The following is a 288,358-nucleotide window of genomic DNA, read 5'->3' on the forward strand; positions in this document are numbered from 1 at the left end:
AGGGGATGATGTGACTTTTTTTCTGAACACTACAAAGGTGCAGTTTTCATGTGAAACAGGAGATGGCAGGCTAGTAGTAGTTTTACTCAAGCAGTCTATGCTGACGTGGTCCTCTTTAGCATAATCTATGTATGCATTAGGGATAACAGGCCATCTGGGAAAACATCTGCTGTTGGGTCTATCGATAAATGCCATTTTAACTACAACAGTGATTTAACAGACTCAAAATCAAAATATGGTATTATTCTCAATTATGGAAACTCTGGCTTTTATATAAAAAAATTAAAATGACCGTGTACTAGGCCTTGTTTAAAATGATGAGTCTTTTTCCTTTTTGTTATATTAATCATATTGTCTAATTACAACACCGAGACTGGTTGATTTCTGAATGAAGAACTATTGACTCCACTGATTTCTGAAAGATGCTGATTAATAAAAAAAAGTGCCACTATCTCCAAAAGGCTTCAATCGTTGCTATAATGTAATCGATGCAGGCATTGCAGATGCAATAAGCAACAGATGTGTAAACAGTTACAGTATACTGTACTGTAGATTGCTCTCTGCTGTGTAGCCTCTTTTCCGCGTTTGACGTCACACAGCGTGGTGCTTTCAAATGCTCTTTGTAAATCAGTTTCAGTTAAATGCTTTGTTGTTTTCTAGTAAAAAATAAAGTGGAGTTGATATATTTTGTGATGCAATGGAGAACTAAGGATTATAATAATTACATGAATATATGCACATAAATAATAAAACGCATCTTTTTTTTATAAATCATCAGAATGTCATGAGGTTTAACGTTACCGTCCTGAAAACAGCTCAATCGTGACTTGAAAATAACATGAAAATCCGGACTTTTTCATACATGTAGTGCTCCTGTTTCTATCTGTCATATTTTCTTATACCGTTTCACTGCTAAATGAGTCCGCTTCGATGTGTCTATTTTTTGCCATGCTGCAAGACACATTTTCCACGCCGGACCAAACAAGCAAAGACAAAGAGAAAAGCCGGTTATTCGTACAGTACTTGAAGGCATCATAAGACCGGGCACCCATCACCACAGGCGCTGACTTCAACAGCTCCACTGAACTTAAACACTCTCGGAGAATGTGTGGAAGAGCAGCCGGGACAGCACACAGCATTTCTGGTGTATAACGGTACCCGGAGGGGGAAATTAAGTGACATTTTTTAGCTAAAGAGAGTGGTTAACAACATATATATACCACTTTTATTCCTCACCCCCAGAATGACAAGTAAAATGCAGGTAGTTTCGTACTTTTAACAACCTCGACATAGCTAACTTAGCTCAAAGCAATAATCAAACTAACGTTAGCTTAACGCTAGTTGCTAGTTAACGTTAGTTGGGATTTGGTTGTCCGCTATTGTTTGGTGATACAGTAACGTTACCGACGCATACGTTGTTGTCATTGCTAGCATTGACACTCATCAAAAAGCTCAAAGCGATTTTCCAAGCTATTTAACGTGGTTCACGTTAATACAGAAACGACGTTGGCTGACTTGGAATCAACAGGATTACGACCTGAACAGAAATAAACACTGGACTTTAACTTACCTCTATCAAGGTAAGTAATGGTTTGTTCACGAGGGACGTTGCATATATTAATATAAACTGTGACAGGTAAGTTAGTTTTCACTTCAGAAATGAATGTTCGTATTAAAACGTAGACTGGGTTATATAACGTTACTAACGCCAACTTTGTGCACATGGCTTGTTGGACCGGTGGGGCATTGACTTAATGTTGGAGTTAAGGAAAACATGAGGAAAACACCAGCTGTCTTAACAAAATAATGGCTGTCTGTTAGAGTTTCCCTGAACAATACAAAGCCCTAACAGCCTTGACAAGTTACTGTAAGCTGTGTTTCTGATGACTAACATCAGTATGTCATCAGGCGGAAATGTATAAATTATTTCCTGCTTGCAAAATGTTAAAGACAGTAGTAAGCATGACAGGTGGACGCACCTTTCATGGACTGTCCTTTGCCATGTCACTCAGACCTGGATTGATTGATATCAGTTATAATTTACTATATGACATGATTTCAAAATTATAAGGGAAGCTTCACAAATGACAGACAAGCGACACATACACATGAAGGCCTTCAGTATCCAGGATTGTTGTATTGTGGGGCTTATTGTTAGGTTGAGTCGTTAACAAAGTTAACATGTGGTTGATCATGTTTCTCTTACAGGAGCTGAATGGCCTCCGTTGTTGCAGTGAAAACTGAGAAGCGACCTGCAGCTGATTCTCAGGATGCAGACTCAAACGCTAAAAAGCCCAGGTATGTTCAGGTGCTGCTTAAAAACCAGCTGCACACTCTGTCCATGACTCATTCATCAATTCTGTCAACAGGGCTGATTAAAATCTTTGTTTATGATGTTTGTTTATTTTAATTTTTTTGCCAGCCCTAAGTAAAGGTAGGTTTAAGTTTCACACTGCATGTTTAGTGTGCTTGAAATGATTTGTTTAACCTTCATGCTGTTGGAAGGATTTGGGAAGCATCATATTTGAAACCATCATCACTCAATCTCTGCCTCCCCCCCAAAGGAAACTGCTGCCCAGCCTGAAGACCAAGCGAGCCCCCGAGCTTGTCCTGGTGATTGGCACAGGGGTAAGCTCTGCAGTGGCCCCTCAGGTCCCTGCGCTCCGCTCCTGGAAAGGCCTCATCCAGGCCTTGCTTGATGCAGCCAATGACTTTGACCTACTAGAGGAGGAGGAGAGTCGCCGTTTCCAGAAGCACATGCAGGAAGATAAGAATTTGGTTCATGTGGCCCATGACCTCATTCAGAAACTTTCCCCGGTAAGCCTGATCCTTTTTCCCTTGCCTTTCCTTTCTACACCACCCTGTTGCACATGTACAAACACATGGCAGACAGACTGCCAGCTCACTGTCCTTTCCTCAGCCAGGGACATTTTGTTTCAACGTTCATGGATTGGGATAAGACATATTTGCCTTATCTCATTAAAATACCGATAGCTGATGAGACAAGGCTTGTTCGTGGCACTCTTTCTTAGAAATTAATTTTGTCAAATACACACAAACTTATTAATCAGTTGATGTGGAATCAACCACATGCAGTAAGCTGAATGTGTTTGCTATTTTTTTGAATTTATTGGTGTTGAAGAATGCACCAGTGCTTTCTTTCTTTCTTCAGGGATCCTTGAAAAAAACACTCTTATGAAGGCAGGCAAGTGTGTAGGAAACATTAGTGTTTTTTTTTGTTTTTTTTTAACTCTCCTCAAAAAAAGGAGTACTGGGGATGTTCTGATCATGCACTAAACTACGATTATAGGGTAGTTTAGGTAATCTGGCTGCTGGTTCAGTTTCGGTTGTTTCAGTTTAATCAGCAAACAGCAGCCTGCATTGGAAGGAACTTCATAATACTAAGATTAGTAAAGCAGTAGCAATTTTTAAATGTTTATATTATTAAGCCTGGTGCTCACTTAGTTCTTGTCATTTGGTGTCTGTAATAACTTATGCATCAAAATTCAGATGAGTTTCCCAAAGAGAAATAAGAGAAAGTTCAACAAGCAGGACATTATATATAAGATTTCTTTTGTAAAACAAGAAACTGTAGCAATTTCAATTCATACCTCTGCAAATGACTTCTCTTATTTCATGTTCTTTATGTTTGTATAAACATTGTGTCTCCCTAACGTTACATCAACAGTAGACAAGAGTCTGTATGTGGTGGCAGAAAGGAAAGGAACAAAAAGTGTGAAAGACAGACTAACAGTTTAAAAAAAAAAGTTTGGGGAAACAAAATGAAAATAATGGAAAACTCACTGGTGCGGTTGGTGACTGAGGAAAAAGCGATTCCCCTTTGCAGGTCTAAACCAGTTGCATTATTACAAATTAATTGCAAAAAATGAAATGGATAAAAACTGTTTTAGATTTCCATTTAAATATATGTACATGTAAATATAAATCCATTTTCTTCCTTTTGGACCTATCTAGTCTGGAGCAGGGCTGGCAGATGGGAGCCTTAATACCGTTTGCCTCCTGTGTTAGTCATGTCTCATCGCACCTTTGACATTGATAAAACACGCTTTGTTTCAGCCCTCTGCCTGTTGTCACAAAGGGAACAAACAGCGCTTTTATGGCTTTATCCATCGTGTTTATTTCAATCCACAGTCGTGCAGACACCAGCCCACTGCCGTTGGCTGCAGACACAGCAGGCTCTAGCATGCTGAGGAAAAAAAAAACAAGCATAGAATAATGTGAATCAGCAACCACCCAGTCCAGATTTTCCATTCAGACAGGGTTAAAGCACCACCTAAACAGCATTACAGCGAGTTACTGTCGAGGAAATAAGTGTGTAGCAATTCCATTCACAAAACCAGTCTGTAAATATTTTCAGTGTTTCTGCAGTTTAGCACGTTAGAAGACCTGAGTTGATTCCCTCTGACCCAAGAGAAGGAATTTCTTCAAGTGTGAATCATAGTTTTCCCTAAGAAAACTGAAGCATATGAAGTTGTTCCAGTTAATTTCGGGGCTGTGAGAGTTTAACCCACTTTCCGTGGAATTGTGTATCAGCATGATTATGGTGGTCTGCAGGCACACAGCGTCAGGTAATGAGGGTAATCTGAAGTTGAAACTCAATGAGACTGTTTTTGTTGTAAATCCTCTCACACCTTTGACCGTGGCAAAACAAGGCTAATTACAACTTTGCTGACTAGTTTATTTGCTCAATTCAGGCTATGAGTATAAACAATGTTTTCCACAGGGTCAGTGGAAGAAGCATTTGATCATTGTTGATGGTCATTTTGGTGATAATCTGATATTTGTAAATGATGAAGCCCTCTACATACCTTGTTGCCAAAGAAAACCACCACCAACCAAAGCTGCCCGTGATTCTTTGTGTCACTGTATTATAGGAATTCTCTAGTAGAAACCAAACTGTGAAAGGTCTTCATCTGTTTATTCTGCTACGTATTTCTATTTTTGAACTGTATGCATGTCCGCAGAAGCCCTACGGTGTCCTGAGCTAACATAAAAGTTTGAACAAAATATATTTATGAAAAATAATCTATTACTTTAGAATGAATACCGGTATTTAGAGTTGTTTACTTGCACATCATTTGGTTATTACATAAGTCCTGAGACAGTCCAAGGACACAGTGATCAGGGTTGGTGCTGTAGACACTGGATGTGGATAATGAGCTTCTTCCTGTAAAAAGGACTCCCGCTGCTTAGCCCATTAGAGCTGTAATCTCTTGAAGGCGGCGGAGCATTTTCCTGTGCTAGTATCACCTTGGTCACTGCATCTCTGTACTACTCTTTGCTATTCTTAGCTGCCCGGCTCTTCCTGCTTCTCTTTTTTTAATTTTTATTTTACAACAGGCTCTGCCAGGTAAGGGTGAGATTAAGTGAGATGTGTATTCACAGCCCATAATCTCTTAGCAGACTCAGATTGAATGTGAGTTGCTAGGGTGATAGTGATACAGAACAAAGTTGCAGTTGAGGAGATATTTTGAAAACTGGTGCACACTTGACACACCCCTGAAGTCTCACTTGAGAGTAAGTTGGAGCACTTAGGATGCCAGTCCTGCGAAGAGCAGTGCCAAGGGGAAGTCTCGCTGAAAGCATGTGTAACCAAAGTAAATAAAAACACTTTCTGTCATGTCTAAGGCCTGGAGGACATTACTATGTGTGTAGTTAGCAATCAGATTTGGGTCTAAGCTCCTGGTTAAGCATCGTAAGTATGCATAGGCGCACATCACTTATGCTTCTCTAAATAAGAAGGCCAATTGGGTTATATAACTATGCATACTCTAGTATTATGACATTAACAAAAAGAAAAACATAAATTGTACCAACTTTTGTGGTTCTAAGGAGAAATTACACCACACTGTTGCTCTAATTCATAATTTTCTCCAGTGTTGGTGGTAGCAGTTATTCTGTGGTTCTAATTATTTCCCCCTAAGTTATTTTATGGATCAGTCTTTAGTCGGAACATACAGCATTATTAGTTTGGAAACTGTAAATTGTTATTCTATTATAAAAGGGTTACAATTTTGTTTTGTTTTACTACAATTCGACCATACTTATGTTGAATAAAGCAGATTTATTTACATGAATTGTACTTCCTCTTGGCACACTAGATACTCAGTACTCCCTCTTTTTTTGCTGCACTTCCCTTTCCAGCTGTTATACTGCATTCAGGACTGTTTAAAGGTACTTTGCTGACTATTGATCATCAAGTATGAGTAGGTAGACAGTCCATATGGCATTCTGTCCCAAGGGAATAATGCACAGTATGAAGTCTTCTTGTCATTGTATTTGCATGTGAAAAAGTACTGTGAAACTATTTTTTTGTCAAGGTATACCCAAATCGTATCCCTGTACATTCAGTGTACTTTTGTTAAGTTATTTTGATGTTTAAATGTACATAAAGAACTAAGATTGTGCAGTACCTCTTTTAATTTAATTTTAATTAAATTTTTTTTATATAGAGAACAGGCAATGTGCGATCCACATTCTTCAAGGACTGTCTGTACGAGGTGTTTGACGACTTGGAGTGCAAGATGGAGCATGCAGGGAAACATCTACTACGCTCAGTGCTGCAGTTAATGGAGAGTGGGGCACTGGTCCTCACTACTAACTTTGACAACCTGTTGGAGATCTATGCAGCTCACCAAGGCACCAAGCTGGAGTCTTTGGACCTGACAGATGAGAAGAAGGTAAACAGTGCATGGATTATGTTATGGCATTGATTGATCTTTCCTGCCACGACACATCCAGTCAGCTTTTTCAAATGAGTGCAAAGGTCACTGAAGCATGCACCGAAGTACTAAAAGTACTTTATGTTAGGACAGACTCAGTCTGTTGTGTTGAGTTTTAAAACTCTGTTGTTCACAGGTAAAACAGCCTGAATAGTATCTTGTCCTCTGAGCGTTTGGGTGAAATGACTCACTGCACTGTCAGAGTTACACTTAAGACATTGTCTTTGAGTGAAGTTCCTCGTTGGCTGGTTTCGGGAGTAAAATTGATTATGCTTTGTCCTGAAAGAGCCTTTTGTCTCTTGACAGGTGGGGGAAGGTTAAAGTTCCAGCCATTACTCAGCTGCTGTCAATTTTTATAGATTGAACAATATTTGCTTTTGGCTTAAGACTTCACTGAAGGGGAAGTGTGTGTGTTTTCCCACTAAAAATAAAAAGAAGTTTGTTTTACTTCTGTCTTGTTTCTCCAAGGAATCTCAATCAGGTCATTTTAGTCCCAGTTGATTTAAAGCTAGTTTGATTATTTGTTAAATGGAAAACAAATTTGCAAGAATTGGTGAGAGTTTTCTGAGAGACCTGTCGCTTTGCCTCTCAGTCCTGGTATTTATGCCTTGTCTCCATCAGGGCTAATATCCTCTAACTGCTGTTCAGTGATTTTACTCCCTGCCCAGCCAGAACAGGATTGAGTGCAATGGACTGTTAAGTGTGTGGTTGTGTGTGTGTGTGTGTGTGTGTCTAGGTGTTGGAGTGGGCTCAGGAGAAACGGAGGTTAAGTGTTCTGCATATCCACGGTGTTTACACCAACCCCAGTGGTATTGTACTGCACCCTGCTGGCTACCAGAATGTACTGAGGAACACTGAGGTTATGGTGAGTAATTGTTGGTTATGTTTCTGATTAAGGACTTTATTCTGCTCAAGATTCTCCTCTAAATGCCTGAAGTGTAAATAATATAGCATGTTATGGTACTATATTATGGTACAGTACAGGTTTCAGTACAAAATTGCCTCTGTCCCTGCACTTTGATGCATTTGAAATGGTAGCTTTTGTGTTGTATGTGTAATAATATACTGCTGGTTTCAACAGCGTGAGATCCAGAAGCTGTACGAGACCAAATCATTTGTGTTTCTCGGCTGTGGGCGCACGGTAGACGACACAACCTTCCAGGCTCTTTTCTTGGAGGCAGTCAAACACAAGTCAGACCTGGAACACTTCATGCTTGTGCGGCGGGAGGACGTGGGTGAGTTCAAGAAGCTGCGCGACAACATGCTGGACAAGGGCATTAAGGTCATCTCCTATGGAGACGAGTATGCCGACCTGCCTGAGTACTTCGAGAGGCTGGCCAATGAGATCTGCAACCGCGACGTGTCTACCAACGACTGGGGTAAGGTGGATGAAAGTCAGGCACGGTTCATTTGTGTGCCTATTTGTAGAGGATGTATTCTGCATGTGAGCTCAATGGAAGTCTTTCAACAAACCGTGCTGTCAATTTGTAGTGAGGTCAATGTGTGTTACGGGGCACTCTGTCAATTATTCAATGCTTGGTTACTGCTGCTGTCAACACAGCAGGTTCTGCTGCATTCTCCAGTTCAAAATAGTTTGATGTTATTTACCAATACTTAGACCAATAGTACTGGTACTAAGACACCAAGTTAAACAGTGTGCAGTGCATTTACTATAATGTTAACTTGTGTTTGATAAATGAAGCTAAAGGATCTGTTTTCTTCTTGTATATATCACTGTGTTCATCTTATACTCTTGGTTCTCTTTGGTTTTTATTAAAAACTATTAATAAATAGCATGTGACATTTTAGTGTATTTCACAAAGGGAACTAAGAAAAGCAGCCTGGAGGATATATCATAACACGGGCTGAACTAGAGTTTAAGCATTAACACTAGCCTGGAAGCAGAGGCTAAGTTCACCTGCCATGGTGCAGATTTGATTTAGGCCATACATTGTTATCAGTACTCTTAAGTTTTCTGTCAGCGTCTCTCTTGAAAAAGAAAATTGGAATTGTTCTTCGGAATATGAGTTGGCTGCATTTCTAATTGTCTTTTTTTTATCGTTACCTACAGGACCTCCCTCACCAAATGGGGAGGAACAGCAGAACGGCTTTAACACACAGAAAAGCCTCCTTCAAGGTTAGGACTGAATGCTCTCTCTCTTTGACTTCAGGCAGTGGCCACTTGCAAGAGACATTTCCAGAATAATACAATAAAGCACTGTCCAGGACTCTTTGTTTTCTTACTGCATGCTGGTAGATAGAAAACTCAAGTCAGTTCTTGATTTTCAGTATCAAAAAGACCTGCTGGTATTCCTTTACACAAAGATACAACTGACTTTGCAGTATTGCATGCATGACAGTCAGTGGCAACATTTCAGTTGATGCTCTTTGTTTCTCAACCGTTCATTTAAGTCCCTTCCTTCTCTTTTTACCCCAGACTATCATTCTTGACAGGCACACAGTCGGGATCAGTATCAGTCATTTTTCCTCCACAGCTCCGTCGAGAGATCAGTCTACTTTTGAGTAGTACTCAAATCTGATTTTTGAATCAATGAATTTAGGAATCCAGGAACACTATGGGCAACGGGAAAAGCTGTTGTCAGTATTTTACAGGTGTCCATTATTTTCCTTTATTTTTTCTAGTTTAAAAGGGAAGGGAGACATTTTAAGTAACTGTCAACACCAATACCCAACCTCACAGTCCCACCGTACTGTGTTGCAATGCTGCTCAACATTTGGCAAGTTACAGTAGAAAAAAAGTGTTACACAGAAGACCAAATGGTATGTTCTCACTTCAACATGACAAATGATAGATCTGAATCCGCTGGCAGAAGCTGACTGTGCTGCATTGATTCACTGTTTGGATTTGGACTTTAATCAGCTTGACCCACCTGTCCTGTAAGAGAAGCTCTGGGTGCAAGCTATAACGCACATCACTTAAGGATTGTATCCATCACGCCGAACCGTGAAACCAGGAAAACTTGATTTGCACACTACTGGGTGGGGAATGGGGATAATTCTCTCTGACATTAGATGTTACTTGGTTTGCAAACACATTATGATTCTGTCCTCAGAAGTTCAGAAGATGTTTTCATAGCAGAGAGGCTCCCAGCTGGTAGCAATCACTTTGCCACTCCTGTGCTGTAAATGTTCTTTGTAAGCCTTTTTTGTATTTTTAAAACTTGCATGTGTTTTCTGACATAGTATTTATAAGTACTATTTTCAAAATAAAGCTTTTGGTATCCCATTTGTCCTGTCATTTTTGTATGTCTCATAATGTACATACTGGAACTACAACATATGACAGAACGAGTTCCAGGCTGTCATTGCATATAGCAGCTTTATTTAGAAATGTTTACATCATAAATTAGCTCAAATCTTATGTATAACTCTTGATTCTCTCATATTGCACTACCACAAATTAAAGGGGGCTAGAGATACTTAAGACTTATATTTCTTCTTACAAATGAAGAGAAAATCAGAGGGGAAAACATAAATAAAAAGGGCCGAAGAACTTCACCTGACCACACAGAAGGTGCAGTCTGAAAATCTACAGGCAACCTGTAAGAACCAAACAAATTAATTTAAAAAATATCTTTCCATTTTTCATCAACTATAAACTCAGGAATCAAAGTCTCCATTTTGTAATGAAAATGTGTTAACTGTGTGTGTGTTAGGTAGGCAAGGAGCTCTTGGAGATGACTTTGAACAATCCAACCAGAAATAGCGTACCATAGTTGTTTGGGAGATGTTGATGAACTGCCCCATTTAACAAAAGAGCCAATCTTGATTAAGCCTCATCTTCACTACTACATGATTTCTTTCTCCATTTTTGACAGGGGAGTAACATCTTTTAACTCCATACGTGCTGATATCCATGCCAACTTAATGAACAATTAGAAATAACAGATTCAGACTGCTTCTCAACACTGGTGGGACCCTGACCCGAACTGCCATGGTTCTCTTGATAGATAACCACCCAGGTAGTGAAAGTGTTAACTAAGAAACCAGGAGACGATAGGCACTATGGTCACTAAGCTTTCCTCAGGCACAGGCAGCTGCTGAAATGTCAAATTCAGCAAGCCTTCACGACCTGGCCTCATTTACATGAAGAGGGGAAAACTGACTGACAAAATGCCAGGTAGGGGGATTATTTTTTTTTTTGTCTTTACTGTGTAAACCAGTAAACTGATGACATTTACAGCCTAGGTCCATTTAGTCTGCTAAAATGTCATTTGGATGTGACTGCATTGTTTCAAAACTCTGATCTGAGGTACTTTTTAAATGTAGGCCCAAAGATTTAGAACTGATGCAAAGGGAGGCCCCTCTGGCTTTGTTGCAAAATGTTCTGTCACACTTGTCCTTTACTGGGAGAATGAATTCCTGTGCATGACATGAGTTCTTCATTTAACGCAAAGTACAGAGGGCAGGACAGGAGGATGAGATACACAAAGGTAGCAGGGCTGGAACATCTCACGGCAGCGTGGCAAAGGTATTGTTGGCTTCATTGCGACGATGAATAGACAGCAGAACATGCAGCCAGTTAAGCCTTCATCAGGGCACTGACCACGGCGCGGGCGTTGAGGCTTCGCAGGTCGTTGTAGGTCTGCCCTGTGCCCACAAACACAATAGGCTGGCCAGTGATGTAAGTCATGGAGATGGCAGCACCGACCTGTGAGAGAAGGAAGGATTGATGCTATCAATTTTGATCCGTAAGTCATTAAAAGAGCCACAGACAAATCATTAATTACAATTAAATGATCAATTAGAGGCCACGGAACATGATTTAAGCTAGATAGAAACATCATCAAAACATTAAAATACCTTGTCATCTATAGTGTCAAACTTAGTGAGAACAATTCCATCAATGAGGCGAGGCCTGTCAGACATGGAGTGGTCTGCCAGAGCCTGGTTGAACTTTACCTAAAGGACACAAGGAAAGGAAAGCTGAGTCATTCCTGTGGAAACCGATGACAACCGAGTTAATATGTATAGCACCGTCTTTCCATCTCATTATTTACAGGGCTGAGGAGAAAACACACAAACACACATCTGTACAATTATGATGACTATTCAACGAGACAGCAGATCACCGGAGCAATACTGACCCCTGCTGGAGAGTTAAAGAATAACAAATCAATTTTATTCCAGGGTATTTTCTGACTTAGTCCTTACTGTTAATGAAGGGTGATCTGAACTCTGGCCTGTGCATTAATCTCAATCTAACATAAAGACAGAGGGCAATGCACATGCTGCTTTCCAGGTCAATAAAGCTTAAAGGTCCAGTTTCTAACATTTAGGAGGATCTATTCTATTGGCTGAAATAGAACATGTATGTTTTCATTAAGTCTATAATCACCTTGAAATAAGAAGCATTATTCTTTTTTCCCCTCTTTTATATCTACACATGCCATGGGTTGCCTGCTATGGAGGCCGCCATGTTGAACCATGTTTCTACAGTAGCCCAAAATTGACAAACCAAGCACTGGCTCTGGATATGGCCATTGACATTTTTCGTGGACAACTTACGTTTTTCCTTCACACTTGGAATGGGAGGGTGGAGTGAAGGACACCACCACTGGTCTTTTAAGCTCCAAAACCATAAATCCCTGCCTCAGTCACTACCAAGTTCTAGCAGCTGATCACATCATTACATATAATGGAATGACGCCAATGTTTCATCTGAATTAAGGGTAAGGATTAGGATATGAACATACATTTTAACAATGAGTTCCTCAGTGTGAGTGGTCAGTTACATTTCTTCGTGCATGGTGTATCTGAGCGAAAAGTGTGAATTTATCAGTGGTCTTACCAGCTGGTCAACAGCCTCATTGCCCACCAGAGCTTCTCCAACAAACAGCACTAAGTCGGGCATGTTGACCGCAATAAGTTTGGCCAGGGCTGTCATTAGGGGGGCGTTGTCCTGCATACGCCCAGCAGTGTCCACCAGCACCACATCAAAGACCTGGTTGCGGGCTGAAGGGACGAGACACAGAAGGTGTACATATGACTTTACCATACATGTGATATTAGTCGTATATGGAAACCTTATCTCCACCCCTACACCTCTTCTTTACAAATGAGGTACAGTACACACAAGAATCAACAATGAACCACAGATTTACATTGTCCTAGTAATCTAACTTCACGCTCTCTACAAATTCTATTAGTTAATAGTTACTCAACATACCATAGGCAATGGCCTCCATGGCAATTCCAGCAGCATCCTTCCCGTAGCCCTTCTCATAGAGCTGGACTACCGGCCGTCCTCCATGCTGCTCTGGAGGATGCAGCGAGTTCAGGCGGCGCTGATGTGTGCGGAGCTGCTCCACTGCCCCGGCACGAAACGTGTCACAGGCTGCGATCAGCACAGTGAAACCATTCTCTATCAGCCAGAAGGAGATCTGAAACAAGGCAGAGAGAAGTTTTAGAAGGTTGCCCTTCAATATTAATTTTGTCTGTGTGGCTCTACCCTGACATCAGCTCAGACATTTGACAACTAGGCCTTGATAAAAAAAAAATTTAAGTTGATCAATTAAACACTATAATAGTATATTATGGGTTATCTACTGTGTTTACACTGATTATATTAAGTATTTCTGCCATTTAATTGGAATTTTGTAACCCTTTGTCAAGACACAAACCAGACAGGGTGTAACATTTCAGTACTTTGGGCTGGGTAATCGTAAGCTGTTTTTTTAGCTAAATTTAGGTCAAGTGCTGATGTAAAGGACCACTGGTTTAGCTATATAGGCTTAATTGTCAAATAAAGAAGTTTAAAATATGTGCTTACTCAATAATTTAAATGTAATTTGAAGTATACTCTAAATGCCTTCACCGTAGACATTTTAAACACAGAGAACCCCAGTGTGAATTCCCATGACCACAAACTCAAAAAAAAGGGCCCAAACCCACACAGTAAAGCCGCATGGGTAAACTTGCTGGCGTGGGAAATTTACCAAAATCGTAAATTTGGGGTACATGTCATCACCCATTTAAAAAGAGACAACTCACTTTGGCCAGGTTGGTGGACTTTCCAACTCCATTGACACCACAAAAAGTAATGACAAAAGGCCTTCGCTGGCTCTGCGCCTCCATGACGTCTCTCAGAATATCCACCCTTCTCTTGGGCTGCAGGATCTGCACCAGTGAGTCTTGCAGGGCCAGCTTTACTGTTGAGGCCACAGCTACAAACACACACACACAAAGTTGTTTTAGGATTATTCTACTATACTGCTATTAACTGACACAAAATATTCTTATATACAATGTTATATAGTTATTATAATATGCCTTTGGACTAGTGTGAGAGTGCGAGGAAAAGGGTCATCCCATTGGCTCGTTCTATCTCAGATTTGTATCATTAATATATAATAATAAACAAAACAATATTTAGTTCACAACACTGCCATACACCTGCTAAGACAATGTTATGCTATGTATATTTTCAAAACAATAAAGTTTATACCTCAATATTAAAAAAATGATAATGAAAGTACATTTCAAGGTGCTGCTTGTGATTATGAAAATCATGAGCTGACGTTGAGAATATTGATGTTATTTATATGCGTGGCAAACTGTAAACAGATGACAAGTTGCAACAAGCCAGTTCAATAAAACACTTATCCCCTTTGTTGGATGTTTCTAAGTGCTTGTACAAAACTGTGTCGGATTGCTTGGATCCTGTGTGTAAAAACTGAGAGGAAGATCCTACAGTAATCAATTTACTGCGGTAATAATACAGACAATCTTGGGGAATGCTACTGCAATGACATTACTTTTCCCAGCATGTAAACGTGTGCTCTCAGAGAAGGAGAAGTAAATGGAGAGAAGATGCACGTTGTAACTAATCCTTACACCAATGGAAAATAATTTGTTGTCTGTGTGTTAAATAGCTGTGAAAGTTTACTTACTGGTGAATGTGCCCATGACTTTGCCTTCCAGTTTTTTGGCAACAGAGTCACAGAGCTGGGAGGCAATTTCGGCTGCTACATTCTTTGCTGTAGGATCATAGAGGAGCAGAGAGTGAATGGCAGACAGTGCACTTTTAAATGTTGCAGAAAATCAAGTAGGAGAGTAAGAAGGAGACACGATGACATACCGATGAGGTGGTCCCTCATCTTATCCAGTACTGACTCCATGTCCTCCCGGGTCAGGCTCTTGGACCCCACCAGGCCCTTCAGCATCCCAAACATGCCCCCAAAACTGCCACCCTTTTTGGAGCTGAACTCAACAAACAAAGGTGGGAAATTGTTCACGATGCACAGTAAAGAAATAGCAGAAATATATAATAATATCCCCTTTAAACCATCCTCCAAACATTAAACAAACACTTGCTTACATTGTCTTGGTTGTTTCATTGACAACCACCCTCTCCTCTTCCTCTTCCTCTTCCTCCTCCATCTCCAGCTCCTCTTCCTTACTGGACTCATAGTCCACATACAGCAGGTCACCCTTCATGGAGCTTAGCTGCATCCCCTGAAACACATCCAGGACGTTGAGAACTTGGCAACAGACCCTTTCTTTTAAACATTATTACTGTGACTATCACCGATGTCTCTTTATTAGAAAAGAAGAAGAAGGAATGGCGGAGTGCAGGGGGTACATACCAGGTCAATTTGTCCTTCTGGATTCTGTTCGCCACCATTGGGGGAACCATCTCCATTCCTTCCACTGTAGTCCAGTTTCTCGGACCTGCTACCACCCATGTCCCAAACACGCTTTTGTTTCTCCTTAGGCTTCTGAGGCTTCGGGGACTTACTGTGAGTCGGATGACAGAATATCGGAATTAAGCAATTAGGCATACGTTAAACTAGGAGACAAAACCTCTTAGCTTTCCAAAATAAAGTATGTCTGTAAGAAACATGTATAACTATTAGAACCATGGTTTTGACTGTGATTAGGACAATCAAACCAATCTAACCTGCATTCATTCTCAACACATCAGATCATGTCTTTAATGTTGTTTAAACTTAGGCAATACATTCATGAGTGTATTTTCTCCTACCTGGGTTTTTCAGTAGGTCTCACCAGGCGCTTGCGAACGAATTCCTCTATATTCTTCTGCACAATCTCGTCAGCAGTCAAGCCCTGGTTACCATTCTCAACCATCTTCTGCCCAGAGGATGAGGTCTTGCCTTGATCTGCTTTGACAGGCTCAGCTGCAGGAGCTGGAAAAGACAGGAATATAAAATCAAATCAGGGTTGAAATTACGTTACACTAGCAATTTAGAATGAAATATTTTAGAACCACTACCACCAGCAACAGCACTCACCCTCCTTTTTGGTATTTTTATTCTTCTTGCCACTCCGTTCCTTGGTTTTGTCCCCACCCTTTGTTTCGATCATCGACTTCACAGTTTTTTGGGATTTCTCAGACTCTTTAAAGGTCCGCATGTGGCCGGGGCTTTTAGCTTTGCTGCTGTCCTCCGCCTCCCTTGTGGTAAACATTTGATATACATCAGCATGTGCAGGGCAGATGAGGTTGGTTGATGATACATCTATAAATGTGGCTGAAATACTCTTTTGACACTCACAGCTTTTTTTTAATATGGAATACACATTATGACACCAGTTGTGCTGCTCTTCATTATAACAGTTCACCTCCATAAGTCAGACTGGCTGTGTTTACCTAAGAAGCATCTTGAAGTCATCCTCGAATTCATAGTTGTTGTTGAGCAGCTTCAGAGCGCCCTTTTGCTCCAGCTCATTCTTATAACGATCCCTAAAATGGAGCTGAACGTCATCTATGAACTTGTCCACATACGTCAGCGTCAGGATCTTTTGAAAACCCACCTAGACACAGACAGAGATAGGGACACAGACAGGGACACAGACAGAGACACAGACACAGATAGAGACAGGGACACAGACAGAGACAGGGACAAGAGATGATGTGATCTTCAACATGAGTTGACATTATGTGAGTAGAAGATGTGCAGTGTCCACCTGGGTGACACTTTGATTGTGATGGATTTAGTGTGCAGTTGAGGGACTTACCACATAAATCAACTCAAACTCATTGTCGAGTTTGTATTTAAGACTCAGGGCCTCGTGAGTGTATGAATTGTTCCCACTTCGCTCCTGTAACGTCACAAACAGCGTTGACATGTCAACAAGAGCTAAAGGCACGTTGCTTCTAAAGCTAGCCTCCTGTGTGTCCCTAACAACGTTAAAGAAGTCACATTAAATTCAAAGTCAGCTTACCATTAGTAATTAGGTGCATTTTTTTTGGGCTATTCATACCTCAAAAGTCGCTTGTGTAGTATGTGTAGTACACTAACGTTACGCAATGAGCTAACGTTTGCTAGCGTTAGCATTAGCAGTCCAAACCATACCGAGAATTAGACAAACACAGGTGTCACAGGGGGTTTTGGACTCGTCATAATGTCCTGACCTGAAGGATCACGGAGCGGATCAAAGCGTTGACAGGCCCAGTGAAGGATTCAGTGACGCCGGCTCCCTGAAAACACCACAACACTATCCCCCCTTTGCTGAAGATGGTGAAGAAATCTAGCATCTTGCCACCAGGAATCTAGACTTCAAGAGAACACACACGGAGAAAAGTGAGATCAATGAATGGCCGTGTGAACCTTTACAGTACTAGTGTCCACTCTTCAAGCTATCAAATCTTACCAGATAATACTTCAATAGATAATAAATCCCCCACCGAGAAAAAAAAATCCACCACCAGTGTGAAACTGTTTTCGACACGTCAGATGCAGAAGCGGAAGATGACGCGCTCTTCCGGGGATTTTTTTTTTTCTTCTTTTTTTTCCGCGCATGCGCAACCAGATTTTACACTTTAGCCTTATTTATAGCCTTCCTCTATATTTCAGAGGGAAATGTTGGCCTACCTTCTGTCCACTACATTTATCTGACAACTGAGGCAGTTACTTTACAAATGTAGTTCGAACATATATATTCAATTAATACATTCACATTTAATCCATAGATGAAACTACATAACAAGTGCAGGCCTAGATTCAAATAAAATAGAGGGCATCAACAATAATGATCCACAGTTAGGCTTTGCACTTTCTTTGTAGACAGGGGCCATTTTATTTGTAATTTTTGTGAAAATTAAAGCATAATTCTATTACTGTTTGCTTCACCAACCAGTTAACTAGCAATAAAGCCATTCCATGAAATTACATGTACTTCCCCTAATATAAAAATACTTCCGTAGCTTTAATTTAGCTTGTTACTCTACTGGGCTGGGCAAGGATTACACTTTTCAATTTTCAGAGGGGAGCTGCAAATGCATAGATCACTATACAACATTATTTTCTAGAATTGTAGCTACAAATTAGGTTTATCCCATCTTACACATATTTATACAGACAGGAAACTTTCAGCTTTACATATGATTTGTACTTGCATATGTCTTATGTTTGTATGACAGGATTTGTAAGCTTTTCTACACAACAGAAATAAATAACTTGGTCAAGATAATGAAAAGAGTCACAGCACATAATAATTAAATACATAAAATAGGCCATTTGTATAAAAAACACAATAAATGGCAGCAGTCTCATTGGTTGGCTTAGAAATGTAAAGCTTCTGGCACATCAGTGGTTGTGCTGAGCTACATTGAATTTAATATACCTGTCCACACAAATGCTTTAAACAAAGGGTCATCTAACTGCTCAGTCAAGTATACAACTTGAAAGGCTTTGCATTATAAATTTGACTGCACATGTTGAGGCGTCACTTTCAACAGTTCCTCTCAACTTCCTCTTTTTTCTGCTGATGTCAATCACACTCGACAAACTTTTCACATTGTCTCTGCAACATTCGGTTACTGCCAGTGGATTATGTTACATTGCTGCAACAGTTGTTTGTTCAGCTACAGTGTCGGAGTAATGTAGACTATGTATCGGGGAGAAAAAAGCCTTTATTTACTGGAAGGATTTTGGCATGGTATTGAACAAATATGATGATACTAACAACATGCATGGTGAGTTAAGGATTCAGTCATCTTTATTTCTAATACAAACTTTCTTCATTGACTAATGTATAATTCCACACTCTTTTTCTCTTGTCAGAAAATCATTACACTTTTGTGGAATATCTGTAAATTGTTGTGATTGTGCTCTCTCTATATATATTCATGCTTAGCTTTATGACAGAAATGTGCAAAATTTGTCTTTCTTTAAGGTTGGTTCCAGAAACTATTGAAATCAAGAGTGTCTTCATCAGCACAACATGAACAAGAGGCAAAGGTGACAAAAAAGTCAGCGTCTTCAGTCAATAGTGTATCAGCTTCACCTTCATCTGCACCGTCATTCTGTTCTTTCTCACCATCATCACCAGGGACAACCCCTTCTAAACCAGTACAGTCCCAGTCTGCTCTGAGCTCACTGCAGCGATGGAGCCGAAAGTATGACGTGTTTGTGTGCCACAGCTCTGTGGGCGGTGACATTGAAGAGGCTGGACGCCTGGTCTCTTTCCTCGAGGCCTCACCCCGTAGCCTTAGGTGCTTTCTCCGACACAGGGACGACTGTCCAGGAGGTGCAATTTCCACAGAGCTATGCCAGGCTGTGCAGAGCAGCCACTTATGGGCTTTGTTTATCACACCAAATTTTCTGCAGGATGACTGGTGTATATATATGATGCACCAGGCTCTGGCAGAGGGGCCTATGTCCAGTCGGATTATTCCCATGATTCAGAACCTGCCCCGCTCTCAGTATCCTCAGGAACTGAAGTTCTACTTCTACATAGACCTGAGCCGTAACCCTGACCAAGGTTATACTCTCCTTAACAGGACTGTGCTCAAGTGTGAGTGATGTGATCTTTTTTGAGACTGCTCTTATTACCAAGTTTAAAATGATATCTGTTTTCAACTAACAGTTCAAATGATTCCACAGTTTTTGGAGGGCAAGACAACAATAATAATCTCCTCTTGTTTTTTTGTTTTTTTTCTCTAGACCTGGAAGACCTGGTTAAAAATGAAAAGACACTTGATTGCAGCATGGACAGCTCTAGCAATAGATTAACTGAAGAAGACAGCTCAAAAAAGACATGATGTGAAAGTGTGACCCGGCTGCGACTTCAATCCCACTGGAAGTGATAAAGAAGAAAGAAGGAAGCTTGAATGACGATTGCTGATCATCATCAAGAGCAATTAAAGACTGTGAGGAAGTACTCTGAATGGCAAACACTGGATGCTGCTACTGACCAACCTCCACTTTGGTAAATGCCGCCACACAGTTAATGTTAATAATCTGGTTCCTGTCAGCCTTGCTGCCTCACCTCATGGGTAAAGGCTCTGTCCACTGGCTGTTTTACCTCCACCCTTAAGCACACAGTAATGCTTCTCAAGAAACAAAGCCTTAACCCTCTGAATTTAAAAAATGTTAGACCCTTTTCTAAATGACCAGTTTTATTGTAAGTTGAAGGTTGTTTACATAGAAGATGATTTATTCCTGCCCCCAAAAATCTATAAAATCTATACCTTTGATACATTTCTATCATGCTTCCATTCATGTCATATCACCGAAACTGCTGTAACAATCTGACGCTGGTGATTGTTCACTTTTAATTTGTCTCAATCTCAGCTCATCCTGTGACACATTTGATTATTTTATTCTCTAGACAGGTTCAATTCTTATTTATCAAACGTTTTAATAGTGGGCGTTCAAGCTTACTCTTCTGTGGCCCATCTGATCTCGTCAAGGCTCCATCCTTGGCCCCTGTTTCCACTGGGACATGTTCCATTAAAACCAATGAATGAGGCAATTATTGTCTTGTCTGTCAGAAATATGCTGAATGACCCAAAACCAGTATCCAACTGGTAACGTGATAACTGAAGTCATTCACAAAATACAAAAGTCGTTAAATCATGTTTAACATCAACTGAGGAGACTCAACTGTCTTTTCTTGTCCTGATCTTGAAAAGGTCATACATTCTTTTTCAGCTCAGTTAGATTATTGCAAAATATATTACATATTCAGGGTTAAGATGCTCTGCTTTTAATATATACAATAATAATAATAATAATAATAATATACACTACTAGAAGAGAAGATCATATAACTCTGTCATTGTTTTAGCCTGTGGTTACCTGTATGTTTCAGTATCTGTGAAGATTTACTGATTACCTTTAAAGCACTCTATGGTTTTGCTTCCACTTATATTGCTGAACTTGACTCCTCTATAAGTCAGAGCACAGCCCCAGATCCTCAGGCTGTCCTGGCTCAAGACTAAAGGAGAACAGGTTTTTACAGTCAGGTCCTCTCAGCTCTGGAACTCCTTGTCTGAAGATCTGAGGCTGCATCTTTTAAATCAGCTTTTTGAAAAAGGGTTTTATTAATGCTTCCACGCTGTTTTATTTCCAACAGGTCTTATTTATTTTATAATAACTATTACCAATTTTATTTTATATTATTGTTAGGTATATTATTTTTGTATAGACTGACTTTATCTGCCTAATTGGAGTCCTAAATGTTTATATTTTAATCCTGGTTTACATAACTTTGTTTTGAATAAATAAAGTATATCATTATCATTATCATTATTATTAATAGTTCATCACATCATGTCAAGATTTCAACTAAAGTTAAACTACAGTGTTGTTACTTACACTCGGCCACACCTGGTGTTGTGTGTGTGTGTGTGTGTGTGTGTGTGTGTGTGTGTGTGTGTGTGTGTGTGTGTGTGTGTGTGTGTGTGTGTGTGTGTGTGTGTGTGTGTGTGTGTGTGTGTGTGTGTGGTTAAGGACATTAATAGTGTGAACAGGAAACATTTGATGTGAAGCAGCACAGGGACTTATTTCCTGTGTCAGTATTTTGCAATAGCTTATATTTATGAGCACATTTTGTGGGGATATGTATTTATAGTCTCATGTCGTTACACACAATTCAGTTAATTAAGCTTGAAACGCACTAAAGCATCATAAATGCATGTGATCTGCCTTTTAACAGAGTAAGAAATTACTTTAATAATATACTTTAATAGAATGAATACATTGTGACACAGATATTGTTTACCACTAGGTGGTGTACTCTATCCCTTCTTTGCAGTAGAGAGTGGTAGTAAAGAGATTCCACTCATGAGGATTTTATCATAGAACAACACTTATTACAATAGCCTCTCTTGAATGTGTGTGTGTGTGTGTGTGTGTGTGTGTGTGTGTGTGATAAATGGACCTGTATTTGTATAGCACCTTTCTAGTCTTCCGACCACTCAAAGCACTTTTACACTACGTGCTATCGAACAGAAACTAACAGTCATACACATTCACACACCGATGCACGGCAACAGGAGCAATTTGGGGTTCAGTATCTTGCTCAAGGATACTTGATACTTGATACTTTGACATGTGGCACCAGGAGCCGGGGATTGAACCCACAACCTTCCAATTAAGGAACGACCCGCTCTGCCCCTGAGGTGTTTGTGTGTGTGTGTGTGTGTGTGTGTGAGTAGAGAGAGAGTGAAATTGCTCTTAACAGACAGTGGCATGACCTTTTAGCGGAACCACACTTTAAGTAATAAAAAGGGAAGTGTAATTCATATTGAAAAAAGAAACTAACTTTATTTTTTACTTTATGTAAAACACAGCAAGAGATCAGACTGATGGTTCCTGTCTGCTGGTATTAATATTCTAAATCACAATATTTCTGACTAAGTGGTTTTAGCTCAGCTCGTTGGAACAAAGTCTGAACACGTTGAAGTGTTGGAAGGAACATCCTCCAAAGAAAGACTTTCAGTTCTCTGTTAGGTATGACTGAAGGGCCCTGGCAGCACCTCCCCTTGTTAATCAAGCCTACTGTCAGTGTTACGTTTCAGATAGTTGGCATTTGGATTGCTCAATGTAGAATATTCACTGAATCAAATGAGCAGAACGTTTCTGATCCCATGTGTTGTTTTTTTGTTGGTGATGCAGACAAGGCTTTTTTTTTTCATCACAAGAAGTGCAACATGTTCCCTTTTTCTACTTTTTATTACTGGTTTTCATCCCACTTCCCCATCCACCTAAACAACAGCAGTTGTTCAGAACCACAATAAAAGACCCTTGATAATCGCCTCTTTTGCAGCAAGCCAGCATTGTAACATAAAAAAGTAGACGATCTCTGCAAGGCACAGATGTTCTATCAGGCTTTTTGTTGTTACCATAACAAATCCTCCACACACACACACACACACACACACACACACACACACACACACACACACACACACACACACACACACACTGGCCCTATTCTTGGGCAAGAAATAGTTTGACTTGTTAACTCCATCCAAAAGGGCAAATTGACATTTTCAGACCTTGTTTATTTTGGGATTAAACAAATGAGATGTAGAATTTTAATCCACAAGCTTCCGAGGTTAGGATTTTGTTAGTGTTTGATAGCTAAGATAAACTAAACTAAGCTAAACTAAACTAAACTAAACTAAGGTGAACTAATTAATGTATTTCCCTATGTATGTTGAACTCTTCCATTCTTTTATATTATGCTGTGTCCTGGTCCCACCCTTGTTAGGTTGCTACGTGAGCATGAGTTTTATTATCTCTCTCTCTCTCTCTCTCTCTCTCTCTCTCTCTCTCTCTCTCTCTCTCTCTCTCTCTCCAGTGTTTCTCTTGCATTTCTCTGGAAGCAGTACCTGCATGCTGCTGCCAGAACGTCACAGCTGTCGATCAAGTCAGATGTTTGTGCTGTATATCTTGCTCTAGTCCTTAGTTCTTAGTTTAAGCAGTTACAGCCTCCCAGGAGCTTTTGTTTCCTGCTGCTTCAGTTTCTGACTTCAGTATTTTTGCTTACTTTCTCCTGATTCTGCATTTGGGTTATTCCTTGTGTCATGGCATCTTCAAAAGATAGCCCTGTCTACAAATGTCAAATCTGCAACCAGAAACCTTAAAAAGTGTAATATTTGACAGTGACACTTTATTATTTTTTAAAACTGTACAAAAGTCATTAAATTGTGTTGTTATCAAATGCAGCTCTGTCATTGTTTTAGCCTCTGGTTACCAGTACGTTTCAGTATCAGTGTATCTTTACACTGATTACCTTTAAAGCACTCCATGGTTTAGCTGAACTTGAGCTCCCCTATAAGTCTGAGCACAGCCTTGGGATCCTCAGGCTGTCCTGGCAACTCTGGAACTCCTTGCCTGAAGAGCTGATGCTGAAGAATCATTGACATCTTTTAAATCAGCTTTTTGAAAAGGGGTTTTATTAATGGTTGCACACTATTTTTTTGTACCTATTACTGTTTTTATCTTCTTTTATTGTTAGGTGTATTATTTTTTGTATTGACTGACTTTATCTGCCTAATTAGAGTCCTAAATGTTTATGTTTTAATCCTGGTTCACATAAAGTACTTGCAACTTTGTTTTGAATAAATAAAGTATATCATTATCATTATCATTATTAGTAATAGTTCATCACATCATGTCAAGATTTCAACTAAAGTTAAACTACAGTGTTGTTACTTATGCTCGCCCTCTGTTTTTATGCATAACCAACACTGTGTGAAGCATGTTTTGATTTGAAGCAGCACAGGGGCTTATTTCCTGTGTCATATCTATATTTGAAAGACTTAAAAAGCTTGATAAATAAATCTGTATAAGTTTCAGGTCATTACAAGAACAAAAAACGTATTCCTGGGTTTATCCATACCTTTTTTCCCTTCAAACTGATTTTATTTTAGAACACAAATCTTTCACTGTCTAAATAACTGCTCTAATGTATCTGCTGGCATCAAAATTGTTTTGCACAAATGTAAACCTAAAGATTACACGTTGAACAAATGTTTGCTCGCTCCGGAACAAGGACAGTGTGGGGGTTCTGTAAATAATCTGAGAGAGCTCTAAAGGTGCATCAATCCTTTACAAGCCAACTAATTTCACTGCAGCATTTCATTATCAAGTTATGGTGTCCATAATTGACTCAGTGTACTATGAGTACTGTTCACTGTGTCTGCACCAAATTCAGAAAATTGAAGATAATAACTTCAGCCGGAGACTTGCAAGACAATTTTCTAGATAATAGTTTTGGTGCTTAGTGTACAATTTTCATTTTTACTTTTGGAGATCGTTGAGTCTTGTATTTTGAATGTACCTCCTGTTCAGTTCAGTTCAAATCAAATTTTGATTGTGCCACATCAGTAAAATGTTTTTATAGAGGTAGCATAAACAAAATTGCCATTACAAACATAAAATATAAACACAATCAAAAAAGGACAACCATAGACATAAAAAGTGTATTTTGTAAAGCATATTTGTTTTCTGGGAGAGCAGATTCTGAATAATGTATCACCTAAGAAAAAGTGCTGCTGTGGGTAAGTTGATAGAAAACTCATGTTCACAATTTGTGTGTCAAACCACACTGTTGCATTTGACCTGCAGCCTTCTCGTGTCTCACTGCACTGTAAGGCTGCATGGCTGCTTATCAGATGCAACACTGGCATACCCCAAGGTGAAACGTTCTGTTCACCCTCTACACCTCTGACTACACCACCACATCCTCCTGTGCCAAATATAATTTGCCCTGGAAATCATTAAAGGAACACTTTATATTTTCTTTCCGTATTGCTCACCAGATATATTTGATAACAGGATAGCAAAAAGCAGAACACACACACACATATATATATGCTTTATTGCCTTTTATTGTTATGGCTGCAATTCAACTGAATTGTGTATAACAATCTGAGACTATGCTCCCACAATATGTGCTTATAAATGTAAGTTACTGCAAACTACTCTTTAAGATCTGCACACAATGTACTTTATAATAGATTCCTTGGTAAATCTACAGAGTAAAGATTTTTTTTAAAAACACAGTCAACAGCAACAAGAGTCTCCAGATGTTGTTCCCTCTGGAAATATGCAGTCATATCGAGGAGGGAAAATCATCCTCATTAACAGAAGATCACTGACATAGAAAAGTTCATTAACCTGTGTACTTCAACAAAACCACCAGTTACTGCCCCAGGCAGCCGATATTTATGCAGCCATGGCATTTGGATGTGTCTGGATCTGCCCGGATCAAAATTCATTAGGGATGAGTTTACGAGACATTACTGCCTTCCTGTAGTCATATAAAGTAAAAACCCTGCACTTACAATGCCGTCAATATGCTAAAGGTGCACCCAACAACACCAGCTCTGAATGCACTGTAGTTACTTTGGCTCAGTCCTTACAGTCATATCACTGCCCAGACACAGATGTGGCCTTATATAGACAAAACAAAACTTTAGGAACAAGCTTGCTAACAACGGGCAAACGATTTCCAGTGTGAGAGTTGCTCAGCTGGGTTGGGAAAGTTTGATAATATGGTTAAACAAGCAACTTTTTGTTCATATGCACCATTGCTCTACATGAGCAGCAGTAGGCTATATATTTGAGCAATCAATATAATTTCCTTGTAATAATTAACAGAATTTCCCAAAACAGGTGCTCATTCTGAACAGACGAGCCCCCACTTGTCACAAACCGGGCCATATGGCCATGACAAAAGGAGGAGACACACACCACAAAGCCAATTAACAAATTAAATAAGACAAGCCACACAACCAGGAACAGGAAGACAAGGTGGAGTGGGTCGTCACAAGGAAGATACATACTTAACGATCATTCGTACACAAAACACTGGAAGCTGACATTAATCTGACGGTGTTTTATCTTCTAAAAGTACATTTACTCAAGCAATGTACTTCAGTAGATTTTTTAGGTACTTTAGGTACTTTACTTGAGTAATTGTGAAAACCTACTTGGCGATAAAAGCGATTCTAATTTTAATTCGATATGAAGCACCTTTATTCTTCTAATACACTACATTTTAGACACAAATAATACATTTTTACTTTTCTTACTTTGCAAATATAATCAACAAATAAGGTGTGATGTAAATGAACCCTTAGATGCATGAGTGACTGGACCCTACACTCTTCCATAAGTGGGTCAAAAATGACCCGTATTAGAATCAATGGCCTTTTATGCCATTTTTGTCATTTTAGTTCAGAATAATCATTGGTATTATACTTTGTATTATATGTGTATGATACATGTATCAGATCTTGCTGTGTAAAATAATATTCTTAAGGGGTGACACTTATGATATAGTCTGTGTGGTCCACAAAATACATATTCCTGACAGTCACAGTTGATAAGAATCGAAGATTCCCATGAAATCCCAGAAGAAATGAATGCGGGTCCTTTTTGACTCACTTATGGAAGCTTGGGGTAGAAATACAAATTCAAATACAAAAATACAATTTCGAAAAATGTATAAAAGGTAAGTTAAAAATTAAAATGGCATTATATCAATAACATGTTTTTTGAGGAATACCTGGAATATGAAACAATAACAACTTTTCATTACAAAGATATTGCAAGAAAACGACCTCACCGGGTCATTTTAGACCCACTTATGCATCTAAGGGTTAAGCTACCCAGCAGCATACACGTGTTCAATTAATTCCCTCTTTACCAGCTGCAACATTCAAGTTCAAAAATTCTAATCCAATAATATAATATACTGTATATTATTCTGAAATTGGTCATTCTGCAAAATGAGTTCTTTTACTTTTGGTACTTTAACTTCATTTTGCTCCTATTACGTACTTTTAGTTGAACAAAACTTTGGAATGCAGCAGGACTTTTACATGTAACAGAACTGAGCACTTCTTCCACCACAGTTTGGCCCTATGTTTCACTATCTATTGCATTCAGAGCTCTTTAAAAAAAAGAAAGAAACCCATCACAGCCAACAGCAAAGTCTTTCCAGATGTTGTTCCAGTTTGAGGCGGATCGAGGAGGCATAGGGCAAACAATCATAATAAGCTGGAGATCACATGGAAGATTTAAATAACCTGTGTAGCTCAAGTTCAACGCCAGCACCGTCAGGTCTCGGCTTGTACATTTTTGCATCCGTGGTATTCGGATCTTTCTTCTCTCCAGCGGCCCAGCGCGCGTCCCCGCATGCGCATGCGTCCATGTGCTGGGAGGAAAAAAGGGAACGCGCTGTAACAGTGAGAAAGCGTTCCAGTAAACCGCTATATCTGCGTGAGGACTTCATACCCGCCACGCCAACAGTAAACTACTCTCCGCGGTTCTTGCTTTCACTATATTTCTTCAGAGGGATGAGCTTTAATGCTCACGCCACATCCTCGCTTCTGTCCGTGTGTGCGCTTTGCTGGCGGACGCATATTTCTCGTTTTCCCACGCAGTGATTATCACCAAAAGCAACGTGAACTTGGTGGCAACATCACTGTACAGGACAACAGGCTCGCTCCACGGATTAAACCTCATCTGTCGGGCAGCAGTGCTGGTGAGTAGCACTGTTAAAACCCTACCCGAGGTAACATGCAGCGGGGAGCCTGTGTGTGTGTGTGTGTGTGTGTGTGTGTGTTAGGAGTTTTTGTACATATTTGTAAGGGAGGCATGACACACTGATCTGGTGTAACTGGTCCCCACTGGATCACAAGATATCCAATTTAATTTGTGTGGCACGAGTCTTGATTTGTCTATTTGTGTCAGTGTGCTTACCTTTCCGTTTGGTTTGGTTGGATGGATGGATAGGCCTTCACTGTGCACTGTAGACTGGGATGGAAAAGGCTTGGCTGCATTATGTTCATGAAGGATAATGACATATTCTTGAATGTATTCAACCACGGACAGTTATTATGTTCCCTGTGATCAGTGGCAATGAATCTAACTTGAAGAGGAATTGAAGTTACAGTCTGACACTAAACCAGAGCCTCGTGGCATTGTTTCTCAGAAACTCTAATAATCAGGAAATGTTAAGTTATGACGTTCACTGAATCAATACTGCTTCTCCGATTATCCAAAAAGGTGCCCAGGCTTGGATTTTAGTTCAGTTGGATATTTTGAGACAATGTCACACTAACTAACACATTTTAAAGAAAGCTTACTCATAAACAATTCCAAAAACTAAGTGGCAGTGGGATCAGTTTTAATAGTCAAAGTGTTTATTAACAAGTGAAAAAAAATATCACAGCATTGATATTAATAAACCCAGCAAACTCAAGGGGAAACTGTAACATTTATATGAAAACCTACGCATCCTAGTCATATATGAACTGAGATGATCTTTTATACATATTGGTCAACTCAAAATGACCTTTTATTGTTTTGGACAGTTTAATCAGTATAAGATCATCATTTACATTACTAAATACAGTCACTGTTCAAGTGTTCCGGTGTTAACATATATCACTAAAAAGTTAATGTATTGTGGTACAAGCTACATGCAGTGATACACTACTCTTTGAAGAGTCTCCTGCTCATCTTGCATCCACAGCGGAAACTTACGGTAGAGCGTTTCCTGTAGATAAGCTTGCATGTCCAACCTTCAGTTTAGTAAGAGTTGGTGGTGGTTTGTTGATGTGAGCAAGGAGCTGGACAGTAGGGCTGGGCGATATGGCTGAAAACTGTATAAGTGTTTCATATCAGTCGATATCGAGAATTATTGATTCGTTTTTTTAACCTATTCTAAATGAGGACCAGGAGAAAAAAAGGTTGAGTTTAAATACTTTTATTTTAAATGTAACCTTTAACCTTTATAAAGAGGTCAACACAACCATGAAAAACAGTCAAATAAATAAACATACTGGTCAATGTGCAAATATAGACATTAAATACATGCTTAATCCAACAAAATGTGCAAAGTATTTTGTAAATAAAAAATTGTACACCTGAGGTAGAACTAACCTCTTTGACATGTAACAAACAGTAATATGTCAGTATCAAACCAGCATAAAATTATAAAAATAACACAACAACATGGTTTCACTGCAAGGAAAACTGTTTCATGTAAAGCTTGATGAAAGTGCTTTCGGCCTGGTAGAATGTAACGGGGGTCAAGCACATAAGCATGAGATTCTTGTACCCAGACTTCTCAACTGTTCTGAGCGGGAGCATGTCCTTAGCTAAATGATACGCCATTGCATCCGTTATATCTTTATATTGCTTTGATGTTTTGTGGTATGGCACATGCTGCCGTGTACCTCTCGATGGTGGTCTGTTGCCGCTTGTGTGTTGTTCCACTTGTACCGGCAGATGTCGATGGCTGTGGCTGTGGCTCTTTGAGACTGCTGTACTCCAGCGGATGAGAGCGGCTGAGGTGTTAAAATAAATTTGTCGTGTTGCCAGACTTGGCAGGGACAACGACCTTGCAAAGTTTGTAGACAACATCGGTCTGACTCTTGTCTGACTTAAAATAACCAAAATATTGCCAAACTGACCTTTCCTTTTTTATCTACAATTTCCTCCTGCGCTGTTGCACTCATATTCTCCTTTCAGTCCACGCCGTTCTTTTGTTGTTGTTGTTGTTGTTGTTGATGCCACCAACCTGGCTAAGCTGGGCTGTGATAGGTAGAGAGGCTAAAGCCCTTCCTCTGCCTACATCCCCCAGAATGACTTGCGGTTCTGGCTCGGGGTTTTCTTCCTATTTTTCTCTAACAGAGTTCAAGTGAAATTATCGAACATTCTATCGAACGTATTTTCTATTGATATTGATCACGTGTCTATCGCGATAGATATCGTTATCGTTTTATTGCCCAGCCCTACTGGACAGCAGTTAAAGTCTGCAAAATGCACCTTGATTGCAGTTGGACTGAATTAATAACATAATAACTTATACTGTACGATACATAAACATTACTAGAGATAATGTTTATAAAGTTTGCTGCTAACCTAGTGAACACATGTGTTCTCACCAAATTACTATACTATATATATATAAACCTTACATTACTTCATTGTATATTAGGCAGAAGCTTGGTGTTTGCTGGCGCCAATGAGACTGAAAATGGGACTGTATTTTAACATTAGACATGCTAATGAATAGCCTAATGCTAACACACACATAACAGCAAATGCAGCCACATTACAGTAATTCATGTAACTGAGCAGCTCTCAGCAGATATGAGAATGAAAACAAGATGGCTCACTCGTTAGCTACTTCCATCATCAGAAAATAAACAATGTATGTAATTCAGAATGTTACAGACACAGTTTAAAGTATTCTTGATGCATTTGTGAGACAACCATGGACCATATGTGTATTTGTACAAAAATGTACAAATCCGATTAAATCAAAATGTAGTATCTTATTTCCTGCCCACCTCTCTTGAGTCGCACATTGGCGGTACAGATCGGGAAGGAGATACACATGCACGGTACTGATCAGGCAGAAAGTATGCATCATCCTCCGCCATGGTGAACAGCTTCTGCCTCCAGACAGGGCCTTTCGCAAGTAGCATAGTTTCTCTAACACACCTGGAACGGGAGGGTGTGGCAAGGGCGTTGTAATCCGCAACTAAACCACTAGATACCACTACATCTTACACACAGTTCTTTCAGTTACAAGATAAAACGTATCTCTTTTACCACAGGCTGGTGCAATGTTTGGCAGTTTGAATATAACATTTTATTTAGGGGAGGGCTTAACTCTGCCTCATTAAATGTAAATTATTTAGTGTTCTTTGTCAACTGAAAAGTTGCTTGCATTGCAGAGAAGTGCTTAATTAAAAATTTGGGGGGGGCTTTTATTGCCTTTATTACAATAAAAAATAGCTAAAATGGTTGTTCAAAGTATAATTTAAAATATTATGGTGGGAAAGTTGGCAGGCACATTGAGACAGTATTAATTAAATGTTTATTGGTGTTGAAAACATAATCCAAAAATGTTAGTTCAATTGGATTTTTTCAACATATGAACTGTGGTAAAATTGTTGATGGTGCCACCAAGTTGTTAAATATATTATTAATATTGACTTAATTTCTTTTATAAATATTTTTTTTTTCAGGCTGCTGTATTTACTCACTGTCGCAGCAGATACGCAAGAAAGAACATACATGTAGGCAAGTGCACAGATGTTAATTTAATGGGGCTTAGAGATGTTTTGCACATGGCAACTTGTAGCAAATTAGCTGAAAGACCACAACATGCCCTTTGCAGTTATGACTCAGTCCTGCTTGAATCAATCAATCTGTCTTAAAAACTCTGATGAATACACATCTGCCCTCAAAACATTCATCTCAGGGAAATGTAATCAGACTCTAGTACGCCGGTCACTGCAGTGAAGGCCTCTATAAGTCCTTGGGGGACATCTTGTTATTGAGTTTAGTCACATTTAGCCCAATAAGAGTACATTTCATAAATTGTGAATATTTACAATAGTAACTGATGACAAGGGCCTTTTACTAGACCTCAGTTTTGTAGTGGAATCACATTATTTCAGTTTAATAATGTGATGAATAAATGTGTTGATTTGTTTACTTGGAGAGTGCAAGACACAAGGAGGAGGAGGACCCACAGCTTTTTTATTTTGCCTCAAGATCCCCAAAGGGGCTTATCCATCCTTATCCATTATTAATTATAAGAATGGCTATTTTAATGAGAAGTTTTTCTCTGTCAATTTATATCTAATGGTAAAAATCTCCTTACATGAGTTGTCAGATTTTTAACCCAACAATAGTGGTTCTTAACATCAACAACAAAAATAAACAATGATAAGGCACTGCATGTGTTGCTTTTTGAAAGTCACATCCCATTGAATATGGAATTGATTATAATGTTATTCTGTTTACTTTCACTTCTCATATTCCGGGCCTTTCACTGCCATACACACACACACGGGGGAAATTACTTTCGTTACAACTATACAACATATAATATATAATAAAACCCTGCATACCATCCCAAGGTTAACAGTAAAAAACAAATGAGGCTTGCTGCTGCAGTTCCCACCCTCCAGAGTAAATTAGTCACTGTCTTTATTCAAGTTTGATCTAATCTCACTATTACACAGTTGAATTGTTTCTTATCTTGTGTGGTATTACTTTGTTTGTGTAACACACTTTGTAACTATGTAACTTCTTATCATATTTGCAGAGTTCAGTATGCTGTCATTGTCTTTCTTACTGCATTGCTATTGTGGTGAGATGCCTTCTTGTTCTTTGATTACAGGGATAGTACATGCACAACAACTACCTATAGTTGCGTCACAATGTGCGGTCCTTTGCAGTTAGGAAGGACCGCAAAGCCCCAAAAAAAGGAATCTTGGTTCAATATGTTAGTGTGTGAACCGTCTGTGATGACCAAATGGAAATGGTCAGCTTCTGCCAAAATACAACTGAGCAAACGTTCTCCATAATTATGACCAGACTGATTTCCAAAGTAGTGAGTAGGGCAAACATACTGAGTCACTAAAGAGTTTCCTGGATGTGTGCTGACACACACACACACACACACACACACACACACACACACACACACACACACACACACACACACACACATAAGATACTATTGTCAGATTGATAGCTACACAACTACTTACCAAAATTACAAATGATATTCTGATTGTAATGCCATGATTCTATATCATGATATATTAGGTATGCACATTTTTTTGGAAACATCATATCTCATTTCTCATGTCAATGTCGTTTCCATCATATTTGCAAAAATCTCAAAATATATAGAAATACCCAGAGTTAATTTCATTTTTACATCAAGAAGAGTGCCCTGTCGCCATCATTAAGAAGACTTCAACGCCAGTATGAATCACATGCTGCTGGCTAAGAGAGCCTGACTATGGAAGATGTGATCTGATTAGCTTGAGTTGGCATGAAGTCTTGCAAGAAAGGAAACATGCTTTTCTTAGTTTTAGTGGAGTTCCTGTTGGGAAACATTTACATTATCGAAGGCTTTCCCCACGTTCCGGGCAATCATTCTATCTTGAGCAATAGGGGACTCTACGATTGCTTGAGTGGCGAAAACAGTAAGGAAGGGACCTTGAAACTGTTCAGTCAGTCCAAATTTCTTTATATCCCTTTTCTCCAAGCAGTGGATCAGTGCAGCTTATTTACAGTGAGGATCAGCTTGGCCCAAACCAAAGAAAACAACAAACTAACTAAAAATGAAAAACGAATAGACACAACTTAGGAAAAAGGTAACTAGAGGTATCAAAAATAACCTCAACTCTTCTCAGGGCTATACCTTAAGCTTGGGCCCCTGGCAGCTAACAAACTGTGTGGCCTGCTCACCAACATCCTCAAAAGTAGTCTCCCCTGGAGAACCCTCAACTCCTGCTTATATGTGCGGTAGCTCCTACCACAGGAAGCAACAATTAAGAAAACAATTAACCTTTAGCATTCATTTATCTAATACCCAATAGTCAAGTTTTATAGGTCAACAGTAGAAAGAACTCACTACACATATCAAAAGAGTAAATAGAATAGATCCCAACTGTTCAAAATAACCAATCTCCCAAACGCCTCCTAAATCTCCCCCCTCAACTATACTACACGTGGCACATTCCCCCAGGAACCTGACCATAAAAGGAGTCCACCTGGGCGGGGACTGGTTTGCCAGTTCCTGGGTCCAAACCATAAGATGGCCAAGTGCAATCATGTTTCAACCCAACATCTGTCCTAATTACCAAACCCCAGACACCTGCCGGCTAGATGGTATGTAAAAAGTAGCTGAGGTGGACAAGCACTCTATGTTGTGTCTCATTTAAGTTACAAGTCACGGGGCATCCCCATGACAGGGACCATCCTGAGAGCATAACTCCAAATATTATAATACTGTATAATAATAATTTGGTTGACTTTCTGTGTGTGCAAGTATATAGTAGTTACACAGGTTAGTTTGAAATTCAAAACTCCAAGGGCATTCTGAAACACATTTCCTCTTGAGACAAACAAGAATGGAAGAAAAAAAGCAAAGACTTAAAATTCTAAATTGTGGATGACAAAGAGGGTTCAGGGAAACATGAAGCTGCATCAGTTACGGAACAGTTATGGTCCATCTCATTTACAGCAGAAGTGATACAGCAAAATGTAATGTCATAAGTGTGGAAATAAGTGTTCAGCTGTCCCAGTGTGTTAGTGTAGTGGTTCCTAACCTTTTCTGTCTGATGTGCCCCTTGTCAGATGAACTCAAGTGGCTCTTCATCAACACCTCCCCTTGTACTGCAAGTGTGGTCATTTGATCTGATTTCAAACTGGGTGTTATTTCATTATTTTAAAGTCATAACCCCCCCCCCCGCAGGGAATCACCACGTCTCATCTACTGTACATTCTACATACCCATGGCTCCCCGAACATGCTGTTTCTCATGCAGACGCTTTTTGAACCAAAAAGGGTTGATTATAGCCTCCAATTTATTTGAAAGCTGTTTTTCATAAAAGCGCTCAAAACTTTCAAATGGGCACCAGATTTAGCTCTTTTCACTGGATTAAATTCTGGGATTATGTCTTTTAGGGTTGATTTTCTATTTTGAGCAGTATGTACATGCGATTTTGCGTTAGAGGGTGTGTCTGTTGTTGAGCGAAATCAGCTAGAAGGTGAAAGGGGCGTAAAGAAGAAGGTAATTTAGAGTCATCATTTATGTCCGTGCCGACTACGTTGCAAGGACTTCATATTGACTTCATAAATCTTACAATAAAAATGTTAGGTCTTGCATTCTGTGTTCAATGATAATTAATGATACAAGGACCTTTTGCCACCTTTTGTGGTGTGTGTGTGTGTGTGGGTGTGTGTGAAGACACATGCTCACAATTCAAAATGAATACAAGGTACAGTCTTCATGCATCAGTTTGATTAGTAATTAGTAAGTTATTTGTTTACATCCTCACTCAACACAATGACCCCTTAAATATCGACCTCATATTGATACCACCCGAGTATGGTGATATACATATTTATTTGTAATTAGCTTAATTAATGACAACATTAACCTAAACATTAACTACTTTGTCAGCCCTCACCTTCTTTGGGAAGAAGGAACTTAACTTTTTCCCATGCAGTGCTTTTGCCAGGATTGCTTCCCTGACTCATCTTTAATCACTACAGTGTGTGACTGAGCTCTTTAAGTGGTCTGTTTGCGTTTCTTTCGAGATGCACACTTCGTCTTGCAGAAATCCTTTAAGAACATTAGGGGTGAAGGGCATTTCTGACAGGACTAAATCTTACTAGCACCTTGAGGACTTTTGCCAGTGTCAGTCAGCCGGGGCCGGAGCGCCTCATAGCATTGCACAGCACAGCACTTGACCCCTTCTGCTCTCCGATTCCCAGCCAGCCCTCCATCCACCCTCCTCCCCCACACACTGTATCACACACAGTCAGCTATTGTGCTGCTCTGCTGTTGTGTTGCCTGTGGTGTCTGTGAGGAGGTCCGGTGCCTTTTGTGCCTTGTGTGCTTCATGCTCCTGGGAGCTACAGTATGTCCAGCTGTTGTAACTCCCACAAATGCTGGGTGGCGGTGATAGGCACGTTTGATAGAGGGTGATAGGGCTATAGGTATAGGGCTTGTTTAGTCTATAAAATTCCCATCAAACTGACATAGTTGAATTGCCTGTTTGGTCCAACTATTAGTCCAAATAACCAATAATAAATCCATAATAATCATTTCAGCATTAAATATATGCTACAAAATAAAAAGATCAGCCCATATCATGGCTCTCATGCCTGTATTTTAACGTATATCATTTGAAAGTGCATATGAAGTTCATGTATGGAGTTTCCTCTTTAGGAGTTCCTTTTTAGTTCAGTGACAAGTAGAAAAGAATGAAGTTAATTGTGTAGATATCCATTTGCTTTCATGTCACGTCAGTCATGTTTTGCTATTTACTACAGGGAGAACGTCAGCCTCATAACATCTGTACCACTGAAGATTAAATCGTTGGAAATGAAAGAGGGAAAAGGTAAGATGTTCTGTAGCATGTTGTAGTTTTTTTGTTAAAGGGACATTGTGTAGTTTTTTAAGTATTTTATGAGCTAAAATCAATGTCTTCATTCATAAATGTGTCCTCATTGGTGTAAAATTACCTCTGCCAATGATCTGACTTATTCTCGTAAGCGAAGAATTTCTTATCTGTATATACATTGGACGGGCAAGTCCATGGAGGCTTCCATGTCGTTCCGCAATTTTGAAAAACCATAATCGCCGAGAGGGACATAAAGCTCTAGCCTACCTGTCTAGGTAATCCACACCGCGTTTTCGTTCAGAGCCAGCATCACGTGACTGAAACCAGCTATAACGGAGAAGGAGATCAGTGAGAGGCGCTTGTTACTGCCCCGGCACATTTGAAAGTCTGCACTGCACTTTAGTTAATAATGGATGATCATACTTATGCCGAGCCACAGGAAAAGGAATCCTCGTCGCCAAAAAAGCGAATTAAAAGGGCAACGTGACTGGCGAATTCAAAAAACGAGGGTAAACATCGGGGTAGCTTTTCCCGGGTGGAAAGAGCTAATGAAGGATAAAGAATTCAAAGGGACACTTAAGTTGCCTGCTTTCTCCTCGACAGGTAGGCTTCTTGGTACATAACGGCTACCATAGTTGCAATACGCATTTGAAAACGTGAGGCACTAGAGAGCACTATTCGTTTGAATGCAAAATACAATTTCACCGCTAGATGGGAGAAATTCCTACACAGTGTCCCTTAAATGTATAATGGGTGGCGGCACAGAAATGTTAGAAAACAGTAAAAAAAAAAAAAAAAGGCTTTGATTGTTGGTGTTGTCAGTCCAACCCCCAAAGATATTCAGTTTACAATGAGGTTAGACTGAGAAGCTGCATATTATCATATTTGAAAAACTGTGCAAATAATGTCACTTTGACTAATGGGTTAACCAACTTGGGCACAGCAAATACATGCACAGAACAGTTGAATCATGTGCTACCTCGCCAAAGCACAACAGAGAAGAGGGTAAAAAAATCCTCTTGCTTGTATCATAAGAGACAACAATGTGTTTGAGGTTTTGCTTGTCTACACATTCGTTAGTGTTTGTATAATTTCCTAAGCAATAACTTAGATAACAAACACAGCCCAGCCTCATATCCGGTTCAGGATGAAAACACACCCTCTCCATTATAAGGAACCCTGATTCAGAAGGCTGCAGTATAATATCATATGTTATGTTTCCAGGGAGGGACTTGAGTGTCCACATAATGCAGCGTAAAATCTGTAGAACGTCCCTGTGGTGGTGTTAATTGATCATGTGGTCTCCACTCCCTCGCTGTCTCACACTTTGAGTGGCCATGATTTACTAGCAGCTTTACAGCAGTATTAGATTACAGTTGTTGCAATGTAACAAGACCATACACACACATAGACATTTAAAAATAGATATTCAGCTGTGCTCTTCTGCAGTGTGCTATTGATTGTCAGTGCTGAAGCAGCATCAGGCATGTTCAGTGGAAATACTTGGTTATGGATGCCTCTGGCCTCAGGAAGATTGTGGATAAGATGTGCATTGTGCATTAAATAGTCTGATGTATGTAGCGTTGAATGCCTTTTAATCTGATCTAAGCCGTAATCTGAACTCTCCGAAGCACAGTTGAACCAAGCGTAGTGCAGAAGCTGATGTGATGCTGGATCCTCTTAAACGCATCAGCCTTCATCTGCTGCCCCTCTCTCTCTCTCAGCTTCTATCTCTGTCTTTCTTGTATTCTTTTGTTCTTATCTGAGTATCTCTCCCCTCTTTTCTGTGCACCCTCCTGTTGTGTTTTTTGCTTTCATGCATCAGTGTGTGTGTGTGTGTGTGTGTGTGTGTGTGTGTGTGTGTGTGAGTGGTTGGGTGTGTTATTAACTGATGTGTATTTGAATTTACAGCATTTCCTTTCTTCTTTCAAACCATCTGCTCAGAAGGGGAGTAGGTAGTTTAGAAAGCTGTTTAGAAAGCGGTTCAGAGGAGGTGCTAACAAATGTGGTCTCTCTCCTATGTGTACCCGTCACCAGGATAACCTCATGCACTATGTAGACATGAGAGGCCCTAGGAGCACGTGAAGATGTCCCAGAAGGCAACTAAAAGTAAGCTGTTTCGCTGTGATTTGTACATTTTTTTTTATCTGATGTTAACGCTTTTTCTGATTTGCTGTGGGCATATAGCAGATTGCTTGAATGGGACTTTTCTCTCTCTTGATATTCAGTAAAGCACTAATCTGATGTGAGTGTTCACATGCAAAGATGAGAGGATTATGGACCACAATGCACTTTGTCACAGATTAACAATGAGATTTTCATTGGATTACCTGTGCTCACAGTTAGTTTTGTTTAAAATCAGCAGAATGTTGACTTTGAGGTCACTCATTGAAATAATTTACAACCTTCAATGTAAAATGACACAGTACATCAACATACTGTGTTAATGCTTAACATCTACTATTACAGTTGGCAACAACAGTCTTGTTGCTGTACGAAATTTTTTTTCGTGTTGTATGGGTCACATGGCAGTCCCAAAATGGCTTACACACTAGGGTGGCCATTTCCTTCACATCAAAAAAGAGGACACTTTGCATACACAGGGACACACAAGCAGATATTTGTTTGGTATGATCCAGTTTTAAATTGAAATGTTTTTCCACCAGATTATATAAAGGTGCATACACATACCACATAGCTAATAATAAATATACAAGATACAGCTCATGACAACGTGCCCTTCCAATTCAGATTACATAGGTCTAATAAATATCATACAGAAACTGTTCTTAATGTTTTTATCTGGATAGATAAAGGGTAAAAAAAATACAGCACCTTCAGTATGAGCATTTTCAGAATTTCAGTCCAACAACCGACGTTAGCTCACGTTACGTTCTCTGTCGCTGAGAGCTTGATTGACAGCCTGGTGGTAACCTAGCAACTGAGGTGATCTTGGCGAATCAACACATTGCTCATTTGAATATTAAATTTAGCCATGTGTTGATAGGTCACCACACGAAAATGTAACCAATGAAATTACTTATTTTGACACACATTTTTAGCCAATAAGTATGAAACTAACGAGGTAATGTGTCAAAAGGCGAACCTTTTTGTTATTTTCTCAAAAGGAGGACAAATGAGTGTCCGACTTAAGGCTACGCCTGCAGCCGGACAGGGCATTTAAAAGCCGGACTGGCCACCCTATTACACACGCCCCCTAAACTCAGCCCGCAAGACATGGATGACAATTGGTAAGCGCGTGTATCATGACCAGACAAACAATACAGTCTCTTAGACCCATACGGCAAACCCAACAGGAGGTCGGCCATTTTGAAATTTTGAATTTCAGTGATTTTTTTTATTGGATTGTACATCTGATTTGGTCAGTGCAGTCTAAAGACGTTCGTGATGTGCATCGAATGGCGTATATGTGCCGTCGCGTCGAATAATGACACTTCGCCAAGAAACAGGAAGTTGTCATAACTTCAGTGTACTTTGTCCAATCTCACCGAAACTTCACATGTCTGATAAGAGTCCTGCCCTGAAAACATTTATGTACCATTAATCCGTCATTGTCAGAGCGCCACCTACTGGAAACAGATGACACATAACGCAACCCCAGAGCGCCCTGACGTGCGCGGACTGCAAGGGCCCGATCATTGCAGCTTGCTGCTTTAAGTGTGTCTGCTCTTTTCCAGTCTTTTTGCCAAGCTAAGCTAACCAGCTGCTGACTGCAGCTTCATATTTAGTGTACACCAGGGTGGTATCAATCTTCTTAACTAACTCTTGGAAAGAAAGTAAATAAAATTGTCCCGTCCCGCTGTAGTCGGAAAGGTTGCTGCAAGCTTAAAATATTGGATCACACATAAATATGAATTCATGGAGGTAAATGTACTTCTCACAGTGACTGTCAAATTTCAAAAGCATACCACTGATATTAGGCTTTATACATGGTCTGTTTTCCCAGGACAGACATTCATAGTGTGTGTAGTATCTATAAATGGAAGAAATAGAGACGGTGAGTGTCTTGAAGATGATTTAATGCCGATGTGGTTACACTTCCTGTCTTTGAACAGCTCATTATGGGGTTTCCCAAAACTCTCAATGCTCTCTCAGTCATATTCTCTCACTCACTCACTCTTGATTCAAACCAAATCAAGGTCACAGAACTTGTGATTACAGTGCATATTAAATTTCACTTGGGTGTCTAAAATGTGACTGGTAATTGTAGAAGAACACATGTCTTATTGAATTATTATTAGGTTAATGTGTTTAAATTGAATTTCTTATTTCACTCTCTGTTATCAATCAGAAACCACATTGGGTGTAGTGCTTACTGTAGACTAATGCAGTTGTTTCGAAATAGCATCAGATACCGGAAAGCTATTAATAGTCATTTCAGTTTTATTTTTCAGTACTGATCTTGGTACATCTTGGTGTGTGAAATGAGGTTGAGCTTGAGGTTATTTTACACCACAGTTTCAGTCACTGCAGTGTCCTTCACATGAAAAAAATTAAATGTCACTTTTAAGCCATACTGTGTGGTTGGTGAAATTTGATGATACTGATTTTTAAAACATGTATGTTTGCCTCTGTTTTCGTCCTCTTTGACTCCAGCATGGTGCCTTAGGCTTGTCCCAGTTCTCCTCTTCTTCATCTCCTTTGTCACATACTACTGTTCCTATGCCATACTTCAAAGGTAATTACACACACGCTAACACAACCATTTCTTTCTTCTTTCTTTTCTCAGTTGTCCTGGTATTGAGGTCACACAATTACATAAATGCCCATTTCTGGTAAAAAAAAAAAAAAAAAAAGTAAGCATGAGGTCTGTGCAGTGCTGAGTCAATAAAAATTTAAGAAGACAACCCACATTCTGATCATCCAGTGGTCTGAGCTGCTGGTCAGGTACTCACATATGCCCATTCTTGCACTTTTTGAGTGTTCTGGACCCAGTTACTGGCACACTGTGTTTTTATGGATTCAGCAGCAGTTTTCATGCCAGTTGTGGTGATTGTCTGTGTTTCAGCTACGGAGGCACCAGCAAGTCTCTGAACAGTAGCAAGTCGCTGTGTGGTGGCTGGCTAACCCAGAAGAAGTGGGAGAGCCTTAACTTTAAGTGAGTAATGGCATGTCTGTGTTTTTTTTACAAACTGGAAGGAGTGGATGGCTTAAGGGAGAAAGGTGTGCCAACATTTTTATTTGAACATGAGGTGCCAGGCTTCTTGGAACTGTTAGGATTGCTTCTTCGCAGTCGTGAAGGAAAAGCATATTTTAGTGAGAAAGAACAGGAGTTATTATAAGGAACGACTTTCCATCTAAATCCTCATCATTACCCTATGTTTCAATAACTCAAATGGAATGCGTTGATAAAATGGTTGAGAGGGAGAGCTGATGTAAAACCCATTGTTGGCTAAGAATGAGCTCTTGATAAAGTTGCATTTTTCAGAGCCAGACAATAGCTTGTTTGTTCTCCTCAGGTTCTGCCTTGTTAAATAATCATTGTTCCACAGCCCTGACCCCCCTCTCATTTATTTTCTCTTGCTCTATTATCAGTTTATCCAGCTGTATATTTACTTTTGATCTTTTTGTGGGCTCTGTACTGTTACAAAATAGTGATATGGTCTCCATCTGTGGTTCGTCCCAACCTCCTCCAAGGTCACTGTTTATTTCTTCAGCTCAGTAGACCTTCCACTTTCTGCCCTTTGACCTTTTAAACAGTCAAGATTCATCTCCTCTGTGTTCGATCCTGTAAAAGAACATGACTTGCATTCTCACATGATGTTGCTGGTTGCTTGTTGTTGGATTTTCACATCAGTCATTACAGTCACAGGGAGGCCTTCCAGGCAATCACAGTGACATTTCTCTAATTAGATCCCTCCCTGGAGATTTATCCTGATCTCCTGCGAAGAGCTAGCTGGCACACAAGGGTAATAAATGTCTAAGAGACTCACTGTCAAAGACAGTAGGTCATAAACGGCTGGAGTCTGAAGCCAGCGAACACAGAAGAGCAACAGTTTCACATATTACAACCTGCCACATTTGTCTCACTCCACAGGCTCTGTAACGTTATTGTTTTCTTTTCCCCTCTCCTGAGGAGATAAATACCAACAGCAGGTTTTAATGAGGGAAATTGCTATTGGATGAATGACATCATGTAAATGGCTGGTTTGCTTTTGAGTCTGCTTTACCTACTTAATAGATACCAGTACATTTGGGAAAGTGCACGTCAAGCCTTTCCATGAGCCAGAATGAACTCACTACTGTTTGGCATCACAGTTGGTATTGTCCATTGTGTGCTTCTGGTCCTTCTTCTCACGCCTCATTCATATCCTCCCCTCTCGCCACAAACCTTCCTGTAACATAATTCATCTATACTGTGAAACCCTGTGCGTTGCCGTATTAATGTTATAAATCCTGCTCTGACATTTTTCATGCAGCATTAGCAGACAGACACAGCTCTTTCTGAAACTGGAGGATTTTTTCTGGCGGGAGCATCTGTCAAATCTGGCATTACCTTATGGCATTAAGGGCAGTGGTAGGTTGATTTTACATTATCCTCTGCTCTTTCTGCTCAGTCTACTCAGCATGTCTCACATCTTGGTATTACTGCTTTATGAAGGTGGATGTTTTATCTTTTTTCATATGTACAGTTCAGGTTCACATAACTGAAAATACCTTCACAATATTCTGAGAATTAATTTATGACCATATCTGATGCTTCACTGTTATAAAGGCATTGTGCTTTTATTAAAAGATTACCAGCCTTCATTCTGGACTACGTATCTATTGTAATCCTGGAATTAGATTTCCGACAGCTGAAACACTACACAGCAGTGTTTTATGTGAATTGTACTTCTGTGTTCAACATTTTCAAACGTTTAAAACCTCTGGTTCTTTCTCACTTTCCCTCCCAGAGCTGCTGCTACTGAAAGTCCTGGCTGTAACTGCAAATTATCAGTTGCCAGCCAACATTGAAAAGTAAGTGCAAGCCAACCTGGAACTTTGATATTGAAGGTCAGCGTTTTATTCCTATAACCCAGGTTTGATCTATTAGCCCCTATTGTGTTTGATTTTATTTGACTGATTCCATAGTGCAGAACAATAGTCATTGTACAGTGCTAATAATGCAGGATTGGCACCAACAAATGTAATAACACACACAATTAAAACTACAACAAGAATATTTGTCTAACTTTGTTACTGGTTGAATACATGTTCCTGCTGTGGTACATCCTGTAATATGTGTTTAGTGTTCATGATTACTGTGATTATAGGTACTTATGAGTTAGGGCCACATAACCGTTCCCCATAATCAATAAAGCATCCTCTGGTAATAGTTATGAATAAGTTGTGAGTTATGTTTTTGAGGATGGCATTTGGTTTCTGACTATACAAAACTCATCTCAGGACCTGTGGGAGGGTTGCATGAGCATAAATGTGCCACATTTGAACTGTGTGTGTGTGTGTGTGTGTGTGTGTGTGTGTGTGTGTGTGTGTGTGTGTGTGGTGTTTTTTTCCACAGCCTTGAATGCAGAACCTGTGTAGTCATAGGCAATGGTTTTGCCATTAAAAACAGCTCCTTGGGAGGCATCATCAACAAATATGACGTGGTCATTCGGTAAGCACAAAGGAGAACGTCCTATAAAAGTATTGTTATAAGTACTATGACAGTTGTCATAGTTGTCAGTTGTTGTTATTACTGCTAACTATTTGACATGCTGTACACACCGAAGAGGAAGTACAAGTTTTACAAACTCACTTCACTAAATTTTGATTACACTCCAAGGTGTGCATTTTTAGAATGTGACAGCACTATAATTTAATATCTTACAAAGTTTGACTCAGGTACCTGGTTAGCTCAGTCGGTAGAGCTGGCGACACATGTACGGAGTTGCTGCAGCAGCCCGGGTTTGAATCTGACCTGCGGCCCTTTGCTATGTGTCATCCCCTCTATCTGCCCCCCTTTCCTGTCCATCTTTGGCTGTCACTATAATAAAAGCAAAAAAAAAAAAAAAAAAAAAAACTTCACAAAGTCTGTCTCATTAAAAATAGTGATACAATTTTTAAACCCAAGACTTCTTCATATAACCACCTTCATGTTTCAGGATTGTTAGGACTGAGAAATAATAACAATGAGCCTTGCAAATTGACTGTATAAAGGGAATGTGGTGAAAGAAGGATATGAATTCACTTGGCTGACTAATGATGGACATTATCCGACTGTGTGACCGTTTGACCCTGACACAGAGCCGTTCGCTCAGCAATTAGCAAACTTTTGGGTCAAGTAAAGTTCTCTAATGGAGAAAAGAAAGCATTTAGTTTACACAGGGACAAAGACACTCAGCAAATCTGACTTTACAGCCTTGGAATGAACACATGCATTCTGAGTTTTTATAAGCCTCTTTCAAACAGCCAGAATTTGGCCTGGCCACAATGCATTTTTCTCCCCCCATCAACCCCCTCTCCCTCACATCTCTTCCTCTCTTCTCAGAAGCTAATCGTTCCCTGGCCAAGTAGAGTAAGGTTATTGACATTCAGAATTCAATGCATGCCTGAGACTTTGACGTCATCAGCCTATTTCTGTCATAGAAACACCGTTGGACTCTAATAAAACCTGTCGAGACTTGAGTTTCCAAAGTGCAGACTAATCATTCAACCAAACAAGGTCTCAGTCTCTGTTACTGTGTTAGTTATTTGGTAAAGGAATGAGTTATTATGTGGTTTTTAGAATTTGTTATATTATAAGAGGGATGTTTCCAGAATGAAGCGCATACTGATATTTAAGCCTTACCGTGTGAGTTAGTTGTCCTACTTGCAGCCTTTTTTATTATTTTATTTTATTTACAGTCAGCTCAGGGCATACGTGGAAGGAGAAGAAGGAACTCAGTACAAAAACATCCTGGTTGCTGACTAATGGCACACAACCAACATCAATAGGCTACCAAGACACGACAATCGACATGCACGACTTACTACCGGTTTGGCAGTTATAGTTATTTTATAGTGTTGAAAGCTTTGGGACGCTTGCACTGCTTAGCCCGATAGAAGCCCCAAATACAGCGGAGGTGGGGAGTGCAGCAAAAGACGCAGGTTGAACATTTTGCCCTTTATGCTCAACAACATTTCAAAGGACGTAATGTGACTATGCTTGCGATTAAACAAAAAACTGCAAAAATGGAAATCCTTTAGAACACAAACCTGACAATTCTTGTCCCTGAATGCTGTATTGTGCCCCTGCCTCAGGTTGAATGATGCCCCAGTGAAAGGCTATGAGGAGGACGTAGGAAACAAGACCACCATGAGGTTCTTCTACCCCGAGTCGGCCTCTTACAACCCTGGACTGCACAACGAGCCTGGAACACTTATGGTCATGGTGCCTTTCAAGCAGCAAGATCTACGGTGGCTCAAAGAGATCCTCTATAATGAGAAGAGGGTACAGGATATGTGTGAGAATGCACTCTCTCGCACACAAACACACACGCACACACATACTTTCCATCTCACTTTCTTTCCCTCCCCCTCTGCCTCACATAAACACACTCCTTTTAGCTTCTTTTTTCAGCCCTTGCCAGCCATCCATATCAGGAATAAATACTTAAAAGGTTCAACTTCAGTGATGCCAGTGCCCTTCAGAGTTAAATGTAGTTTCCATCTCAGACACCCTTCACTCTGTTGCTCCCGGCACCTCCGGCCTCCTACTGCTAATAGTTGCAGGGTCATTACTTGCTAATTTGCACATTGATTTAGTTGCCTCCAGACAAGAGGGAGTCATAGGTTCAATCGCATCCCTGTTTGTGCAAATGAACTCAGTGTGCTTACCAAAAATAGGAAATCTGTCACTCCCTCTCTGTCCTTTTCCTGTCATATCCTGTGTCTTATCTTTCGTCCATGTTTATGTGTGCCCTCCAGGTCAGGAAAGGCTTTTGGAAGCCCCCTCCCCAAATCTGGCTTGGTGACGTCAGTAAAATCAGAGTGCTGGATCCCCACTTTCTGCACCAGACTGCCGACAGACTGCTCCGGATCCCTCAGCATCCCAAAAGTAAACAGGTGAGAGATCACTTCCACCTCATTGAAGTCGGAATCATGAAGCTGCAGGCGTGCATATCACAAGAGGTTTTGGTTCAGGTCCACACCAAATTGTTGACCTCAATATCGACCATTTCTGGCATTTTCAGCTGAATTTTCCCAGCAGAACCTTCTCTCTTGTTTGTTCCCTGTCTCTCATACCTCCCTTTTTTCCCTTCTTGCCCTTCGCTACTTCCCACATGAATGTTAACAAGGCTGGATGGAGCATCCACTGATTAGCCACAGCTCCTCGAGTGATATGCTTTGAGCGCTGTGATAAACAGTTACTGCAAGAGGCATTTCTCTTGAAATGTAGCTGGGTCAATAGCAATTTTGCAGATCCAATTACTGCAAAACATGATGAAGATTAGCTTCTGCTTGGCATTCTGGCATCTCATTACAAGATAAGCTCTGCATGTCTTCTGGGCTGCACAGTGAATCTCTGGGAAATAATTGGCTTTTGAAGGAAAGCCAAAATAGTGTGTAAATATAACCAGATGCTCTGTTTTTAGGAAAAAGCACAGTTTCCAGTGTTTCCAAGCTGATTATTACTGTTTTCTCCGAAAAAAGGTCTGGATTTTGTGACCGCAACTGTTTTTTCATGAGGTCAAGGTTTAGGTTATCTTCACTGAGCATGTTTTGTTACTTTTGGCTCAAAGAAACAAATATGAAATAAAAGGGTAAAGTAAAGGAATGAAAAACAACAACAAACAAAAGTGAAAACATAACCGTAAACTAACTCACAAAACTACAACCAAAGAGCTGCGATTTTGCAATGAGAAAACATAATGCGTGACATTTTTCGCTGTGTACCATTGATCTGTTTTTGTTCCACATATTGGACCTCAACTCCCTCTTTGGCTGAGGCGATTGGATTTTGAAACACCCTGTGATTTGACTTGGACTATTACTCATGTAGAATGAAGCTTTTATTGGCCCATTGTAACCCATCTGCCATGTGTGGCTTGTTGTGTGTTTGGTGGGGATTGTCTCTGAAATGGGCCTGAGCCAAGTTTTGTTTTGGTTCTGCTTGTTCCCCTCTTCTGAGCCCTTTTTTGTCAAAGAGTGGGTGTGTTGCCCTTTTGGACTGTAGTACAAACAGAACTGGCTGGTGCATGAAAAGAGTGAGCAGTGGGGAAGGCAGCGACCCTACAGGCGATCAGTGGGCTCGCCCGACAAGAGCTCTGCGCCATCTGCACAGACTGTATGGAGAGGGCCGGGGGAAGAGGATGGTGAGCAGGAAAAGAAGGAGAAAGATGGAGGGAAGTACAGACAGTTACATGTTGCTTCTGAAACTGATTTGACTTAATGCAGTGCTGCAAATATATATATTTACCCTGATTTAACATCCTTAACCCGCTAGATTTCCCTTATCTTGTCTTATTCTGTCTTTTTCCTATTTTCTGTCCTCGGCTATTCCTCCTCTGCTAAATGACAGCAGGAGTCCTGACTGTAGCGCACACACACACACACACACACACACACACACACACACACACACACAGGCACACAGGCAAAAACCTGTGCTCTCGCACATGTAACCGTGTCTCTCTTTTCTCCTCTTTCCTTCTCTTTTTTGCTTTGCAGACACGCTTGCACACACACATAACTCTAATGTTCACCCACCTCCCCAAACACAGGCTTGTGTTGAGCCCTTGTAGATCTGGCTTGCAGTGGTGACAGTATGTAGCCCCCCTCTCACCAAGGCTCCATGGGCCTAAGTCCAAACTATGTGCCGGACCGCTGCAGAGCTCTGGTGTTCGCCCATGTGCTGGCGACCACATGAGGCTAATACACACAGAATGTCAGCTGTGTCCCATTGCGGGGGGAATTAAAGAAAAAAAAGTCCTGCTCAGTGCAATAGCGAATTTAGAGAGGAAAGAAGAGTGCAGGGAAGAAGTTTTGTTTCAGTTTCTTATCAAATGGAAAATGGAATATACTGATGTAGCGCTTCTGACCTCTCAAAGCACTTTACACTACATGCCACATACTCCCATTCGCACACATTCATACACTGATGGCAGAGGCTGCTATGCAAGGTGTAAAATACTACAAAAATGGAAAAATACTTCCTAAGCCACAACTTCCTCAAGGCTATTATTGTCATGGTATTTATCTATCACTGCAGTCGACATATGTTGCACATCTGTTTACACACACTTTTATTTGGTGAAATTTAACCATTAATAACCATGTCCTCGTGCTCTTTCTTCACGCGTTTCTCATCAGGGAGTTAGTTAGTAGAGAACCTATCTCTCAGCCATCTGAGAGCCATTGCACACTTATGATCTCAGCTTTTTGAAACTGTGCTTTGAAGAAGGTCTTGTAGAATGAAAACCACTATGAAAGGTCTAATAATTGTTATTTGCATATTTACAACACTGCTAATATTTCTGTCTCAAGTAGGACGCTGAAAATCTCTATTCAAATGCAGCTTTAGGCATGACAGATACACCAGTATGCCAAAATACCAAGCACAATGCGCGCAGACACACACACACACACACACACACACACACACACACACACACACACACACATATATGCTTGCCTATATGTACACATTCCAGAATATACAGTTTCTTGTCAGCGAGGCCTAAAGCAATAGTTTGATATTTTGGGAAATACAATTTGCTTTCTTGCTGAGAATTCAATGAGAAGACTGATACCGCTCTCGTATCTGTCTGTTAATATGAAGCTACTGTACAGCCAGAAGCCAGTTTCAGTTAAGCTTAGCTTAGCATAAAGACAAGAAACAAGGGGAAACAGCTAGCCTGGCTCTGTTCAAAGGTTAAATTTGCCTACCAACAGTGACCTTGCATGTAATGTCCTGCAAAACCACAACAACAGATTAAACAAATGAGATACAATGTGTTAATTACTGAGCTTTAGGAAGAGGAAATGTGGGAGGACATTGTAAACTCTGGTACGTGCGACAGAAATTTCTCTGTAGGGCTGTCACAGAGGAAACTAGATGATTGCATGGAAAGCTGTAGAGGAGAGACGTTTGATAGAGCGGTTGGGAAAGTGCAGCATTTTGGAGAGGGAGTGGAAAGAAAAAGTTTCTTCTGTCTCACGGCCATGTGGGAATGATTCTTCTTCTTGCCTCTGTGAACATGGATAATCATTGACAGAGTCATACGGGAAATGGCAAACAACAGAGGGAAATATCTGTGCACAGTAAGAGCCCACCAGGGACAACACAACAAAACACGTCTCAACTCATTAAATCTCACATTAGTTTTGTTTTCAAAATGATGTCGGAGAGGTCAGATAATGTCACTTTGTTTTCTTTTTTCTTTTTTTTCTTTTCTTTTGCAAAGGCAGATCACAAGTGGCAGGCAAGGAAGCTGCAGAAAAATTTATTTTAGCACTATTTTTAGGACAAAGATTTCTTTTGTGTAGGGCTACACAGGACATTGCAATTTTCTTCTCAATAGAAATAAAGCATTTTGACACAGACATGGAACATTGGATACAGGCAGAGGAGGATGACATGCAACAAAGGCCCCTAGCTGGAATCAAAGCGGGGTATTCACAATTCCAGGATGCCCTTTAAGAGAGAGTTTGTATATTATGCCTTTATATTGCTATTCCGATTAATCCCTTCGTAAGAGAGTTGGTATGATGTTGTGCAATAGTGCGACCAGCTAACATGTACAGTGCCAATAAATTAATAAATAGGTCACTCATAGTTCACTGGTGTTATTAGTTTGACATCATAAATTAAATACAGATCACCTGTTTGTATGAATGAGGGGGGAAGAAATCACTATCCAGATGCCCAGACCTCCCCACATCAACTCTAGGCGGTCAGTGGTGCCCAAAGTGCTTCTGCTTAATATTGACTACTTTATTGTAATTAGCGAAGGGGGTGAATACTGCTCATATGTAGCAAAAGCAGCAGCTTTAGTTCCGCAACAAGCAAAAAGTCAAATCAGAGTCAACTGAGAGTATCAGTGTGTCTGGGATTGTGTGTCCGTGTTTTGTGTCTGAGTCCCCCCTTAAAAATGAGGTGCACATCTCAAAGGGCTCATCCTCAGATTTAACTTATCGATAAAACAAGTGTAATTGACTGTTGAAGGTGGTTGAAGATCACTTGAGTCTTGGTTTGGACTATTAAAATTGCTATCAAAATGTACCCTGCAATTCCTTGTCAGAGATCTAGTTTTAGCTATGAAATGTGTTTGTTCCATCCATTGATGAAGAAACACTGTTTGTCATTTGCATCACAAATGACACATACTGTATTTGCCATGGATAAAGCCAACGCAACCCCCCTAAAAAAAAAAAAAGACTGAATCAAACAGAGCAAAATAGCTGAGGTTCTTTTGTGAGTCTTAGGCTCCTTTCAGTAAGGGCAGGGTAATCCATTGTATCAGTTGCTGCACTACGAGAACAAAAGCACCAGAACTTTTTTTTTCTTTTTCTGGTGTCCAAGTCTATTCCAGTAACATTTTAAGAAACAGAATTTGTATACATTTGGTGATGTTAAAGCAATTTCTCAAGGATTTTGCTCAAAAACCCTCAAATGGAAAATTAGTCTGAAGTTACTGGCATCAAAGTAGTGAGTAAGCTTCTGGAATCAATCAAGTTTGCAGGGTGAGACTTGCTAATGTGCAAGTAACGCTTCTGTAATGCAACTAAGACCTTCGGGGTACAGGTAGTGCTGTGTTAGTGATGATACCGCTGTGGTGCACAGATCAGCAGTGGCTGCATTAAAACAGCAAAGTGCTCACAAGTTGTCTCTGAGCTGCAAGGCATTACATTTTGATAATGAGTATGTACAGAAGGGGTGAGGGTTTAGTAAGGGGTCAGCAGCTAAAGATTAAAATATGAGGATTATATTGAATCATTTGAATAGGTCTACCTCACAAGGTTGAGCCCACTATTGTACAGCTCACACCACATTACATGTTTTAGATTACATGACATTAATTTTGCAGATTCTAAAAGCGACGTAGAAGAGGTGCATTCAAGCTCAAGAGCTAGATGTCGTAAGTTACAGGAGGTTCATGACAATTAATGTTGAGTTTATGATATAATGATGATAGTAATCTGGAACATGGAGAAAGGCTTGTGTTTGATTACCTACAAGGAAAGGTCAAAAGCAGCAGTTTCTGTTGCCCTCTGTTACCATCTAGTGGTGAAATGGGAGGCTGTAGTTGAGTCGTAGTAAACCTGTCTGCTTCAAGAGTGTGAAACACTGAACTCTAGCTTTCACTTCACAACAATGCAACAAAAAGCATTTTGCCTTTTTTACATAAATGCTCATTTCTTATATTTGTCTAGCAAAGGTTGTGCGAGTGCATGTAGATTTAGCACACCTTGTATTTCATATCACAGCATGCTTAATATGCCTGTAGTTTTCAATATGTTAAAGCCCCTGTGAGTATATTTTTTATGTGATTCTGATGGCATATTGTTTTGTTTGTAGAAAAATGACAAAATCCCAGTGGAATTTGGTGCAGTTTCAATGTTGCTTTAAGCTCATGTCTGAAATTTTCAAATCTTACACATTTTACAGGGGATTTAAAAAGTTTGTCAGGAGACACTAAATTATTGCAGTAGGCTGTCATTAAGTTTTGTTTGTTCCAGAAGCCAGTGCATCCTACCACGGGTATCCTCGCTGTGTTTGTAGCTCTTAACTACTGTGATGTGGTCCACGTAGCCGGTTTTGGATACCCTAACTCAAAGAGCCAAAGGCACCCTATCCATTACTATGGATATGACACCATGAAGTCTATGAAGGTGGGTAGCAGTCATCTACAGTAGTTCAAACGTCCTCTATGGTATAACATAAACTCTGATAAAGCGTTTAATTCTCTGGATACTGATGCTCCCTATTCTCTCTGTTGCAGAATTCCTACCATGACCTCAATCATGAAGCTGAAGCCTTAAAAAGACTGGAGGATTCAGGAGCCATTTTATACCTGCACCCACATTTATGATACACACACTTTTCCAGTCGATTTAATCCCAAAAAATACTAAACACCAAATCATATTTGAATTTGGACGGGTCACCCGATCCAGATTACATCCTAATGTGCCTTCTGCAGTGAGATACAAGACATTTTGTTGGTGCATTAAATCATAAGTGTCATAGATCAAGCTCTGATGAATGTTTATTTACTTGGCACCTTATATTCTGTACAACTGAAAGACCAGAAAAGTGATTTAACTGCTTTTTAAACAGCTTTTCTTCGATTTGCCATGTAGAATAACCTTGGCTAAGCACTAACGATTAAAGGTTACTGCGTAACGATTAAAGGTGTGTAACATTTCTGGGTTTTGAATCATGACTAAAATTTAGTTTACACTAACTGTACACGTGGTGACCCAGTTACATCAGATTATGTGGGATATTGGATAGTTCCAATGCTCTGATGTTGTTTTTAAGGCTGTGTAATAACGTGGGTTTATGAATGCCACATCGTAGGAATTAAGCATTTCAGATATACTGTTTGAATGTTTTTTGTTTTCTGTCCAGAGATTCAATGCCTATCACTAAGATGTAAAACTAATCAACCCGGATTATTTCTTGCTGTAAACACTCACTGTGGTTTAAGATTCATTTTCAGTTTTATAAATTCAGTTTTTTCTTATGAACTAAAAATCAGCTTTAAGGTGAAGGGTGTGTTAGAATCTATGGGGATTTTTTGAGAACTGTACTTTCAATGTCTTTTAGTTTCAATGAAAGGAAAATGACCTGATTACAAACCTGATTTACACAGTTAGCTGGATTAGGGTGACGTTTCTTTTAGATTTCTTGGACTGGAAATACTATTTGTATTTTGCTCATTGTTTTAATTCACATCAGTTGTCTTTGTTTTTTAATTTATTTAATCTTTTTGTTTTTCAAAACTTTACTGGTAAATGGTACCACTGGATATTTTTTATTGTACAGAATTAAATAAAATTTTAATAAAGAGGAAATCAAAATGAATCTCATTTGATTTTAATTTAACATCCATATAATTAAAATGTTTTGTCATTTATTGACCACAACAGACTTGTGTATCTGTTGTATGGAAATCACTTTATTTGCAGCAGTCCTGATTGAACCTGCATTGAGTCGTTAATAATATCACAGTCACCACTAGATGGCAGAGAGCCTCTACTGCATGCATACTATACAATACGCACTCTACTGCACTGCACATGGTGCAGTCATGCAGCAGCCCATCTTAAAGTGCCTGGAGGTAATGGTAACAACAAAACTAGCACCAGCACACGTTAGGGAACACATGTACAGTAAGAACATATGGAAGACCAGAACATTGCACAATGCTAATAACTGAGATTGACTCACATGCATGTGCCACTAGCGACAGATGTTAGTGATGGTTACTCTCTGTATGCACGGCTCTCTATTAGAGTTGACATGAATGGACTTGTGCCCTTGGCATTTATAAACTAGGCTTACTCATATGGTGGTACAACATCAGCTGTGACAGAGTCCAGTTCATCAACTGAGCTCAGAATGTAGGTAGATATGTGTTGTGCCTTCAATCGTAGGGATGTAAAGTAAATCATTTGTACTAATACTACTACTACTACTACTCCTGTATTAATAATAGTGGAAGCTTACTTATATTGAACTACATTCCTGATTTACTGGTGTGAATGTGATCTTTTATTAAGGTCAAATCTCAAGTGATGCACACTTGAGTGCAGTGTTTTGAATAATGATGCAGATCTGCTCAAGGTCAGGCTGTGAGAAAGGTACTTTGTACTGTAAGTTAGATGTACTGTGCTGGTGTCTGCTACTATACTAGCAGAAGCCATTGCACTACAGCAACTATGAAGGGTTTTTACTACCATGTAATAATTCTACTATTGTTCATTAGCACAGCTGTGTGTTCTGTTCTGCCCAAATCTGTGTGTTTTGCCTGCATATTGCTGATATGGAGGACAATCCTGTTTGCAGCAGGGTAGAGACCACAGTCATACGCCTACCCTCATATTCAGTTCACTAGAATTGTCAATTGTTGGCGCTAACTGATTTTCTTGCCACTGAAACCCAATCTGACAGAAAACAAAACATCCTTTTCAGCCCACTTGAAGCTCATCATTTCAGCTCTGAGAGCCATCCATTATGTGTGGAGGGGGTATTGTCTCATACTGTAAAACCATCAATTTTCACCCCTTCCTCATGCATTCAGACATGTTTAAAAAAGCACACAAGTTCCACATTATTCCATGTTTCTCCTCATGTGTACAAAAACCTAAACCCTCTTTCCAGTATCATCTCTTCAGATTACATGAAATCAGATGGACAGTTTATTTGCATTTGTTTTCCCAACAACGCTGTGGAAGTGTTGAAAAAAGAGCCCCATCACTTCACACTTGATGGGCCATGTTCACTTCCCTTAGTTACACAACAGGGAGTTACATCATTAAACAGGACTTTGAATCTGCGGGCTGTTTATATGACAACTGAAAATCAGGTCAGACTTTTCAGGAGGATTTCTGTTGTACTGTAAGCACACCTTTGAACCCCTAGGTCCAGAGTGTGCTTCAGTATGCTACAGAACGAACATGTTATGTACAATGTTGTTAGCCAAAGCATCTTACGGTACAGTGAGTATATATATTTTTAGCCTGGGTGTCTCCCGTGTGAATTAAACTCCTAACTGTGGCACTGATCCCACTGTGGTAGACCAACTGAGCCCTATAAGCCCATTTATCCATGTTATGGTGTAGGCTACCAAATGATCCCATGCATGCGCTATACAATAAGATTCATTTGAAATGCATAGCTTTGAACTTTTAGGCAGACCCCCAGTACACATCGAATGACTGCACTGGTTGTAATTTTACAATGCAGCAATTTCATAGAAAAATACATGGTCCATGATGATTGCTGTGCCACTGTGTAAGTGCAGTCTTATGCAGGCAGAAGCTCTGACCGTGTGATTGTTATTACGATATATCTCATTACGCCATCTGCTCTCTGCACAGCGCTCTTACTTTGCCGGTGCAACATTTTACTTTGAGGCAGTTGTTTTCTACTTGGAAGTCATGACCCTCTGATATATCACATAATGATTTTGCAGACTCTGCACATCAATGCAGCAAAAGTGTATTAGGTTTGTATTGCATTTTATAACAGGCTGAAAAATAAAAATACAATGAAAGTGAAAAAAATACCACATCTCATATGCAAGTGGGGGCTTGCACTAACTAAACACTTTATTTTAGGTGCCTAAAAAAGAGCTGAAGAGCCACTGCTGGTGTCGGCTTTCTACCTCGAGTCATTGAATGGATGATGTCAGGTACCCAGAGATCTATTGAAGACACCTTAGGCCTCCTTTTTTCTCAGCATTGTTTAAAAAAAAATGAAGACGCACAATGTGGCTCTATGCTGTGTCTATGTTAGGAGCCCAGTGGACAGTTTGTGTGGGAAGAGGCAGAAGAGGTACAGTATGTAGCCAGCTACCTAGAGAGAGGGCATCTGGCTCAGCTCACTGATAACTCCCCCACAGCCCAGAGAGCTGCTGTGAGTCAGGTGCTCATGCAAACACTACCATGGGAACCGGGAGAATGAGTAGAAAATAAGAAGAGAGAGAGAGAGAGAGAGAGAGAGAGAGAGAGAGAAGTGATAAGCTGCTTTTCTCCAGTGTATTTTTTGCTAGTTCTGCTTTTTCCTTCATAAAGCCCCTTTTCCTGACTCTCATGTGGGCACTGCCTCCATGTGACATCAGATTTTCAGCATGATTTCCATCCAGTCCTCCCTACAGATGTAGGAGAAAAAAGCAGTGTGTAATGCAGTTTTCTTCTGTAACTAAAGAGGACAACTGTCATAAATAGCAACAGCCTGGAAAAAAAAACTGAATAAAGAAAAAAAAGAAACAGACTAATTCACAACACTTTATGCTAAGTGGTTCCATGTATCTGTTGAACAGCCCAAAAGGTCAGCCAACTCAGCTGATTTAAAGGCTAACACGCCATCATTGTTTCCTCACAGTCAGCCAAAGGAACATTTTATGTTAGCTCAGTATTTGTTTTTGCTGTGAACTCATTAAAAATGACAGAACATAATGACTTGTGTGTAAATAGGATGCTGGAAACAGTACCTGTTTGGAGTCCAAGTTGTCGAAGTTCTCAAAGCTTTTAATGATTTTATTTGAAAAAGTGTCTTTAATGCGTTTTAATGGGCGTCTTAAAAACAGTTTATATCAAAATGAATATGCTTATATTCTTTAAATTTAGGAAACAGAAAACACAGAAGTACAGTACACACATGTTCACCTGATATACTTCTTACACAAATAATCTCATACCTATTGCTCCTTCAGAGATGACCAGGGCCCAATAAATATGTGCCTACATTTCTCAAGTGGCCCATAGCGAACCAAAAGGTGGCAGATATTACATACACAGCTTCAGAACAGACAATGATTTATTCATAGACACTATATGCACACTATTTGTTAACATTTCACAAGAACCTTCATCACATACTGTGTTTATGCAATGGTGTTAGGCAAAATAAACCTGTAAGCACATAGTATCATGGTGTGGTAGGCTATAGATGCACGGTCTAGGATATACATAGGAGAGGGTCTAGAGTGGTGGAAATGGGTGGCAGCTGCCACCTCTAAAAAACATAGCTGGTAAGGTCAGCTGGTAAATCCAGATTTTTTATTTTATTTTAATTTTTTCAAGTGTTACAAAAAGAAAATGTATTTAATGATCTGTTATGGTAAAATTTTAGAGTAAATAATAGGCTCAAGTTCAAAAAGACATATATTTGGAAAAATAAAATTTGTAAATATAACAATGTTAGATGTTTCTGTTCAAGGCTTTACTAATGTGCCACAATAATTGTATGTTTTTTAGTTAAAATCTTAATTTGGGGCTTTTCCAAGAAAACATTCATATACATGATTGTTTGCAATTAAATCCGCATATATTTCTGTCTCCATGCCACCCTTCTGACACTACATGAATATTTTTCTAGATCCATCCCTGGATATACACTGCTGCTGTCTGGTCTATCATGTGTTCTATCTGCACTATAACTGGCCATGAATAACATGCTACGTTTCAGAATTATTGCTACAATACTTTTAAACTTTTGAAAATATGTATGGTCATCCAAAAGCAGGAACCTGCGCTTCAATAATTTTTGCTACAAGTTCTTATTATATTCTGTTCATTTATTTACTTTATTCAGCCACAGGTTTGTAGGTTAAATGATTAAATACATAAAGTGTTTCATTAAATCCAAGTCTGATTCAGTTTCAAGCGTTAAGTCTAGAGCTCTGGCAGAAACATGTGATAAGAAATTATTGACAAACAATAAATATGCAACAGTCTGTCTGATGGCAGTGACACAGACATATGACATATTGTGAGCACCAGCCATGGCAGAATAGGGGTTGGAGATCAGATAATACACCTGGAGCTGTTTTCTTACCACTGATAGCTGCTTTCTGAATTACCTCCAGGTAAACCCTGTGCCCATACCCTACATTTATGGAATATAAATGTGTGTTTTGTGTGTGTTTGGATGTACTTATTTGTTCTGGCTCCATGTGATCTCCAAGTCATTTGTATAGCTGAGCCATATAACAAGGTTATCCCGCTCTACGCATTGAGTGTGACGGTCCTGTCCTCCTTCTGGTGTGCCAAAGAGGGTGGAGTTTTATCCTGGCACCACTCTGTCTGTCAGTCTGTTGGTACATCTGTCTGCTTGTCCTCGAGGACTGGTTGTCTGGAGGCGGCAGTGTGTACTGTTCCTCTATAACACACAACCCAGTATTTTATTTTATTTTGTGTCACTGGAGATGGCCATGGACCCCACACATGCTGCATGACCTGAATACTGCGCCAGGCAACTTTACACTATAGTGGCAGAGTGGCATGAATATACAGGCAGGTGTGTGTGTGTGTGTGTGTGTGTGTGTGTGTATTTATTTGTAGGGTAGGGGCATAGGGTTCAGGTCCCCTCCGATGCTGAACAGGACTATTAAAAAAACAAGAATCTAACTCATAGCATGAACAGACTGCAAAGCAGAATAAGGCCTTGTTGTTAGAGTCCCTAACTATATCTCTATAACAGTAAATATGACTACATAATCAGAGAAAACTGCAGCTAAAGTTCAGGAGAAAAAAAAGTTTAATTTCTCAAAACACTTATGTGAGTGCTTTAATCAGATTTGATTGAAAATAAAAGGCAGTTAAAAAATTCCAGATGACTCACTCTATTTTCTTGTAACCATTCTGTTTACTTCCTTGGTCATTTAGTTCACCATTGTACATCTCTATTAAAAAATAAAAAAATAAAAAATGCTCGTTAGGTTGGTCGCTAATGGGACAATAAGTTCACACAGCTTATTCAAAAGATATATTTGTACCATTGACTCTTGTCTCATAACCGTCTCAAACCATTGCGTAACAGTAGCTGTCATAAGAATTTTATTCAAATGTTGCTAACTCCAGATTAGAGGATGGAAATACAATAGGTGAAATCACATTTCCTGCCGACTTTAAACCAGTGAGAAGAACACAGAGAAATCTCTCCTATGAAATAACCAAAACTGTTCAAAATTTGGCAGAAATGTTGTGTTCAAATAGGTACCCAGTGCGCAAGAAGATTTCAGGGCCTTTGAGTATATTTCACAGCATGAAAAAACAAGATTCCTTCTATTCACATGTGAGTAACATACTAATTGACAAAGAGGACGAATGATTGTGAGTGGATAGTACTGTATGTATTTGATTGTCACTGTCAGAATATATTTAATTTTACAGTGTCTACTGTTTGCTATCGGTCAGACCTTCTACCTCCACAATAGTCAATACAATCTTAAAATGGCAGCTACTGGAGCACACTAGTTGACCTAATGCAGGACAGACACTGCCTCCTCCTCACTGTGGAAAAGGAGAGATGGATATAATGTTTGATTTTCACTCATCTTTATTCATCATATCTAGTTTTACACAATACCGCCGCTCATTACAGCTCATCAGATCAGACAGCAGAACAGCTATTGTAAGGGATCTCATCATAAGCAACCACATTTTGAGAAAAGTTATACCTTATTCACTTCATTCTTTACTGTATTCTTTTATTATTGAATAGTTTTGTATATGGTAAATTCAGCTGGGTACAACAGAGACAGTCCCTTATGTTTCTTGTTCATTTACTGTTCTTCAATAAAACTGTTTGCTGACACAATGGGAGCACTTCACTCATCAGCTCGTGTTGTTGACTGTAAATCCAGACGAATGGTTAGAGAAAAGCGATGATGGGATCTGCCATGCTGCGTGGGATTTAATGTTATTGTTATATACAGATAAATAAAAGTCTGCATGCATGCTAATACTGTAAACTTGAGGCAAACATTTTGATTTTGATTTGCATCATTTTCTACCTGCTCCTGTCTATATTTCTTATATATACCAGAGCTCCTATGTATAATTGCGCAGCATATTGCACTCTCATGAGAATTTTTTTTTTTCTGCTTGCACTTACATAATAATGTGTTGTCGCTTTTTCCATATCCAATCGACTTTTTTGGAGTAAGCTGCGGCCTTTTGTACCTGTCAACCACCTCTTAATGTGGTAATGCCCACCCACGTTATCAAGAGGTCAATTCTCTCTTTCTCCCTCTCCCTGTCTGCTTGTAACACAGAGGCTTGAGTAATGACCATACAAAACTATGTAAAAATACTGCCAGAAGTGGATGGTTTCATAATGCCTAAAAACTATTTTTTTCCTGTCTAAATTATATTCATAAGCGAATACTCTGAGTGGGGCAAAAGAGCTCCTTTACGAAGTCCACTTGTCGGTGCTGTCATGGTAATGGGAGTTCCTATTTTGTATACAGGTTTTATGCTGCGTTGGTGATTGACAGTGCAAATGTCACAAGCACACTTTTGTTTCCTAATAATAAATGAACTTTTACACTTTTCTATGACATACTGGGAAAAAATGACATAAAAAAAGAGTGAATAAAGAGCCTCAGAAAGTATAGATTTCAAATTTGGAATACCAAAATATGTTGTATGCCTTACACTGTTAAGCAAACAAGATCTGTGACTATTTGCTTTTTATCGCTGTAATAACAGCGGCTGTCTCTATGTATTTATTTCCCATACTCCTGTCTCAGTTTTGCCATATACACATAGAGAACAAGGCTCTCACTGTACAGTAAGCTCAGTTTCTGTCATCTGGGGCTAACTTGAGAGTGATTCAAACCTTCGTCTCCCTGAGCCCTTAAATGACAGTGATAGATGATGCTGTCATTAGAAGCAGTGGAGCTCATCTACTGGCCCTATTTGCTGATTTCTCTGAACTTTTTTAGCCTGCTCCATAAAAGGCACTGGCAGTTGTAAAGAAATGGTTGCACCCCCTCCATGTCAGTGTGGCTCGGAAGTCTTTTATTTTATTTAACAGACACAATCTGAGCTAAGGTAGATCACACACATTTCTCCTCTATGGTTAGGCAGGAATCAGAGGAAAGGTAGAAGAAAACTGGTAGTAGTATTGAATGTATATGATTAAATAACAGTCTGGGTCCAGGGGTTAACATCAATATGCTTAGTAGAGTGAGGGCCAAACTTACTTAGTAATTCATTCTCCCCTGAGTGACGTATTATACCTCTCTACAGATTATTCAAAATGAGACCATGTCTGACACACCTGAATTTATTCCATCCTGTTCAAGAGGGAGAAATAGTGCTACTGTAAGCAGATGAGGGACAGGACCTTGATTAGCTGGCCTTATGCTAAAGCTGGCTGGTGGCAATGAAAAGGACCTTGGTGAGAGATTGTTCGCTTCATGTTTTTTATGTGAAACCATCCACATGAGAGAGAGAGAGAGTGAGAGAGAGAGAGAGAGAGAGAGAGAGAGAGAGAGAGAGAGAGAGAGAGAGAGAGAGAGAGAGAGAGAGAGACAGAGAGCAGCAGGCTGGGAAATCTATATACCTTCTTATCTTTAATTGAATAAAACCTTAAGCCAGCATTTCTTTACATCTTGTTGGCTTCAAAAAGAAACCTTGTGGGCAAAGATCTGAAAGATCTCTAATGTAATGCAATGTGTTGTGCCCTGTGTAACCATGACTAGAAGCAAAGCAACAATAAATCACGTTGTGGGTGTGTACAAATCGGCTTCTGCTTATGGTGTGATTCTGGTTCATGATGCACGGGTGACTTTCTTTTGTCTGGCACCAGTGCATCCTGAGGATTTATGCTTGAATTTAAAAGCGAGTAAAAAGATCAGGGAATTAATAAGATACTACTTAGTACTCTACTATAGCTGAAAGTGACTTTTCTTTGAAGTCAAAAATACAGTTAAAGTCCATCTATCCATCTTGCATAAAATGTAATAACTTGTTACACTATGAGCCCACTTTCAATACACATTAGGCCGATTATGACAATATATTTTATTACATGTCTTTAATACATCATGCACACTTATTACATTATCTACAGTAACTATAGTACAAGTTTCAACATGTCTGGATGAGCATCTTGGCCATACCCTTGATAAGGAAGGCTTCACCTCAGTATTTTTAGTCGTGATGGACGAATCTTGCCATGGGCCTCTTTTCCACTGAAGGAACACAAGTTCAGTCTTGTCAAGGTAAAGGCTGGGTTTGGTGGTGCCTTGACTCCACACAAGCAGTGATGCATGCCAGATAGTGGGAAATAACAAGAATAGGTGGGTATCATCAGCATAGTGGAGGTAGGGGAAGGCGTGCAAGTGTATGCCACCACTAAGTGTCCTTGTCATCAACATCTGATTAAAGCAGAGTATCGGCATCCGGTTAGCTCACCTGCTGGAGCTGGCGACCATATACCGAGTCCTTGCTGCAGCGGCCCATGGTTCGAATCTGACCTGCGGCCCTTTGCTGCGTGTCATCCCCTCTCTCTACCCCCCTTTCCTGTCTATCTTCAGCTGTCACTATCAATTAAAAGGCAATAAAAGACCCCCCAAAAATTTTAAAATAAAAAGTATCCACAGAGTTTAAGAGTAAAATGAGAATATGCAGACCAACATGGGTTGCCACTTTCATGAAAGGTGTCATCTATGATAAAAATGCTAGTTAGGCCATAATCATGCTAATGGAAGTTTAAATAGTTTAAATATACATTTTCATATTCAAGTTTTTAAATAAATTCTAACATGGCTCTGTGTAGGAAGTGGGCTGCTGTGAACTTCAGAGAGTGGCAAAAGTAGGTGTTTTATCACTTTTCTGAAGTAGATTTTTATGTTAAGATTGAAGAGTTTTAAACATTTAATCTATGCAGAAGTCAGAGTACACTTTCCCACAGTAGAAGGAAGAAAATTGATTTTGAGAAGTGAGAGGTAAAATCTGTCGTACAGACAGATAAAGGTAAATTCTTCAATATTTTGATATGTTTCTGGCTAGGACTAGTGACATGGCTGTGTATGTGTGTGTCTATGTATTTCTTTGTGTGGTTCATTCAGTGATTTCAATGGTTCTACATTTTTATCAGGATTGGAACCCATACAGTACCTATAGAGTACCAGCTATCTGTTGTTGAAGCTGGTGTCTGTAACAGCTGTCAGTTTTACCATTCACTTGTCACCGATCTCAGTCTCTTTTAGTTTAAAACCCTCTTCACTGGAGTGTCAGACTTGTCAGTGATACAGTCAGTTGTAAAGTCAGCACCTATGTTGGTTATGACAGATAATCTCTTTTTCACCAAGGACCTGTGTTCAATCCATGTTTCCCAAAGCATGGCTGTAAGAAGCATAAACCCTTGCTGCATGACATCTGGGTCAGTTGTCCTAACTGCAATAACATTGGTAGTGTTTTCCTAAATTACCTATGTTCTCAGGTAACATTCTTTCCTCAGCAGTAAAAGTGGGTCGATTTCATTTTGTGATTCAACTGAAAGGATAAAAAAATGTAACTAAATTTGTCAAAATCTAAACAAACATGGTCTCCAAAATATAGTGTTGAGCTCGTATTGCCATCATCATAAGGAACAACAAAATCTGGAACATTCCACTGGGCTCCAGTAATTTTCAGTTGGTTATCTTGGCTCACAAGAACCCCCAAAGTCAAAGTGTCATTGATCATTGTATAAAGTGTGCGGTGACAGTCCAGTGCAGTTTTGTATTCAGTACCGATCTGCTGTAGTACTATCCTGGGGGCTGTTTTCTCAATAAGATTCTGACAGCAAGTTGAGTGGTCTATGCGGAGCTGCAAATGTCACTTTTGACTCCCATTTTGCCTCTTCTAAACTATCAGTCTTAACCTCTTGTTCTCTTCCCCTCCCTCAGACACCTCCTATCTTTTTCTTTTTCTCTATTTCTTGTGTAAGTGTCTCTCTCTCTCTCTCTCTCTCTCTCTCTCTCTGTGTGTGTGTGTGCGCGCAAGTGCAGGCATGTGTATTGGTCTCAGAGGAGTGAGTTAACCCAGGGGTACAGAGGCGGGGAGGAGCAGCTGGAGATCCACTCTCCCTTGGTTCCTGTCCCAATTAATTAGAATGGACATGGACGTACGCATGCATGCACAAACGCACACACACACACACAGAGTATATATAGACTATAAAAAATAGTGTAGTGTCCTGGGATGTGAAAGTCCTGAACCTTGCAGTGTCATGACTGAAAAAATATTGCATAATTCCAGTTATGGAATTCCAGTTATGGAATTATCAGTCAATCCAGTTTGTCAGTGGAAAGCATGTAGCTCAAAACCTTGATATAGTCCTTTGTTTTGCTGCTCGAATTGAAGAGCTTGTATTGTTTTGCTCTCCTAATTTAAGAAATATCTCAGAAATAAAGTATTGTTTTATGCCTACCTTAAGAAAGTTATCCATGCCTTTATTGCATTTATTCCAGTCTAAGCCAGAGTTTTCTCAACTGGCCCAAAATTCTGCCGCAAGGCTTAACCGATTCAAGGAAACATTATATTTATCACTCCTATCTTGGCCTCCTTTCACTGGCTACTGATTAATTTTAGAATCATTTTTTAAAAATTGATCACCCTCGAGGCAAAACTAGGCCTCGCCCCAGGCTATATAACCCAGGCGTGTAATTCCTGTGGGGGATGGGGGGACAGATTACACCCTAAAGCTATAAGAAAGCAAATTTGTCACCCACTATGTATTAAGATCTAACGAATATGTGATACATATTGTAAAACTAAGAGTCAGGGATATGGCTACATCAATACACACCCACAGATCCGAACACATTTCTGTGTGAAATTCATCAAAAATGGTACGGCTGTCAAATGTCAAAAACTGGTCTCTGTGCTTCTGTGTCTAATGTTAGTGTGTGAATGTGTGTCAGTGTGTGCAACACTTCTACCATCCACTCTTTTGATTCTCCTTGTGTTTTATTTTTCCAGTTACTAAACAAAAATCCAATGACAGTACAACACATTTTGTCATGAGACAAATGCATTAATGACTACAGAAGTATTAAAACTGTCTATAATCGCTATTTTTATAATAACAATGTATTGAATGACAATGTGAGAACAATGAGAAAACACTACCTGTTCAGCATCAATCAGTAGACAGACAAATTTAGCGACGAGCTGGTGTACATAGTAAAGCATTTAGGCGCTAAAGAACCAGGAATTGGTGGAGAACAAAAACAGAGCTAATAGGAGAGTGAATATTAGTCCCGCCAGGTGGCCAGACACACTGTTGTTTCCTTTACCCCAAGTGGCCAAAACGATCAGTTATTTCAGGTTTAAATGAATATGCTAAATAATTATATAATTATATTAAACATGGCGTTATGTTATCAACTACCAACCAAATTGCGATGGTAAGCTTCACCAAATTCTGCAAACATCCAAAAGTATCTTCTGTATTGCGCAGCATATGGTAAGCAGTGTGGTGTGTAGGAAGTCTCAAGGGCAGCAAGTGAGCTTGTATGACCAGACTGTCACTTTTTATTTTTAAATTATAACTAACATTTAAAAGTGGGAAATTTATGAATATTTATTATGCAATTATCCGTCCAAATTCTAAATTCATGCTATACAAGCCAAACAGGTCTTGCTTTGTACTTCAGTGGGGCTATTTGAAAAATACACCGTGATGTGGATGTATTGCATGCCCTTTTGCCCTATATGGAAACTAAGCTTTTGTTGATTTTCTTGTTAATTCAAATTCAAATTTCATTGAATTCAAAATTAAAACAAAACAGTTAGTCATACTTAAAAATGTTCATGACACCAAACCATCTGAGTAAAAGTTTCTTGTTATTGAAAGTTTGGAACCGTGTTGGATTTGGCACCATACATTAAATTGTCACAACCTCTGACACTATACAGGTGGACCCAAATGCACGACTCTGGCACAGACGAAACTGAAGAAAAAAAGATATTTATTCTTTCAACAAAAGTCACTCTCAAGGAGGATTTCAAAAACGCAAACAAAAGTCTAACTTTGATTGGTACATGAAATAACCAGGACTCTGAATTACAACACTTACAATACTCACTGACTTACAGACCAAGACGAACTGACAAAGACAAAAGGGAGACAAGGACTATTTATAACATGTGAGAGTGGAAACAGGTGAAAGCAATCAGGGGCGGGGCAGACAATTACAAAGGTGGGAAATCACACAAAGGGAGGAAGTCAGGGTTGAACAGTGAGGGAAAAGGTGAGTACAAAATAAAACAGGAAGGACTAACAAGAAAACACTTAACATGACTAAACTTAACAGACTTGACGAGACACAACATAAATACAACTGAAACATTATTCCCAACGGCATGTCTTAGGTCACATTTTAGGTTGTCACTCGAGTGAGCTCAGTAGAGGCAAAATTAATTAACAAAACCACATCAGTTTCACAATAGTGGAGGAATAGAATTATTCAAAATATATATATTTCTTATCCTAGAGTACAGTTCGATTTGAGTTGATATTAGATTGAGTGTTGAAATTGCTTGCAGACAATTTCATGCAAGCCTGTAAAATAACAATGTAATGTGGCTGCATTACATAGATCCTCTTTTAAAAAAACACCTCAAAACTTCATCCATTTCTGCATTTGTATATATAGGAACATGGGTAGTCATTAGTAATAGTAACCCAGTACCAGTTCCACAGTCTGGCTCATTAAGGGAATATTGCCTACAGTAATGGCCATGTTGGCACATGCTTTCTGCATTAAATAAGCATACTTTCCTTTTTCTCTGCCACTTATTTCCCTTTGCTTCTTTTCCTAGCAGCTGCCTCGGGTCTCTGACAGTCTGTGTTACAGCTCTGTCCATTTTCACAGCATTCTGCCAACCCTGCCAGATTCAATGCTGTAAAAAAACAGATATATAGAAGACAAAGGATCAATGAGGTATTTTCTTTGACAGTTCTCAGCCAGGTAGACCGACTGAGATATATGGTTACTGCAGAAGGCAAACATGAATTTCAATTTTACACTTGGGTACAACTAAATATTGCAGATGAACCAAACAAGCTCATTTGGATTTTTTGGATGAGAAGTATTATCTGAAGACAGCATGTTTGAACATCTTGTGCTTTTGCAGTAAATAACTGTAGAGGCTATTATTAATTTAGTCTGGTGCATAATATTCAGAGTAAATAATTGGTGTTGAATACATTTGCAGTTATACTGGACAGCCACAACATTTCAAAATGGAGTTTTGAACTTCTTTCTGAGGACATCAAATGCATTTTCTTTTCACTGACTCGTCCACTCACCTGATACCTGCAATTAATTTTCAGCCTAATATAGACACAGTATACATTCAGAGGTAGTGGACTGTAACCGGTGGAAAGAATTGGCATTGCTGCACAATTTTAGACGTTCCATATTTCTATTTGGGCTCAATATAAGCTACCATCTGTCTGCATGTGATTGACAGCTGTCAGAGAGAGAAAGAGCTACAGAGAAAGGCTGACTGTGGACTTAATAGGAAAGACTAAAATTGAGAAGTTGATGAAAATGGAGAAAATATTTGTTGACCATCAACATATCAGGTTTGTGGGATTAGGATAGAGTGGAGGGTGGAATCAGGGTTATTAGACAGGCTCCCTGCAGCGATGCAAGGCCAAAGGAGCCCCTTAACCTCAGTTCAGCTCACTATATCAAAACATTGGCTAATAAAAACTCAGCCGCAGGGGCATATTACATTCTGATAGCCCTACATCAAAGGGCTGCAGCCAGCTGTAGCTAGTTTATCCATTAATTAGAGACATAATAGAAGGACCACTATTAGAAAAATAGAGATAGGCTGTCATTTTCTTTGCCCAATTGACTTTGTTATAGGGATGCTGGCGTCAAAAGATTCACTGAATTTAAAATGTGAATGAGCTGGAGCTCTTGGGCTCCGGCAGTCCAGATAATGATAGTGTCTTGGGATGTTAGCCTTTTCTGTGTTAAAGTTCAACACAGCAGGCACTAACAGAAGTAGGCTGGTTGGATGGGAACCAAGCAGTCAATTATCTGTTAAATAAAAGACAGCAGCTTCTTATTTGGGATATATCAGATATTGTCCATTTGTTTGTTACCTTAGACAGCAGTACATTCCCCATTATTAAAATATTTTGACATTTTTCTCAGACACAGTTGTCAAGCTGAGCAGTGGAAAGAGTGAGACAGACAGTCACTCTGAACTAAAGAGAGTAGTGGAGTGTCAGTGTCATGTTGTGCAGATTGAACTACATAAGTCTGAATGTGACAGTAGACACTTTATACAGTGGTCCCTTCAGAAATGTCTCTCCCTAGCCCATATTCCCCCATCATTTTCTGGAATTTCCCAGAAACAAGTTTATTTCTGTACCGTATATCCATTGGAGAGTAAGAAGCAAAGTCAACCGATATCCCAAATGACCACCAAATGAATCCTCATCCCAATATATAAAGGCTTTGTTTGAAAGGGCTTAAAGCTAAAATATGAAAATAAGTTGTCTATCTCCAGTGAGTATGTTGGTTGAGGCTAACTGTGCAGTATTGTACCATAACAGGAGGTGAAAAAACAGATGCCAGATAAAGAAAATATGCAGGCAAAAGAATGAAACAAAGCCGATCTTTTATTTGAGTCTTGCCCGGCACATTTCTGTTTATTGTATTGCTGTTACTATTTTATATCATTTTGGTTTTGTTATTAAATCAGCTCAATGGATATCCACAGCCCACTAAAAAACAGTGTAAAACCAATTTGCAGTCAAAAGCCCATATTTAAGCACACAGTCAGCGGTGCTGCCGATGGGTGTCCACCATGACACAACCGCTGACCCACCCCCCCACACACACACCCCTTTGCGAGTCGCATATGCATAATATGCTTTTCATTAATGAGTAGCCAGCTGAATGCATAATATGCTTCTATCTGATATTAACATTATTCATTTAAATCCATGACATTTTTCCCTAATAATTAATGTGACTAAAAATAACAAATGCCAGGATTTTGGTTTTTGGCCCCCATTTGGCCCCCCTGTGAAACATTTCTCTACACAGTGTCAGGCTGACACCAATTCATAATTTATCCTGTTTATTTAACATTATGTTAATGTGAAAATGTACAAATGTCATCTTTGAGAAAAAAGGCAGCTTCAATATTACCCTCAGATATAAATGTTTTTGTCCACAGGGCTGTTGCATTTTTGAAATATGGTACAATTTTAATATTCAACCCAACAAGCATTTGAATGACTTGGTTGAGAAATTATATTTCTTGCATCATCACAACGCATATCATAGCACTGCTATAAGTGGGCATGAATTTAGAGACTGAACAAAGCAGACTGTGCTGATGGAGAGAGAATTACCTTTTCAACTTGAAGGAGCTGAGACATTTATGTGATGATTCTGACTGTGCCAGCAGGGAAGTGTCTAGTCTGGTCTCTGATCAGCTCAGAACTGGATTTACTCTCTTACAAGAAGAAACAGTAAAAAAACAAACCCATATGACCAATATTTATATAACGATATCATGTACTTGTTTAAAATTAGTTGATGAATGGATTTTTGCTCGTTAGTTAACAACCTCGTGTGGATTATGCTCCCACAATGTTGCCATGATATACCATAATCTTAAAATCTCAAGTCTTGCTGTTGGAAAGAGCACCAACAGACAGTGATTGCAGTATGAACTAATGCTGCAGCAATGTTTCTGTAATAAATAAAAACTGTTTATTTCCCATAAGTGTTAATTTCCCTTTCAAGTCCAATTGTGTCATATTAGAGTGTCACATTGTCACCAAGGTCTCACTGGAGCTCATCAAATCACATGACATTTTCCTGATGATTCTGTCATAATGCAGACGGCTGACATCCCCTTCACCCATAACATACCCAGCGGGGATATGTGCGGATTAAGAATGACATTAACAAGAGCCATCAAGAGGCATTTGGAGTCAGACAGCGCATTAGTGTTATGCAAATTGCAAAATCATGTGATTCCATTGTTGCTTTGTCATCATTTTAAGTGCCACCTTGTCAAGACACTGTCTTTTATTGGAGATTAATTAAAAAAGTTCTAGTTAAATGGGCACAAGATGGTTCCAGATGCACAACATACGACAGAAATATGAGGCCTCTGCTCCTTGATTAATAAACAGAATGGTTGAATAAACCTTAGTGAAAAGTAGTTCTCCATTTTTCTAATTTAAGAGAGCATGTCCCACAGGAGGTTTGTCTGTGTAAGAGCTGAGAATACCCAGAATACAAGGAGCAATCCAATCCTAATTAAAGACCTTTTACAGCTGAGTCCTCATATAAATACATGCGCAGACACACATACACAGGCAGCCATGCACAGACTGGCACAAACACACACACACACACAAACACAGACAAGGCCCGGGCTGACTGCCATGGTGGCACACATCTACAAGGACTAAAAATATGAAAACACCACTTTTCTGTCTCAAATTTAACATGTTTTTAAGTGCTGCTGGGAATGTAGTGAGCCGTTTAACAATTTGGAGTCAGCAAGAAGACGCTAAAAACATTTCAGCTTCATTAAAATTGGCACATGAACACAAATCTAATCACATCTTTTGTCCTCCAATTTCATTTTCTTTACTTGTGCTTTGTTAACCTAAAAGAATAGTCAGACTTTTTGGGAAATATTTGCATTTGCTTTCTTGTCGAGAGTTAGATGAGTTAATTAATGCCTAATTAATGTTAAATCTACTTGTTTAATCCATACAAAAACCGAAATGTCAAAAACAATACAGTCTCTGTGCTAAGCTAAGCTAACTGGATGCTAGCTGTAGCTTCACATTTACCGTACACAAGTAGTATCAGTCTTGTATCAAATAAGCACATTCTCCAAAATGTAAAATTATTCCTTTAACATCAGCCTTTATAATCCAATCATTTCATCAATATATTTTAGATCTTTGTAGTTGATTGACTTCAGCCAGTGTTTTGCTGCATTGTGTATTCACATTGATTAGATGAGGTACACTTCAACTAAAATTGAACATCAACCAGCTTTAGCATGAATGTAAAAAAATGTTATTCATTTTTTAGACTGTGACTTGCCTCATCAATTTAAAAAGTGTCAATCAAGAAGGCAACATATTATGGTATCCTGAGAGGCAAAAACTGATTTTACAGCTCATCACGATTTTAACAGCATGCTAATAAATGGCACTTTAGTGGACTGAAGGATTCACTAAACATTATTCATCATCTCCTGAGAGCCATCATGAGACTGCTATCATGGGATTTTTGCTTGATTAGGTGGTGTGGAGTGTGGACACAGGAGATATGAGGGATGAGGTTTCATTATGCAACAAATGTGAGAAGTTGGACCTGCATGACTTGATGGGCCCACATATGGCCTAATCTGCCGAGCCACAAGGAAACGACCCTTGAGGATTTCTAAGGACTTTTTAACATAAATTTTATCCATCTCATTTGATGTTCAAGATTGCACCACACCATTGCATGGTAATATTGGATAAGTAATCATATTGTGACCCCAAGAATCAATACCAGGGATATCACTGCCTGAGGCAAAAAACAATCTCTTAAACCACAGAAATTCTCATTGTGAAACAGCACTTGCTATTAAAAAGTGCATCAATAAAAAGCACCATTAACCCATTGCACAGAAAGATGTGTAACTGGAAACAGCTTATTTTGTACTAAAAACACAGTGAAGACCGGACAGTCAGAGATTAACTGAACTGTTAGCAAAACCCATTTAGACCACAGTTGCATGTTTTTGGCATCACATGGACAAACTAAATAGCTGCCACGCAGTTGGGAAACAGTTAACGGCAGAATGGGAACTTGCTTGAAAAAAAAAAAAAACGGTCTTTGTGAAAATGCCTTCTTTTCTTTTACACTCATTATTTCTCCTGTCCTCAGGTGTCTCAAGTATTATTTTTTCTAACAAAGCTTTTGGGTAAGAGAGGTTTGCTGTGTAATGCTTGACACCTCTGTGCTCAACCTGAAGGCTATTCCTTTCACTCACACAAGATCAAGAACAAAGTGTGACAGGATCACATTTTAGAAGGAGTGCTGATGAAAAATTCATCTCTAGCAGATTTCCAGAGTTCTCAGAAAGAAGGAAAAGAACTAATGTAAGTTGCGATCAGCTTTGACCAGCTGAATACATTTACTCGATTAGTGTGATTAGAATCAAGATATGCAGCTTACGAATTTCAGTTTTAGGTAACCTACAAAACGTATGGACACATTATTAATTCAGTTATGCTAAATCTTTGGAACAGGAGATTTCACAATATCTTTAGCCACTGATACATTGAAATCTTGACCTTGATGGAAATCAAATTATATATATGATATTGATTTTAGACATCAATGTCTTAAAAGAATATCAAACAATCCAATAAAGATCATCGCTTGAACTAATATAAAAAAACAAAACACGATGTGTCGGTCCACAGACCTTCATATATCAATCCAGGGTTTTGACAAGGAAGAAAGATGTTACCTTTTGTTAACGTAAGTCATTCTGGACTTTTAATTCTTTATTCTTCCCAAGTTTCCTCTTTTTCAGACTAATCCAGATGCTTACAAAGAATTGATGCCAGTGGTTAAAAACTGAAAATAACCTCCATTGATTTTAGGGATAATGTGAGCTCCTCTTAATTAGAAACAGTGAACAACTCTCCCTTCCTTCCTTCAACTGACACCTCATCATTTCAAGTCTTCATGGATTTTTTTTTGGTGTCTTGGTGATTGCCCTTGCTTGTTTGCCCTTATCTGTTAGTCTAGCTAGCAAGTATGAACTCTCTGATGGAAAACTGCTCTGAAAATAAGGTTAATTATTTTTAGATGAAGCTTCTGTGAGACTTCACTGTGGGAGGAGTACATGAAAGAGACATGACTTAGCAGTCTGGATCTGGATCATGGAATTAGCATGAAAAGGTAGGACATGAGTGCGAGTATGAATCACCGGGACAGTCTGCACAGTTCTGACAAGCGACAAATTTGTTATGTTCATATTAGAGAGCACAGTTATGCAAGAGTTGTCTTTCTCTGGGGGCCTGCTACACGTCGAATTAAGATGCGCTACAGCAACTAATAAACGTGAGAACTCCCCTCACCTTTGCGCCCATATCCTACTGAACAAACGTTATGTAATGCAACATCATATGCATGTTAACAATAGAGCGAAGAAAAAATAGATACAGAGAAAAAAGGGATTTGGGGTAAAGATTATGGACTTGGCAGAGCGTGTGGTGGAAGCTGTCAGATATGCCTTCCAGAAGCTAGGTGCTCATTAGCATACTTCATTTGTCTAAATATAGTCCTAATCCAATGCTGAAGGGCAAACAAACAAATCACAGTGTGTGTGGGAAGAATATTACTTATTCTTCACCCTTGAAATATTTAATCATGACAACAACATGCACAATCTGTATAAAAATCATCAAACATCATGCCTCTGATGCTTGACATACAGTTTATGACCCTTTTGGAAACGTTTACTATGCTGCTTGTGACAGAGCACACTGCAAATGACTGCAGGCTGCAGTGATGCCAGGGGAATCTGTTAAAAGGTCACAGGCAAAACAACTAGCTTGGCTGGAGGGAGGACATGCAGTGACAAGGAAGCACGTGTTGAAGATGCATAAAGCTTCTGGGACTTCAAGAGTCTTTCAGACTCATCGGCTTAGTTTGCATAAAGGAACTGAAAGATGTAGGGAGCGTTTCAGCGGTGCTGAGTGAAACGTGTGAGCGCATAAGAAACAGCAGCGATGTATGTGTAGTGCTGTATATGCTTGATGTTATTATAATATGACTCATAATGGATGGCTGACTTATGCATGAAGAGTTATAGTACAAAGCAGCTCACAGATGCATGTAAATGCCAGGACCCAAAGGAGACAATAGCCCCTGTTGAAAATGCTTCAATTCAGTACAATTCAACACAGGATAGTTTGGTCACATCTATAAATATTCAATATTTCTCTCAAAAACCCAAACAGCCCACAGAGGTTTAAGAGTGAGGCAGCATTCGTACTGTACAAGCGATGTGATTTGGCGGTATGAGTAATAACTGAGTGTGTCTTTTAAGAGGCAAGGATTTGGCTGGCGGTGCACTCACTCTGTCAGCTGGTAGAGTGCTGTATTTTGTAACACAGACGTTAAGCAAAAGCATTAACTAGGTGCTATTTTGGAGCTTGTGGAGAAAATGAAAATTTTGTTGCAATTTTCCCTAACATCAGAGGCACAGGAGAACACTTGTACAGCAATTTTATCTGTGTGACAAAGTGAAGAATTATAGATTTTTTGTTGATGCCTGTGACAGACGCTCTTGTGATACTTCGGTATTCAAATTCTCTCAGAAGCCATCTCATGATACATTTTAAATTACCTATTGATTTTAATGATGTAGGTGCGGGTTTTGCAATTGGGTGCGTGCTTGTGTGTCTGCTGTGGTGATTATTTGCCCTGAAACAGGTTAGTCATCCACAGGTAGGTGAGAACCGGACAGAGCTCTTTCCTGTTCTAGTATTGTTTTGGTGCGTAGGAGGGAGAGGAGTCATGAGGGTACCCACTCAATGAGCGAGATAGATGGATAGAAAGAGAAAGAGAGGGAAAGAGAAATGAAAAAGATAAATTTAGAGAGTACAAACTTATCTCTGCATGAGGTAATTTGGTTTCCCACAGTTGCCTTTTGCAGACAAACCCATAAACTGCACAGTATGCAGTGAAATAAGAAATCTAATGTGATTTACAGTGCTCTGTTAAATGCACATAAAACCAATTACACTTCATCTCATGTGATTTGATGATTGCTGCAAATAAAGCCACAGTTTGTTTTTCTGCAACTACAACATTATACGCTATCCTCACTGCAGGGAGTAATGAAAATATGAATAGCCTTACTATAATTTAATTTGTATGATTTTCATGAAAAAAGAAGGCTGCTTCATTAGCTTGGGTATTGATTCTGAAACTGATACACCGTAGGCTGCTGGTGTTATAAAATCAATAAACCCTTAAAGCGTTTAAAGGTATTTATCTGTCTCTATTGTCTTCTCTTTTTTGCATTCCACTCAACATACAGAAAAGGTTACATCTTTCCTGAATGGCTATTCTATGACTATAAACCTTGCCTCCACGCATAGTAGGTCTTGCGGAGGCTTAAAAATACTGTTAGAACAAAGTGCTTCTGGGTAACAGAGCTCGCAGACAAAGCTAACCGATGCCTTCATTTGGAGCCATTGTGTGGAACTATTGATTTATCTCTATCATTGATGTGGGATCTCTCACATCTCACAGACTTTCTCCTACACATTCAAAGGCTCTCAAGTGGGCTTAAATCCACCATGAGTTCAAAAGAGACCTTCAGTCCCAGCCTCTTTTTTTCCCCTACACTTACAAGCGCAATATTTAGATAAGAGACTGCAGAGTAAATGTTTCATGTCATAACTGGCTGTAAAATATTCCAGAAGAAGTAAAACAATGGCCATGGTGCAGATTTTAATTGTTTCGAAAGCCTGGCTGGTAACCAAAGGGTCACTTGTTCAAATTTATACTTTCTAGACACTGAGAAAAGAAAGTACATATATAACAAAAAATAACTGAACTGCTACGTTCTTCACTTGACTTTTTTTCTCTTAAAATGTTAAAACTATAATTGAGAAAGTCCACTTTCCATTACCTTGATGCTTCCTCACTTCCTGCTCTTCCTTGAAACCTGCAGACTTCCATTGTTTGTCTAAGAAAAGCAAAGAAAATGTCATAAAGCAAACAAACCTCCACCATAATCTTTCAGTTTTTTTTTTTGTTTCCCAAAACCCCAAGTATCAAAACATCCGATGTTTGCTGCATTGCTCTTTGCTGTGCCATGATGATGACTCAGTAAGCTTCTAAAGTAGTTGTGGATTACAGAATCCTCTCTGCACCTCATGCAAAAGCTCTACATTCAGTTCATGTTTCACTGCAGCATTAATGTAGAAGTAATGGCTAACTATGATGCTAAAAGGTCAATGTTAATTCATCCGGCCCTGTATGCTCTGTTGGCTTGTACCGTCTAAACAAGGCCTGAGGTGACAGAATTAGCTCACAAAGCATTAAACAAATTACAGCTCCAGAAGTTATTGACATGAAGTGAAGCAAATTATTAAAATTATTATCCCTATTGATACCTTTTACCTGGGAGAAGCAATAGTTCTACATTTTGGGAAATCCTTTTTTTTGCTTTCTTGCCAAGAGTTAGTTGAGAAGATTGCAGTCTCATATGCCTTTATTAGGACAGGTGAAGACAGACAGGAAGGTGACAAGGGTTGACTGTCTGTAGGGACTTGGCTTGGAAACTGGAGGGTTAGCGTGGCTACTCTGGGATTGGCAACTGATTCTCAGTGAGTGCGTCCAGTGCAACGCACACAACTCAGATCAAAGTAGGCAGCGCTGAACAGATACGAAGAGAGCAAAATTCTGTTACTGTGTTGCCTATTTCTCCCCTAAAACATATTGTAGTGTACTGTTTCACTGTAATATGAGATTGTTTGTGACCAGACGAGCCGCTATTGTCTCCTGCTACAGCCTAGCAACTGTGCAGCCACGATAGGTTCACACTTGCTACAGACCCAGAGGGGGTGTGAATTAAGAATCTGCTCTGGATGCCATTGCTCTATTATATCTTTACGCAGCAAATAGTTGCTGTATTAATGTTCAAATATACATTACATTACCTTCGGAGAGAACTACACTAGCTGTTTCCAGTCTTCATGCTTATATGTTAGAAGCTTCGTACAGACATGGTAGTGGTTCATCAGTCTTCTTATACTGGCCTAACTCTGAGCAAGAGAGCAAATAAAATGTATCTTAATGTGGAACTAACGCTTTAATGTTGGCACTTGACTATACAGTTGAATACCCTTGAATATTCTTATGTTCTCAGTGTTGCTTGCCTTTGCTACTTGGCAGGTAAAGCTCAGCCAGCTCAATTTGGGGCCACAGCCACTCTGCGGCCATAGAAATCCTCATCAAAGGCTGCCATCGTCCAAACACATCAAAGGGCAGATCTCTGTCTCCTGGCTGGGAAAAGGCAAAGGTTTCTCTCTCTGTGTCTGTGCATCTGTCTGCCTGCACCATTCAAAACTCCGGAAAAAGATCTTTTATCAAGCTCCTTTTATAGAGAACCAGGCAGAATTGTCTGGCAATGCCAGTGGTTTTCTCTTTTCAGACTTCTAGCCACAATCTCTGAAACACATGGCAAGTCTAAGAAATGTGTGGTGAGGCTGTAAGTTAACACATGGTCGTATGGTTGCATGCAATGTTTCTGTTCTAAGAAAAATGTGGATGGATGAGTAGCTCCTATATGGCTAATTTCAGATATTTCTGAAGATACAAAGAGATTTTTGCCCCCCTGACAATAACTGCTTCAAACTGTTTAACTGACCTGCTCCAAACTAATTTTCACCGTGAACAAACAGCAGACTAAAATACGTCACCTCAGAGCATCCTGTGATTGGTTCACTTGCTCTGTGTGAAGCTGTATTACATAAGGTTTTGTAACATGTTCACTGCAGGATTCTGGAGGCTTACAGCTTTTGTTCAGACTAACAGTGCAGGGAAAGATTCCCAGGAAACCCACCAAGTGTTTTGGCATATAGACATAAAGCTGCACATGAAGATGCATGTGCAGGAGGAGCTTCAACCTATGCCATATCGGGAGAGTTAAATGACAAGCTTCAAAAAAGAGAAAAGAAATGACATACATAAAGCCTTCTTTTACCAGTGGGAGCTGTAAGGGAATGAAGACAGGGGAACCATTACAGTACCATGTAAAAGGATATTTGAATGCTTAATAAGATAGAATTGCAGCAGAGAGTCACAGTTGCTAAACAGGGGACAGTGTGGTTTGGGAGCTCGCCTTTAGTCTGCTCTGGATGAGGAAAAAAAAACAAAAAACCAAACACCAGGCAATCCATGGAAAAATGTGAAAAGTACTGTAAAACTGCTTGATTGTGTCTCCGTGTGGGAGGTGTTTGATGGGGTCAGGTTGTTTGCAAGAGCAAAATAAGGGGAGGCCGAGGATGGAGCAAGAATATGTTAAGAGCTGTGTTGTAGCAGAGTAAAATTCCTCCCACTTGCTTTTTTTTCTGTGACTGTAATTCTCTTTCTTGTGCAGGATGTTTTATTCTGACTACGCAGTTGTTAATGGTCTATGTGCTTCCTTGTTCGTCATGAGCATGCATTATTTAAAGGAGAAGGAAAGAGCCACAGAAAGAGGAAGAACAATAGCCAGTTACTCTGCTGGTGTGGTGCCATTCATCAGCTTAAGCAATTTCATCTGTCTTTGTTCATTTTCTTTCATAATTTGCTTGTTGTAAAAGGGGCACAGTCTCACTTGGCAAAAGCTGAAATGCACAATTTTTCTGTCTTGTTGTGTGTTTGTGGGTGTTATCGTGTGTTCATTTGTGCTGCTGGCTTGAGGTTGTGATGACTGATTATGTCTCCCCCCTCTCTTTCTCTTTCTCTCACAGCCCACATGCACCTGCCTTGGGTACCTATTTCAATGCACCATTCAATGGATGCATTATATTCATCATCGTACATTATTCAGATTTGAATCAGGGACTGTCAGCTTGCTGACGATCCAGCTTCCAAATTTAATAGCTCGGACAAGAATAGCTTTGACAGCACATTGCTGTGATTCAGTGAATTTCTGTGACACGCTGGCCACCAAATGTAACACCATGTTTCATTTTCTGACTGCTTGTACTCTGTAGACACTGGATAAATGTGATTACCCCTGTGACTTCTGCAGTGTTTTTTCTGTGCGTAGTTAATAGCTGTGGTGTCCTTAATCAGTCTGCCAGCTGTTTTCTGTGATTGTGTCTTCCTGTGTGTGTGCATGTGTCTGTGGAATTGCAGGCTCCGAACACGCAAAGCTGACTCAGGGATGCTGTTAAGGTGTCTGAGGACTCCAGCAGCCACAATCATGTTAATCCATGAGAAACCATTGGTTAGTTGCCTTTATATGCTCAGACAACTACTGTTAGATTTCACTATTTAACGCAGGGAGGGTTTGGGTAACTGCTGAGATGTACCCAGACTTTGCTGCTGTACAATTTTAATTAATTAATTCAAATTTAGACATGGGAAGGGGGTGATAAAGTTCTTGATGTTATCCCTCGTATTTGTTTCCGCAGCATGCATGAAGCAGTTTTTGCCTCAAGCAAGGCAAGATTGTTCTATGCTGATAATTAAAGGTTGCTTAAGTCTCCTATTCATGATTTGATACAGAACTAATCAGTTTTCAGGTAGCCAGTTTGTCAAGTCACAGTTGTTTTACTGAGAGCCATAGGTCATTTTGTCACACTGTAGTTGATAGAGTGTGCTGTCACGCAGGCTAAATTAAGGTACTTTCCAGTCCTCAGTTGCAAAGTTATGTGCAAAATAACTACACACTCACATACTCTCATACACTTGCTCATGCATGCACACATTATCTAACAGGAACATGTTGTTCTTTCGGCCATATTATGTTTATTCCCATGAGAACACACAGAAAACAGATGACATTCCAGCAATGAAAGATGATCCCTTTCTAATGACAAATGTATCGTTAGCAAATGGAATACAGAGTAGGATGAAAAAATGTCACAGTGAAAATAAATACATTTATTGGACAAGCATCTGTAAAAAAAGAACAATTTAACATCAAATTGGGGAGTGGGAGATTTTAAAGTATTAGGAATCTAATTTTTCTTTCGAGAAATGATAATTGAATATTCATACATTATCTTATAATATATTGTAGAAATCTCATAATTTGCATGCCTAGAAAATACCCTGTATTTCTTACTGTATTAAACTGACTCAGCAATAGGACACATAGGGGTTGATTCATGCATGCAAGCTGTGATGTGTCCTTTCAAAGAAAAAATAAAACCAAATAAAATACTGTAGGCTAAGTGTCAACTTCCAAAACAGTAGTCACAAGGGCCATAAACTATATTGAGCAAAAGACCCAGGGGCGGTTTGTGAAACAGGGCCAAAGTGCAGAGTGAACCAAGTGTGTGTGTGTGTGGAAAAAAACCATAAGGTGAGAGCTAGAGGTGAAGTTGCGAGCAAATAATTACAGAGAAGGCAAATATTGCAGGTGATGGGCTGGCCAGATACTAAACTCATGAGACCTGCTCCTATCATCAGTAGACTCAACTTTTATGTAGCTGAAATATACCAAGGTTGAATATCTTTTAAATATTTTAAACAAAAACAAAACAAACATAAAAGGATACATGGGGTATTTCATTTTGCTTGGGGAGCACTTGCAGTATTCATGTGTGTGGTGTATAAAAATCAAGAACATTTCAAATAGCAGTTGAACATAAATATTTCATACAAATATTTGAATCTACATTTGAATGTCACTTTTAACTAGGACTGACATGCATCAGCCAGTAGCGGTGGCTAGGTGGGTGCTTAGGTCAGTGTGGAGTCGACTCATGGGAAATTGTGCTTTACGTACCAAGAAAAGGGCTTGGAATTAATGTTTTAGTTGCCGCAGTGGGAAGGGGAATTAAATCTTTAACCAGTTGAGACGTTTTCAAAATAGTCAGTCAGTAGCATACTGTACAGCTTTTACCAGCATTTGCCTTGTTCTTATTGTTAATTTCAAACCCTGAAAATGAGTATAAAATGAGGTACTAGCTGGTTTCTTTTGGGTCAAGGCTCCCAGTATGTTGGGGAGACAACCAAACACAGTGAGAGTATTCATGACGGTACAACCATGAGGAAGATATGAACACAGAAAACAAAATTGGATAGCGGTTGCCAGTACACATTGCCTTTTATAGAACAATTTCCTACATCTTCTCTTGTCTATATGCAAACTAGAAGGCTTATACATTTCCTCCTAGGTGAATTGGGTTTCTGACACAGGATAATAACAACACTGACAGAGAAAGTAAATAATAAGCCCCCACATTAAAAAAGGGGAAAAAAATCAATAACAAGGTTCCATTACCACGCAGAAGCTGCTGTCAGACACATTAGCTGAGTTATGAGACTGATACTCTGATCAAATGAAGCTGAATAAACACACTCTAAAATGAGAATATTGGAGTATCCATAATAAGCCCATGGAACTCTTGTCATGGCTACCAGTTTCAGCTCAAGTTTACATTATACAACTTGAGCTGTTATAGCAGTTAAGTGGTCATTGCGATTATAAAAAGACAATCTGAACCACCAACCTTTAAGTGTAGGATATAGATACTGTACGTGTGTGTTTGTGTATGTGTACTTACGTGTCTACAAAACCAATCTATACTATAGATTGACACTCTAGTAGAGGAGTATTGCATGAGTCGGGGGCTGGAGACGGATGTCTTGTATCTCCAAGCATTGCAATGGAACAAGCTGGCCATTGACTAAATTAAGCATTATATTGTCCTGTCCTCCTGTCCAGTCTGTCCTGGGTTTTTAGCTGATGTGGCTGTCAGTCACATCAGTCAGGTAGTCCATCAGCAAGGGGCGGCTCCTCCAAAGCAGCAGCTGAGCCATTTGTCTCTCCTCTGTCAGCCCCTGAATCTCTCTCCTCTTTGTCCTCATCCCGGCTGAGTGGGTCCGGTTTGGACAGGCGGTCTAGGGGGTCAAAAGTATGCATTTTGGGCTCAGGGCTAAGGAGCGAAAGCTGAGGCAATAGCGGCCCCTCCCGAAGCTTAGCAGCTAGCTCCCTGGCACTGCAGGTGGGCGTGTTGGTCTCGTAGATATCGTGGAAGTTGTTGTAGTCTACCTCATAGAAGCCCTTCTCCAGGGAGAGAACTGGCGTGAAGCGGTAACCCCAAAGCACCTCTGTGTCCAGGTAGGAGCTCCGTGCCTGACATGTCATCCCTGTCAGAGGTATGGATAGGCGTATGTATCCACATGCACACACACAGACATGCACACAACATCAATATATAGCACAAGTATGTACACAAGGTATGAAAAGAGACGAGCACACACACACACACACACACACACACACACACACACAGATGGAAAGAGGTGTAAGGAGAAAGAGAGACATCATCAGTAAATACTTCATGGTTATACAGGAACTGCACACATAAAGGGCCAAGACCTGCACAGTGTTTCCTCTAAAGCTACATTGTGTTTTTTGAATGCAACAAAGCTAGAAATGCCACTTATCTAAATAAAAAGGTTTAGTTTTCTTTTTAGAAAGTATAAGCTGTTTGGCTGATTGAAATAAATGCTGTATTTGCACACAACTGATTGGTACAAAAGTGTCAATATTTATTTTCTGAGGTCTTTTTTGCCAAGTCAGAAAAAAAAGAAAAATTGGCAGCAACTTGTTTTGCAAATGGAAAGAGAGAAAGGCTAACACGTCTGTAATGTCAGATATGAATTTTGACACATTGGTCTGTTTTCGGAAAAGTGTGAAATTTGTAATCATAGCATCAAACAAAGCCCTTTAGTGACGCACCTCTCACAAGCGCGCCCTGAAACACATTCATCTACACAGAACCCAATAGTCCTTACTGTTACAGTGAAAAAGGTGTAGTGGAGAAAGCTCAGCTGCAGATAGGTATACAGTGTATTCACCTCTTGTGAAACAAACACACAATCACAAATAACATAGCTCAGCCATTGTTACTGTACTGTAGGTTTAGTGGTAACGAGGCTTTCTCATACGCAATTAGCAACTATCTTCTGTCTTGTGGATTCATCATTTGTATAAATAATATGTAAAACAAATATTCCTAAAATACCCTTTAATGCCAGCTTGAATTGCGAAGGTAAGAGGAAGAGAGGTGGTGCAGAAATAGAGACAGACAATGCTACATGTCTGACAAGAAACTAGCATCTAATTCAACATACTTTCCAAAATGTATTAAAAGTTTGAAATGCTCTGTCCTCTTAAGAAGGCACAACTGTCATCTTCCATTTCTCACTCATCACTTCTTCACACTGGTGTATCATGTTTGGCTATTAAGACTTATGGCTATTAAATTAGCCACAAGCTACTACACAACTTTTGACAGCCACCTTTTAACCCCACAAGAGGTGAGTGATACTCCAAAAACAGACATTGGGTGGAGTATCACTTTAAACTGGAAACATCTGACTCACCATATATGCCTGGCTAACCCAGCTGTTGAGTTACACAATGTTCTGTCTCTGTAGATGCAGAACATCACTAATAACATCAAGCATGTGCTCTAAAATAGATGTAGATGCCAAACTGATATGGTGTCTAACGCCACAGTGAGAGGAGGGGCTTTTGCACCTTTTCTTCAGCTCTCCCTCTGGATACGAGTGGCCTAGTTTCCACATTTAACTTGTGATATGTTTGTTTTTTCTGTGACAAGATTATCAAAGACAATATATCGTCTTTCAGTCCCAATGAGAAGGATTTTCTAAAGCAGGTGTTGGACTACTGTTTGATGTGTTGGTTTTAAATTCCAGTCCAAATCCATGAAATTGTGTTGGGATGACCTTTTTTTGCCCTATTAGCATTTAAAAGATCGTCCACCCAGTTTTGTCATTTTTATGAAGTTTTTGTCACAATTTAAAAGTCCATTTGCCTTTGACTTAATACATCATAGACACCGCTACACTATTTTGTTCATGCATTAGTGTTGAGATTATGAAAATACATTTTGATAGCAGTTATTTCCTGAGGGATTAGATCAAAATGAACAGCCTGTTCGAGATACCAAATCAGTTCAAAAATATGAACTAATACCACCCCCATCTGCCTCACGCATACGCACACACACATTTTCGGGTACAGCAGACTATCTGTAATTGTAGACTGTACTATCCTTTTCGTCTTGCATGGTTTGTAAAAATACCTGTTCTTATGTTTTATACATTTGATTGAAAAAGCTGCTGCAGGGAGCTGTGAGCAGCGTAGGAGACACTTGTGCTGTGATATGTTCATGTGCGTCAAGACTTAACAGTCAGCAGATGAGCAGCAGCCGATGTAATAACAGAGGTTACAGAATTCACATTATTAAACCGTGTGTGATTTTCAGGTTTAATTTTATGAAAACCAAACTTGTGAATGCACTGATGTATGGCAGCTGAGACATCTTCAGCAGCTCCTACACCGTGTCCCATATTTATTTTATTGTTCATTATTTAAACTTTGGAAATACAATGGTGTCTTGAAAGGGATGATGTGAATTTGGTTGCTTCTTGCATTACAAAAGCTGTACTGGGGATTTCCACAGCATGTACGCGCACATTCAGCTTAGCATTACTGAAACAATCAGAGCAGCCAGAACACTTTCCAACTCAAATGTAGTGAAGGGGATAAAAGCATCCGCATTATCTTTGAATATAAATAGACATTTTGACTTGTCAAACACAGGTGTATTAAATAACTTTAAAAATGACTGCTTCCCATTTAGGTGTGTCAGTTAAAGGGGCATGGCATTGCGCATGGTGGTTTACTGGCACACCAAAATGGAAAAGGGCCATCATTGATGTTATTAGTTACACCTTTGCTTTACTGTGACATGTCAGAACGTCATTGCAGGTGTAACTGCAATCACGAGTGCTGCTGCTTCTCACTTCATAAGGGCTTATGACCTCCACTCCAGCAGCAGCCTGCAGACTCTAAGTTCCCCTCCGGGAATGTTTTTGTTGTTACCCCTCAATCTCTGCCGTGCTAAGCTTGATATATCCTTGCAGGCAGTGACAAGGTTGGAAGCCAATACGTCAAATTTCATCCCTGTACATATTATGCATTCATGTAAAATTCTGTTCCAGGAGAGCTGGCTGACTAACTTACTGTTATTCAGACAGAATAACAATAATAATAATATGTTAATCTGAACAAACCTACACACTTTTGAATTATGAAACCTGACACAGACATACAAACAGCAGCTACCAGATAGAAACAAACAAACACAAAACTAAACTGCAATACGACCTTGACCTGAACAGTCATATCAGAATTTATGTGACTTTTATGCCACCCTAGATATATCCGTCATGCGGGTCACTTCAGGACAAACAAACAGACAACAAAACAAAAAATCTAGATCTGAGCAATAAATCACAATTGAGCGCCAAGGTATGTATCATACTGAACAAATGTGATTGAGAGAAAACGCTCATTTACTGTTTAGTTAAAACCATTAAAACTCAAGATATACAACTAATATTACAGAGAGGAGTTCCCATTATGAAAGAGGTACAAGCACTAGTGAACGATGGAACATTTTCTAGCGGAACTATTACATCGCAACATCATGGATGACAAAAATAAAAATAATTTAAAAAATAAAATGGTTGAAAGCCAGTGAAATAAGATTGTATGGGTAAGACCACAACCCAACAGCTGCAGTTCCTCCACCTAAGTCAAACTCACAGATTTATAAAGGTAATTAAAAAATGGAAAATGTACTAACTGTGTTGGGACAATGGACTTCATTCAAAATTCAAAATAATGAACATGTTAATTTCGATCTGTGTGAGCAGAACTCTGAGCTAGCGTGTGAGCTTGAACAACACTGTTTTGGACTTGCTACATGTGTCTGTTTTCCTGGATTTTTCTAGGAAGTGTAAAACAAAAAACACAACTGCAAATGTTCTTGTTTACACAGCAACAATATTGATGCAAGATGTTTTGTGGATTCTGAGAAATGTCATCAAGCAGGCCTTATTTTATACATAAATAATTTACTGTAAAGAAAACTAAGCAGACTTAACCCTGCTATTTTCAGCGACACAACAAGTCCATGAAAGCTACAACAGATTTTGCACATTGTCACCCTGCAGCAGCTAGACAAATGAATTAATGTAACAACCACAGCAAAGATGATGGTATTGGGGAGAACTGCATGGGTTATTCATTCGAATCAACTATTTCAAACATAGAAATGTAGCAGCTTGCAAGGTCAGCTTGAGTTTGCTCTTCAGAAATATAAACTATGCTTTTATATATAGTTTTATGATACTCCATTACATAGATGAATACATTTATAAATGAACTTACATTGCATTATTTTATAGTGTTGTGACATGTTGTACCTGTAACGGTAACTGCATTCATTAACTGAGAGGATGTTATGGAGTGTATTGCATGTTGTTCTTTATGTATTTTGATTAGTGCAATTAAGCTGTGTCATAAAGAAGGACAGAATGTTCTTTACTAAGTCATCATCTTGTTTTACTTTTTATCCCAAATGCTGTGGGAGTGCCTGAGAAACAAATGTTAGTGATTTTTCCAGAGCCTGACTCACAATCATGCTCGAAACCACAGGCTGGGTGTCAATGGAGAAAACAAGGGATGGCCAGCAACTGAAGAGAAACAGCATGCAATTTGTGATGTGTAGTGAGTTTTATGGTATATAAAGCCTGTGCCCTTCATGGACATCATCACTTGCTGATTTTAAATTCTAAATTTGGTTGAGATTAGTTTATGAGATATGGGTTTCTTATAAAAAAAAACGTAAGTTATGTTTGTAGTGTATCTTTCCCTTGGCATGGACTTTAAAATATTAATATGCTTTCCTGTTGGATTAAGAAATAATATTATGTTTTGCATTCCACAGCATTGGCCATCTATTCACAGATACATGACTGCACTGACAGCAAATTCATCACTTTTAAAATAGCAAGTGAGGGCGCTTATTCAGCTATAAATCTGAATATTTGTGACCTTTAGAGACCTTAGATCTCAATTAAAAATACATGATGATTATAATCAGTCAAAAGTACCCTTTACGGTCTATAATCAAATAGTTTGTGGAACTGTGTTTTTTATTAGTAGCATCCTGACTTCACTGTGTGTGTCACATGCATGACTTTAGTTAAAGCTGATCTCAACACAATGATGGAAAAAAACTAGGAAAAAAGGTTAAAAATACTGTAACATGAGCTATCCTTATATTCCCAGCCCACTCTTTGTGACCTGTTTAACAAGTCTCATTAAGGTTAACAGGGGTAGCCATGGGGGAGGGTCACTGGATGGTCAGATAGGTCTGTTGCCTAGCGGTCAAGGACGGTGACTAAATAACCCCTGCATGATGCCATGGTTTCTGCCGGGGAAAGGTGATTTAATGCCTGAGTCAAGTATCCTGCAGCGTGAGCAGGAAGCGTGATGACTACTGGTGCTTTGGAGGGAAAAAAAAAAAAATCAAATAGAGCAGAAATGTTCAGATGCATGCAAAGCCATGCCTGATCGCATTAGGGAGCGCAGTGGTTTGTACGAGTTTTTAAAAAGACAACTGGGTGCACGGTACTAAACGCTCCTAATCATGTCTCTCATTTACTGATGCAAAGTACAATGATAACCAATAAAGTAAATTAGTAACATGTATAATGCATTGTATTCAAAATGAGTGGGTTATAATTACGCTTTGAACAAAGGCCAATAAACAAAGCAGCTTAGGCATATAAACAATACTTGATTTAGCCAATACCCCACAGAAAACAAGTTGGAACAGCAAATTAAGTGCTAGCTGTCTGCAATTGCTGTTTCAAGGTTTCTGTACTCATCACTTTATAATTTATGTTCTATACAAGGTTACTGAAAAATGTTTTGAATATCATAAATCGACTGTTTTTAAAAATCCCTTGTATGTCACACAGACATCATAATTTGCTGTTATCTAATTTTAATGGTTGAAGATGCTACATTTTCCTCTTGCAGCCTCAATTTAAGTATCACGCTGGGAAATTGGAGCTTTGTGGAACTTTACAGAAACACCTGGTCACGTCTGCCTCATAAATGTAACCAGCCTGGAGCACTTTTCAGGACTGCTTGGCCTTTACCCAAAACATAGACCAGCAGTGAGGGTAGCTACACTTCATTCATTTTGATATAAACAATATCAAAGACATAACCTTGAAGTAGCAACAGTGAAAATGCGGGCTGCAGTGAGAACAGAAAACATCCGCAAGGCGGTTGTGGCACGATCAGCTTTAAGGAGGCTGCTTCAAATAACAAATACTTGGAATTGTGTAGAAATGTTTTGTTGATGAAGACAGAATTGCAGTTGTAGGACTAATGAAAGAAACAGTACCCACCTTCCTCAAAAATACATTTGTCACTGACATAATAAAATTCTCATTAAAACCATTACTAAATTTGAAGTGAAATGCATTAATATTATTCATGTCTCACTTAGAGAGTCGATTATCTGTTAATGTTAGCCTCTCTGTCTTTCCATCCATTACAATATTATCTTTTGCAATCTGCAGCACTTACAGGTACTTACGGCTGCCCCTCCCCTCTTATAAGCAATGTATCCCTCCATGTGAGCCTCTTCTGTCTTTCCATCCATTTATCCATCTTCCCATCCCTCCCACACAGCTTACTTCCCGTATCCTACATTTCATCAATCTCTGTCTCTCTCTATCCATCTACCCATCATCCATATGTCCTCCCATTCCCTCTTATGCCATCTCTTTACCCCCTCCCTTGATCACCCCCACCCCACCCCTTCATACCTGTGGCCTCCACCATGCCCTCAAGGATAACCACAATCTCGAACTCCTCCTTCTCCATTTGAGCCAGTGACATCTCCCAGAAGGGGCTCTTCTCATTGATCTCATGAGAGATGATAAGCGGAGACACCAGGAACAGCCGGTCATCTCCCGTGTCAAAGCCGATGTTGATGTCCGTTTGGTTGAGTGGAATGAACTCCCCCTCCTTGGTCTGCTGCGAGCGGATCAGCTTTGCTCTGATCGATGCCTCCACGATGTGAGAGTTCCTCAGGTCCCCCACCCGAAACATCAGGCACATCTTGTTGTCTCGCACCGATATGACAGCTTTGTGCGAGAACATGAGGGTCTCGGCGCGGTTCTTTGGCTGTGAGATCTTGACAAACATGCAGCCCACCATCATGGCGTTAACAATGGAACCCAAGATGGCCTGCACCAAAAGCAGTATGATACCTTCAGGGCATTTTTCTGTGATAACACGATAACCGTACCCAATGGTGGTCTCTGTTTCAATGGAGAAGAGGAAGGCTGAGACAAAACTGTTGAGGTTCTCCACACAGGGGGTCCAGCCCTCCTCATCAGCATGCACCAGATCCCCGCGGATGAGTGCTATCAGCCACCACAGAAAGCCAAAGAAAAGCCAGTTGACTACATAGACCAAGGTGAAAATGAAGAGACTAAGACGCCAGCGTAGGTCCACCAGCGTAGTGAACAGGTCACTGAGGTAACGGTAGGTCTCTTGCACGTTTCCATGATGAACGTTGCACTTGCCGTCCTTCTGCACGTATCGCTGACGTGGCTTCTTCGCCGGGTCAGAAATCAAGTGGGTTCGCTCTGTCGAGATCTGAGCCTCCCGCAAGTGTTTAGGAAGCTTCTTCACCTATGTGGAAGAGGAAAAATAGAGAAAGAGAGGGAAATCAAGGGGAGGAAGGAGAGTGAAAGAGGGAGAAAGAATGGTAGCAGTTTATGTTATTCTACACATGGGTGTACTTTACAGTAGCCACACTGATTTCTTTTCAATATTTTCTGTAAAGCTGTATTGAGTTTGTACTGGAGGATGTAGGTGTTAACCATTTTAATGGGATTTTTTTTCAGCCTTTGCAAAAACATTGCTCTGCACTTCTGGCGAGGAGGCAAATAACATTAAGAGCTGTTTGTCACTGCTCTGTGCTACTCCACAATGACACTGTGGGTGACAGTCTATGCACATATATATAGGGAGAAAGAGAGAGAGTAAGGACACAACAAGAACACAAGGACACCCAGGTCTTTGTCTATGTTGGCCCGGCTCCAGTGAGGCGATCTGGCCCCACAGCTGTGCCCTGTCTCCCTCCTTGTCCCCTGTGTCCCCTCCCCTCGCACCCTCTGGGACATTGGCAGGCCTGGATAGGAACAGATCATCCATCCTTCCCCAATAGAGCCTTGTGGCATACTTAAACAGAGTGGCATATGCCTGGGCACACACTTTGCACTTATCTAGAAACCGGCATTCATGCATATATAGTACATGCAGGCTTCTGATATTGTATATTTTAGAATATTTGAACAATGAGTGCCACAGTGCACAGGAAATCCAGTTGCCAGTTGCTTGGCTGTCTTTTTGGACATACACATGCATACATACAGACAGAAAGACACATACAGGAGGACAGAGTTGCAAGGCACCTTTCAAACAGACCAAGGGCAAGTTGGCAGCACACTGACACTTTCCAATCTGAGATGATAATTGAAATGCATTGTGTTGAGGCAAGAAAACAGCCCCTGTGTCCTCTGAATCTCTCGCTGCTAATCGGACACCTGTGATCCATCTCTCTCTAGAGTCATGCTCACAACACCAGGAAAGTTATGCCCTATTGTGGTTACACTGACTGCTCTTCTGCTCTATCACAAAGCCGATCACTCTCACAGTCCAGCCTGGAAAGGACATAATCTAAAGCAGAACAATATCCTTGCAGTGCCTTCGATTGTAGTGCCAGGATAATAAAATCTGTCGGACAGGTTTATTCAGGATAGTTTCCTTGAGATGTCAGGTGCTGTTTCACTGCTACTCTGTGTGTGTGCACATTTGCTCAGGCCTGCATGAACAGTATTGAGTTTGCAGATATTGATTTAAAGTGATCCCTGTTTAAGGAACGTTTCGACAAAGAAGAATTGAAAGACAATGCGTATTGACCGGCATCGCAATTAGTGGCTTGATGACAATGCATTCACTAAATGTCAATGGGCTCCCTTATTACCAACTGTGCTCAGGGATACTGGATCAAAATACAGATTCAGAACACAGTCAGTTCAGTTCACCATTGCTTAGAATAAAACTTTCATCTGTTAATGTACATAGTTGTTTTTTCAATTGTTGTTAATTGCTACTACACTGATTTTAAATGAAAGGCAGACAAAATAGGTCCGTTCATTTCCACGCTTTGTGCCGGGGTTAATTGAGTGATAGATGAAGCTGTCAAAACAGTGCTGCCCAATCTTTGGCCTTTGTAGTCAATACAGTCTGTAGGGGTGATGGTCGATAAACAAATTAATTAGTTCTCTTTGCGTGGCAGTAGTAAGCGGTGGGTGTTTTCTCTCACTGAGGATTTCTAGCCATGCTTCGGTAGACAGTATAGGTTCCAATCAGCTAGGGAATCAGGACAGATAACCAGTGCAACTCCACCATCCGTTATTGGGAGTGAGTGGGGTGTCTTTTCCCTGTCTCTCTATCTCTGCTACTAAGTCAATTGAGCTATATATTTATCTGAGCTAGAGGAACAGGCTTGGTTACACCTTGCTTGATATATAATCCACACTCTTTATTTAATCGGTAAACAGCATATCTGATGTATATCTAACAGCCCTTTTATCCTCCTCATTGCCACCATTCTTGATAGACACCTGGTATTTCTTTCGCATACACATAGCTCTCTCCCTACTAATCATCCCATCTTTCTATATCTTCTCCATCTCTTTACTCTCACATCCTCTTTCATGCTTTCTCTCCCAGTTGCAGAAAGACCGCAGTATAGTCGTTTGACAAGTCGTGGCTGTGCAGTTTACCTGTGCAGGTGTGACTCCTATCTCCATGTTGTGGTCCATGAGGATTCGGGAATCTCCTGCCATCCTCAGCTGAAGCTCAAAACCTGTAAGACAGAATTAAGTAAAATAGTCTTTAAAATTTAGGCTTTAAAACTTACATATTTTCCAAATATTGTAATGAGATGCAGTTCATTGATCACCAACATTCAAATGAACCCAATATAACAGAGAATAGAGGTCAAAGCTACAGTGCATGTACAAGCTTGATCCATTAGGTCTTTTAACCTTTAACCCTCAGCTATCTAAACTGGATACCCTCTTTGAAAAGTACATACATTATGTCTATGCTAACAATGTTGTGTTGATGTATAGTGCAATCCCCCAGATCCAATATTTTCTACCTGTCATTTAAATGTCAATATAAGCCAACTGGTGTAATTAGAACCCAAAAGATACACTTCAAAAGGTCAGATCCTCAACTGAGTAAGATGTTTGCATTTGTATTGGCTGTAAAAAAAAAATTCTAAATAGCGTGAAGCATTTTGTTATTCAGGTGCTCTACAGGTAACTTACTGTTTGCATTGCATCTCACTTGTCAACTAGAGGAATAACATTGGAGTGTTTGAAAAGGATGTTGTATCTTAAAATCAAATTAATTAATCTCAATAGAGGCACAGTTTAAGTTGGGAACATAAAATAAATGTAGAAAGAATATTTCTTGTAGATCATTTATTGATTTCTAATAAATTATAAAAATCACCACGATGCAAAAAAATCCTGAATTTATGGAGAACAATCATAATAATCACAAGACAAATAAATCTGAAGATTAATGGTAGCTGGGGCTGCATCCATAATGTGGACGTCAGTCAAAAAGAGCCATTGCCAAATGTCATCAATCGAACTTTGGTGAAACCATTGTCATTTCAACTCTCCCACCACAATAATGGTGGTGTCACGAGAGAATGTACTACATAAATCAGCCTGTCGCCTTACGTTTTTTTAATAAAAATAAATATATTAGCATGTGAATATCAGTCTAAAGGTCTATTAGTCCACCACTGTGTCCAGACTGTATCTCAGCAACTAGCACATGAGTTTGCATTCATGACTCCTCCTGACTTTGGGGATCCCATGACTTTTAATCTAGCACCGACATGAGTTTGACATTGTGGTTCAGAGTGAAATATCTCGACAACTATTGGATGGATTGCCATTGAATTTGCTATATATTGACGTTCCCCTGAGGATATATTGTAATAATCTTGATGATCCTCTGGCTTTTCTGTTATAGTGCCACCAGCCGGTCAATGTTTTCACTAATACAGTTTTCACTAATTAACAAAATATCTACTTATTGGCATCAAATTTTGTACAGGCATTAATGATATCCCCTGAACTTTCTTTTAGTACCACCATAAGATTGACATTGTTATTATTATTATTTTTTTTAAATAGCTCAACAACTACTGCATGGATTGGACTTTTCATCTAGTGCCATCATTAGGTTAATGTCAATATCATGTTAGCATGCAGACATTTGCTCAAAGCACCACTGTGATTAAAGGTCCATTTAGGAGGATCTATTGGCAGGAATGCAATGTAATATCCATAGGTATGTTTTAATTAGTGTATAATCACCTAAAAATAAGAATCAATGTGTTTTCGTTACCTTGAATGAGCCGTTTTTTATCTACAGACACCATGGGTTGCCTTTTTTGAAGCCACCATGTTTCTGTAGCCCAGAACAGACAAACCAAACACGGGCTCTAGATAAAGACGTTTGCATTTTTTTGTGCATGTCACTGCTGTAGACTCTTGTTAATGAGCACAAAATGTTGATAATTAATGTGTTGATACTGAAGTTTACCGACAATGTATTTAACTTTTCCCAAGAATATGCACACTTAAAATAAAATATCTGCTCAAAGCAACTGAAGAATGTTTTTTATGGTTATGCTCAAACAGCATAAACAGCTAGGGAACAATTGTGGTCATCACTGACTTGAATCGTGACACAGGATTTGTGCTTTTGTTGCCTAAACCTAACCACACATTGGTTGTAGCACATGTGACACATGGCAAAGTAACACTTCTAGGAATTATGTTTCCCTTAAAATGTGTTTGGCAAAACAAATGAATTGTACGTAATTTGTTTTGGAGACAGGTTTGGCATATTCGTGAATAGAGCACCAGCCATTAATGGCCTTTGTAGCTTTCCCTGTAAAAAAAAATCATGCTCCATTAAATATTAACAGATAAATGTTAAAATATTAACCCATATTTGAAGTTAAATATGACCACAGCATCACAACTCACAGCATTCTGTTTATGGGGAAGAATACATCAATTTTTAAAAGCTAGGAAATCTAGTTCCATCTGACAGACCTGTCCGCATGTGTACAGTAATCATGATGAAAGAAATACAATTGCTGCATGTCCCTACTATACTAGTATACACAAATATGATAAAATAGGATAAAAAAAAAAAGTATTTTTTGCAGCATTTTCAGCACTTGAAGACCTAAGTAAAGGATTAGCTGATATCACATGGGAGATGACCCAGTGTCCACTGCTGGCTAATTTGCCTGTACAATGAAGCAGGCTCAGCTGCTGTGTTTTTAACAACGTCATTTTCCCAAAGAGCAAGCTTGTCATTGCCAGCATTGCCAGTTGCTCAACTACTTATGGCCACATGCACACACAGACACAGACACACAACTCTCTATGTGTACGCAAAGCTCTCACACTGCTCCACCACAGCCACACCATCCGTCAGATCAGAGGCAGTGATTGCTTCCTTAATCGGCTGGAGACAAAGAAATAAATACTAACTGCCTCAGAAAATCCAGTTGGCTTTTTTTTTTTTTTTTACATTTAACCTAATATAAAACCAAAAAAGTATACATATTATCTGTGCGGTTGTTTTTAGCTCCACTGGAGTGATGTGCTGGCAGTCTACACTATGTGATGTGATTTTAAAGAGCATTTCTCTGCTCCTGAGTTGTGTGCTGAAACAGGTATTTTTAAACATCAGTTATGTGAGGAACAAAGTGAAAGGAGAAATAGAATAGGAGCACTTTCAATGTCTCTTCAATGATGTGGGATTTAATAACAGCCACTGACTATACTTATAGGGGGGAGTGGGAGTGTGAGTTTGGAGGGGGGCTCAGATAAAGCCCTAATTTTAGCAGCAATCTTACAACACCTTTGGAGCTCCACAAGAGGCAATTAACTTATGGAGCCCCTGAGTGTTGTTTGAAAATCAACTACTTTTAATTTACTAAAAGAACAAGGGATACACGGGCCTTGCAACCAACCAAGCAAAAGAACATGGGTAAATTACTTTAGCCACCGGTTCCTGACCTTAACAACATCTGACATTTCTTTGTCATCTGTCTTTGATGTTACTCTATTTGATCGCTGACAAGCAAGGAGAGGGAATGCAAAGGCGAGCGTGGAGAAGTGAGAGGACCACGTCACAAATCAGATCCACACAGGAATGTAGTGTTGACATTGATGGTCCAAAGCAAAGGGCAGAGTGACGTGACATGCATATGAGTAGGGAAAAGACAGACAGACGGACAGCAGAGGCGCGGGACACACACAAAGCTTCCGAAAAACCTCACTGAATACATTAAAGGGGTTGCAAGGTCTCGCTTTCTGACTCATTTTAGGTTCTCTCATGAATTAAACATGGCTCCCTGGAGATTTGTGAACTCCAGACCTGTGTGTGTTTTCAGCGGGGCTGTGATTGCGGTGTCTGTTCACAGCAGCAGACTCAACAAGCCCAAATGGGAGGTGTTCGAACATGGATACCAGCTGGGGTGTTTTATCTTGGCGCTTTAAGAGGGTAACAAGCATTTATCTTGTTACCGAGAGAGTGACAGGATGCTTTGGCTGAATTGTGTTTGTGTCCTGATAACAAGAGCACTCATCTGTTGTGCTTAAAGCCAAGGGGTACTAGTAAACCAGGGAACTTGCTTCCTAAGGGATATCTACAGGACATATATTTTCCTTATTTGCTGACACTGCACGCTGTAAACAATAATCTGCACAGGGCACAGCAAAATGTGTCTTTTCTCCTTTCTAACCTGTCGCAAGCTCTATAATTTCCCCCTAGGGCCAGCATTGTAGTGAATAGCACTTGCTTCATGATTTAATTTTCTCCATTTTCAGAACTTCAGAAACTTGTGTTGTCAGCTCTGTGTGCAGTTCTGAAAGGTAAGAGCTGGCTTGGAGCTGAGCCAAGAGAAGGTTTTTATCAATACTAATCACTGTTCTAATAAAGCCCCTGCAACAGATTAATTACCTGAATTATAATTCTCACTTGATCAACATAATTGTAAACTGTTTCATTCAGTGAATTACCTTTTTATTTCCCATTATCTGGAGGTAATCAATTTAGTTTTTCTAGCCTGTGGAGAAACACTGTTTCCTGCCTAAAATTTGCACAGATGTGCTTGTTTTGCAAATGCTGAGAATGCTGCTTGCAGCTGTTGGGTACAAGCTTCATATTTCCAAATTATAAACTTTTCAGGAATGGAAAATAATCAGCAGTAATCTGTATCTAACATGTGCCAAGCTCTGACCTGATAATAGTGTTTATCCCGCTGAGCATGACAGGGTTACAAATGGCAGAAAGATGTTGCAAACTCAGCAATATCCCTGAGTTTACAATACAAATTTGACTATAAGTGGGCACTCATCCATACATTTTGAGGTCATAGCTTGCAGTTTTCAGTCGGTTCATCAAACACAGTGCTGACACAAGAGAAACAGAGAAAAATAGGCAAAAAAGAAAAAGAAAAAGAGCAAGGGAAAGGGGAAAAAATAAAGATAAGGGTTGCAGCTGAGCTTTTAAGAGTATTGAAAGAGCAGCTATATTTACCAAATCACTGCATCAGATACCTACACTGGTAGAGTCATTCCAGCTTATCTGCTGTCTCAGTTCCTTGGCCATGGAAGCACTAGAACTTTCTATTTCCTTGATTCCCAACCCTCCTTCACTCCTCCCCTTGAGTAAAAAGCAAAGAGTCATGGTTACCGGCCTGTCATGATTATGTCCTGGGCTAAGATTGGCCCATAAAATAACATGGCTTCATCCCTATCTCTGCTCACTTATGACACTTTGAGGTCGGGCAGGTCAAATGACTAAAAACGTCCCCAGCTAGTTTGGCTCCAGGCCCAGCAAACACACACGCACGCACACACGCACACACACAAACTTCATACCGTCCCTCCCTCCCGTTTATGCCCCGATAGTGAGCTGAGTGTATCCAGTTGTGTCCTTCTCATGGATGACCTTCTCTGGAGTGACACTGCTGCACGGAGATGTTCGACTCACACTGGAGAAACAATTTCCCTAATGATATGTCCAACTCTCTCTCTCTCTCCCTCTCTCTCTTTCTCTATCTGACACACACATCTCTCTCTCTTACTGTCCCTCATTCAGTCTCCATCTTACAGTACATTTTGCACACATCACCCGTAGAAAAAAAAGTATAGTTGTTCAAGCCATAAATAGCTATTATATTATAGTTGCTGTTTCAGATCTGCCTCGCTCCACCACTAAGATGATGCTGCTGAGTGGAGTTTGGATGGGATTAAAACCCAACACCTACTGGAGCCAAATAACACCCTCTTCAACCATGCTGGCTTTGAGCGTGAGAGACATGATGGAAAGAGACAGAGGGAGGAGACGTGAGATGTGTGAGGTTGGGTTGTTGGGCATGTTCCCCAACACCCTGTTTCTTTTTCTTATCAGGCGTTTCTGTCAGGCTCTTGCCGTGATTTACGGCTTTAGATCCCAGATTCCCTGTGCCACCACTCTGTCTTAGAAGGCAGTGATGGCTAAGCGGAAGAACAAATTGGAATGAGAGGGAAGTATGCGGCGATGAGCTCAATAATCTGCAATATAGCATAATTTCACAATATATTATAACAAACAAATATGTTAATTGTTTATACATCAGATCCACTTATACAAAGCCTCTGCATCAAATGTGATTAATCTTCTGCTCCATTTCACTGTAGAGGACAGGAGAGCAGGGGAGGATGGGAGGGCATGAGCATGGTGGGTGGAGCTGCAGAGCCAAGCAGCGCATGGCGAATGCTGGAGGAGCCAAAGGTCAAATGGTCTTGATTGGGATTCCTGACATGCTTCACTGTGTCACCGTGCTTGTCCCTTTGAGGAGCCTCCTCCTTCTCTATAGTCACCACATGCCAAGTCAGAATAAAATTAGATTACAACCCCAAGGCTGCATGTTAAAAATCCTCAGACCAGCTTGTTTGGAAAAGGAGCTGAGTAAAGAACCCTTTGCTCAGTGCATTTTCTTACACTGTGTCCTTTAGTGATGAGCTTAAACCTCTGTTGCCGTCAGTAGATGGCATTGTGTGAATTTGAAGCAAGATTATGTTCATGCCATCCCTTAATCTTTAAAAATAAACCAATCTTTAAAAGAAGCATGTCAAATAAAAAAAAAATCCATGCTGTCACTCTACAGGCCTTATTAACCATGCAGTATCTCTTTTCTATCCATGTTAATGAGGTGCAAATTTACAGGGATGTGCTTCCCCCAGGTGATGGATGCTCACGCTTCATAGATGCTTACGTAAAACCTGTAAAAAAATAAAAAAAAAAAAAAAAAGGTATGTTTGCTTTCTACGTCTTAATGATACTGCAGGGTAAGCTCACGTGTTTATCAAACACTCAAAAGGAAGGGTGTGCATGTTGTGAATGTTCTCTATTTGCATTATATGTGAAGCTAAATTGTCCTTGCACCATATGAATCAGTGTGTGAATTTAGCTGAGCTGCTAGTGTGTCCGTGTATCACTGTAGGCAAATCATGTTCATGGGCATTTGTTCTGCTGGCCAATTAAAGTAACTGTGGTTGTGGTGCTTTTGTTTTTAAATCATATAAGCAACTAAACAACATCAGCCTGCATATATGAAATATAATATTTACAAGTACATGTAGTATATGAATGCAGGAATCATGTAACACAATAAACATAAACATGTGTTTTAGTGGAACTAGCCTGACCTGAATACTTATCAGCTGGATAAGAGACATCAATGCATCTCTACCATTGTGTGGCCATGCTTAACAAAGGGGTCCTCGTGAATAGATCCTCCTTTATTAAATAACTCCAGATAAAGACTGGTTTAGCCCCACTGGCTAAGCCAGGAGCAGGATACACTGTAAAACTTCCATTGCATTCCACATAACCTGCTGCTGACAGATAAGAACATGAGCCATTATGAATATTCTTGGGAGGTTGTCAACCTGGACATGGGTGTATACTGGAATGCGTTTTCACAGTTGTCAAAAAGTAATCTGTGACAGATTATATATATATATATATATATATATATATATATATATATATATATCATAATAGTCTTTCTGATAACCATGTAGTTTGGCTGCATAAAAAATATTCCTTCCAAACCACCTGAAAGCTATAAACATTCTTGCTGACAAATGGTAAGAGCAAGGTGACCTGAACAAGCAGCCATTTTAACTTATTTTTTGATACTTATACAGATACAGAAGGCAGCTGCATGAAACTCCAAAGAGCCAGCAAACTGTATTTTCTGCCCTTATCTCTTATCCATGACAGGATGTGTGCACACGTATATACACTTTAATGTCCATGTGTGTTGGTATAGGTGTGTTGGACAAACAGACAAACAAAGAACAAAGAGGTGATCTCTGAAACAGTCATCTCTTTGCCAAACAGAAGGTGAAGGTTTGTTTGGGCTACATGTTGGTTGGAGCAGCAGCACCATGCACTGTATCAGCTTTATGTGTGACAGGACTGTAGGAGAAATACATGCGTCGTGAAGTTGTTGCTGAATCAGTGAGTGGGTTGCACCATACAGTAAATCTGGCACACAAGCACCGTAGGTGACACTTTAAAATACAGTAAACACAGGGGCTTGAATTTGCATTGGTTACAGATTTATGAGGGCATAAAAAGAGTGATTTTCATTGGGGGATGACAAGATTGGGTAAGAAATTTTACGCAGCTTATCTGTTTCATGCATTACGAAGAGATTGGCTTGTATTCATAAACAACTCACAAAGTGTAAGGCTACGACTTTTGAATTATACACAAAGTTATTTTTCATAGAGGGAAGTAGAAGTGAAGCAGAACAACTCATGCAGCAGTGTGTAAGTGAAAAGATCTTCATTAACAGCCCTGTAAACAAATACTGTATTTTTATGCAGTACTCTACCAGAGCACTAAATACAAAAAAGAATCTTCACGCCTGGCTAAGCTCTTGACACAGATGCACCGCTGTGGTATTAGAGAATGGGGGATCTGCCTGAAGAACTGTTCTTTCCCTACATCTCCAGAGACACACAGTCTTGACTAAATAAACAGATCCAATTAATTATTCACAGTGTCTTCTCTTTTGAGAGTCTCCTGCTGAGCATTACATCTGCCCTTTGCCCTCTTTTGTCCACTTGTTAGGCAGATCAGGACATGGATAATAACTGAGCAGGAGGGGAGCGAACAACACGGCGCTGAGTTGCAGTTACAATGATAGCGCTGATAATAAGGTCAAAAGGCCATCCATCAAAAACCATTACATCTTAGCTGCTCACACTTCCCTCTGCACTCGTTAAATAGGCAATCCCGGTTCAATCAGCTGTGAGCAGGGTCATGGCAGATTACAGTGATAAAAGTAGCCTGAAGTGTAGCAAATAGGCAGGTTTTGTTGCAAAGCTAGTGTTAAGTAGTCATTCCGTCAGACTAGGCTTTCCCTTTCCTTCCGCTCCAATGGGTTTGCGTTAAGAATGTGCCATATGTAAAAATGTGGTTAATGATGAGAGCAGTGATGGTTTGCACTTCCTCCACAGATATAAAAAAATAATGTCCACTCACTGCCTTGACACTGTTTTGGCATTCCCTGATGAGACAATACCAGTGAGGACAAGAGCTTTGGGGGAACTGTGCTAAAATAATGTGGCTACTGAGCCCACTGCATTGTCATCAAAGTTTTACAGCAACAACTCTCGAGATGAGTGCACTGAATTGCAGCTACTAGAGGAGAAAATAGCAGTGTACATCAGACATTAAAGCTAGCAGCCCTAATCCACAGCCCAGAGAGAGTGTTTCAGGGGAATCAATATAAATGATTTTCTCTCAATGCTTTTGGTGTAGTCTACAATATTCATGAAAATACTGCCATCAACTATATCACCACAACACGTCCGCCGCTTTATCTCCTGCTTTTATTGAATGTAGAAAAAAACGTGTGAGGGCTGAAACATGCTGCGCTGTGTCCTCAAACACACACACACACACACACATGCATGCACTTATGGTAACACAGAGATAGATGCACATTAATGCCAGGTTTGCTCCTGCTCCTGCTGCGCTTGTAAAACTCCTGCATTGCACTGAGAACTACCGCACAGCACACAAGTGTGCACAAACAGCGGGAGCACTGACAGGCTTTCTTTGCTTGCGTCAGAGAAATCCATTGCCTTTTTGATTACCCTGCTCCCGCTATGAGGGCAAGGAGATGTATGGTGGTGATCTATGTATCTCTGCAGTGACATAAGATGAAGGAGGCAAGATATGATGATAAAGGTTGTAACTGATGGAGGAGGGTAATCCAGCCACTTTTCCCATCATCACTTTCCTCTTCCTGCTCTCTTGCTCTTGAAGTGTCTTGCATTGTCTCTCATCTTCTCTTGCTATCTGTCCTTGTCTCCCTGTTTCTAGCTATCTGACTCTCATAGTTTTTGATCTTCCTTCAAGTGATGCACACTTTTTATTTGGCAAGCCACTCTAGAGGGAATTTGTGGCTGTGCAATGAAACACATAATGCAATCACAGCATGCAATGCCATCCACAAACAAATTGAGAGAAGCCAGCTTGTACGTGGAGCCACGGTTGTACCATGCATCAGCGGCTTTAAAAACCTCCTCCTTTTTCTGCCTTCCTCTCTCTGTCTCTTCCTCTGCTTTTTCCTCCATCAGCGGTGCACGAGGCTTACCTTCAGGTCTCTGCAGGAGTAGCTGGCAGGCTCCCTTCGAGGCATTTCACAGCTGCTCTTCTCCCTAGGACTGCGCACTCCTTTCCTGGCTTTGTTCAATCAACAACAGCCCTCCTGCCTCTCTTTTGCCACCCAGCTCCTTCTGCTCTTCGCCGCTCTCTATCTACTCCTGTGTGAGAGGGGGGTCTGTGTGCATGTGTGTGTATGTGTATGTGTATGTGTATGCGTGTGTGTGTGTGTGAGAGGGAAAGAGGGAGAGGAGGAGGAGGAGAGAGAGAGAGAGAGAGAGAGAGGCAGAGTCAGAGTGGGTGAGAGAAGAGATGGAAAGGATGTAAATATGCGTGTGCTCTCTCTTGAATGCGCCTCTCTTCTCACTTCCACGTAGAGATCGGACCTCTTGTCTCTCAGGATTTGTCCTTTACAAGAGTGTGTGTTTATGCCTATTTGCAAAGAGCCTCAGCATCAGTGTGTGTGCGTGCGTGTGTGTGTGTGTGTGTGTGTGTGTGTGTGTGTGTTGTATACATTTACCACATGGCTCTCTTCTCTCTACTGCAAAGGCAAAAAGAAATAGAAATATGTGTAGAATTGTCAAGTACAGTGGTACAGTGAGAGGTAGGGAGAGAAGGATGAGTGTGTGTGTGTGTGTGTGTGTGTGTGTGTGTGTGTGTGTGTGTGTGCGTGTTAGGGGTGCAGACAGGGAAAGAGCGATGGTGAGGAGGAGTGTGGTATAATCAATTGCTCTAAAACTGCAGTTGAAGAAAAAGCCCAAAGGGTTTGAAAGAGATATAAAGTGGAAGCAGAGACAAGAGTATTTGGGGAAAAAAACACAGAGCAAGACAAAGAAAGAGCGGAAGAGGAAGAAAGTAACAAAGAGGTGTGAGGGAAGAATAAAAAGGATGAGGTAAAAGGGAGTAAATACAAAGAAACAGCAGAAAAAGGACATTTTGACCTAGAATTTCTTGCTTGTAAATCAGGTTTTGTGTCACTTTCACTAAATTCCCCTGTGATTTTCCTAATAAACAACAAATTATGTGTCCAGAATAAACTGAATAGAAGGCCCAACCTCAGCTTGGCTACATTAGCCTCACATCAACCAGCAATGATGGGGAGTATGCCCATAACGAATGGTTAAAACTTCATATAGCTTAGCAGCATAATGGAGTGCGTCACAGGGGAGTGTGGTCCCTATGATCACAAAGCATGTGCACATGAGAGGACATACAGTACAGACAGAGACAGATAGATGGATACTTGACATTGAGATGTTATTAGGCATAGAGTAAATTGAATGTAGACTTGACATAACAGAGGAGGAGTAATGCATGTGAGAGCAAGGAGAGAGAGAGAGAGAGACAGAGAGACAGAGAGAGACGATTGGGAGATGATGATAAGTAGGGGAGGAGCAACAGAAGCAGCTATCACCAGAAAGCCTCTTCACGTACTTCCTGCATTGAGTTTGGGAGGAGATTTATGACTCTGCAGCCGCCCTTTGTTACTGCATGTAGCCCCCCTCCCCTTCCCTTTGCTCCCCCTGCTGAGTTGCAGGGGCACAGCGAGATGGCTGGGAAATAGTTCTTCTTTTTCCTGCCTCCTCGACCAGCCGGGGAGCCAATGACAGCCGGATTATGGAACATCAAGGAGTGAGGCTGCCATAATGAGGAGCTTGGGATTTGGCTGTGGGATATGAGTTCTGGGCCACGCTCACACCCCCCTCCCGAGGTAGCGGTGCAAATCTCGGCAGTGATCATGAAGTGTTGGTGTTCTTAATTGTAAAAATTCAGGTCCTTCGGTGGCGTCACATGGATCCTGCGTGTGGATCAGCCTCTGGTGGCTCCCAGTTGTTCAGATCCAAGGCATTTGTAATTATTTCCCCTCCTGAGGTCACACCATTATTGATCAAAGCCAAGCCTCTTCCACCTTATTGCCTCTGCTGTTCATCCTGTGGAGAAATCCATTCAGTTGACTGTACCAGCTCACATTAATCACACATCACACATTAATAAAGCTCTTTGGCACATTCATTATCACAAGTGCTCGGAGGAAACTTTTGAACAGTGAGAATCCATTTCCATAATGTTAAGGGGTGTGGATTACACAACCTATTCTCTTCATTGGTCCTTTAATAGACAGTCCATAAGAATGATCAAACCGTGGATTATCCTGTTAATGTGAACTACAGTGTGAAGACACCCAATTCAAATAGTGATGTGTGATATATGTTCTGAGTCAGACTTATTTAATATTAATCAATATGAAATAAACCAAGCTCTATATCTCCCATGCTGACTGTGGATATAAATAGTAGAGATTGTAAAAGGGAAATACATAATGTAAATAACTGACTTGCACATTATGCTGACCAGTGGGTCAGTGTAGATTCTCATCCTAAACACCCCAAGCAAAGCCATGGCTATCAGGTGATGAAACGATCGTTTCAGGGGTCATAACTGAGGAGAGAGGAATTAGTTCTTCCTTGGAGTGTGGAGGAAGTGTCATTTTTCTTAATCCTCTCTTTGCTCCCTTGGCTCTAGTATTGTCTTTCCTCCCCCTACACCTCGCACCCCTCATCCTTACTCTCCCATTCATTCCCCTTTGGCTCCATCCCTCTTTGCTTTCTCTCACCTCCTCCTAGGCTTCATTAGCTCTGATTGATCCTCTTGTCAGAGCTTATGGCACCGCAATGAACTGAGCTGTTACTAGCAGCCCAGAACAAGTGAGAGCAGGAATGGAAATCAGAGGACGACCCCAGTAAGACCACAGTAAACATATCACTACAAGATCATAATGGAGAAAGTTAGGTGTCTGTGCGTCGATAAATTCTTCAAAGCATCTGGAGATGAGACTTGAAATAGTAAGAATGCAGATGTGATATCAAAGTGGAGTGTCTTATTAAGCATCCACAAAAATCTGATTGAAAATAAACATTCAGAATTATTAGAAGAAAGAAATACTGCCAATTTTGCTGTTGAGACCATTTACCAAGACTGTGTAGGCGTGGCAGATTTTGATTGACATCTCCCCAGGACAGGAGTACTGCTGTGGATCAGCTTAAGTGTACACTATATTGAGTATATATTTTAACTGCTTTACTTTGCCATCAGATGGACCTTTGTGACGGAAGAGGCCAGCAGATAGAGAGAGCCACTGGAGAAAACAGTTCACTTGGGGAATTAAGGATTTATTTTGATTAAGCCAAAGTTGGTGATTGCTGGAACAGTGAAAAGACTAACCAAGACAGTTTTGTTGAGTTTGAAGTGTGTTTCACTATGGGTTAACAATGCAATTAGGCTGACCTTAGTTACAGCTGAGTGAAAGATGGTGCACATTTATAATTTAATGTGGGGTGAAGGTGTCAGACTCACATAGGCAGATTGAGCAGGTGCATAAAGGTTTTGGTGATTTTTTATTGGTTTGCAAAATTAATTGCGTAATTTTCATAACCACTCCCAGTTCAAACCCAATATCAGGAAAATTTACAAAAACTTAATAGACAATATTTTAAATTTGGATTGAAACTACTCTAATACTTTTTAGGTGCTTACTATTTTGTACATAAGAACCTAAATAACATTGGTGATTTTGGTTTCCAGTGGCTTTAAGAACCTGAACAAATGTGTCTCAGTATTGAATGGTTTTCCAGAAAGGCTATATGGTGCACTGTTGTATGGTAATATCTAAAATATTTAACTGTTAAACCAAGTGCCTGCATTTGGTTTTACACAAAGACTAGCATTTAAGAGCATAAAGAACTGGTGAATGCCTGAAGAGGCAAGATATGTTTGCAATGGAAAATGTGTAAATTATTAAACAATCTATCTGAGCGAGATGGTACAGCTTTATCTTTAAAAAATGTATCAGTGTCAGCATATTAGTTTAACACATTATTCATTGTATTGAAAACAAAATGAGGATTTAAGAGCATAGCAGAAACAGTTATCCTTATTTTTATGTAATTTAAAAGGAAGCTTAACTGAGTGAGTGAGTACACCTATTAGTGTTTAAATTATGAATTATGTGAGTGTGAAGATCTACAGCGTAGCACTGTGCTTGTTATATGTGAATACATAATTTAGAAATACTGTACCATGTTTTCATCTTGTGCACAGAATGCTGAAGTATCTACAGTGGAAGTAAAGCAGGTCTATACAGGCACTGTATGAGATCATTTCCAGTGATAAACACTCTCTCAAAAACAATATTCAAATTTACACAGATTCATACTTAACCTACTGTGTATTGCAGGTTAATGTTGAATGAGTTACCAGAGTTATTGTGAATTATATCTCAATAGATTCAAATATTCATATATATTTATATTTAACAATGCTGTAGCTGGAATGATGTGACAGGGGTAAATCTCATTATCCACAGTGTAAATTAATATTTCGCCATGTATATGCCATTGTGTCCATATCATGTCAAAAGAATCAACCATGCATGCTCTGTTTTTATTGCATTATTTTGAACTGGGTGAATTAATCTTGACTGAGCCTTCCCTGGACATCACTATGCAGTCCAGGCACAGCGACACTATGTGGAGGAAAGAGGTATAGCAGTGAGTGATTAAACATAATTAATGACTGATGCACTGTGCTTGGAAGAAGTTTACTATCTGGGGAGCATCCTTTAATCTTTGCTCTCCTGGTATTAGGAGTGAACTCTTTTACAGTAACACATTCAAGATCAGATGAGACATTTTTGTAATTGTTTTGGCTGCAATAATGTTACAACAGATTGCTGCTTTTTATTGGTCACAATCCATCAATTCCTGACAGTTTGAAGCAGGTTGGAGCAGCATCTCTCGGCTGGTCTCTTTCTGTTATAGCTACACGTAGTAAGTAGCTGATATAATTTATGACTGCTGACAAAACCGAGTAGATTTTCAGCTTGCTCTGTTTACCTGAAATCAAGAGCTCCAACTTTATACTTTGAATTTCCCTTACTTTTTTGTTTATCTTAGTCACCACTTGCAAAATGCACAGCTTATTCTAAATCTTGTGGGAAATCCTGTCCATCGCAGTGGGTTGATGTGGCATGCTCAGTGAAGACCGACAACAGTGATATCACCTTGATAAACCGAGGATTGTTTTTTCATTGACAATAAAAAAAGGAATCTTTATTTCATTGAGGACTTTTTATGGTGAGAGAATGTTTATTTACGTCCAAACTAGGGCCAGTTGTGTTACTCTCTAAATAGCTTAAGGGAGACATAAATCTTTTATTAAATTAAATTATTTTTAAGAAATAATTTGGGGAAAAATTCATGGAAATATAAAGCCTTGGAAGCAAATGTCCACTCAACTTTTTCAGTCCATTGCCCACTGGCCCATTCTTTCTAATAGTCTATGCTAAGCTTCAGTCCAAGACCATCAATGTCAAAAAGCTTTGGCACCGATGCTTTAAAGCAACCTCCTCCTCTAATGGCTATGTGTTAAAAATATAGTCTGCAGGGAACTGCTGTCAGGTTGAGTTCTCACTGAAAGACAAAGTCGTGTGTGCCTGTATCCCTGCACGCACACAGATTTTTGAGATCTATGGTATCTTCAAGCTGAAAGACATTCAAGGGCTTAATATGTAAGTTTAGAGACACTTCTCTTCTAATAGTGCTGTTTTTTCAGTATGCAGGGAAGCGCTGTCAGGCAGCCATTAGAACCACTGCAAAGCAGAGCTTAGCCTTTACATAAAGATCCATTTTCTTCCTATTTGGAGGATCTATGAAATACAAATAATGAAATAACATGAAAGGTGATATAGTGGCTGTGTCCACAACTGAAAAAAAAGATATAATCCCTCAAGTGGAACAACAGGTCCGCATTCTCTTGTGGATTTTGTCGCCAGGTGTCACTTTACATCTAACAGAATTGAATTTGCACTCATTCCACACACGCCACTGACCGAGCTGCAGAGTGGCTGGGTGAGAAAAAAAGGTTAGTGAGAGAAGTGATTTTAAGCTTTTAAGAGGGTTTTTGTATTTTCTTTCCCTTTCATTGAGTTACTGATTCAGGCTATGTGGCTGCTTAATCAGGCTCAAGTCCTTTGAGTGGATGGTGTATGTGACAGAAAGACAAGATGTGACATGAGAATATTGAGTCGAGTTCAAAATTACCTCAACACTCAATTACTATCGTATGAAGTCATGCCGTACAATAAAATGAAATCCAATTGACAACATATACATATAAGGGTGTATTATTTGTTTATTTGTTCCATAAAATAATTAGAAGATTATTTTAGATTCTATTACTAGTTGTGAATCCTAAGCTTTTTGCTTGTCACTGTACACATCCACAGGGCAAATAGAATCACACCCCAGTGTTCAAGAAACAAAAGAGACAAATAACACAAATGCATCGCCCCAGAGCCTAGCATAACACATCTAACTCGGCTGTACTTTAAATGTTTATGGCATGCTTTACATCTTACACTTCATTGCCTACTGTACACATACTGCACCCACATCCCAACCATCTGCTTATGGAGCAGCAATAGGGTTATATCAGTCTTTGAGGATAGCTGTGGTTATGAAGGGATGAAGTATGGCATAGTAAAAACATGCATTAGTTTTAATGAAGCTCAATAGTTAGGGGACGGGCAATTGTAAGTCCTGTAGTGGAAAATCCCCACAAACCAGGCTCCTCATTCAGGCCTGATAGGCAAAGTCCTCTTCTATGGGCTTCTATTGATATGCACATTGTACCCAAAGGCACCAATACTGGATGCACATATCTTAAGATCATTATAATCACAACAATCTGCCTTTTTGGCATGCTTATCTCTGCATTTTACAGACAAGATGGTCTTGCACAAAGGCATGCTGACAATAAGGCAGCAAAGTGCATAGACAAGACATCTTCTGAGAAATGCTTCGCAGCTTATGTTTGTATTATCACGAGAGTCAAATGCTTTACAAGCACATTGCACAGCTTGGGATTGCAATGCTTGGCATTTAGCACTTTGCCATTTTTATTCTCAGAATGATGGATATGGAATATGAATGCTCAGTGACATGATGACCCAGCAAAATGGCTGCCTATCAGTGTACAGCCGCCTCACCCTTTCTGCTCACACACACACACACACACACACACACACACACACACACACACACACACACACACACACACACACACACACATACACAACCATCATCCCCAAAGTATAGACCTATTCAGATCAACCCAAGCAAATCATAGAATATAAAACCACATGGTGAATGTTAAAACTCTGTGTTGCAATGGACGCCTGAATCACAAATCAAAAAGGAAAAAAAAAATAAAAATACCCAAAGAACAAACCAAAGGCTTCATTTCTATTCACACCAGAATTAATTAAAATGTTTCAGCCCAATGCTCAAGGCTACATTTCATAATTAATTCTGACTGCATTGTTTTTTTTCTGTTGTGAAACAGCCAGATTGTGCAACTGAACAGTCTTTTTGAAAAATCAAAACGGAAGAAAGCGTAAATGGAACGGGCATGAAAGGAGCAGCAAGAGTAGTGGGTTACTTGAAACCCCAAAATAGAATAGCCTAATCAAATCCATAAAACTGATGTCTCTCACCATCAATTACTCAGAAGTTGTGCATGAGTTCAAGTTGGGGGTGCAATCGTGGCCCAGGCAAAGGGAGCCACAAAGCAACTAAAGTGAGGCAGGAAATGAGCCGTAAAGGGTCATGACAACATGTTGACTGTTTAACAGCTTCAAAGGAAGACCTAGGTCAAGTGTTACCGGACTTAAAAAGAGGTGGCTGGTCTTGATTTCACTGCCTAAGAAGTGTTGTCAATTTAAATCATCAATTGACCATTAATTTCCAAACTTGTGTAACTGTTAATTTGAGGGCCCCTAAAGATCCAGGTAACTTAAATTTATATTATTTATAGATACAGAGGCACATTGTTCAAAGTGTGGGCACTCTTTCCCACTTTAAAGGATCAGTGTGTACAATTTAGTGGTGTGTAGCAGTGAAGTTGCAGATTGCAACCAACTCACCTTGCAAGTGTGAAGAAGCAACTACGGTGGCAGCAAAAACTCGCCAACGGCACTATCTAGAGCAAGTGTTTGGTTTGTCCATTTTGTTTATTATTTATTATTACACTAATTAAAACATCTCTATGAAAATTCTGCCAGTAGAGCCCGCTAACAACTTTTGAGTCTTTTTAAATAAATGTTGACTCTGTCAAGACTATCCGACTCTGTAGTTCCCCTCGGCTCTACTGGGCTTCGTAATGTTTTTCAGCTAGTTGGTATCACGGCCTGCAACTTTACGGTCCACTCTCATTGCTCTCATCAGCCATCACAGGCAACTGTTTCCAGTGAACGAGCTCTGATAAACCCACTGTGAGCTACCTGCAGCACAAAACGGCAAAGAGACAACTAGCTGGTTATCATAATGGAGTGGACATTTAGTAGCTAAGGAGCTATTTCCCTGAAGAGTTGATCGAGAGAGACTTACTTTTGCAACTAAACAAATAATAACTTTGCCCTGTATCTACCAAATGTGGAAACGAGCAACTGCTGGCTAACAAGTTTGCTAATTTAAAAGGTGATAATATGTCAGTGTTGTCCACAGCGTGTTTGTGCTGCCACCAAGTGGCCAGAATAATATTTTATTTAGTTAAAATAAATCAGGTTTAACTTTGTACAAATACATTTGCATATCATATCATTTGTTGAACAGTGAAAGTGAATTTTAAAGGTAATCTGTAGATTAAGACATGCAAGAGGTGTTTAATCTCGTATGTATGAGCAGAGCGAATGTGTAGAGACGTGTCTATCTGTTTCTCTGTTATCTTTTTGTTGCTGTACTTACAACCTCATAGGCAATGAAGCTTGGCAGGCCATACCGACTGAATGCTGGTAAATTCTTGCCCCCAAAGCTGATTGACAGAAACTGATACAGAAACCAGCATTATTCAATTGAGTGCTCCAATTGATGCGGAGAGAAACTGCCATTGTTTACTATCACTCTGAGACATCTAGTTATCAAAGGTACTTAAGTACTGATCCATCATACACGTATTTCTTATCAGTAAGGGCTTGCGATGACAGTGTTGAGTTTTAGTACCAATCAGTGTCACACAAGTACAAAGGTAAACATGAACATTTGTTACCAGAAGTTGCAGCAGTAAGTAAAACAAGGTCTTATAAAGCTACTTTAACTACATCAGCCTGTATTGCATATTGTACATTTATACATTAATGCAGTATTTAATCCTCTCAATAAATATTTGTTAATTAAATTGAGAGTTTGGCTTATTATTTCACTTCATAGATTCTGACTGACAAAATTTTCAACAAGACGATGTGTTACACGTCCACAAACCACAACTATATACCTGCTTATTACACTGTTTTTGAACATGTTATTATTAGTGTTGTACTTTCTATATTAATAGCATGTTATTCATCAAGGTCACCACATTTCAATGTCTGTAATCTGATGAAATGAACATTTAGTTATTTATTCTGATATTTCTACCCTCACGTATTAAAACGGCATCACCCTATGTGGAGAACTTATCTGTGGTTGTTGTGTTGTCATTATTATTCAGTGGTAGCAATTTTCTCAAATTGTGTTGCTGTCAATCAAATGTAGTCTCCATAGCTCTTTTTTGCTAAACCAGCCCAACAATCAATGCAGCTGTGTCGTCTGGTGGCTATTCGCTGGCCTTTTGTCAGATACAAAAAGGATTAAAAAAGAGAGAGTTGATTAAACAAACAGGTAAATCCTCTCTTGAATAAAAAAAAGCTTAATTACAAAAAGCTTGTCATCCTTATACAATAGCATGAATTTAGAAGAAAGCAGGCAAGCCTAATCTTGTTGTGTGTCAACAGTAAAGTATTGTGGCTGTCAATAGAATACACATTCTGCAGCATGAAAGGTAATACTGCAGCCTTTTCCGTAACTCTTGCTTGGAACAATAGAGCTGAAAAATGACACCCATCACAATTCACAACTTTTCTCTCCTCGGCATTCAGAACATCTTCAGCCCATGGACTGATTTGATTCCTGACCGACCCCAGAGAGAGCGATCAGTTAGCGATCAGTTTGGATTTTGAACATCGTCTTTTTCATCTCAGCTGCTTCTGTTGTCTCACCCTATCACCTATTTATGTTCTATGGTCCCCATATTTCATCACAACACAGCCCTATAGTTGTGGAGGAGAGGAGAAATTGTTTGTTGCTTGGAGGAAGACGACTGTGCTGTGCTGAGCTGTGAAGCAGTGATGTTTGATTCATGGTGACAACATTGTGCCCGGGAATGTGTTAAACACATTCTTATGGTCATCATTTTCAGAGGAGTGGAGGAACTCATGCATAAACAAAAGTGAGTTTTGTGCTTTTTTCTATCATGAACACACAGTATTCCAAGGGCAAGATTACTATCATGTTAATATCAGGCAATGAAAAGCTGTCAAAGTGTTAACGATTCTAATCATCCTTGCAGGTCACATATTCAGACATGCAATGCTGCACTTGCCAAACACTGGCAAGAACTGGAAAAAAAGAAAAAATATTATTTCCCTACAAAATGCCAATAAAAGTGAATGTGCGTGCATGTGTGTCTACAGTAAATAATGCCACACAGTGTGTTCGTCACTGAGACGCAGAGAACCGGAACCATACACAGATACAGTACATGCAGGTTTTACTTTTACACTGGCAGTATTCACTTGGCTTTTTTTCTAGAGTGAATCCAACTGCAAAAAAGCTCAAATTCAAATATCACAAAATAGAATCAACCAACAGTAAATCCAGAGCACCTCATAGACTGTAGTGAACTGGGAGTGTGACGGATAGAGGTCAGCGTGGCCCTTGGTGCCAGGCGTCTGTGGGGTAAACAGCTTATTAGAGCCGGGGGAAGGGTATGCACGTGTGTGTGGGCGGAGGGGTACTTGATGTATCTGTGGGCGTAAACATCACCTGGCTGATTCCAGGACACAGAGACAGGACAGTATAAAGGTACAGGTGTTGGTGAACGGGCATAAGGGGAGGACACACCTAAACTGTTTCAATCAACTGTGAGCAAGAAAAACAGAGGGAGAGGAAAGAAGGTCCCGCTGGAGTTTGTTTTTCATTAACCTCTGGATGTGCATCTAACTACTTTATCTTCAATTCTTATAGGTGAGTTTAGACTGAAGAAAGTTCCCTTTCATGGTGACCTTTTTTTATCAGCTATGACCACATTGTTGAAAGGATATTGTTAGCACTGGTGTGAGTAGTTAATTTCATTTCATAGGGAATAAGTTTGTCACTGTGACTGTTTTCTAAAATAAATATAAATAAAGGAAAGAGGCTACAAATAAATTGATTGTTAATTATTTTTTTTAACTTTATATATTAGCTCATGAAGCTGGTTTGTACCTCATTGACAAAATAAGGCATTTATTACAAATAAGGAGTCAGGACTCATTAGAGTCTTATTCCAGTAATCTCCCTTTTAAATCAAAAGTAAATCCCTGTTGTAGTTGGAATTATGTTACAGTCACAAGCCACTTTAATGATGCAAATAATGAAAGTAGAAAATAGTAGTTCATTAACTCATATTAGACTGAGCCTAAAATAGTTTCATACAGCATTATAATGGACACTTAATACATAGTCAAATATTGATTATCTGTGATAATAGTAATTAATGCAATAGAGGCAGCACTATTACTTAACTAGCCTATATCTTCTTTTTTTTAGTTAGTTGTTTTTAACTTTTTCTAGTATGATTAAATAGTTATTTATATTAGAGTGGGTCAGTGAAACAAAGAAGTCAAATGCAATTCAAAAAATGTGCTTGTCCTCAAAAATACCCCTGTATTCATGAATTGCTAATCTTGAAATGATTTGACTGATTTATTACATTTTAACTGTGATTTTAACTGATTATTCTTTGACTCTGAGCCATGGCAGTAAAGGCCTTTCAGATTTAAAGTTTTATGTCCTGTATGTTGTGGATGGTCCTCAAGAGGAGGGTTTCCTCCCACTGGCAATTTGCATTTATAAAGGTAGTTGTTTTGTAATGCAAAGCAATAATTTAGAGTAACTTGTCATACACACAATTAAAATGCTAAACACCTGAAATCATTCCAGCACATATCTTGTTACAGTATGAAAACAGACTGACCTAATGATTAGGTGTAGAATGACTAGGTTTACTTCTAAAGGGATGAAAGTCTGCAAACAAGCTCTACAGTGTGATTATCAGATTTCTTTTGGCAAAATGACTGGATGTGAGCTTAGATGGTTGAAAACAAAAACATTAACTCACTGCACTGATCGTTTTGTACTACTTCACACTCACTAACAAGCACGCCATGATCCAAATGGGTAGTTTGCATGACTTGGCAAGAACAGAGGCCATACTTATTTGGAAACCTCTGTATAGCTAATACTGCCAGTTGCCATCCATCAAGCACCAGACTTATGAGAACTCAGAGCTAGAATAAAGTCAAAGATTGTTATGTCTATGAGCAGCTGGCCTTCTGGCTGGGTTTGCACAAATTATTTTTATGCCACGTTTATTTTTGTAGCATTGAAACCGAGCAAACAAAGCTGATCCTTGTGTTGAGACACTTGCATGGGACCAAAGATCCAAAATTATTTGGTTTACTTGGAGCCCTATGTGTTACAGTTCAGAAACTTTTGTTTCTCATTAACTTCATGTCTTTACTGCAGTGCTGCATCCACCCAGGATTATAGCCTTTCAGTGAGGATTAAAGCAGCGAGACAGAGTAGCTTGGAACATGTGAGACTGTGCATAAGCAGTCCACAGTGAGAATCAGATATCTGGGAAGAGCAGTAAAGCATTTACTGTGCGTATAAATTATTCATCCTTATTGGAACAATAAGTACTAGCTTATCCTTGTTTTTACATTTCCCTCTCAGCACCTGATAGGCTGTTTTGATTTTGTTAGTTTTTTGCTGTTTGATTGCAGTGAATCACAGTATTTAAGGATGGTTGACAATTTGAGAGGGCCTGTGACTGACTGACTGGTTAAATGGCCAGACTCAAATAAAGCAGATATTATCAGCATATTTACCTCTATATTTAACTTTTTTCATCAAACTGTGATCCAGATTTATAGACATTATCTGCCATTTCTGGGGTTTTAAAAACTTAGTTTGGTCCAAAGTTTCATCTGCTAGGACAAGTTATCTTGTCAGTAATGTTTGTATTCCTGTAGTTGTTTATGACTGCATTGTCATTAAGGAAATTATAAGTAAATGTTTGCACACACAAATGCTTGATGGCGAGTTTTCTACTATATACTTACATGCTATATCCCTGTTTTCATTGTCTTATAGGGCGTCGGCTTTTAGAAAATGTTTGGGTTTATGAACAAACGCATCCAGGACTGGCTGGCGGACCGAAGATGCCGCAGGACCAGATTAGTGACCAAAGATGGTCGCTGCAACATTGAATATGGAAACATCCATTACAGCAATCACTTTGCCTTTCTGGCTGACTTCTGGACCACGTTTGTGGAGATCCGGTGGCGTTTTGTCCTCTTACTCTTCATCGCCTCTTTCACCCTCAGCTGGTTCATTTTTGGCCTGCTGTGGTACTGGATTGCCCGCAGTAATGGAGACCTGACGTGGCAAAATCAAGAATTAGACCACACTCCATGTGTTGATAATGTTGATGGACTGACCACGGCGTTTCTCTACTCTCTTGAAACCCAGACAACTATTGGATATGGTGGCCGAGCGCTCACCCCTTTCTGTCCAGGTGCTGTGGCTCTTCTCATTATTCAGTCCCTTCTCGGAGCCATTATCAACTGCTTCATGTGTGGAGTCATCCTGTCCAAAATCTCTTTACCCAAAAAGAGGGCTAAGACCATCACATTTAGTGACATGGCTGTCATCAGCCCCAAAAATGGCTCTCTTTGCCTGTCAATCAGGGTGGCAAACTTACGCAAGACCCTGATGATTGGAAGCCAGATCTATGGCAAGCTGCTGAGGACAACAGTAACACCAGATGGGGAGACAATCATCATGGACCAAGTAAACATTGACTTTATGATGGATGCTGGGAAAGACAACCTCTTCTTCATATGTCCTCTCACACTCTACCATGTCATCGACAAGAGCAGTCCCTTCTTTGAGATGGCAGTGGACACGCTACATAAACAAGAGTTTGAGCTGGTGGTCTTCCTAGATGGCACAGCAGAGTCCACCAGCTCTACCTGCCAAGTCCGGACCTCTTTTATTCCTCAAGAGGTCATGTGGGGCTATAACTTCTTGCCCATCATTTCCAGAAGCAAGGAGGGCAAGTACAGAGTAGATTTCTCCAACTTCTCCAAGGCGGTGCCAGTAGCCACTGCACATTGTGCCTACTGTTTCCACAACATCAAGGGTCATCACCACCATTCCAGAGATGGACATGATAACCAGGGCTTTGAGGTGATCGATATCAATGATCCCCCAAATGTCACCAAAATGTGAGAGGATGGATACAGTGCAGTGTACAGTGAAACTGAGACTGATGGAGGCTTGTACCTCTCACTGATAAACACCTCAAGACTCTAAAGAACAAACAGGTGCTGGAGGCAGGTGGAGTCACCTAATGGCAGACAACACATTGTGTAGCATTTAAATATGAAGTAAAGTAAACCTACTTATTTGCTATTCTATTGTGTTCAACACAGATAAGAAAGCCACCTGTGGGTCAGGACAGTTATTGTGAACCATTTGTATGCAAAACCACACCTGTCACTGTCTGCTGATCAAAAACCTGTTTTTCAAAAGGGAGGCCAGGTCACGTAAGATGGTGAAGCTGCAATTCAAGAACAGAAAAACAAACTTCTCCCAATTACTCACACATGGACTATACATATACGCTCTTTCTTTAAATGAAGATGGAGTGAGTCTAATTGGCGTTGCAAATTTGGGTTTACCAAGTATCCACAGGCAGGCAACCAGGCATATGTTTTATAATGTGTGTAAATCTTACAATTACTTGAGGGACCAGTGTTGGGGGGTCATGCTATTGTCATGGGTGAGAAAAAGCTAAAGTGGTTGTTATTATTAATTCATGCTACTGTAGGCTTAGAGACACTTGGACTTGAACCATTAGAGTTCTGCTATTAATGCACTAGCAAAGGGTTGGGCTCAGGGGTCACTCTTTTTAAAAAGTGGGTGATGTAGTTGTTTTTTTCCTTCTTGAGTGAAGACACTGTGAGAGAAAAAGCTCTCATGAAACACTTAAAATATGGTTGCATACAGCTCTGACATAGTAGGAAAATCAGTTCTGTTTGTTAAGTTATTTTTTTTGTATTTGATCTCAGGGGGAAAATACACTGAAATAAAGGCTATTTTTGCATTAAAAAAAAAATTCTGTGTTGTCGCATTACTCTCTGAACCGGAACGTCACATAGGGACTGTGATCAAAAAGGTCAAAGCAACATAATGACAGGTGCCAACCCCTATCACAGCTTTTCATCTGTAAACAAAGTGAAGTTGTGACAGCAAACAGGGATCCAAACACAACAGAGTGGAAGTGTTTGGGAGATGAGAGATGTTGCTTACTGCCCATTATTTTGCCTGCAGGTTCTGAACATGAAACCAGAACTCTCCATTTAGGGAAATAGCAGCACATATATTAGCATGAAGATTCAACAGGTTTTGGTAAAGTGGACCCGCCACTGACCAGCTGCTTAGAGTCTAATGTGTGTGTGTCTGCACCAAGAGATTTTGTTGTAGCAATTGATAAGGTTAAAGATTATGACTATTATTTACACATATGCAGAATTACTAAGCAGCATAAAGATGATACATGCTTCACAATTATATTTAGTCCACAACTGTCCCTTGCTGGCTTTATCTGTGTCTATGATACATATTTTTGTCTACATGGTTCATGCAAACTAACAGAGCACTTTGCAAGGCAGTAGCTGCCTTAACACGGACACTATGTATGCAGGTTGTTAAATTGCCACCACCTATCATCTGAAGCTGTGTTCAAAAAGAGAAGTAAATGACATAAAGAGTCAAATGCTGACTTCAAATGAATGTACCAAGTCCAGTCACAGCTTGTGGCTTTACCTGCTTTCAAAACTGCTGATTTGTCAGGTACAGCCAATTAATACTATCATTAATATCTGGTAATTGGGGTGGACAAATAGTTGAAACACATCTAAGTATAATGCAATATAAACATATAATAACAGTACCACCACAATTATAGCACTGGTTATCAAAAATGATCATAAAGTTGAATCAAGATCAACAGTTTAAAAAAAAAAATGAAAATGAAAAACATTAATGAAGGTAGATTTTATCGCAGGACTATTAGAGCATTGTCTATCTACAAACTGTAACAGCTACTTTATTTTTCTGTAAAACACATGTGAATGAAAGAGAGAGTGTAACAATGTTTTGTGTTGGGCAGAAAGCTGTTTTCTATCTGCTGGAGAAAAAGGACATTTGTTTGTGCAATAATTATGGATAAGGGAATTACTGTTCCCTTAATAGGCTAAGTAACAATGCACACTGATAAAGTGTAATGATTGTCACACAATTGAGGTGAAATAGTGTGTCAAACTTTGACACGATGATCAAGTATTGTACAAAATCTGCAAGTCACTTGCTTGTTTTTATATGTCCCAGTATTCAGGCAATGGAAGAATGGTATGAGAGGTAAAAACATTTATTTTGTCACATTTTCCTATACAAAAGTCCTTTTTCAAAAGGTATTACTTCATACATTGCAGGAATGACAATAATAATAATACATTGGTTAATTGTAAAATTATACACATATATATATATTTGATATCCAAAATACATTGCATATACGAAGTAGCACAGATCCCTTTTCATTGATAATGCTTGTGAAACATGGAAAGTAAGGGTACATTTGAATAATTTCTTTATGCTACAAATTACATGTTCCCTCTTTATTTGTTGTTTTTAAAGCTATAATTTTTCCGGAGAAGCTGGTTGTGGATATTAATACTGTTTGTATTATTTTGCATAAAATACCTGAAATTCTTTAATGCACAGGAAAAGCCACCAATTCCAGGGCCATTTGGCATAAAAGGTGATTCACAATGGAAAAGAACCATCATAATCACATGTTGCATATAGAGTAAAGGAATCCCTGGCTATTGGATTATGATTCAAGCAGGCATTTGTGGTTTTGGGGATACAAGAAAATACCTTGTGTGCATAAAGGCACTCAGGATGTTACAGCCGAATTTCAGAAATAATAACAATTAAAAGAAAACAAAAATGTTAAAATGTATTGCCCAAATGTACAGATATAAAAACGCTTAAAAATGCTGAACAAACTACTTAGCAGAAATGGACTTTAAAGGTTGCATTTTTGACCGAGGTCAACTCGTATTAATTCTCTTGACTTTTTATACTGTGTCACATATGAAAATAACTCTGCATAATTTATACAGTAAGTTGCTTTAATGCCTAGTTGTCTGATGCTTATAAAATAATAAAAAATAGGTCTGACAAACGCACAGCGTTTGCGAATCTGAGGATTTCTTTGTTTCATCTCGTCATACTTTATTGGTTTTGTTCTCTGATAAACTACTTAGTCCCAAGTAATTTATTTTCAAAAGGAATACTTTTGCTATTAACAGCTTTGAACACCTGAAGATGGATATGTTTTGACACAATACTGTTACATGATGATGAAATCCTGACTTGAGATTCACGTGCATTTTGCTGGGCTTTAGATCAGTGAGAAACTAACATTCAGACACACATGCTGCTCTCAAACTAGGATCCAGCCCTGGTAAAATGCAACCTAACTGTCTATTAACATGACTTATTGCTAAGCCACTTCTCTGTGCTGACCTATACGGTCCTGACTGGCCTACAAAGAGGAAGGAGACAGCGTGGCACTTCAAAATCAAAAATTGTCAGATTTCTGGTGATGACATGGAGATGATGATTATGTATCTTGCTATGTATTTAAGGATGTAATGCTGTTTTGTCTATAACAGAAAATATATGGTATAAAACAGCAGTTAAGGCACTGTGAGGGTTAGGTTTCTCATTATGCCATATAATAAAATCAGATGCACTCATGGCACTGTAAGGCACTTTGGATAAAAAAGACATCCAAACAATATACAGTCTTATTCCGCAGAAAGAGATAGGCACGTTCATGTTTTAGATTCAGATGTGTGCAGCAAAAATGGTGTTAAAAATAAAGACTTTTTTTTTTCTTTTAATTAAAACTAAATGAAAACATCTGACAAATTTTGATTTTGCTGCAGGGTATCCCTTTTTACGCGTTTCACAAACCAGAAGACATTCACATTAATACTGACATGGTCGAGCGACAAAACATCTGGAAATGGCATGGCTGAAAGGCAACAACATGGCAAACATTGGATAGCCTAGTGTGTGGCCCCCTGAAAACATCTGACCTGGGTTGAATTATTGTTGCAAATTACTTCAATTACATGTTGACTCAGCTTCCCCAGCACAGTCGAGTCAACTGTACATGTTGTTGAACTCCACACACAACACACAGAAAGCATTTTAAGTAACCGATTTGACCCAGGTCAGCAAAACATACAGCGCTTCCTTCTCCAGCATTTAACTCTTCTCTAGCCTTCCAGTTTGGAGGATAAATTAAATTGTGAATGGCATATTCCAGTTGCCAAATTTCATTCAGTGCTGAGAAAAGTCCATCTCTTTGAGAGCTCCTCCTTGTCCAGCGAATTCCAGAAGACTCTCCACACACACATACAAAGATGCAGATGGACAGATGAGTAGACGGAGACAGTGGAAACAGAAGGCTAGATGTGGTAGGAATAAGAAACCCTGTCATGGCTGTAGACGAGCAGAAAAGGCAGATGCTTTAAAGCATAATGTATATAATGTACTGAGGAGGACGTAGATTGAGACCCATAAATAATAGGCCCATGTCTGGCACTGTAGCGTGGTGAGGAGACACACAGACTTGAGTTGTTCTCCCTGTCCACGGGCTTTGTTTTGGGAAGGTTTTGGAAAGGACACCTGTAGGTGCAGCTTTCTGGAGGATGGGAAAGAGAAAGGCACAGGAAACTCAGACGCATGTCCAAAAAACATAAACAAACAGTTGCTAGTCTTGTAAAGGTAAGTAGTATTCCATTTTGGAGCATAGCATCCAGTTGTTTATCAAATCTTACAAATAAAAAAAGATCTTCTTCAATTTTGATCATCCTTCATTTAGGAGCAAAATTTCTTCAGAGGACAAATGCCTCTATTAACTCAGTCTTCATTGGTTCGGCATCATTGGGAGTGCAGGTCAGCAAATGTGGAAAAGGGAGGTTTAAGAGGGTCGTAGGGTGTCAGAATGGGGTGTCTAATAGTAACTACCCAGGTGGGACGGCACGTGGGTGTTAGGGTGGCGAGGAACATTTGGGTTGGGGTAGATTCCTGCAGTGGGTGAGCTCCAGTATGGAGCAGTGGGTCCAAAGAAATTGGAGGAGGTGACAGGCATGGATGGAGGGTGTGGTGATACAAAATTGACCTTCTGCTGGTGGGCGTGGTAGGAAGGTACATAGGCTAGGTCCGAGGGGTACTTATACATGGAGGACTCGGTGGGGTGCGGCTGTAGTGCCTGAGCAATACCGTGGAAGTCGAACTTGTAGGCGTAGCGCTTGCCATGCACCTTGGTCATGATATTTTTGTCGTAGTAGTAGCGCAGCGCGCGGCTCAGCTTGTCGTAGTTCATGTTGGGCTTGCTCTTACGCTCACCCCAGCGCCGCGCCACTTCATCCGGGTCCGTCATCTTGAACTCGCCGTTGGTTCCCTCCCAGGTGATGCAGCCAGCGTTGGCACTGTCAGACAGGAGCTCCAGAAGGAACTGCCACAGTTGGATCTGACCTGAACCTGATGGAGAGACAAACAGTCAGAGACACAGCCTCTTCCAGCTAAGAGCTAATTATTCACTGTTCACAGCTCAACAGCTCATTATCTAACCGGTGTGATCTGCATAAAAGGACATTTTTGAGAATGAGGCTCACAACATCTGGCTTCACAACAAATGTGTTATAAAGACCTGAGCATTCTTAGAATTGTACCTGGATTGGCTAGGCGACTACTAGTGGGACCCAGAATCTGGTAAGGATCTGTGGACAAAAGGAGAGCATTGTTAATCTACAAGCTGATTGCTGTGGTGATATAATGGTATGTGAACCATACAAATTAGTATGGAAGCCTGAATGCAAAATAATAGTAACATTGAGATAATGCAATTTAATTAATTTAAAATGTCATCTTTATTACCTGTGCTTATAATATCACATTTCAGGTTGAGTAAATAAAGTAAAATATACAAAACACTGACCAAAATGAGAGAGCATTATGAGCTGCAGTCTTAGTGTGTTTGGATTATTGTGCTCTGCACACCCGCTAAATAATGAGTTGACCGGGAAAACCAATTACACATGCTAATAGATGTGTGCCTGAGAGGTAAGGAAAAACACTACAAACACTAATAAACACTTGAAGCTTCTTGGTAGACTTCCAAACAGTCCATTATCAAATTGCTGGTGAACTACTTGTAAACAATTGTTTTACACTTTTCCGAGAATTTTTACAAGTCAACTGTAACAAATGGAAACTGATACCAATGCTAACAAATTATCTTTAAGCCGGCTGTGTTAGCTTTGTGCTGATTGTTGTGGTTTAATTTTATACTGATACTATATATATAAAGAAGAACACCTGGTATGCCATTACCTGGCTGAGCTCTGGGCTGCTCGGTGGACTTGGTCACATTCTGAGTAACCACTGGTGAGCCTGTAGAGAGAGAGAGAGAGAGAGAGAGAGAGAGAGAGAGAGAGAGAGAGAGAGAGAGAGGCAATCAGTGGCAGACAAGACAGAGACAGAGAGAGAAAGACATAAAAAGGTTGAGAGACAACATCAGTAGGGTGGCTACAGATAACTAGGCAACACAACTTGAAAGCACGTCAGCAGCGGTCAAAAGTAAATAAAGCAGTAGTTGGTGGCTGGAAGGACTTTTGTTTGAATGTCTCTTTATGTTCTAATCTCTAATCTTTAGGAGTCTGTCCCACACGTCTCTGTGGATGCTGGAGCTACCTCTAGGGTGATGTCAGCGTAGGTTAAAAAGCATTCGCAAATTATCTGGGTGTTTTTTAACATGCATAGAATACAAAGATAAAGTTCACCACAGTAGGTGAAACGCCCTTCCTCAGTAGGTTACAGCCATGCATACTTAACCGTATGTTCCAGTCAAAAATGCATAAGCACTTTAAACGACTTTTGTGTCCTCACCTTTGCCACTGTGCATGTTGTTTGACCATCCTGTCCGCCGTACAGCATCATATGAAGGGTCTGACAAAGAGGAGAAAAGAGGGAAGATACAGTTTAAGCACATTATTTAAGAAATATGTAGCTTTTTTCTAAGAGTGTGGGAATGCATTATATAGAAATCTGCAGTTGACTGACCAAATTCCTATGTATTTAGCCATATTACAATCTCTAAACCTGCCTGTGTGCATGTATACTGTAAGAGTCTCATCTCATTGTGTGCTAGCCTATCACAGGACCGCAACTGCCAAAGCAAAAACAGGGACCCCAGTGCCAAATGGCATCAATAAATCTATCAAAACATGGTTCAAGATGCTCTTCACAGGATATCTGGACATAGTAATGTGGTTTTGTTTGGCAAGCTGTGTTGGTTTAAATGTAGATGGCACAATCTTTGACAGAGTACAGTTGGTTGACCAGCTTGCAACACTCTGACCACAAATTCAGGGACTGGTGCAAATTATTGTACAACAGGACAACAGATGCACACACATGGAGAATACATGCACATGATATTCCCTTTCCCTACACAGGCTGCTTTTATGAGACCTTGACAAACAGCCAAACTGGCCCAGTTTGCATGGGTTCTACCTGCTGTGTGTCTGCGGTTCAAACCTGACTGAGTGTGAAGCTGGACTGCTTCCAGTAACAATCAATCACTCTGACACAAGCAGATAAAGCAGGGGATGTATTCTTGCCCTGGCAATGTCTCAAAAACACCCTGGTATACTCACAGTGCACCTGGCCAGCACCCTTGATGGTCTGGATTATTGCGGGCTAATACAGTTCATTAAATTGCCAGAACACAGGGAAATATGATGCATATTGTAGCCAGATATTACACTCTGTATTGTGTGGAACATACTATTCACAGTGTTATCATGATCTGTAAATGTCTTTGTCAGCAGTGTTTCTCCCAGAGGGGCGCGGATAGAGACAGTGTAATGGTGATGACAGAGGTTGCTGCTAGGATAAGCAAGCTGTTAGAAGGTCAAGAGGCAATCCCATTTCCCATCAGTGAAGGTGGAATTTTTGACAAGAAGGCTTATTGACAATTGAAGTTGGCAGTTTGAATCCTTAGATTTGAAAATCTCAGAGAAAGAGCAAGACTCATTCCTGATGCAACACAATGGACACCAAATTGTATTAGGCCACAACTGGCCAGTGTAAAACCTGTGCAAATACAAAATATGGAGGCGCCAATAAAAAGCATCAGGTCCTTATCTCAGTCATAGAAAATGTAGCATTGTGTTTTACATAATATGCATGATTAATTATCTCAATCGATCATTAGATTGATATGTTTTGACATTTCAAAAGTGAGTGAGGGTGTTGTTGCCACACTATAAATGCATTATGTGTGTGTATTTGTGTGTGTAGGTGTTTGTTTGCCAAACATGAATATTTATGTGTTTGCAAATTACTCTCCACTGTGTTTTAAGTAGTGCATTCAAATAACTCACATGCTGACAAGCTATCAATCACTGAAAAACAAGCACATTTACTAATATATAAAATCTCTGTATTCAACAAAAATGTGTAGTTATTCATGTTAATTTATGATGGTCTATGTATTTAAACTATCAATTCAGGTCTATCAATTAGGTATGCAAAACACTGTAAATTACTTATTGTGAGTGTGCCATTCTTAGCAGTGTCGGAAACAAACAGGTGGTCATCTTTACTACAACAACACATTTGGGCTTTGTGTGCCATCTTGACCAGTATAACCTCATTCAGACACACCAGAAGAAAATCCAGTGACATCAAATTCACCATCAGCTTCCACTTCATGTACAGTGATCTCTAAACGCTGTGCAATACTGCCCTCGTGTGGATCACAACATATTGACATGTTGGTTATCCTGACATAAACAACAAATGATAAAATGCACAAAATGAAACTCCTTATTTCTCCGTTCAGCACAACTCAACTCTAGATCCAAATCTCTCTGAAAACATAACAAAGTTTGCCTGGTAACCTGCCACACAAGTGTTTTATTGTTTTACTCGTTTCATACTCCACCAATGAAAATGTAAAAACATTTCAAATCCAATTATGTGTCTTGTGCTACTTTCAAAGGACGTTTTGTTGCCTTGTTTTCCCTTTCCTTACAGGCAGAATATCCACCAATAGGAAAACTTTGTGCTGCTCAGGGACGTCTTGATCTCTAATATCTAACTTTTCAACTTTAATCCCTGACATTTCAGCAAATGCCTATTCCTGTCAGCACTCGACAAGAGAGGTTCTGGGATATTCAAAATGGAGTAAAAGTACAAGACAGTACATATAACGGTGAAAAAAACATATGGTTAAAGTAAAATAAAGGATATGAGGTCACAGCAAAGCAAAAGTAAAGTGAATAAATTACAATATGATCAAAAGAATGAAAGAAGGAGAGTGTAATATAGAGAAAGACAAAAAGAGAGAGAAGAGGGACAAATAACAAGCGGGCTGCCGTGGCTCAGCAGGGCTGTCAGGTTCAATCTGGTGTGGGCCGGCAGGATAGCCAAGGAGCAGTGACTGGGGGAGAGTCCTGGGAGACTTGCGTTTCCTGCCTGCCTCGCCTGCAGACAACCTCTCTTTGTTTTACTGGCCCTTTTTTCCCCTCTACTCACCGCCAGCCCCCCCCCCATCCACTCTCTACCACCCCGAAAAAAACACAACGGGGCTACCTCCATACGTGCAGAGAGGGGTTACAAACAGGAGAGGAGATGGCGGGGGAGAAGCAGAGACGAATGAAGGAGAGATGAGAGAGGAGGTGAAGGAGTCGCAGACAGAGAAAGAAAGATTATTGAGAAGCAGACAGATAAAGATGGAGACTGAGTGACTAAGTGCATAAAAAGGCCTCAAAAGAGAAAGAGGAGAAGAAACTTAAGAGCGAGAAGAGAAAAAAATCATGAAAAAAAAAAGTCAGACGAAACACAACTTTGGAATTTGAAAAGAAAACAATGGCAGCAAACCCAGCTTCTGTCTGGTATGAGCTATAGAGGAGATGCCCAGTAATATGGGCTCATCCACATTTTTAAATACCCTTGGTGTAGTTGTTGGCTGCATATAACATTAACCCCCTAAAAACTATTTTCCCTTTATCAGCATGCAAATGAGACAGAACACAATTCAAAGTTTGAACCAATATAATCACTCCATCTTGGGGTTAATTGAACTGAGTGGGGAAGTGGAAGTGAAAGTTCAGAAGAAGCAGCAGAGGTAAAATGTACAAAGCCCAAGTGGTTGGGGGTACTCAGGGCGAGCCAGCCATGCAAACACAGACACAGACCCGAATGTGCACACACAGAGACGCCTCTTCCCCAACCCCTCCTCCCCTCCTTCATTTTTCCAGGCCTTGCTCTGACTGCGACTTGAGCCAGTTTCCACTCTGGTCTGGGGTGTGGTGCACGCTCCTGGGAGACTTTGACTGCAGGACCAGTTAGTCAAAACAAGGCCTGAGCGCTAGACAGAGGGAGAGAGAGGCAGAGAGACATAGAGAGTGACAGAAAAAGATAGAGGGAGACAGAGTGGGAGAGAAAGAACCACTGAGTAGAGAGGGTAAGACAGACAGAGAAAGAGAGGAGAAGGATAGAATGGAGTCGTGGACTGTTTTTAACCTGGAGTCTGAGCCAAGGAGAGAGACCCAGACAGGGTAAACTTTTTTAACACCCGTAATACAGGTGCTTTAAAAGCCATCTGTGTGAGGACGGAGCCATAAGAGGAGGAGAATGATGGCAAAGTACAGGAGTTAGACACAGTGAGGAGACAGTGTGTGCACCAGAACAGAAGCATCCAGTGAAAACTGTTTCAAAGCGATGGAGCACTACAACAATGCTGCATACATAAGCATACTCATGCATATGCAAGGGAACAGTTATGTGCAGTATGAAAGACAGAATTACATCTGTCATTATTATTTGTTTTCTTAAAGGGGAGCAACTGAAATTGAAAGTTGTAAATCTAAGACAGCTTTTGCACATAATGGCACACTTTGTTGTTGTGTTGCCACTTTGACGTGGCAGCAAAATAAATACATTCACAGAGGTGAATCATCATCTTTCCTCCTTCACTGAGAAGCAGCGGAGAATATGAGTGTCCTTGCCGCGAGTTATAAAATTCCTAAATTTCATAGCAGCGACACAAACAGAGGCTAACAGTGAAATAGGTACAAAGACTGGGGAACGCTCTGAAAAAAACTGTGTTAAACATTAACACTAAGATAATACTACATACAATATGCATATGCTTTCCAACATGCACAACCAAAAGCAATGTAAATGCATATTGTCACACTGCACTAAGACATCCACAAACCCACACACACTGTCCACAGGCAAACAGAAGACACAGACTTCAGATACACACAGTGACACACACACACACACACACACACACACACACACACACACACCTACGCACACACACCCTTTCATAGCTGCTGCATTCCGTGTTTTATATGCTCTCTTTTATTCATAACATTGCATTTTACACCACAGAGTCTGGAGCAGATTAAGGGTTGTCTCCTGCTGCATGCTCGTGCTTACTCTACCCCAAAGAGCCTGAATGGTATTTGACTGTTCTCTAAAGGCAATATGAAGTTGAACATCTGGCAATGCTGCTCTGAGAAAATGTTGATAAAGTCTACTCCTGCAACAAGACTTCTTTTATCGTTGAGTCACAAACTCACTTATTTATGTACTTCACATTTTCACTTTTCTTTAACTCGTTGTATGAAAGTGACATTGTGTAATATTTAATGTGGTTGATACATTTTAGGTTGAATACAAATATTTGCTCAAACAAAATGATTCATTTGAGACTGGGTGGGTGTCATTCTGATAATCCATTGTATTTCCTAATTCTTGAAAAGTTACCCTGTTTGAAACAGAGGCTTTTCTCAGATAAAAAATGCACATTGCCTGGGATCACGGGACACAACTAGGCACAGTCACTGTTACAGGAGCCCATAATAGAAGCCACGTCTTGTGAAAGGGAAATGCTGTTGAAGGGAGTGACCCTCTAATCCTGCCAGTCCAAACACCTGGCACTGAGAACCAGGAAGACCGGGGTCGGGGGTGACAGAGCAGAATCTTATCTGGCCTGCCCATTGGCCTATTGGTATGGAAGCTGGGCGAGAACAAGTACACGGCCTGCTAGCGCTCAACACAGGGGCAGATAGAGAGAGGCCGAGGGCATTCTCGGACACTTATCAGACCTAGTGTTTCCTCTCCTTCTGCCTTGATAGGGGCCCTCATCCTGTGAGAGAGGCTATCACTGTTATTGCAGTCCTTTCTCCCATCTCTGGTGGTGACAACATATAGACGATGTAAAGGATGTGTAGCCTTTTTTTTCCTTTTTTTTTACAGATAGTGCAGTGCAGCCTTTGCCTAGTTCATGTTGTGTCAGCACAAAACAATGTTTGTAGAGTGAAAAGGTATCCAGAGGAAAGAGACAATCATCCTGAGCTGCAGTGGGCGTTGGCTTTTGCAAGAATTTTACTAGCGCAACATTACATCTTTTGACTGCTGCATTTCAGATTTGCCAATGTCAACACTGATTCAATGAGCAAATTGATATTATATTATACTATATTATATAGAATTGACATAGTTATATTCCTTCAGTTAAGACACCAAGCAGCTCACATGATACAAATACAACAAAATGTCTTTTATGTCAGTTTCATCTCTAAAACTCTCACTAACAAACACATGACAAGTCTCCAGATAAGGTTCTTCTTATTTGTTTCAGGTAGTGAGCCTCTTACGAAAGAAAGACAGAATAATTCAAATAATATCAAGAAATGCCTTTAATGTAATTTTTGAGTACTGTTGATTTTTGTTCAAAACATGGGGAATAACCTCAACTAATAAACTGATTTTTGTTCTTGTTGTGGTACATTCAGTCTTTTTATCCGGCATCCACTGTACCACATGTTAGGATTGGACTAATGACTAATGTGTTTCATAAACAGAGAGTGACAGTAATCTCATAAACACAGTGTAACTACTAGAGATGGATTTTGCAGAGCGAAATGTGTAAAAAGTGCAAAATGACAAGAAGTGGCAGGTTTATTACAATGACAAAAGTCCCTCCTACATATACTGTACGGTTACTCTCCCTTTCCCCTTCTGCCATCCTGTCCGCCCATAATTCACTTATACACACACACATAAACTCCTTTCCACTCCAGTCTGGTCTGAAGCAGCCAATCAGGATTCTTCTGCCATATTTGCAGCTCATATTGTTGCTTCAGCACCTGTCTCTGATGCCTTTCTCTTCAACAAACAACCTCATTCACATGTCTTACGTCCAGCTTCTTTCCCATAATCATCACATTCACCGTCTGTTGTCACCACTGCTGCTGTGGATGGAACTCATCAACACACTGCTTTTGTCTTCTTGTTAATATGCCTCTATTCTGAGGTCACCCCTGTGAGCTACTATGTGTTGTCACAGTGTTCAGGTAGCGGTTTTGAATTGGCACAGCTTGGCTCATATTATTTTTAACGACACAAAAGGTGCACCTGCGCAGAGCTTTGTCAGTGACTGCATGTGCTTTGGATTTGTGTGAGAGGTCTGTATTCTCAAGTGTGTCTGCTCTTTGTGTGTCCATCTTGTTTGAAGCTGACAGGCACCGTGCTGTTTTTTTTCTTCCATTCTTCTCTTTATCATTAGCTAGTCCGACAATCTCACCTTGCTTCCTTGATATGACAGCTACATCAACACACACTGATAAATATTCGGATAAAGCATAGAGAATTTAAAGAAATGTGTCCCTACCCTCTTTGGCAGCCAGGCGTGGGGAAGGCTCTGTGTGAGATGGCGTATTGTAGGATAATGATGAGCTACCTGTAATAAAATGAGACAAAAGAGAGTATAGTAAGACAAAGAAATGTCTATTCCATCAGTCCCATAATGCACGCAAGACAAATTAGTTACCTAATTTTCATTAATTCTCACAGAGCACCCAGTGATTAACAGCAAACAGTATGCATTATTGAACTTGTAAGATATTAGCATTTTTATTAGTGTTTGGTTTCGAATAAGAGATCTTATTCATATAACATAATAACAGATACAAATTTGTGTATTAATCATGCTACATTGTCTGTAAGTGAAACTGTAACTCTAGTGTACCACTACCCTGTAGTCTGTGTGACAAAAAGCTCAGAAGGTGCAACAATTGCCAGCAGGTGGCAGTAGAAGGTTCAGCTTAATTACTGTGGAGCAGCACCATAGAGACCTTTTCATTTCTCAAACTGTGTTCCTGTTTTGTCTTAAAAAATAATCTCGGATGGAAAATAATTCAAGACACATAAATCTAGTCCCAAATAAGAGCCAATCCAGCACACAGTCAGTCCTTTAAATGTAGGAAAAAACCCTGTTGCCTGTCAGCATTTTAACTGCAAACCCTACTCCTGAATAATAAAGTCAGAGAGGCAAGACTCTGCATATGGCTGCCTATTCATTTCACCTTATGGAGCAGAACTCTGTGCTGCATTCCTCCACTTACACAGGCACCCTGGGCGGCACCAAAATGCTCTCTTAATTTTAGCTGCCCCCAGGCATAAATCAGCGAGTGGAAAAACAGACCCAAAAATGCACAGAGAAAACACAAGAGCAGCTACTACACGGGGAGTGTTAAGATTTAGCACTGAGATGGCTACAGAAAGCTGCTGAGTAGGGAAGATACCTTTTCTGAATGGAGCAATCTGAAAAGGAACAAAACACTGAAAAGCCCAAAGCAAAATAAAAATTTGATGTTCTTTTCTTGAGATGAAGGATCCTTACCTAACTCGCTGAAGGGGCCCATGGTGGCAGACTAGGGGTCTGTTTTTTTAAGGGGTGGCTTGGGGTGGGGGGGAGTGGGGGGGAGGGAGAGGGGTGCTCCACAAATGTATTCTAACCTCCCAACACCCCACCCCTCCCATTACTACCTACTCCACGGCACCCCCAAGGCTCTGGGTCTCGTTTAGAAACCTGGGGGCCTCAGAACAGGGGAGCCATTGTATGAGGCAGGGTCCCTGCACAGCAATCAAACGCAGCTCCCCGTACAAAAATAATTCCACACGCAGAGTGTAAGCGGACAGGGGCAAGCGAGCCACAAAACACCATCTTTGGAATGGGGGAGAAAGTGTAAGAGAAAGATGAACAGACAGACAGAAAAAGAGGGAGCGCAGGGAGGAGGAAAGGGGCTGTTAACCCTTTTCCTACTGTGTGCCACATATGTGGGCTGACCCAGACAGGCAAACAGGCAGCATTGCTGAGAAAACCTCAAAACCATCCCACAGAGAAATTCAGGACTGCTGTAAGAGAGAGAGTGAGAGAGGGCGAGAGAGACACCACAGCTGACAGTTTGGTGGAGGGAGTCTTGGCTTCGCTGCCTATTTATTTGGACGGCTTCTTCCTCTCTCAGAAAACAAACATGTCCCGGTAATCTGACAGCACAGTGGGAGGACTGGCCAGTGTTCGGCCTTTAAGACCCTCACTCTCTGTTTCCCTCACCAGTCACATCTGCTCGCAGTCTGCTAGATTACATAACATCCACAAACAATTTTCTTTTCTCTCCTTCCTATCACTGATGGCTCTTTCAAAAGGCCCTGTCCTCCAGTTTGGCACGCCCATAATATTGACAGAGATCTTTACAGGCTTGTTCAGCATTGTAATTGACCTCCATCGGGCCTCTGCTGTTTATTCTCTAGAGCTATATGATACTACTGCCTCAAACATGTGGTCTGAGCTTTGTCAACAAACTGAGGGTCCCAGTCACCCAGTTTTGGGCATCTTGCCACCTCAAGGGAGGCAAATAGACTCCAGCCAACAGTAAGTCATACTTTTAGCTCTATAGGATAAAGCTGCACTGAGTAGCCCCACAGACTATCTTCATACCAGCCATACATAGCGCACGTGAGAAATTTCCAAAACGTCCTCCAAACCAAAAAAGATTATTTGCCTTCTAAAACAACCCATGTGAATGTTTTCTCAGCTGACGGACCCAAAAAAATAACAAAATAAGAACTTGTTTCCAGTACTTAAAGAAATCACTCATTGAAAAATAATTCACATAACTTTATTTATCACGTTTAAATACAACATTTCCACAGACTGTGTCCTACTGTTCTAGCTTTACGAGGTAGCTGGACAAGATCACGCCAGGTTTCAAGCTATGTGCTTGTGTCTGAACACTGTGGATATGAGCCAATCAGCATCCTTTGAGGAACTACTGGCAGCGACAACATGAGCTACGGGTATAGTTTAATGCTAGGTATGTGTGTGACGATGCGTGGGAGAAGTGACTATTTGTTCAAACTAAAATAGTGGCTGCTAAAGAGGTTAGCGTAAATGCTTCTGGCATCAGTTATATCAGAACTGGAGAGTATTTCTTCATTGAGAGAGAAATGGAAAAGATGTTTCTGCTCTTGTCCCCACTGGCTTCGATAAGAGTTTGACTTTGTTATATGGTTCGTTGGTTGAAGTTCGCCTGTGATAGACGCCGATGGTTCATCCAATCATCTGCCAAGGATTTTTTAAAGTGCCTGCCCTTTTCCAGTTTCCCAATGACAACTTCCCAGGGGTACTGGGAACTATCTGGGAAGTTGCTTTTCAACAAAAGCACAACAAATACTTTTCTCCTTTGCTGTATAAGCTGCCACATAACAGGAAAAAACAATTGTATTTCTCTTGTAAGGTTTACACTGAGAAGTCTACATGACCGAGTTGCAGAGTAAGGTACGGAGTGCCAAAGTTACAAATGGTGCTACATCCAACCCTAAACAAAACCAGGTGATTCCTGAATGTAGGATTACTGGTGGTTAATGGTAGCAGGCCAGTTATAAAGACAAAACATTTAAATGAGACAATTCTGGAGTTACCCAGGATCACAATTCGCCTTCAGTTACCAAGCTATAATGACCCAGCCCCGTCTGTAAACTGAAAGGAGACCAAATCTTTCAATAAACGTCCCAGTGAGACAGCGAACAAACCTTGTAAGGTTAGGGAAAGTACATTTGTTTTATTTAACACTAGAATGGCCAATGGCCAATTTTAATAATTCTTATTTTTCAAACCACACCATAGTTTTGACAGTATAAAGTCTAGCTCAAATTATTGTAGCGGGTGGGGGTTAATTTAATGAGTCATGTCAGGCGCTCAACTCCCAGGATATATCAAGTATCTATAGTAAAAACTGTATGAAGTCATGTCTCCCCTAAAATGTTTTGTTAAAGACTTGCCTTAGTCTGGGGGTGTATTTCAGCAGCACAGACACTTCTGAATGATCATATAAATATTATATAAATATGATAGGATTGCTACAAACAACTGTGTCTATGATCTTCTTACTTTTCTGCAACAATATGTTTCTACTTCTTTCTTTGATCATGAAGTTGACACTACTCTATAGAGTATATGAGCTATAATATATAATGTAGTATTTATAGTATAGAGTTAATATTATAGATCCAAGAGGAAATTGACCATCAGACAGTCCTTCACTCAATGCACCGAAGTCTAATGTCAGATTTTTCATTAATAATAAATAATCTCCACATATCCATTTTTGAAGGTTGGCCTAAGACATATGATGCAGCTCTACCACTGTAGTAGACAAAAAGTGTTGCCTATAGCTAAATATTATGGTCATCTTTGTGTGAAAAAAAGCAAAAAAATAATTCCTGGTCTGTGACTGGGCATTAACTCACATATGGAATTCAAATGCACTACACACCCATCCCGCCCCATGACCTCCACTTTACTTTCCGCCTTGCTGTGTAAAGGGCACTCTACTTCCTGCATTGGCACTGAATGTTGGCATTGGACATAAATCTCGGGGTGCGGAATTGTCCAATATGAAGATAATTCCTAGGGACACTGGGCTGGTACTTGGGTATTCAAGGCTGTCCTCACCAGAGAATGACATAATGGGTTGTTCGTAAAAGGACAGAACATGTGCGGAAGTAGAGTTATGTTGTTACAGCAACAAGACCTTTTTGTAAGGTTGTGGTGGAGGGATGGATCAACAAAGTATTGTACCATCCCATCCCCTACCTTATGTTGTTTTTCATTTGAGGACCACGATGAAAACCTTCCTAACCTTGACCAAATGTTTTAGAGGAATAATATTATAATATAATAATAAAATTTTTTTAGGATTAAAGGACCAATGTGTAGGATTTAGTGGCATCCTGGGTGAAGTTGCAGATTGAAAGCACATGACTACTGCTAGTCTTCCAAGACAAACTATTGTGGCTGTGAAAGACCCTATCTAGAGCCAGTGTCTAGTTTGTCCTTTCTGGGCTACCGTAGAAATATGGTGGTTCAACATGGTGGCCTCATCCGACCAGCTACCACTATAAAAACGTCTAATTTCAAGGTAACAAAACGAGCTAACGATTCTTATTTTCAGGTGATAATCCACTAATAAAAACATAGCTATGAATATTATGTTGTCCACCAACAGATCCTTCTAAATGTTACACATTGGACCTTTAACATTAAAAAACATCAATGACTGAAATCCAAGCTTTTGCAGGATTGCTGCATATCAACATTTTTAACTGCCAATTGGGTTGAAAGTACAATTATAATGGACCTCTAAGTATCTTGCTTAAATTACAGCTGAACTCATCCCAGTGTTTACATGAATAGCAACTGCTTATTATCCACCTCTACTTATGCTAATGTGATATGTACATAAATTCCTGTAGTGCTAAGTGTCTGAACCCCAGCAGTCAAATGAGCAGCCGCAAACTGCTCTGTAATGGTGGCTAACAGCAGACAGCTAACAGTAAAGGGCTCAGAGCCAGCCCGTTGAGCCCCTCTGCACCAGTGATAATCTGCCAATAGAAAGAACTAATGCAAGGGGAGCTCAATAAAAATGTTGTGAGGGGAGAAAGAGGAAAGAGAGTGCGAGAGAAAGAGAAAGAGAAAGAGAGAGAGCTCTCCAGACCTCCTTTTTCCCTACTCAGCCTTCGAGCCCAGATGTTTATGGTCTGTATAAACTATTGAGGGCTCGAGAATGTCCCCCACTCTGGAGCAAGCAGCAGCAGCGCAGAAGCCTGACTTATCACTCTCTTTCTCTCTCTCTCTCTCTCTCTCTCTCACTCACTCCGTCTTGACTCCCTCACTGTAAATCCATCCAGACACACAAGCAGCGGCGACAGCTGGGAAACAGAACTATTGCTATTCTCCAACGGCACTCAATCATGACCACCTCGGACCGCTTCCACACACTTCTGAAAAATAGTTCACCCCCCCGACTTTTTTTTTTTCTATCTCACACACGCTTTCTATAACTGTTTCTCTTGCTCACACCCCCCTGCCCTTGTCCTCAAATAACTACTGTAAAATCTATATCTCGAGGATGCATTTCTTCATCCAATTTCTACGATTATGTTTCTTTAGATGCACAGTAGCTTTGCTCGCAGCTCTGTCTTGTTACTTTCCATCCTCACTCCCTCTCCCCAGTTTAATTTATGCCTTCTCCCTTCTCTTTTCCCTTTTCTCTTCTCACATCTCTGTGTGTCAGAGGATACAGCTTTTCGTTGTCTGAGGTTTTTTGCTCCGCTCTGCTTCCAGCACATGTGGTATCAAACCGACCTACATGGGTGCGATAAAGCAAACAGTCCGTGGTCCCTCCCTGACAGACTAATTTGAACAAATTCTCAAATTGCACCCCAAATTGAAAGCACATTGGGGTGCGGGCGGCCATCACTTATAAAAATCTGGATAAGTGACCAACAATGAGGCCAAAATAATGCACGGGCAACAACCCTTGTTACAGCGAGCAGCTGGGTAGCCAGACAGATGTTCAGATTGTGCCCGCAGTTGGACCAGTGTGGGTGTCTGAGCGATATTTCTGCGCATGACGTGGCAAGAATGTTTTGTTATGGTATGGCTGTAGGGTGGGGAAGTGTGTCCTTGCCCCGTGCCGAGTGTACATACAGGGCTTAATGACTCAGAGGAATGTTAATCAGAGGTTCAATAAACAGAACCGAAGGCACACAGGATGCACACAGATGTGTATTAAATTATTGCAGTAAACCCTTGGACCATCCATTTTTTTTTTTGAAGGAGGATGGGGGAAGACATCACATGATCACTAATACTTCCAGGGCTTGGCTCAGTCTATCCCTCCCTTTCTCTTTTTCTGTATTCTAGAAGCTCGGCCCAGCTCCAGCTCTCGTGAGTGAAGCCAGAGGTCTATTTTCTGGACGGGGTTACTTCTCGTCTATGATTGTGTTTGTTTGTGCTGCGGGGGGAAAAGAGAGAATGGCTTTAGTTTCCAAATCATCAGCCCTGCAGGGTCTGTATAAAGCCTCAGCCCTCCTCCTCTTCCTCCTCCTTCTCAGTATTCCTTAGACATTAATTTACTAACATGGTTCCTCTTGCCCTTAGGCTCCCAGTGTCAATAATACACACTGCTCGCTTCTCAGAGAGCTGCCCCAAAACAGGTCAGTCAGTCCAGGCACGGGACGGGAGCATTCATCTTTTTGATTGTCGGGAACGGATCCAAAGCAATTTCAACTGGCAAGTGGAGAGGATTCCCGAGACATCTCTTCTGTCTCCAAAAAACACAAGGTCTAAATCAAAAAAAGGGCAGCAATGGGCAGAGTCGTGGTGCAGCACGCCTAAGCCGTGGCTAAGTCCCGCAGCCAGTGGCCATAATGAAAACTGCTCTGCGGAGTGTGCCCAGTGGCGGTCAGACAGATCCACCCGCTGCAGCGCTGCACAATGAGGCTGTTATACTCATGACAAGCATCTCTCTCTGCCCAGACGCTGTGCATAGAGAAAACTGTTGACACCCACAAAATACAGTTCCCATTACATCACGCTGAGGCACATCGCATTTTTTTGGGAGTAATGTTAAATTTAGTTGAGCCATCAGTCACTCCACCCAACGTGGTGTCAGTTTATTCTGCAGCAGCAGCAGCAGCAGCAGCAGAGGCAGTTCTCACTATTTTAAAGTACAGAATGCAAATAATTCAAAGATGGTACAAACTGTTCTCAGTATGCCCAACAATCACATTACTCATGATCTGCTTATTTTTATAGTAAACAGTGGACATAGCTATTGTCTGAACTAGACATCACCGTGTATTCAAGCCAACAGCCATGCCAGATGTTACATCTTACATTAGAAAGTAATTTGCATACTGCCTCAGAAAATTGGCTTTGTTTCCCCGCCGAAACATATGAAACAGGATTGCACCGAGGAGCTCTTCAAAGGTAAGAGGCTCAAATTTAGTTGCCTCCATTGCAAATTGCAGATCAACTTTCTTTGCTGTGCTGAACACATAGGCCTAGCGTGATTCCTGAGGCAATGCACCTGGGCTTCATCTTTCTGGACCATGTGGAATAAGGCGCTGCAAAGTCAAGTGGGGGATGTAGTTGATGGTTATCTTGAGAAGGGAAAGAAACCCTCTTGGTTTCCACAGCTCTGATTAATACTGGGTTGCCATTATGGAGAAATGAGTTTCCAGTAAAAGCCATTTCATTGTTTATTGATGGTAATGTGAGTATAGTGCGGTGACACAAAAAAGTGTCATGTTGTTTGCCTGGGTTTGGCATTTTTTCACTCCCACTTCTCATCCAAAAGCAAAGAAAAGTATATTAAAAGAGGCTTGTGTCTTGAAAGTTGAGTTTGACTTCCATTCTTTGGCAAAGATGAATGCCAGTGCAGACTTCAACTTAAGCACAAAAATCAGGGAACACCAAGAGCGCAGTTCACTTCACAACAGTTCTTTTACTTTCCTTATGCTGTCAACCAATCTGAATATACTTTTTTCATTTTTCTGTTCTTTTTTTTTTATCACCAAACAACTTTTACTGGAGTCCAATATTTCTTCCATTAACCCATTAACTGGTTATCTTTCATTGATTATCTGTTTATTCTTACACTTAAGTTATACAAAGCATACTTACTTTCCCTGAGGTAACTGAGATGAGAGAGAAGCACTTCGGCATTGTACATGGTGGTGAGCCGGAGGAAGTCCTCCTTGCTCATCTTGCAGAGCTCTTTGCCATCTGTGTTCTGAAACATGGCCGTGTCGATCTCTAACAGGCCGTACTCCTTGATGGCCCACTCAAGCCACTGGCGCACATGGTCATGGGACCACAACGACGGGTCTACAGGCAGACGGAAGAAGAAGAAAAGAGGATATTTAAATTTTAAAATTCTAAGTCAATTAAATTTTTTATTTGTTGGCATGACATTTGACATGTTGCCAAAGCACAATTACAATAATAACAATGTTTAAGAATAAAAAACTAAAACTGATAATGAAATGGATAAATGTAATGGCATATATATAAGTAATCAAGTTATGGTTCAATTAAATCAAGTTATTAAAAAAAAAAATTAAAATAAAACAAATGGAGATGGTGACAGTAAGTATACTATATTGTATATTATAACTGCCTTTATATCTATGTGGCCTTGGTTATCTCTCTTTTGCAGCAGGAAGCAACTCCATTACAGTTGTTTCTGGACGCACACCAGGGAAGACAGAGTTGGGAGTTGTGTCTGACCAACAAAAAGGAAGAGGGCAAAATGAACAAATTGGAAACAGAATTCTGTATCAGTAGCAGACCTTGTTCGGATACCTGTAAATATAGTCTTATTTTAACCACATGGACAGGGTTTGCCTGCATGGGATGACTCATATTAGGTTTCAGGTGAATAATCTTTTACAGAATAGTATTCACTCTGAAATCCCTTCCTGTGATTGTTCAAACGTTTCAGTGTGTTTTGCATTGTCCCACATGGAAACAAAGTGAACTATAACAAAGAGATTTTTGAAAGTACTGCTTGACCCAAGTCTGGTATACTGCACATCCAAACTTACCACTAACAGTTTAGGAGTGGCCTCTATGTGGAGCTCCTATTAGATTAATAGATGAGTGGCTGTTTGCATCAGTTTAGCTCTGACACTTGAATAGCCTTTAAAATGGAAAATTTACCAAGGCACCATTCGATTTTAATTAAGTGAATCACATGTGCTCATTTTTGGGAAAATACAGTCATTCTCTTTGGCTCTCTGGCTTAAGCAAACCAACATAATCAACTTATGCATTAAAATTACTTTTCTAAAGGCAATAACCCTGAAACTGCACTTGTTACTCCCTAAACTGTGTTATTTAACACGCTGAAAGTACAAATTCGTGAGACCAGTGAAGAAATATGAAGGTCTGGCAGACAAACAGACATCTCTACCTGCACAAATTCTGCCATGCTCCCGTGAGTGACATAAAACACTGCAACAATGCTTTACCCCATGAACCAACTAAATACAAATGGGACTCATAAAACATTTACAGCATTGGCAAAATCCTGCCAAAACAGAAGAGTGATTTCTCTTTGTAATCCAAGCAGCAGCCTAGGAAAAAAAAACACCTAGAACAATTTGCACCTGTGTAAATATCCAGTGAATAAACAAATTCACTATTTTATGAAAACACACATATTCAACCATATCCATCTCATGTCAGATTATATGCAGCTTTAAGAAAGTCTTACCTGCAGGTACAATGACTCTCCGCTCATTGGTGGTCATGTTGGGGGGAGGGGCATTCTTCTCATCCATGTAGTTTCCATAGTTCATCTGAGATGTGTCGTTACCCCCCACCAGCTTATTACATTTACCCACACTGCAGTCCACTGGAGACTCCCTGCTACACAAACACACACACACACACACACACACACACACACACACACACACACACACACACACACACACACACACACACACACACACAAGAAAGTTGCAAAAATATTATCAGCAGACAAACTGGGTGTTGTTGGTTTTTCTTTTCCCGTCATTGACTTTGGCATGAAATATTTAAGTCCTACACTGGCCAGGGCCAAGTATATCGAAGTTTAGAAGCCAAAAGTGAAGGTTAGTTGTTGTAAAGAAATGGCCTGTTGAATGACTAAATGTCAACATTTATAGCAGCAGCTCCACTGATGAACACAAAATGTCTAGTAAAGATGGACACAGTATAAACTCACTGAACACTAAAACTAAAAAAGGGAAGTTGTCGTGCCATACCTGGATCCATTCATGTGCTCATATTCTCTCTTGACGTTGACCCGCACTGGCTGGTTGATCCACTCCTGCTGTGGGGGTAAGGGGTTGATTTTGTGGGTTTGGCCATAGTCCTGTGTGCCAGATGCAGTCATGTCTGTCTTGGGGAGAGGGGCAGCAGCAGCGTACGGAGGCTCAAATAAGGACTGGTCTTCACTCACCACTGATAGCGCCTCCTGTGGGTGGAAGGAACAAATACTTGGTATGTCTTTCTCAACTCGCTTTACAACTGCTAGTATGTAAGCAAATTACATGTAGGCCATATATATATATACAGCAGCCATTCAAACCAATATGCACTAAACATACTATCATACTTTGATATTTTGGAAGATATTTTTGCTTTCTTGTAGAGAGTTACATGACCAGATCGATACCAAGGTTAGCTTAGCATAGCATAAAGCATCTATCCAACTGTAACAGAATACAGCTACCAAACATCACTAAAGATAACTAATTAACACATTATAGTTCTTTGGCACTTAACTTTACACTTTTTCAATTAAGTTATAATGTGTTAATTAAAGTCTTAGAGCTGCTGCAGCATTTGATTTAACTTTTGGACATGGCTGCTCACTGCTTCTTCCTGGCTGTAGCTTCATATTTAACAGACAGATATGAGAGCGTTATCAATCTTCTGATCTAACTCCAGGAAAGAAAGCAAAGAGGCATATTTCCCAAAATGTCAAACTGATTCAAATGGGGGAAATGTGTAATAAGAATAAGAAGAATACACTCACAAACAAGAGCAGATACAACTCAAGTTTCTCATTTGACACTTTCCAGAAGCTTGTGATGTCAAATTTTCAATCTCTTGTATATTTTTGTTTACAGCAATTATGTGCAGTTATTGGTCATATCGCAGTCTGGCATCCTAAGTAGTTTGTGTATACAGCCCACGTAGCAACTGTAGCTTCCTGTTGATGTTAGGATGACTTCAATCATGCCCACAGTGGAGTAAGACAGAGTTGTAAGCTTGGGCGCTGCCACCGCACTGGTGTACTGACATTATCAGTCAATACATACAGCTGTTACACCAGTAATGACGCATTGGCTTACACTTAAAACAAATAAATGACTGATCAAATGAGCTGACAATTTAAAATATTCAAAACCAAATTTCCCAGATTCTTGGTTGTGTCATAATCTTCTCTCCCCCATTGTCAGTATCTTCTTGACTGAAAAATCCTGTCATGTCCTGATGTGTCTGTCTTGTCTGAGCGTTGGGCTTTTCCTCCACAGCTGAAGACTCAACAGAAGCAGGGGGGGTCAAGGCTACACTGACCCCTCTACTGTGGCTCAGCTGGAGCAATGTAAGTTTATTAAAGAAAACAAACGCAGAAACTCAGGGCTGGCCAAGATGTTACATGCTTTCCAACATGCTCCTTGTGTAATGTCTTAGAAGTAAAGCATGGATTGTACACTTGATGGGTCACATTTTAACATACAGATGTCACTGCTTAGTGTTTGTCAGTGATCAGAGTCAGGCAATGTCACCATCTCAATTGAATGGCACAGAATGTGGATAATGCTTAACAATAACTTGATGAGTCAGCCTTTTGTTATAATTGCTCCGTCTATCATTGTTGAAAATGATCAAACAAACAAATACGAAAAACAATAAGTCAGAATATAAAGTGAAATCATTACAGTCATATGCTTCTGCTGAGGTTTAAGCTCGGGTCTGATGCACATCTGGATCTGATAGGATCTGATGGCACAGCTTAGACAGAGACGTGTCTAATTCCTGAGGACTGAATTATTTCATTCCAAAATGCCACATATCTGCCTCAGGGGGAAAAGGCTACTTTATATTCATTGATCAATATTTCCAGCGTGAAGCTGTTTGCATTCTCTAAAATGTTACTTTTATGAAAGCTAAATCCTCATGATCTCACGTAACTTCATTATCATTCTAAGACATTTCATGCATGTTTTCACGTGTCCCTATTTTGACGATGAATGTTTCTTAGAAGCTAGAAGCTGTTTTTTATATGCATGTGGTATATGCAAACACCACAACACTACAGTGACTATAAATGGCCGGAATGCTCTCTCACCAGCTCCATTTTGATATTGTGTTAAAAAAATACTTATTTTAACTACAATAAGCACAACCTGCATGTCTTTTATGGCGGTTATAACTGTATAAAAACATTACATTTTACTTATATTTGTAAAGAAAAGAGGCAATGCTGCATGGTTCAAATAAACATTAGCAAGACTAAATTGTGTGGCAACACAAAAAAAACATGATCATCGCTGTACTTGATGCAATATTTGAATCATTGATTTTGATAGTGATTGGCGGCTATTGGAGCTTTTCTAATTACTAAAGTTGAAATTATTTTAATTTTCAAGTACTTTACATTCAAACTGATCCAATAAAAGAAAGGGACAGGTGAAGCCTTCACTCTGCACTATTTATTTTCTCAAGTTATGGCAACATTTGGAGTGGAAAAGGGTTTCAGTTTGCAATTGCACTATAGTGCCCTCTGTTGCAATGCCACAGATCAACTACTGGCTGTTTGTACACAAATAAAATAAAGTTTTAATGAGCCTTTGTGAACAGCCTGGAATAAAAGGTACATGTATACTTTTTAATAATGTGATACTTTTCAAACGTCATGAAAATATCAGGTGTTATATTACATTTGTCTTCACACAGTAAGAAACAGGTTTATGCCACATTTCAAATAATAAAAAAAAAAACTTGTGTATATACTACTGCTTTAATAAAATGCTATTCTTTGGGGTAATGGGTGAATAAAAAAGCTGAACCTCTCTAGAGCATTTCTTGCCAGAATTAGATTTTCCAGTGATTTCATCAGTGGATCCATCATAGTCTGAACCCTGGCAGCAGGACTCACTATCTGAGCAGAGCACACCAGCTAGTCTGTGGATGATAAAGTGTAGAAGAGTGAGGGAATGTCTCATTACAGCCTGATAAGGGCTAACTTAACTATTATGACTGTTGCACGTTATATTTACAGTGACATATCAGCCTGCACAATTGAAACCATGATTGGCAAGTGGTGTGTGCCTATCGAGATTGCAGAGGGTTTTTAAAAATAGGAGCACACCATGAAGAGAAGCTGAAAGGATGACATACCAGTGCCAGACCAGTGCCTATGTTTTCTTTCCAGTATCTGCGGGGAACACACACACAGTGACAGCTACAGGCGGTTACACTCAGTTTTCTGTCTGTCTCACAGTGTCCATAGAGAATTCTCCAATGGTTTCACTCTTAACACAATTTAGATAAATTTCTTCTGAGTGCCATCCCTGAACATAATCCCTGAAAACTCCACACAGGTTAAAAAAAACAACAACATATTTAGTCCTTAAAAATAATTGGGTGAAAACATAGATACAATCTGAACTCTATTTTTGCAGTGTACGTCCATACAGTCCTAAAGACAAAGGGGGAAAACTTGAAATAAATCATAGCTCAGCTGTTAAACTGTCGGCCCATTATGAGCATTGTGTGAGTGTGACACCTGCTGGGAGCCACCTCTGTTCTGTTTACATCAGCCAAGTCTATCTCTTAAAAATGCGTCACGACGCGTTTGGAGCGGCTGGATATATGCAATAGCCCCACATCCACCAGACTGCACGTGTGATTGTTTGGCGTTCACACACAGCCATCTCGCAGGAGCCACCGGCGGGGGGGGCATTCCTGCCTTTTGTTTAAGGAGGAAGAGGAAACCTGTCAGGAAAAGATTGTGTAGAACAGGAAGCTCTCATGGCTAGAGAGCCCTTCCTTTCTTTTAGCGGGCATGAATGCAGCTAGCAGCCAGTCATTTATACCCGAGGATTCAATTATGATTACATTAATTGTCACAACTTCTTGCTGTGTTACAAACATCCAGGCTGAGACGTTCGCGTCCTCCGCGCCGCATGGCATTCTTCCCCGATACATAATGAAACAATCACAGCGCTGTGAGCGGTGAATGACGGGATTTAAGTGACTATATGCAGCCTGACATTTTTGTCTGGCCGGCGTTTACACTCTTCCAAAACTCACACCACACCCAGCCGCCACAAACCCGCTACTTTAATCTTCTAAAAAGAAAACAAGTAGCACTGCTTTTCAGCAACAATAACAGTAAATGAAAATGCTGCATTCTTCTGAGCTTACACTTGTTAACCGGAGGACACAGACTGAACGCATCGCAGGGTGAACTAATCGGGACTTGCCATTCAACATCTGGTGGCTGCAGCCATAATGCATCTGGAATTTGACTGTCGGGGGCCAGTAGCCAATGTTAATGTAGACCAGCGCTCTAAACTACCATACCAACTAACATACCATTTCAAAATAGTTGTGTAACTATATAAGGAGCAAGCCAAGGTATCATTGTGAAGCCTTGTGGTTTTACGTGTCGCAAACTGAGCAGTTACCGCATGAAGTTACCAAATGACAGCTTTCCTTTAACTTTGACAAAACTCTCAGTGCGACGGAGGAAGAGGCATTACAAAAAAATCAACAGCAAAAAAGAGAGAAAGATTCTTTCTTGTGTAAATACCAAACCATCACAGTCTGTTTTTTTGACCCACGACAAGATCTTCGGACCGAGCCGGGCGATGTGCCACACCGCTGTTGCGCAGCTCGACACATCGTATCCAGCGGTACATCCAGTCATGGCTATTGCTCAATACCGCTGCCCAGACTAAACCAAATCGTTGAACTCGTGGATTACTTATACCTATATGAAAGTACAGTCTACAGTGCGTTGTCTGAAACAAATAGCCACTCCTTTAGCCTTTCCAGACGTGCGTAATTGTGCGCTTGGTCCCCAAAATCCAAAGCGTGATTCTGATTTAGCCTTGAATCCACACCGCAGCGTATCCTCACAACCAGGCAGCTTATTGAAAAGGGAAAGTGGATACTTTCAAGGAAAGAGGAAAAAGAAGAAAATCTCGTTACCCCTTTCAAACCGAGAGAAAAAAGCCGCTCATCGTCGTCAGATTGGAGGTCCCAGCTCACAGACCAACACAGAGGGGCATTTCAACCCATTGCTTAAAAAAGGAGGCGCAACTCCGAAAAAGCAGTCTCCCACAAACTCATACACCCCGTTCTCCACCCTTACCTTAATAGTTCCGTCCATTTTGCGCAATTTTCAGCGGACCCCGACAATATCCCAAACATGACACGCTCCTGAATTAATTCCAGCCCCCGGTATGTGGCGGAGAGAAAGAGACACTTTTACCGGATTGAGTTTTTTCTTTCCTCTAAATTTGGGAAGTGAAGTCACCACTGTTGAGAAGGTTGAGAAGGAAGCTGTGTGTCACCGAAAGCCCTGCCTTCAAAAAAGCAGGATACTGTCCCAGAGAGATAAGCAGGGAAAACAATTGAGTGTTCGCTCTGCTGTTATGTTTTTCTGCTCGGAAATATTTACACAGGATGACTGCCTGCGTTGTGCACAGCCATTGCTGTGTAGCCTGCTGTAGAATAGGGTTGTGTGTTTTGATTTCCCAGTAATGTCACATACGGTGTGGAAGGGTTTACTATTTGTCCGAGTTATGAATTATTTATGCTCACATTTAACGGAGGTTTTCGGAATTCAGGTTTACTATCGCAGGACACTCTTAAGTTATGTGATCCCATGTTTTAGAGCGCTTTTGGTTCACGCCTACACTGGTTCACAGACGTGCATCTGGCCATGCCTCCATCCCTCTGTAAATCAGCCTGTTTTATACTATATTTCATTGTGATACGTTAAATAAAGTTTATCTTTGAACGTGGACAGATGTTTCTCTCAGGCTTACTGCTGATGGAGCTCTAAATCAAAAGAAGGAGAGAAACCTTAACACCTATGGCAGGGGTTGTTGCAACCTTGTCTTTTTTGTTACAGCTCTGTGTGAAGCTTCTGTGAAGTTTGCTTGAGACACCATTAATAAAATCCAAGCATTCAGCTCCTAACCGCACTATAGTCTGAGGGTCTGCTCTACACGTGTGCGTCTGCTGTTCAGCACAGGACTGAATGGGTGAAATGCAGCCTGCGTCAACAAAAGTGCACTTGAAAAGGGGGCACAAATGTAGATTATTGTAATACATATTATTGACTTTGCTATTGCTATTCAAGGGTTTCTTTCTTGGTTAAAAAACAAGAAAAAGAAACCATCTATTCCCCACCCCCCACATAGTTTTTTTTTTTTTTTTTTTCGTTTCGTCTGCCCTATGAAATTGCCCTCATCAATTCAAGCATAATTTTAGTGCAGATGCTAGACATGGAGCCAGCTCTGAACGTGACCAGACCAAAAACACTGCAAGAAACGTCAATTTTGCAAATGTATTGCACAATTCAACATTTCAGTGCTGCTTTTTTTTTTTGTGAAGACAAATAACACACGTCAAACTAACAATAACTCAGATTCATAAACTTAAAATGAAATCCACACTTGTAGCCTACTATCTTAATTGTTTCATTTAACAAGCCTTAAAAGCCTATACCTTAATTCATTCTACCTATCATTCAACTGGTATCAAGAAAATCACATTGGATAGGAAAAGCTGTACTTTGGACAGAAGTGAATAACTCATTACACCACCACGTTTTACAATGTCTAAAAATATAATGCTATTTAGTTTACCGGGGAGATTACGGTCTATTTTTTGCAGTGTTGGGGTTCTGCCTCGGGGAACGGCCTCAGCAGCCAAACAGAGACTGCGCCGCAGCAACGAGCAGGGCCGGCCTGTCTGCTCTTGACTTGGGGGTCGGGTGGGGCTGAGGGCCCCCACCCTTGGGACCACCACATCTGGATCCTGCTAAGGGTCAAGGCTTCTCCTGCCTGAGGCCAGTCAGACTCGTGTAATTAAGGGAGACACCTTGTTTAACTCTTCAGTGACTGCTTTGGTTTCTTTTTTATTTTAATATACATTCCCCTGTCTCACGTTTTAATGTGCATTTTATTGTAGGAAGACCGGTGATAAAGTGGCAAAGTAAACAAGTAGTTAAGATGTGACCTCCAGATTCACCATACATGGCTTTATGACCAGTGATACATATCTATTTGAATACCCTATTCTTTTAGTTTTATACTGCTGGGCTCCTCTGCAATTATCCCATCAGTTTCCATTAATAAAAAAGGCAAGTTTAGCGTCCACCCCACTGCAGAGTCAACAATTCGTTTACAATGTGTAAATAATTAAAATGCAGAGAAATGAAACTTTACAGGATGCTTTTCTGTCTCCCTGAGAAGTCAGATTTTCTAATCTGCCAACATCTCGCCAACAACCTGCCTCATACAAAATCATTCCCTCTCCTGTAATACAATACCTGCCACATCCCAGTCATAGAGCTTATTAGGAAGACTGGGGGTCCAGGACCTACCAAGACCATAATGAATACAGTGGTAACAAACATTTTGGAAGGCCAATAAACAGATGCAAGTTGGTTTACACAGTGAACCACAGAACATCTGGCTTGACGCTGGAACTAGACAGCCAGACATTTCTTCCTTACACCACGAGCCAGTAGCTCCTCTGTCTCTCCGCCGGGGCAACCAGCCAGAGGTGGGCGGACACTATGCAGACTTATGTTCAGCAGTCTTTCAATTGTTAGACACATCATTTCTTTTTTAGCTTATATGGAGATCTACTAAGATTTAGTGTATGGAATTTGGTTACAGTCTCACACGAGAGAAAGTGAGCATTAAGATTTTTATTCGGCATGTAGGCCTAACCAGTGAAAGCATTCTGTCAAAGGGGAAATATAAAGGAGGAAATAAACTTAAAGAGGTCTCTTTAATCAAGCACATTTTTGTTAACAGTGGGTTGAGTTGATTCTGCCTCATTATCAAGGTGCTGGCACTTGATAAAGGCAAAGTTTTCTCAAAACATTCAGATGGAACTGTCCCCAACAAATGACCTATTCTCTGTTCTTGTGCTTTGTATAAAAAAAACTGTTTTTTATAGTGCTAGCAATGCATGTAACACATCATGAGCTTTCCGCAGAGGGTTGTTGCAACAAAAGAAATAGTCCCAGTCAATAGGAGCCTGGTGAGTTTGCTGTTTATCAGACTGCAGACTTGTATTCAAATCATTCCTCCTTTCGTGCTAGAAGACAGCCCGAGTCAAAATACTGAGAGCAAAAAGTGGAGTCTGCAGCACATATAAGCACGAACTGTCTGGGCCCTCGCTCTAGGCCATAATTAATTTGAGATTTATTTTTATTGGAGAGTTCCAGTCTCGCCTGGCCTTAACCAAACAAAACCAAATGCTGGGCCGTGGATTCGCTCGAATGAGGAATATTTCTTTAAATTTTTGTATTGAGGCGTGCCACATTCTGACCAATATCTCCCTGAATGTGAGAGAAGCACTTGCACGCATTAAACACACGCTAACCCTGAATCCGGGCAGGACAGAAAAATAAAATTAATGGAATCAGAACAAACAGAATTAATCTATCTTGCATTCCCACATTAAGATGCAAGCAGTGTAAAACTCAAAAGTTAACTCTAAAAATCACCTTGCATGCTTAACCTTTGTACCTCATTGGTCTGCTGTCTTTTTTTTTTTTTTTTTTTTAGCAGAAATACTCATCTGAACGCATTTTTCCCCCCCTGAAACATTCCCCGCTATTCAAGCCTTTCACAACAAATCAGGAATTGTTCTGTGGCCCTGAAACGCCGAGTCTCCTTGCAGCGGCACAAACGCCGTGGCTGGATGAAAAGAGCCCTTATTCAAAGGGGGAAATAAGTCTTCAAAACATTAACAAGTCGCCCTTGGAAAAATACCTTGATTATGAAGATATTACCATAGCTCGCCTCTGCACAATGGCCCGTTTTAATGAGGCACAATCCGAGCAGTCACCCCTCAGCAGATTATTATGATGGATGTGAGCAAACGTCATGCAGCCTCCCAAATTAATTGACACCACGAGCAAAAGTGCACGTTGAACTTGGAACGATGTGGACACGATGGGGTCACGTGCGGTTTTAATACGTTAAAAAGAACCAAACATTGAATGGTTTGACTGCCTCAGATGTGTAGCAGTTGCAGGTATTCACGCTGCGAGACGCGATGCCGTGTTTTTTTTAATGTGAAAACCAGATGTGCGCTGTTTGCTTTATTTACATTCTCAGGACTGGGGGACAAAAAGAGGGGGGGGGGATTCATGACGTCAAACATGATAATAAGTTTTTTTGGCTTGAGGATAAAGTGTAAAGCTACAGGTGTTGAGCTTATAATGTTTAAAAATATCTTTTTTGAAATTCTACTCATATAAAGCCAACAGAAAATGCAATGTACACATATAATTCGGCTTATTCCTAATGTAAATAAATAAAGCTGATTGTTTTTTTTGTTTTTTTGTATTTTAGAAATATGTGGGGGAGGTATGGTTCAACATTACATCCCAAGTAAAAAATGAAAGGACCCCAGTTTGTCCCTCCAACATTACCTGCTCGAAGAGACGGTGGTGTCTTACCTTGACGTAAGACGACGTGTCAGGGACAGTTTGAAACATGTCTACTTGACAGACAGGCCCAAGGGTGCTCAGTGTCCAAAGGGCCCTGAGAAAAGGAAAATTGTTATTAATACATAAATAATTAATACAAATGATTATTATTTCGTTTTCAGCGTGATGCTTTTTGTATTATTTTCCAATGTATCTGACATTTTGCTCTAAAATCTCTCACTTCTTGTTGACACCAAGCCACCCCTTACAATTGACATGACAGCTACGTGCTGAACTGCAAACACTCCCAAAGTACCGCTGGTTTTGTGAACTTCCACATAGAGCACACATGGGTTACCACTTCCACCAAAATAAAGGGAAATTCAAATGTGCTTAATGGCCCCCTGTGTGTCTGACTGCACACATGATCCTTTGATTCCTTCATAGAGACTTCAATTTTTTTAATTTTTTTTTCTCAAGAGCGGTCAGTGGTATTAGATACAGGTAGGTTTTGATTATACTGTCCGTACATTACAACACCAACAGATGGAAATTACACCACTAACCTACTGGTAACATGGATGAATTACTCCAACTCGCCCAATAGGAGCTGGGCAGCAAGAAGAAAAGGGCCCCATCCCAACCCCCATCACGTTTTCCCCCCTAAAGCTTACCACATATTGAAACACTTTTCGCTTTAATAAGTGCAGCTTACAAAGTCTAGGGTGAAAGGGCACTTAGAGGACGTTGTCTTTAGCCCTTCCCTCCCTGCGCAATTATTAGGAAGGCAGTGGCACATACCATCACAAATGGCTGTTATATAGACTGTGAGATGAAGCAAATGAACGTATATGGACCTCTATATTGGCATCCAGAACGCACCGTTAAAGTTTGACATATCTTAACAGGGCCATTGGGACACCATTCTCCTGTTCAGTAGCATGCGTGCCCTGACCCGCCAGGATTAGGATGTATATACAATCAGGAACCTTTTAACCGACTCTGCATTTTAGCATAATTAGTGGTGGGTGCAGGATCATGGGGCCTTGTGATTTTAAAGCAGTGCCTGACAGGTAAAATTCCACAAATAAAGAAAATGAAACAATAAAAAAGGCATAGGAGATTTATACCTTCCTATAACAGAGCTGAAATTTCTCCTTTATTACTGCGCACTTTTCAAGTTTTTTTTGTTTGTTTGTTTGTTTGTTTGTTTTTAAGAATTCCTGCCCCATGACAAATTAGCCAATGGAGGAGGGCTTATATATGAACGTGGCACGGTTTAAATACTTGTAGGGGACACAATGTGTATTTTTTTTTTTTTTTTTGTCTTCTCGGCTCCTGCAGGCAAACGCAGGGCTCGCCTCATAAAGTTCCCCAAATGCATCCAATTTCTCCGCGGTAAAAGGAGCATAGGATACTGCATCTGCAGCCAATTAGGCGGAGGAGGACTGGTGAATAACGGCGTGAACCTCCCTCCGAGACAGCCCCGTGGGCCGGGACCCCTCTAGTGTTACATTTTAAGCATCTTACCTTGCTGTTATCCATCATAAACGAGAGCCAACTGATTTTCAGCTAATACGCATTCCATCCCCCCCACCACCCCCCTTTACACAGACTACAGACTCCCCCAAAGTGAGAATAAGTGAGCTGACAAAAACTCCAGCATATTTCGACTGCAAAACTCATATTTTAACTCATACATGGAAGAAGCTTAACAACAAATCTGATGACACAAACGGCAGCGCAGATTGATGCAAACATCAGCTGTTTTCTGACCGATTGACGCGCAAATCTGCAGCTTTTTGCAGAGCGACCGCGCATCAATGAAAGCAATAAAATAAGTGGAAATGATTTATTGTCCTCCTGCATGCACACACCTTCGCTGCAGTCCGCCTGAGCAAGGACTTCAGCGAACGCCAAATCAGTCTGCGTTGTTTTTCTCACTCACCTGTCGTTTCTCTGTCGGTCGTTTGATCTTTCTTTCTTTCTTTCTTTCTTTCTTTCTTTTTTTTTCTCGATCTAATCACTCCTCCGCCGAGTTTAAATAATTAGTCCCGTCCAGGCAGAGCCGTTTTTCCAATGATGATGACAGTGAGTTATTTTGAAAGGGGCTGAAAAGGAGCGCCGGGTGCATGAATGGAAATGTTGCTGAGATGGGAAAGCCGCGACCAATGAGCAGAGAGTAAAACCTCCCCTTGCCTGCCGTGTGTGAGGCCACTGAACCATGAAATAAGGGAAAAGCAGAGAAAGAAAGAGCGTCGTAAATCTGATTTATAAAGCATTTTGGTTGAGAAAATTGTAGAAGAAAAAAGTGTAAAAGATATGTTTGTTTTTTTGCTTTGTTTTCAGGTGTTTCAATAGTTAGAGTTGGGATTCACTTGTGTTCGCAACACTTCAAATATCGGCCATGTGGGTGAACTGATGTGATAACTTCAAAAGCACACCACAAACATCAGTGCAACAAAGCAAACCCATTGCCTACCTGTCACTGTATGTTCTCACACTTCTAAACGTCCGCAATTTAGTGGTGGACAAAGTGTGCTCATCGATTTAGGCCCCCATGTTAACTCCAGAAAGCATTTTATCTTACACATTTCACCGAACTAATCAAATATTTTTCACAAGGATCAAATTTTATGTGGAATATTTCTAGAAAATACAGAACTGTGGAGACACTTTCACACCTCTCCTCTGCACAAGTAAGCCACAATTTCCTTTAAGTTAGGCCGATGATGAACGCATTCACAACATACATTTATAACCACTTCAAATCAGTCCAGTATATTTGAATAGTCAGTCATCAGCCTCTACTCTACACTATGCAAATATCCATTCATGTTCCTGTCTGTCCTCATGGTGACAGTTCCCGCAGGAATACACCACCAGCACGAGTTCCTCTGCAGCGGGTTTGTCTTTTCCTGCTCAGTTAACCCCACTCAGTTCACTAACTTCATTTCCTTTACATTGCTGCCCTCATCTTCGACCAAGAGTCCCCCCCCCCAAAAGGATGTGGGGCAATTCACGGTGAGGAAAGTCAGCCAACCATAGCGTTTTATAGCCTCATCAAGGTCGCTATTTCACGCAGAGCTAAAGTGAAGCAGAGGAGCAGCCTGCAACTCTTTGCGTTGTACAGCACGCCGAGGATGAGTGCGAGATGTGGGAAACGTTGCTGTAATTCAGGCCTATTTCATGTGCTCATTACTTAAGCATCCATCTTTTTAAAATAAAACTGCATTTTTCTCGCTCAGGATTACTTTGAAAGGTGGTATTTTCTGCCATTAAGAGAGGTAATGACATAACACTCATAGAAAAATATATAATAGAATAAAAAAAAAAAGATGTAAACATTTGGGAGAAACAAATAAGCACTCCATTCTGTCGAATTATTACTTTTAAAGCCAGTATAGGTGTTCTAGGCCTACTGACTACCTTCACTGATTGTTTTGCAGTGTTGGGGTCATCTGGTAAAAAAGGTCGTCTTTCATCACTGGCTAGACCTTCTGTTTGTTGCACCGTTTCCTAATGCAATGATTAAAAACAACAACATTGATAATAGTGTTCCCAGCACGAAACAATGGACGGAAATCCCAACATCCGTTTTACTGAAAAATGGCATTCATGCGCCTGCTGTGTTGCCTTCCTCAGGATACAGTAGAAGAAGTTTTCTAACACATTTGAACAGCAACTATTAAATTACAAAAAAAAAAAAGAATGAGAAAGTATGTGGCAATTTTGTAGTACGGTGTTCTGAACTGTTCTAAATATTAATAAAGGTAGAGACATCAGCTTTTTAAAGGGACACTAGGCAAATAAAAGTTTCCCTTAATAAAAAAACTGATCTGAGGTTAAATCTTTTTATCAGTCAGCGTTGAGAAAGAGTCATTTTGATGTAATGTTTGATGTGTTTCAAAATTACATCCGATGATCTACAGGATTAGACCTAAACTAAGTTAATTCATATTTTTTCTTCTTGTTCCTACTGTTGGATGTTTGAGCTTCACTGTGCAGAATGATGTATGAGCAGAGTTTGACACTAGAAGGATGTTTTCACATTCATCTGCTGAAAGTGGAAAGTTTCTCTGTGCCCATTGAAAATATGATTCTAAGGGTCGGGGCCTATGAGCTTCCTTTATGATAAATACACAATTCACAAATAGTTTGGACATCAAACCTAGTCCAATTAACAATGTATACAAGTGTGATATAGAAACCTGAAGCCACCAGTGCACAGACACTGAGAACCTTACAGTGAAGTAGGAAACATCTTGTGTCCAGCAGGAAAACCTTAGAAACTAACTATGAACAAAATTTGTATAGTCATAGATTCAGGAATTTTTTAATGAGGTAGAAGGAGTAGGTGTTGGTTGAAGGATTTTAATGTGGAAATTACATTTGTTTTGCGGGAAAAAAAGATATCAGACATACATTATTGTTCCAAGCAGGCTATTTTTATGTGTTGTAATACATCTCTGGATTAGATCTTTAAGGAGGTAAAAACAGAATATATTTGCAAATTCTTCAGGTCTGTCTGGTTGTTTCATTAAGTCTTGCACCATGCAGGACTTCTTGTTTTTTCTTTGGTATTGACATTAAATGTGGAATGTGGCTGTGGGGTGATTATGCCTCTTGTGGCTCACACAAGGCTCTTGACAGTCATGTGTGTCTCAGTTGTCATGATTATTTAGCGTATATACACTTTAATATTGTAGCAAACAGAATTCTTTTTGCTTTTACAGCACACTTAATCCTACTCTGCAGTGAAGCCAAACAATCTGCCATCAACAGTTTCCCATATGCAGTCCACTGCCAGTCTCTCCTCACTGGTATGTTAACATTTCAGGACTGCTTCTCTTGGGATTCCACCAAAAACACTTGTATTTGAGATGATGTGGGGGCAACCTACAGACATCTGCGATTACATCGCCAAGAGTAAATGAAGCTCCTTACTCTGAACTGTAATGAGTTATTTATTTAGTTGAAGGGGCAACCAAGAGATGATTTGGAGATGGAGATCGTTCCCATTCCAGCCCTTTCTTTCTTTCTTTGCTCCTCAGGGAGAGAGAAAATGGCAGTGTGGCACCAGGGAAGGCAGGGCAGAATATCAAATCTTTTCACGCAAGCTTTCAGGCAGTCATGAGCCAGACATGGAACAGTATAAGCACAGGGCTCATGTTTAAAGGAGTGGAAGTCCTCCTACCTTAATATTTGCATTTGTATGTACTGAATTACAGTTTGAAAGATTTAAGAGAGGCCTAATCGACAAACAGGAGCTGCATTTCATGACACGACTATGGTAAAACAACTGTGAAACCTTTTGCAGGGAAGCCTTAACCACTTCACCCTCTCTTGACACTTAAATAACAAATTGTAATGATGACAAAGCTACAGGTTCTTTCATTGCAAGAACAAGATTAGAAAACAGTTGCGATGGTTCGCCTTTACAATACGCTGAAACAACACAACTGAGAGTATGGAACAACTTATCAAACAAACTCACAGAGAGTGCAGACAGCAGCCCCCTCGTGTGTGTGCGGTGATAATTAGCAAGGGGAAGTATTAAATTAAAGCAAGGCAGTCATTTTATGAGGCAAGCATTTATGAAGGTAATAGCATCCCTATAAATTAACGACCTCCCAATGCCTCCTGATGGGTTGCCACTCATCAGGTCCAGAGCAAACCACTGATACGTCCACGATGTGACCTCATCTGCTCAGTCTTGGTATTCCTGCCCCCAGGGGCTTACACTGAGATGAGAGCTTGGGAGAGTGGATGTTTGTGGAGGGACATGTGGCGTCGAGACAAAATGCATGTTGTCATTAGATACAATATGTTTTGGTATGCACTTAATCAAAAAAAAAAAAGAGAGAGAGTGTATTTGGGTCAGTTTCCAGTGTGTGTCTGGGCTTTGTGCATTTACAATGTGTGTCCATATAATTACTTTTCACAAGACTACAAAATACTGTGAATTTCTCTTTTCTAAGAGTATATACATGGATTTCCCAGACCACTTATCTTATGTCAATTCAGCTGTGAGGGTGGACACACCCTGCCTCTAGTCCAGACTGGGCATGGGAAACAAGGTGCTCTCTTTACACTTTAAATCAATCTTGGTTGCCAGGGGGGAGTCATCCCTACATGAACAACATGAGGCTGAAATAAAGCCCGTGAAAATGACTGCTCCTGTGGAAAAAAGCAGGGCGAGCAATAGTAGGAGGAAAGCAGTGCCATTTAGAAAGCCTAAATCATCCCCTGAACTATAAATCCACTGACCGCTCATCATTCAGCAGCATTTTAAAAAGCCCTTAAAGAAAAACACTGAGTGAAATGAATATGCTGTCACCTCTCATTTGGGTCTGGCCCGCTGGCTCAATAAGAAAAGTGTTGTTCCCTGGAAGGCTGCTAGCCCGGGCTGAGCTCTCAGGTTTAGGGTTTACCCCTGTCCCGCATTCTCAAGGCTTTTACTTTGAGGCCCGCGTCTCTCTTACCTCCCCCACGTCCCCCCAGACATGTCTGACAGGCTGAACTCGATGTGGGCTGCTCACCAGACTACAAAAATCATTCATCTGTGCCTTCAGACGGTCAAATCTGGATCTAATAAAGGGAGCTTGCCTATTGATCCTATTCATAGGGAGAGCTACTGCCAATTCTTACCACTGGAGGGCTCTCTGGCTCAAGGTAGAAGCTGCTCACTGAGGACTCTAGTACCCTTTTGTTCAGCATGGGAGACATTATGAACAGGCACTGATGATTACTTTTTATTTCCTGAAAATTAGCTCAGGTGATTCATTATTAAAACATGTTCTGAAGGATTTTTTTCCCTTTCTTAATTTAAAAAAATCCTTCCAAAAAAAATGTTAGCATAACATATTGAGATACTTGTACCTGTGATTTATCCAAAGACAACATGCTCTGTACAAATGCAACCTCAAGGGACTCACATCTGCAGGATAAGATGTTTGTTTCTTATTCTGAGCTGATTGACGCTTTAAAAAAAAGTCTTGTGGGGTTATCGAGGCCAAAGACAACAACAACACCACCCCTTTTCACCTGTGGCACAAACAAACATGTGAAACAGGAAACATACGCCCACCGTGCACTGACACAGTGCCTGCCAAATGAGAGCAGCACATTGTTAACAGTCAAGTGCAGCAGAATGAAAGCATAGGCTGCAAAACAACACAAGAAACATCCTCGTGCAAGGATAAGGAGGCATCTAAGAATGAAAGAGGAGAGGGACAGCAAGGAGAATGAGTCACTTTTAGGGTTGTGTTTATGTGTGGGTGAGGGCACTACCCCAAACGCCTCGGCAAACCACAGCATTCCACACCAGGTCTTAAAGAGACAGAGCGACGCTGTCATCATGGGTATTTGGGGAGTAAAGTGTTAACATATGGTGAGGGCTATTTGAGACGGCTGGTGAGACGCACAGAAGCCGGTAGGTGGCCATGCCAGCTCTCTGATTGCATTCTAAAAGAAAACCGCATCAGCCCCAACAGAATGTCAGGTAGTGTTTTAGAAACAGTAGGTCTAGAGATTTTTGTTTTAGTTTGGAAATAATACATACACTGATAAAACTGTCTAAAAATCCATCCACGCTTCCCATCAGGTGAAAGTTAAGCAGACATCTCGTTCAGGTTTGGGTCATGATACTGCTAAGAATGATAGTATCCACTGTATCTGCATTTCGCAGATCCAGTGATAGAGGGCAGAGTTGAGCTGTGAAACAACTGAGATAGCAGCAGCGTGTTAGGTTGGGCTTGTGTTTGAATATTTTTTCAGTAAGTTACAAACTTTTGAGAGGACCAGTGCTGAAAACCTGCTCAGTTTCCTTAAATTGCAAGCATTATTATCACTACTGTTTATGTTTCTGGGCCCTTTACCATAATTGTAACTTTCTAAGTCAGATGATGTGGACCTAAGGCATATAGTTTAGAATATTAGAATTCTCTGCAACTTGGCAAAACAAAATCAGCAAATACGAGTGACAAGTGCACAAAACCAGAGCTGGATTTACAACTGAAAATCAAAAATGTTCACTGTATAAATGTAAGGCTTGGTAACAGTGCTGTGAGGTGCCAAGCTGAAAGCATCTTCCATCCATAGACAGACAGCAGAGTGGGGGTGCAGTATGAATGATGACAAGCCCAGATTGCATGTAGAGGAAGAAAAAAACTAGCTCACTGCTAGGAAGCGACAGAACGAAGACGAGAAAGAGAATAAGAAAACGAGAGAACATGTGTAGGTGTGAGGGGGGGAGGTGAGAGCATGGCGATGGTGTTGTGTTGACAATCGGGTGGTTAGAGTGCGGGTGAAGCTAGGGTATGGAAGAAAAACAGAAAGTGTGTTTTTGTGGGGGTGTTTTGGAGAAAGGGCTTCTGAGAAGGAAAGAAGGGATGCAGAGAAGGAAATGAAATGGAGGTTAGGGGGCATAAAGAGAAATAGCCTGTTTCCTCCCTGAAAGTCCATGGCACAGTATGAACTTAACATCCTTAAACCATCAACTGAGCTCTAAAAATAACCCTGTTTCTGCACAGTAAGAGGTGGGAGTGGGAGTAGGACTGAGTGAGTGAGGTGTGGGTGAGTGGGGGCGGCTGGTGGTTGGAAATGGGAATTGGAGCATGAGACTGGGAGTGAAAAGTTGGAGAGAAACAAAGAAACACCACCCTGCCAGACTGTGGTGATGAGAGATGGGCCAAAGATTGTGTGACTGCTTGTGCATGTGCGTGAGAGAGAGACAAAGATGGAGAGAGAGTGAGTAAAAGTGTGAAAGTGAAAGAAAGGGAACCCCGATGTTGATCCCAGAAACTCAGTTGTGACAGTACTTTAACTTTGTAAACACTCCTGGTTTTTGGAGAGACATGACATGGTGTTCATCTGCTGACTGACTTATAAGCATCTTGGTGCATTCAGCAAACATCTATATTCATCTGACACATCTCCTTCTACTGAATGACAGCCCCATAATGACACCCCACAGTTCATGCTTGATGGCAATGATTCACAACCTGATCTGCTCCGTTTCTTCTAACATCATGGCTATTGTCGATGGCACTGAAGTGAGTGCTTTAATTGACTGTGGCTCTTTTGTCTCCATTGTGAGCGAAGATCTTTTCAAAACTCTTATCAAGCCTTGAATAAAAGGCAGCATGATGACCACCTCCTTTGTGCCAGCTCGATCAGTAATGGATAGCACGTGGACATCTCAGGCAAGTTAACCATTGGAATTAGACTTAGTAAGCAGGTATGGCAGCAGGGATTTGAAGTTCACAGAGTTGCGGACCAGTCAGTCATGTTAGGTTCGGATTTTAGGAAAAACACCATTCCCCCTTTGATCTCAGAAACAAAGCACTGCGACTGTGAGACATGGAAATTCCCCAGTTGCCCAAGGGACATGATGTGGCTGTCTGCTGTAATGTGTCAGTACTTGTAACCACTGAGGTTTCAGCTATGAGTGAATCCTCATCACAGCTACACCTGCTTCTTTAGTACTTAATGATTACTGCGGTGCTCTCATGCCAACCTTCCAGAGAACCTCAAAATGGTAAGACTCTTGTTTCGATTCTCAAAGAAGCCATATTATGCTTTTGGGGTTTTTCACTTTCCTTTAGTGGGTTATAGCATTTTTTTTTTTTTGGTGCACATAAAACATCTGCACGTTACAATGCCAAAAGTCCACACCAAAGAGAGCTACTCTCTTTGACAGAAAACTGCTCTTGAACTACCTGAAAGGCCTTATTTGTAGTCCATGTTCACAACAGAGATGAGGAGGAAACAAGTTGGCTTGTTAGCTACTTCCATAATCAATGATTATTAAAATCAATGAAAAAGGATGCATTATTTTATTTTTTTATTGTACAAATCCCTTACTTTTCACTATGAGCTAAGGTAACATTAATAACTTAAGAAAACGTTGGCACCACTTTTGCTAACTTCAACAAAGTTATCGGTGCTGTACTTGTTACTGTAGTGTATGGTCCAGTGCAGTGCAGCCAATCATAATGTGATAATGTGTTACATGACCTGAGCAGATCTGGCAGGTTGAGCACATCTGGTACCTGATAACTGTTTTTTCGTGTTGCTTTTTATGGATCTTAGATCCAAGAATAAAGAATATATGATGCAACTCCATCTGTACAGATAGATGAAACAAACCTTCTCAAGTCTATGGAATCTTTACTTTAGAAACATTCAACAGTATTCAATAAAAACTCAGAGGACAGAGGTAGCATAGGTCTAATCATGGATCACATTCGCACTGCTGATGCCACACAAATTAAGCAGAGAGCCTACAGAGAACTAAAATACAGACTCAAGTTGACAGCAGATGTCAATGAAGAAACCTATTGACCCTGTCCTGCACCAGTTATGTTGAAGCCCAAGGAAAATGACCAATGGCTTTTCTGTCTAGACCATGAGAAATTCAGTGCTGTGACAATCTAAGATTCCAACCCTCTTCCCAGAGTTGACGATGCACTGGATGCTCTGTCTGGTTTTCCTGGACCTTCCGCATGGCTGTTGGCAAGTTGACCTGGAAGAAAAACACAGTGAAAAAACAGCATTCAGCAGTCGCAGGCAGTGGACTTAATCACTGTTAAGTCACATATGCCAATGGGTCTCATCAGTGCTAGCTTTATGCCAACGCTTAATGGAGTAATACTTTGTGCCCTCCCATGGAAAACCTGCCTAGTGTATTTTGATAATGTCCTCTTTGGACCACCACTCTTTCAGGGAATGTCTCTTAAACCTAGACTATAATCCTCTCCAGTTTATAGTAAAGTGACCTCAAGCTAAATCAATTCAAATGTCATCTTTCTAGAGATCAGGTTACATTTTGGACATGTTCAAGACTGGCCTCCTGCACACTCAGCAAAAGAGGTAATTCTTAGGACTGCATTTATATTACCGCAACTTCAGGAATGCTCAACACAGTGTTCTGCTACATACACTCACTGAGATGAATGAAATCTTCCAATGGACTTCACAATGTCAAGATGCATTCACTAATCTGAATAATGCAGTCTCAAGCCCTCCAGTGGTTGCACTCCCTGATTTCATGTGGCCATTCTCCCTCAACACAGATTCTTCACACTCTGCTATCTAGTGCTAGCTGGTGCTGTCCCAGCTCAGAAACAGGGTCACCGGCAGAAAGTAATTGTATATGCCAGCCATGTTTTCAAAAAAGCGTAAAGAAAGTAGTCAACCTACCATAGACAACTCTAGGCTCTTGTCTAGTCTGTCTTAACTTCTGGTTTTATCCCTCTGCTAACTTAAATGAGGATATAATCATCAAACTCTGATGGTGAAACAATTCATTTTGTGGGGATTGTGATGCTCCAAAAAGAAATTAGCCACATTTTTACAGTCACTTCTTTCATAATGTAACCTTATGGGAAAAAGTATTTTTGGGTCAGTGTGCATCACCTGACAGACGCCATTGCTGCAAGTGGTTGGTCACTATGTCAAATTGGCTTCAACCCACTGCGTTCTTCCTCTGGGCTTGCTTTCTTCAGATTTACCTCTAAGTCTTCCTAGCTTCTGATGGGTCAGTTCTGTCACATTAGAGTTAGGAACAACAAGCAAGTGTTGTTGTGTAGCTAATGAAGTGTGGAGAACAGTAAAGAGCTAAGAAAGTTATCTGTCTCCATCTCTCCTTCCTTGTCATCCAAGGTGATCCAACCACCGCATATTGGACCCACACATTAGAGAAACAGATTCACGTAGAGAACATATATTTGAAGCATTTATATGCATGATATATACAAATGTAGCATATAAATCTGCTATTTTTGTGCGGAGCAATAAGGCACTACTGGATTTAGAGCAAGCATAATCAAACATGCTGGCTCTGTTTGATATACTACAAATGAGAGTTGACCATTTTTTGACCAGGTAGAATGGCTAATATACAATTAAAATCAAAAAGCATTAAATGAGAAGTTACCAACAAGTGTGTACTAAATGCCAGTCATGCAGTCAAAGTGCCATTGGGAGGTGTTGGGTATAAATAATTTTATAAGGAGTATGGTCTAGACCTGCTCTATTTGAAAAGTGAGACAACCTGAAATAACTTCTGTTATGAATTGGTGCTATACAAATAAAATTGAATTGAATTGAATTGAGTGAAAATCCTAATACAAACACATTGTAGATAAGCTAAATCCTCCCAAGTGGGAAGAAACATGTTGCATGCAAGAATTGTTGTATAATATTCTTGATGGGTAGCGATTTGAGATTAATGTAGGTAGACCTGGGTCAGATACATAAATCTTGCTGTATTTGTTTCATAATTGGAGCTCCAGATATGATTGGTCATTGACCAAGCTGTGTATTACAGAAGGGTATACTCATTTAACATTTTATTTCTTCAGTTTTATCCAAATATATTGTTACCCATCTGTCACTTGGTTGGGTTAAAAAAACAAAAAAGCATAAAAGGTATTTTTGACCCAGGTCTGGTGGCAGGGAGGTGATGCTGAAATTGAACCAAGACAGGGAAGGAGACCAGACACAGGACACAAGACAGACTCTCTGGAAAACTAGCCACTGACAAGCAGCTCCTTCTTCCCTCTCATCACCCTGATAAGCCCTCCTCTGCAGCCTGAACCACACACCTCATCACAGACTGGATGGACTGAACGAAGCCGACAGGTCTACTAGCGGCACTGATGTTTTTATCAGTGTGAACATAACAGGGATGTAGTGGAGCTAATGACACTTCTTTCTCACAACAAGTGACCAGGGAAGTACAGAAATAGTAGAGTGTGAACTCTGATTAATGAACTAATCATCCCAAGTTGTGTGTATCAGTGAGTTGAGAGGGAACTACCTAAAGGAGGAAAAGAAAGGAACTAAAATTATGACTTTTCAGAGAGAGCAGGCGATTCTCTGTGGAGAGTAAGCTGAGTTGAGACGAACTTCGTTTCGTTATCCAGACCAAGTAGTTGTCATTCACGCCCATAGTTGGCGCACTGGAGTCAAAAATATTGGCCCTCATCGTGTAAGTTTTTATTTTCTCGCTGCTATCAACACTTGTTTCTGGCATGTTCCTTCTGTCCCCCTGTCTTACTCTCTCCCCATCTGTCTCACTGATTGCTCTCCCTCTACGTGCCTCCCAGGCCTGCCTCTCCACCTCTCCCCTCTCGCTTCAGCCTTCTCTCACTTCTCTAATGAGAGTGTGTGTTACACAGGCATTCAGAAAACCTCCTCGGCTAATTACATGACAAGCATCTCGTTCTGGGACACTAATGAAGAGGAATAGCAAGCTGTAGACGCCACTGGAGTGGTGGTGTGTGTGTGTGTGTGTGTGTGTGTGTGGTAGTGGTGGGGGGGTCAAGCTGGCCACTGGGTGGGGTGTTTGTGTGTGTGTTTGAGTATGTGTGTGTACTTGGGGGGGGAGTATTCTGGCGCCAGTCCAACAGCTTATCAACCGGAGCATGTTGGACTCAGCATCTCGTTCTTTCCCTCCCTCCTTGTCTTGCTTTTTCCTTTCATCTTACTAAACTCTCATCTTTTTTTATTTAGAAAAGATCATTTTGGGGACGTTATTTTGCCAAGCAACGTTAACTTAACAATCATTAAAGATGCTTTTAAGTTTGGAAAAGACGTATGATGTCCTGTTTGCTGCACTGGCTTATCGAAATGTGCGGAGTTAGTTCCAACTGCCGAATCAGTTGGTTGTGGGCTGGCCATAAATTCAACACAACCTCGACTGACAAAAGCTACAGTGTAAGCACACACGTAGCCTACAGATAAACCCGCACACAGAGGAGAGAGAAAAGAAAAGGAAGGGAGAGAGAGACCTAGGCAGAAATCCAACGACTCAGCATGTGTTTTGGAGGAACTCGTTCTGTCAAGAGGCACACTCGGACAGAAGATCGCTGTCCCGTACCATCCCTTGTGAAACGCTTGAGAAACACAAACCATCTGGAGGCTATAGTGCACACTTTCGACCCATCAAATATTGAGGATGTTTGTCTGATTTACAGAGCCTATTTAGGACTGTTTGGACAACTTGGCTGAGGGATTGGTGCTTTAATTAAAGATAATATCAAGAGCTAATATTGCCCCCAAGACCTTTGCCTCACAGTCAACAGTGCAACAAAGTCACAGTTCTGTGGGTGAGGGTGAGAGTCTTAACCACAAACACTTCTAAATGGATCTAGTCAGGCCTGATACAAAGGCTTCTCCATGTTCTTTATATCACTGAGGTTACTGCCCCATATTTCCCCACTTTTTCTCTGTCGATGCCAATAGCAACGCAGGCTTTTTCAGGCCCAAGCCCACCGCGGTGATGGCATATTGATACTGTCATAAAATATTACATCCTCACTTTATTCATTAGAACTGGGCTTTAATCTAAAAATATCATGGGCAGGGAATAAAACAGAGTTTTCAGCGGCAGAAAGATTAGGCCTGTGCTTCTCTCACTGAGCACCACAGCTCGGAAACACTGAGGCCCAAAATAGATGTTCTTCTCATAAAGGGCTCCTTCTTTGTAGTCGGCATACAGCAACAACATCTGCAGGGCAGTTTCTATGGGGGGAACAGATTCGGGCAGGCTATCAAAGAGAGAGGCGATCTCCTGTGAGAAGTGGTGGGCGGAGGACTTCCATATTCTCTTACTCTTTCTTTTTTTTGCTCCTTCCCTCTATCTTTCGCTTCCAAAAATCTGTAGCAATCAGGACGATGCTAATAAAAGACCATTAATATAACCTGTCAGTGCTATCTTTGGAAGATCCAAAATGAGAAAATTAGACAAAAGGATTCACAGTCTGGGCTGCTCACCAAAGATGCAGGGAACCAGTGGAGGACAGACAGCAGTATGGTTTGGTGTGCTGGTTTAAATAAAGCATTGGGATGACAGAAACCCACCAATGTCCCAAGATAATGACAACACAAGGGCTACAGGACATCCATAAAACATTGGTTTTATTAGACGAAACAGTATGTCTCAAAGCATGGTTTGCTCCTTTTGCCCAAATGTAAAACAAATATCTTCAAAATGATTTATCATTTTTCTTAGAGATGTTCCAGTAACCCCAAATGAGGTTTGAATTCAGCAGAGTACTGTATTGTGGGATCGTCACTTCTGAACAGATGGTAAGGATAAGAACATGACCCCTTACGTGACTCCAGATACTGTATCTTTCAAGGTAGAGAATGAACCTGTCACAAAAACCTTCTTTCACGTTTCGGGGTTTAAGTTATATGGTCAACATGTTTATCTCCTGGTGGTTTAAGGTGAGGATGATTGTGGCATTAAACACTGTCAAAAAACAGTATGGAAGATCATCTATTCAAGCATTATATTAAAGGTTTCAGATATTCTGGTAGACATTGCGCCATATCAGTTAAATTCACAGCTGATTTAGATGCAAGAACACTTTAAGATTTTAGGTCCATAAACCCCTGCAGGTCTTTTGACTGATGGCTTTTACTGGCGGTGACGGCAAGGCGTTCACTATCTGTTTAATGCGAAACATGAGCACAGCCAACACATAGATGGAGGCTCTGATCGGAAAAATCCAGCACTGTATTTGGGGGGTGAAAAGCAAGGGGGCAACACGATGATAGTGGCTTCATGCGGAGCAGAAGTGTATCGAGGGCCTCGCCTTTGAACTGGTGAGCCAGCTAATTGAAACAGCATTGCTCGGGCATAGGCTGAAGATCTGGATCGCATTCATCCCCACTTTTATTCAATTTGGTCTCATCACAGGGGCGCGTCCTGTGCTTTTCTCTCCACATGGCTATAAGTCATACCCTCGCCTTTTGCCCTCGACGTGTTGCCCATCTGTGTCCCCTGGGGGCCCTGAGGCGCTGAGGCCCATAGAAAGCAGGGGGATTCAGACAAGGTCTTGAGAAAATGCAGGCTCCCTGCCACTGAGCCCCTTATGGTACTTCTTCACGCCTCTCACCTTGGACTTGACCCCACCCCTCAGCTTCTCACACATACACACACACACACACACACACACACACACACACACACACACACACACACACCCTCCTTACCCAAAGACTTTTAAGATTTACCGTTAAGAGCAGTGGCTGTCAGGAAGTTTGAACCGTGCACTTTCTAATTCAAACAAATGCAGCACTGGGGTCAGGGAATTATCATGGAGTCACAAGGTGTTTCAGATGACTCGCAAGTGTTGAGTGTTAAGCTGATAGAGAGAGAGAGAGTGAGAGAGAGAAAGAGAGAGACATAAGAAGAGAGAGACTGCACTCTACGCTGCTAGGTAGCAATGCAGCGTAAAGCTTGTGACCTTGCAGCGTGGAAATAAATAAATGAATAAAGCGATAAATAAGCAAATAGATAAAACTTCTCACTCTTACCTGGTTATCACTAACCTCTATCAGAGCAGGTGGATGTAGATCTTGTGTTGTACTGGGGAAACTTCTCATTTCGCAGAAGACTGGTCAACGTTTCTGTCATAGCTTTAATCAGCATCCCACATGCATTGGCTGTTGGTTGGGCTTAGGAGGTACGAGGTGGAGAATGATATGATAGTCAGTGATGTACAGTAAATAAATATTCAAGAGGCAGATGCTTCTCAGGTGCATTCTGGCAAGACCACAAACAAATTGATTTGACAGCGACAGTTCTTCAAATGGTTCGCTTTAGCCTTGTTTGATGCCAGATTTCAAAGGTTCACCATGCAGGACAATACAAGTGTATGGCAGGAGATATTTACCATTAATATATATATATGTAAGGGTTTGAAAAATAAATGGATTGACACGAATATGTGTTTTAAACAAACCTCTCTCTGGTGTGACACACATACACACACAGATGTTGTTTTTTTTCTTGTTTTTTTCTCAGATGACAGCATCACAGGAAGATCAGCCATTGTCATTATCACTCCCCCTCTCTCCATGTGATGTTTTCCTGCTCCTTTCCTACTATTTTCCCCTCTAAGACTTATGGCTTTCTGTGAGAGGAAAACAACTAAATCAATAAACAAACTCCATTCAAATTCAGCTTAATTTAAAACAGGCCCTTTTATTATAAAAATCACCCAAAAACGAGGAGAGAATATAGATCTGGGTTGTTGGAAGGAATTAGTCTAAAATGACACATCAGTTGTCTCCGTATGGACTTGTTTAGTTTCCCTGTAATGCAATACAAAAAACTTCCTAGCTGACTTCATATTAGATAAGTATAGGCTCCTTCTCCCACGGGATTTTGGAATATTACAGTAAAGAGGAATATCAGAGGGGTGTTACACTGGAAAACTTGGGTAATCCATTATTGGCCATCACAGGCTCTCCACAAGTTCACACCTGCACCGTGGCTGCATGTGAAGTCCAAAGACTAACATACAAAGGAAAAGAGAATTTGGAGACGATCACCGTGTGATTGAGGGAGGGAGGGACTAAAAGTGTGCATAATATTCCTTCCTCTGTGGGACTCGCTGCGAGCAGGTACAGCATCTCTGCAGTCCACCGCTCAGCTGTCACACTCAACTGCCCAGCGCTTCCAGTTCATAGGAAACTTCTCACACCGCAGTCGGTAAGTGCAAAGTTATATTCTACCAAAATTAACAGCAAGTGAACTGATAGGATGAGAGGGACGTGTGGTATTACCGGTGCTCGGCGGTCCTTTAATGGATCAGGGTGAAAGTGTTGGCTTTAAAGTTTCTGTTTTTCCCGTCAGGAATGCTCATAAAGCGTGCAGCGCGCTTTTTTAAAAAAAAAGCTGATATGCGACTGCTTCATCTCCGCTGATTTTTGCGACCTTGTTGCAGCGTTCAAAACGCTATTAAAAAACAAAGTTGCAACAAAGTTGCATGCACATTTTTACCCCTTTTAAAAATGAACTTTACCTCAATTTCTATTTAATTTTTGTCACTTGAAAAAAGCTTGAATCTGCCTTCAGATAGAGCACTCAAAATACACAATAAATAAGTAGGATCTATTTATATAACAAAATGCATAATTAGAGCTATATGAATACTTTGCTCTTTATTTCTTTTTCCCCATCAAATGAATGACATTTAAAGTAAAAGTCTAAAGGTAGTGCATGCATTTGAATGACAGAGCTGATTTGCACATTATTCACTTTGTGTATGGGTAATTTTTTTCTGAAACAAGAGCATCTGAATCTTTTTGAGCTGGTGAACATCTGCAAGCATTGAGCACTGGCGCATCTTCCCTCAGTCTGTCAGCAGCTGCCACAAACTAGATATGCCAAATTGCTTAACATATGAATGTGAGGAGGATGGGACCTGCCACTGCCCATATACACCATTCCTCCTCTAATGTAATCATTCAGCTCAGTTTGCAGTCTCTTTTGTTGATGCTGCTTCAAGTAAACAATGTTAAGTGATAGGCAAAGTGTTGGAGGGGAGGAAGGAGAGGAAGAGGAAGGAGGAGGAGGAGGAGAAAGAGGAGGAGGAAGAGGTGAGGCAGAGGAGAGGAGGAGGCAGTTTTTTTACGCAAGGAGAAGGGAGTGCTAGAGTGAGAGAGAGAAGTGATGGAAATGTTAGGTTGACAAGACTCTGGATGGATGGATTTTCTTCAGCTGAAATCCTTCTTTTTTTCCCACATAAAAATCAGCAGAGTGTACTTAAAAAGAAATACATCAGAGCACTCCTGTAAGCCAGTTAACCTAAATCACACAAAGACTGAACGCAATGACATGATATTGTGTTTGCCCCAAGCCACAGTTTTCACCCTTCTAAACTGTGCTGATGTTGCAGGTTATTGAAATCCAGCTCAAATTTCTCACTCTGTCCCCTCTTTCTCTTTTTTTAACCCCCTTTCCTCTCCCTCTTTCTGTCTCTTCTCTCCCACACACCTACACGTACACCCACAAATACACACAATATACACCACACACTTGCACACAGTGTAAACAGCGCATGATAGATAGGTCGCTCCACCCAGCCTCGTCTTTTTGTGTGTTGATCCCTTCAGCAGGCCCTGCTTCTCCTGTCCACAGCATCCGTGATGAGTTACTACATGGATCCAGTTTCTTCCTACCCGGCCCTTCACCCCTGTGACCGTCTGGGCGCAATGGTAAGACCTCCCTCGTAAATTACCTCTGTGTTAAGGTTGTCTCAGCTACATGCCACACAGCCGGCCAGGAGTGTCAGGGAATGAGAGTTTGTGTGTGTTAGCCTCTCAGCCACATGGCAGTGCAGGAATGTGTGCATGTAAGCGGTGTGCTCGTTTGTGTACTAGCAACTCTGGATCCCATCACCTCACAGGAACACACTCTATCTGAACACTTTTCCTGTTGAGTTTAGTGTGCCAGAGTTGCACTAATATCGCCTGTATCTGTACATGCTGTTCCTCGTGATTTCGTCAAAAGTTAGGAAACAGAGCTGTTGAACAAGATGATTTTCTACAAGGCTGTGAAATCGCCCTTGTGAACTCCTCTGTGTTGCACAACCACCCTGCGCCAAGATGCACTTCTCTTTAGCGAGTAATATTGTAAATATTGAGACCTGTAGGCCCCCAACCTTGCCACTAACCAATCAAATTGGAGTCAGACCATCCCTACAGAATAACACTTTTCTCAGCACCCGCATAGTGCTTTGCAGCAGTCTGTTTGCAAGAACACCAAGGCTCTTAACGCTTTCCAAATGAAAGAGCTGAATACAGAGTCAGAGACATTGGTAGCCGGGAACATTGGGATTCCTGTCAGATGAGCATTTGAAGGGTGAAGGCCAAGGAGCGGCAAAATAAATGCCTCCATTTGTATGCAGAGCGCCGGCACATTAGGATAAGAGACTGAGGTTATATGCAAATGGCAACCCCACCCAGGCCTGATAGAAAACATAGAAGGATACAGCTCCCTGGGTCCTAATTGGCTCAGGTGGTGGGGCTTGCCTTTGAAATTGAGACTACTGTATACCAGGGCAGACTTGGTCAAAAGGTGGACCTGGGTCACCTCGGTGGCTCTATTGCCTAGAATTTACATGAATTATCAGCAAAAAGCAGCAGGGCCTGATGTGTTTTATCTTTTGTGTTTACATGTATGCAGAGAACAGTGTGGGGGGGGGGGGAATCTAGGCTTCCAAGCAGCCGGTAGCAATTAAAAAGAAAAAGAAAAAATTAAAAAAAAGAGGCCACCTGCACCTGCAATGGTGATCTTAGTGTAACTGGATATTATCCAACACAGGAGTACAACATACGCAACACATTTGTAGCAGAGCACTCTGCAAGGAAGAGTGTTGGTTTGGAATTGTTTACACTCGACCTTCCGATTTAGTTTTTTTCACAAAAATAGTTCTAATGACAAATATAAACATCTTAGTACCCCGCATAGTTATGCAGTTACTTATGCAGTAGTGCAGTCTGCAGGCATGTAGCAAGTGACTTGGGCTGTGTCTGAAATCAGTCCCCCAATCATTACCCAGTATGTAGTTAACTAAAAAGTGAGCAGTAAATTGAGATTTCAGACATTTCTGAATTATCATCATTTACTGACACAATATTGGGTTAACCTAACCCAGTATCAATTGGATGATTACCCACTGTGGGTGTTATTTTTATATTATTGGGTTACTGGGTCAAAACAACTCTCTGTTGGCTGATTTTCCACCCACTGGTACTGGGTTAAATCAACCCAATATTGCACTGGTGCTCTACTGAGAGCCAGACTGGGTATATTTGAACCCACTGTCTTACAGTGTTACGACTGTCAATAAGATGTTGAAGGGTAAATATAGTGCGCTATATGGTAAATGGGGAGTGATTTAGACTTTTTTATGTCAGATATTTAAATTCATCATTGTAGGAAGTCACAAATGACGAGCCATTCTAGTGAGCCAACATGCATGAACTACAGCCTGTTATTATTGTTATCAGTGATATCTGCTTTTTTTGCTTAACACACATGGTTTTAATTACACCTGTCTAACTGTAGACGCTGCAATACCTTAAAATAACCACTTGGTGGCAGATACAGAAACTTGACGACGAACGAATGAATGAACAAATGAATAAATAAGCTATATACACACTGCATGAGAACAGTAATATTTGTAACCTTGGAAATGTCTGTCGTTTTAGAAAATGTGCTGTAGGTTTTATGTGCCCACATTGAAAAACTCATTTAAAATATATGTACCTCTCTATGTGTTCAGTAACGTCAGAGGTTCAGCAAACTAGCAAATCTATTATTGCACTCAAATCTCAATAAAGGCTTAAGTTTTAGACGGGAGGGACAACATCAAATACACAAACCTGTTTATAGTATAAACACTCATATCGGTCAGATATGGGATCATTTGAACTTGGAAGGCTGGCATAGCACACAGAGAAAAAGTGCGTAGTCAGTGTGCCAGTTGAGTCAGACCTCACAGGAGTGAAATATACTGCCTGCTAGTCTTTTTCTATTCAAGATGGTGTCGCTGAAGGTTGAATTTTAATGTAATTATGACATTTACCTGTACAGTACAGTATTTATTTCAAGCTTGTCGTTAGCTGTCCCTGTTCATTTTCCAAACTGATCTTTGCATTGAAGGTCTACATTTGAACTGATCAAAGAATATTATGGTGTGCATCACATCTCCGCTGTTATCTATGTCAGTCTATCTGTCTAATCCATAAATAATCCATGTGGCTCCATCCATGCCTATCTAACTTTTCCTCCTTGCTGACTGGACTGATAGGAGAAGGCAGCGTCCCACACAAACCTCCAAAAGACCTCGTAAACTGCCCTCCCTGATCCTCCGACCATGTTTGCCATCCATAAAGCTGCCCGACGGCTACTGATAAATGCTGCTGTGCTTAAACAGGGGCTGCTTATCAGATCAGCAGTCACTCTGTCAGTTACATATGACCTATAACATCCCTCTTATTGGAGGCAATATTGGCAGGACTAGCTTTCTTTTAGTCTCCTTTTACATGTTAGTATGACATGCTCAATTCTTATCTAAATAACAACGTCTCAGATGAAAAGCAGACATCAGCATCATGTGTACAGAAATACATTACAAACACTTTATGTCAGTATTCGCAATTGTATTATTAAAACATCTTTTATAACCCTCATTTAACACGGCAAGTTAAATACAGCAAATTTAGTCAGTCACACTATTGTGAGAAAAAGCTCAATCCCCTGTTCACATCACTTTCAAACAGAAATGTCCAACAATTTCCATTGAGTTTTTTGTTTGTTGTCAAATGAAGGTTTTCATATGCTAAAAATGGCCAAGTGGCTATCTTCTTCCTTACTATCTCTTGTATCCACATAGAATTTCATATCTCTCCTGGCTCTCCTGTCAAGTGCTGACTTTAGACTTCCCCTTGGTGCAACCTCTTATGTGAACATTTCTGTGATAAGTGGGATAAAACAACACAGTGAAGATAAACTGAATGAGTCAAATTTAGCTGCAAGGGTTATCTGTGCGGGAAAAAAACAATGAAAAAATTGTTTTCAAAATCCAAGGTTGCGCTGTCGGCCAAAGCCACTGGATAGTTTGATCAGTTGTTTCCAGCTTAGTCTTTCACTACATTCCCAAGCACAAAAATAAACGTTTTTTCATGGGTTAACAGATATAATTCTGGCTAAACTTATTTGTTTCACGAAAACACACACTGATTTGTTTTCAGAACAGTAAAACACTGACAAGTTGCACTGCCCATGCAATGGTTTAAGTATGATTTTGTGTTGGAATTCAAACTGTTCCAGCTATTGAAATAGTTGATTGGAAACTAATTCCATCCAAATTAAAATGTTTTATTCTGTGCTAGAGGAGCTGGATCATCATAACCACAGTTATGATGAGAAGACAGTCTCAGTTATTGTCAGATGCAGAAACTGAGTCCTTTAGAAACCCTGTTGATAGATTTCAGCTCATTGTCTGCTCAAAGTTTTTTATTGAGCTAAGTGATTTGTATAAAGTTTAGAATATAATGGATCCCCATTCATGGTTAAGTGTTTTTTTTTTTTTCTATATAGTTTCAGGTAATAGTTTCACATCTATGAGGTGGTTGAAAATTGCTCTTCAGCAGCACACCTAAGTGTACAGGAATAAATACATACAGTCATCATCTATTCCATGTTGCACAGTTCATTTTGGCTAACATATACAGTGTGTTGTTTGTCTCCAGAGGCAGAGTGGAGGGGTGGCAGTGGGGCCTCACATCCAGTTCCCAGGTGTGGTTCACCCTCAGCAGCAGTACTATCCATCACAGCCCCTTTACATCCAGGATATAACCCTGCAGGAGGTACCCAATGGACATGACATGTGCCCTACAGGTAAGAACTAAACACAGACAGTCTGACCTCAAACACAGTACGTGGTACTGGAAGAAGAGGCAAAATGCATTCAGTCATGGTCAATAGTATAGTATATCAGAATCAGAAATACTTTTATTAAAATGTTTTAATTATTTTTGTTACAAACTCCAGATATACAAACAACATATATATAAATATATATATAACTATATATATATAACTATATATATATATATATATATATATATATATATATATATAAAAGATAAAATGTACAGTTTAATAATGTGCAAAAAGTGCAAAAAATGATTGTCCGTGTTTGAGTCAGATTACAGAGAGGGGGTGTCTGACTCTCTGAGGGAGGCGTTGTAGAGTTTAATGACCACAGGCTGTGTCAAACTGTCCATAACTTAACAATATTGGTATTTTAAGTTAACTTTTTATCATTAAATTATTTCTCATTGTGCCAAACAGATAGCTGTTAGCAACTTTGATGCAGCTCGTGCTGCCACCATAGTGTATGCTACACACTTGCAAAGGGAGGGTATGGCAAGGGGGGTGTAACTTGCAACTACACCCCTAGATGTCACTACATCCTGCACACTGGTCATTTTTTCTATAAACATAAAAGAACACACAAGTTACCTTCTTTTGTACTCATACTGTATGCTTCATAATGATCAAATAAATCAAATAGTCAATAGTTCACTGTGAATAAACAACTTAGAGCAAACAAAAGACTTTGTGTTAACTGGAATGCTAACTGGACAATCAGTCACACTCCAGCATTCATGTTTGTGATCTTGACACACACATTTAAACTCCCTTACTTAATTTTTTTTTAGACACAGACACACACACAGTTTCGATTTGGCCTATTGGGATGTTGGTGATGTTGACCCTGAGGCCAATGCCTTTACCAGATACCCCCTATGTCTCTGTCTCTCGCTTACTCTCTGTCTCTTTTCTTCTTTTCTTCTGGGGACAACCAAATGCCCTGCATTTTTGTGCTTCCAGTCCTCTCTTTCTGTTTTTTTTTCTGTAATTTTTTTCAAATGAGTTATACTTTAAACTGGAACATTCCTTCCAGTGCATTTGCCTGTGTTTGACTCTGGCCTCTTCTTGTCCTCAAAAGAGATTGATGCCGGTGGACTGGGACGCACGCCACGGGAGTAGGGTAGGGGTGCTGGGGGGCACAAGCGTTCTTCCGTCACCTCCCTGAGCTGGATGCAGGGGGCAAGACAGGGGGCCAAAGGGCGGCCATCTTTTTCCCAAGCCTCTGGTTTGGTCTCTGGAGAGGTGGAGGGGGGCCGAGTGTGCATGTGTGTGTGTGTGTATGAGAGGGAGTCAGGATTTGATGGGATTTGCTGATGTTTGTTGCCAGAGACACACTCCTTTGGAGCCCTCACTTCATTGCTCCCAGCGCTAAACCGTTGACATAAACATTGCTGAGTGGAAAAAAATGACCGAGCGTTGACCTTTTTTTTTCTTATCCTTCTCCTAAATCCTACACTATGCAGAGCACAGGTCTACAAGCATTCGAGACACCTGGAGATGTTGTTAGTCATTTAGCTCTTGCTGGTGGTGTCATTTAGAGTTGCTGAAGTTTTTGTTTCAGCATTTGGTGTTATGAGTCTCTCCTAACCTCAAAAGTAACTAAATAACCTCTGACACAGTCTCCAGCCCTGGCAGCCGTTGCTTTGACTCATTTCTCTCAAACTGAAAACATGGTCTCCCCTTGAATATATTGCACTTGCTATTTCAAAACCCTCATATTCAATTTGTATATAATTACAAGTGAAGGTACAGCCAATTTCCCATTCCTCCTGCTGTATATGTGATTTAGCACTTCAGAGATTTCTACTTTGAAGTCACATGTGCATACCATTCATTTTTTACCACTAAACTTGCGTTTTTAATTACGATTATGTTTTTGCTCATCAACATTGAAAGTATTTTATCCAGGAACCAGGAAACATATTAGTCAATCAATTGAAGACTCTCTGAAATATGAGTTCATTGTGTTTATTATGTTTGATTCAGATGTGTCAAAAGTAAAACATCACCAGCAACAGTACATTAACACGTGTAAATACAAACTCATTCTAGATTTTCTGGCCACAATGATATAAATTCATATGTATGCTTTCATTCGTGTATAATAACCTGAAAAAAATAAGAATTGTTGTGTATTTATCTACAGATGGAGCGCTCCTCTCTATGGACCTGCTCCCTCCTCCATTACATACATGTTACTTCAGTAGCCGAGAATGGACAGTTTCATGACTACCGTAGTTTCTCCTATACACTTGGAACATAAGGGTGAGGAGAGGGTATTGTAATCTGCAACTACACCACTAAATACCACTAAATACTACACTACCCCTTTAAGTTGAACGTAAAGTTAGCAAACTGTTGTTTATTTACATGGCCAGTCATTTGGAGCTGTGTTTCTGAATATTTGCTCTCTTTTAACTCCAAAGGGAAATATCTGGCTCTTTAGCTTCTCCAAAATGTTCACCAAGTACTTGCTAACTGTGTGTATTTGCCATTTAGTGCTGAGCAGATAGTGCACAGTGGTTTTTTATAACTCTGTCACAATGGCTGTCTGTGAGAGTGAACCAAAATGGCAAAATTATGGGCCAGACAGCAAAAGAATGAGCTGACAAATTGCTGTAAAAATCTGTAAAGTCAAGGGGAGCTGCAAATTCAGGTAATAATTATCTGGTGGTTCATCAGTATGTGTGACCCCTTTCACATTGTCATGTAATGCTATAAAAATTATGATTATAGACATTTAAGTTCAAAGTAGACTAAAATTGAAATTCCAAAAAGATAAAGCCTTTTCAAAATATTTTACTGGAACAATAGTTACAAGGTGATCACTAAATGAAAACAAAACCAGTTACCTTTTAAAACACTGCACGTATATGTCCTTTGTTAACAACATTCCTAACAATCCCATAAACTAAATCCACTGTCTTGGATATATGGGTCGATATATTTTATTTAAGTTAACAAGCTCAAGTCACTTTTGGAGAATGGATTGGGTGTTGTTAAAATGAAATGTGCTAGTGTGAGAAAGAAAGAGTAGAGAGCAGATGTGAGGTGGGGATGTTGGACGTTAAAGGACCATTGCATGTTTGGCCCAGAGCCCAATGTCACACACACTGCTTCCTGACAACAGCCATGCCATGGTGATGTTTACACTAACCCAGCTCTACTCTTCACTATCCAACACTCACACCACAGGGCCTGATGTAAACTCCCACTGTGAAAATTCACTGTGAGTGTGAGTGTGAGTGTGTGTGGTGTGGGGGGGGGACAGAGTGAATGTGTGTTTCTGCACGATCTCATCGAAATCCAGGCACAGATATCACACACCACCAACATCCTGCAGTGATGCGCACTCCACATACTCATTCATTAAATTCACACCCTGCACTCTGGTGTGTATTGTATTACTGCATCCTCCCATTCAGTAAAGCAGACACACACACACACACACACACACACACACACACACACACACACACACACACACACATACACACACACAGACACACATCCACTCCCAGGCACTCATGAGTTCACTGTACATTTAAACATGCCCTCCCATTTAGTACACGCAGACACAGCTGTGATCTGGCACTCAGGGACCATTGGCCTGTTTTATTTGATGTGATTTGACAGCTGGACAGTTGAAAGAGGAGGGGAACTGGGTGGAAAGCAAAGGAGAGTGGGCGGAATACAGTTTGAGGAGAGAGGACGGATAAAGAGAGGGATAAGTCACTGGACTGGGACTGGAGATGGTGGGAGGAGAGGAGACAAGGGGAGGAGGATCTGAGATGTGGAGCCTTGAGGGGGGAGAGACGGGGGGCTTTTGCCTCTGATGAGGGGCACGTCCTCACGGGCGCAGGCCCATTTTTTATTTCTAAAAGTAAACAGGCAGCCTGCGGGGGTCTGGGGGGTTATGGGAAAGGAGGAAACAGTGATGCTAATCAGGCCGGCGCACACTTCCCCCTCCAACAATAAAACAAAACAAGAGTGGAAACACGGAAAAGCGACAGACAACTGTGGAGGAATGGGCTACACCGCTGCCATGGTCCTAGATTTGAACTGTATAGTTCTTAGGCAAGAGATGTTAGTCAATAAACAGAGGAAAGAGGCAATCTCTTGCTACTGCACTGAACATTTGTAGATTTTGAAGTATTTTTAGAACTTTTTAGCATTTGAGTTTCCACATTAGACTTCTGAGAAGAGGTTGCATTGTAAGTTGAAATGTGTCATTTACAGTAGTCACTTTGGAATTTCTATATTATAACTCAAAGTACTGCTTTGATGAACTACAAGGCAACCATCTCAGAGAATAGTTTCTGGTGATTTCTTCTTTTGATAAGCCATTTATTTTAATGTTTTTCCAAAGAAGTACTATTGACCTCAAGGCATGTCTCAGTATTTATCCTCACTAAAAGCTACTGACCCCCCTCCTTGAAGACAGACCTCTTTACTTTCCTGTTTGCATTTTTAAAGAGATTCTGTGCTCTAAAGCATCAGCCAAACACCAGATTTTTAAACTTCCCTTTCCCAGAGTTCTACGAGTTTTATTTCTAGGAAGTGTTACTGTGGTAAGTTCCTCTTGATAGCGCAGTGACTAATTATGGACCACTTCAGTTGGAGAACATACAGTTCTGAAACGAATGCAATCACTGACGGGTGATGATGCAACAGATGCCAGCTCATCAGGAAAGGTGGTGCTTTAATGAATCCTAAGAGAGACCTCCCATTGTTTTAATTCTTATGCTATGAGCTTGGCAATATTCACAGACTGTTAACTACAATGAGTGTACACTGATAATGGTAAGAGTCAGTACCTCTCACTGTGTCTTGTTATGTGCATTCATAGTGGAATTGAGACTATCCTATTGTAAGTTAAAGTCAATTCATCTCACTCAATGTAAAGCCTATTTATACAACAATTAACAAAATACAACAATCAGAAACTGTATTTTCACAGCCAGATCATTATCTTTTCAAAATGTACCGTTCTTTTGAGTGTTGACACTTATTGTAATGTACAATCTTCATTTATTCAATGAGAAATATATTAAAACTGCAGACTGATGTATTTTCCCTTCAGCTTCAGGGGCTAGCGGAGCTTTATCTGAGAGCACGGTGGTAACAGAAAGGAGGGAGGGCAAGACGAGAAGAGGGAGGTCTGGGAGGCAAAGAGGCTCAGAGGGGGGTGGGGATAATTGAATTATCTGCACAATGGAGTGATGGGGGGCACGTGGTGCCGCTAATGGAGGAAGAGATGTCCTTTTTAGCGAAGCTAATTGTTCAGAAAAGAGCTGAGCCTTTGTTCAGGGAGGCCCCGCTACTTTCCCAGTGCACTTACATGCACACAATTTAGCAGAGCGCACACACACAGACACATGCACTCGCTGATACACACACACACACAAATGCTCTCAGAAGAGATTTTGGAATGTGAGACACAAGAGAAAGATGAACACACACACACACACACAAACACACAAACACACAAACACACACACACACACACACACACACACACACACACACACACACACACACACACAGGGATACAGCGTTCCTGTCCCAACCCTCTGATCTCAGCTGGAGTGCATCCAGCCTGTGGCACCTTCAGACAGCATCCACCCCACAGATAGAGCTGAGAGTGAGCTACGAGACAGAGGCCACAAGGACCCCACTGTTTTACTGTTATACTGTCTGCTCTCTCTCTCTCTCTCTCTCTCTCACTCTGTCTGTGTGTCTGGTCCAACAGCCATCTGTATGTGTGCCCAAGTGTCTTTAATGAGTGACTGATTGATTACATGCTAAATGCTCTCCATTCGCACAACATACCGGACTTGTCAAGCCATATCCATTGTCTGAGATAAGCATTTCAGATGTTGTGTTTGTAAATGTGAAAGAAAGCATAGTTTGACATTTCAAGACTCTTGTCACTTGCTACAAGATCACCGACATCAAAGACAAATATCACTTGACAGCTGTATGGATTGCTCCAAATCGAATAACCTTTCAGTTAACTCTGTGAAAAGTAGCAGGTGCAACGGTTACATCTAAGGATTATACACTGACAGACAACACAGATGTGCCAGTAAGAGACAGACAGCGAGCAGGAGAGAGAGAGCTGCTTTAGCTAGGGGTTCTATACTGCAACGCAAATGAGTGAAGCCGGCTAACTGTCAAAACCATGGCAACAGCATTTGCCAGGTGAAGAGCAGAGACACTGAAACCAAAACTTGTTTGATCTGGGACATGTGTCCTCAAGCGTACTGACACTGGCTGGTTGTTTCATGAGTGTAAGACAATTAACAATCCCTCTGTCTAAATAGGAAATTACACAGTTTCTTTCAACAATAGCTGTTTTTTTTAGTTCGTATTGTGCAAAACTTTGACACAAGCAGTTCCTAGAGTTGATATACAGATCACTGTGAAGATAAACCAAATGTTTAGTATTTAACCGTTGCATTTTTTAAGGGAATATTTTTCCTCATGTCAGTGTGCTGTTCATAAAAATGTGCTTGTCTTCAGGGTCATTGTACACCAGGCTGTCTAAGCAATAGAAATGGTCATTGCTCGGAGAAACAGATCAGTAACATACTGCTTTGAGATACAACAACAGAAATATATTAAGATGTTTCCTGGCAACAGGAATTTAAAACAACAATGCTTTTTGGCATCACTTTGTCAGTTAACTGCTTGTTTATTGTACGTTTTGTACAATTTTACTTTAATAGTTCTGTTTTTATCATATCAGCTTTAGTGTGTGTTCTGAAAATTAATTGGTAAGAATAGAATTAAAGCAGGAACAACAAACTTTAATGTTTTGTTGATTCTGGTGGCCCCTTAAGCAGTTTCCTTTGCCTCGTTTCATTGATTTCAAGGGGAATACAACCAAATCCGACCCAGTGGCAGCATTAAGAACAACTATATAGAAATAGAATCTTCTCAATGATGGTTTTGTGAACCTATATAGGTCACATAGAGGCATCAGTATTAAATTGAGACTGTTTCATAACCAGTTAAAAACTCCTTATAGTATGTTTGAATGCTTTTTATGGTACTAAAGAAACTCTGACATAAAGACGAAGAAGAAACCCCAAATTGAAACTGGCTACAGTGACGCCAGCCTAGATATTAGTCAGCAACACCATTTAACCCTAATGGCTGCCCTTAGGCATGAAAGGACCCGGGCTGTCCTTTTAAGAACAGATACGAGGGAGTTCATTAACAGAAAACAAAGAGGTCCAGTCAGAGAGAGTGAGAGACTGACTGAGATGAAGTGAGAGGTACTTTTCCCCCCTTCCATTCTTCTCTTCAATCACCCCCCCTTCCACTTTGCCCCTGGTGAGGCAGCTCCTCTCACCGCAGAACCCACCAGCACTCTTCCCAGACGAGGCTCCTATCAGGCCAATGAAACCTGATCCTGGGCTGCTAATGGAGCCGGTGAAGTACCACCGGTTTAAAAATCCATGTGTGATCAATATCCCTGGCTCCCCAGCCTCCATACACGCATAGATATAGCACATGCAGAAGTATCATATTGAAGTCCATCATAGTTGCGCCATATGACTCACTCTAACAAGGTTGCTTATGATGAGACTTCTTATACTGTTCTTTTTAGAACGGAAAATACCAGAGTCCATACTGTCCCTTCAGTGTTTCTTGTTGGAGCTCAATTTTCTCACTTTTGTTAAAAGCAGTAGGTTCCAGTGGAGAATCACTATTATAATCAGTTATTACTGTTTCTGTTGCCATGGGAGGTGTTCCTTAATGGCAGTGGTTTGCTCAGAGTGGAGCCTTACTGTGGCTAAAAAGCCCTGTCATTCTCTGGTCTTTGTTCTTTTCCAGTGGCAGAACAAAATCTTGATTCAATTTCCAGTAAGGCATGGTCATTGTTCCTGATTACTGTAGATAAGAAAACACAAAGGACAAAAAAAGCAATGCAGACTGAGAATCAGAACAGGCGGTTTGTCCTGTTCAAACTGAATTTTCATTGACGGTCCCGGTGAAAGGAGACCCAGTTTGATTGATGTTGATGTGCACTGTTTATGTACTTCATTTTCATTTGTATAACTATACTAAACCGTACCTATCTGCAAAGATGTACCTCCTCACTAATACCCATTGCAGCTGTGTAAAGAAAAAAAAGAAAAAAAAGACATGGTTGGTTTTTATTGATCAGCACAAGGTGAACAGGAAATACTCTGAGGTGTTTACGAGGGTGAGTTACAAGTTATGAGGAAGCCTGGACCTGCAGAATATAGGACACAGACGGTCACTGACTCTCCTCAACAGACTGTGGTCGAAGTCACACATAAACTACACTGAAACTATTTTAAGATCTAAAACATCTCCAAAGACAGATTGCTCATGTATCACAATGCTGTTCTGAAAATATTCCCATATGGGCTGCCAGTGTGTGAAATAGACTGTACTGTATAAAGTACTCCATGCTGTTTTTCTCCCATTTAAGATGGCTGTAACATTCCAGGACATTTTTTTTTTTTTTTTGGCATGAAGATGGTATGATGGGAGTTGTTGAACGAACTGTTTGCTGTCATATTGAGGTAGTAATGGGGTTAAGCATTTACAGTTCTTTCTCAGGCTCTCTCTCACATCTCCAGAGTGTTTCTCATCGCTGTAAAAACGTCAGTAATTTGCGGGAACATGTAGACTCCTAACAGCGTACGATGACGCGAAGGGGGTCTTGGTTCTCACAGAGACACGGGGGAGGTGGTAGTAGTGTGTGTGTGTGTGTGTGTGTGTGTGTGTGTGTGTTGGAGGGAGGGAGGGAGGGAGGAGGGGGCATTGTAATTGAATTGTGAATCAACTGGCAAAGTCAGCCCTAAACACCGCCCCCTTCAGCTGTCGTCGCACTCCTGCTCGGCGCGATGCAACGCCCATAGCCAGATTGATAGAGAGGAAGGAGTGAGTGTGTGAGTGAGTGAGTAAGAAAGAACGAGAAAAAGAGGGAGTGTGTGTACATGTACCGGAGAGGGAGAGAGGGAACGAGAAAGATAAGTTAGTGGAGTGAGAAAAGAAACTGAATTTGTGTGTGTGTGTGTGTGTGTGTGTGAGGACAGGTAAAAATCCAAATCGAAATTGACCGGGGGCTGCCAAGAGGAAGAGAAGACACCCCCCCCCACCCCCCCAATATAGCCTATATTGTTTTTTTTTTTTTTTTTTGGAGCTGTTAGAATAGAAGAAGGGGACGCGGCGTTATTGAGGCACAACTGATCTGATGATCATGACGGCAGCTGTCGATATGAAACCGACGTTAACAATCATAAAGGCTGAAAAGATTGACGGTGAGTAATACAACTCTTCTGTGACAGCTAACACGAGACTAACGTTACTCTTAAATGTTTCCTTGTAACGTAACCAGCTGGTGGCGGATTGCGTTGACGTTAACCGCACTGACGATTCTCGGTAATTACATAGGCTGAGAGGGACATAACGTCCTGAACGTCTTTTCAGTGTGAAGACGATTGTTGGTGTGTTGCTCAAGATTGGACAACACGCAACACTTAAAAATGCAATCACGCCAGAGGCTGTACAGTCATGCCACAGGCTATATGATAACCAGTGTGTGTTACTTATTTTGATTGAATGAATCAGGCTCTGACTGCTGTGACTTTTTCAGAATTTACATTATGATGTTGTTTGTGAAAGCAAGGGCCTCTGTGATAAAGTTATTCTCACGTTTGTTGACGTTGATCACAAAAGTGGACTTAATGTAGGCTAAACTATTTGTTACACAACACAGCACCTAACAAATATCATCATAGGAGCAATCGTTGTGACATTCCCATTGTTATCATTCCATGTAGCTGACCTCCTCTCTGACACACTGCGTGTTTTAAACTGATTGCTTACTCGGATAAACTTTTACATGTATGCTTTTGTTTTAGTTGTGTGTTCCTCAATAAATATAATATATATATATATATATATATATATATATACCTTGATACATGCTTTGTAGTTTTGATGTACAAGTGGTATCCCTCTCTTTCATCCCGCTTTGATCTCACTGGGGATCTGTCTCCCCCATCTAAGTACCCATCTCTGACCCCGAAGCCAGTGCCACACTGGGAGAGCCAGGGCATTCTGCCCAGCCGGCATGGGAGACAGGCAGTAGTGCCTAATCACTCCCCTCCCCACCAACCCCACTGTCTCCTCTACCTCCCTCCCTACTCGGCCTCCCCCTCCTCCGCAGTGGTTGAAACTGACTTTCCAGAGGGAAGGAGAGGCAGGCTGAGGTGATGAATCTGCAGTGCTGAGGCTTGCCTCTCTGACCCCGCTGCCTGGAAGACTTGGCTTGCTCCAGGGGTAATCCAGGGCACATACAGAGAAGCTGTGAGCTGTGTTTGCGTTTGGCTTTAAACCTCTGTGTGGTTTCGCTTCTCTTTTTTTACACATGGTGGCATGTTTGGATGATTTGCATTTAGCAGCTTTTTACATGAACTAATCCCCTGTGCTTCTGCAGCTCAGGTGGCATTGAACCTCTTAGTAGAGCAGCAAGGAGCATTGATGCATCATGGAAATTTGATACTAATTGCTAGTTTGTTGACCCACTAAAGGGGCTGTGACTCACCACAGTAACCACCTTCTCCTCACTGTCAATACCTGCAGAGCATAGATTCGCACTTACATATCTCACAAACTCACATAAGAAGTGCTGACAGCTGCAGTTAAGTTGCCAAAGCGTAGCGCTATCTTGCAAAACCATTTCGCAATGCTCGCTCCTGCATGCACTCACTTGGGTGCACCCGGGTCAAGCTGAGGCTGCCAAGGAGCAGTTCACAACTTCACACAAAACACATCTTTTCTCCACAACTCGCTCAGACACACACTGTTCTGTTCGCTCTTTGGTATTACCATGCTTACAATGTAAGTATACTACCAATGTCCAAGGCTGTTGCTGATCCTGAGAAGACACAACAGTGATGTTCTGTGTCACAGGTGTGTAAAGGACCATGACAGGCTCTTTGCTTACAACTTACTGAAAGATATAGTGCACCATAGCCAGAATGCATTTGTTGACTTGTTGGATTGTGAGTGTAGCAGCTGTCCCAGTGGACAAGGCTTCTGGGCTTTCCACGAGCAAGAGCTATGCCATTGTGGGAACTACAAATGCAGTCTGTTTTTCTTTCTCCAGACACCTGCAACCACATACATACATACATACACGCATACATATATGCCCCACAAACAGGCTTGAGTAGCTTCCAGCCCACCTTACTATTGTTTGTTTTTCTTTGCGACAGAAGTGCGGCCAGTGTCAGCTTACCCAAGGCCTGTCCTCTCTCCCTCCAGCCGAGGTAATTCCTTTTAAAGTGCTCACACAGTGCCAGGGTCAGAGGTGCACCCAAACAAGACATCTAATGTTCCACAAAGCTTTTACTCCTCCGTTCAGTTATAGTAGTCAATTCCTGACACAGCACACTCACTTCACTGCAACCCAAATCATGATAGCGTATTACTGAAAGCATCATGTAACCATAACAAAACTGTCAACTTTACAGAGACATGTTTTATTAACAAGGAAGGTGTTGGATTGTGAAATTACACACATGAAAGCACAAGCGACTCATGTTTCTTTTACTTTTGTATTGCTGAAGTTCTTATTGATTGTTAAAGTATACTCAGGTAGCATTCTGTGGTTATCCAAGTATAGATTTAAAACTGAAGAGGGTTGTCAATCATTTACAACACACAGTGTTGTCTGTTTTAGACCTGAGTGAGTCGCTCTCTCTTTTACTTTCCCTCCCTGTTCACCAGGCCTGAAGGTCAGGGTTCAGTGGTTGACAGGAATGCTTGTGAGCATGCCCTGCTGGGTGGCATGCATGGAGGCATAGAAGGAGTATGAGTGGGAGGCTCACTTTTATCTGATCAAAACCCTGCTGTTTGTTATAACTGGCGTGCCTGATGCTTCTGCTGACAGCACCTTATAAGGCATCCCATTCCACGCCTGCCACATACAGTATGCACACACAGGCCGTGCCACACAACTGACTCTTACAGAGGCCTCGCTGACTTTCTTTTCCAACGTGCCTCCCATGTTGGTATGGTGTGGATAGGGGTAGCTTGTGTTAGAACAGAAGGTGTTACATAAGCTTCAGGTTTTCACTTCGTGTGTTTATGTCAGCACTCCTTCAGTAGCGCGCTGTAATATATGCCAATGTTTGAGGGTGCGTGGCTGCCTGGCAGCTGTGCAAACACTGTTTGGGTGATCCAGGTCTCTCTTGATGTGGACTGTCAATGAATCGGGCCAAACAGAGCAAACCAGTTCGTTTTTCATCTGATGTGCGCAGTGTCAAACTGAGGACGATATGGTTTGCCCGATCCAAACTTGATTAGTCAGTCCAGTGTTCAAGGCGTCACCCATATGTCATTAGGTAGTGTTTGACCAGGCCATGTCTGTGCTTAGAGGACAACAGATACCAGCTTACTCAATGGGCCTCCCTGTGCTGGTAAGACTTGTCAACAGATTGGACGGATACTAGTAAAGTAGCTGTCTGTGAGTTTCCACAATGACCTTGTCTTTCCTTCTTTGCCGAGCTGATGAGTGATGCCACTGTGTTGCATCAAATGGGTTATCCCCCCGTTCAGTCGGCATTTCATTCATTGCTCCTTCATTCAGCCCGTCATCTGCTGTGTTGCACGTATAAACATAAAACCATTATACTGCGTGGGTCCTATCATGGCGCTTCCCTGGTGACTACACGCCTTAATCTTTGCTTATAAAGCTTAGTCATAAAGTAAGGCGTGTTAGCACCAGATACAGCAGTCTACTAAATAGTAAGCATATGGTGGTGGTGGGGGGAGGTTGAGGGAGAGAGAAAGACCTTCCAAGGTGTGGTCAATATGATGGTGGTGCAAGTCTTAGCTATCCCAAAAGATCTAAATAATTAGTGTGCAATCAGGCTTCTTGTTTTACTCACATTCCACAAAAAGGAGCACAACCAAAACAAAGAAAAACATGTTCCTTGGCTGGGGAAATAAAGCATGGACAAGCTTTTTTTGTTACACACAACTCTTCAATCATTCACCCACCCACTCACACAATTCCTCCTCTAGTATTCCTCCCCCTCCTTTCCCTTTCTTCCTCTGTTTCCAATGTCTTTCTGTTGGCCACATGAGGACTCCTTGATGTGGTGTATAGTGAGTTCCTGGTGAGTGCACTTTGTCCCATCCCCAGTCATTCCTTGCTTGTAATCCCTGAGTCATGGCACTAGACGCCTGCTGCACCACACGCCACTGACTGTCCGACTGTGCGTCTGCTTGGCTCGCTTACTGGTTTTTCGCTACCACAGGCCTCTCCCCTCCCTACATTACCAGTCTGACTGTGAACCCTAACTGGCCTGACGGTGCCCCAAAATGGCTCCACAACCACCCACTCATCTCAACGTCGTCTCAAGTGCTTTACAACTTTTTTTGTCATCTTGCTATGTAGCTGTTTCTGTTTTATGGTTCCACATTTAGGAGTTGTGTTTCCCATAATGGAATGGAAACTGGGCTAGTTTAGAAACACGCCTGCTTTGAGAATCAGTCCACTGTCCTGAAAGGCAGCAGACGCGTTTCACCACGGATGTTCAGCTGTCCTCAACGAGGCCATGTCACTCATTTTGTTCAGTGAATGTTCCAGATTTTCTTCCCTTGTTTTCTCTTTTGTCTGTGTTTTCTGCACACCACCTGTTTTTGAAGTCAGCATGCGTTGCATGCTGCTTTTGTAATCAGGTGAACAAATGGGGCACGGCCGCAGACTCTGTGTATAAGACCCACAGCATCATAGTGATACTGATTGGCTTGCCAAAGCAAAGAATGATAAAGAAGGGAGTGTTTGCGTGGGTGGCTGTGTCTGCTGTGTAGGTGCGACTCTGTGGTGCTCATGATGAGTTTAGCCTCAGTGACACATTCAAATGGGAGTCGCATGTGTTCTGGCAGCCACGGAGGAGGTCGAGGAATGAGACTCCAAGTTTTTAAGCTGCCTCTGGTGTTTAGCTACAAGAGTAAAAGCAGCTGGATTCCTTTGTCTGCCTAGCCTGACCTCCCTGGTATCTGTGTGTTACATATTGAAATGAGTTGCCTTTTTGACCACATCTGCTGTCCACATATCTAGAACATAATGAGAACTTGACCGTGACAATATTTGGTTTCAAAAATGCTGTTGTGTTGGTGAAAAATAATCTTCTGGCTACACATAAATGCTCATCAGAGATGCTCTGTTTTCTGCCTAAAATGTGTTTGTTTTATGCATAGTTACAACTAACAGTGATAAAGGTTGAGTCATTGAGCAGGAATTTGACAAGATATGGTCACTGCTTTCATCATGACCAGTCACACTGTCAAAAGAAGAGGCACGATATCCCCTGAAGTCAAGTCATTCTTTGAAGGAATGAGTCAGTCTGCTTTGTGTGTGTGTGTGTGTGTGTGTGTGTGTGTGTGTGTGTGTGTGTGTGTGTGTGTGTGTGTGTGTGTGTGTGCGCCTAAGCGCAAGAAAGAGAAATGGAGAGAGAGATTGAGAAGTCGAGTTATGCATGAGTTTACACATTTGCAATCATATGCGCATGTTTTGGAAAACTTCCATCTCTTATTGCAAAACACTTGAGTTGTAACTTTCCAGTTATCAAATGTATATCTTTAAATCAGCCGATTCAGCCAAAGCTGAGGTGTTTCACATCGTCTTGAAAAATAACACCCATATCTTAAATAAGATAAAGAAAGGGAGATGTGGCCAGCTGTTTGATCTTTTATGCTCCTATTAGCCATGGAGCCTACACTGAGCTTAAAATAGAAGGGTAATTCATCATCTTGAGCTGAAACCATTTTGCCACTTAGACCACAAGTCATTTTTGGTCACATTAGAGGAAAACAAGAAAGCTGTGAGAAGCACATTAGTGATTGTAAAACAGAGGTGGAATGCGAGGCATGCAACATGAAAACACTGCGGTCTGCAGGGAATTTATTTATCAAGTATCCATCTGTCGCCCATAGCTTGCCTTCAAACAAGCAACAAGCTCTTATATATGTGTGATGTATAATTAAACCCAGCACTACAACACTTAACGTGCATATGCATTGCACAAAAGAACGCAAAAGAGTCGCAAACAATTCAATTCATGTGTGTCTGTGTATTGTCCCACATAAATCACACATGCATCAGGAACCTGGTTGTGGAATGTATCAGTTTGTACTAAAAATGTTCTGTGGAAAAAAAATGCAACACAGAGAGTAAATTGTTTGTCTGATATGTCGTGTGTTTGGTTTAACGCCTAAACAGTCCCCCCAGAGCATCCCCTGTGTGTTTACAACAGAGGATGGAGCCTGGGAGGGCGGCTAGCCTTGCATACAGCAAGGCTAGCCGCCACCTGCACTCTCCAGTATAGTGCTCGCCTGTCAGTTCCCTTTTCTCACCGCTATGCCTCGCACTGATGGATAAAACAAGACAGTCAAATCTGTTCATTATAAATATTTAACATATATGGAGATCACAGAAAACCTTCAAGTTGTGTGAGACTTGTCCGATCTTTGTTTGTGTAGTGCTCAGTGCATATTGGGTTTTAGCTTTTTCCCAATATTATTTGTCCTCCCAGTAATAGAGAACTTGGAGATTGTGCAATGGGCTGTTGTGAGAAGTACATTACTGTTGCTCAACCTCTGATACGAGAGGCATACCTAAAAACCAGACCTTTTCACACTGTTAAAGATCACAGAGCAACAAAGCTTGTAGGCAGTTAAACAAGCAATACAGTGCCAAACCCTGCTGAAAGCGCCCTGTCTCTGTTTCCCTCGTTCTTCTGGAAAGGAAAGAATTTCCATCAAGCTTTTAGTAAAAATATGTTTAGCGTCTGTTGGCGATGGCGCGTATCATTTCAAGCTCAGAGATAATGTCATATCAAGCGCTGAGACTTTGGCATAAACAGTAGAGTTAATGCACTTTCACATCATAAACTAATATGATTTCAGAGATGGGGGGGAGTGGAAGAAAGACAGCAAGGCAGCTATGGGGTATTAGTCTCACTTACAGTCTGCTTCAGTAGCCGGTATGTCTGTGGTGGTGATGATCCTGGACAACTCTAGTTTCATGGCTAAAGACAGATGTCAGCAGTAGTGGCCTCTGCCCGTACAGCTGCTTTACACCACCACAGGCTTCTGCTTCAAGAGGGCAGCCAGAAGCCAGTGGTGGAGACCTAAGAATAAAACTAGTGTTTCAGCATTGTTTTCCATGATGGTGGGATGGTCCTGGGTCTCTTTAGGTTAACACTGTCCTGAGCTGAGCAGGCTTGGGTCTAGGTCTGGTCTGGCTTCTTCACATTGGCCTGAGCCTGGCCTACACATCTATTCCTGGTCCTTGGCATTGAGATGGAAATCTAAATAGCGGAGCGGCTGGCTGAACAAGCAGCCCTCTCAAAACCAGACTGCCACCCCGTCCTCCTCCTCTTGCTCCAGTGCAGCCCTCAGCCGCCACTTTATCACCCTGTGCTGCTGAATGGGCCCCCTTCATGTTGGTCGGGTTTATGACCCTGCGTTCTCAGACCAGGGGTCCAGATATGGATCTCCATCAAAGGGCTCTCTCAGATACCACTGTCACCTCTGGTCTAATGTGGGCAGACTGGTCTGCCTTAAAGAGCCGATTATAAGCTCTTGGAAAGTAGCCAAGACCGCCTCTCTTTTCCCCTGCACCATGTTTTGACCCCGCTGATATGTACCTGTATGCATGTAAGGATATTCAGGAAGGGTACAGTGGTGGTTCTGACCCATACCTGAACCCACAACTCACCTCACTTCCCACAGGAAGTGGCAACTTAGCCACAGGAAATTGACTCTTTTTCAGACTTAAAAAAAGCCCACCAGACACTCAGTAGGTACAGAAGGGCATATATTTCGAGACATGACTTACCACAAGCTTTGACATGTTCATGAATAAATGCCTATTTGACCCTAACATATTTACAGTTTTCAACAACCCAGCTTTGAATAGCCTTTTTAGATGTCATCCTCATTTTTTTTTTCACAGACAATCCGCTTTCCTTTCACCAATACACACCCACTCATTGGATAAACTCTATAGGGCTATTTATAGCTCAATTGCATGATAGAAAGCATATTGTCCCTTATTTGTTGGGTCTGGTTGCCTGCTTTGCTTGTATCATTGCATCATTCTGAGTGGAGGCAGCAGTCCAGGCTTTATGAATGAACTGAGTCTCCGCCAGAGGCTGGGAGATGGCACAGATCCCACTGTGATGTCACTCCAGAGACAAGGAGAAGAGAGGGAGCTTTATGAGACCTCCCATTCATTCATCTGTCTCTCTCTCTCTTCCCCACTGTGCCCACCCCCGGTTCTCTTGTCCTGTGATGGACTCATATTACAGGCTGGTGACTCCCCCCCCCACACACTCAGTCACCCCTCACCCACCCCGAGATACTCCTTTGCTATCTTCCCCCAGCCCTGTCCTGCCCTGCCCAGCCCAGCCCCTGCCAGTTTCAGCCCCGTAGACTTTGGCCCCAGCCGCAAAAATCCCAATTTCACGCCCACGCTCTGGCGCACAGGCGAAGAAGACTGCTAATTTAGTTCATGTGTGTGTATGTGTGTTTATATGTGTGTGTCAGTTTAACTGCCTAAGGAGCCAAACAGACCCTCCGTCTAAGGTTGGGTTGGGGCTCGGTCATAAGGGCAGGGCAGTGAAGGTGCACAGTCTGTCAGTGAGAATCCCTGGGGGAAAATATCACCGTCACACTCAGCAGCCTGTCCATTACTCATACCATGGCAATATGGGAGTGGCTAATCAATACCTTTTACTGTACATCCAGACTAAACATCAGCCTCAATTCATCAGTGATTCTTAGAATAGATTGACTTATTCTTTCTACATCATTAGGAGGAATTGCTTTCATTTCATACTTTTCACTCCAGACGCTCTTTTTTTTTTTTTTTACTCTTATAGTCTTGTTAGTGAAACGTGAATGCCATAATGTTGCTCGTGATTTAAACCCACTCCCACATTTTGTGAGCTAAGTGGCTGGGACTCATTTTGTGGACAGGCCCACAGCGTCTAATGTGGAAAGTGATGACTTGTGGATGCTCTAACTCTCAGTACCTACTGACCATTCTGTATCTAATGGGACTCGCAAGCATTGAAATCCTATCAGGACTCCATCATTTACTAGAGATTGTCTAGATCCAAGCTCGCCTCTCTTGCTAATGGATGCACGCTGTACATTAGCCCTGCCGCAGATAACTTTCATATGGATCATTCACCATGGAGACTGCTCTATTATCATTGCACTTTTAGGTCTTTTGTTTGCCTCGCTGTGTCCTCTGCTTTACATTTTTAAGATCGCAATTCAATTCACAAAAACAATGTACCTACATACTGTTTAAGATAAAAAAAAAAAAGTAAAATGTTTTGTTGAAAGGGCAATTTGTCTTTGTAGAAACCGTCACCTTAGTGTTCATCCTGTTTTATCTTTCATCTTGGTTTTTGTCTTGTTTTTTATTGCTGCTGGTCTCTGAGTGTTATAATTTTGTTGTATGCCTACAATGACATCTAAACTGTTACAGTCCAAACTTAGAAGACATTTGTTGTTCTTTGAATTGCAGCAAGACAGTAAACAGAAATCCCACTTCAAGCTCATTTAAACAGGGGAAACAAGTAATTCAAAATAAAAACAAAAGAAATCACACAGTTGTGCAGTTCACATTTTAATTTGCTCTATAATCATGGTTGACATATTTCTCTCTTTAGAGCGCCTAATGGTAGTTCTCATGCACGATGGTGTTGAGTGTCTTTGATGGAGGATTTAGTGCTCAAGTGGGTTCAAGTCTGTGTGGGCAAATACAGGCTGGGGCGGGGTTGATAAAAGCCATGGAGAGGGAGGGGCGTAAACGGTTTGAAAGTGCAGACAAACTCCACTCGATCCAGCTTAAATAAACTAGCACATTTTGCCCCTTGCCTTCTCACCAAAGCGTAGACGGTCTGGGCCTCAGTCCCGTCTCAGTTTGCAGGCGTTAACAACATGTACGTTTTTACACTTCCATCACCGCTTAAAAGAAAAATGAGCTCAGTAGAGGCCTAGACAACCTGGCTGTCAACTTGTACACAAAGACAGCTCACTCAGGTCTTTCTCTCATTGTGAAACTGCACAGTTTATTTTGGTGTGTGAGCTGTGTCTGACACTACTTTAACTGAGGTCTTATGTGGGACTGTAAAACAGTGTTTTATTTTCAACTCCTCTACCTTGCTTTTACTTCTGACTTGAATGATGACTTTGTGTTTGTTCACCAGTGTAGCAGACAGCAATATATTATTATAGGCCTAATTGAATCACATGAAGAGGCAACAATCTCTTGTCTGTCCTCCGTCTTGGGTCTATTGCAAGGTTTCTTTCTCTAGGGAGAGAAAATAGAGGGGAAGAAAGAGACAGAAAAAAGAAACTGGGAGACCTAATTTTACAAACAGCCAGACAGACATTGGTTGCATGGGCGAAGGAGGGACAGCTGCTGTGCATTCCAGACGAGGTCGAGACGTCAGCGAGTGGTGAAAACAAGCATGAACTGTATGTTGCCCCAGTGTACTGCTGGCAGATAAAACCACCAGCCAGAGGAGATGCCAGAACATCTGGGTTTGACGAATGGTGGTGCTGTGAGAGGGGTGACACAAGTTTTCCTCATCACTAGTTTGCCTTCAAGCTCTTTGTAATTTTTTTTTTTTTTACAATTTTAAATGATGTGCAATTGAGACAGACCAGATGGATGAACTGAAGAGAGAGGCAAAAATCAAAGCCTGACGGAAGCCTTGGCTTTTTTTTTTTTTTTGTGCACCTTAACCTGTTGAAGCCTCAAGATACAATGTTGTGGTCTGTTGACGTTTTTCCTGACGCACTATATACCCTCAGATTGATTAGACAAGATAATACTATTATGTCATACTGCGGACTCCAGCAGATCATGATCTATGTCAGTCTTTATTGTGCAAATGAGTGTGGGTGCTTTGCAGACTGAATAAAAAAGGCATGTGAGTTAATTGGAACTCTACAGGGCCTTTTTGTGTCTATTTACAACTCATTTGTTGAATCTTGGTCAGATAAGTCTTTAGCAGTCTATTCTACTTTTAGCAGCCTGGGGGTCTTTCCCCGTCTCCCCTCATCATCTCTCCTGCTTTGCCCCCTTATCCCATACTTCTGCAGCCTGGTCAATCTAATTAGATGAGTGCGAGTCATCAGGCACTGTTTAAAGCCATCAAAGGGAGCTCTGTTCCATGCTGGGTGCCTACTGGCTGTGAGCAGAGAACAGTAAGCCTAGTGTGTGACTGAGACCCTCGAGACAGCCCACCCCCAACTCTCCTAGCCACCCGCCAGTAGCCACGGTGACATCATCACCTCACCCCTCGACCCATGACCTCTCAGAAAGTTTGACCCCACGCTTGGTCCAGTGACAGTAGGTCCACTGTGGGGGCAACATGGTAGGAGGGCTTGCAGGGGTCATGGTGTCACTGATCGGCACCAGGCGCCGCTCTCCCACCCGGAATATGTGGGTAGGAGAGAGGTTAGTGTTTGTAGTATTCGCAAATAAGAGTGCCAGATGAGTGGAATTTGCCTAGCTTGTAGTGCCAGAAACTGTATACAGTTGTAAAAAAAATGGTTTTAGGACATTTCCTGAACTCACCATGCACTAAATTCTGTTTATAGAATGCAATTATTTCCACTATCTGCTTTTCAGCCTACTGCAACACATGTATCAGTGAGCAAAAAATAGTCTTACATGCAGTCTTACCTCTTACCTTTTTAAGCAGTTCAGATCCGACAGTGTGACAGCTCTTGTTTAAATAGATTGGCTCTGAGTCTGTCTAGACGGGATGTAATTGTTGAGCCATGTTGTTGATCACGGTCAGATACAACTGTGTTGATTTTGTTTGTGTGTGAGGGTACATGTTTGTGTGGCTGTGCGGATGATCTAGCTGAACCACATTCACAAGTCTCTTTCCCACCCTCTTCTCTGTCTCAATTCAATTTTCCATCCAGTAAGCTTTATCAGCATGAAATACAATACAGGATGCATCGTCGTAGCTTGGGTTGTCAATAATAATTAAAGCAGGATATAATATTAGCATATAGGTAATTGCAATGAAATAGATTTTGATATTACTCATAATAATATTACAATTAATGTCGATCTTTGTAATTTGTGTTTTGCAGATCCAGAGTGTGGAGATGTCCCCCTGCTAACTCCAGGAAGTAAAGAGATGATGTCCCAGGCTCTGAAGGCCACCTTCAGTGGCTTCACAAAGGAACAGCAGCGGCTCGGTATTCCCAAAGGTAAGACTGTCAGCTGCTTGTATTATTAGTCCCTGTTAACATTTTCATTGGGGAAATGAAATCTTATCACTAAAGCATGAGCCCTCGAAACCACCTCAACATGTCACACGTCAGGCGTCTGCATTCGTTAGATCACTTCACATCATAGCCTGCTTTAGATCATTCAGTGAAGGCATCTCTTAGAAGTATTCGCTGAAAACCAGGAGACACCCAGTTATTCCAGCCTTACATTACATGCATTTCAGTCCGAGCAGACTGACTGACTGCAGCCTCCAGAGAATGTAGACACAGAGACAGACAGTAAAATAATGAGTTAGCTTCATAAATGGAGGCTGACCACAGAGCCTCTTCATGCTGTTTGGAAACAGCATGGCTTTCAGTATAGTGTCTATGTAATCATACTATGCAATATATACTATCTGCAAAGTGCAAACGATGGTTTTGGCTTGTCATTACTCCTGCTGTTTACATCCACCGCTGCCTCCCAGTTTGTTGATTGACTTGTTATGGGTAGATATATTTACCACAGAGGTGGTGTGTTGGTGTATTTTGGCAGCATAACCAAAGAGCTCACTGTGAAAACAATACAGAATGTGCTGCAGTTAAGTGCTATAACTACAATCTGCGTTGGAATATCAGGTTGAGATGAATGTTTGAATCAATTTGTGTGTACACATCAGTCTGAATGCATGTATTTTACTATAGTAGTAATAGTTTGTCAATTACTTTGACAAACTATAAATACTGTATGTAAACAGTGAATATAACAATCGTGATGCTCTTCAGATCCCAGGCAGTGGACAGAAAACCATGTTGCTGAGTGGCTAACGTGGACAGTGAACGAGTTCAGTCTGAAGAATGTTGACTTTGACAAATTCTGCATGAATGGAGCCACCCTGTGTGCAATGGGGAAGGATCGCTTCCTGGACTTAGCACCTGACTTTGTGGGTGACATCCTTTGGGAACATTTAGAAATGCTTCAGAAAGGTAAGGCCAAGAAGACAAGTTAATATACTGATTTTCTGATTGGCATTTGTGTGCATTGTAAAATGCATTATAAGACTGGGGACTGGAGGCTTAGAGACTTTTTTTAATCTCACATACAGTATGTGAGAAAAACCCGTACCACACAAGGTGATATGGGTGCTTGCACCAATTTAGGACACTGTTGGCATTTGCTATAGTAACAGGAGCCAAACAGGAAGACACAATTTAGCTCAGGTCATTAATTTTTGATAATGCTGGATGCAGTTACACGATACATGAAATCAATGACGAGGTCACTGACGCTCCTTCTCTATCTATTTTTCATGAAGAGGATACAAAGCATTACCCCATCAATGGACTGACCTCCAACTTCCAGGAATCACGTTATACCTCAGACTACTTTGTCAGTAAGTACTCATAATCATAGTCAATCACTCCATGTAATACCATGAGACGTGTGCCTGAAATATGAATGGAAATGGTAGAAGAGGAGTGGTTTAGTGTTGTGAATAAAAGACTTAGTGTTAGATAAAGGGATATTTTATCATTGTACAAGACTGAAGTGTTTGGATATACTGTATATTCCAGTAAATAGCCTGTAGCTATAGGTATATATTGACCACATATCATAGGAAATAATCCATCCCTGTAAGTTTAGCTAAAGTTAGGCACATTTCTAATCAATATACCTGCCTCAAATGTACAAGATTCATCCTATGCACCAGCTGTGCTTTGTTATGGACTATTCTCACACTAAGCATTTGGGCAGCAGTTCAACACAAGAGGCATAAAGACTCCACTCTCTTAAGATTGATCTTCATCGTCTTGCTTTGCTCCTGACTTTCCTCCTCTGCTTTCTCGTTTCCCTTTGTGTCTCCAGGCTACGGTGTTGAGCATGCTCAGTGTGTCCCTCCTTCTGAATACTCAGAGCCTGGCTTCATCACAGAGTCTTACCAGACACTTCATCCCATCAGTTCAGAGGAATTGCTGACGCTCAAGTATGAGAGCGAATACCCTGCTGTCATTCTACGGGATACGCCCCTCAACCCGCTGCAGGGGGACTACTTCACTGTCAAGCAGGAGGTGGTATCCCCTGACAACATGTGTGTGGGACGCCTCAGCAGAGGTGAGGGGTCATACAGTAGACGTGAGGAATATAGCAGAGATTTAAGAACAGCATAGGAGTAGTCTGGAGAAGCACTGCAGTGAAGAATGTGCTGCATTTCTGTTGTAATCAACAGTTTGTTTGGATTGTTTCATAAATGTGTCCTCATGTGCGTGCATGTGTGAGTGCATGTGAATGTTAAGTGTTTGTGTGGGTGTCTGTGTGCGTGTGATTGTGCTGAAGCTACCAGAATCTCGTCATGCCACACCAGTGTTCATGTATTAGAAGAGAAGAAAAGCAGGCCCTCTGGTTGGTTTGTGGTTCAAACAAACCCGTCTCGTACACTCTAGATTGGGTTGGGGAAAAAAAGATTATTGTTTTTGTCAGAGTGATACACGAACCAAAGCCACAACATGTTCTCTTGCCGCCTGTCCTTTATGTAAAGCAGTTGAAGTGGTGTAACCTTCAAGAATTTTTTTTTTTTCTCCTTCCCTCAACTCAACTTTCTGGGTAAGGAGATATAGGTGTCATCCTCAGTTAGCAAGCGTGGGGTTTTCTCACGAAACTGTTTGCTTTCCTGAATGCGCAGGCTTGTTTTCTCTCCCAGTGATAGTTTGCAGAGGAATTAGCAGCATGGTTTACATTTATAGCCATAAAGCCAGGATTTACTTCTCACAAATCCCCAGCTGTATAAATGAATAGCATGTACGCTACACAAGCCTCCTCTCAGCGCTTTAAGCATTTGCCTGCAAGGTATGAGGTCCAATCCCCATGCATGACACATACCAAGCTTCTGAGCGTTGCGTTGTGCTCTCCCAACGTGGGAAAGTATTTTGTAGCACAACTGGTATCCACATGTGGCTTCAATTTCTGCTGTTGGAAGATTTCGGCATCAATCGAGGCGCTGAATTATCTGTCATTTGATAATGACTCACCATTGAAAGACTGCTCTTATCTTTCCCAAGGTCAAAAATAGCATGGCAATTTGTGTGATTGTCTTCCATTTAAAATCAAATCCAAATGGTGGTTGTAAAAGGGAAATGAGGTGTGAAATGGGGAGAGATGTGGCACCGTGCAGAACAATATAGCTAAGTGAGAATGAACATTTACTGTGAAGGTGTTGTTTATACCGCTTTCGTAAATATTGCTCCTTAGTCAAATACTACAGAAAACAGTTAGCATTCTTATGCATTAATGGATCTTTTTTGTTTTTTTGTTTTTTTAAGAGGAAAAGCAGAGTAAGAAAGTCATCCATACTGCAAAGCCATGCTTTCTTTAAGTGAGTTTTCAAATTGTGAAATGCTAAAATTCAGTTTGCTATTTTTCTCTCTCTCTCTTGCCATTTCCCTCTATCCTTCCCTCACAGGTAAGCTCGGTGGGCAAGACTCCTTTGAGAGCATCGAGAGCTTTGAGAGCTGTGACCGATTGACCCAGTCATGGAGCAGCCAGTCTTCATTCAGCAGCCTGCAACGGGTACCTTCATACGACAGCTTCGACTCAGAAGACTACCCCACTGCCTTGCATGGCCACAAGCCCAAGGGCACTTTCAAAGACTATGTGAGGGAGCGCTCGGACCTCAGCAAGGATAAACCCGTAATCCCAGCAGCGGCACTGGCAGGATACACAGGTAAGAAGTCTTGAGGTCATAGTTTATACATTATAATTTTGTATAGTCCTACCTCGGACAGGGCTGCAGACCTTTTTTCACAGCAAACATTTTTAAAATGTCAAAGCAAGGAAAGTTCATGGGAACCAATAACATTAATCTTAGCCCTGTTCCATTTAGGTGTGCCAGTAAGCTAGCCAGCTTGCACAATCCCAGGGCCGTGATATTGCCACACCTAAAAGAAATCTACACATTGATTTTAATAGTTATACAATGTAAAAAAAAGAACTACATTATTGATTTATTATAGTAATATTACTAACTATATAGATACATGTACAGTTAAACACGATACAGTTATATTGTATCCGTGATTAAGATTATTGATAGTGTCTGCAATCCATCAATAGACTTCTAGTGTTAGGATCCTGTGTGTTGACATTCACTTTTGTACATTCTGAAAAAAAATCTGTCTTGGAAATCTCCTAGGCTACAGAGTTCCTTTTAGTAACCATAAAGACTAAAAAAGCTCAAGTAAAAGGTTAACAAGTATTTTTCACAGAATGTAGCTGGGGGGAAAAAATAGGTACAAACTACAATTTTCTTTTTTCTTTTTTTTTTTCTTTCAGGTAAGATTTTGTCAAGAGGTGCAGAACATAGTGCCTGCCATCAGTTCTATAGGGAATGAAATGCTGTGCAGCTGTAACACACTTGTTGATGCTTTGCAAAAGTCCTAGACGTGGGGGTGCCTTAATGCACCGCTTTTAGACCAAAAGAAAAAAGAAACAACACCTTTTACTCTGGCAGCACGAGTCATGCACATTACAGGAAACAGAATAGATTTTGCGCATACCTTCTTCTTCTTCTTCTACTTATTTTTTTTTTCTCTCTCTCTCTCTTGCACTCTTTTGTTCTGTCTTCACTTCTCATCTACCTCCTTGTTATCTGCAGCCCGCATCTCAACCTATTTTTTCCAGGTCGTCCTAGCAACGCTGGTGAAATACAGAAATTATGCCTGCCCCTGCATATAACTCTAGAGTAAAATTATCTCTTCATCTCACAAAGGCATCTTCATACTCGTACATGCTCAAAGACCTGGTTTATGTATGTTCTCCGAGTTCAATAAGATGTGGAGATACCTGCAAAACTCTTCTAAAGCAAATGCTCTATTTTAGCACCTATCACCTAAAAATAGGTGCATGAAAAAACTACCACTGCTACCACTTTTAACAGTTTACCAGGATGTGTATGCTAACACTGCTACTTCTATAATTATATGAACCTAGGAACATGGGGAACTTATTGAAATAACTTTAATAAATAAAATAACTTTTTGCATAAGAAAATATGTCAAACCTTTGTAGCTGTGAGTAGAGGGTTTAGTTCGAGTTAAGTCTGTATGATATACATTGCTGTTTAAAAATTGGATGGTAGGAAGCGTTGAACAGTTGCAGTGTAGACACTAGATTTCCTCTTAACGACACAGCGTTTGGGGCTTTTTCAGCCGCGTTTAAATTATAGTCACAAGGCTACAAGATTGCCAGCATTGGAGAAGGGGAAATCCGAGCAAATTTCTCAACGTCATTAACAATGCACACATCAGATATCAACAGACTGTCCCAAAGTTGGTATGCACAAGTTAATTGGTCATCTGTATGGTTATTAGTTCAAAAGCCGTTATAGAACAATGAGTCATTCATTCGTAACGACATTGGAAAGATGTCGTAATGTACATATAATCAAATAATGAAGAGCGAGACAGTCTGAAAGCCCCTCTAGTGACCATTAGAGGCTGTGTTTCTCCCCGCTCACTTTCTGTGAAGTGGACTGAACCAAAAATATAAAAATAAACAAATAATAATAAATATGATTTATAAGCTGATATAGTCAGACCAACCAGATAAACATTTTGAAACTTTATGAAATTTGCTTTGGCAAAAAAAATAGTTTTATATAAAAATGTAAACCGAAGCATGTGGAAATATCTTCCCAACATTCTGACTCCATTTACAGCTTTGATCTTGGACTATTAACACGTATCAGTTGTTGTGGCAGGGTAGATGACTCTAAAGAGCTCATGTGTGAAAGCCTGGTGAGTGTTTCATGCCTAATGCATAGTAGTAATGTATTCTCACTGAGGAGAATCTACTTCCTCTGTGCTTTTTAAGCAATGGGAAAAGGGCAAGAAAATACCCCAATTTTCCTGAAAGAGAAAAATGTCAAGCAAGCTATTCTGGCCCTAGCTGTTATTAGGAGCAGCATGATGAGAGTGTAGTCCTTCGAAGATGGAAGCATTTTTTGAGTGTAGCGTGTGTGTCTGTGTCGTGTGTAGGTGGATGAAGAAATAACAAGAGTGAGAAAAACCTCAGCCAAAAAACAAAAAACAAAAATAAAACCTCAAACTAAAGAGACAGGTTTTTATAAAAATTTCAAATCGATGTTTATGACAGCTTGCTCTGCTCGGCTTCCTGTCCCAGTCACAGGGTGACAGGTGACACTTGTAGCGAGGACAGGGAGCCTGATAAGGCTGCAGAGAGATAAGTGAAGCTCCAGTTGTCATCTCTGTGGTTTCCTGTGAAAATTTGCCATTTATACCTCTGTCTTCAGTCTTAAAACTTGGTGAACTCTCAATCTGTATCAAGTGAATTATATATTTGCTGGTTACGTCTTTTCAAACATGAGAATAATTATTGGAACCCTTTGTCATTACTATTTGACATTAATAAAAAAAGAAATATCCAAAAATAATCTTCAGCTGCAGTCTAACTTTCTTACTATAGCTGCATATGCTTAAGAGTCATTTAGCGTGCCATGGGTTAGAGACTTAACACTGCTGTAAATGGGAGCCCCCACCCTTTTGCCACACTGTGTGTTTTTTTCAATGAGGCCCATTGTGCATGGAGACTTGTAACATATTTTTGGAAACTTTTTTTTTTTTTTGTCAAAGGGTCGCCTACATTCTGGCGTGAGAGCAAAGGGGGCTGGTAAACGGGCACTGTATCACCCTTATGTGGGCTCGCTGTTACAGTAGCAGACTTTTGGCATGTGAGTCAAAGCTGTCTGTCTGAAAGAGCCCCAGTGTTGAGCAGCCACTTATTTTCCAAAGTTGGGGTGGCTGTTGTCATGCACCTTCTCCAATCCTAAGGAGGAGTAAGAGGGCTTGTAGCACCATTGTAAGTGTTCAACCCACACATCGGTTTCCCTGAAAGCTTTTGTTTGTGTTGTATAAGGGTACATTTGGTTTCTGAGGCACTCGAGAGAGGTGACTTTTGCTTAGCTTCAGTTTTGCTGAGGCGGTGTGCTGCATAGGCAGGTGTGATTTCTACATGCGAGCCTCAAAAGTGGGTGGGTTTGTGTATATGCTGAAAAACCACAAGATCAAAGTGTACTGCAGTGAATCTAGTTCAGAGACAGAGTTTTTTGGTTGTCTTTGTTCTGCTTTCCCTCCTTTTTTCCATGAGACGTAATAAGTTGTAATAGTGCTCAAGTTCAGTTTTAACAGGTTATTATATTCCTCTTTATTCATGAAAAAACACAAGCCACTATAACATTACAGATATCTTAGCAACTGCTCTCTCTTTCTCTCTTTTGCTCTCTCTCTCTCTCTCTCTCTCTCTCTCTCTCTCTCTCTCTCTCTCTCTCTCTCTCTCTCTCTCTCTCTCTCTCTCTCTCTCTCTCTTTCTCTCACACACACACACAGTCTGTATTCATGTCCCTAAGATGTGTTGCTGAAGCCTTAAGGCAGCCCCTCTTATTTTAAACTAGTGATTTCACCAGTATGGAACTCATACAGACTCTAGATTCACATACTGCACAGGGCAACTGGCAGACAAGGGGAATACATGATGAATGGGACTGTTGTATTTAGGAGGACATTTGGTTCCACTGCAGTCTGACCCAGATTAGAAGATTTACTTTGTGCCTCCTCAGACATAATTGAATAATTAAAACTTTCATATAAAGCTAAATATTCCTCCTATTAGCCAGGACTGTACACAACTACTTTCACTACTTCACTTCAAGGATTTTCAGTCTACTCTTATTAGGTATTAACACTACACAAATTGAGTCTGGATTTTGGTAGCTTTGCCTCGAGCTCACACACACATACCAACCAATGTCTACATGAACACAAATGTGTCTTCTAAGTGGAAATAACACACCTTCTCTCCCTCTCCCATCTGTTCTTCAGGCAGTGGCCCCATCCAGCTGTGGCAGTTTCTTCTGGAGCTGCTGACCGACAAGTCTTGCCAGTCCTTCATCAGCTGGACAGGCGACGGCTGGGAGTTCAAGCTTTCTGACCCAGATGAGGTGAGAGGTTGTGACCCCGCAGGTCACTGGTACACGTGCTGGGAGGTCCTAAGTAGTTAGCCAGATGAACAAGATGTCTTCTGACTTTGTTAACGAACATTTGCATGCCTTGTTCCATCAATCTTTTCGGAAGGGTTAACTCTGTTGTCTATTGTTTTTTAACTTCATGAATTATCCTGACACGCTTTGTTCCCTGCGTTGTTTTAGGTTGCGCGGAGGTGGGGAAAGAGGAAAAACAAGCCCAAGATGAACTATGAGAAGCTGAGCCGTGGCCTACGCTACTACTATGACAAGAATATCATCCACAAGACATCAGGGAAACGTTACGTCTACCGTTTTGTCTGTGACTTAAAAAGCCTGCTGGGGTACACTCCTGAGGAGCTCCATGCAATGTTGGACGTAAAGCCCGATACGGACGAGTGAAAGCAAGGAAGAAAAAGGATGTGAAGACAAAAGTTAAGGAGCCACGTGGACTGTGGCTCATAAAGTGGTCTTAACTGTTTGATAGAGTCGATAAACCGTTTTTTTGGGGACCAAAATGTTTTTAATGACTAATTGTGGTCTTTGTCAACTTCAAGCTCCTGTCTCACAGACCGTGTTTTAAAAAGAAGGCACAAGCCAAAAGCCTGTTTTCATACCCTGTTGCATTTGAGATGTGTGTGTGCGCGTGTGTGAGTGTGAGCGTGCGTATGTGTGATATGTACCGGTATTATTTAGCAGCTCAAGGCAGATGGAGCGCTATCGGGTAGAGTTCAGGGTCTGTTTTGCCTAAGTAGCACAGCAGGAAGATGAGAGGACCAAGACAGAAAGTCTAAGAGAAACGAGAAAAAGAGCAAAATAAAAATGATTAATTTCATTGGGGTAAACAGAGCGGGCGGACAGGTTCCCGCTAAGAAATAAAAAAAAACGGTCTAAATGTAAAAATCTAACTAGGAGTATAATGTCATATTTACATACATGCTCACTGTTTCTCTTAGGCAAAGAGTTTTCAGCTTGGACCAAAAAGTGTTGATCCTAATTTGTTGTGTGAGGAGCATATGCTTGTGCCAGTATTATATTATTGATGTTGAGAACACCCAATGTTAACCTACCAGGCATATATTGGAAAGAGTATTTTTCTTACGTTGTCAATGAAGGTATTACAGTGGAACCAAACATTAGATGCCAAGTTTAACTGTTCAGTTCTCTAGGAGCCTTTAACTGAAATGTGCTGATTCGTTATCAGACAACACTATAGACACTGCTTTGAGAGGTGTGAGGACCTGGTGAAATTACTCATCCCAAGAGTGATAGACAGACAACTGAAAGTAGCCGTTGCTTTTGAAACTGACGCTTTCACCTTTACGTATATGTTTGCCACCTTGTTAGAGACGCATATTGTGACTGAAACTTATGCATTTTTGCATATACAGTACCACCAGTATTAGCAAACTGTAGACAATCTTATGTGGGGAAATTCAGGAGTGTGTGGTAAGAAGAGTTGTTTTAATGTGCAGATTAGATGCATAATTTGTCAGTTCACTGTCCACTGTGCTTAGAATTGTTGAATAGTCTTGTCTGTCTGTACAATAAAATCACAAGTGAAACTGTTGAGGGAGTGATTTTACAAAATCCTAAGAATGTCAGATTTTTTTTTTTCTCGTTATGCAGTACATTTTGGTCAAAAGAAGGCGGCTGCAGTGTGGTGTTGAAGGTACAGTGTAGGAAGAGGGGACAGGCAATATAAAAATATTGACTTGGGAGGAATGGGTGTTGTATTGGATCGCTGAAGGTGACTGAAAGGAATCTGTGGTTCCTGCATGTGATGATCACTTGTGAGGTCTGACAGAAGTGATGCAAGTTGGCACCGCCTGGAGGATTGCATTAAATGGGTTGTGTACTGAGTTTTCCCACTGCCATCGTGGTTTGTATTTTATTTTTGGGTTTGTGTGTTACTTGTCTATGAGCAATAGTGAGTTACTCATATATGATTCCACTCGTATTTGTGCAGTTTGCTCTGAAGACATGCATAGAGATTCACTGAGCAAATTGGCAGCAGTTTCCTCCCAACAGTGGGAACAGTGGCTGTACACTGGCCTTATGGGAAATGCCAAAGTGGAATATCATCTTAGAATACAATGTTATTGTTTACAGTGGCTGAATGTTACCCATATAGATGAAAATAGCTTTTGAGATGTCTATTTGTACAGATTGTATTTCATAATGCTTTATTGAGACCCAGATTACACAAATAAGCAAGAGACAAAGCAGGAATAATAACCAAAACCCATGTGAGGTCTTTGGCCACGGTGCTCCGGGTATCGTCCACAATGTTGGAGGACAGGGACCAGAATTCTCTCACATTTATGAAAAGTGTTGACTTTTATTTTATCTTTTGTTAATATGTTGGAAAGCACACAGCTTTAGGACAAGCGCCTTCACTGATCTGGGTTTCCCACTGAGTGTAGAAAGAGATGCTGTATATGTTCATACTGTTTAATTGGTAACAAAAGCTTATCTGCCATCATCAAGCACTGACTCACAAAGCCTCACCCATGATCGTCATCAGGAACAAAAATCTCAACAAATTAATTGGTAATAAGCTGCAGTGTATTTTCATTCTGTTCTGCATGTAGATGTCAAGGTTTCAAAACACTGTTTTCTTTTTTGTTTTGTTCAGGTTATTTCTCTCATGTCAGTGTTTTATGTTAAAGAGCTTTGCAGAGTTTTAAACATAATTGTAATGGTTGTTAGTGCCCTGGAAAAAAAGTTTTCTTTTTTTTTCCCAACACAAGGCCATAATATTAGTATGGTTGGCTTCATAAGATTAACGTGCTAAAAAAAAACCTGTTACCTAAAATGTTAATATTTTAAAAAATTAATTTGTCAGGAAATATATTATCGGTAAATGTCACAGAATACAATCTACTGCAGGTCTTATGTATTAATGAACCTTAGTCAGGCAAATGTAGACACACCAGTAGTTGTGGCATATGAATATTGAATGGATTCAGAAGGAAAAGCTTTTTTGTTTTGGATGTTGTTTTTTTTTTTTTGTATATTTTATAGTGTCTCTGTATTTTTGTTATGAGATCATTTTTATTGTATTTAGTTCACAAACATTTGAATATTTTTCAATAATTTATATTTTATAAAAGACAAGAGATGCAGACAGCTGGTGCTTTCATGGGAATTTAAAGGTAGCGCAGGACAAAACAATGTAGCGAATTTTTGTTTTGTTTTTGTTTTTTATTCTTTTTTTATACAGAAAATAGACCTGTCTGCTAGAGAAAAAAGGCTGATGCTGGCCCATCAATGATTTCTGCTGGAAAGGTTTTATAAACTGTAGCTTCTATTTCTAAAATGTACTTAATGTACTTCAAAATGTTATAAAATATATGTGAACAAAGATTTCATATTCGTGTGTGGTGTCACTGTTTTGATTCATGAACATACATTATTATTATACTATGCTATATAACATACATTGACATCTACTTGTGATATTATAGTACTATGTACTGCTATACTATTTTTATACCATACTAGTTTTGCTATACTATTTAAGTATTATAAATACAAAACTGTAAAATTGACTATAATCATAAGGTTCATTATAGTCAATTTTACAGCTTTGTATGTTAACACAGAGCAGTTTTTATACCTGTTCTGCAGGAAACCTTGTGGTCTAACATGTGATGCTGACTGTATCTAAGGCATTGGCTGTTTGATACGGTTCAGCATTAAAAATCATTAGAATCATCTCCAGAACAAGTCATGAACATTAAATCACTGAGCAACTCTGAACAGATGAAAATGATTAATTAAATTTTGTTGTTGATTGTATAGATACAGTAGTTAATACATGCACTTTATATATATATATATATAAAGACAGACAGACAGACAGATTAATTGATAGTTGGTTTCAACAGTTGATTCTGCAATAGTCTAACTCACAGCCAAATTAGTCAAACAAATCTGTCTATTGTTCCAATCACCACACTCAAGTCCTCCAAAGGGGGGCCTAGGTTCCCTTTGAAATACATGCGGGCCATGGTGTGTCCCAGTTTTAACGAGTGTGTCCCATGCACCCTGATGAGGTGACGTCAAAACAGAACCAGCACACTGGGGCCCATTCATGTGCTTGTAACCCCGGGCTCATATAAATTCCACTGTAGATAGAAAACATACAGGCCCATGGCCTGTTGCCCCAAACAGCACAGCTGTTTGGCCCCACTGCAGCGGTTTGGCAATAAGACCAAAATACAGACATAGCAGGCTGCTTTAAAACAATTGCAACCCGAATGTAGAAACAAAACAACGTAAAAATAAAATGAGACAATGATACACAATTTTAGAAATGTATTTAGTTTTGGACAAACTTACACAAATGACAAATGTAATGATTTACAATTTACAAAGCAATATAAACAATACGATTATGCTGATCAAATAAGACACATACTGTAAAAATCACATGACACAGAATATACATTCATGACTGATTTTACATACTTTACATGTCACCCCAAAGCAAACACAACTGAGCTGTTTTCTGTCAAAATCAGACCCATATTCTCTCTCCTGTTGGACCTGTTGGTGGTGTTCTTGGCAGAGGGCAGGCTGAGGTTACCCAGGTGGTTCTTCTCCTGTTCCACTTCCCTCGCACTGACTGGGCTGATGATCCAGACCAGACGTGATCGCTAGGCAGTTTTTTAAATACTTGCCAGGACAGTGCACGTTCCAACAGACCTGGAACAAAGTCCAAACCATTATGATACCACTCATACCTGCTTATTCAACAAACCCAGACACAAAGCTGGCTCACGCAGACACACTTTACCTCAACCCCCCACCCCCACTCCCCGCCTCTCTGCCTCATTCAAAGAAAGCTTCCACTGATTTAAAGCTGTGCTAAAAAGTGAAAGACAGCAGAAAGAAACATAAAGAGAAGAGGAAGTCTACGCAGAAAGTGAGAACTGTCACACCTGACAGTCGCAGAAAGATGTCGTATGATTTCTGCCTCTCCTGAAAAAAAAGTATCACCTCCTGTCATGAGATGCTTACAGCTCTCTTGACACTGGAATGCGGCCGTTTGTCAGATTTCAAACCTAAATATTTATCTAAAGGGTCTTACCAAGCTACATCTGTCTACTGCATGTAGTCTTAACACGACTGAGAAAGACAACTTCAGTAACCATGACGATGGCAAATACTGGCCATGTTGGGGACACAATTGCAATAAAAACTTAAACATCTGGAGTGAATTTATTAGGTGGAATCTGTAAGTAGTCATAACTGCCCCTGATTCATCTTATCAGACTGTTGTTTTGTAGGAGGTGTGTTTTCTAGCGAGGCATTTTGTGCATTCAGATGATACTGATCAGTGTTTTGGTTTAGATATATCTAAAGGGTTCTCCATGCTGGCACACTACCCATTTTAAGCAGAACCCATTGTCATATTAACAGTGCATGTAGAGTGTATACTATGTACTGCATAGCCATTATTTTCTACATTTCTACAAAACTATAACAGCTCTCAAAACTATATAGTTTTATTTAATTTATAGAGGTTGGGGGTTGCATTTCATAGTATGTTGTGTCTACTATTGAAGTTACCACTGTACTACTGGGGAATAAGAACAAAAAATATCACAGGGTTGTTTTACAAAGCACTTTGTTGTTGTTAATCGGTCAAATAGCACAGATCAAAATGACTTAGTTTTGAGTTAAAACTATGTGTTTTAGGGAACAACTGTGGAAAAATATGAAATCAGGGAATGGAAACTGAGGACTGGCCGCTGCAGCAGAGCAAACTAAGTCTATTTTTGAAGGTCTGAAAGAAGGTTATTAGAATTTTAACTCTTTTATCAAGCTGACAGAAGTATTTAACACTTTTTAAATATGTCAAGCTCAGTAGCAGAGCTTTCTGTTGCACCCCATTGCTTTCTAGACATGCATGCAGCATGTATTTTGCTTTGGATCAAGTCTTAATTAGTAGCATGACATTCAAATGAAATAATAGACAGGGCTGTGGCTGTGGCATTACAAAATCAGTCTTAGCAAATACTAAATACCAAATTGAAAACATGTGGCAGCTAGAAGCAAAACGTTTTGTGGTCATTTGTAATAGTAGTAAATCTGACCTTATATCTCTCAAACCAGTCATCAGGGCTGGTGTATGGTACCAGAAGAAACTGCTTTTGTGGTGAAACTACAGTGTACTCACACCATAAATCTCCAAAGAAAGTTACATAAATCGCCATATGAGAATGTTACAGTGGATGTGTATGTCATCTATATGAATTGTAAAGATCAGTGCAGCAGAACTGGTATTTTAATGACATTGAATTAAATCCTGACCAGTCTCTGGCTCCAAAGGAAATGTTGTACACTTTTTTGGATTTTAGGGACATTAATGGATAAATATATATATATATATATATATATATATAACATTGGAGGGCACAATATTACACAATCTAAATGTAATTACTGCAAAATCTCCATCAGCTTTTAACTTAAGTTGCTATGCTTTTATATTCTAGACCTAATAGACATTCTGCTATGATAAGGATGAAAGACAACTTTATCCTAAATTATCATCCTCCTCATAAAAAGAGAATCCCTGTGACGCACAAGAGACCAACTCAGTGGTTCCATTACGCAGAGAAATTGTGAAATATGACCAATGTGTCCCAGAGGGTCCTGATGGCCCAACTTAAGACACAGTTGCCTGGGGATATATTCATGTACTATTGTCCATCATGGTGGGGCTGACTTGGGCCAGTATAAAGTCCAGTGGTGTCCTGGGACAAAAATAAACAGAGTTAGATCTACCGTGTCTTTTCAAATATGACCCTTCTCATGGAACGACAGAGTTGAATGGTCTTGTGCTGATTTGGTCTATTGCCATTGGTATAACTCTATAGATAATATAAGTCTATTGAATTTTGGACACTAGTTCACTGGGATTTGTATGAATATGTCCAGACTAGTCATTTGACTCTGTTCATAGTCCCTTCTGCCTGGCTAATATACGGCCCTCCTTATATAATCTGACTTTACACATGCATGAAAGGAATCATGTTACTTGTGAAATGGACGTATGCCACATAATGTAGACTCAAGTAAGACAATAAATTAACTTACCATTGGAACATTTTAATCATTAACCTTTGTTTACATGGATGAGAATAAAGAATGTCTCATCAATTAATTGTACATCTCTTGTCACATCTACAAGTCACATGTTAACGCAAAGCCATATACCATACATGACCTAACCAAACATTAAGGCTATATTGGATGTAGGATTGGATCCAAGTGGATGCGAGTTGAACATGCAACACTGTGTTGTATGGTTGTTTTTGGTGTCAGAGTGGAGTGGAGTACAGGACAAACAATAGGAACAGCAAATACAAGAACATACAGACATGTTCATCATTACTTACCATATATGACAATAAGCTGTAAAGCCAATAAATCAAATCATAGAGCAACATACAATGTAATGTTCACTCTTTGACATAAGTGATATTGGACAAGCCTTTAGTCTGGTACCAAAAGTCTTAGCTTTAGTTTCACAAATATTAACTATTTGTCACCAAGGAACAGCAGCACGAGTAACACAGGGATTGAAACATACTGGTGGGGTGTCTTCAACTGCATATATTAAACAGAATACACATTAAACAACTGGAGGCAGTTTGACAAATTAATAATGGCTGTCACGGATAAAACAGCATGTTCTTTAGCTATGGCACCTATGGTCTCAAGGTTTCTTGCACAGTCTATACTTCTCCTGTTCCCCTCCTCCTCTCATTCATTGTATTGTTGTGTCTGAGATGTGTTGAACCACATGTCTTGGCAGGTGTAGCGACTGTATTATCCAGGCTTATGAAGGGCAGATCCAGGCCATCCCCTGCTTTGGCTGGTAATTTGCATTTTTATTGCCGTTGTCGCATCCTCAGTTAATACACCATTGACTCCCAGAGCCACCCCTGGACCTAACGGCATCACCTTGCTATCCCACCTGAAATGAGAGCGCCTGCTGGCCCCCGGATCCGCATTGGCTGAAGCTCAGGTACCAGTCGACCTGGCATTCTGGGACGGAAATGGAGTGTCCTCTCATGTTAATGTGGACTTTCCATTAGGAAAGATGATTGATTTGTGCTGTGCTGTTGCTGTGAATAGGCAATAGACGGCACAATAAAAGAGTGAGATGGGGCTTTGTGTGCAGGTGAGACCGTATGTGAACTAGAGTGTGACTGAATCAGGGTGCTGATGATGGGGGGAGAGGAGAAAAGAGGGGGCTCGGGGACTGAGACGAAGAGAGATGAGAAATGGAATGGAGGGTTGAATACGGGAGGGTGAAGGTTAGGGGTGAGAAGGAGCAAAAGAGGAGTGGAGGGTTTAGAGGTGCGGAGGGATGGGGAGATGAGTGGTGGGATATGCAAAGGTGTGGAAGCTTTCAGCTGCATTCATTCAAACATAGTTTCCAAACTAGATGAAAGAACACGGCAGAAAAGAAAAAGGTCTTTAAGTCAGCTTTCTTTCCTTACATTATTCTTCCTTTTGTGAGGTGATTGAATAACTAACCATTTGAAAGCCATTTTATTTGAAATCTACAGGTCTACATAGCTGGGGCATATAGAAACACTGTAATAGTGTTTGCACAAGCACTATGAGAGAGAAGGAGAGGGAGAGAGAGTTCAGCTGGATTTAAACAGGTTTTGGTCACTATCCAGTTGAACAAGCAAATGTTTTCGCTTTTCTTTTACTGTGAGCCGACTGGGATTCAGCAACTTTCCCAGGACATCTGCTCCCGACGCCCACGTTTGAATCTCCATCCAATAGCAGTGCTTCACTCACCCCTAAGACCAGCGGGTGCTAAGCAGTGATTGGCTACCCGGGCCAGGGCCCAGAAAGAGAAGGCTGAGCCCTGAGAATTTTCCGAAACATTTTCTCCTCTATCTTGGCTTTTGCCAACATCTGCTTCCAATCAACGTTAGTGAAAAGCCCGCTTCTCTTCCCTGCTGTCTGGGTTAGACACACACATATACATACACACATACGTACACACTTACACTAGGCAACCTTTTTCCTACAGCTTTCTTATTGTAACTGTCAGGCAATGTCATGTTTATGCAACATTTAACATGAATAATTTACAGACGCAACTTTATTTAACTGCTTTTCTAATTGATGTCTTTATAGTGAATATTTTCTGTCTTTATACAAGACAGACTTAACATGCATGGCGTTATACACATTTGACTGCAAGGACTGATGCATCATTATTCATAAATCAGATCTGACTGGATTGAGCAAAAAGGAGCAAAAAAATATATATATTTTCACAGGCACACACACTCACACACACACACACACACACACACACACACACACACACACACACACACACACACACACACACATTGAACATCCTTGTAACTGCTGCCTGCAGCACTTCATCCCACCCTTTCCATGAGAAAATAGGACTAAGGGTCAACTTCCTTGACCACAAGTGTCAGTTTTCTTTCTTACTAACTTACTTTATTTCTTTCATTCACAGCTTGGGCGCTTCATGTGTGGTCATTACTGTTGCTCCTATTGCGTGACTTTCAACTACAAGAAGTCAACAAACTGCAGAAAATCCTGCTTATTATAGCAGGTACTTTCCACAGATATTCAGAAATAAGCATGGTGATTCACTGTAGCCAAAGAGAAACACACAATGTAAGCAGCAGTTTCTCCAGTTCTTAGCAATAGCTTGTTATTATCAGTAAGGCTGACTGTGTTGTTTCTGCCAGCAAACTGCTTAATAGGCTTTGGCCCTCATGGCTAAACAATCATGAGAGAAATAACTTGGAGGTTATAAGGTTGGTCAAGTGAAATTTGGGAGTTATTACAAACTGTTCTGTGTAACAGCTGAACTGTAGCAGCTACCCCTCCCTAATCAAATCTAAACATTTCTCACAGAGAGCAATAAGGAAACATAAAGTGCTACCGATATTATATTATATGATTAAACACTACTGAGCCTCCAGGATATTTTAAATTGCACAATGCCAACCGCTATAGATTCTACTATACTGCTGTGACAAGTTAAAAGGCCATAACTTAGTTATTGTCATTTTTGGAACATTCAAGACCTGCTTTATCATGTGGATAAAGTTATTGAGTCTATTTTGTTGTTGTTTTTTTTATGGGGGGGGCTTTTTATGCCTTTATTTTGATAGGACACGTTAAGATAGACAGTGCTGCTGCCGTAAGGACCTACCCCATGTAGGCGCTCTACCAGGTGAGCTATTGTGCGCCCCAATTTTGTTGTTTTTTTTTAGAAAATAGTGGGTTGTTTTTGCTGTAACATCCAATCACCCCAGAAAAAAACACCTTAACATTTGGTTTTACTTCACCCCACCCTCAATTTGAGTTAAGGTACTAAGTAAGAAAAAACTAATAAAGTTTTAAAGCAAAAAGTGTTGGAGCCAGCTGTTAAAAAATGGTACATTGTTCAAGGTAAACTGTTGATGGTTTTGAAATGCAGAACCAAGATCAAGGTCAGAAAGATTATGATTACTTGTTAGGTAGTTTAGGTTAACTACTAAAAAACCAGATCACAGGATTATATGTAGATGTTGTCATTATTATGATACACTATATACTTTTATATAGTGATCAGTTAACCAAGTGTAAACAAATCTGATGTCATTTTTTTGTAAATAAATAACTTAAATTAAAAACACAAAGAATTGCCACATTTCCAATATTTTGCATGCAATTCATTTAGCTAGACAACAACAAAAACTCATTTTTCTCAGTTCTACACTCTGGCTAGTTAAGTTCTTCTGCCTTTGTAGGGTAGTTTTAATACACATCATTAGTGTCAAAAACCACACTGAGAACATGTTGCTAATGAAAGAACTGTGGCCTCCAGAGTAGATAAAGATATTACCAGAGGCTGCCTGATTTTGAGCTTCCTCCCCATTGACCTTTGACCCTTAACACCATTGGTTTTGTGGTCCTGCTCCTGCTGGGCCAGGTCTGATTTACAGCGCAGTAGTGCTGACTGGTCTTTAAGAGTAATCCTGGGTCAGACCGAGCTAATAAATCTGTAGTGTGCCACTACAGGAAAGGCTAAAACTGACCTAAAGTTTGCTGCAATTAGCATTAGCATGAAACGGTTGTTCTTTCTTTTTGCTTTTAAAAAAAAATATTTTTTAAACTTTTATTTCAACTATCTTTATATCATTTCTTCACATCTACAATTTTTACACAATCAGCAATGACACCCACTCTAGCACTATTGCGGCACATTAAATGTTCATAGTAATTGATGTTTACCAGACATACGTTATGTTCGTGTAAAGATGTATAATCACCATGCTTTACTTTGATTATTCACTTTTTAAATTTTTTTAGAAACTAATTTCAATTCTGGTACAAATTTCTTACTTTTTGGTTGTAACAATGCCGATTCTGTGTCAGTATCTGCTATGTACTGGTATTTTGGTACACTGGCATTGCCTTCAGTCTGTAAATGCTTTTTACTGCAGGCTGGCTGCTCACTGGAACTTGTTTGGCTTAACTCTGTGTTTCACTTGTTTCTTCTGACACAGCTCACTGGCCCCAGCACAGCAAAACCAGAAAACATAAAATATGGGCAGTGTGATTTTAGTTCAGTTAGAAGTACAACAGAGGAGGCACTGAAAAGCCAAATTTCAGCACCTGCTGTCCCACTGTTTGCAGTGAGTCATGAGAACTGGCTGATGATGTGCTTCATGATATGTTGCATGCTCTGTTTTGGCGTACCTTGTAGAGGAGGTGGCTGAGTAATTGCCTCATACAGATGAGCTCAGAGACCATGGTTTTTACAAGATAAATTGGAAATGTACAAATAAAAGTTGGAAATAAGGGAATCATAGTTTGGGTTATAATCAAGCTTTCTTTTTCCATTGAGTACTTTCGAAAAAACATTAACATTCTTCCTGATTAGACAGACCAGAGAAGGACTAAATATCTTGTCCCCTTGAGGAATTTACGCACAAACGCTTCAGCAGAGACCACAGTGAGTGAAGTAAGCTGTTTCGTTCTTTGGCACTTCTGAGGTTAAAGTTTTGTGGGAAAGGACAGCAACAGCCTGGGTTTGTGTGAAGGCATATGTACACAACATGAATGAACTATTTTTGTTGCAATAACACAGTAAGTACATGAGCTATGAGCTCCAATAACATAGAGTAGAGAAAGGGGAGTTAGAAGTGAGAAGGGCAGCTCCCCTGGCACGCTGAGACCAGGGAGTCATCACAGACATGGACAGGTTAGGAGAGGATTATCTTGACAAAATTATAAATCAGACAATTAAATGTTTTCTAGTTCCTACACAAGAGTTAAGTACTTTAAATGTGTTTTAAGGTTGTTTTTTTGGACGAGTAGCGGCATGACTTTAGGGATGGAAATGTGGCACCACTTTGTTCCAGGCTGAAATATTTTAACTACTGTACAATCAAAGCTGTACTTTATGTTTAGTGCTAATTAGCTAAATGTTAGCGTGCCAGCATGTTGAACTAAGATGGTGAAATGGTAAACAGCCTGTTAAACATGTAAGCATTACCACTGTAAGCATGTTGGAATGCTGATGTTAGCATTTAGCTCAAAGTACCACAGTGACAAACAGCCTCTAAGAGCTGCTAGTGTAGACTTTTGTTTCTCACAGTTTATTGTTTTAGCTTTTTATGGACACCAGCAGAGTTATATTTATAATAATACAGACATTTAGTCATTCAGATCTTGTTGAACCATAAAAAGAAACTTTCCCAAGCTGATAATGTCTGTGATAAATTTGTGCTTTTGCAGACAGTCTGATCATGTTCCAGTGGATGATTTGTTACGATTGCAAAACCGCTATAATTTCCACTCAAACTTAATTTAGCAATTTGACAAACCACCACGTTTATCTGAGTTTTGTGGGACCATGGACGATGTGGCTCTCCTGTAGCTGGGATAGAGCTTAGAAGGTGTTCCACAGTTCTCACCTGTGCAGCAATATGGTCAACTCCACTCTTTTCCAACACACCATAAACACCAACCAACCTCCAGTAACTACCGGCCTAAAATTTAGGCGGTGGAAAGACATGGTTTGGTGAAATCATGTGAGTCTCCAGTACTTATGCTTTTTGTCTCCTGAAATGTAATTGTGCTTGGCAGCATAAAAGAGACCAAAGGAACTGGAGAAAATAGTCATCTCCTGGGAATCTTGGGTAGAAGACGTTTTTAAATTGAGCCTCAGCTGATGAACTAATCTTGGGAAATCCGGAGTTTAGTAATAATCTGTGACTTTGTGTTTGGTTTTCATTTTTAGGTGTGTCAACAACAGTAAGGATGATGAATGAAACATTTTATGACATCATATTGTTTAAAAATACAACACAGTGTTCAATTGTGTTTAATATACAACAATCATGGGAGGAATAAAAGGTTTTTCCGCCTCAAAAAACCTTACAAAGTCTTATGACCTTACAGCTGACATTGTACCCTTTCAGTTTTAGAGACAATACAAAAACATAATGTAATTCTCATATAATTTGAATATAATTCACTTTTCATGAGTTTTTGGTTGCAGAATACATGACTGTTTTTTTAAATGTTACAATTAGAAGGTTGCCATCAAGCATGCAAGAATGTTTTACCAGCGTAAATGTTATAACTTGGGACAGTTCACCCCAAACTACTCTTACCTGTAGTGCTATTCATCAATCAAGACTGTTTTGGTTTGAGATACTGAATTTTGGAGATATCGGTCATAAAGATGTCTGCCTTCTCTTAAATATAATGGAACCAGATGGCAACTCAAGGTCTCTCACCAGAAATCACATACAGTTTAGTCAAGATAATCCACAGACCTTGTTGTGAGCATGTAAGAACTGTAGTTTCTTTCTACTGAACTACCAGACTACTAGTACCGCCAACCATAGCAGAACAATAACTAACTTGCTGGTGCTAGGTGAGCTAGCTAACACTAAAGCTCTGCTGAGGCCATTAATGTTTACATCCTGTGCTGTCACATGCACAAGTCTCTCTTCCATGAGCAGATGCATGGTCTGTGGGTTATCTTGAGTAAGCAGGTTATGCCCAAAACTCAGCAAGTCACACAAAAGCAATCTACATGGATAAATAGTACTACAGGATAGAGGGAAAAATATGCATTTTAGATTTTGGGGTGAACTGTCCCTTTAAGTGGTATGTCTATGCTCAGAAGTTCAGACAAATTTAAGACATTAAATGAGTAACTATGTCTTCCTTGTAAGTGCCATTCAGGTATTCATCCCATAATCATAACCCCAGGACATCATCACTATATTTTTAAATGAGCAGTAAATATCCTGGAAGCCCACAGAGTCAATAGCATCTCACCTATATTTACATAAACTGGTCGAAAAACTCTGCGGTTGCTATGAAATCATGTGTTTACTGTGACTCTGCAACAGTGATATTTTTCCACAATAAAACAATCTGTGTGCTCACATCCCCTTTCCCCTCTGTTTGAGAGAGAATAATGTCATATGATGATGTGCCAAGAAGTTCTTGCTCACATTACCACAAACTAATCCCCCGTACATGCCCCACCTCACAATCACACCCACCCACCCACCCACACACACACACACACACACACACACACACACACACACACAAACACGCTGTGGCAATCCTTTCTCACTTCAGACTCTGACAGTGTATGAATCTCATAAGATCCAAGATGAAACTTTGAGAGAAAAAAAGGGGAAAAAATGAGGACAATTTCTATCTTGGCTGTCTTCCTGAGCGTCCTTGTCTCAGGCAGTATAAACAGGGCTCTCCTGGTGACTCACAGCTAATGTAAAGCAGACACAGGTTGGTCTGTGCCAACTGATCACTGCTTCACTGAGACAATAAAACCTAAAGATGACAAGAGAAAAATATAATGCCACGTTTAGCAAGAAGTGGTGCAAGGGGGTCGGATGGGAGGGGGGAGGGGGCGTGGGGGAACAGGAGGCTGTTCACACGCTGCGGAGGATATGAGCGCTCTTCAGGTCACAGAGTTTCCCATACAAAGATCTGCCCCCTCGCATATGGACGCTTAAACAGCGTGGTGATCGGTTGGCTGAAGGGTGTGCATGTGAACGTATAGCAGTCATGATTTATGCCTCTTTGAGTATTTTGTGGGAAAAATAATATATATATTTGACTTGGAACTTGTGAGCAGTTTTGCTGTGCTTCATCTCCTCTTCTCACATGAGAGCATTGTGACAGAAGAGGTGTAAGCTGTGGAACAATATCCATTCCCATGGCAAGAACTTCTGCTGGAAACATGCAAGGATCTTAAAATGATAATGCTCTCTATGCTTAGAGGAAGGTCAATGATCTCTCTTTAGTTCTCTCTTTCCTCATTTTGGCACTCATACTTTCGGCAGTGATGTTAAGTTGCTTTATCTGTGCATGGGTGTGTGTGTATGTATGTGCGCGTGTGTTTGGCTTGTTACAGGATTTGACACTACACAGATCCTGCTGCTCTTTATCAGTTTAACACACGGGGGCTAGCCAGGGATTACTCACCAAGCCACCATGCAGTCGCTCTCGCTCTACACAGACGTTGTGTAATTCTCGAACTTTCGCCATGCAGCTGGATAAGCGTCATTACATGTAAAGTGGTTGTTATAGCAGTAATGATTCTAGCAGTTGCTTGTTGCAAAAGCAGGAAAAAAAAAAAAAGACACAACAAAGACAACCCACCACCAAAAAAGAAACAGCAGTGAAGAAAAAGCAGAAACAGAGATTCAAGGCTGGAAAACAACTGTCAGAGATATGTCAATCAATAGCCCTCTCGTGACTCTTTCAGGCAAGCCAAACAGATGTTTACACAGATTCTTTTAAGTGGTAACAAGAAGTCACGACTCACTGGCGCAATTCAACCTCACTGACTCCCACTGCAACTTGTGTGGCACTTTCTGTTTGGTTTGAGGCAAGGTGAAACAACATGACCAAAGAATAAATAAAAATAAATCTCATAAAGGAACTATCTTTAAAAAGCTTGGCTCGGCCTAACTGCTGCTGCAACTCAGAGGGCTGTAGTGACAGGTTTGGAGCCTGGGACGACCGCCTGAGCGTGCTCAGTGGGACACCCTCCCAGGCTTTTCCCACATCACTGGGGGCCGGGAGGGGGGCAGGGGCTGAGGCGAGAGGTGGGCTCCTTGCTCCACAGCAATCTTCTGGGCTGTGGCTGGGAAAGGCTACGGACCACTGTTCTCACCATCTCCCCCTGTAGTCACTAACCCCGCAGAGAGAGAAAGAGAGCTGTACAGAGAGAGGAAGAGATACCCAAGGCAAATTTGTGGTCAGGGAATCAGCCTCAGAGTACTGAGTCAGAGGACAGCTAATGTGTGGCGAAAAGGGACTCGTGGTCAGGTGATAGCAAATGGACACAAAGCAGAACAAAGTGATGGGCAAATAAGACACTGCTCTTGAATTTGGGTGAAAAAACATGTTTATTATATTGGACTTGGTGTCTTTTCCTTTCTTTCGAAATAAAAACAATTGATAATAATAATAATAAAACTCATGTTTATTGTGATCTTGGAGAGATAGCAACTAAATTAGATCAACATCAATGTTTCCCTGTCGTAGAAGTGTTTATGTCTACTCCCGTATCCAAAGCTAAACTGTAGTCATCCTTTTCAAATGACTCATCCGACAACTGCGACAACATTAACAACTCAATGTGCCTACGCAACATGTGGACCTTGTGCTTACATTTCTGCATACATTTGTTTCACTTATTAATCTTACCAGTTATTGGCTGTGTTTGCATGTAATGATGTTTATTTGGTATTAATAGATTTGAATGCATTCCAGTGATACACTTTTACCACTGATCTAGATAAAAACGGCTGGTAAATGTATGAAATTGAAACATGTATCTATTTAATGAAAAAGTCAGTCATCAAATATGTTCGGAAACATCACTCTAAACATCAGCTGAATATCAGTCGGGTATCAGTATCTGAATGGACTGGTTACCTCAGGAGTTTCACTTACTGTTTACTGCACATACTGCACTACCACTGCTGCTGATGAGGCCCATTGCTTTCTGTATTTGCACTTCCTGTTATCTACTTTAAAACGACTGTACCATTTACTTGCACATCATATATCTGCTTACATTTTTACTGTACATTCTGTTTATGGTTTTCTTTATTTTGCATGTGTCATTGTTAAATCCCATCCCTTCCCTTCCTACTATCACTACCAAGTGGTTTATTGTACATCTTATAGATTAATTTGTACATTTTGCTACTAGTCACACATCTGACTGTGCTTAGTTTTGTTAATAGTGTTGAAAGCAATCTAATCAATCAAAGCCAATTTGCATCTTTTTTACTTGTTGTGTGAGTACAATATTTAGATTTTACTCCTTGAATCATTCAAACTATAAGCCTATATTTTACTATTCATTATGGATTAAATATATGTAAATGTCTATTTTATTCTTGGTCACAGTTGTTTTTGAAAGCTGTCAAAAGAGAGTCAAAGACTCGAGTGAAGAGTTGAAATTTGTATAAGTTCATAAATTAAACCTAATTACAATTCACGATTAGCATTATTTGTTATTCTTATGTTAGTATCATACTATATATCTTTCTCAGATACTCTACTAAGATGGTTACAAACAACAAAACATAACCTTTGTTTGACAATGTGTAATTTCATGTACAGTTTGCCTTTCCCTCACAAACACATCAGACATCATTCAGCAGTTTACAATCTCAAAACCAAATTGTGGCCAGGCTGTGGCTGGAGGGATTAAGTAAACTCTTTATGTTTATGCCCTTGTTATGACTGGTGTAGCCAGTCTGACAGCAGGCATGTGAATTAAGTTCATCTAAATCTGGAGAAAGATCAACTGAATTCGTTCCAGAGTAGAGCTACATTACATTGCCAACTTTGAAGTTTACTACTAGTGATTTCCTGTTCTGATTAAAAGCCCAACATAAGGTCCAAAGTGAATTTTGATGTTGGAACGTGACTCAATGCTTAAATTATACAGCTAAACTCGGTAAAGAAACTAAAGTAGTAAATAGTTGTGAAACTCCACAGGGAGGAGTACACACTTGAAATTCTTAAAGTAGAAATCAACGGGTGTGCAAAGTAACTAAAGCAGCTACAGCACTTTCAGTTTCTGCACACTCAGTCAGCCTCCGTGTTAGCAGATGAGTGGCCGGCAGTGGTAGCAGAGATAAGGCCTGGTGAGCAGGAGGAGACGGGGGGAGGCGGACTGTTGTTCGGGTCACTGACCAGGCAACCATTAGCAACTTACTCTACAGTTGTAAACACAGTGCCTTAGAAGTGCAGTGGTCACACATGCATATCAGCACGCACATGTACCTCCATTCACAAACACACATACACACAAACAAACACACACTGAACGACCAAGAGGATGTAGTCTACTCTGCTGATTTTACAATCCTCTCCACTTTCCGTTTAACTGGAAGGGCACTCCTCAATAGCTCTTGCTCTCTGTCAAACACACACACACGCACACCTACACACAAACACACACACACACACACACACACACACGCTCCCTCGCTAAAAGAAGCAAATACAGGAAACCACCTTTATCTGAAACTCCACCTCCAGTAATATTTTGCTGCATCTGCAAAGCAGAACGCCTTAAACCAGCTTGAACCAAAATATCAACGCTGTGACTCCTCACACCACAATCCTCTAAACAACTGTTCTGCAGAAAAACACAAACCAAGACATGCTTTGCTCTCACCAAACCTATCTGACTGATAAAAACTCACTACCACTGACTGCCATATACTGTTACATACTAAGGAGAAGGATTATTTCAAAACATAACATAATATAATGTTGGTAGTGCCTCTTTCTGCCAATTTGGTATAAAGAGTTTTTATTTGGGAACCTAGAAGTCCAATGTGCTGCATTTTCATTTACTGCAACTTCAACAGCATGGTACACTGCTTGAGTCTGCTGTTGAACTGCCATGTTTCCACAGTTGCCCAGAAGAGACAAACCAAACACTGGCTCTAGGTAGTGGTGATTTTCATGTGTTTCGTTGCCACTGTAGTTTTGCAAAGTAATAGCTCAATTACTAAAAAGAGGGAGGCAAGGGAGTTGCAATCTGCAGTAACATCACTAGATGCCACTAAATCCTGGACCTTTAAGAGTACCCACTGACAGAATTATGCAAATTCCTTAAATTATTGTTACTGTTAACATTATGATGATAAGCAATCAGGGCTGGTGAAGTTACCTGAAAAATATAATTAATTAAGACATTTTACACAACAAAAAGTAGTTCAATTTCCTACAGTTACTATATATATACAAATCAGCTATAACATTCTGACCACCTGGGTACCCTGGTGCTCAGAATGTTATGCAGCCCCATACACAACAAACTGTGAAGCACTGTGTGTTCTGACACCTTTCTATCAGAACCAGCATTAACTTTTTCAGCAATTTGAGCTACAGTAGCTCGTCTGTTGGATGAGACCACATGGGCCAGCTTTCACTCCCCACATACAACAGTTAGCCTTGGACGCCCATTAACCCTGTCTCTGGTTCACCGCTTTTCCTTCCTTGGACCACTTTTGATAGAAACTGACCGCTGCAGACCAGGAACCCCCCACAAGAGCTCAGTTTTGGAGATGCTCTGACCCAGTCGTCTAGCCATCACAATTTGGCCCCTCTCAAAGTCGCTCAAATCCTCACACTGCCCATTTTTTCTGCTTCTAACACATTAACTTTGAGGACAAACTGTTCACTTGCTGCCTAATATATCCCACCCACTGACAGGTGCCATGATAACCAGATAGTCAGTGTGATTCACTTCACCTGTGAGTGGTCATAATGTTATAACTGATCGGTGTACATTACTTGTTACATTACGTTTTGTTACTCAGTGCCATCAGAAGAGGCACACTACAATTTCAAAGTATGGCGAGGAGTTGATATTGTACAGAAAAAGCAAAATAAATACCTTGTGAGCATTTTTTTCCAGTATGAACATTTTGCCACTTTAGCAAATATCCCTTTTTTTATCAGTTTCATTATGTTGAGAAAGTCGGGTGACATTACATGAAATTTGCGTTTGCGAGTTAGTAGTATATAAACAAAAAATGTATGGACTGGAGATAACTTATCAGTTATCAGGCATGTTTCTCCTGCTAGCTGCCTATCCACTAATAGAACACATCCAGACCAGTCTCTTTACAGAACCCATACTAAAGAAATGTATGTAAACCCTTCATCCAACTCTTGTTAAGTCAGCAAACAAGCCAACCCCCTCTTAATGTATGAGTAACACAGCATTACTGGCATTATTGCAATCTCTTACACTGCTCACTATTGAATAGAAGTAATCATTTTACTGAGACTACAACAAGTCCACATGGATTGCGCATGTGTACATGTTTGTGTGTGTATAATGACAGAGAAATATAGCGGGAAAGAAAAATCGAGGGAGAGACAGAGAGAGAGCAGGTGATGAAATAAAAAGCATTGCTTGAAAGGAAAATTCCAAACCAGCTTGAGCTTTTCAGTGAACTGGAAACACAATTCTCACATTGTTGCATATTTCATACCTTGTTAAATATAATTAGAACAATGTTTACAGGAAGAAGTCTGCACGAAATGCTTTCATTACAGCCATGAGTTAATGTTTGCAAAAGAGTGATGAATAGTAATCACTGTGTTGATAGCGGTTGTGAAAACGGGCTTTGGTGTTGGAGTCAAGATGGAGTCAAGATATTGTACAGCTGCATCTAAACGTGTTGGAGAGACTGTAAATACGGTAACAGTTTCTTTTTAATCAAGGATTAGGTGGCATGTGTATGTCATACAATGTTAATGTTGACACAGAACTACAAAGAGAGGAGGTTAATAAAAGGCAAATGTGTGTTTTAATGGTCCAGTGTGTAATATTTAGGGGGCAGAAATGTAATATAATATTAATAAGTATTTTTCCTTTGGTGAATAATGACCTGAAAATAAGAATTTGTTGTGTTTTTGTTACTTTAAAATAGGATGTTATTATCTGAAGGCACCACCGGTCGCCTACCATGGAGTCCACCATGTTGAACTCCATGCTTCAGTAGCCCAGAACAGATTAACCAAACACTGGTCCTTTAAATGTGGTCTCATCTGATAAATCTCATGATTCTGCAGTAGGTTTACATAAATACAAATACTGCTTTACATTACTTTTTGACTACGGCCTGACTGGGGCTCTTTATTGCCAGTGGCTTGTAGCCTAGTACCAAATAAATTATATCAACTATAAATGTGTCTTAAAATTAGATGATACTCTTAACCCATACGCACACAATCCCTCCTGCAGCAACTAGACACATATGCATGCGAGTGCAGCAGAGATAAGAGTCATCCCCAGGGTCTGCATGTAGACGCAGCTTATAAATTACAACATTGAGGCCAGGAAGACATTAATGCAGAGCATCTGTGGGTGTCAGAGGGTAGATCTATGTATTTCTGAGCATGGCCATGTTTTTTTATTTACCTGTGAATGAATAAAGAAATGATTTATCAATTCACCTCTTGTGTTCCCCACTCTCTCTTCCCCCCCTCTCTCCTCTGGGGAATTAATCAGCTGTCTGACACATGCACCGAGGCAGACAGGGAGGCAGACAGAGGGAGGAAGATAGGAAGAAAGATGATGGGGTGGAGGAGGGGGGGCTGAGAGGGATAAGGGTGGCACGAGTCAAATTGGAAACATATCCTTTCAACATGTCCTATCTGAGCATTTTATCTGTGAAAAGAGGCACAAGGGGGACGACCCCCACGGTTCAAAGGCCTAACTCAATTCAGTGATGAAACCATGGTCAACTCCTTGCTAGCCGAATCAACTGCAGTGGCTGCTGAGAAATGTGTGGCGCAAAACTCCTCTCCCAACACCTGCAACTCATCCGGAGATGAAGGGTTAGAAGGAGAGACAGGGAGAAGGCTTCCCCACAGCCTCACTTAAACATTTATTTATTTATTTGAGCAGTCATGTCAAACACAATTAGTAAATAGATTATTTTAAAATGAATAAAACTGTTGTATTTAGGACAAACGTGGCTCCACACAGCACTCCTCCTTCTAACACCTTTGAAGAAGAAGGACTGGTGTGCCCATGGCCCATCACCCAGCCTCTATTTTTATCTGGGCCCAGGTGGGATTGGATCCAGATGGGACACCTGATCACCTCTCTCTTTCTCTCTCTCTCTCTCTCTCTCTCTCTCTCCCTCTCTCTCTCTCTCTTTGCTCTGGGCTGGAGTATGTGCTCAGATCTAACCCTTTCAATGCCAGCCACACTTCATCCCCTAGAGACTAAGTGAAGGGGTGGGAATTGAATCAAGCAGTGAAATAATGCCTGCATGTGTGGATCTGAACGAGTGTGATCTCTATAATGATATGGAAATTCAATAACTGCTTGACAAGTGTTATTTCTTGATCATTCTATACCATGCAAACAAGACACTAAGGATACAGCTACTGCTGTTACACCATGGCCAACTTGGAATAATATCCTCCCAATCCACCTCACAGATCAACTTCTCTCTATAACATGCAACAACAATAACCATGGCATTAAAAAAGCTTGAGGTTTGGTGGCTTATGTTTCCGTAAAAAGCACATTACAAAAATACAATACAGTACAAAAAACAAAAACAAACCAAAAAAAACTGTTCAGTGGTGACTTTGCAGCTTGACTGCATTATGGGTCCATTCGTTTTAAGTGTTAGGGCAAGAGGGGGTCGTGTCTTATGATCGGCGGGGTAGAATACCCCAGACCTAGTGGGTTAACCTAACAGGAAACCTGGAGGATACACCCTATTAGGCCTGTACTTCCTGCTACTCTGAGGCACATACAATTTATGAGCCCAGAGGTACGGTGCACCACTGCAGATCTGATGGATTTCCTCTTTCGTTCTCAAAAAAAGACCGAGTCGCAGCATTTTATGAAAGAAAAATGAGAAACAAGGAGAAAAAAAGGCAGATAAGGTGAATAAAAGAACCATCTGCAGGGTACTCTGCAAAGCATTGTGCCAAACGGTCTGGAAAGAATCACACATCTTGGCAGTACATCCTATAAATATTCTCTGATCCTTATAATTCAAATGAAACGTAGGAGGATATTAAATAGATCCCATTGCCTGAAAGCCAGTGTACATCAGTGCCAGTGGTGTGAGTACAGTAACTCACCAGGAATAGACCCTTACTAGAAATAACTCAAAATTGATAACGAATTTACATAGAGGACAGGCTACAATTTCCTTTGCTACCTCTATACAGTGTATCTCACATCTTTGTCACATTGTACTGACAGACATGTGTACGTACAGGAAACCTCTCTGTTTGTCAAATTTACTATATTTGTCAGTACATTTCCAGGTGGTGGAACTTTGTTGTTGAAGTCTCTTTTCTCTGGAAATGGTTTCAAATTTGCAAGCAGCAAATGACATAACTGCAACTTCACAGTGATGCAAGAATGAAAAACCACAAAGTCGTATAGAACAAAACAGAGTGAAACGTATTGTTACACTAGTGAAAACAGTAAAATAAGATCATCTGCCAATGTTGTATCACTGGAAAATGACAAGTAGCCTTCTACTTCTTCTTAAAGCAATCATTCTCTTCTAGAAGTTTTTTTTATGATCTATAAAAAAAATAAATTAAAAATACTTATGAGCCGCTGTCTGAGGTGATGCAGGATTCTGGGTTTGTTTATGTGTGTGTGGGTGAAGATAAGTGTCACTTGTGCATTTGCCAAACCATCAAACAATGTCTCTGCAATCTGTCTGCAGGCCAGACACTTATTTCATGATGTAATATGTGTTACAGCTTCTCATCTTCAGACTTTGCCTTGCCTTGCAGTGCTGCAACCTAGTGTGACACCTTGTGCTGTATGTTCCCTCAGATGTTATTTTCCGAGCATAGAACGTTAAAATGTTAAATGTTTTGTGTTTCACCTACAAACAGCATGGTTGTTGTAGGAGGGTTTGTATGTGTTTGTTTTTTATTACTTTAAAAGCTAATAAAATTAACATTTAATTATGTAACAAATGCATGTTTCTGTGCATGGGAATTGTAATTATGAATTATGTAAAATAATGGTAAACCTAATTATAGCTCGCTTCATCAATACACCTATGTTGGTTCAGGGAGCAGGAGGATGAGATAGAAAAGAAGGAAGAGAGGAAGCAGGAAGTGGAGGAGGAGTGCGGTTAGGATGAGATAGAGCAGAGTGGAGGGCTGAATGGAGAATTGGGAGAAAATGGATATCAGGAAGAAGAGGATGGGACAGGAGATAGGCAAGCAGTCTCCACAGCTGTCAGAGATGATAGAGTAACTCAGCATCTTGTAAGAGACTGTCTCCAACTATTATCAAGCTGCCGTAAAACACTGATCCCTGCATTGCTCAGATACAGACGTTTTACATCTCAATTTTACCACTAAAGCAGAAGCTCAAAGCCTGTCCATGGCCGGTCCTTACGGACATTTTAAACCGTAACTAATTCAACATTAATTATAATTCCAAGGAAGAGGGTGAAGATGTAAGAACGTATAAGTTCATGACCATTACACTAGGGATGAAATAATGATTAATGAATGTAAGAGTATTGTTGGACAATAACAAGTGAGCCACCAATAAGTAGAGAACCTTAAGCTGAGGTTTACTACATGGGTGAAAATACTATTTGCTAAAGTGCTATGCAATTTGTACCGTGGTAACTTACATGTCTGAAACCTGGCATTCACAGTTGGGTTGGGTTTCATTTAGGTTTGTTGAATTCTGATTATGACGCTGCCTATCGGTTCCATTCCTTATAATTTATGGTTTGGATTCTTGGGATATTATTTGAGCAAAAAAAGAAGCCGAAATATGTTGAAAACACGAACCACCTTTATTTTCAGTTCTCAAAAACAGGCTGCTATAAATGTATAATTTGTCATAAATAATATATATTTTGTGATTTTGTTGGATAGGTAAAGGTAAATCAAAGAAAACTATATATAATCTCTATTTTGCCAAAAGTTGTTTGTTTGCTGTTTTACAGCTTGTTCTTGAATCTCTGTTTGAGGTTGGCATCAATTATCTATGTCATACTGGAGGAGAAGTATGTTAGACATACTACTTCCATGCATGAAATTATTTCACATATGGTGATCACATTTTGCTCAATTTATATGCTAATGTGTTAGTGAACTTACAAACCCAGAGCAACATTTATGCAACATGCATTAGGAGTTGTTCTCCTGGCAAACGCTACCTGGCAAATGTAAGGCCAAAATTCATTCTCCTTTTAGCTTTGCTTTTGGTCTCCACCAACTCTTGAGAGAATTATCCATAAATATGGGGAACTAGCACATATGTTTTGTGTGCTGTTATTGCCAAAAATAGCTTCCTGCTGTTGCCGAAAACAATGCTTATAAGAGTGGTGGCTTCATCACTACTCACACATATAATCGTGTTATCCATTGTCAAAAATCTTGCCTTTAATCGTTCTAACTAATCTCCATATACGTCTGAATTCATACTCAGAATTCTCAAACTGCTTCTTGGTACTCGGTCTTACCTCATACACACTTTCATAATGACTGGATTCTTGCTGGCCTTAATCAACAGGCCACGTCCAGTTTCTCTACACACTCATCTAACCAAACTGATGCTATGTTACCGTGACTCATTGTCACAAAGCTGTGTACGTGTCTCACCCTTTAAAATGTTTATCAAATGTTACAGATCAGATACACAAGTAATGATGGAGTTATTGTTCATATTTCAGTCTGGAATTGTATTTAGTGGTAATTTTGGCAGTCATCCAAACTATCTCTTAAACAAAACAGACATTATTAGGTGAATGGAGTCACGTAGGCCCAATTGACTAAACTGCAGTTGGCTGGTTATTGGACTTGATTGAGTATTTTACCTGTACCTCTGTGGAGCCGATATAAAGAGTACAATTACATAATGTCCTTTGGATAAGAAAGTACTCAGTGAAAACCCACCCATTTGAGCCTCTTGAAGGCCACAGCACTTGCCCTGTATCAAAAATAACTTGCCTCTCCCACTTACAGATGATGACATTTGGAATATGATTTAGCCTTGTCGCCAAGTTACTATCAGCATGGGGCCTTAGGTAAACACATTTGATGGGACCCAAAGGTCTAGCACCAACACTGGGATGGGAGGACAGGCAAGTGTGCAGGCCTTTGGCCCGGTTAAGAATCAGCAGAAGCCAAGCAGGAAACATCTGGAAGACCTAGTGCAAACAGATGTCGGAATGAGATAAGAGCCCATGAGTTAGAGTTCAGACTCTCATCTCTGTATGATGAGGCTTTGTAACATCCAGGTGGGCCTTAGCCTTGGCTCCAACAGCTCAAAGGTCCAAATAATCAAACTACAGGGTTTTTTTCTCACACTAGCATCTGGTCGAGGCTGTGAATGTTGTCAGTAACTTGTTTTCCATTGTTCCTGGTCTCATTTTGATCCATTGTCAGCCAGACTCTCATGAGACTCCCTTTATACAATGTTTTTGCTTCTCCAGGTCACCATTTACATCATTTCCTGCCATAGTTTTAACATCGTCTGGGCAACAAAGTGAAGTATGCATCAATGGTCACCCATTAACTTGTATTGCCCACACTTCAGCTCATTCTTGTGCCGGAGATTGTTTGATATTGAATTGCAGCGTCAACTGCATTGTTTATTTTCAATTGCTACACTTGAGGCCATTTTCTCTGAAAAACAAAAGACTGGCACAAAACTGGCAAAACTGTGCATGTATGTGATTGTAATTTGGAGTTTAAGCTGTCAAGTATCTTTGTATTCCAGTTTTTAACCCTTCGCCTCACCATCATCACAAAAAATATACTCACTCCCTTACCCTGCTGATTACTTTGCGTGAGGAAAATAAAACAGAAGAGAAAATAACAGATAAATTATGAAGAAAACTATGTCATTCTCACAGATGAGTAGAAGCCACAAGGGAGGGTTGGTTCCTGTTAAACTATAAAAAGGTCTCTCTCGGGACATGAGATCTGAAGTGGAACTCACAGATTGTTCTGCAATCAGAGGCGACTGCACACCACCAGCCTGGATCTTCATAAATTGATAAATAATGGGTCCTTGGTGGCAGGGAAAAGTTGCAGAAAAGTTAGTCAGAGTAACAATGTAAATGTGATAATTTCATATGAATAATATAAGAACTGCTGTTAAAAAGTTAGCATTTGTGGCTACTGCTTTTGACTCATAACTTACTTCAGGACTTTCTAAATGGACTATTTTAAGACTGAGGGTTGGAATGAAGGAAGGAATTTTATAAACGCAGGTAGGGGTTAATAAGATGATAAGAAGTAGCCTTTTTTTAAATATTAAACTTTTTTTTTAGTGCAGAAATATTTAAGTGTGTTGACATGTCATTACATGATTAACTGATTGTATAAAAAGAAATTGGAAACAACTTCATACAATTGAAAGAAAATATTGCTTATTTTGTCGGATGGGTAACAAAAAAACTTGATTAAATATGTCTGAAAATATGAGATTACGCTTCTCGAGTTCCCCTTATGTGCTGTCCATATCCGGCTGCTACAGGATGCAGTTAGAGCCATTAATCACAAGGTTGGTGGGTCAATCTTGACCTTTTCCTGTCAATGTGTTGAAGGGCATTGAACCCCAAACTGTACCCAGTGTATGTGTATGAAAATAAATGAATAAAAATAAATAAATACTGGACAAATTCATCTTACAAATGAATGAACAGTAATCACTTGGATCCAACAGGATAATGTGGCCATACTAGGACACATCATATGGGATCCAGACATGACTCAGATTTCCTCCACCACACCCTCATACCCAGAATAATTAAGAAGATTTACCAAACTACCCTTGGGATGACCATTGGTCCATAGCACAAACAGGAAGTAGAGAAGAGGTCAGTGAATGAAATGAGGAAGTGCTGGCAAACAGCAACAATACAAGAGGAGGAAACCCCCCCATTATAAATAGGAACAGACCCCTGCAGTGTAGTGTTTGGGGTCACGACTGCAGAGATGGGAGACAATAGGGGAGCAAGGCCGTTGGCTGACCAGTGTAGGTGAGATGTGTCTGTGTGACTGAGATAGTGGGACGGCAAAGGTCATGGGGGACTCTGCATTCAAGACTCCATTGTCGGGAACAGTCGGTCAGTCAGAGGAGTGAGCTTATCTAAAGAGTGTTCTCTCTAGAAGGAAAACAATTGTCAGTTGCATTATAATTAGATATGTTTTGGTTCTAAACAGGCATATGCAAACAAACAAAAAAAAAATTTCTGGTGTAGTTGTAACATTGAGTTTAGACGTGGAATATGAAAAACATGTTAGAAATACCACAGGTGACTTTTTACATTACATCCTGTGTTTAGATGTTTAAATAGAAGTTGGCCACATGGGGCATCACTCACTCAATTGGCTCCTCATTCTGTGTGTGTCATCACGGTCATCCTGCTCTTTACCTAAAGCAGCCTGTTAAAGCGATGGACCTCCACCCAGTTTCAATGGAGCATCATCATCACAACTGCAGCCAGACACTTCCCAGAGGAAATCCTCAGTGAAGCCAGACACAACAGTAATTATTATCACAACGTACCATCTGCCAATGCTGTTTTGCACAGGTTGAGTCAGATTGCATTTTTTTAAACAAAGAAAAAAAGAGTTGTTCCTTGTGGTCGCAGTTGTGCTATAAATGAGGGGATATTGTGAGTTTTATTTATTATGGGCGCAGCGACAAAAACTTGGTGTTTACTAGAATTCTTTCTATTTGGCAAAACACAATCAACTATTGATCAAGATAATGGGTGTTAATCTTTTCTATGTGTTTGCACCAGAACCGATTTTGAAATAGTTTTCATAGATAAGCTCCAGTATTGTATTTTATGTTGGTTGGTTAACTTGGTTAGGATGCCATTAATCAATGACACTTAACTCTAAATGTTTTCTAACAAGAGATTTCCTGAATATAGTACATATATTTAAAAGTAACATGCCTAACTAAGAGGGGGGGCTGAAGAGACAAATAGAAATGACAGAGGAGACAAATCACACCTGTGGGTAAAGAACAACTGTTATCTTGAGAGGCATGTCCTCAGATAGAAAATGACAAGTGTAATTTTGACAAAAAGAGCAGAGGGTCTTTAGGCTTGCTACGGATCACACATCAATTACCACATTTGGATTGATTTTGACAGGTTTAAATGTGGTACATAAGCAGATAATGGTTACAGAGATAATGGAAATTTCCCTGAGCCGAACACTGACACACTGTCAAAAAGATAAATTGTCGGGTCAGGAAAAGGGCTGAAACAAAAGCTGAATATTTAGTTGACAAGCATGCATATATTTGAATGATTAGAAGTTCACTTTCTCTTCTGCAATCCATCATTTTGTGAGGGGGAAACAATATTGATGGTGGTTGGGGGACTTACATGACGTGTCTGAATCAAGTAAACACTGCTGATGACTCCCCTCAGGCATACAGGTTAGTGTTAATTAAGCAGTAACATGAAGATCTGAATGTAACAAAAATCAGTTACAGTAATATAATACCAAGGCATCCCTATAGCTAGGCACAAACAAGAGAACCCCTAGGAGCAAGCTGAAAGAGTTTGCTAAGCCAGGGGAGTATGTAACATGGAGGGCTAAGGGCAGCGTCCGAGCCCTTTCACCTTGGAGCTGTTAACAGTCAGGCCTGTGATCCCCAGACCCCTGTTAAAGACCCCCTTGGGTTTAGGACTGTAACCAGAGAGTTGGAATAACAGAGGAGGAAAGCACCACGCGGCTGAGCCTCATGTGGCATGGTGGGCTCAACCCCACTCCCTGCTCAGGGCCTGGAGAGAGGTCACAGGGTAAGAGAACTTTTTTTCCCCTCTCCTTCACTCTTTCTCTCTCTCAAGCATACATCAGCCAGGCAGGAGGTCAGAGGGAGGTGGGCTCCCTGGGGCCTGTGGTGGGTGGACACAGTGGCTAAGGTCAAAAGAGCCCCCCGGTTGCGAGACATTTATCACTAAATGCCTTGAATGTGTAAAAGGACCAGCAAGAGTGAGGTATATTTGTGTATGTACATGTGTGTATCTATGAGTGTGTTCGTATTTGTAGTGTAGATAATTTGTGTGTTCTAACTGCACAGGCAGGATTATGCCTGAAGCAGATCTCTGGCTGTGTGGTAAACACCACTGCATGGGCCTTTCTACTTCTTCAGGTTTTTGAGTTCTTTGCTCTTACCAGAAGGTTAAAATGATGTGTAATGGCTGAATATTTTGTTGTGACCTTGTTAAATATCAGAATATTTTAGTAAGCTCTCAGCAATTTTACAGTAAGAATGTGCAGCTCCGTGTAGACTGTGGTGTGGTGGAAATTCTTGTCTGCATTCTCTCTCTGTGCGGATGGCTGAAACGTTAAGCTAAACCCATTAGCCTCTCTTCCAAACAACCATTAAAACCACTGTCCATGTACTTTTATGATTATTCTTGTGTGAAGGTCTTTAGGAAGCCGTCAGCTGGTAGTAGCTTGAGTCTGGGGCCAAACTCTGCTAGTCAGTATGCTGCACGGAGATGGGACCAACTTTCTGATGATCTTGAATGTGTCCAAACTTTAGCCATTTTTAAAGACTAATTCAAAATGATGTTGTTCTTGTGTTGCTTTGATTAATTCTCTCTTGTATTGACTATACTTCACCATATTATAACATGTCTATGGTCTATTATACTTTTGTTAAATTGTATTTTATTCTATTTTATCTTGTTTTTAAATTTAATTCTGTTTCAACTGATTTTATTTTGCTATTTTCTTCTAATGAATTTCTTCACTTTATGCAAAGTACTTTGGTTTGTTGCTATACAATTAAAGTTGCCTTAACTACTCAGCCATGTTCATCAGTTTAAAATATGAAAAACAACATGCAATACAGTATATTTTTCCTTTTGTAAATATATATTCAAATATATATATATCAATTTTTCCCCTTTATTAGACAGCCAGGTACATCGGGCAGTTCCACCAGGCAAGCTACTAGGCCCACACCATCTTCATGTTAACTTCTTTTGTAAGATCTGTAACATCTTAAAGGATCCAATGGAGTGTAAATATTTCAAACTTCAGGAAGAAAACAAAAATATGTAGGCCTGTCTTAATATTTTGAGTAATAATATGTCATGTCCTCAGGATATACTCATCTAAACAACAAACAAACACATAAAGAACAAAAACAAACACATAATTATTTTTTACTAAGATAACAGAACCATTATTAATTCAGCCCAAACCCCCAGCACACCTAAATTTTAAAGTTGCCCTTTGACCCAGTTTTTTTAAATGTGCTCAAGCTGTGTGTGTGTGTATGTCACATAACGGGATATATTTCAAAACAAGATGTTGATTTTGGATTGTGAAGAGGCTGCAATGTCTGAAGATCTGCCTTAACATCTGTCATTTAAATTAATAGCAGGCATGGACTTCTCTCGGTTTCATATCACAGATAGAGGGTTGGTGTTTGTGAAGTATAATCAGAATGTGTCTACTCAATCTACCTGTGAGCTCAAACCCTCATGCATCAGCTTAGTAAAACGGAGGAATGGAAAAATTAAAAGGTCAAGTTGAGTGGCGGTTGATTCAGAGCACACAACAACTTTGGTAACCTGATTTTTTTCCCCCCTCATGCCTGATTTGCTTATGTGAACCGAACAGAGGTTTAAAGAAGCTCTTTTTTTATCTCACACCTTCAAGGGGGTTGGTAAACAAATGCTATGGATCCCATGGGTGTGGAGCTCAGAGCCTTATTTGCTCCTGCTTGTTTCAGCTTGCGGCTGTGTATTTCTGTCCCTCTGAAGATGCAAAGGTAGTATGGTAGGACACACATCAGCACACAGACTTGTGTGCATACACCCTTGCAGACACAGACACACACACACACACACACACACACACACACACACACACACACCTACACACACACACATAGGTACTTAAACACAGCACCCTGCAACAAAGCAACCAAAAATAACAGGCACCTGTTGCTCAAACCACAATGTCTACAATGAAGCCAAATTAGAGCGTTTCCTTGGTAACAGTAATTTCAATCACAAACCACAGCAGCGGCCTAGAAAACAACTACACTTAAACAATGCTGCTATGTGAGTCACTGGTAAACAATGAACTAACGTGTGTGTGTGTATGTGTGTGTGCATGTTAAAATTATCCCATTTTATTAAAGTTGTATGTATAGTCTCATACTGAATGATGTGGGATGGAATACCTCCAAGGCTCCTCAGCTGTTTGGGGGCAAGAGGAGACCACATTAACCATTAGTGGTTGAAAGATGATTGCAAAGTTGATTACAATGATTTAACTGAAGTGTGACAAATAAAAAGCCTCCCTGCTACAGACTTCTACACCAGTTTGACTGTCACTGAAAGAACTGTGGTGTTCATGTGTTGTAGGGGCTCCTCTAGTGGTCACAAGCAAAACTTCACAAAATTGAAGATTTTCCACTACAGTGTGACTCTCAGTGGGGCTGCAGTACAGTAACAGATCCCAAGGGACAAACAATAATCACCTAGATCTAAATGTAACATTTGCGATTACAGAGAATATTCATCTGTAGAATAATTATTTTAATTGTGTATTTAGACTATTTGATGTGCTGTGACTCAAGAGGAATAGTTTGCGGCGTTTGAAAAGAGATAAAGATATTTTTTTGAAAATGTATAAACTGCACATTTCTACATATCCTCATGTGCATGTATGTGTTTCCTGACAATTGGCTGATCAAGTAAATCCACATGCAGTAAAACTATCAACACTAGTACATTTTCCTCATTACACCTAAATCTTCTTCAAAAATTGAATGGGAAGGAGGCAATAAAAAGGACATTTAAGCAATTAGATGACAAGAATTTGCATTGTGCCAAAGGGCTGTAAGTCAATATTAAGAGGGTGCTCCTAATGTTTTGTACACATATGTGTTCATGTGAACTAAAGTGGGGGTGTGTGAATACAAGAAGGAGGCGGTGGCCTGAGGAGCCTCACTTCTTCACGAAAGAAAACCTAATTGGAAGCACATGTGTTGCACTGTGCAGCAGTTTAGGATGGTTAGCGGGGGTGGGGTGGGGGGTATAGGTTGCTATTGTGAATTAGGGTGTTACTGATGGGAGAAAGAAAGAGAGGCAGAAAAAAAAATCTGTTTGTTGGGGTTGGGAGCTGGGGGGCTGGTGGTTGGGAGGGCATGAGAATGTAAACTTCGACGTTAAGTGAGGCGATTTACTCAAGCCTGGGAATACAAAGTGGGGAGAGGGGAAGGCGGAGAAGGGTGGGTAGTGTGAGTGGACTCAATTTAAACCATATTGTCTAACAAACATAGTGCTATCATAAATAAAGACTTGTCCTCTTTCCATGTCTTTCTCTCCACAGCTATCTAGCATCTGTCACTCAAGGCGGTCTGACATTTGTCAATAAACTGGGGGCTCACCAATCTATCACCAGTACAGTTTATCACCAGCCATGATGTCATGATGTTTCTTTTTTCTTTTATTAATGGTCACCATAATTTTACACTTGTGTACATGGAGTGAATGTGCATCACGGGCTCTCTTTATGTAGGCCTAGAGCATTTAAGGCTGAGAAGGACTGCAATTCAAAGATGATGGGATAACAAAGATTAATGTTGTAATTATGTTCTATAATCATAGTGATCTTGTACCTCCCATTATTCTCCTTAATAAATTGACCACTAAAACTCATTCATGCACAAATGTTACCCTTGTTTGGATGATACATGAAGCTACTGTGCCATCGGCTCTTCATTTGAACAGTTTTATTTCAGCCTTCAACTCCCCCCGTCACTGCAATAAGAGACCAGCATGAGAACAAAAGGCCATGGGACTGAGCATATATACCTCCCCTCTGTGGCTCACTCAGATTTATACACTTTCATAAAAATGGGCCCAAAATGTCTGGCTTGGGGCCATCCTCGTGTTTGGATCACATCCAGGCACATAATGCCTGGCCAAAAAAAAAAAAAAAAAGGACAACAACTATTACTATAAATTACAAAGGGCAAGCAGGTGAAAGAAGAGGAGCGGAAAGGCAGAAAAGGCAAATGATGTGAACTGTGGGGGCAAAAGTGGGAGAGGAAGGAGGGGGAGAGTGGAAGTAGGTGGAGAAAGTGGAGGGCAACTATGAGGATGATGGGATTGAGAGGAGAAAGGGAGATAAAGGTCTTGGAGGTTCAGATGGACTAAGGCACCTCTGCCTTACCTACAGACGGTCACTCTCCTCCCTTCCCCCACCTCTGCTCTGCTCTAGCAGCACCTGAATTCTGGGTCTCATCAGAGCTACCTGCCAGGAATTAACCAGAACCTGTTACCCCTCAGTGTCAGATGACTGGGCTTTCTCTCTTGCTCTCTTTCTCTCACCCACACCCACACAAACACACACACAAATGCACGGTGAGAGTCTGTAATAGGAACCAGCTGGGCTTTCAAGGCTGTGCAGCGGGCCAGACAGGCCCATTCATAACCCTCTAGTGAGTTTTAATGAAGGTGGGTTCTGGTGCAGCAGCAGTGTGGAGGGAGTGGGGAGATGATGGAAGAGGGGGGAGACGATTGACTCCTTCTTCCTCACTCTCTCTATACCTTCCAACCAATGAATGCACTGTACCCAAGGTTGTATGGGTGAGAATTTCACCTTTAATCCATTTATTTATGGTTAGCTTCTGAAATGTATTTTTGGAGCTTCCTCAGTTGTTGCCCTTTGCACAGAGTGGATGGATACCAGTATGTCCTCAGTTGTATCTAGATAAGAACTGTGAGGCTATTTGCTACTTAAAGTGGGAGAAACAATAAAATGAATGGCACTTTTAGAGTTATACATTATCTCCCACGCATAGGTTCCCATCTCTTAACACCTATTACCTTACTTGTGATGCTAATGGCCATGGCAGGAGGCTGTGCTTCAATAGATTGCGTAAATCCTTTGAGAAACACACTGTAGTAGACAAGGAGGGTGGCGTGGTGAGGTTCAGCAACCTGACCCATAAATACTAAGTAATATAGGTGTCAGTAACATTCACAGTCCTGCGAAGACCCAACAATGTCCATTATTGAGCCGAAACCCAACACCATGTGGTATCTCTCTGACATCTGCACTTTTGGGGCCTGTAAATGTACTCACAAGGACACACACATTTATAGCATGTATTATAGTGTTAAGTATCCCTCTGTCTCTCTTTCCAATAAGAGGCAATTATGCATAATTTTTTATGTTGTGGTGACAGGAGAGGGGATCAAATGTGAGCTGACAAGATCAATCTCAGGTCACTAGTATATAACTACTCAATGTATCACTTAAAAAGAGCTGCAAAGGACTAATACATTTTTGTATGTGTGTCTTTGCGTGTGTATATATTTGAAAGGAGTGATGGGTGTCTTGAGAGAAGAGTGAATTTGGAATCCATTTGAAGTTTTATTTGCCCATACATAACAGTCCATAATGGATGCCAAAAGATATTTGGTGTTGTGGAGATTGGTTGATAGTTTGTGTGCGAGCAAGCAGGACTGTTTCAGGCAGTGGTCACTTCTGTTTTGCTTTCTCTGAGGGTGGATGGTTGGCGTGTGTAACCTGAGCTGGTGAAGTAACGATGAAGCAACAGCCCTTTACACCCTGAGGTCAGACTGATGTGAACACCAATAAACCAGGTGCTGGCACACATTCCTCTTTTCTCAAAAACACAGATATACGCAGACAAACCAAAACCAAAACCTTGAAAAAAATACACATGAAAACTCTTTATCAATTCAACAGCGTATGCTATGTTTCCCATTTTCTAAAACATTTCATATGCCCTTGCTGAGGGTTTCCCCGGGGAGGTGTTTGGCTGAGAATGTGATGATGCGTCACTGAAATTAGGTGGAAGTCCACAGCAAAACAGCCAAACATCCTCATTAGACACAGCATAGCTCCCCTCTCCTAGCCACACAGGCATGCACACAAGCTGCACTCACACGCACACTAATACAGTACATGCATGTTTTCGGTGGGCAGATGGAGAGAAATTGGGGGTATGTCACAAACCTCCCACGCTCTCCACTTCAGCCCTGGTGGCCGCACAGCCTTTGATATTTCCCACATAATAACTATGTGGTTTTTCAGTTAACCCCAGGAATGTTCATATGAAACAAATAGCACAACACATGATTACATTATGCAGTGTCTTGCTGGCGAACGGTAATGATCCAGGAAATATTTTAGTCATGTAGAAGCTTGATTTAATAATGCTTTCACCTCTGTACACAACTGCAGAATTAAACTGTAGTTTGTGCAGGCATTAGCCTTCCTATTCAAGAGAAACAGAAAAAACATATTTACTGATGCCTACAGAGTAATAGAATACAAGCATAAATGGCCTAGCAAGACATGATGGGTAGAGCTATATATTTCCATCTGTCCCTTATACTGAGCCAGAAAGTACTTTTGGGTACACAAAATCAGAATGTTGTAATTAATATCATAAAGGCTTCAATTCTGTTTGGCCAAATGCATGATAATCTACAACAATCTGTACTCATATATACCCATCATATCTTGCACTGCAAGTACTGCAAACTGCATGCCAGAGCTCACTGGGTGTGGTGATGTATATTCATGTCACACAGGGCTGATGGGTTGTGTGCACGGAGATTTCAGTGGGGAAGAGGTCATCCGGAGTTGAAAAGAAGATGGCTCTCTTGTTCTGCTGGGCTTTCCTCTGATCACCGTCTGCATGTGGGGCTGAATCACCAACCAGCGTTCAGCCAGTTCGGCCGAGGGCCAAGAATGCAGGGGCTGCTGGGTGGCGTGCTGGGTGATTTCCTGTCTGAGGGGTCTTCTCGTAGTCGTAACGTGATCCACCCTCAGTCCAAAAATAACCAGTGTCCCTGCAGGAGATGGCGGTGCAAAGCTTGTGGGGCACTAATGCAGCCTGCCTTGCTTCCTTCCTCAGAGGATGCTGGGAGGATAGAGCTGATAGCAGCTCAAAGTTAGCTGTAGTGTCAGCAGCTGGGAAGGCACACACAAGGCCATTAGATTTGTGTAGAACAGGTGATACTTCTCAAACGCCCTAGTCCTGTTTCAGTAAGAATAATAAGCCAAAATACCACCAGTATTTGTTTTTGTAAAATGTTGCTTTTATGACTTATTTTTACCACTATCCGAGTGTTCTACAGTAGAGTTTCAAAAAGGAAAGGGAGTGAAAATCAAAATCAACACAATCTCTTGCAGCTTTAAATGAAACTGACTTACTCTATGTGTATTTTCACAAGAATGTCAGATTTAGGCGCTGTGGTTTCACAGTTGCTCTGCTCTGTGACCTCAATGTGCACCAGCATCGCAAAGTCAGAATGATAACAAATCAACACCTTTATCGTTGCACTGTGTGCCAAAGAGACAGAGACAGCTAGAAAAAAAAACAGAGAGAGAGAGAGAGAGAGAACTAGTGAGGGATGGATTTTATCGTAGAGAACTGATGCCTCCGGGGGATGGGGTATGGGAATTGTATCAAAGACCATAAGTGAGGGTAAAGAGGGAAAACAGATAGCGCACTTTGAAATATCTGACCCTAATAGGCCGATTATTTCCATGAGGGCTTTGCCTCTCCATAAACAGAGCAGTGTATTTGTGCAGGTTTGCCTGTGTTGTTTCAGAGAGCCCAGGCTCTCCTGGCAGGGGACATTTCACTGGGTCATTATGCAGCAATTTAGGTGGCTGGACCAGCATTTTTCACAGCACCTCACAAACCGCAGCACAAGAGATAGCCAAGAGATTGAAACACAAAACCAATACGCTGGTTCCCTTTGAAGAGGATCCACCGGAGAAGCATGGCTGAGGCCCTTTGCTCCACAAGGAGCCAAAAGTAATGAGATGGAGGATTACCTTAGAGAGTGAAATTGCTGTATGTGAGTGGAGAAAAAAGTAGAAGGTATAGGGGAAAAAGCTAAGCGGATGCTAAAAATGAGAGAGACCCAATAATGAAATAAATCTGCCCACAGCTTTTTTGTTTAATGAATGTGGAGCTGATTTATTTTCCGTATGGCTCGGCAGATTTGTCTGGGCGCAGAACAGAGCGTGCTCTGTTCAGTGCCATGCTCAGCGACCAGGTGTGGGACAGACGGGCTGAAACAGTTAAAAGTAAACTGAGTGCAGTGGAAATGGATCTGCTTCAAAATTTTGTGGCCTATTTTTTACAGGTTTGCCAGGGAAATAGAATTGCTGCTGCAATCGCGAACAGTCTGGTTTCAGTATCTGTTCACTTCATAGTCACAATAGCCAGGTATTGCTGCTGTCAACACGAGTTGCCCATCAATTGGGTATTATCTATACAGACTTCCTTTCTGTACATGTGGAATATAAATATGCTTTGATTTAGATAACAAAAATAATTAGGTTATATCAGATGCAATGAAGTTTAATGAGATTGAACAATGAAAATAATTTCTCAGAGATTTAATTTAGAAACCTATCATGCTGGATATCACACTGACCGAAGAGATAGATAAAACAAGAGGGCAAAAGAGGGAGGGAGATTGAGGAGAGCATTAGTTGAGAAGAAAGAACTACAAACAAACAGTGAGGGGGAAAATATCATAAACAGATCTACTGAGACAATCAAGCAATGTAAATATGAAAAATGCCAAGCTCAAGTACATGAACCCTTGAAGGAATTAACCCCCTCCCCTTTGTACCAGAGTAACCTCTGTTTATGAAGACAAGCGAGAACGGGCGCTCAATGGGGCCTTGGGAAACGCCAACAAGTGCGGTCAGTTCTCTGAGTATGTAAATGTTCTACCCTCTGTCCAACCCAACAGGCACCTCGGCATCTATCTCACTCTTTTCCCAGAGAAGGGAGGTAAACCCTTAAGAAAACACTTGATCAAAAACATTATCAGCCACACAGCAGGTCAGAGACAAAGCTGGCCATGGACATGCACTCATAATGATAGATAAGGGTTTTCCACTCAGCCACACCACTGTTGTTACAGTCATCTTGCAGAAGATTAACTAATTTGTCACATTTTTGTCAAGAACTAGCCTGTGCACGATAATCCAGTCGAGTTCAGCTATAGTTTGCGCATAAACCGCCTCACATTTGCCTCAGTTTCCAGAAAGAATGGAACTGTTGAAGTTTGAGTGGCGAGGTTTTTAACTGACAGCAGCATTAGTGTTATGAATCAACACCGCACATGAAATGAACTTCAGCTAGAGCTATGATCAGAAATCGCTGTGAGAAGGACACATAAACCTATGACATCCTGTCATAGAGAAGATTACATTTCACACATTGGGTGTATTTGGTGATGTAAACTCTTAAGGGGGGCACATAAGGACCGTTAGATTCTCTTATATGGCAGACTGCAGTTATAAAAAGGTCTCAGGAGGCCAACACAACAATTCTAAAGATTTGAGAGAAAAAAAATATTATGACAAGAGGTTGATCGTTTCTTTTAACCCCTGTTACTCCCCTTGTCATCCACTTTGTTGCACAATATCAAGATGGCTCAACCAACATATTTGCTTATTGCTCAAATTAAGGCACGCTCCAAACTGACATATTGTTTCAATGCAGTAATGTGCATGCAACCCCAAATATGGCTGGCAGACTTTCAAATATGCTTTGGAGCTGGAGCAAATGGTGGTTTGGCTCTTCTTAGACAGACAGTTTTTAACCAATGAATCAAACAAGCTTAAATTGGACAAATTAGGCAGAGTGTGATCAACTTAAGTTCATGGGTTGTCTTTGGCATGTGGCTCTGGGCTGAGACCAAAACGGAGCATGTTTGTTTTTTGATGGCTTACTGCTGCCCTCTGTCAAAAAAGAATGGTCATTGCAGCAAGATATGAAAAACAGACACAGTAGCAAGGCCCTCCAAACTATAAAAGAAATAAAACTATAACAATGAGATGTCCATCAAGTAATTCCCAGAATACCATTTTAGCCGTGACAGTCATCCCCTCTTTGTCAGCCTGTGAGTCTGCTTCCAGTAATGTAACTGCAGACGCAGCACTTCTGCATCCCAATGTGTGTTTCATTTGGGCTCTCTGTCTCAAACACACATGTGGCTCAAATATGTGGCCCAGCGCTCCAACAGAAACAGACTGTGATCCAGCGGGGTCCTAATGTGCACCTCACTGGAACGTGCCACACTGACACCAAACTAAGTCAGACAGGGCCACGTGTTTGAAAGTTTAACACACATTCTTCAGAAGCTCTGTCACAGCCCTCTGCAGATGAGTCTACACTGAATCAGGGGTGTTAGACACATAAAAAAGTGTAATTATCAAAAGGAAATGTTGACAGCTCAAGATTACTGCAAACATTTAAAGCTGTCTTTATGACATGTGGTGTGAAATCACACTGAATCAAAGAGTGAACTACACTCAAAACTGAAACTACAGTGTGCATAACACACCCAAAACCAAACCCACAATGTTACATTGAACTTTACATGTGGATTTTTTTTTTACATAAAAACACTGTTCTGCATTTGGCTGATTCACTCAACATCATTTAAATTCATAATTTAAACAGGTTGAATGGACAGAAATATGTGGTAAAACACTCATCAATCATTGTATTTACCTGGTTGTTTGGAATAGCAGATAAATATATTATGAAACAAAAATTTAATCGGCTACAAAACATCCTGTCAACATCATTATTCATCATCATCAGTATTATCATGTGCATTTGGGCTGATAAACAATGAACAAAGATACAGTGGTAGTAATCTATACACATATACAATAACACAATGATATCTGTGCTGAAAAGAGTACTTTTTCTAATAACCCCTTATATAGCTTCATATTATGTTTTTGCATAAGTAGCTTTCTCCTCTGATGTGTCAATCAATTATTCTTCTTTTATGTCTTGCTGTCAGAGGTATATTCAGGTCATCTGTAATGGTTTCATCCAGAGGGAGACATAAATGAGGGAGTGGCATGCCACAGATCTGGATGTAGCGTGACTTCAGGATTCAGACAAATCTCCTTGGACAGATTTTCTAGACAGACAGTCTGTAAATATTAGACCTACTTAGTATGGTATGTTTGCATCCATGAGTGTGTGTGTGTGTGTGTGTGTGTGTGTGTGTGTGTGTTGTTGTTGAGTGCACAGGCATAGGTCGATGTCTGTTGGAGAGAATAGCACGGCTGTGTAAAGTGACATGCAAAAGAGGATCCTCTATTTAGATTTGCAGCCTCCAAACTAAATTGTGTGTGAGTGAGGGTGTAATATACAACTCTCTTGGAAGCATTTATGTTTGTCTTACCTTTGCCTTGTTTATAGCTGCCGGAATAAGAAAATCATGCTCAATCAAAGATTAAGGACCATCCACCCTAACACCAATTATTAACACATGTCTTTCAAAGGTAAAGGAAGTAAAGAAGCTACATAAAATATATGTGATGTCTTCAATAAACTATGCAATCAACAATAAGAGGCTGTACACAGCATGGGATTTTAGCAACCATGACAACAAACACCTACCCTGCAGAAAGGTCTTAGAACAAGACACCGAATGCAGACAAGATCCAGGGGTGCTGTGCTGTGGTTGTTTTGGATGAAGCAAGCGAAAAGGCAGTTTCACTAGTAACAAACAAACAAACAAACAAACAAACAAACAAAAAAAGTTTCTATTTTAAATGTAATCATTAGATCAAATTATGCCCATGTAAAGGATGTAAGGAATGATCTGATGACTAGCTCAGATTGGAGTTACAGCTCCTTTGTGTCAGACCTTTTCATATCTACAATTCCAGGTTAAACTGTCTACCATAACTGAGACATGTGGGAATTCTGCATGGAATTTCACTTTAAGGAACTGTATTCCATAAAAATGTGATAGAGAGCCATAGGAGAGCTTCCAAACCAACCCACGAACTGGCCGTATAATTTACAACTTTGACACAGAGTACTGTAAATAGCCCTTTAGGGTGTCTGCTCTGATGACAGGACATATACAAGGATCTAAATATACTTAACATGTTTTCCTTGAAGAAAATAACTGATTTCTAAACCAAATAACACATGATATTCAGGAAACATTTGCTTTGAAAACACTTACAATAAGATTGAATTGTAGCACATGTAACTGCAAAGGTTACATGGTGTATCTAATAAAGCGTCGCTGATGATATTACAGCAAGTAAATTGGCCCTAAGGCAACAACAAGGCTAACTGTTTGTCATACTTGGATTCATAAGGCCAATACCCTTTATCCAGGGTGAGCTTATAGATTCTGGCATAATCATTGCCAAACTTCACCTTGTTACCATTTTTATATTCAATGAAAACACTTTTGTGAGACAACAAAAGATAGAGAGAGAGGAAGAGAGCCAGAACTGGGGAAGAGTGAGAGAGAGAGTGGAATGGCTCAGGCTTCCAAGGTATAGCAGGCTGCTTGCCAGATGCACTCTCGGCAGCTGGATAACAGATACAATGAAATTTCAGATCATTCTATAAATACCACTACCAGCTGCGTCTAGTTAATGTCAGATGATTATTAAAAAGCACTGCAGATTAACCGTTTGTTATCAGCTATTGAGCAATAATATCGTTTTCTCTGGACAAACCAGTCATTACAAACAAGAGCCAGGGGGCACAGAGTGACAGAAAGAGGCCTGAGCTAATGTATGAGTGTCTTAAACTGATCTGACAAGAAATGGATTCTGAGGTATTTTGCCTAGCTGGCTTATGGGGGGGGGGGGGGTCTCCCCTGGGTCTCTGCTTTTGTTTTTGTGGTGTCTTTCTTGTTGCATTAGTTTATGTGGAGTTGTACAAGGACTAATATGCCGAGGTCATGGATGTGGGGACTGACAGCATCTTTCACTGGTATCCCTACTCCCTCTGTTCATCCCAAGGGGGCTTCTCCTGTTACCTGCTAATGTCTCCCAGTCTTCCAGTCTTTGGCTTGAACATAACTATGAAAAAATTAGGACTTTCACTTTTTCTGCTATTTGTCCCACACTACCTTGGAAAGATAACTTGGAGAAAAAAAAGGTTGAACATGTCACAAGTACACAACAAGTACAGACACCTCTGCTTCAACCAGGGGATCAATGTATAGTGCAGCTGGCAGACATTGTTACATTTGCACAATATCCAGTTCAGGACAGGACAACAGTGCAGTAAATAGGGCCTTTGTGAAGCTCATCATATCTAATTGTTGTTGACACTGTGTCAAAAAGGTGTCGTAAAACATTACATTTTAAAATTGTTTCTGTCATTCTGTCCAACTTCATGAGAGAGACAAAAGAAACCTATTGCACATGGGTGCAAAACAAATCCCTAATGAGCTTTGATATCCCCCTTAAAATCATCTAATCATTCAAACTCAAATTCATATTGGGCCAAGTCAGCTAAGCCAGTTTTAATATTTTTGTTACTGCATCATGTGATTGCTTGAGTTGCCCACAGGCTTGATACAAGTGTCACATTTAACCTTTACTTGACGGAGCTGACAACCAGCTCTTGGGATTTGCAAACACAAAATGCCACCGCTTTGGCAAGGACTAGCTACAGGTAGAATTTGAGAATGGTAGAATGGAAATACAAATAAAATTTTCTTCAGGCTGCCCTTCAGGACTGAATGGCGAGCGTCTGTGTCCATTTTTGTCCTGCCAACATCCTGTACAGTTGTATGCTCACATGCACATATGCACTGCAATCCATCAGCTTGCAGCATTATGGTTTTCATTAGTGGAAGACATGTTAACTGTCTAGTGCAAAAAGCCACAGAGAAGCCACCCAGTCAATTGTGGTGATGTGGCCGTTTGGGCGAGGGGTGTGACTAATTTACCCAGAAAGTGACACGTCCTCATTGCAAACCGTGAAGCTCAAAATATTCCAGTGACTGTCGTCATTTCACTCAAGTCTCCATTCATCTTTATTAAACTTTTACTCCTCATCTGCTTGATGTTTTGAGTGTTTGTTCAGGACACTTTCATCTTCATTGTGCACATAAATCAATTCACAAAACTTGCAAACTTGCCAGATTTTCACTCATTGAGATGAAAATACCTCAGTAACCCATGACTGGATGTATAATCGCGAGATCCACCTACATCGGGGTGGCCACGTATTATCCAGCATGACTGACAGTGTGCTGGAGCCTGTGTCTGTGCGAATGTGCTAACATGATGTGGTTTTCTAGCTCAGTAAAAGCCCAGCTTCATGCAATTTGATTGATATTGGCAAGCAGCGCACTGTAACCCTCAAACGGCTGTGTGCAGACTTTTACCTCTGCCTCACTCTCCACAGCTGTTTCCTGCCCCAAACTGCTAAAACAGTGGTGTAACAGGACCAGAGGTAGGCCAACACAAACCAAAGTATCACACAAACACACACACACACACACACACACACACACACACACACACACACACACACACACACACCCATAAGAGCATACCATCCCACCTCCCTGTAGACTGCTACTGGTCACCTTGCAGCACTTCCTGTTTGAGTTGGGTCATTTCCTCTTTCTTTATGCTGAGGGTTGGTTCAAGCTTCGCTGAGGTTGAAGCTCAAGAGGGATGAGGAGAGGACAGGGTTATAGCTTCCTCCCTTTAATCACCTTCAACCTGTCTCTCACTCACACACACACAATACATGTAGAAAGACATGTAGAACGCTGAATTTTCATCTGTGCACCGGTAGTGACTTTGGAAACCGCATATCAGTCCCATGTTGCACGTTTGCTTAAATTCACATCTGGGCAGAATGAGGCCTTGTGAAACTGTGGGACTCGTATAATTCTAAATGGGGGATCATGGAGGTATAAAGGGCTGAAAACAGACTTGTGACAGGAAGGTTGCTGGTTTAGTCTGGGAGTAGGAAAAATTCTTGACTAATGGCAATGAACCCTTGAGCAAGAACTCACCTGATCCAGGAAGGTATGTTAGAAGGCTGCGGTTTCACTGGGCAGCTCCCACATGTGCAATCATTCATTAACTGTAGGAATGTGAGGCAATGTGTTGCTAAATTCCTTTTTGGGTGTAGAAAATGTATAAAAGTTACTAGAAAACTACACAATGTATAGTAAGTATAATAGAAAAAAACAAAAATAAAAGCATTCTGGAAAAAGAACATCAAACATTACATTGTGTGTATCATACTCAGTGAATATCCCTCTCTCTATCTGGGATGACTAATCAAAATAACTCTAAATGGAGGCTTTTTATCGCCAGAGACTAAAACAACTGTTTAGAGACAATCCCAGAACGCAGGCTGTTGAGGAGAGGAAAATTTTCTTGAGAAACATTGGAGAACACTTCAAAGTGGTCCCAAATGAGCAGACTCATAAATGGTTTGCCCCTCAAGTGTGCTCAGCGCAATCACTCCCTGGTAGCGAAGGCAAATAAATGAGGCAGATTGTTTGTGACAATTAGGCTGATGCCAGATACTGCCCGCTATGGCCTGCACAATCACTTGTCCCCATCAGCCAACTCTGTTTATCAGTAATTGCAATTTGGAAAGAACTCTGTGGCGATTAGGTCCAAGGAGTGGTCAGACAGAGAGCTTGCCCAGCCCTAAACAAGAGAGCAGTGTTTGGGCAGAGTCTGCACGAGGTCCCACTGAGAGAGAGAGTGAGAGGGTAATAGAGAGGTGGGAAGGAAGGAAGGAAAGGAGGAAGGAAGGAAGGAAGGAAGGAAGGAAGGAAGGAAGGAAGGAAGGAAGGAAGTATCAGGAAAGGAGCAAAGACCGACAAATATCCACCAGTGACCCCTTCTATCACAGAAAATACTATCTTATCTTCAACATCCTGTTTGATAAGGAAGTATTATTTTGTCACAATTTGACAGATTTTTTTTTCAGAGCATAATTCACTGTTGAACCAGGGTGGCTGATATGGGAAGTGTTCATCCATGTTTCCATATTTTTCTGGACTATGCATCCTCTCATTTTAAGGTTAACTTTTCCCTAGTTTGCATGAGGTCATTTTGATTTCCCTGTAATACCCTATAAGTTAATTATTTAACATTGGAAGGTTTTGATTAGTCAAGAAAATTAGACAAACTTTAAAGTGTATATTTTAAAAGCTTTAATCTCATTTGTATTTCTTCAGTAGGTTTTAATTTAAGCATAAGCGACTTTAGGGCTCACAGACGCTCCAGCAAGCAACCTCTCAAAGTCATGTTACTCCCTTCCTATTCATACACCGTCTTACACACTCCTGCATGACAGACACAAACTCACAGGCTGGTGATATCATAGATGAAGGAGGATCTTTAATACACCATGTTTGTTCTAGTCCCGATAGTCCTTCCTTGTCCCACAAGGCTCCTTTCTCCTTTCTTACTGATCACAAAGTGTTGTTCATACCTCGCCCCATCACAACTCAGTTTCATATTTGAAGATTGAAGTTGATATTGTTTAGTGAAACATAACACAAATACTGTAATCTGGCTGCGACAGAGAATGTTTGAGTGACGGTATGAAAGTAGCATCTGCTGAAGTGATTTTACAGCCATGTGCCGGCAACATACCTCTCTGTGCATGGTTCCATCTGCATAACACATCAAAGACAGCCAAAGTTAAATAGGGTATAGTGTTACGCAAACGTCCCAGTGATATGCATTAATTTCAGGTTTCTACTCATCAAGTCCATTCCCCTGTAAATTGAAGGAACTTGACTGACATCCTGTGGATGTCTCTGGTAGCTGCACGTCACTACAAATGTGGTGCATAGTTGTGGTTGGTAGTTGTCATTTCCTGGGATTCACACTGCGTGTTGAGAGATGTTGCAGTGCATTAGCACACCAGATGGTGTGAAACCTGCTGGATTTTAGGGTGAAGAGCTCACCATGGCAATCTGCTGTTTCGTGATTCTAAAACCTGTTTTATGTCTCTCATCTCATACTCTGTTTTCTCTCTTCTTCTGTTTCATATGAACTCATGTATGCATATACACAAAGATACTATATATTCCTTAATGTTTCTTTAACTGTAGTCACATACAAAACTGTAACTGCAATTTTTTACCGTTATGTTATAAATGCAGCGAATGCATTTTTAATACGTTAGAATAATAGAAAAAAGAATAAGAGTTAAATTCTAAATGAAAAATGTTATCTTTAATTGGTTCCAAGTGTTTCATTGGTAGAAAAGCTCCCTTTGTTCGCCTGTGTCTTTCATCTCTTTCCAAAAAAAAAAAAATGTTGTTTCATTTTTATTTCTATTATTAATAAAACATTTCCCGAGGAAGTGGTCTATGTCAGTGTGGGCAGGTGATCATAGGGGATTTGAGTCAGACTGAGTTTCTGATCTTGATGTTCTTATATACAGTAGTAAGCTCAGTCAAAGGGAATCGTACGGTGCCTTAAGCTGTACAACATACAGAGGGAAGACAAAAACATACATCATGCTAGCTGGTGCAGTCAAATATGTGTTTTCTATGTTTCTTGATATGATTAGTTTCAGGCATTTGGGTTGGTTCTTATTTTCATCTACTTATTACTTTTAAAATATTTTCAGTTTTACAGTTGGCATGCACTCGTACAATGAATATTACAATGCTGCATAGGCTATAGTGCAGTCTCCTAACTGAAGACCTTATATCCCCAAAGAGGAGTGTTTCGATACATTCATTATATGTATATATTTGACAATATTAAACAATAAGGTAAGGAGCGCATTGCAGGAAACAATTTGTTCTGATGTCATGGGAAAGTGTTCTATTTTGCACAGAATAAACATGAAACTAAGATTGGTTATTTAGTAGGGCATATCAGGTAATTTCAGATAGTTTAGGCTATTCTAACAAATATAAATAATGAAATCAGCATTTTGCAACATGTAAATTGAAAATCATTGGTTTCATTTGAAGCAGAAAGCTGGCTTTGTGTTTTTAGTACACTGAGAACTCTGAAAAATTCATAAACACATGGCACATTTAAGCATCTATCCTATAGACAGCTCCCATATTTCATCAAGGAGCCTAAACCCAGGGGCTCAGGAGGCTGCAGGCTATAGCTGATTCTGTCTCAAGTTTTGCCAGCTTGCTGTGATTTTGACTTTTTGTCCCCAAAACCGCAGACGAAAATCCTCCCCATAGCCCTTTCTTTCTAAGAGATCCTCTCCTCATGTACACAGGCAAACACACATACGCACACACAAACAACTAATCAATGCAAAGTTTGAACTGGAGCAAAACGGTGAATTTCCAATCTCGTTCACACCTAAAAATCAATTTAATGTCAAGTTATGCTTCAGTGCCAAAACAAACCAAAACAAACAACAGAAAGACATCAGCAGAGAATTGTAAAGTCAAATAAATCACCCTTATCAGTTTCAAACAGAGGGAACCAGTGAATCATCCTTCTGCCAAACAAGACCATGTGTTTGTACCTTTAATTAGACATTTGCCTTTTAAAAGTCACCAGTTGGCAGCCATGTGGCCTTGAAACGGCCAAAACAAAAATAAAACAGAGGAATGATGCCCTTAGATCTGTCCACCACTGCTGACAGAGGATATGTGAGATTCTCATTCGTTCATCACCAAGAATGTCAAAGAAAGTGGAAACAATGTAGAACCCTGTATATGTATACCCTTCAGGCCATCCTGTTGACCCTTCCATCCAATCCTCTTTACAATTTTGTCAGTACATGTTGCTCTTGCTCTTACTGTTTAAAGGCAGCAGTCTAGATTTTTTTTCTATTCATCTGTGGTAGATTAAAATAAAATGGCTGTCATTTCTTTTCTTTTAAACCTGTTTAATTGTATGTTACTTGATAAAGTTTGGAGGACTATGTAAACAGCAGGGACAACAATGAAAGTCCAGGACTATCAAAGTCTACAGTGTACTGCATTTTTCTTAATGTTTAAAAAAGAGGACAATACAACCAAACAAATAATTCAATTCAGACCTCCTGTGTACAGTACCTTAACATCTCTTTCACCTATAGATCATCCACTACAACCCTTTCTTGTATTTCCACCATCCCATCCTGTAGCCTTTACCCTCTCCAACCCTCCCTATACCCCCACCCCACCTCACCCTCACCCCACCATCCTGTCTGCAGGCTGCCAGGCACAGATAAGGTGTCTTGGCAGGGAGTTGGAGTGCTGTCCTTCGCCTCGCTGAGTGGGAATCCAGGAAGCTGTGTTCATGCCACGTCGCTGGAACAATAGGACAGGGAGGGAGAGCAATTCGGCTGAAAATGAAAAAAGAAAAAAAAATGTAGATGGTAAAAATGCGTGTGAGACTATCAAAGCCTTGCCCTGACAGAAGTAGATACTAAGCCAGCACGGTTTATAGGTCACAACAAATTTCTTCTCTGATTTTATGGTTTGTCTATTCGTAAAACCCCTGCCATAAAGGGAAATATTCAACCTTTGTTCCACAAATCCACAATTTTAAGTTTCATTTTTAGTATTTTAAAAGATGTAAGTGCTACTTCTGAAGTGTAAGGCATGTTTAATGCATTTTTACTTATCATTGATTCTCCACTCCTCTCAGAGTACATTTGCGCTGACAGCTATTCACTTTTATCATGCTGAGAGCAAAAACCATAATAATAAGAACAATAAGAACTTTTCTCACATTTAATATCACTTAAAGGTTTGCTGTGGGATTTTTGTCCTCTAGTAGCACTATGGAGCGTTTATCTTGTTCTCATGCACATTCCTGCTAATGGTTTCACACTAGTCCACTGATCTACAGGTGGCAGTAAAGTACCAAGATATGCTGCAATGTGCCAATAAAGACAGAGGAGAAGAGTGCAAGCTAGTATTCATGGATTAAAACAATTCTAGATTTAAAATGCTAAAAAGAAAAATGGCTTTGCAAATATTTTATGAGCAAGGAAATGCATTATACACATTTGTTAGAGCTCAGGGAAACACACAATGCATTTTGGTGAGTAACACTTAATATTTTGTTTGTTTACAAGAAAACTCCACAGGGCCCCCTTAAATTAACATGTCATAGCTGCACTGAATCCTAGTGGATAGAGGCATCTTTGCTTCCTCTGGAGTTTCTCCTTGATTATTGAATGTTGATATGAAACAGCAGATTTCCAAAGACACCCCAGCTGACTGCTTCTAAGAGACTGATATCAAACACCAACCTCTATTGCTGATGTTCAGATAGCTCAAAAACATCTTCTTCTGTGATATCACTGTGGCCATGTTGGATAAAATATGCCTACGAGTGAATTTTAAACTCCCATTCATTGTTTTTTTGGGGGGAAATGTGCAACATGAAATGACATGTACATCCAGAAATATTCTATATTATCTTATATTCTGAACTGCCAGTGTGTGTCTGTCTATGTGTCCGTTACTGTGTAAAGCAGCTGCTGAGCTTAGATGTGTAGTGTGGCTACACAAACTGCCATCACCAGTTCCGCTCCCTGTCTGATTTACAGTCAGACGTTGATCAGGCACATGTACACAAACACACTGCGGTGTACCTCTTTCACACCCTGTCCATATGTGCACACAAATACTTTCACAATTGTAACCCTGCACCTTACTGCAGCCTCACCCTGTTCTCTTTGCCCCTTTCCAGGCAGACGAGCCACATACTAGTAGAGCCAGTAAGTTTATAATCTAATCCAATGTACAATGTTGTCAGTGGTTTGAATACTTTCTCAAAGTACTTTTAGTTTAAGTTTTTAAGTTTAAGTAGCCACATACAGCTGTAGGCAATTTATGCCATCATAGAACATCTGGCACATTTTCTCTCAGCAGTTTTATTATGTAAATGTCATATAACACAGACACCATGAGCTGCTAGTGTAGCTGGCAAACAAAGGTAGCTTAGTTCATGACAGTAATATGATATGTGTGTGATTTAAATTAATTAACAGCTTTTGAATTCCCTGTACATAGGCAAATGTGCAACTGCAGGTGGTGTTAAGTACCCTTAAACTACCTGTGCACCTGCTGAACTTCTTCTCCTCTATTCATCCTCCTGTCAGTCACAGAGGTGGATGGTCTGTCTTTAAAGGAAACTGTTCATGTTTATTTACATGCTTCAGTTAAGGGACAAGATAAATGACTTAATGGACACAGGTGACCTTCCATACTCCATCCATGACAGTAATGTTTGTGTTTTTGCTGCATCACATCTTGCTCACCCCTGGATAAGCCTCCAATAGCTGTCATCGGACAGTTTGGCCAACCAAGTTGTTTTATATCCAGTCACCTTTATGGGGATATAACAGGTGTGATTAAGTCAGATATGTGTCTGGCTTCAAGATAGGCTTGTGGGGTAAATTGTTGCACCAACGTGGCAGCAATGCCAAATAAACTGTAGGAACAAAATGTCAATATTATCAGAAATAGGTGTGGGCCCTAGTTCTCTCTACTCTCTAATGACTCATTTGCTTCACCACTCTGCTACCATGGCATAATGTCTCTATTCGTTAATCTGCTGCTTTGGGATGAAATACATCACTCATTCTCTATTATTGTCAAATAGTATCAGACCTTAATTTTCACCACATGAAAATCCAACCACCCTCATGGGCCGTTGTAAATGGTTCAGAACTACATAAACAGTTGGTCAGCTGTAGAGGGCATGCAGGAAGCCACAAATTTGGGGGTAGAGTACGGGGGACCACAGCAAGTAAACATAGTAATTTAAAGCATTATCCATGCTTCTTTGATCAAGAGTGGCTGGGTCAAAGTTAGGCATACGGCGTGCTGCATTTAGAGCCCAATAAAAGTGGAACGTACTTTAAAATTTGACTAATTGCCAAACTCATCTCTATTAAACTAGGGAAGTCAGATCATTAGCAAAGTAATGTTGTAAGGGAATTTATAATGGGTTAAACATCCACGGATTGCCTATTATGCATCATTATAAATATAGTCTCTCCAGTGGTTACTCCTTTCAAACCTTTAACTTTAGTGGAAATGAGCAAATAACCCTGTGAGATACAAAATTAGCACTAATTTCAAACAATGGATTTAGTTTCATGGTTTTGGCAATTTAATCAACAACAACACAAACTTTGCAAGTAACATCATTACGCCATACTGTTATCCCATGCTTCTGGCAGGGCCGGATGTATGGGGTACAGTGAGCAGAAAATATTGCAAAGAAGGGGGTGAAGGTGCTTCATCTAAATGAGCTGAAGTCATTATCCGCCACACCAAGCTTCCTGTGATGAGATGAAAATAAACTATAATTTCGCATCAGACTGAAAACCTTCATTAACCTTCACTGCTTGTGAGCCTTATTTCAACTTTCACACTTTTTAAGCGTCTTAATGGTGCTACATACTAATACAAGCTATTATTAATAAAAGACTTACTCAGACTTAAGGGCACTTCCAATGTTCAACTTTTTGTTTGTGTAAATGAGCACCCAAATGTTCCTCAGTAAGTGGTTTCTTCTTCATTTAAGAGCGTTCGTGTCTATTAAAATAAATCTTTGATATTCTCATCAGTACTCTTCAGTTTATATGAAATCCCTTACACTCATCCAATCTCAGTCTTTCCCCTTTATAGCACCATATGTCGTATAAGGGAGGGAGATTCCTCCTGCATACCTTTTACATTCAGTATTGCTGCCATCAAGGGAAGGCAAAACAAACAGGAAAATAGGCAGAGGATGTGAGGGCTGCTTTCCTGGAGCCAAACCAGAGAGGCGGTAAATCATAATCCCTGAGCCGAAACTGAATTCACCACACCTATCAAAACCCATTTAGGATCAGAGGCCAGAGGTCCAACCATTTACTATCTGTGAGCTCCCCCTTTTTTCTACAATCCTTTTCTTTCAGGGGAAGAAAACAGATAAATGAAAGCCAAATACACATAGATAATCCCCAGCATCTTTCCAAAAAGGAAATTATTATATTTGAAGTTATGAAAGTGCTTCCTGAAGTGAGGGAACTGCACTAGATTTTTAGGCCTGTGTCTTGATCTAAGAAAAACATAAGCAGACGGTTACTGGCTGAAAGACAAATACTTGTCCTTCCACAACCCTGCCTTTCTGTTACTAGCTCCATGTGCATTGTGATTTACAGTATAAGGAGAGTTTTTTCCTTTTTTTTTTTTTTTTTTTTTTACAAAATAGCGAGAGTGGGGGAAAACTCCAAAATGTCCTTCTGGCCAGAGACGTGAAGGGAGGAAATTGCATTGATTTAAGCTCAGCTTCTTTTGGCATCTGTCCGCCTTCTTCGTCTTTCTTTCCTAAAGTGAGGGCGTTTGTTCCACAGCCTCCGGTTTAGATACAGTCATCTAAGATGTTTTTCTTTGTCTCTCATTATATCCACAGTAAGCTGATGAGTGGAAATGAGTGGCAGCATCTTGACAAATAAAAGAAACTACAAACTTCATTTACAATCAGCTTTTTTCATGCAGAAACTAAAAACTGCTGCTTCCATTCATAAAATGAAACATTGAAGAGTGCACACAATGACGATGTAGAACTTTTTTTTAACTGTGTCAATCTGAATACTACTCAAAGCTTCCAAAAGCATATGTCATTCTGGTTGAGGGACATTGACAAAGAGCTGAGTTGTTTAGAAGTGGTTGTGCTGTTATAATACTTTATTCATTGCACAGTTTACAGCAGAGATATTTCTCCTCACTGTCTGGACAATGAAAACAGTGATGAAAGTGCCTTTCGAGCATTTTACATTATTTTCATCAAATTCTTTTAATAATTTCCTGATAAGTTCATCACATCTATTGAGTGAAATCATGCAAATAGTTAGTTAATTAATGGTGTTAAGTATGTCAGCTATTCTTAGACTTAGTCGATCAAAATACATGTGAATTTTAGTCATATTCAGTCAACTTCATCCTTACTATTGTTAGTCACATTTCGGTTGACTAAATTGACATTTTAGTTTTGTCTTAAAAAAACACATAACATTTGAATCTTGTTTTAGTCATACATTATACTATATTATATGTCATATTAGTTGACAAAAACATTTTAGTCTCATCCAGACCAAAAGACCAGGAATATGTATTTTAGTCAAACTTCCAGGTTAGAATTCATCCATCTGTTTTTAGGCTAAAAGAACTGTTACTGAAAATTACCCAGAATGTGATTGGTTGTGGTAAAGTTGTACTATACTGTGTTTATAACTGTTTCCATCCATGAAGTACTAGACATCTAGCTACTGCCCACTAGAGTTTATTAAAGCCCCAAATCAATGTTCCACAACAAATCCTTCAATAGATTATGTTTAGCTGGAAAACAGCACTTCAAATCTGACAAGACCTGACTATAAAATGTGTGATGTTGTACAGAGATTTAGACTTTCACCGTTTTTTTACCGTTGTTTGGTAATGAAGTCATTTTAGTCTTTTTAACTTCTCTGCTTCATTGTGGAAAAAACAGGTTATTGACGATTCTATTTCATCAACATGTTCATTAACAAAATTCTAACCTAATAATACATTCATCCCCTTAATTCAAGTACAGCCTCCCAACCCCACCCCCACACACCCCCAAAGAAGAGCCCAATACAATTATTACAAAACAGACAAAGACATTCTGCTGAAACATTAAATACAGAAAACAATACCACAGCCTCAGCAGAAGCAGACTTTGTAGCTCCAAATGTGTTTTGTTATTATTATAATTGTTTTTCAATAAACTAATGAGTAAAATTAAACCAAACAATACTATTAAAAACGCAAATTAAAGACTATAATATGTACTGTACACACACACACACACACACACACACACACAATTGAATTCCCCTGATAATTCAAATGAGTGCCACGAGTACAGCTGTAGGACTAGTTAGACTTTTTAGGAACATTATGGATAAACATAAAAAATCTGTCAGACAGGGCACAGAGCTAAGTTTAAAAGGGTATATTTTTATCTCATGGAGCTTTTATTTACAACTCAATATTTTGCCCCTGTTTTTCTCCATGCCTTCACAGCTTTGGAAGTTGGACACCATGATTCCCCGCTACAGCAAAGGGCTTCAGTTTAGGACGATTGATGGCTGCTTCCCTGCTGAGATGACATAGCATGAGCCAATTTCACCACAGCCTCCGAGGTAATCACCTAATTCTCTGGTGGTGTTCAATCGCCACAAACCCAGAGACACACCAGAGGATTTGTTTCACCCTGACCAGCATATTCCCCTATTAATCATAGCTGCTCATTGAGGCATTATCTCTTTTTGTGTCTGTACCACATGCAGGTTATGTAATGGCAACAACTGTGAAAACCACTGTACAGGAAGCTTTAAGATAACAGAGCATCGATTTAACAGTTGGGTAAACAAAGAGAAGACACCAAGGAGTTGTTTAACCTGAGGGAAATTCTGTTTGCTTATCTTTTCGTTCCTTTTGAAGAATGTAATGTAATTTTTTAATGTAACGTAATTATCTATCAAAGAGAATGTTAATGGAAGACAGTAAAAAGTATGAATTAATTCACACGCATATGTGTGTCCTTGTTCAATGGGGATGTTTCCTCGTATGAGGGATGTTCTCAGCTGTATTCAACTGCCATCTTGACTTTCCCTTTTGCCCACTGTGACACTATGTGCCCTGGGTGAAACCTGAGCCTCCTGTTGTTACAACATGACATCTTCTAACATATTGCAACAGTTAGGATGGCCTTGATCCCCACGACCTCTTGACACTCACTCGCGTCTCCTCACAGCCTTCAAGAGATACCTCGCCTGGGGAGGCGCAGGACAGGCAGAAGGTGAGACGAGGTTGGACATCCAAAAGTTTAGATGTGTCACTGGTTCAACAGACATGCTGGACTAAATTAACACACACACACACACACATACGCACACATATGCACACACTGACAGCTGTGCCTGATGTAGCCCCAGGTGCTCAGTACAGGATTGGTTAGTTGGCTCTGTTTGAGACCGTGTGCCATTCTTTGATGACCCACACAAATTCCCTCTGGTTTGCAGTGGAATGATAGAAATGGCTGTATCGCAAAAGCAGCAGCCTCAGTTGTCAGAAGTTAGGTGCAAAGGAAAGACAGTTCTCCCCCTCTCACCTCAGCTAATACCCCCTTTTCTACTTCCACATAGGCAAACATACAAACTCTTTCTGTGACAAGTTCTTGCTACGCCTAAATATGTCATTAAAGAAAACGAGGAGGAATGAAAGAAACAGAGCCGTTGCTACATGGTTTTCAGTGTGGGGAATCATACAGGGGCTGTGAGACTGTTTTAGGTCCTTCCAAGCTGTCATTTTGCACCACAAATGAAAGCAAAACAGTGTGGGAGCCAGATGAGCCAGTGGAGGCTCAAGGACTTCGTACTTTGTGTCTTGGTTTCATATTAAGCCAACACCACTTCACCAACTCCTCTGGCTGCGTACCTGCCTTCCAGCCATCCATTTTCTCTCCAGATCCAACCTCCTTCCCTGCATGTCACACTGCTCAGAGCTGTGCTCCTGCTCTTTCCCAGTCATTTTGCTTATATATTTCCCTTTGTCATTGCTGTCATATTTTGCTCTCTTTTTGATTGACACATTTCCCATCACCGCCGAGGGAAAAATAAGAAACAACTGCCCTCTTTACCTCTCTTTGCCTCCTACTCTTAGTACGTTTTCTTTACATTTCCTGCTCTGTTCCTCTCCCTCTCCTTCTCTGTCTGCCTCCTCTGCTCCACTTATGCATCCCAGCAGTCTAGATTTCCTTTCCTCAGGTTATAATAGTTAGACTGTGAAATCACCCGGGCCCCACACCCCTCCCTTCACCCCTGTGTCCTTCTTTCCCTTTCCACTCTCTAACATCTTTCTCTCCCTCCTCTGATCCCCTCCCTCCTCTTACTACTTATAGACAATTTTTTAATATTTATGGCCTCAAAGCTTGAGAAGTGGGTGAGGGCACAGGGCTTTACTTTGCTTATGATTACTTGCGTGTTGTCAGGAACCAAACGAGGTAAGGTGAGGATTGCACTACAAGGTTGAGGCTGTGAAGCTGCAGCCCTGCAGAGCAGAAGAGAGGCTGCCCGATCTCCTCTGAGCCCCCATACTGAAGTGATTAGACCACAGGAAGCTGAACCTGACATTGCTGACACTAGGCCCCCTTACCACATCCTGCCTCAACATCCACCCACACCACACGACACCACCTTTCTACGCTGACACCCGACTCACCGTGGAAACCGCAGGGCTGATTTACATATTCCGATAGAGGTACAGAAGATGGAAGAGCAGAGGATGTAGCAGGACACTCAATAGAGTGGAAAAAGAATGAGAGATCAGTGAAAAAAAGAAGGGAAAATGCTTGTGGCAACTGCTTTCTTTATTGTTTGCCTGCCTTATGGTGTGGTGGCAGAACAAACAATGCAGCCTGTCAATTTTCAAGCCTATTAACTATAACTGGGATAACTACTGCAGGTGCTTTCTTTGGCTGCTGATGACCTGGATCAAGATATTTGAGACATTATGTTGTTTTTATATATGTCAGTGTGGATTTATATGTGGCCCATGTACTCCATTAATCCAACATTTTGTTTTTCTTAAATATCTAAAGAAGTTAAAAGAGGAATTAGCATTATATGAGTTAAAGTTAGTGGTTGTTCCCTCCTTATGAGAAAATATGCACCAATTTCATTTTCTCCTCACCGATCCAGTGCATTGTAGTTTAGTGAAGATGCTGTGCCATAAAATGTATGGTATTTTGACCAGACAATATAGTGATTAAGTTAACTTTCATAAAAGAGCACTGCTGCCCTCTTCTGTTTGGGGGTGTAAAGGCCAGAATTGAGAGCACTTGATCATATGTTGACTTTGGAGAAACTTTATCCCACTTACTGGTGTTAATAAGTGGGATACAGATACTAACTCACTCACTCACTCACTCGTTCACTCAAAATAAATAACAAACTATGTTTTTTTTCTTTCTACAACTTGCTTTATTAGCGCCTTAAATCAACAGCACTTGACTAGAAAGGTTTTCACAGTACATTGGGCCTCTTCTATTTACACGAGAGTACTAAAAAGTATATCTTGCATTCTGCATTACATTTTCATAATATCTAACAACAACAAGTAAAATTTAAACTGTATATGTCCTTGTAATTTAAAGTGAACAATAAACTTACTTTATTACATTCAGGTTAAATTGGGCACGTTTAGGCATTATAAATAAACATGATTCTTTCAAAAAATCTAAACCTGTGTCTAACCAAAAACTCCACATATTTCATTTTAGCTGTTATTTGTTCTCTCTCTCTGTCTCTCTCACACTCTCTTTCACCAATCAGAATGTGTCTCTTTTTTAAAGTAGTGATTGCTCTCTGTTTGACTCCCGTCTCCGGTGAAAGTGTTTCATTTCAATAATGCAGAAGTGAAACCAACTCCATTTAAAAAGGGAGTCTCACTCAATACTCTGGGGGCCGTGGGAATAATCAAAACACTGCCAGAGCCAGCGAGGAATACAAACTCAGTTAAGAACAAAGGAAATGGAAATCAATGGCAGGATATGCAGATTTCTTTGACAGCTCGACACGCAAATAATCTTTTGGGAGTTTGCCCTCTGTTGCCTTTGCCAGGTTAAAATAACAACTGAGCAGGGAAATATAACATGCAGTATGTTGAAGAAAGGGCACAGCATTACACCTACTTAGTTTTGTGTGAAGGTGTTCCAAAACAATCAATAAAGAATGTACTGCATTGCAAGCAAGGCTGAATCGCCTAAGGCATGGTCATGTCTATAAGTGGATGGCTACCGACCTTAGGAATTAATTTAAAGCTAAACACTGTATTATTTAAAGGCTGCACTTGATGTTTTATGCACAGTTGTATGTGTCAGTTTGTCGACACTTGAGAAGCTTGAGCAAAATCTCCATCTTATGGGCGTCTTTCTTGAAGCAGCTGAGTATGGTGTAGTCTCTCATAACAGATTCCAGCATCTCTGGTGGCACATCATACTGGAATAGGCCTTGCTCACTGTATGTTGTGGTCATCATTCCCTCATCCAGCATCTGCACAGCACATATTTGGAAAGATAACAGAAATGTTAAGAAAAAAAAACAGTCTACAAATGGTTTTGAAGTGAAAGATTAAGTAAAGTTCTGATATCGCATACTCATTTAAATGTGGGTTTAGTTCTTAACAGTAATCCAGAAATGTGATTTGACTCACCTTCTTGATGAGGACCACCACCCCTTGCTCCAGACTGATCAGTTTCTCAGACACCCACTTGGTCTTGTTGAGCAGCATTTCAGGAGCGCCATCATAGCGATCCATTGTGGTCTGCAGGTAGACCAAAGGCTCGATCCACGACTGAACCAGCATCAGCACAGAGTGGAGCAACCATTTGTCCTGCGGGGTACACACATGAAGAGTTAAACATAACTGATCACAAAGTTGTCTTAAATATAAAGACAATATAGAAAATACGCAAGACAACATTACACAACCCAACAAAACATGACACAGCTAACAGTAGAACTGACTTTCTCTATTCGTGCCTGTGTTGGAATGTTTATATCTGTGATGAATAGCTTCCATTTGCACTTCAGAAGGTAGTAATGAATGGAAGTACTCAAAATGGTCACTAATACTCTGATCAAGGGCTTGTCAGCTACAAAACACTTAGCAACAACTCAAGCGGTTGAAATGTCATAGGTGAAGAAGCAGTTGAACCTACCTAAATGCCCCTAAGCAGAGCAGTCTCTAAAGCAAGTGTCAATGACTGCCACACAAATGGCCATTAAACCACAGAGCAGGCAACATTTCAACCGAAAAGGGCAGAGAATAAATTATTAACAGAAATAAAATGTATATATACATTTCAAAGATCACATTTACTACTGTAGTGATGACATGACTTTCAACCAGCATGTCTATATTGCTAAAAATGAGACCTTAAAGAAATTGCTTTTGCCATTCTCCTCTGTCTGTTAGTTGAAGGGGGATTATTGTAGAACTTCACATTAACCAGATTACAGTTCACATCAGCCAAATCACCCTTCATTGGCCTTTTACTGAGTGGCTTGATTGAGTTTCCACCATGCTCATCAAGCTGACCGTTGGCCTAAAAAAGGCTGTGCCCTGTCGGACAGTAGTCAAAACCTCAGTAGGCACTGACAAATGTTTTAAACCGAATACAGGCAAGTGTATTTCTGAGATTTGAGGATCTTTCATTGTAATTTGTGCAAACACATCATCATTCATCAGCTGACAGCAAGAATTATACAGAGGGGAGGTTCACTTTCACGTTTCGTGATTGTTATTAAAAAAAAGAAAGCTCTGGCTCTTAGCACCACTGCAGATTGAGAGTGATTTGTGAGCAGACATGTGCATGCAAACAGTCATGGATTAATGCCACCCACTTACACACACACAAACACGTGTGCATAATAAGTATAAACTCCACTGAGATGCACAGAGAAAGACAGACACACATACACAGATCCATGCACTGACATAAGCACACGCAACCTATACTTGTATTTAATTTGCTTACATACAAACACTCACAGAATGAAACTTCTTCTGTACACACATATGTAGTGACACACAAAATCAGAGGTGCACAGTATAACTATTCTTAACAGATTAAGATCAAAGCTCTAACAAGGGAAATAAAAAATCCTGCAGTGATCAGCAGTCATGTACTTACAGATATCTGCTGGATTTCACTTTTGGAGCTGGGGATGGGTAAGGCTTTGGTGATGCATGCATAACCAGCTTGGTTCCTCTGGAGCTGCAATGGGAACGGGACAAACATCTCCTCCTACAATCCATACAAGCATGGGAAAAAGGAAAAGCAAAGGAAAAAGTGTTCACACACACACACACACACACACACACACACACACACACACACACACACACACACACATATTTTTGTCACAATACTTAAGATACAATATGATTTTGAGTGACTGACCTATTTATCCTTAACCTTTGTCATTAGTGTATACAATTAAAGCGTATTCTATTTGTTTTTTAGCTTACTCTATATGTTCAAAACTGGTTATAAGCAGCTGTATTCAGATCTGTTTGTTTTTCGAATTTTGTTGGTTTTAGGCAATATCCTAAGACGGTTATACTCTCCAACTCACACTCCAACCCTAAAATTCCTTTTTTAAAAACTGATTTGAAAATCTTTGGTTCTCTTAGGTATAGAATTGCAAGAACACTGTGGCAGACACACATAAAGTCACATCAGGAAAACAATGACACAAGCTTCACCAATCGTGGCCACTGGAGACACAGCAGAGACACATTTTGTTCTCTAGCATGTTCTTATCTGTGGACCCCATGCAGCGTCTTCTCAGTAACAAGCCCTACATCATCCCATTTCAAAGACCATTTTGGATCTCGAACCTCAGAGTAAAGAGGATTCAACAGGCTGCAAAACCTGTCCTCTCACTGCAGCAGTATATCATTATCACATTCGTATTACTCCACTGTAGGCCTGCTTCTTCAATAAAACATCTTTGGCTCAGAAGAGAGATAGAAGATTACTTTGAAGCCTGGCAGTGAGGCGATGATCATGTCAGAATCAAAAGCAAATAACACCGAGTATATAACAGAAAGTGTCAGTGCTTTTGGTCCAGAATATTATGCGAAAGACCAACAAAAAGTCATTTTGCCCTCATTGTAGAAATCATTCCAAGTGTTGCTAGATTGCATGCTAGATTTGATGATAAAAAATAATATAGCTGTGACTATACTGTTGAGGCACGTCTTTCTAAGCACTTTTTAGCACTGACATGTAAGAAAACATTTTATTGCTTTCTGGATAAATATATATTTCATTACACAATTTTGTTTTAGTTCCATATGAAAAGTGATATTATACAGCTTCTCAAATGCAATATTCTGCATTGCATTGCATTCTGTCTCTGCAGCCTTTGCCTAAGGCTGCGTTTCTCCAGCCCAGCTTTTCAAAATGCTGATTTCACATTTCATAAAGATATTCTTGAAAACTCATGCTCAACTGATAAGATTATTTCCCCTTTAGTTAATAGATTTTCTTACATTGCCTTGCAGTTTGAAAGACAATGGGACAGTCCTAAAACCATCCCTTGTGATACCCTTCACCTCCTACCCCACCCCCGCAACTCCACACCTCTGTGTGTCCTTTGTCCTCTGACGATCATGTGCTGATCAGCTGTCTCCAGTATTCACCGACATCTTCAACACCTCATTGGATACATGTCATGTGCCAGCCTGATTCAAAGCCTCCACCATCATCCCCCTCCCCAAAAAACCAAGTAACTCAGGACTCAATGACTACTACTACAGACCTATCATCGTGCTTTCCCACCTCAAAGCCATGACATGTGCACATCATGTGCTACTCAGTAAAGAGAGATTTAGTTAGTTGGATCTCCTGAGGCTTTTCAATGCTAAATGTATTCCTTTACCATATTCTGTCAGAGACTGTGGATACAAATGGTCTGCTAAACAGTAAAAAAAAAAAAAAAATTCCAATACAGTGCAGAAATGGATAGATTCATTTTAGTGTTACTCACAAACAAAGAGCATGATTCTTCAGACACGCGGTATATTAGCTCAGCATGCTGGATGACTCGGTCTAGAAGTTTCTCTTGGGAGATGGAAGGGCAGCGGGAGAGGCTACTCTGCTCTTCCCTACAGTCCAGTGGGATGCTAACGGTAAGCAGGTAGGGCCAGAGCAATATAGCCCATACACCAAGCTGCTTGACTGGAGAAATCACATACACATATGACAAATGTTCACAAGTAAATACTAATGCAAACACAAAACACGAAACCCCTATCATCCTACATCTTTAGTCTTTGCTGCAAAACTACTGTCTACTTCTTCAGAATTACATAAATTACATAAATCAAAATCACTGCCCAACTATATAAACTGGGGTTTAAATCTGCCAGTTATATTCTGTCTTGAAGTGTGACATATTACCTGTCATGATGTGCATTCTGTCAGTACTCTTCAAGTCTTCCCAGCTCTTCTGTCATGTTGACTTCTTTTAAAAAGCTTGACCAGGCCATGAATTAAGGAAAAGGTCATTTTGGTCGTGCGTAGGTACTTGTAAAAAGATACTGGTCTTCCCAAAGTAATGCATTTCTTTCCTGATGCATAATATATGGTAACTAGTCAGGCATGCTACAAATAAATATGTTCGTTCTTGATTTAGAGTTATGAGCTGGGATTTCTTTCTAAATATCTTTCAATATGAAATCAGTATCAACTGACCTCAATATAAAAATAAATCCAAATAAATGTTTGTATATTTGTATTCCACCCTGCATCCTGACACCATTGGCTACCAATCCAAGAATGAAGACTGAGACTGATTAGATTTATTAAACAATAGCTACAAAAGGAATGGGCTGAAAAATCCCTCCTTTCAGCTGAGGGAAGTATGTAATGTAGATTTAAACATCCATGACAGAGAGAAGGCTGCAGAAAAGACAGCGTAGAACTGCAATAGACATAAGAATGGGGCCAAATGTGTGAGAGTCGGAAATCACTCGGCTCTAACAAGACCCCTCAAATCTTCTTTTTATTTTGACATTCATATTCCATTTTGCTCAGAAACCATGGGTGTGTGAGAGTAGGTCTACCCAGAAGCTATGGTTTCCCAAATGGTAATGACTGTGTTTAGCTGTCATAGAATGAAGCACATATTTAGCAGTTATTCATGCCTGCTTGAAACAGACTCCACTGAATGCTTCATTTTTTTTAATTTTTATTTTTTTGCTGCACTTCCATATTTTATCTTAAATTCACTTCTGTTATAAGTGTGATAAAACTGGAAGATTAGTGGGGATATGTTGTCTGTTGTCAGTTTATGGTAATAAATCCATCCTTTCATTTCTGCCTCATACACATAAAAATGAATATAATGGCTTATTACTGTTCAGTATAAACTAAATACTAAATATTGCTAAATAACTACGTGGACCAAACCATAAAAAGACAGGCCAACATTCAAAAGGCTTGAGCTCAAATGTTTGTTGCTTCAATGAGGCATGTTTAAGGATGAGCTGAAGACAGAGAGGGGTTCAGAATTTAGTGGCTCATAGGGGTCGTGTTACTAAACTCTACATCCTTCTCACGCACCCTCAAGACACCTGAAGCCTCGTGCCTGTCAACCTGTTTCATATGAAACAATGTTCTGTTCTAATCAGCATTTACTCCTACACTTTTTCCTTCTCCACCTTCTTTGGCGTGTTAGCAGATTTGCACAATGTAAGCTTATCTCTCCAAAAAAAAAAACATCATGTTTTCTTCAACCTTCTTTTGTTAAATCCCATTAATTGTACATGTAATTTAAAAGAACTGTATGTTGGTACATTCACCAAACATCCCAATTCATCCCAATTTTGGCTCAATCTAATCTGATTTGGATATTGGCCAAAAAGGTATTTGGAAAGTCTTTATAGCACCTAATCTTATCCATGCTCGATTCTATAAATTCACATTTGAGGTATTTATTTATAGGTGTAAGCATGTTTGTGCATCCACACTTTATCTTGTACACAATGTTTTATGTCAGTGAGGGCATGCATGTGTGTGTCTATCATTACCAGTATTCTCATGTCGTAGTGTTTATGAATGCCTCTGAAGTACACACAAGCTGATAAAAAAGGGAATTCTGTCCTACATGACCACAAAAAGGTAGTGACACATGATTACGTAATTACATTGATAGATTCAACTTCCCCTGGGGCCACCAAATTGATCAATCAATCAATCAATCAATCAATCAATTAAAGCTATGTCCAATTTTCACAAGTGGATGGAGTAATAGGGAATACTTAACTCAAAATGCATAATTGTCTCACTCATCTGAAGGCCAGTAGTGATTGCAAAATCTGCAACTCTTCTGTGGCTAATGTTCATTTCATAGTGATCCTTACTCTCCGTCAGGCAGCAGAAGTATAGTGACAATGTGTAAAAAGTGCTGCGTGAGCTAAATATGTAAGAGTAGTCTTATGGCGGGGGGGGGGGTAAATGAAAGCAACTTGATGTAAGATTTGGTATTTGTTGCGATTTGGCACCACAACATGCAATACCACTGTCGAAAATATAGTGTAGGTGCTATGATAAATCACAGCAGTACAATTTATTGGTACCACAGTGGTTTAAAGGTGCACCAAACTATGTTGGTGTAATCAATTAATTTTGGCTATCAAACTTTATCAATTATAAAAAGATAAAAAGATAATAAAAAATTACTAATTACTATTAAAGTTCTTTGGGGTACCACCCTAAATAAGGGAAACAATAGCCTATAATCGATTGATTCTGTCTCATAAAACTCAAAAAACAATTAATTTAGAAATTTAAATAATAATTAAATTAATAACTAAAACCAAAATCAAAATGTAATAGGCCAGCATGTATAAACACAAGCATTTATTAAAGAAATGATAAAAAGCAAAACAGATGAAAACACGGAATGTACAATTTAAACTAAAGAACAAAGTGTGAGTGCGCGCATGGGGTTTGGCGCCAGAAAAGGTGTGTGTCTTTGTCCTCTGACCATATGTTTCAGCTAAGCATAAAACGCATGTTGGTTAGAGACAAAGACCATGGAAGAGCAGGAGGGTTTGAGTTCCCTCTACTCATCTGTGTTCTAAGCTTTAGGCTTTTTTAGGTCTGTATGTGCGTGTGTGATTGTAGATTAACCATGCCGTTAAAAGACAGTGGCATGCAAAGACGTGGCATGCAAAGACGTTGTCTGAGTGAAGCATAACATTAAACTAACATAACCTTAGTGATGTTACTACAGTAACCCTGCGTTTATCATATCAACATCACAACAACATAACCTGAATAAAACACATCAGGTCTTGCTTAGCCGTTAACCTAAAAGGAGGAATCCTGGTGATCAGCTGGCGTTCCTGCGAGCCAGGCTTTCGCTCATTGCTCTGTAAGAGAGAGAATAGCGGCGTGCAAGGAGTTTTATCATCTGGACATTGCGCGTCCTCAAGTCGTCTCATGTTAATGTCCCAGGAAGTGACCTGTCACAATAAAAGTCCAGTTAAATCACTCAAAATGAGCAAATTACATTTTAAAGGTCCCCTTTAACCTAATAATAGACAGCTGTACACATGCATTAATTATGATTACATTACTTATCATTACATTAGATCAAAAACTAGTTAACCTAGAAATAAATGGTTAAAAAAATAATAAATATGATGTAAGCAGCATCATATCATTAAGGTTATTAATATTATCAGTCATAATGGTGGTGTACTCTGTTCATTTTTGTTATTTTAGTTGTTTATGTGCTGCTCTTTTGGTACCAAGAAGATACTAAAATGTTGAAAACTTGAAGGTACTCATTTTTCTACAGTACTGAGGATGCAATTTTTACAGATCTGACGGCGCAGCATATACACCTACAAATACTCTAGTCGGCCATTAAATGCTACAGAAAGAAAAACATGTCGCAGTGCAACAAGTGCAGTTATTAATTATCCTGTCTGTGTCTATATCTCTGTCGCTGTGCTGTGTGTGTGTTTGTGTGTATGTGTGTGGGTGCAGGTGCTCAGCCCTGCCTGAGCTGAAACTGCAAGTTCAACAAAAGTTCAGCAAAACAGTAAATAAAAGTAGTTTATTACTGTAATCCACACAAAACTTGTACAGACAAGGAAAATAAACACTGAGCAGAATAGCGTTCATTCAGGTTACTCAGGTTGGCCAAAGCTGCAGTGAAGCAACACTGCAGGACACTTTTAAAAAGGAGAAACTCCCTCCAGACAGCAACCATGCAAGATCAAAAAGTCTGTTAGGCAGGCTACACAAATATTATAAATAAAAAACATTGAGAACCAGTTTGGTTGCAGGCAATTTTTTTTCTTCATGCAATGCAGAGCTGTTCACTATTATTAATGAAAATACAAGTATTGGATCAGGACTTGGTATAAGCAGATAATCAATATTAAATGGAGATCGGGGACAACCAGGGAGAGTTGGAGGAGTCCCACACCCACAACACACAAACAGAGACAAATACAGGAACACCAGGGAAGGGAAAACACTAGAAACACTAGGATGTACTGGAGTATGGTACTGACCATAACAGTGAGGCATTACTACACCTGGCTGACCAGGACAGCATATTAAGTGTCCCACCAGGAATACTAACACACTGGACCATCGCTGCACCATAATAAAGGATGCCTATCGCTCTGTTCCCCGTGCAGCCTTGGGACTCTCTGGTCACTGTCTGGTTCATCTTAACCCGACCAACAGGCAGAACCCTAATTCTGCTAAGCCTGTGGTCAAGACTGTGAGAAGATGGACCAACGAGTCTAAGCGGGAATTACAGGCTTTGACTGTACTGATTGAAGTGTTTTGAGGCTGCAGCCACAGACCTTCACAAACTCACCGATACTGTGACATCTTACAACAGTTTTTGTGAGGATGTGTGTGTCAAAAAAAGACCTTCTGCACATACTGTTTATAAATGCTCCACCATCATCACAGTCCCCAAATAACCCTCCATCAAAGTCCTTTGAAAGACTGGTGTTGGCCCACCTAAACGACATTACAGCCCCCTTGCTAGACCCCCTGCAGTGGATGGTGCAACATGGGACTGCACTACATCCTACAACACCTTGACTCTCCAGGGACATATGTGTGAATCCTTTCAGCTCGGCGTTCAACATCATCATCCGGACATCCTTCACAACAAACTCACCCAGACAATTAGCACTGCCGCCTCCCAGGGGTGTGTGCTCTCCCATTGGTTTTCTCCCTGTACACCAATGACTTTGCAGATGACACAACAGCCATCGGCCTCATCTGGGATGGTAATGAGTTTGCATACAAATGGAAGAAGCACCAGCTGGTCCTGGTGTGGTCAGAGCAACTTTAGAGCTTAACACACTCAAAACTGTGGAGATGACAGTGGACTTTAGGAGGAGCACCCCGCCATCACCATACTCAACAGCCCTGTGTCTGTTGTGAAAACCTTCCGGTTTTTGGGATCCACAATCTCCCAGGACCTTCAGTGAGAGTCCAACACAGGCACCATCATCAAGAAGTCACAGAGGATGCGCCAGGTCAGGAAGCTCAGCCTGTCTAAGGAACTGCTGATCCATTACATACAGTCTGTTCTCTGTCCACCCATCACTGGTTTAGATCGTCCACCAAACAGGACAGGCTACAATGGACAGTCAGAACTGCAGAGAGGTTAATTGGTGCCAACCTGCCATCCATTCAGGACCTACACTTGTCTACACTTCAACTTCTCCCCTCTGGTTGGGACAACAGAGCACTGTTTGCCAAAGCTGCACCTGTAAATTATATATATTTTTTCATTGTTGAAATTCTGTTTCATAACATAAATACAATCATTCAAACACATCTTCCCATGTTACCTACTAGAGTGAGTTTTAAGCTGTTTAGCTTGCCTACACAAATATAAATGTTTAAAACGTTTGTTCATAAGCGTCCACCGATGTATATTCATGTCAAGTCCGTTGCTCACTGTCTGTATGCTGGGTGCCGTAAATCTTCGGCTGCCGCAAAACGATGTTCAACTATCAAATGATCAGCTATCTCGTCAACTTATAAAGTTGGCTTTCCTGCATTTCACAACAAAGACACAAGAGTTATCAGCCCCTTACAAGTAGTAATAGCTCACTCAATCGTTTTGAAGGAAACAAATTGCTTGGTTTGCTGTAATGTCTTAAGTTATTGTGTCAAAAGTCAACAACTTTAAATTCTTTTTTGTGCAAAAAAATACAAGTTAGTGTTCATTAACAGTCTTGCACACCATGGTCTGAGCATTAAAAGTGTTACAAGACATTTCTGCTGTTGTTAGAGCGGTATTACAAAATTGCTACAACAAGGGTGTACTGTTCATAATTTGCACAAGTGATGCGACTTGGCCTGTGAGCTCCCTGATTGCTATATCACTTGGCTCTATTTTTGTAAATACAGTGTGTTTTAAATTTGTTTGCCAGCTTTGCCTGCCTCAGAGTTTGCCAGAGGATAATTTGTATCCTGACTTTTGTTTGTTTTTTTCACACTGAATTGAAACTTCTGTGAGAGGCCTTGTTTGGAGCTTTTTGTCTTATGAGCCCTCTCATTTTCATTTTAATGAGCATTTTGAATTTTTACAGCAACATCCCATCACAACTGTTCTCATCTCGCAGGTGCATTCTCATCTCTATTCTTATATTGTCAAACCCACTCTGAACTAGCCTTCAATAATATCTCCTGCCAGATGGGTATGTAAACAGATGTTTCACCAGATTGGCATGCAGCTTTTGTCAATTACTGATATAATACTATATATAATCTTCTCAGCGTTAACGACCCCTTAATATTTGTCTAATAGTGACTTGTGAAAGATCTGTTTTTCACTCTAAATCGCTACTCAGGTTCAATTCAGTGCCCAAATCATGCCTAACTGCCTTTCCTTGGCAGGATTTCATTTCCTTAAACTGCTTTCACATCTGGCTACCAACATGTAAATTAATTCAGAATTCTTTTTGGTAATCTCTGACAGAAGCACAGTGGGTGGTCCATGTTAGTGGTAATGGAGCTGTGTTCTCCTGGACTGCTGCAGCACTGCCCAATACACAAGCAAAGACAGAAACTGTTCACTTGCTCTGTGTTGCCATGAGAGTTATGTCGACTGTGCCTCCTCCTTGTCAACGGCAGTTGATCAAGAAGGTATCCATTTCTTATCATATAAGATTTCAAGTCTATAATTGAGCTCAATTCACACATTCGGCTTATGTCAGCAACAAGTTGTCACACTCAGAGAACTGTTTAATGTGCTTTGCAAGAGAATGACAAGTTTTGCTTAATCTTTGCCTTTAATTGTACAGTGCTCACAATTGCCATCAGTCTGACCAACATAATTTAAATTTAAAAATTTCCTTCTCAGTACTTTGACATCTTGCCTATAAAACTAATTAATAGCCGACTAGACTAGAACTTAAAACTGTCTACTGCATACATGTTATGAGTTTTCCATGTTTTTTTTTTTTTTTTATTTTTATGAAACTATAAAGTCTTGAGGGAGAAGTACCATTTTTTGTTATCTCTGTAGAAAGCTTCTGGAAGCTTATTATATCATTTTACTGTTAAGTCTTACACCACATCAAGGCAAGTGTAAAGCTTACTCCAATCAATTCCCTTAAAGGTGTTTTCTTAAAATACAATGTGAGCAAATTGCCCAAAAAAGAACTCTAAATTTAAAATGGCCGACTTGCTGTTGGGTTTGGGGTATTTCCTGTCTAAAAATGATAGATTCATCTGGATGAAATGTGCCACCTAGGCTGCTTTGCTTTCTAGAGGGCACTATAGAGCCATTTTCCACACCATTGTGCACGACTGATATCAGATTTCAGCTGAATCTGATCAATCTGCTAGGAGTAGTACATTAAAGTATGCAATATGTCATTTCCTGTTCCCAGTAGGGGGCGCTACAAATATGATTGAATATTTTCATGCAGATGTGTTCAGAGCGGGACTCTTATCAAACATGTAAAGTTTGGTTCGGATTGGGTAATGTTCACTAAAGGTATGACAATTTCCAGTTTCATGGCGCAACTTCACAATTTGATGCTATGTCACGGATAGCACAACTTTTTATCATGATAGTCTTTCATTTGTTAAAATACAATGCATGCAAAATTCCAAAAATTGCTGCTAAATTCAAAGTGGACGATTTCCTGTTGGGTTTGAGGTATGGGTCCAAGCTAATTTTTGTATGTCTGGACATAATCTATGTTTGTATCGATTTTCATGCATATCGGTGAAACGTGCCACTGGGGCAGCTCAAGTAAATTTTGTAATGATGTAACTTCATCACTCACTCAGACACTCCTATGAAAATCACAGCGGTACCACTTGTTGGTACAACAGTGGTTTGAAGCTACACCAAACTATGTTGGTGCAAACAATTAATTTTGCATCATTAATATCACAATTTATTAATTATTAAAAATAATGAATAATAAATAATGATTCCTCTTGGCACCGCCCTTAAATAAGGGAAATGATAGCCAATAATATGTTGATTCACCAACATAGTTTGGTGCGCCTTTAAACCACTGTTCTACCAACAAACAGTATCACAGTGATTTTCATAGCAGCTACAAAATGCAACAAAAAACGTGCACCAGTGCACACCAAACAGCAAAGACGTCAGAAAACAACATTTCCCAGCCTGGCTCACAGGACCACCAGTGGCTCAACACAGCATACCAGCAACTTTTCTTCCTCCCTCCTTTCATGGCCTGTTGGTAATGTATTGGACATAGACAGTTTCTTAAAAACTTAATAACTCAACAGTGTTAACAGCTTCTACCTATTCAGGTTGTTGTAATGATATAATTAACATAGAATACTGTAGTAACTGTAGTCTTTGAAACACTGCTGTTAGTGTGATGTTATGCTTCACACAGACACCGTCTTTGTATGCCACTAACTCCCTTTTAACGGCACGGTTAATCTACAATCACACACACACACATACACACCTAAATTCAGCCTAAACCTTAGCACACACACGAGGAGAGGGAAATCGAACCCTCCCACTCCTCCATGCTCTTTGTCTCTAACCAACATGTGATTCATGCTCAGCTAAAACTTATGGTCAGACGACAAACACACACACCTTTTCTGGCATGCAACCCCCCATGAGCACACACACACACACACACACACACACACACACACACACACACACACACACACACACACCTTTTTTCTTTAGCTTAGTTCCTTTTAGCTAGATTTTTGTGTATTTTCCTCAGTTCTGCTTTTATAATTTTTAAAAAAAATAAATGCTAGTTTATACATGCTGGCCTATTTATTTCGTACAAGAGTGGGTGATACCAGCCTCTTCTATGCAGAACTCCAAATCCTTACATTTAAACCATTAATAAATATTTTTGTTATAGTTATTAATTTAATTATTAATCGGATTTCTAAATGAGTAGTTTAATGTATTTTATGAGACTAAATCAACCCTTATTTAATGTTGGTGTCCTGAGGAACTTTAATATTAATTAAATTTATTATTTATTAACTTTTGATAATTATTCAAATTTGATAGCCAAAATTAATTGATTGCCCCAACATAGCTTGGTGCGCCCTGAACCACTGTTGTACCGACAAATGGTGCCGCTGTGATTTTCATACACACTCAGTTTTTTCCATTTATAGGGCTTGCCTCGCAGCAGGTTTTTTTTTCTTCCACAATTGCTTTAATATTTGTTGTATTATGCTGTTTTTCCCACATCAAATTATGGTGCTAATTTCATGAGGTAGAAATTTGATCAGTGACAAGTCATACATTGCAGTGCTACCTTTATTTGTTATTTTGCTGTTTCATTTGCACATAAGAGGTGTATTCACCCTTGGGTATAGTCTCTTTGCTATTTTGGAACTGCATTTGAACAATTTTTCGTTTGGAATCTGAGGTGAGAATTGCATTCACCAAAGTGACTTGCAAAGATGCATTAATCAAAACACATGAAGTGGGAAATTGTGTTAGATGGTGTATTGGCACCAAACCTTTGCTTCTATTTGCAAAAAGAACTCCCTACATAATACAATGTCTGGCACTTACAGTATGTAGTGTATTATCTTAATTTCAAAGTAGTCCATCTGTGAAGAAAAAAAAAAAACAAAACCTAACAGGGAGTTGGTGCATGAAATTAGATAAATATGTTGAAATAGGAAAACACATTTATTTCATATCTTAAATCTGAAATAACAACAGGGAGGGTTATATTAATATATGATACAGCATAGAATCACAGTATTACGTATATTATATCTCGGCACCTTTCCATATGTCTATTCTGATTTTCTTCCAACTTAACCAAGGATGGGGTTTTGCTGAGCGCACTGTGCACGCTCTTTGTCTGCAGCAGCCTGCAGAGTTTCACATATTCACAAATGCAAAAAAAAAGTATTTATTGTTGTCCACTGTACAATTTCTCTGGTGCGTCCCAAACTCAGCCATCAAACCTTGAAGCTGCTGCTGCTTGCTCCTACTGTACTTTATGTTACAAGACTAGTAAAGTGCAGGGATGACACAGTCATACCACTACGTACACAGAGTTTCTTTTATTCTTTCTCTCTAGGGGTCCTTGAGATGCACAGTGCACTTAATGGAAATTCATGCCTCACACAGACTCAGTTTTGTTTGAGGTAAAAGGCCATTCATTGCTTAAAGAACACAGTTTTTGTCTTGTGTCAAACATTGATTGTCACACTTATTGTACGTGACTTGTGATTTCAGCCCCCCTCCAAGGTTTAAAGACTATGAACGGAACAAAACAAGGTCGTTTTTGTTCTGAATCTTAACAATACTTCCACACAAAATATCAGTACTCCTCTGTGGTTGGAATTAAATTTCTTCCCCATGTTAAGACCATGATTGCATGCCATATCTGCCATGCTATATCCCTGTATGCAAGAGAGCCCACTCTGTCCCCTCACGCAGTGCGCACATACATATTACTTACTTACATACTTGCTGAGGGTTGATTGGCAGCTCCCTTATTGGATGATCGAAATAGTTTGAATACAATATATGTGTGTGGGTGGTATTTGTGTGTGTATGAGAGACAGAGAGAGAGATGAGAACGAAGACAGTGGTTCATAAATGGCTCAGTGGTAAAAGGTCAAACCTAATGTCAGAGGTATAATTGTTGTTATACATAAAGGACACATACATTTCTTTCTAAAGAAAAGGCCACCACATCTGAGTGCAGTAAGGAATGGAAGGCAGCTGAATTAAGAAAATGTGAATACCATCACTGGATAGTTTATTTTAGCATTATTTCAGTTTTTTCAAATGCCGTACCACATATGTGAATTTTCATTTATGTCATGTTCTGTTTTCCATTATGATTTGTTTTGTTTTTCTTTTCCATATATTCTTCATCATATATTGTAGGTACATGAACTCAGATCTTCATTGAACATATTTGATTATAAATGTTATATTTTGCAAGAATGCAAGACATACGGCTTGTATTTTTTGTGTTTGTCCTCCTTCTGAATGTCAGGGTATGTACAATAGGTTAAGGGCACTTCAAAAGAGTTAACAGCTTTTACCTGGAGTCAGTGTATTTCATGTGTGTCCCTAGTATTTTGTATAATCTGTGTGCAACAGTCAGTAGACTGTATAACAGTGGGTATGCATGATAAGTACTGAATGTATCATTCAGTGTTTAAGATTGACAGGAACTCAGCGGAATCGAGCAGCATGACATCAGCTGATGCCTGCTTTACTTACCAGCTGTCTTGATTTTGATGTGCAACAATGTAACCACTAGTGGCATTAAACCCACAATATTGTATACTTTCAGGCTCCAAAGAGACAAAGTTACTTGTTCAGTCAGCTTTCACCAGCTGGATTGTCTTTATTTGTCTGGGTTGATAAATTATTATCATATTATATTATATGAGCAAAATCATAAAAAAACAGTTGGATGATTAGCCTCAGGTCTGTTCCATGGCTATCTTATTCGTTCATGAGACGAGTGAAATGGAGAAAACAGGCTGTGAGCTTTTTTAATGAGAACTTTGAGATAGAAAGAGACACTCAATTCTGTAGTGCAATACCAACAGTCCTGGGGCAACTGAGAAAACTACACATTTGTATGATTTTATGCTTCTTTATAACAAATCAGGTCATTGTGTGTGTATGTGTGGCTCAGTCTGCCTGCAAGTGTGCTTGTAGGTTTGCATTTGCTTGCTGATAAGCATGCATGCATTGTTAGTATTGTATTTGTATTACTGTATTTGTCTTCTCTGCATGGATAAGATGAATAAAATGTGAGACATATTTGCTTAAAAAACAATGATTTATTCTAAGTCCTAATTAAATGTAAGTATTTGCACAGAATAAATTAACTTTCATTAAATAATTAATTCTAGCCCTTATGTTGTTTGATGTATTGCATACATATTAGACAAAGTAAGGAAATTGTCCTGCTCATTTTATGTCAGTGTGTGTATATGAAGTTATTATTACAACTACAACTTTTATAAAAACAAACAAAAATGTTTTATCACATAGTGGGATATGAAAATGCCTTATGGACCAGTGACTCCCTCAATTATTTTTACTCACAATGAAGAGGCGAAGAGCGCACAGTCAGCATCCCAAAAAGAGTACAGCAGATAAGGCAAAGTTCTTTAGAATGCAAATTTTCTAGTTTATACCAATTTAGTTTATAATTAGTGTGAAAATATGTGTGTGTGTGTGTGTGTTTGCATTTTATTTGAGCCTTTGGGCACACTTCAACTACTTCTGGGCAGGAAACTATGACGAAATTTCCTAAATTCTTGTATTCTTGTATTTTAAATTTTGTGTAATTGCAATACACAGAAGCACCAAAAGAATGCTGACATTTACAGAATAAAATGTCATTACTACAGTTTTGACAAGTGTGCATTAATTATGTGTCTTGTGTCATCCATGAGTACAGGTATGCAATTGTGGCTTCAAGCTGACAAAAAATGGAAACTGTTCCGTCCAAGTCTGCTTACATTTGCAGAGTCAAAGACAATGAACTCTAGTAGTGCCCACTATTTTACAAGAAAGGGACACATCACTGTCCACCAGGCGGTTTGCACATCAGGAGGAAGAAAGACCATCACACACGGTGGAGCAACAATAGTACTCAACACTGCCGTCTTGTGACCAAAGTCTGCAATAGCAAATAAAACTGTGACAGCGCACTTACAATCTGCTGCACATTTTACTTAAACCATGCAGTGCCGGCCCGTGGCATAGGCAAATGCTAAGGGTGCCATCCATCTAGGGGGCGCCACAATGGGGGAAATTAGTTGGTGCTATTATTTCTTAGTATGAAAAAAATAAGCCCACATTAATTTAACTGCATAGCAAAGCCTATTAAATAATAATAAGACTTTATTAAGCCCCCCCCCGACGTTAGACTCCCATTTTCTGACACCCCAAACCATTAACAATGTCAAAAAGACCAAAACTTTCCGGTGCCCAAGGAAGGAAAAGAAGAGGAGGAAAAACGCGACAAAGACAGAGGTACAGTAAAGATAATGTCATGAAATTATTTGTCTGTTGCAGAACGATAGTAACCTTTAGCCTAACGTGGTTTGCTAATCAATAAATAGCGTTAGCTACGGTGGCCGACAAGGGCAAATGCGCATCTTGCGTGAGTATATGTATGTATATAACTGGCAGTGGAATTTACTGTGATGTAAGGGGGGCGCCACCTTAAATCTTGCCGAGGGCGCCAAATTGGTTAGGGCCAGGCCTGAAACCATGTTACCTTTACAAGAAAACAACACATTCACTGACATTTAGACAACACTGATTGGCAGGTCAAGGTTATTATTTTCTTTTTTAATAAGGGCTTTGTGAGACAGCATGTTTAAAACTGGAAAGTGCAGTGAAAAATTTGCTTTGGATGAAAGAGACAATGGAGGGACCCACCGTGTCAATGACTTCTTTAAGAAAGTGCATTGGAATTATACCTAGAGCACGTGTTACTGCATTCTGCAGTTGGTCAGTGTGCTCTACTGTGACCACATTGACACTGGTTATAATTTGGTGAATTTTTCTCAAGTGCGGGAAGTAAGTCATGTGTTAGACCTGAAGTATTTTATCTTTAAATTATAGTCTATAATTTTAAATATAAAACTATTATGAATAAAAATAACATTAAAATATATTTTACTCAATAAATGTGTGCCTGTTATTAATATTATTATGTATGGTTTAATACACTGCAAGATTTACATGGCAGGAAGTCAAAACCTCCCATTGCATGATGATGTTTGAAAGGCATGCATGTTTGAGATGATCAACAGATAGCAGTTGTTTATTAGATTTCCACTTTCACTCTTTCACTTACGGCACTATCTTTTTAGAGTGTGAGTGTGTTCGTCATGCCATAGTCATTTGTGTTTCTTTGGTGTGAGAGGAGCAAGATAATCCTGAATGGAAAGGAAGTTGTTATTTTAGTCTATCTTATTCATCTGTGTTAGCAGTGTCAGTATTAGGCGTTGTTGTGTAAGGTAGTTGTATAATTGACGTATGGAAAGTGATGGTTTGGTGATCAGATATGATCAGATATTTGGTATAAAAATACCAAATGAAAGAACGAACCCGCCTGGATATCTGACCATTACTGCCTGACTGCTTGGTGTGTGTTCCAGACCACCCACCCTGTGATATTTGTGTCTTGGTTCCTCCCACAGGACCTGGCAACACCAATGAACATGCTCCGGTTGAGTCTAATAATAAGATAAAATAAAATCAGATAAAATTAGCGTTAAACTTGGGAACATACGACACATAGACATTTAATATTTCCTCTGATAACAAAACTCAGCTGCTGAAAGGAGGCGTAATCCAATGTTGCATTCATGTAATTTGCTCATCAACGGTGAACTGAATGTATCCATTTGCAACTAATGAACGTCAGCACAAGTGTTGGTACACCAGCTATCGGTACTACTGAGAGTAAGAGTTTTATGAACAAATCACAAATCAGGTTCCTCCTCCCAAGTCAAACTAATACAGTAATTAATTTAGTTTTGGAAGTGGGCAGTGACAATGTGAACTGAACGTTGAGCTAGCTCTTGTGCAGTGTGAACTTGCACATCACTGGACCTCCCCCACCTCTCCCTTAGGATCTAGGTTTATTTAAGAAATTGAAATTGGGTTGTAAGAACAGCATTGTCAAAAGGATTCAACACGTAAAATGAAAACAGAGACACATTTAAATTCTCACTTTAGACAGGTGATTCTGCTAAGATAAATTCCTGTCTGAATTGTAAAATTTTTTTTATTGTTTCTGTTATGCACAGGGACTATTTACATACCTATGACCAGACAACATCCATTTCCAAATAATAAAAAAATAATAATAATAATAATAATAATAATAATAATAATAATAATAATAATAATTTATATTATAAATGTGTTTTTAACATATCTTGCATGTTTATTTCCCCTATAATGATTTTGCACCACACCAAATGCCATTTGACCCACGTCAAACTAATAGTTGAAGTTCATGTTCATTTGATCATCTTCTGTAGGTTGACAGAAAACCACTCACTCATCAGAGGCAGGGCATTGGAGAGTTGCAGATGACAGTTCTGGGCTGATCCATTACCACTTTGCCCCAGGCTTAATTACCATCTCCCTCAAGTAACATGCAACATTCACTCCTTCGAACGCAATCTTGCACTAACTTCTCAATATGGTTGCATGCAGCAGGAGCAGCACTTCTGTTTCTCCTGCATTTACCATCCCCCTCCCTCAGGGGCAGCACACCTGCATGCATAAAAACAGCAATCAGAGAGCGACCATGATGATCACTGGTGATGAATTCAGCTTTGGAGCTTGTTATTTCCCAGTGGGATTTGGTGGCAGTGCAGAAGCAGCAGCAGAGGCAGAAGCATGTCTGTCTTGCCATGATGCCAAGTGTCATTTTTGACAAGTCTTGGGGATAAAGAAAGCATGGCAGAAAGCTTTAAATCAAATTGGTCACACAGCCTTGCCAATCACTGTGGACAACATATGCAGGCTCACAACCAAGGTGAAGCCGCTGTTACGTGTCTAGGCGGTGAGCAATCTTCCTTTGCTCTAAAATGGAAATGAAACTGTTACACACCCACAGCTATTGAGGAAGGGATTTGCGTGGGCCGGTGTACAACTATACTCGATCGCCACTGTGGGAGAAGCTTTAGCTTTGCCCTTCTTCAAAGTGAGATTTACAAAAAGGAAATGCTTGGCTAGGTTTATTCAAAAGAAGCTCCTGATGGTGGGAAGACAAAAGGTACTTCACACTGCCTCCCTGGGGCACATGTACTCTAAAGCTCCACTTCTCTGCTTTACTCCTTATTCTAAGTACATGTTCTCCCCTAGAGTGCACTGCACTCTCTCCTGCTCCTGTCTCTCTTGCTCAATCTTTTACTTTTTCTTTTTTTCCCCTCATTCTCTCTGTACCTAGCCATATCCCATATCACTTAATTTCACTTGTCTTCTCCCTGTGTACCTCAGTGTCTCTCTTGCTCTGCTTCTGCATCTCTCTCCTCCACCGCTTCTTGTTCCCGCTCTTACTGTTAAGTTTCTCCCTCTTACCTCTTGCCCCCCCCCATCACTCTCTCTCTGCCTCTCTAGCCACGTGTTGGCTAGCTCAGAGCAAAACCCTCTATTAACAGAAGCCAAGGCCAGATGGCGGCTCAGAGATGGATCATATCAACTCTGAAGTTCTCTGTGAGTTCCAGACTGTCTTTTTTTTTTTTTTTCTGGGCATCTCAAAAATAACTTGCACTTTACCATTTCACCTACAAACCCAGTGTGGGACTTGTAACTTAAATTACCATTTCGTATCAGCTCAGGAAAGATCAGAGCAACCAAATATACTTCTTTCTAATGTTGCTGTCATTTATCAGTAATATTCAAGAACTGATAAAGAAAACTTTGTTCAGAAAACATTTTCATCATATTTAATCTCATCTAGTTTAGTGAGCCAAAAACCAATCAAGGAAAGGGATTGTTTTGTGTAGTAGATGTAGACATCTCCTTTCATTACACACTTGTTATGTATATATATATATATATATATATAAATATAAATATAAAAGTGTATTCTGTGTACCCTCACTAAAGGCTGTCAAACTGTGATGGGTCTTGTTACCACACAGACTTCAAATCCCCTGGCGACAGTATTTATTCCCAAAGGGAATTTGTGGCTGTAGAATGAGAAATGTAAGTTGTCTGTGAATCCCGGAAGAAGAGAAGCAGGTACAATATATCCAAGGGGAGAAGATCCTGCAGTTTGTCTAATGAGGCATAGCCAGACTATGCACTTTGGTCAGTTCAGGAGATGAGCGTGAAATTCCCCATTAAATAATGTGAATCTCACGTTAAGAGGCCCTCCTGAGGCAAAGTGTCTGTAGTAGGGATGACTAACTCAATTAATTCACAGTCCCTCTGAAAGTTTCTTTCCAAATCAAGGACTTGTTTTAAGTTTGCGTGTGTCACAATGGCCGTTTGTCCTGTCTGTGTTGTCGCTGTGTGTGTCTGTGGGTGTTAGAAATGAGTGCACCAGTGCTCATAGGGTTGAGGCTGACTGACTCTGAACCACTGGCCTGCCCTCAATACCAAAACAAGTCATCTATTTCCTGTTTTGTGAATCCACGTCTTTGCCTGCTGTGCAGTGGTGATTGTCAGGTAACATTTAGAAAGCCCTCTCTCTCTCTTTCTGTCTGTTTGCCATGCTAAAGCTTCACTCTTCCGTCCTTTTCCTTTTCTGCCGAGAAACAAGTTCATTGTGATTCGGAATGCAGTTCCACGGCTCAATGGGTTCTGTTTGAAATGAGATTTGAGAGAGTGAGCAAGAGAGAGAAAGACAGAGAACCTCGAGCCGCTGCACGTCTTGATGAATAAAAGATGGAGGCACTCGCGTCTTATAAACAACAACAGAGCATAATTAGTTCAGTTCTTTTTATTTTAGGAACACTTTATGTGACATTTCCTTTGTGTGGCTTCTTTCATTACACACGTCCTGCCTGCTTTACATGTTGTGTGGACTTCCTTGCTCTCTTCCTTGCAAGTCAACAATAATAATATTTATGTTGTATGCAAATGTAAATACTGACATACATTTCTGTATTCTTTCACTTCCCCAGTTTACTGTTGCAATATGGTTTGCCTATATGTATACAGTAAAAAGCTAACTCAGGACAAACCAACACTGGGACTGAGAGATCATATTATTTACATATGTCCTTGCAGAAACATACATTTATTACACTTATGTAGCAGGCCTGGGTCAAACATGATTAGTAAATAATTACATTGATTGGTGTACCACGCTATATAGAAAGTTGGAAAAACTAAACTACTAACAAAAAAACAAAAAAACTTAACAAAATAATAAATTACATAAAAGCAAATTAAATATATCATGTATTAAACACTACAAAGGTACAGGTCAAATAAGGCAGTATGCCAATTAGCAATATTTTATTATTTGTGTTCCTTTTAGCTTTTGAATACATTTCTTTTTGCGGATGGTTTCTTAAGACTGTCCCAAATATGAAATACTCTTTGCATGCAGTACAAAAACCAAGCATGATTATTAAAAGCTTAATAATCATGGTTTTTTTTTTTTTTTTTTTGCTTTGGAAAATGCACCTGTAATTTGGGCACAGATGATTTGCCCTCTTTGAATAACCATTAGCTGTCTAATGTTGCCTTAAAAAGTCACATTAAGAGGCTATTTGTCAGACTTCTTGTGTAGCAGACTACTAATTGCCTTTCATCGTAATATTTCCTACCTTTAGTTATTTTCCATGATGCCCTTACAAAATGTAGTTTACCACCTGTAAAAAAAAACAAAGTCACTATATGTATGTTTTAGTGACAGACAACTTACCTGACATTATAAAGACTTTAGTGAGACAGTGAGGTCCCACATATGTCGAACACTAGGGAACGAGAAACAAATCCTAAAACTGCCAAATCAGTTTGACTCTGAGGTTTGTGCTGTTGTCTGTTGATGCTCTGCAGTCTCTTCACATATCATCTGCTCTGCTGAATGTGGCCCAGTCTAATGGCATCTGCAATATCCCTGGAGCACCTTAACAGAGGCTGATGACAGCATGTGTTTGTCTTCCCTTTTTTTTATTTCTCTCTCATACACACACATACACACACAGCGCACCTTCCTAATCCTCAATTCTGCTCCCCCGCCCACTGTTGATGCTTCAGAGTCAGAGCCCTGTAAAGTCTTTAGCCCCAGGTACCGCCTCAGGGTCTGAGCAGTGGTGAGGGCAGACGCGGGGTAACAGAATCAAAGGATGATTGTGGCGAGCATATGTGTATTAATGTGTGTTTGGTAGGGGTGTTTTGTCAAATACCATCCTGCCCATCTCTTCCAACCCCTGCTATCTGCTCTTTAAATATCCAACCTTTCAGCTCCTTGTTCTTGCTCATCAGACACCCCTAGGAGTGCACCAAGTGTGGATTCAGTTAGCACAGTAGTTGAAGTGAACATGCTGGTCTGCACCACACAGATCTCCCAACATGACACCCGACCCATACTGATGTCGACCAAATTACCTTCAGACACTTTCTCACAACAAAGGTTACAGCGGATGTCAGTCTTTCTTTCAATTTGAGTCTGCAGTCAGATGAAAATGTTCTAGCCATGTACAACAGCGCCACTTTAATGCCTTAATCACAGCTTATTCCCACAGAAAGAATCAAAAGATTAAGATACCAATAACCAATGTTGATTGACTTAATGACCACAACCCACATTTTAAGCCGGATTTTCTCAAATAATGGAATTCAAGCAGGGAGGAAATAGTGAGATGAGTTTTTAACGCAATTATTTTAAGTTCAAGATTATAATGAATGAATTGGCATTCGTGGTGAAACAGTAAAGTGAAGATCTCGTGCTCGGTGATTGTTTGGGAATTCACAAAACAGAGAATCTATTATTTTTATCTTTTCGATAAAAGCTCAAACATATCATCATGTCTTAATCAGAAATGGTTGTAGCCAAAATTAATAAGCCTGAACTCCATATCCATCCAATTATTATTTCGGATCACACACCAATAGGTTTCAGTTTAATACATGTAAATGACACAATCCCACCTCCTCACTTTTAACAGACAAAGAATCCAACAATTCCTTTTTCCAGAGAGAGGACATACTTTATTGAATGAGATAACCCTCCAGAAATTTCACTATTTGTGCTATAGTAAACAGGAATGGTAGCTCTCAGTACTTATTTAAAAATCCACATACTGGAAAAGAACTGCAAGGATGCACTCTACTCTCCAACAATGCAAACTCAAAATAATATACTGATAACCGAACGTACTTACAACTTAGAGGTAATGACACAGAAATAGTTTAGATACTTGACGTGTAAAGGGGCATTAGGTACATTAGCTTGATCTGTTGGGCAGAATACTTTTATACCTTGCCGATTTGCAAATGTATTTGGTTCATGGAAATCTGCCACCATTTCTCCCTCCCATGACCACCAAAGAAGGCTGAGTTAATCAATCAGTCTTAGTGGCACTCATTTTCAACAAGCAATAATCTGCAGAGGCAGCTCCACCAACAGCAAAGGGCAGGTGATGGAGTTTCTGAGAGAAAGGTTTAGGAGGGGGTTTTTATTTCAGTTTATGAAAAAAAAAGTAATATGAAAAATGCAGATGCAGTGTCCTTGGTCTTCAAAGGAGCAGTTGAGACACTGGATGGTGGAGGGACAGTATTGTGTTTTTGCATAGGATATGTCCACAACAAAGAATGTGGCCATGGTAGCAGTATTGACTCAGCTCACTATGACTCCTAGGCATTTCAGCATAGAAATACATCCTTCCTGTTGTCTATCACCCAGTAAAAAACTGGCATAAACAGTGGCATGTCACAGAAATACCTGTTGTAGATGTGGTGATGCAAATAGACACTGCAGAGCAGTGAAATGAATTGTCTCAAAGTAAAAACTAAATGTTGAAAATAAGATTTCACTCCTTATAAACAACTCAAAAGTTGTACTAATAATCAATTATTTCATCATTACCTCAAATACATACCCAATGAGAAAAAAACAAAAAACAAAACCCTTATCAAAAAAATCTGCAATTTCTTATTAAAGACAGACACTAATCTTTACTCAACGTTTCTTTCCAAGACAGAGAAAGAAAGATCATGCTTTTACCACAGAGTCTTGAAAGGAAATTTATTAAAAAAAAAACTCTGTAACTCCAGAATATAATTCATCCATTATAAAGTTTAGCACAGAGTACATCTCAGTACAAACTATACAAAATGTGAATCCTTGACAATGACACTTGCTCACACAGCACTCTGCAAAATGAGTACTTGCATGCCACTTATCTCTGCCTACCTATTTAAACACTGTGGACAAAAATTACACACAAATGATCCTTCTGTCTGTGTGCCTGCTGTGTGCCTGTATTCTCAGTGGAATCAATAATGAAATATGAGCATAAAGTTGGAAAACAATATACATGAGAAAACACTCTTGTCCAAGTGATAACTCCCTCCACTTCATTCATTCCCACTGTGGAGAACTGTGGCTAGCTTACTGCCACGGCTAAAGTGGCTTATACTCAACAGGCTCCCTTCCCCGTTTTTATACTATTGTCATATCAATAAATAGACCCATAATCTGTAGTGGGTATTAGTGTTTATAACACATTTAAGAAAGACAGCACAATCTGAAATCTCTGCATATTTCAAAGGTGGAGCGTCATCTTACTCTGGCCCCTACAAGAAAGGGTTACGGAACTGTATTTCACAATAACAACTGATGTGAACTGACTTCAATGGAATCATGTTTTATTTGCAGAATTCAGAAAAATGTTTGTCTATATCTTTCCAGATATTGTGTATTTTTGTCTTCAACCGCTATGAAGTCAACTTTAAGTGGAATGCTGTTGTGCATTGATAATAGTAGTAACAAAACCAAAAACACAAAGCTGAGCATTATAATGCAGCTCTCTCTCTGAAATTGACTTGGCCTTTCATACCAGGTGATAAAAATGATCCGTTGTAACACAAAATGTGAGCACATCAGACATACAATTATACAGGATCCTCTCTGCTGTTGTCTCTGACCTTCTTCCTGGCCTGAGGCATGGTCACATTTTCACAACCTCCTCAGGGGCAAATAAAAAGACACAGACAAAGAAAAAAAAAGGATCACGTTATTAAAAACAGGAAAAGGAGGAGAGAAAGATATAGTGCAAAGGGACAATCATTATTGATTGCTAATGATGAGCTTGTTACAAAATTAAATACACCATCCTCTTTCAGTGCTTATATTCACCCCAGCCTCGAGTCCTTGTCTCTGTATACTGCTTTGATTGACACTTGGGGTCCAGGGTAGCCATTCATAATGTGGACAGGCTTGTGCAAAGACAGCCGCATGTGGACAGGCCCATGGGCAGCATGACACATGGCAACCTTGACATAGCCAAGGTTTTGTTTGCCTAGCAGAGCACCACCCAGCGCTACCTGTCTCGCTATTTTCTCTCCCTCCCTCCTTCTCTCTGTCTCACCTCATAGTGGGCATCAACAAGTGATCTTTCTGGAACCATGGGCTGTCCGTAATGAATAGCCAGAGTGGTACCATCAGCCTTTAAAAAGCCTTACTATTACAGAGAGCGCGAGACATACCTCACTAACAGAGGATCGAGAGACAAAAGAGAGAGAGAGACTACCCTTAGATGAGGAGGGGGAAGGAGGGGAGACAGTTAGTTGAAGAAAGGCATGGGAGGATGTAGAGATAGAGGGCAGAGGGTAGGTTGATATAGAGGATTTATGAGGGTCAGTGTATGTGCTTAGGTCAGGTGGACGGAAGGAGGGAATGAGTGAGTAGGAAGAAGAAAAGAGGGATGGTCGGTGTGTTTGGTATATAGGCATGATGCAAAATAGCTCATAAATATAAAGAGTGATGCCTCATTTTGTGGTCACTGGTCAGCTCTCAGTATATCAGGTTTGTTTGGTGAATGAGGCAACTTCAAAACTCTACTTCTACTTTTAAAATTTTGAAGAATATGACCTCAACCCCTTATCTGTGTCATGACAGCATCTGAATTAGCAAAAGGAAGAAACAGTATAGACCCTGAATGTGGTGCAGGACTTTGTCTGGAACAGGCTACCACTGTCAAAACATATCCTTTAATCTCTTTTCCCCGTGCCCAGCCCCCTTCTTTCTCTGAAAATCTAGGACATTCTTTTTCATCATCAGTGTGTTCCCTGGTCTCTGTGGTATGCTGAGCCCCAATGCCAAAATGAAACTCATAGTTAAGGAGTCTCTTTCTTTCTGCTAGTGTCTTTGGTCGCAGGCACCGTCCAGGGATAGGTGGTGTTTGGATGTGGTTCCCTTTGCCTTTTGCATCTAATCATAGAAAAATAAGATGGGGGAGAAGAAGTGGAATAGATGAGAAGTTGTTTCCCACAATGTTACTGCGTGGTTGTATTTATGGCAGAGAAATACAAAACACATTAACAAGAAGAAAACACGTAAAAGAAAAGAGTGGGTGCGTGTGTATGAGGAATTACACTTCATTAAAACTGATCTGATTAGGATGAACTTAAACTATGGAAAGTCTGAACCATTAGTAATGGCACTGGATTAGTTTTGTTTGCTTTCAACGAGAAAATAATCATTAAGAATCTATAAAATATAATTGAAAGAAAAATCAGACATTATTGGGAGGCAACATTTCTGGTTTGATGATATAGCCTGGGGAAAAACAAGACACATCAAGCAACTATGATATGATATTGTCTTGCGTTATCATTTCCATTGCCCATTGGCTTTTCTTTCTATCTTTTCTCTAATGACAGTTTCATACCACACCATTTGGCTTATGAGCCATTGTGCTGTTTCCTTAATGCCTCTGAAAGGAACAAACGGTAATGACAAAGAAGATATTCCTCTCTCTTCAACACTGTCAGATTCACCTTACTGTTTATGATGATGATCTTTACAGTAAAGGCAGTATTACCTCTGTGTGCAAATTCTAAGCTGACAGCAGGAAATAAATGCTTGGACCAGGCTTCCTTGTTCTGCAT

At 40.3% G+C, this 288,358-nt stretch overlaps 9 protein-coding genes across 26 annotated transcripts; 5 read left to right on the forward strand and 4 right to left on the reverse strand.

Annotated features, from left to right (window-relative positions):
* Positions 1 to 1,043: 1,043 nt before the first annotated feature.
* fam118b (family with sequence similarity 118 member B) lies at positions 1,044 to 9,990 on the forward strand. The gene is made up of 8 exons (XM_051397617.1): positions 1,044 to 1,580; positions 2,209 to 2,298; positions 2,565 to 2,817; positions 6,474 to 6,701; positions 7,480 to 7,608; positions 7,825 to 8,122; positions 8,815 to 8,880; positions 9,181 to 9,990. Exons 2-8 carry the CDS (start codon positions 2,216 to 2,218, stop codon positions 9,192 to 9,194), a joined length of 1,071 nt encoding a protein of 356 aa, XP_051253577.1. The 5' UTR covers positions 1,044 to 1,580; positions 2,209 to 2,215; the 3' UTR covers positions 9,195 to 9,990.
* A 74-nt stretch (positions 9,991 to 10,064) lies between these two features.
* srpra (SRP receptor subunit alpha) lies at positions 10,065 to 17,495 on the reverse strand. 2 transcript variants are annotated; one of them, XM_051397615.1, is made up of 15 exons: positions 17,379 to 17,495; positions 17,140 to 17,282; positions 16,743 to 16,826; positions 16,375 to 16,538; positions 16,019 to 16,179; positions 15,751 to 15,913; positions 15,353 to 15,503; positions 15,085 to 15,221; positions 14,845 to 14,966; positions 14,657 to 14,743; positions 13,758 to 13,930; positions 12,934 to 13,147; positions 12,556 to 12,719; positions 11,568 to 11,666; positions 10,065 to 11,415 (listed from the first exon to the last, which is right to left on the reverse strand). In XM_051397615.1, the coding sequence occupies exons 2-15, from the start codon at positions 17,260 to 17,262 to the stop codon at positions 11,287 to 11,289; spliced, it is 1,971 nt and encodes a 656-aa protein (XP_051253575.1). In that variant the 5' UTR covers positions 17,263 to 17,282; positions 17,379 to 17,495; the 3' UTR covers positions 10,065 to 11,286. The 2 variants fall into 2 exon arrangements, with proteins under 2 accessions (XP_051253575.1, XP_051253576.1); XM_051397616.1 differs by having other exon boundaries at positions 17,140 to 17,277; positions 17,379 to 17,483.
* A 1,006-nt stretch (positions 17,496 to 18,501) lies between these two features.
* Positions 18,502 to 21,248, forward strand: LOC127362754 (toll/interleukin-1 receptor domain-containing adapter protein-like). The gene is made up of 3 exons (XM_051398856.1): positions 18,502 to 18,702; positions 18,903 to 19,523; positions 19,673 to 21,248. Exons 1-3 carry the CDS (start codon positions 18,663 to 18,665, stop codon positions 19,768 to 19,770), a joined length of 759 nt encoding a protein of 252 aa, XP_051254816.1. The 5' UTR covers positions 18,502 to 18,662; the 3' UTR covers positions 19,771 to 21,248.
* A 6,366-nt stretch (positions 21,249 to 27,614) lies between these two features.
* On the forward strand, positions 27,615 to 53,445 carry st3gal4 (ST3 beta-galactoside alpha-2,3-sialyltransferase 4). Of its 7 annotated transcripts, none has more exons than XM_051397253.1 (12): positions 27,867 to 28,016; positions 36,359 to 36,426; positions 38,467 to 38,538; positions 41,047 to 41,128; positions 41,459 to 41,548; positions 42,870 to 42,967; positions 43,347 to 43,410; positions 43,955 to 44,050; positions 45,676 to 45,865; positions 46,342 to 46,479; positions 52,096 to 52,248; positions 52,359 to 53,445. In XM_051397253.1, the coding sequence occupies exons 3-12, from the start codon at positions 38,517 to 38,519 to the stop codon at positions 52,446 to 52,448; spliced, it is 1,023 nt and encodes a 340-aa protein (XP_051253213.1). In that variant the 5' UTR covers positions 27,867 to 28,016; positions 36,359 to 36,426; positions 38,467 to 38,516; the 3' UTR covers positions 52,449 to 53,445. The 7 variants fall into 7 exon arrangements, 5 of the variants coding, with proteins under 5 accessions (XP_051253211.1, XP_051253212.1, XP_051253213.1 ...); XM_051397254.1 differs by lacking the exon at positions 27,867 to 28,016 and adding an exon at positions 28,028 to 28,046; XM_051397255.1 differs by lacking the exon at positions 36,359 to 36,426 and having other exon boundaries at positions 27,870 to 28,016.
* Positions 53,446 to 79,397: 25,952 nt separating this feature from the next.
* Positions 79,398 to 101,748, reverse strand: kcnj5 (potassium inwardly rectifying channel subfamily J member 5). Of its 2 annotated transcripts, none has more exons than XM_051398765.1 (4): positions 101,389 to 101,748; positions 91,391 to 91,473; positions 88,355 to 89,228; positions 79,398 to 81,772 (listed from the first exon to the last, which is right to left on the reverse strand). In XM_051398765.1, exons 2-4 carry the CDS (start codon positions 91,451 to 91,453, stop codon positions 81,387 to 81,389), a joined length of 1,323 nt encoding a protein of 440 aa, XP_051254725.1. In that variant the 5' UTR covers positions 91,454 to 91,473; positions 101,389 to 101,748; the 3' UTR covers positions 79,398 to 81,386. The 2 variants fall into 2 exon arrangements, with proteins under 2 accessions (XP_051254725.1, XP_051254727.1); XM_051398767.1 differs by lacking the exon at positions 101,389 to 101,748 and adding an exon at positions 96,285 to 96,412.
* Positions 101,749 to 111,379: 9,631 nt separating this feature from the next.
* kcnj1a.1 (potassium inwardly rectifying channel subfamily J member 1a, tandem duplicate 1) lies at positions 111,380 to 116,714 on the forward strand. Of its 2 annotated transcripts, none has more exons than XM_051397463.1 (2): positions 111,380 to 111,716; positions 114,686 to 116,714. In XM_051397463.1, exon 2 carries the CDS (start codon positions 114,704 to 114,706, stop codon positions 115,823 to 115,825), a length of 1,122 nt encoding a protein of 373 aa, XP_051253423.1. In that variant the 5' UTR covers positions 111,380 to 111,716; positions 114,686 to 114,703; the 3' UTR covers positions 115,826 to 116,714. The 2 variants fall into 2 exon arrangements, with proteins under 2 accessions (XP_051253423.1, XP_051253422.1); XM_051397462.1 differs by lacking the exon at positions 111,380 to 111,716 and adding an exon at positions 112,340 to 112,513.
* Positions 116,715 to 118,012: 1,298 nt separating this feature from the next.
* fli1 (Fli-1 proto-oncogene, ETS transcription factor) lies at positions 118,013 to 151,293 on the reverse strand. Of its 7 annotated transcripts, none has more exons than XM_051397454.1 (10): positions 151,103 to 151,293; positions 149,158 to 149,269; positions 139,715 to 139,926; positions 139,180 to 139,331; positions 137,586 to 137,789; positions 129,444 to 129,512; positions 122,633 to 122,692; positions 122,078 to 122,137; positions 121,417 to 121,464; positions 118,013 to 121,225 (listed from the first exon to the last, which is right to left on the reverse strand). In XM_051397454.1, exons 2-10 carry the CDS (start codon positions 149,221 to 149,223, stop codon positions 120,696 to 120,698), a joined length of 1,401 nt encoding a protein of 466 aa, XP_051253414.1. In that variant the 5' UTR covers positions 149,224 to 149,269; positions 151,103 to 151,293; the 3' UTR covers positions 118,013 to 120,695. The 7 variants fall into 7 exon arrangements, with proteins under 7 accessions (XP_051253414.1, XP_051253417.1, XP_051253413.1 ...); XM_051397457.1 differs by having other exon boundaries at positions 149,185 to 149,269; positions 151,103 to 151,292; XM_051397453.1 differs by having other exon boundaries at positions 139,180 to 139,334; positions 151,103 to 151,291.
* Positions 151,294 to 159,976: 8,683 nt separating this feature from the next.
* ets1 (v-ets avian erythroblastosis virus E26 oncogene homolog 1) lies at positions 159,977 to 205,133 on the forward strand. Of its 3 annotated transcripts, XM_051397300.1 has the most exons (11): positions 159,977 to 160,029; positions 166,582 to 166,669; positions 168,076 to 168,177; positions 172,225 to 172,372; positions 193,610 to 193,729; positions 194,516 to 194,716; positions 195,046 to 195,123; positions 195,597 to 195,842; positions 197,188 to 197,448; positions 201,620 to 201,738; positions 201,946 to 205,133. In XM_051397300.1, the coding sequence occupies exons 1-11, from the start codon at positions 159,992 to 159,994 to the stop codon at positions 202,159 to 202,161; spliced, it is 1,617 nt and encodes a 538-aa protein (XP_051253260.1). In that variant the 5' UTR covers positions 159,977 to 159,991; the 3' UTR covers positions 202,162 to 205,133. The 3 variants fall into 3 exon arrangements, with proteins under 3 accessions (XP_051253260.1, XP_051253261.1, XP_051253262.1); XM_051397301.1 differs by lacking the exons at positions 159,977 to 160,029; positions 166,582 to 166,669; positions 168,076 to 168,177; positions 172,225 to 172,372 and adding exons at positions 181,311 to 181,716; positions 183,679 to 183,732; XM_051397302.1 differs by lacking the exons at positions 159,977 to 160,029; positions 166,582 to 166,669; positions 168,076 to 168,177; positions 172,225 to 172,372 and adding an exon at positions 181,312 to 181,716.
* Positions 205,134 to 259,663: 54,530 nt separating this feature from the next.
* Positions 259,664 to 264,763, reverse strand: smtla (somatolactin alpha). The gene is made up of 5 exons (XM_051399143.1): positions 264,679 to 264,763; positions 264,266 to 264,456; positions 262,402 to 262,515; positions 260,919 to 261,098; positions 259,664 to 260,758 (listed from the first exon to the last, which is right to left on the reverse strand). Exons 1-5 carry the CDS (start codon positions 264,692 to 264,694, stop codon positions 260,564 to 260,566), a joined length of 696 nt encoding a protein of 231 aa, XP_051255103.1. The 5' UTR covers positions 264,695 to 264,763; the 3' UTR covers positions 259,664 to 260,563.
* Positions 264,764 to 288,358: the final 23,595 nt, after the last annotated feature.

This window comes from Dicentrarchus labrax, unplaced genomic scaffold (genome assembly GCF_905237075.1).
Source record: "Dicentrarchus labrax unplaced genomic scaffold, dlabrax2021, whole genome shotgun sequence".
NCBI classification, from domain to species: domain Eukaryota; kingdom Metazoa; phylum Chordata; class Actinopteri; family Moronidae; genus Dicentrarchus; species Dicentrarchus labrax.

Excerpts from the sequence above, each read along its gene's own strand:
- fli1 (XM_051397453.1), bottom strand. The coding sequence starts at position 149,223 with ATGTTTCAAACTGTCCCTGACACGTCGTCTTACGTCAAGGTAAGACAC. Across the intron at positions 139,927-149,157 it reads ACCACCGTCTCTTCGAGCAG|GAGGCGCTATCAGTGGTGAG; the intron begins GTAATGTTGGAG and ends TTCCACCCACAG. Across the intron at positions 129,513-137,585 it reads TCTCAGTTACCTCAGGGAAA|GTAGCTCATCATTATCCTAC; the intron begins GTAAGTATGCTT and ends ATTTTATTACAG.
- fam118b (XM_051397617.1), top strand. The coding sequence starts at position 2,216 with ATGGCCTCCGTTGTTGCAGTGAAAACTGAGAAGCGACCTGCAGCTGAT. Across the intron at positions 2,818-6,473 it reads TCATTCAGAAACTTTCCCCG|AGAACAGGCAATGTGCGATC; the intron begins GTAAGCCTGATC and ends TTTTTTATATAG. Across the intron at positions 6,702-7,479 it reads ACCTGACAGATGAGAAGAAG|GTGTTGGAGTGGGCTCAGGA; the intron begins GTAAACAGTGCA and ends GTGTGTGTCTAG.
- st3gal4 (XM_051397251.1), top strand. The coding sequence starts at position 27,839 with ATGCTCACGCCACATCCTCGCTTCTGTCCGTGTGTGCGCTTTGCTGGC. Across the intron at positions 42,968-43,346 it reads TTATGGCATTAAGGGCAGTG|AGCTGCTGCTACTGAAAGTC; the intron begins GTAGGTTGATTT and ends TTTCCCTCCCAG. Across the intron at positions 44,051-45,675 it reads AAATATGACGTGGTCATTCG|GTTGAATGATGCCCCAGTGA; the intron begins GTAAGCACAAAG and ends CCCCTGCCTCAG.
- kcnj1a.1 (XM_051397463.1), top strand. The coding sequence starts at position 114,704 with ATGTTTGGGTTTATGAACAAACGCATCCAGGACTGGCTGGCGGACCGA.
- smtla (XM_051399143.1), bottom strand. Across the intron at positions 262,516-264,265 it reads AAGAATCATGCTCTTTGTTT|GAGGAGATGTTTGTCCCGTT; the intron begins GTGAGTAACACT and ends TATGGATTGTAG. Across the intron at positions 260,759-260,918 it reads TGGTGGTCCTCATCAAGAAG|ATGCTGGATGAGGGAATGAT; the intron begins GTGAGTCAAATC and ends TGTGCTGTGCAG.
- ets1 (XM_051397300.1), top strand. The coding sequence starts at position 159,992 with ATGTTCAAGACTGGCCTCCTGCACACTCAGCAAAAGAG. Across the intron at positions 193,730-194,515 it reads GCGGCTCGGTATTCCCAAAG|ATCCCAGGCAGTGGACAGAA; the intron begins GTAAGACTGTCA and ends GATGCTCTTCAG. Across the intron at positions 195,124-195,596 it reads TACCTCAGACTACTTTGTCA|GCTACGGTGTTGAGCATGCT; the intron begins GTAAGTACTCAT and ends TTGTGTCTCCAG.
- LOC127362754 (XM_051398856.1), top strand. The coding sequence starts at position 18,663 with ATGGTATTGAACAAATATGATGATACTAACAACATGCATG. Across the intron at positions 18,703-18,902 it reads TGATACTAACAACATGCATG|GTTGGTTCCAGAAACTATTG; the intron begins GTGAGTTAAGGA and ends TCTTTCTTTAAG. Across the intron at positions 19,524-19,672 it reads TAACAGGACTGTGCTCAAGT|ACCTGGAAGACCTGGTTAAA; the intron begins GTGAGTGATGTG and ends TTTTTTCTCTAG.
- srpra (XM_051397615.1), bottom strand. The coding sequence starts at position 17,262 with ATGCTAGATTTCTTCACCATCTTCAGCAAAGGGGGGATAGTGTTGTGG. Across the intron at positions 16,539-16,742 it reads AGTTTGAGTTGATTTATGTG|GTGGGTTTTCAAAAGATCCT; the intron begins GTAAGTCCCTCA and ends GTCTGTGTCTAG. Across the intron at positions 15,914-16,018 it reads TAAAAATACCAAAAAGGAGG|CTCCTGCAGCTGAGCCTGTC; the intron begins GTGAGTGCTGTT and ends TGTCTTTTCCAG.
- kcnj5 (XM_051398765.1), bottom strand. The coding sequence starts at position 91,453 with ATGGCAGGAGATTCCCGAATCCTCATGGACCACAACATGGAGATAGGA. Across the intron at positions 89,229-91,390 it reads TAGGAGTCACACCTGCACAG|GTGAAGAAGCTTCCTAAACA; the intron begins GTAAACTGCACA and ends TCTTCCACATAG. Across the intron at positions 81,773-88,354 it reads GGGCATGGTGGAGGCCACAG|GGATGACATGTCAGGCACGG; the intron begins GTATGAAGGGGT and ends TACCTCTGACAG.